The sequence below is a fragment of the Anguilla rostrata genome, chromosome 11, assembly GCF_018555375.3.
Source record: "Anguilla rostrata isolate EN2019 chromosome 11, ASM1855537v3, whole genome shotgun sequence".
NCBI classification, from domain to species: Eukaryota; Metazoa; Chordata; class Actinopteri; order Anguilliformes; family Anguillidae; genus Anguilla; species Anguilla rostrata.
This window is the reverse complement of record NC_057943.1, coordinates 33789667-34045960: the sequence shown is the minus strand read 5'-3', so window position 1 is coordinate 34045960 and position 256294 is coordinate 33789667. Positions and strand designations below refer to the sequence as shown.

The window sequence follows — 256294 nt, the reverse complement described above, 5'->3', positions numbered from 1 at the left end:
CCTGGCACACAGAGCTTAGCCACGGAACACAGTTCCACATTATCGTTAGCAACACAAATAGAAAGATCGGGAACGTAAACTTTAGTTGCAGGAACAAAAATAACGTGCCAACAAGATAAGATCAAGAAATAGAACTGGCCAACAACAAGTCATCACTACCCCCTCCAGAGTACAGGCGCTGTTGCTAGGTGGCGGAAGTACAGGCTGCAGGCTCCCGGTTACCAGCCCCCCCGGTTACCAGCCCTGGCCGTGGGCGACTGTGCCTCGATGAAATGAATGCCTGGTTAGGGAACTGGGTTTGTACCCGAGTGGTTGCAGGTTCAATTACCCAAGTGCTGCACAGCCAATTATGCCGTTCAGCAATGTACTTCCCCTGAAGTGCGGCAGTTCCTCTCCAGCCAAATGGGCTGCTTGTGACATTTTTAACTGTGAAGGTCACGCTGCAGAAGAGTGCAGATCTGCTAAATGTCAAGGTTATACCTGAAATTGCAAGCGTGATGAAATGCGGGAGGCACGGAGTCTGTTCCCCCTGGGCAACCTGACCTGCATGGGCACCCCCTCCCCTGCCCCCAGATCAGTTCTGACAGACAGTCCTGAGATTTGGTGCCCTCCCCTCTTCCTTTAGGGGGAACGGATAATCCCTTTAGATCAGATTACTGGCATTTAGCACATTGCTCTTCACTCCTGGGGTTTTCCAATCCCAGGGAATCAGGCTGCCCCCTGTGGGATGCTGTGCCCCTTGCAGTAAATAGCCTGACAACACGTAACTTGGAAATATTACTCACTTCAAAGCATTTGAAACTATTATTATTATTACGCACAAGGTAAAAACACCAAGGCAGTTGCTAGCTAGCTAGCTAGCTAAGCTTGCTACCTTCATAACTGTTAGCTAACAAGTAGCTAGAGAGCTGCACCCACAGTCCTGCAAATGCGGTCTGAGAAGAAAATGAAGCCACTGTGCAGAGAGGCCCCATCATGAGATGAAGCTCTGAAGCTACTATTGTTGTCTCATGACCCTGTTACAAATCTCATCGGTCTTGTTCTTAACCAATCAGAGATCACTGTGCCTGGACAACACAATCGGAATAGTGATATTTGGTCATATTCTTTTCTATTCTGTTCAGCCTATAAATGTTTTTGGAAATCCAGGAAAAACATGAAATGTTATAGCCTGCTTCTATCGATTACCACAATGTGAGCTTTTTCAACATAATTCTCGCTGGTGCAAGTTCGATGAATTTCTACAACACTTATAGGAAATATATGGCAGACTCATCAATAATTCTGGTTCCGGGTCATGGCAGCCATCTTGAGGTGGGGCCACATGCGGAAGTATCGAATTGAACAGAATGGAATGGAATCACGTGACCTTGTTTCCCTTCTAGTTCATACAGATATAGTTCATCTATACAGTATAGATCATTGCTTGGAACTCATCATAGTTCTTATACAGTTCAGTGGAACTCACACAGGTGAGTCATAGACAGGCTCCTATGGTTCTGACATTGCGACTCTGTTACTATGGGTAATGATGCAAATTGCACAGAAAAAATGCAAAATAAAAAAGTGCCAGTGACTGATCATTCCCCACTACCCCTGCCCCAAGCCAGCCTAACCCTAACCCCAATGTCCCTATAAGCAGCAAGATTCACTCCATCACACAGCCCATTTAGCCATGCTAGTCTGATCACACACACTGGAGCAGCCGCCAGTGCAAATATCAGACAGCCCCTCCCATTCCTCAGATGTGGGCAATGCAGACTGAGATCCACTCAGTATGCATAAAGCATACAGACAGTCATGTGGGCGCCTGCGTGTGTGTGTGTGTGTGTGAAGGAGGCAAGGAAATGGAATCAATCAGGGGGAGGTAGAGAAGAAGAAAGGGAATGAGAAAACAAAGGAAATAGAGAGTGAGAGAGGGAAAGAGAGAGAAGAAAACAAGGCAAAGTGGAATTGTCCTTGTCTCACTGAATTATGGGGACATTTGTGAACCCACCAGAAACCTCCACTTCCCCCCCCACCCCCAAACAACCCCCCCCCCCCTCCTCATCTCCCCCAGCCTCTAGGAGGATTTATTGCTTGCACGGCTGACTAATTACAAAGTTCACAAAAAAATCGATACTCTGCTGCATAATGTGTAACAGTACAGGATTAGATGCATGTCAAGTCGACCCTCATAAAACACTGGCTAGCTATATGCTGAAGGCTTTCTGGTTAAAAAATGAATGCTTTCCTGTTATAAGGAAAGGATTACGTGCTACCATTGTCACTCAGCGCCACCAAAATTGTTAGGCTAATATCTTTGAAACAGATTCAATTAATTAAGACTTAATTAAGGTTATTTTTGAATGACCATTTTTATAACAGACCCGATAGAGGATTCTGTTCTGGTCACTCCTCTTACCTCTTGTGAAATACAATGCAGGCAGTGACAGCGTCGCTGAAACCTGATTGGTTGAGCACGCCTGACCTCCCTCCCATCCTCCCTCTCCCCTCTCTTAAGAGGGGCAAACTCTTCAGCAGCAGCTCTGACTTTGCAGCAATGTCACCTGACATCAGCAGTACAGAACCTAAATCTGCTGTAGACTCATAAACCCAGCTCTCTCCCACCCCCTCCTTCTGAAAAACATTCCCAACTGACAGCAGCTGTTAGAGGAATCGGCCAATGAGACAAAAGCAGGAAGTACGTGCCAAGGTGTTACCACGCAGGACTGCCTGGGCAGCAGAGGAACTGCACTCACAAAGCACTGCTCATTGGCCGGTTCTGGATTTAGGACCTCCTCCATGATTTTATCAACACACCCTCTGTATCCTGAATCAATCTGATGTTAATTTTATATAGTGTTCTATTCACAGACTGCACTCCATAAGAGCAATTTGGCATTCTACAAAGAATATATGAATAACACAAGCTCATTTTTTAAGGGGAAACCAAAAGCCACAAACCCTCGTGGCAGCTAAAGACATGGTGGGATTTCCTCTCAATATTTTATATGTTAATATAATGCGCTGCAGGAGAAACTAAGCAGTGATAGACCCACGGTATTAACAGCTGAAGCAGGGGACAGAGGACACGCAATCTAGTCTAGAACAAGAATCTACATGAATCCCGACACCATATCAGAAATCACCACGCTGTATCAGAAATCACCAGACTGTATCAGAAATCACCACACCATATCAGAAATCACCACATCATATCAGAAATCACCAGACCGTATCAGAAATCACCACACTGTATCAGAAATCACCATGCCACATCAGAAGTCACCATATCACAACAGGAATCACCATGGCATATCAGAAATCACCACATCATATCAGAAATCACCACGCCATATCAAAAATCACCATGCATATCAGAAATCACCATATCACAATAGAAATCACCATGGCATATCAAAAATCACCATGCTGTATCAGAAATCACCACGCCGTGTCAGAAATTTACATGTGTTACGAGTTTAAGACCCTTTGGACAACAAAATCAACCATCAAACAACAGCAACCGTAAGTAGCTCAAACCACTTCAAATGTCACATTTATACATTAACATGTACTGTAAGACACACAATGGAATGGCCGTCTGCAAGACTCCACACCAGGCAGTCACAGATGTGAATGTGAGCTTACCCAAAGAAGACTCCACCCCTCTGGATTTATGGGATGGGGGAAGGGTCCCAGAATAAGGAAGTCTCTCTCTGGTAACAGCAGACAGGTGGCCTCGTGCCGTGGACTGAAGTATTTACCCACCAGTTTGAAAACGTTTACTGACGATATAAGAAAGGTAATCCAGCCTTTTGTCGCAGAATGCCAAGAGGCAGCAGTAAATCATAAATCAGATTAAATATCACCACCCCCCACCCCCCTGCCCCGACCCCCAAAAAAAACAGTAGCAGAACAGTCTATGGCCAGCCGCCACAGGACACGTTAGACAGGAGATGTACTGTACCGCCTTGTAACCCCTCCCACCCGCCCAAAGGGATCACAGAGCTTCTCCACCCTAGCTCCCCAGTGGTGGAACAAACTCCCCGTCCCTCTCCGAACCTCCCCCTCACTACCCATCTTCCGCCGTGGCTATACCTAGACTAACCACCACCACGCTGTGTATTTCACTCTAAATCTCCCCCCCCCTTTTTTTTCATGACACTTGTTACATGTTGCCCCATCCCAGCACTTTTTGGTAATTTGTATTTGTCCTAATACTGTAGCTTATTCTTCTACCTAGTTGGCTTTGCAGAGGTTAGGTCTGAATAGTGTTCACTGTGTGAACTAAACTGTGTTCTTGGCTAGAAATAGCTGTACAAAATAAGTATTGTACCTTACTGAACCTGTGTTTAGCAGTTGTCTATGACCATGAAATGCACTTTTTTGTACGTCGCTTTGAATAAAAGCGTCTGCCAAATGAATGTAATGTAATGTAATGTACTGTAGTACGCATACTTGGTGTTAGCGGTCTACAGAGTGGCTCCACACAGACGGACACACTAATATAAGACCATGCCACCAGTGTCTGTGGCTGGGTGTGTGTGTATGTGTGTGTGCTTGCTTGCCAATGAATTGACTCTTGCAAGGTGCTGTCCATCCATCTTGCAGAAAGCACATTTCTGATGCCTCCCTCAGTTTCTTGTCCTTCCTTTCTGTTCCACCTTCTCTCTCCCCATTTTTCTCTATCCCCTCCCTCTCTCTCATTTCTCCTCCCTCTCTATCTTCCGGTCTCTCCTCCCCCCGCTCTCTCACTCTCCCTCACCGTGGAGACGGTTCAACATTCTGTCAGCATGCACAGAGGCTGCTCTCTCTCCCACTGCTCAGGGGCAATGCAGGACAGAGCTGGGGAGAGAGAGAGAGGATGAGATAGAGAGAGAGGGAGAGGGAGAGAAAGGGAGAGACAGAGAGAGGTGGGGAGAAAGACAGAGAAAAGGGTAGGACTACAAACACCAAAAGAATCAGCCTCCTACAACAACTATGCCCCCCCCCCCCCATACTCCAGCTGTTTATCATTTAGCCTGTGCTTGCTGGAGAGGCTAAGAGAGAGGGGGTGTAACGTTTAAAAAATGGGGATACTTATCAAGCGAGCCCGTGTGGGCGGGGTCTGTGGAGGATGCAGTGTGTTTGATTGATGGATGTCCGGCTGAGTTGGAAGACTAAATGGGCTCCTCGGCCCCTCCGCAGCGCCGGGACTGTGAGCTTAAGAGGATTTCCACGCCACGCCATCCCGGCGGATCAGCTTACCGCGCAACGGGCAACCCTGACGGGGCGGCGGGGGGGAAAAATGGGAGCGATCCAAATTGAGAATCGATAGCAGAAATGCATTGCTCTCTGATCCAGCTCTCTCCCAGAAGTCTCTGGGGGAACAAAGTCCTCCCCCCTCCAACCTGAACGCAAATGGAGGCCCCGCGTGGGCCGGCCAGCGCACCGGTCCGGAAGAAGCGATCGACAGAAAGATCGCCCGCCGCGCTTCAAGCCCGTGCTTCGATCGAGCCGCGGCGACGGTCGCGATGCCCATCTGTACCGGCACCCCAATGGGGAAGAGAACTCCCCAAAGTGGTCAGGACTGCAGAATCTTTGGCCATTCTCCAACACGAGACTGACGACCCTGTTCTTCAGACTGTATCTCCCGTCCCTACCCACTAGTACTCTCACCTTGTGGAGTAATTCAGGCGGTGGTATTTTTAGGGTTGTAGGTTATAATTGATAGTTTTACATCACTCTTTTTATGATGGAAGTAGTGTGTATATACTTAGGATTAGTACTCAGGTTCCTCACCACACTCTATGGTCTGGGAATGCTGTTTGCCAGGTCTGGAGCCATTACTCATATTATGTGAATGCCCGGTTCTCTCCTGTAGAGAGAGTGTAATGTACATGTGTAATGAATATAAAGTTATGTAATGTAGTGTAATGTACATGTGTAATGAATATAATGTTACGCAATGTTTTGCAGTGTAAAGCAGCGTTTCAAATTTTTCTTAATTAGGTACTTTAATGTTTAGAGGGATTATTTACCCTCTTAAGCCACATTGTGTCAGAAATAGCTATGCATGCCATAAAGAATAAAATTCCCATGTTCACATTGTGCCTATTGTGCTATATTGCAAACAATCACATAAAAAGAGGAACATTAATTTCAACGGATCAAATTAAGGACTGAGGGGAACCAACAGGCTCCTAAGTGGTAAAATTGTGACACCCACCACTAAAACTAACCATCTGGAAGATATTGAAGAATTCAAAGACAAAGCAAATGATAACCTGCCAAACCTACACTATAATTACTAGGTTTCAGGAAAATTTTAAAGAACATTTTTATAAAAAAAAAGGTTTAAAAATAATGAAATAGGTGTAAGAAAATAATCAAGTGTTCTACAATCTAATTAGGAACTTATTGATTTACCTCAGTCTTTCATTTGATAAAAAAAAATAGTTACCTGTTTGTATGTAATTGTTAGGTAACCCAAAGCCCACGCCCTCCTGTACTTACAGCAGTAAAATGCTGAGGGCGGCTGCAGGCAGTAAGACCCCCCCCCCCATGATCCCCCTCCCCCCAGCAGTGCCAGTACAGGCTTTATGAACGCAGATGACCGTCGTCTCCGAGACCAGGAGGAGGGTTCGGCCTGCAGCAGGGAGACGGCCGGGCCGCTCCGAAGGGTGACAGATGTTCCCCGTCCGCCAGGAGGCTCGTAAATAAGAGACAAAAGCGCAAAGCTTTTTTTCTTTATCAGTCTCCGGATTCACACAGGGCACCCAGTCAAAGGGGGGGGGGGGTGAGGGGAAGTAACGCAGAGGAAATATTTTCCGTTATCGTCTCGTTTGCCAGCTGTTAATTACAGCGGGAGGAGCGGCCGAGCCGCGGACGCGCTGCTCTTGCCGCTGTGTCACAAATGCAAATGGCCGACGCGCACCTGGGCGTGGCTAAGAAGACCTGCGACAGAGACAGATAAAAATCAGAGAGGAGAAATTCAGCTGCGCTTTTCTTTCTCTCAATGTGGGGTGGGGTGTGGGTGGGGGTGGGGCCAACAATGCGATTTCAACAACCAATAAATTCTATGTTTTGTGGGGGGAAAAAAAGGAAGTGTAATGTTCCATCACATTTTTGGCATCTGGCAGATGCTCTCATCTTTGAGTGAAAGTACAAAGATTTGCAAACAATCCATTAATACAGCAGTTTAAAAAAAAAATTAAATCACCCCAAAGTTGTTACACCCAGCCGTTCAGCTTAAATCACACATGGGAATAAAATGCGTTTTGATACTTTTCCCCCCTGGTGTTCACTCTGAATAGTAATCCATCCAACAAAAGCAATTATGTTCATTACAAAAAGGGTTTTACATTTCGGTTTTCTCGCAAGCTAAAGTTGTCAAGAAAACATATCAGGCCCCCTCTTGCATTCAAGGGTGTACGCCAAGGATCATCAACTCTGGCCCTCGAATCCAAATCCGGCCCTGGTTTTCTTTTCTCCCGGGTAATTAGTGCTACTGATTGGCCGGACTGTCTGTCACACCTGACTCCCAGGCAAAGGGAGGGTGGAAAACCAGAAGTTCTGATCCCTGGTGTACGCCTTCCGTTCTCAGACCACAACTGAACAGGCTGCGTCCAGCCGTGAGTCTGCAGAAAGGCCTCCTCCGCCTTAGCGTTTCGCAGGCCTGGACGTGACTGCTCTGCTCCGCGCTGCTCTCATCTCCGATCGATGCAAACGCGCCCGCTAAGTGTTCCTTTCCCGTTGCCTCGTCTTATTCTTTAAACACGGTGCTTTTGAAAACAGGAAATGTGCCAAATTTTCACTTTCGGATTAAAAAAAGAACGCCATTTCGTGCCCCCCCCCCACCCTTGGGGCCCGGGAGACTTCCCCATTAAACCCACTGCACTGAGCAGATGAGTCAGCTCCCACAGAGTCACAGGAGGACTGCTGGCGTCCTGCAGCAGCGTCAGCGGAGCCTGCACGGGCGGCGCTGGCGGAGCGGGGAGCGCAGAGGCGCGGCGCGATGATTCAGCACGCGCTCAGCACACACTCAGCACACGCTCAGCACACGCTCAGCACACGCTCAGTACACACTCAGCACACACTCAGCACACGCTCAGTACACACTCAGCACGCGCTCAGTACACACTCAGCACACGCTCAGCACGCGCTCAGTACACACTCAGCACACGCTCAGTACACACTCAGCACACGCTCAGCACACGCTCAGCACACGCTCAGCACACGCTCAGTACACGCTCAGTACACGCTCAGCACACGCTCAGCACACGCTCAGCACACGCTCAGTACACACTCAGCACACGCTCAGTACACACTCAGCACACACTCAGCACGCGCTCAGTACACACTCAGCACACGCTCAGTACACACTCAGCACATGCTCAGTACAGCAGCCGCGGCACGACGGGGGGGAGGAGAGGGAACGCATACGAACAACCAACGATGCCAACCGTCTCCATGAGAGAGTTTGTGTGTGTGTGTGTGTGTGTGTGTGTGTGTGTGTGTGTGTGTGTGTGCATGTGTGTGTGTGTGTATGTGCGTATGTATGTGTGTTTGTGTGTATATGTGTGTTTATGTGCGTGGGTGTGTGTGTGTATGTGTGTGTGTGTGTGTGTGTGTGAATAAACCTGCATTTCCTTACTTCTGTCTCACTACAGTGCAGTTTGGTACTGTACATTCTGGTGCTCACACTTCAGAAACACATTCAAGTTTAATTCAGACTAAACTCAAACCTTTACTTTTGGTCTTGACTTTTATGTTGGTTTCTGAATTGTTGTTCTGGAAAAAAATGAGTTGCGTTTCATTTTTTTGTGTAAAGAATAGATTTCCCCCCCCCTCTTAACTTTTTATTCCACATTAATTCGAGGCAGACACTCACACCCTGGCCAGCCCCACTGCCGCAATGTCTGGAGGACATGTGTGTCCTCTAAAAGCACACTGCCAGGCTGCAGATCCCTCTCCTCTGCAGCAATGGCTGCTGCTGCAGTATATCCAGCCTTATTGAATATTCATGCAGGTAAATAAGAATACCATGTACTGTCATTACTCACATTGAATTTATATAATATTTGATGACTACCACATATTTAACAATTCTGAATTATAATTTAAAAAAGATGTTACAGATGCATTCCCTGCAATGCTTTGTAGTTCGCTGAAGAGTATTCTCTTGCTTTAGACTACAAACCCCTTAATGCCCCCATACCTGCCATAAAATATTCTTCTTCACTGACAGAAACTGTCTGGGCCAATCAGAAACATACATTACATCTGAAATAATATTTAAAAAACCCAGAAAGCCCTTTATGGTTGGGAAAAATAAGCCTACACTAAAGTTGAACTGGATAAAAGCAAAGGAGAATGAAAAAGAGAACATTTGATAAATGTCCCAAAAAGATGGATGAAAGAAAAAAATTAGCGCATTGATCCAGCCAGAACACAACAAGGCCACCGATAGTGTGTTTTCCATATGAGACGGGGGGGTAGGCGACGAACGCATGCCCAACCTGACTTCTCTCTTCCTGGGCTACGACTGGCTCCAGGACAGGGTCACATCAGGGGTCTGGAGAGCGGGGAGGGGGTCTGGTTTCGGGGGGTCCGTCCCATGGTGTTCCCCTCTCCGCTGCAGGCGCCGGGCCGGTCCAGACCTCCGAGTCACGCCGAGACCGGCATGCATTGGGCAGCGGAAATGCACCACATAAGGACCGGCGCTCTGCTGACAAAGACAGAGAAAAGAGGAGGTCTGTTCATTTAAACCTGCGGATGACTCGCGCTTATGTCAGAGCCAGTGGGCGGGGGTTGTTCTAAAGGAAGGTGAAGCCTGGCTTTGTTTAAACAAACTGTTTGGAATTTGGGCAAATGGAACCTATGCTTCTGGATTGTCCGGATAGCAGTTAGGGAACTGCGCTTGCAACTCAAATGATGCGGGTTTGACTCCCAGCTGGGACACTGCTGCTGTGCCCGTATGCAATATTCTAAATCTGAGCCGCTTCAGCAGACATCCAACTGTATACATGGACTGTAGTAGGGGTGTGCAGAGACGTCATTATCTGTATTTGTTCAACCAACAAAATTATCTGTCTGTGTATCTGTATTCGAATTATTTAAACCTGAAAAAAAAAAACCAGGACTGGAATTAAAAAAAAACTGGACTGGATTTTAAAAAAACCAGGACTGGAATTTAAAAAAAACCAGGACTGGAATTTAAAAAAAAACTGGACTGGATTTTTTTAAAAACCAGGACTGGAATTTAAAAAAAACTGGACTGGATTTTAAAAAAACCAGGACTGGAATTTTAAAAAAAACTGGACTGGATTTTTAAAAAAACCAGGACTGGAATTTTAAAAAAACTGGACTGGATTTAAAAAAAACCTGGACTGGAATTAAAAAAAAAACTGGACTGGATTTTAAAAAAACCTGGACTGGAATTAAAAAAAAACTGGACTGGATTTTTAAAAAACCTGGACTGGAATAAAAAAAAAATTGGACTGGATTTTAAAAAAACAAGGACTGGAATTAAAAAAAAACTGGACTGGATTTTTAAAAAAAAACCTGGACTGGAATTTAAAAAAAAACTGGACTGGATTTTTAAAAAACCAGGACTGGATTTTTAAAAAACCAGGACTGGAATTTAAAAAAAACAGGACTGGATTTTTTTTTAAAACCCGGACTGGAATTTAAAAAAAACTGGACTGGATTTTAAAAAACCAGGACTGGAATTTAAAAAAAAACTGGACTGGAAGAAAAAAAAACCTGAACTGGAATTTTTAAAAAAAACTGGACTGGAAGAAAAAAAACCTAGACTGGATGAAAAAAATACGGAGCCCCCTAAGGCTCATTGTGGGGATCTTTTTTTTTTAGCTACTTTTGTGTTCCCTCGCAATGCTTTTTCATTACCTTGCAACGTTTGACATTCACAACAGTTACACGCAGGCTACCTTTCCGTGCAACTCTGATAATTCATCTTGCCCCTGCTCTTCATTTTGGATGGTGCAGTGGCATGCGCCCTTTTGTAATCTCTAATGTTGATAAAAACGGAATGTCATCGCTTGCAGTGATTTGTTAATGTCGTTTTGTTAAAGGTGTTATGTAAGGAATGAACACAACGGGCTGTCCCGTTATTGGAAATTACACAACGGCTTGGCTGAATACTCGATTCTGATTGGTCCAAGGGTTGGCATTATTTCTCAGAAAAGGGATACCTCGGCCTTTTAAAATCAATGCGCTACAAAATCCAGCATTCTAAAGCAGTTTAAACAGCAACATTATTCTTTCGCTATTGAACTGTTGTTACATCCTCTCCCCTTTTCAATATCCAATTTCACAACTGATGACAACGTTGAATCACATCTCTAGTTACTGTTGCTAGCGTTATTTATGCATCCCGCAAATCAGAATCTTCCCTTATTTGGACAATAGAATAGGCATTGATTTAACTCTTGGCTACGGGACGCATTTTCATCCGTATTTTTGTGAACGATTCCGTTTATAGTAACCGCTGTTTTGAAGACAATTCAATAGTCAGCTAGCTGACCCAGCTAGCCGGGACAGCAAAGCATGCCGTCAGACCATTCTGACCTAAAACCAAAAATTTTAATATAGGCTAGGTAACAAGTGATTCTATAAAGAAAAAATTGTTCCTTCTTGTTTTATACCATACAATGAGTTTATACCATGTATACCATACATTTTTGTCATTACATTACTTAATAAAACTACATGAAACCATAAGTCAATAAAATTAATTTCCCCAGCACTGTCTTGCTTTTTAAATGGTGTGGCCGCGCAGTGTAGACATAACGTCTTTCTAAGACCCTCTGAAACGGATTTTGAATGCCAGCTTGCTTTATGATAGGTTCGCCGTCACGAGGCAGCTGCTGTGACGGAGTTCCAGATACTCTCTCTCTCTGCCCGTGTAATGTTAGATAGAGGCTATGAGAACTTGACATGGAGCTGACTCCCCCCCCCCCTCGATTCTGAATAATAACAAGCAACTTTGGGTAGAAGAAATATCTGTTTCCATCGCATTATTTGTGCTTTCCGATTCGGATACATCCCTAGACTGTACATAAAAATATAATCTGTGTAAATTGCTCTGAATACGAATTTGACTTCAGTGGAAGTTAAATTTCACATTAAAAATGTACCACTACCAAAAAACCTTAAAGGACGAAGAAAGAGCTGGTTGCCTTAACGCTCAGACTAAACAAACACAGAGTGATGTGTGTGTCACATAAAATGCACGCACAAGGTCACGTTGAAAGGAGATAATCACTTGAGGCTACAAGATAAAAAGGGGGGCAAACTCCTCAGAGAATAGTAGCTCTCTACTTCTGTTACCAAGTTTCCAGGAGCCACAGTATCCGGGACGACCAGGAGGACAAAAAAAATAGTTGAAATGGAATCAATTACACCTATAGGCCTAGTAAGTCTGACGTAACACAGTGCAAAAACCTTTCTCATATATGGATCTCTGGATCAAAGGAGGATTTCCCTATGGAGAAAATGACTGGCGTTTAAAACTTAGACTTTTTATCCACACACATTTCTCTCTTAAATGGCACTGGAGCCACTGAATCCCAATGCCGCTTTCCAACTAAAGATACTGTTTGCTAAAAGCAAGTTAGCACTGCCTAGCATGTTATATACATCAGAGCTAGCAGTTCTGTGACAAGAGAGCAGCAACAATAACAACAGTTGCAACAATAAAGATGTTTAAAACAATACATACACAGTACAAAATAGAAAAATGTATAATTTCTTACACTATAACGGGTGAGAGCAAACAGTATGCATGTGAATGTAGCTCAAAATACAGCACTGTACGTGATGTTGTAACTGTGGAATGGGTCATCAAGGGTAGGCTAACTGCTTCGCCATTGGCAATCTGTTTTTAATCCATCCATCCCAGCGTGCATTGGGCAAGAGGAAGGAATACACCCTGGACAGGCCGCCAATCTATCACAGGGCACACACACCATTCACTCACACACTCATATCTACGGGCAATTTAGAGTCTCCAATTAGCCTATCTGCATGTCTTTGGACTGTGGGAGGAAACCGGAGTACCCGGAGGAAACCCACGTAGACATGGGGAGAACATGCAAACTCCACACAGAAAGGCCCAGAGCCGAGATTTGAACACACAACCTTCTTGCTGTGAAGGTGACAGTGCTACCCACTGCACCACCGTGCCGCCCTAATTTGTTTTTAAATTTTTTGATTGTAAAAATGAAAAAAACTTAAAAACATTATTTTTTCGCATACAAACAAACAACCGAATGCATTGTTTCAAATTTTTTTGCTCCAGATGTCTCGAAAATGCAAAAGAACCTAAAGGGACTTCAGAGGCCTATGACCTTTGGCCTCTGCTGACATCACAAAGCTCATAGTTTCGCCTGGGGCTCTCGCAAAGTTACCAGCCAGACAACCACACTAATTAGCTGCAAAGGATTCCTCTGGTCACTCCTCCACCAGACATTCAGATATAAGAGAAGAGGAACACACATGCATACACACACACACGTATACAGACACACACACACACACACACACACTCACACCTGGTGAAAGAAGCTGTGAAAATCGGAACTCAGGAGGAAGAGTGTGAAGGACAGCCTGGAGATGCTCATTAAGAAAGAGCAGAGTGCCACACAGTCACTTACTAAGCTGTTCCTCTAAAATCTGTCGGACTGATCGCAAAATAATATATATATGTGTGTGTGTGTGTGTGTGTGTGCATGCGAAAGAGAGAGAGAGAGAGAGAAAGAGTGAGAGAGGGAGAGAACATTATCACACATCTTCAACAACGCAAAGATATAAATCTGGAAATTAAACTTGTTTTTTCCCCATCTAAAGGTTCTTAGGGGAACTTTCCCTCATACACATAAACTTCCACATTAAAAGCGGATGGATTGGAGGGGGGGGGGGGGTGTGAGTAGCCTAGCAACGATCAATACGCCTCTAATGGAGATACATTTAGAGGGGCTGCCAGCACGCAGGGCCTCAACACCTGACCCGACTGGTTAAAAGAAAACAGACGGCAAATAGTTTCAGAAGAAGAACGCTGCGGCCGTAGGTGAAGGTATCCCTGATACATCCACCTCATCATAATGCGGAGGAGCTGGAAAGTCACATTACAGTCCCCTTATCACCTGAGACACCCGTCTCTCCCTCAGGGTCACAGACACCATCAGCAGGGACGGACAAAAACACAAAACATCTCCCAGATACGTGCAGCCTACCAATAAAATACAACCAAAATGGCGGAGGAGTAGGCCCCACAGTCATAAACTATAAAACATACAAAAGGAAATACACCGCTGCCTGTATTATATATGGAACACGTGCAAAAGGATATTTATAATGCTGCTGCAGCATAGGCCGAGATCCAGGGCTCTGTCCTGACAGTTTCCTCAGAGCCCTCTGTAAATGTGGAAACTGAGTTCACATTGGGAAACAAAGCTTCTTTCAACAAGCAGAACAAACACTCTTTTCCATTCCCACTCTTTCCTTCCGTTCTCCTCTCTCTGTCTAACATTACATGACATTACATTGCAGGCAGATGTTCTCATCCAGAGAGACTCACAGCTTGTGCAGTGTCCTGGGAATCAGAGCAGAGACTGTTCCATTCCTTAACCATTACACTGCACTGCTGCCCCATTGAATTTAGTCAACCACTCCTAGATTTCAGGGCTCTAAAAGCATTTGCAAAAATAAGTCATCACAATGTACCTGAATGAATGATTCCCGTATCACAGAATTCAGCACCTCATTATTCATAGTGTCAGTACTGTCTGCAGACATAGCAGTGTTTTGAACATGGATTCCTTTTCTCCACCATACAGATTCTGTTGGGACCTGGTTACAGTTCAGTGTCATTGTCCAGGCAGAGTTCAGGGGGTACAGAATTACAGATCTGCAAGCTCTGAAGGCTCTGGGAGAGCAATCAATCAATCAATCAATCAATCAATCAATCAATCAATCAATCAATCAATCAATCAATCAATCAATCAATCAAACAAACAAATCCAATTTCAGAACCGCTGAAAGTACATTACAATTAGAAGAACCTCTTGTCCAGAGTGACTTACAATGTAGGAGAAACACACGTGCATTCATCTGATTAATATGAACAACAAGAGCTGAATAACCAGTGAGTAAAGATGCCACATCCTCAAAGCACTAGTAACTAGTAACGCAAAGTTAAGTCATGTAATTAGTTAACTATGGGAGCCAGGATTAATCTGTGAAGGGAAACAAAAGCTGGAAGAGGAGGAGGTAGGGGAGAGAATAAAGGTGGGGAAAGGGGGCATGGGTGGGGCTGATTTATGTCGTCCGAACAATGGTGGTGTGTTTGAACACATGCCCTCTCCACAATCCCAACAATCTCCCTCCTGCTCAGGGGGGTGACAGCAGAATAATTATATGTGCAAATACAATCTAAAAAGATGCTGCGCTGATGCATCACCGTGGCAACTGCATACCAAAAAGAAGAGGGGAGTCAGAGGGAGAAGGGTGAAAAAAGAGGATGTTGGACAGTTCTGTACCTGTAAATGTTGGATGCGTAACAGATGTCACATGAGTCAAGACTACTTTCAAACAGTCACATCTCGCTTACTCTGTAAAGACGGGCTTCTGGATAAGACGGCAGCTTGAAGCCAAACTATGCAGGATTGTTTAGCCTTGCTGTGGTCCTGTGCTTACAATCAAATAAGTCTCCCCCTCTGCCTTCAACCCTACCCACATACCCCGAGCACCTAATTTACGCCATCTAGCTACCTAATGTAGCTAGCTGGATAGTTAGAGGTAACGTTACTTACAGGTCCAACAGAAAACAATTCAACTCTGCGTCTTTTTTCAGCCCCCAGGTGAACTTTAGCTGACGCCGCTGAGGAACATCAGTTCCAAGGTTAACTTCTAGTTCTTGAACGAGCCCCGTTGGCTTGTATATTTAGGGTGGATTTTGTTCGCTGGATCCTTGCCATGATAAAGATACTGACTTTGCCATGATTTGTGTTGTCTGTTTTTTGTTTATCGCACCATTCTCCGTAAACTTTGGAGACTGTAGTTCGTAAAGATCCCAGCAGGACAGCTGTTTGGAGGAACAGGCCATTTGCATTAACAAGCAGGTGTACCTAATAAAGTGGCCGTGAGTGTATCTTACACTTTAATAAGCATAAATGTCAGTGCTGTCCTTCTACTAAGCAGGCAGTCAGACCGTGATTATCCAGCCATTGGCAGGTGAATAAAATGACCTTCCATTTATCCCCCATTTTGATTCCGGGTTTTTATATAATGACATAAAAACACAGCCCACTTTAGCAGGGTCAGGGTCAATTGTATTCAGTTCAGTCAATTCAGGAAATTTAAATTCAATTTAACTGAAATGCCCTCATGTTATGATCTGGGCGTTTCTCATCCTGAGGGCTTGTCCTCCCTATAATGGTTTGCTTACAGAGGGGGTGCACCCTCACAGAACTGTTCTGTGTGTACCTCACTGTTTGGTTTCCATGCTCTGACTGTCCGCCCTGTGGGGGTGGAGCATATTCGGCTATAGCCACGCCCATCCTGGGCTCTAGGGTTGAGCAGGGCTGCTGGCAACCCTTGGTCTCCCAAGAACTGTCAGTGGTTCCAGTTCCAAGGTCTGGTTTGCGTTAATATCCCATGTATCCCATGGTGCACTGCTTTGCACTTATGGTCAGTGGTCTCCAGTGATATCCCATCATACACTGCTATGCACACATGTAGAGTGGGCAGCAGATTTAAATTCACCAGAACAGTCTCCACTATCGTGCCATCAAGCAGAAAGAACCTTGTGAACTGAAACTTTTGAACTCCATTTGTGTAACTGAATAATGTATGGCATCTAATCTATATAAAAAGGCATCTTCAAAGCACATGAATAATTGAACTTCTGTAGGTTGATAACTGGACTGATGCCATCAAATCTGCAAAAGTGGCATCTTTCCATTTTGGAACACACTGTGGGCAGCACGAATGGTCCTAAAAAGTAACAGAAAACCGACCCTAGCGCTTCAAAGGAAGCGGAGGGGAAAAAAATCAACCTTGCTGCAAAGGTCAAATGCTGAGCGAGAAAGTCAGAACATGGCTGCCAATACCCCTGTCAGCCAAACACCTGCACACAGCCATGGGGTGAAGCCTGAACAAAGGAGTCCTAAAAATGGAAGGAATTCTAAAAATACTATGGCTAGTAGCCATAATATATGTATGCATGCTTGAACAGTCAAATAGAACTGAAGCCTAATGTAAATGTATGCACACAACAACCAGCAGGACGTGTGCAGCTAGAGATGTGGTTCTACACACCACCATGGGACAGATCCACTGGACTGGGATAATTGCTGGACAACAGTGGACTAGTCCTGGGAAAGACCGCTGAAGTAATCTGTGAATACAGCCAGCAGGATTTCATCCGCATACATCACTTTCAAGTCCTGCGATGGAATCCCAGCCTGGGCCTTTCTGCGTGTAGTTTGCATGTTCTCCCTGTGTCTGCGTGGGTTTCCTCCGGGTACTCTAGCCTCTCCAATTCATGCTGGTATAAGTGTGTTTTCTTCTCAGCCCGGCTTCCACTGCAGTGTAACGGCATGACACCAATGTGACACTAATGCGACGCCAACACAACACTCGCATGTGACAGCGTGTAGTCACAAACCACCTCTGAACACGCCAGGATTCTCACTTCATATCCACAGATCTGCACTCACTCGCAGCGTCCATTCAGCTCGCAGGGAACATCGGCCGTGTGATCTATTAAGCGCCCTCAAGCATTCCTGAACGTTGAACCGGCTTTTGAGAGGAGTCTGTCTCAGCAAGACACTCAGTCTACAGGCAGCCATTTCCGCTGTGCTTTAGACATTCTGAAAGCTGTACCATCACGCAAGTCCGAAAACACTTCAAACACTCCTCACAAAACGACTTAGTTCACAAAACTACTGAACTCCAGCACAAAAGGGATCCAAATGTTGAAATGTTTCCTGGCTCTTCATTTATAACACATATGCCAGACAGACCCAGATTATTGCCCAGGCAGGAAATATGAAAGAATTACTAATAATGAGCAGACTGTGCCCGGTGCTCTGTGATTGGTCATACCACCGGCAGGGTGAGGGAGAGCTTCCATCAACAGGAATGGCAATCAGTGCTCGCGCGTCTTGTGGTGCACGGGCGATATCCGTAGCCAATGGGGATGCTGGTGGTCTGCCTTCGCTGACTGTGTACAAAGTGTAGACCTCTGATGTACTGACTACGAAACCTCGGCGCGTGGAAAGCTCTTTAACGCCGAGCCTGAGCAACACTATTCCAGTGCCTGGGCCTAGTGGCTTTTCCCATTCAGATTAGGATATTACTGCGCAAACTGCACAAAGAATAAAAACAACACAGTGCAAGTCTGGAAACTGGAGCTCTAACAGAGAGCAGCCGTACACGCCCAGCTCCTCATTAACATTTAGCCCAGGGAGCGGCGCGTAGCCACGTCCCAATGAGCTGCTTTGATCGCTGGTAGGGTGATGTGGCGCTTTGGCGGGAAAGACGCAGTGACATTCACACATTTTATGTGAGAACAAAGAACGCCAGAGAGCCCCAGCTTAGCATTACAAAAACAAAACAAGTTAAAAAAAAAACAGCAACGGTGGCATTTGATGTGCAAATAACCGTTTTATTTGGCGGTGCCCATATCAGAGATTTTCAAAGGGGAGCATGGGATTAGACACCCATCAAAGGGAAGAGCATGCAAGAGGGATCTACCCAGAGTCATGCATCTGTTAGTGCCAAAGCCCATCCTAAGCCTCTGGACCCCAGACTGAATTCTGTGCCAGGCTTAGTCATTTGACTGTGAGGACGACTGAAGACGTGCCATATAAACGTGAAGAACCAGTCAGGGTTAGCTGTAAAGGGGTGAGGAGTGAGGAACAATCAAACAGTCTGGTTTAGCTGTGAAGTGGTGAGACAGCTAAACAGACTAATGTATCTGTAAAAGGGGTGAGGGGTGGGAGAGGTAATTGAAAGGGTGTCTGATGATTGTGTGGGAGGAGGAATGCCACCTCACACAGAGGGCCTGGGGCCACACAGAACTGAGCATGGCTGTGTGTGCATTTGCATATGCGTGTGCTTGTGTGTGCGTTTGTATGTGCGTGTGCATGTGCGTTCATATATGCATGTCCATGCAAATGTATACATGTGCATGTGCTCAGGTACATATGCGTGTGTGTGTGTAGGTGCAAGTCTGTGTATGCGTATGCATATGCATACTTGTGTATGCATTGATATGGTGTCTAAGCACATCTAATAAAGCAGTGTGTATTGTTTAGCTAAATTTTGAGTTTATAACTTCATAGTGGATGCCACATACATTTGTGCATATGTGTGTGAGTTCCTCTTTGTGGGCATGTACAAAAACACGCACACACAGGCCTTTTGAAGAATAATTTGAGACGTTACTGTCTTTCAAGGTAATCCTGACTCATGTCTCTCTCACACACATACACACACACACACACACACAGGTGGTTCCCATTACAACCAGTTCATGCCCCAGCCATGCATTATTAAAAAAAACTACATGAAAAAAAGAACATACAAAACCACATCAAAACTGAAAGAGATCTCACAGACAGAAAGAACTTCATTTGGAGAGCCATCTTGCACAATGGGATGTAACCTCCATTTCACTGTAATTCGTTTCTGCGTCCGAGGCGCGCATGCAGCAGGGGCTTGTGGGATTGAAACAGGCTCAGAGGCGAGGCGCATTCCGCTGGAGACAATGGGAATTTGTTAAAGCTGCAGCAGCTAATTGCTTTGAGAACACACTAAATTCAAAGCAAACGCATAGGGGGAGCAGTGTCCAATAACGGGCTTGTAACTAAGAGTGTGCAGGTTCAAATCCAAGGTGACACACTTCGGCGATTTACCCTAAGGCAAAGCCAGTAGTACTGCTGGTTTTCATTCTTCCTCTCCATTCAGGGCTGATTTAAACCTGACCCAGCAGGAGAGGTTAATCATTGGCCAATCAGAGGCATTCATCAATCAATTAACTATCAGGTAGAAAAGAAGCAGTACTACTGGCCTCAAGAGCCAGATTAGAGTATCCCTGCCCTAAGGCAAGACACTTAACCTGAATTGCTTTAATAAATATCTAGTTCTATACACAGATACCAAGGACTCATTACAGGAATTTGATGGCATTACTGATGGTACTTATGTAATCTGTGACATAAACAATCTAACAGTAGTAACCTTTTCATGAAATGAAATGCCACCGCATTTCAGTGCAGAGTTCTTAAAGAAAAATGTCCTACACAGATATGTCACACGCTTGCTTTTGAATGGAGTGACCTGTATTTGACCTGACAGTGTCCACGGTGGTGCCTGGTCTCACAGCACATGCTAATGTCAAGGAATAGAAGATGGATGCAGTAAAGGAATAAGATCACATCATCATGCTAAGGTACAGTAGCTAGCCCAGAAATTACCCAAACTCTGACATTCCGGCTGTCACTCACACTGTAGAGTTTCCATTTTTTCAAAAAAATAAGATATTTGGCTGACATGCATGAGAGCGAGCAATATGTTCTGAATCATTTGGTCCACCCATCATCTGTTCATAATTATGTCAGGGAGCAAACCAGTGGGCAAGATCAAGGCACCATACCTAAAGATGCTTAGATGAAATTAGATCAGAGAAGCAAATGACTAAATATGTAGGAGGAAGACTTAACTACGATGACTAACTTTGTAAATAGCGCCTTCACCTGGCTGGGGGAGACAGTGCAGCCCTCTTCATTCAGGACACAAACTCCACACAATTAAAGAGATTAAAGGATTTATTAAGCCAACTACACCTGCGGTTTGACAGCCAGGACCCTGGTTAGCACCCCAGTGCCACTGGATTTCTAAACTAAACAGTTCCTAAGAACCTCAGATTAACCTTACATCCTGCGCCACCCACGACATCATGATGCCAAACTTTATCTTCATTTGTTTCAATCTCATTTCTCTAGTTGTTTATACATTGGCAGGTGTCACAGACTCAACAGGAAGACATGACATAGGAATATTTGAAGAGTTCATATTTTGTTTTTTCTTATTCTGTCGAATCCCCCCTCAGCCCCCCAGGCTACTGGGTGGAAAGGTTATACCACCCTGCATATACGACAGCTAGTCTATTGTCCAAACACGTTTGGCAGGTTGCACATTCTTTGTCAGCAATGTTACAGAATACCGTATTGTATTAAAGGTCGTGCATTTATTTTTAACCGTTTTGTTCTCTTGGCCATTGGGGCCATTCCTTGGGGGAAGGGTCCAGGCATGTTTTTTGAAAACTCGGCAATTCATTTTTGTCCCATGTAGTGAATATGAGACTCCGGTCTTAATCTCAAGAACCATTTATTCTACCATGCTGAAACCTGCAATACAAGGAGCACTCAATAAAAATAAAACAAATAACATTTCCGAAGAACTTTTCACTGCAACATATTTTTGTCAACCAAAACACTAGCATTACGTCCAAAAAAAAAAAGTCTTAGGAGGGTAGCTGCGGACAAACAAAAATCATACAGCCTCTGTAGTCTAGTTCTCAATTATTAATGGACAATATTCATCCGCGGCAATATACTGCAGCTGAAAAGTACGCCCATGCAGATTACAGCGGGCTCGGGGTAAAAGTCATTTCACCGTTCCACGACACTGCCCAAGACAACTTAACAATGAACCTCAGGCTTGTAATTCCGTTTCAATTTCCAGTTCCTGCATTTGATCTCAAAACCGAGTTACCACTAACCACATAATGCCAATTTAATTTGGGACAAGTCCCGTATTAAAATTGCGTTTACAAGAAAGGATCATCACTAGTCTGTATCTCACGGTTAGGTAAACTTATTGATTGGCACTGATGTTTCCGCCCCCTTAAAACATCAGGCCACACCTGTTATTAAATGGGGGGTAAGATTGTGTTTTTTATGACTAATATGAATAATTTTGAATATTCTTTTCAAAGGTAAAATCCGCTCCACGATTCTACAGTAAACATAGGACGCAATTTCCTGTAGGGTTTTAGATCGTAAATATTTATGAAAGAGCATCCATCAGATCTTGTCCAGGTTTTACAAATCTGATTATACTCCGCAGTAGTTATAATTTGATTCGCTTACTAAATACATTCTGTTCAAGAAACACCGAGTGGCTGCAATCAGTGCTGCAACAACAACCTTACCACTAATAATAATAATAATAATAATAATAATAATACACCGGTTCTAACGTCAGCGAGCCGATAACCTTGCCCTTAGTGTTTCAACAGTCATGAGGCTACCTGGGCGCAGCATCTTCAGAACAAAACCAATAGGCTACAGGCAACTTAGCCCAAAATGCGTTGGGCATCGCCGTTTCGCATAGCAGATTGTGCTAACTAGACCGAGTACACGCAGTTTAACTGAAATAATGATCGAATAAGTCATATGATCAACTAAAATAGTCTGATAGCACCCCTAGTCGCATTTGTGCAGCGCTTATGCTTGGCGGCCAATTACCTGTGTACATCATCTCTGTACCCTACACGCACTTTGCGCGGAACTCAAAAGCATTAAAATACACAAACCTTATCTGCCGCAGTCTGTCGTATGAGAAACAGCGCACCACCCACGATAAACGTGGCAGAAACGACTCGCTAACCACTATTTTAGGCAGTATTTAGTTGATCATACCGTATTTCCTCCCTGCTCAGTCAGCAAGAAAGCCCTCCTCCGGTGGTGTCTTCTGCCCTCTTGTCCAGTAAGCTACAGAAGAATCGGCTTCCAACAAGAAAAGTGATGTCATTGAAATCACATTCACCGCCCCGTTTTCGGGGGATCAACCAATCCTCGTGTGGTCCACGTTGCATTTTTTTTGGAAACACCATTCTGTTCGTTCCATCTGAAATGAAAACGACTCGCGCATCTCGCCGTCGCCGAAGTGCCCTAGTGGTCCACAAGGCGCGGCCAGTTTGCGGGTGTCGCGGTATAAGGACGCGGCGCTCTGTGACAGTTTGTCGATAAAATATTTGAAAACATTTTGTACATAAATGAAAACAGAATGTGTAATAATGAAAAACAAAATAATCTAGACGCGAATGACCAATTTTAATAGATCAAACAAAGGCTACATTTAGCGTACGCTTTATGTATACGGGGTCTTTTTATATTCCAGATGCATTGTTCTTAGATTGTCTTCAACGTCCTCTTTAAACCAGTAAAAAAAACCTCAGCCAGACAAGTCGATTCCCACTCGACCCAACAGCTCTGCTTTAAAAAGTCGTTGGAAAGCTGGCCCCTGATTTACGCCACAAACCGCTTCCTAAAGCATTCAAATTCGATACAGGCGTTAAACTGTGATTTAGATCGACGCTTTGTCCTCTTTTTGCATTGAAATTTCAGTCATGTCGGCCTATAAACAACTTTGAGTAACAGAGGGTTGCCCCTCTCAAGTCAAAATTCCTGTCCTAATATTGACTTCGTGAATTAGCGCGTTGTGTGTAAAAATGATCAGTTCCAAAATGTTTTATGTTCAAATGAATGACCACAGCTATCCATATAGTTCATTCTGGATACACCATTTAAACATTCTGTAGAGAACAGAATGTTTTGTTTCAGAGCGCTAGCGAAAATAGCGCTCTTCTAATGAATGAAACCAGGTTGCCAGAGCAAAACGGAAATACTGGGGTTCAACGTGGTGAAGGGGCTCGTTATAGCATGGAAATGAAGACTATGCTGTTAAGAGTAAGATCCGTGGTCTCTCAGTTTTCTGCATCTCAGCAATGTACCTGCAATTCGCATCTACATGCAACTTTTTAATCTTAAAAAAGGGATACAGCTCCAGGGCAAATATTCAAATATTTAAAAACAAAACCGGGAAAAACCACATATATATGAGCTTAATCGCAAAATGCGGTACGTTATTAAGCTTATTAAAATTAGACCGGTTGTTACCTCAAATATTGGAGCACAAAATGATTTTTAATGTTCTACACAGCATGCAACTGAACAAAGGCACGTGTAAACCGGGTGTAATTATTTGCATAAGGGGCAAATACAAACTTATGTAGGAAAATAAGAGCTCGCATGTATATGTACAGCTCAGTAATGCATACACAACAGTCGGATTTAAATTCTGGGCAGGCTTCGGGTTACGCTTTTTGGCGCCATCTAGCGCCTCGCGTTACTAGTACAGAAGGGAAGGCCCGCTGGCTCCAGCGCACGAGCAGCAGAGGAGCACAGATGCTACCGCTGTAGTGCTCTGCCGCCATCTAAACACCGCGCGCCACTCTTTCGGCACTGCTGAACGAACCTAATGAGTACCACATTTTCTGTATCGGTAAAATGCAAAGGTGCGGGAGGGGTGTACAGGGCTAATGAACGTTAGGAAGGTGGGCCCTGGTTTGCTCAACTAGGATTGGCTGTTTCTGAGCAGACCCTGTTGTGCCACGAGACAGGGGGCTCAGTGCTATGGGAAACCAGTTTCCCTCTCTCCCTCTCAGGGTAACTGGTCTGCCTGTACATGCCTCAATACATAACTACACATACCTACAACTGTCTACATTCATGCAAAAACTAAGCCGGTTCAATAATAAAAAATAAAAAAACAAACATACATTGGTCATGTTTTTTTAATTCTTCTGAACAGTTACAAACAGGGCTTATTAACAGCATGGTATCTGCAGCTAGTGACACCTGGCAAACACTTGGGCGCTGGGAGCTGCACACCGCTTCAAAGACCCCCTTCAAAACCAGACAGGATCTCAGGACGTCAGGACCAGGGAACCCTGCGGGAAAGCGACCGTGCGCAAGAACACAACGAGGGAACCATGTCCCCCCCTCGCCTCCGTAGCAGGTCCACCCTGGCGAGAGAGGTCTGGGGTCCCGGCGAAGGGTGCAGCGAAGTCTCTGCTTTTAAGGGCGTTTTTATTTGTTCGTTTGGTGTTGAAACGGCGTCCCCGGGCCGTCCCGCCAACACCGCTGGTTGTGGTCACGCGGCGGCTCTCATGTGGCGTTCGCCGTTATGCCGAAGTCGTTCGCCGTGCCGTCTCCCATGGCCCCTCCCTCCGGGGCGCCAGTCACACCGGTCTCCGAGACGACCTGAGGGCAGCGAGCGGTCAGACAGTCTGGTTGGGGCGGTGGGGGGGAAGCCCTTCCTAACCGAATCAACCAATCAAGGCAATCATGAGTCATGTGGTGTGGTCCCTGTGCAGCACGTAAACCCTTACGTTTCAACTCTCCAATGCAGAGCAAAACATGGTCAGAAATGAAACCCTAATCTAGGAATACGTTCCACCAGTACGGTTTGGCCAGTGGGGTGTTAAACCCCCCCCCCCCCAAAAGAAAATCACTGGCTGTCCTGTAGTACTTTGTAGCCTGTAAGGTTTAAAATAGTAATTGGCTCTCCTGTATTACTGTGTAGTCTAAAGTGTAAAATAGTCACTGGCTCTCCTGTAGTACTGTGTGTGGCCTGTATGGTGTAAAATAGTCACTGGCTCTCCTGTAGTACTTTGTAGCCTGTAAGGTGTAAAATAGTAATTGGCTCTCCTGTATTACTGTGTGGTCTGTAGGGTGTAAAACAGTCAATTGGCTCTCCTGTAGTACTGCGTGGTCTGTAGGGTGTAAAATAGAAGTTCCGGTGGCATAGCTGCTTTTCACAACCGCAAATTCCAAATCGGAAAGAAAAACAAAGAAACAAATAAGGAGACTTGAGATTGTTCTCACGCTTCTCAAAGGCTACTTAACTGCTAGATATCTTGAAACAATAATGTAACAAAGACAAACAAGTCCCTGTTGTTTGGCCCGTTAAAGGAGGGGGTGTGGCTCTGTCCCACCTGGTCCTCCTCCATGGGGATGGCCCCTCTCTCAGAGAGCTCCAGCTCGGCCTGCTCCGCGCCCGTCAGGATGTCCATGGGCGCCTCGGCGATCTCGCGGATGGTCTGGTCCTCCAGGGCCAGCGCCGTGTCGAACAGCAGCGGGGAGGGCGGGCACTCCATTCTGTCCCCCACCACGTCCAGGTCCTGCGGCCCGGAGACAGGAACGCATTCACTGAGCACAGCTGAGCCTCACTCACTCACTCACCTGAACCTCACTCACTGCTCTGAGCTGAGCTTCACTCACTCAGAGCTCCACTCACTCACTCATGTGCAGAGGAGCCAAAATGGCCGCCGTGCATCACCCATCAAGGTCAGATCGCAAAAGGCACTCGCAAAATGCATTATTATTATTATTATTAAACACTAGAATGGAGATGCTCCCGTTTTTAAGCTCCTATGGAATGGACCGATTAGGACAGTGCAGACGGCTCTCCTCTGAAACACGCGGTGCCGTGAGCGGCTTCTTTTCACACCGTAGCCAAAGTAAGACGCTTCATGTGCAGTTTCAGCAAGCGGACCCCAGATGCCCAACTGAAGAAGCATTTTTCCCCACTGCTTCCGCAGCGTATTTCCTCAGTTCAGTCAATATCCTGTCCAGCTGTGAATCACCCGAATGCACAGTAGTGAACAGAACCGGTACGGACAGCGGACCCCGGCCTTACTGCTTGAGCTGAACGGGTCACTCCCTTAAGACAGCTCAACGCACACCAGCAGGAACACACACATTCATCAGTGCGGTCATTTCCCTGTTCTTGTTTTCTACACCCATACACGCCGCTGTGTCTGGCTACCTTTCAAACCATTCTGCGGGTGAGGATGCGATAAAGCCGTTCAGCGCAGCAAAGCTTCCAAGCGTCGCTTTTAAAACGGGGCGTTAAAATATTCATTGATTTTCGGGGGGGGACTGAAAGCGCCGTGACCTCTCCCCATCAATTTCAGGCCTTTTTTTTAGACTGGATGCTCCGTTCGGCCGGCGCGTCTAGGAATAGCAGCCTTGTCCGCAGTCACGCGTCTGGCAAAATAAACACATTAACGATCAGCCCGCCTTCAAGTTCAAGGACAGGCCTCTCGGAATAGCCAGACAGACAGACAGACAGCCTCCACAGCTTACTGGAGAATTTAAAGCGACGGGTGATCGTAATGAGGTACTCATTGCAGTGACCACGCCCCCGACTGTTTAAAAGAGAGAGGTACCAGGAGAAGGCACGTGGGGCCCCAAATTAACGACACCCTCGCTGGAGCCAGGGGCCGGCAGGTCAGTCTGAGGTCACTGATATTCTTTTCCCTTTCTCTGTGACATTTCTGTGAGCGATGTTGAAGTGATGCTCGCGTGTGTCGCGTTTCAGCGTGGTGCGATGTGAGAGCTGCAGGGGTGAGAAGGGGCACGGGTATTTGGCCAGGCGGGAGACGTTCGGTTTGGGAAACAAGATGGAGAAGAGTTCCCGAGTGTGGCCTGGCATGGAATATGGGCTGTGCCTGTGCCCACAGTGGCCAGCAGCCCCGCAGGGCGATGAACACCTGGCATCACTTTGGGAGCGAGGATTTCAGAATGCCGGAATGACAGTGTCTCACTGTGCATCAGTGACCCCTGCTGGCTGACTAAGTGCCTGCGGTTTGCCTCTTCAGAAGTTTTTTCCTCCAACTACCACCTGCACAATGGTGTGATACAGAGCAGCGAATGACATCTGCTTCAGAGGACAGAATGTGCTCGTATGTGCCCTGAGGAGAGCTTGGAGAAATTTTCTTTAGCTATTCAAATGGTACCTACGCTACAATTAACACTATATTCTGCAGAGCAGGAGGGGCACAGGACAGGATGAAGCAGAGGGGTATGGCAGTGCAGAGGAGTGGGGCAGAGCAGAGGGGTGAAGCAAAGGGGCAGGGCAGGGGGCGGAGGCAGAGGGTAGAGCGGGGCAGTGGGGCGGGGCGGGGGAATCAGAGGGGAGGCGGCGTGGCGAGGCGAGGGGTGGGCGGGCGACAGAGGGGGGGGCGTGTGAGCAGAGGGTAGGGCGGGGGCAGTGGGGCGGGGCGGTGTGAATCAGAGGGGAGGGGCGGCGTGAGGCAGAGGGGTAGGGCGGGGCAGTGGGGCGGGGCGGTGTGAATCAGTGGGGCGGGGCGGGGTGAGGTGAGGCAGTGGGGCGGGGCGGTGCGAATCAGAGGAGGGCGGGGTGAGGTGAGGCAGAGGAGCGGGGCGAATCAGAGGAGGGGCGGGGTGAGGTGAGGCAGAGGAGCAGGGCAGTGGGGCGGGGCGGGGTGAATCAGAGGGGAGGGGAGGGGCGGGGCGGGGCGAGGCGGGGCAGAGGGGCGGTACGCACGTCGCTGAACTCCAGCGGCAGGTTCTCGGTGGGCTGCAGCTCGGCGGCGCTCAGGTACAGCTCGGTGGGGGCGGGGGTCAGCTCCTCGGGCACCAGCGGCTCCTGCTCGGGCTGGTACATGGGCGGCGGCAGGGACAGGTGCAGGGGGCAGCGCGGCTCCTCCGACTGGCCCATGTGGACGGGCCGGTCGCAGGGCACGTCCTTCAGGCCCGGGCACATCTTAAACAGCACCTGGTTACTGTCCTGGTAGATATCTGCAGGGGGAGCCGGCGCTAAGGAAAGGAGCCCCCAATCAGGGCCGGCGTCTCTCGTGAGGTCACAGAGGTGGAACTGCTGCCATGACGACACTGCTGTGTGCTGATGACACCGCTGGTTTTACGGACCAGTGTTAGGCACCATTTTAAACTCCACCACACGTCGTCGCCTTTTTTCAATTGATTTTTGGAATACACCTTCTATGAATGGTCCTTCAGAGATAGACAACTCCACTCCCAGACCCCCTTTACACGTGGCATAACATGCATCCTGTATCGAGACGGTATCTAGAAAGGATTTCGCCGGATCGCGTTTATACCATCCCTTTAATATGCGTCTCAGCTGACTGCACAGAGATCAGATCATAATCCGATCTCACTTCCAGCTCAAACTGCACACACGACGTCCTCCTTCCCTACTGTGCCAGTCCTCTGAAAGCTACAGTAACTGACTCGTTGCCGGCTAACGTTAGTGTTATTTTGGCAATAAAAAGGATCGTGTGAAGCTACGCACACACGCTTTTCTGATCACGTAGTCATCGCACGTGGGCAGCATTACCATTTACACTTGTGTTTAATGAGGTCACAATACATCCCTGGAGATGGTTTGGGCAACTGATCGCAATCTGTCCTCAGTATGTCTTGGGTGCATCTACAGCTGTATTTTCAAGCAGTTGAGTGCTATCCGATCCCCCAAAACGCATGTTCATGCCAGGTGTAAGGGGGGGGGGGTCTCAGAAGCCCCTGGAGTTCAGCATAATCACTCATAAATACATGTGCAAACAGCCATGAATGGGCGTAGTGTGTGTCACTTCACCAACACCGGGGGGTGGGATCGTTTACTCGAGTACCGAGCTCGCAGCAGATTCTTAAACGCGGCTAAGCTTCGCCTGAAAAAAGGCTCTGGAACACCATTAAGCAGGTCTGCCACTGTAAAACGAGCTTTAGGCACAAAATAAAAATGAAATGAGAACACAAACGCAAGGACAAATCAGCTCGTAATGGGAAAACGTCCCACCCCGGCCACCACTGATGCAGATAGTGACATGACTGCGGCATAGAGGGACACACACAATTTTAGTTACAGGCAGATGCATTCATGAATGCCTACGGAGTTCTGATGAAAGTGTCAAGTAGGAGCTATACAGCTGTTATGAAGGAACACTCAGTAAGAATGATTTATTTTTAATTTTTACAATGCTTGTATTGTAGCATTGTTTTTCAAGGTCTTGTCTATTTACTGTTCTTCTGCCAGCTCTCCGCCCTGTCAATATTCTCGTGGCTACTGGAAGGCGTTTCAAGCGTCTTGCCAGCTTACCACTGCCAGTCACTGGAGAGTAAAGGAGAAATGCAAGCTGAACGCTAAACTGCAGATGCAGGAGATGAGCGGAAGACAGCCATGAAATGAAGAGCGGCCATTTTGCAGATTGGGGTAAAAGTAAAAAGAAGAGGATTGGCGGGGTAAGGCGGCTGAGGAAACGAAGACGATAGAGGGTAAAATCACAGATGAAAGTGATTTTTGAAGCGGCTGTCCCTTCCAACTGAATTGGGTGTCCCCTATGGAAGAGGTGGGGGAAAACCAACAGACCATGGGAAGGTCTTCATTTCTGCCTCTGTTCAAAACCAACAGCTACTGCAAGCTGCCAGACTCCATACAGGGCTACTGCAGGGGGGGGGGGGGTCCAGCAAATGAGGGGGTGACCATGAGGAGTAGAGGCAGATATAAGCATCATAGCGCAAGTAAAAAAAAAAAAAAAAGAAAAAAAGAAAATTTATAAAAATGAAGCGGGCACCAGTGATTGGTTTAATGCAACACAGCGCAAAGAGAACAGGAAGTCGTCACCAGGTGACTGATCTGATTACTGCGGCATTCTATACGCTGGCGGTGCGTAACTTAGACAGCAACGGCGGTAGGATACGGGAGACGCAGTGGCGGGTCATCGGCAGACTCTGATTGGAGCAGCGCACCCCCTCCACAAACGAGATGCACCTCTGACCGGAGCGTGCGGAGTGGGCCTGGAAAATACACACACACACACACACACACACACGCACAGACACACACACGCACGCACACGGACACACAAAAGTGACAAGTCACAAATGCTATTCTGGATTCTGTAATGGAAAATCAGGCTGTCAATGCCTTCCCCCCCTCCCCATTTCATCAACATAAAAAATATACAGTAATATTAGTTAATACATAGATGTATTTATGCCAATAAACACTAGCTGCCTTTGAGGGTCACGTGCCTTGGGGCAGATCTGAAGGAAGTAGAGGATGAGCTCGAAAGACAAAATCCCAAAATTACAAAAATACTTTACACGACCCCCGCAGCCCAATAGCACTCAAATGCCCATCAGATTGTGTCACGGTTCGAGAGTGAATCTGAAATGGTACAGGAACATGCCAATTTAAGCACTACCTAGAAGAAGACCAGGTAACAGCGTCCTCTCACTCACAGAGAAGCGGTATCGGCAGAGAAACTGCAGTAACACCATTCCACCACCAGAGGGAAACCATTTCTATGGGCTGATAGAGCCTCACTCTCCCATCGCTAACCGACAGCAGCTGTCCAACGACCCCGCAGGCACTGAACCGTAAGAGTACATATAATGCGGAGTGAACCTGTAGAGCAGTGACACCGCTGTGCCACTAGAGGGCGACCAGGCTGTGAGAGCAGCGCACCTGCAGGATGGATCCCTCGGTGGCAGCCAGCCGGCGCTCCCGGAGCTGCCGGTGCAGCAGCGCCTCCACACCGTATCGCCGACGGTAACGGCGCAGGGCCTTCAGCTTCTTCAGGTTCTCCCGCTCCTTCATGGACAAGCCCTCGGGCCCTGTGAGCAGACTGCTCCCTGCAAAACACACACACGCGCTACTATTAGTACAGCACGCTAACTAATCTGACCTATGGAGTTCTAACTGGTCTCACCTACGGCCCGCTAACTGATCTGACCTACGGTGTTCTAACTGGTCTCACCTACGGCCCGCTAACTGGTCTCACCTATAGCACGCTAACTGATCTGACCTACGGTGTTCTAACTGGTCTCACCTACAGCCCGCTAACTGGTCTCACCTACAGCACGCTAACTGATCTGACCTACGGTGTTCTAACTGGTCTCACCTACGGCCCGCTAACTGATCTGACCTACGGTGTTCTAACTGGTCTCACCTACGGCCCGCTAACTGGTCTCACCTACAGCACGCTAACTAATCTGACCTATGGAGTTCTAACTGGTCTCACCTACGGCCCACTAACTGGTCTCACCTACGGCCCGCTAACTGATTGACCTACGGTGTGCTAACTGGTCTCACCTACGGCCCGCTAACTGGTCTCACCTACAGCACGCTAACTAATCTGACCTATGGAGTTCTAACTGGTCTCACCTACGGCCCACTAACTGGTCTCACCTACAGCACGCTAACTGATCTGACCTACGGTGTTCTAACTGGTCTCACCTACAGCACGCTAACTAATCTGACCTATGGAGTTCTAACTGGTCTCACCTACGGCCCGCTAACTGATCTGACCTACGGTGTTCTAACTGGTCTCACCTACAGCACGCTAACTGGTCTCACCTACGGCACGCTAACTGGTCTCACCTACCGCACGCTAACTGGTCTCACCTACAGCACGCTAACTGGTCTCACCTATGACACGCTAACTGATCTGACCTACGGTGTTCTAACTGGTCTCACCTACGGCCCGCTAACTGGTCTCACCTACGGCGCGCTAACTGGTCTCACCTACGGCGCGCTAACTGGTCTCACCTACGGCGCGCTAACTGGTCTCACCTACGGCGCGCTAACTGGTCTCACCTTCTGCACGCCAACTGGTCTCACCTACGGCCCGCTAACTGGTCTCACCTACAGTGCACTAACTGGTCTCACCTACGGTGTCGTGCTCCACCTTGCGGCTGTGCAGGTAGCGGCGTTTCTTCTCCTTCAGCAGGTGCTGCAGGCGCTTGAACTGGTCGATGTAGAGCGACTGGAGGCGGATCAGCTTCTCGCGAGTGATCAGGGCCACTTCTTCTGCAGTGTACACTCCCGCGTGTCTGCAACACGCGTCAGGAGTCAAACTCACGGCCGAGGAAAAAGGGGGTAGCTCCCGCATGGACCATGCCACAATACAGAAGGATAAATAGCTCTTTTCAAGCTTAATAACAGGTATAAATTGAACAATTTCCTGTAGGTGGATGAAAAGCATGTCATTTCTAAACGTTCTGTACAGATATTCACTTCAAGTTCACTAAACGGTCGCACCACTAATTGGCTAAAATTTCAACACCATGTGAAGTCGCACTATAAAAACATGGTCTCCAAATGACCAGTAGGGGGCAGAGTAAGACTAATGAAATAAGAATTAAAAAGATTATATAAAGTCTGACCTGAACTAAATCATAGCAGTTGTTCGCTTGGTTTCTATGTGAATACAAAATGGATGATTTTGAATGCAGTGGAAGGGCCTTACTTTAGGGGGTCCTCGTGATCGCTGTCGATGCTGTCTGCCTCGCTGTCGGGGTCCCCCTTCCACGTCTGGTCCAGCAAAACGGAGTCCTGCTCCTCCTCACTCCAGCTGTCCTCGTCTAAACAAAGCGTCATATATCAACATACCAACAAACATCAACCACACCGACATACCAACAAACATCGACCACACCGACATACCAACAAACATCAACCACACCGGACATACCAACAATCAAACTGTTCACATCAACTGGGTCAACTAGTCCCGTTTTAAATGCATTAGAAGCATACTGTAACAGTCGCTAGCGACAAGGTAAATTTAAACTAAACAACCGCGAATCCGCACTAGCTGCGACCGCAGACGCGCATACATCCATGTGCATACATCCACGCACACACCGTCACACAAACACGTGACCTCCTCTTTGGTTCACGACCAACCTTTCCACAAAATCTTGTGCAAATCTGTGAATCCATTCGGGAGTTCATTGCCAGCTTCCCCTAACTGATTACCCTGTAGCGCATACGGCAGTAAACGTCTCGCCCCAACGCGAGCCCTTCCCTCACCCAGCATTCGGCTGGCTTCGCTGCGGCTCCCGTCCTGGCCGGGGACCCCGGTCTCGGGCCGGCTGTACCCGCTCAGCTGGGACAGGAGCACCTCCGGGGAGGGCCCGGACGACACCTTCCTCATCTGGGCCTGGAGGGAGAGGGCATTCCTGCGGGCGTGCTCGGCGCAGAACGTCACCCTGGAACACCCGAAAAATCCCAGTCAGCTCAAGCACTGCGTTGAGTCCTCTGTCTGAGAGGCACCTGGGAAAAAGGCTATGCAGTGCCAAGTGTTGCATGCCTAAACCATTTACCCACACTCAGCTGTGCCATGAAAAACCTAGAGAATCAACTCACAATTAACCTCTGTGGAGAGTGACGGCCTGAGATCAGCCACTTCCCATGACTAAACCATGCTGTTGTGTTGGTAAATGGCATAAACAGCTTTTCAGAGGACTCTTCTTTTGGGAGGGGTCTGAAGGCCATGCGGGGCGCACAGAGGCCAGGAAAGAGGCCGTGCCCACCGCACGTGGGCCCAGCGCTCACCCGTCTTTCTTCTCCGGCTTGGGCGCCGCGTTGGGGCAGCGCCGGCCGTTCTTGTTGGAGACGTAGCTGCACTGCCTGTAGGGGGCGTTCTTGTCCTCCAGGACGTGCTTTATGCAGAACTCCAGGCCCTCCAGGCGGGGCTGCGAGCAGGGCCGCTGGGAGAAGGAGCAGGTCTGGGGCTCCTGGGAGCGGGCGGCGGGCGCTACGCGACCCCTGCTGGACGGCAGCACGTGAATCCGGATCCTGTTCATCTCCAGAGCCTGTCAGCAAAGAAAACCATTCACGTGCATTATATACATCTGCCAAAAAAGCAAATGACATGTGTGGTAAAGTCAGCCTCAGTACTGCTCTCTACAAAAGCCAATGACAAGTTTGGTAATGTCAGCCTCAGTACTGCTCTCTACAAAAGCAAATGACAAGTGAGGTAAAGTCAGCCTCGGTACAGCTCTCTACAAAAGCCAATGATGTCTGGTAAAGTCAGCTTCAGTACAGCTCTCTACAAAAGCAAATGACAAGTGAGGTAAAGTCAGCCTCGGTACAGCTCTCTACAAAAGCAAATAAAATGCACGGTAAACCCAGCCTCAGTACAGCTCCCCACAAATGTAAACGACACGTGGCAAAACCTTTAGCCTCAGAAGTCCGTACAGTCCATTACAGTAGTAAAGGACAGGCGTGTTAAGTATGTTTGGCCTCAGAGCAGCCAACTACAATATTTAGTTATGCAACAGAGATTAAGGTTGTGGGTGAATAGCCCCTTGGCCAGGTTCTCGATGTTTAAGGGGCAGTCATCTAAGGACAGAGATCAGTGCCAGCAGAAATTGAATTTGCTTGACTGGAGTTGGTATTTCACTACTTGAAACTGAATTTGTTCCCCCCCTTTCCACTTGTTTGCCTGACTTTCCTAAAAATACAATTTGTTAAAGTACTAAACAAATTTGTATGGCCATAAACAAAATAAAAATTAGTTAACATCTGGCTGTATAAATTATATTCAGCATTACATTTATTCACTTGGCAATGACTCACAAGCCCATTATAGTAAAAACACCATTGTCAAAACTGTAAAAAAAAACTGCAAGTATCAGAATACAAAAACTGGTTATGTTTAAATAAATTATAAATCAAGCCAAATATAGGTTAAATGAACAACAGCACGGGAGCAACTAATCATGCCTAAAGGCGTATCTATGTATCAACATTCATTACGGTACGGATCAATTCAAACTAGGCATGGATGATGTAAAATAAAGCACTAGTGTGACTCCATCAGTGCTCAGAATCTAACAGCTATGCTAACGGTATAGGATCAGATTTGATCTGGTCACAACGTCACTGTGCACGTGTACGTCACTGCTGTTTAGAGTGGACTGTACGAGGAGAAAAAAATAATGCACTTCTCTGGTGAGTAAATGAATGAAAGAAAATGTATTTCCCCACCAATGGTTAAATGCTTTAGAAATATGAGATGGAGACAGAATCCTGGACGTTCAGATCCAACAGCATCATTTTAGATTCTGGATAAAGATTCAGCTAATAGTAAATGTGCGACATATGTGCGCAAGAGCTGTCAACTACACCAAAGCAAATAGGAAGCTTCAGTTGCCTAATTACTTTCTTTAGACAACATTTAATGTTCCTGGTTACATGTCTAGTCTGATACGCTTTCAAACTTTTCAAAATGTTGATCACTGCCTTGGTCACCGGAATTAAGTGACCGCTACGGTGCGTGGTTTTACATGCGACAAACGTCTGGATCCGTGATTGGCCGCTAAGAACAATCGCAGAGCCACTGCCAGCAGCACAGACCCTGATAACCTCGAAATGCGCAAAAAGTGTGCTAAAACCGCCATCTTGGCGGAATATAGTTGGCCAACTCTGGCTGCAAAGACGGATTATTCTAGCTACCATGCTAGCCAGTCCTGTGCATCTACACACTAACTCTTCGAACCTGTGTCATACACAAAACAAGGCAACCTCGTGGTGTGACAGCACGCGATTCGTTCAACGGTCAGGTAAATCCCGTTGTTGTGGTTGCAAGTTCGCGGTCAGATATTTTAGCTCTCATGACCGTGGTTACGTTACGGTTGGGTTCAAAAACACACTCGGCTGCAATCTACTAGTGACTAAGTAGCCACTACGCACGTGATGGGTTGTAGCCTCTTATTTGCACAGATAAAACCCCCCTAGACTTTAAACTTATGAGGAACGGAACGTTTCTATTCGAGTTGGGAAAATTTCCGCGCGCGCCTTATTTGGCGTAAACAACCCGCCTCCTTTACGTAGGGTCAGCCATCTTTTAGCCTACTGGCTAGCTAAGCTAGCACAGACCGAACCCGAATAAATCGTCTTCAGTGCCTCAGAATGAACCATGACGCCACAAAAATAGCGATATATGTGCTGGTAATATTTTATGATCAAAAGACGGTAGAAAACAACGGACTGGTTACTAATAGAGCCCATCAACGTTTCACTGTCTTACCGCAAGCTCTTACCTGTTAGCCCTTCCTTTGCAATTGTGTTGTACTTCTCCCGTTCCCTTCTTCGAAGATAGATATGACCCGCCCGCATTCTGTGATTGGTACAGAACAACTGTTGTGGAGGTACGTCATAGGTCTGCGCAACTGTTTGTCAATCCTAGAGTCTACAGCAATTTCTGCACTTAAAATGATGAGCTATATTAAATTAATATTGACGAGAATATCGTTGTATGTACTAAATGTAACACAAGAATACGGAACATCGATAAAGCAATCCAGATTTTATACCTCATTGGAATATTTCATATTCATAAATCAAGGGTAACTAATTGCAAACCAAAGTCCATCTTTTCTGCACAGAATGAAAAATAAGAAATCTTAAATCTATCATTCAGTATTAGGTGAGATATTACCTAATGGCTGGTAAAATAGAATCGCATTTAAGCTTAATTATATTTATTAAAGGTGCTATATGTAAGTTTGCCGTAGAACACTTTTGTTCATATTTGGATAAATCTTCTTCTCTTCCCAACAGATATCAATAAATTTAAAGGTATAAGAAAAATGTCCTGTCTCTCTGACTGCCCAAGGCTCTGAAACTATGCTCTGAAACCAGCCACTCCGAATTTCACTACCCCTGAATCTTAACAACCAATCAGGACATCTCTCTGGCCTGCCTGCCTGTCAACCCTGTTGCACATTCCCTGTGCTGCCAGCCTACCACACTCAGGCATGGTGGGCGGGGCTACATAGACAAGAGCAGAGCAGAGGTAAAATTATTGCAGAGGTAGAGCTAAAGCCAGACCTACAAACAATGATAAACTCTGGTAGAACTACCACCTTGTCATCTTACATTTAAAACTATATTTTTACTCAGTTTGACATTAAGACATACAGATAATGAAAGCAAAGGCATTTTTTTTACATTACCAATACATTAGCTCGTAGCCACGAAAGCAGCTGATGTGATGTGACTGGTGACAAGCAGGCTAGCCTCCGAAACAATGCAAAACTCCAGTGCTGCCTTGTTATCTTACATTTACAAGCTTTAAACCTATATTTAACACCGGATTTGACATTAAGACATACAGATCATGAAAGCCAAGACAAAGTAGCCACGATGCATGACTGGTGACAAATGGCAGTAGGCCAGCTATGGTAATCAGTAGTCCAACAAAACTACGGTGTTAGCTTCTCATCTTATGTTTAAAACTTTTTAAACTATATTATTTACACTGAATTTGACATGAAGACATACAGACCATGAAACCAGACATTTTGAGTAAAACCAGATGATCCATGTTCAAATTGCGCCAGAAGCTGCAGTCAAGGCCAACTCTTCATTTCAAAGTGTTGCCTGAAGATGCATGTGGCTCCAGTAAAATAACCTACTATATATTCAACTTGTGATTTAATTGTACCTTCTATACCTTTACTGCATTACAGTCTTAAGTTAAAATTGGATATGTGATTATTTAAAAAATGAGATAATAGTAGTGTGATTGCCAAAGGCAACCGCACTAATAATTAAAAAAAAATAAGCTGCTCATCCCTGAATAATGCATATTTGTCTGTTTGCATCTGAAGATCTCCTTGACCTTTGAAGAAAAACTGTTTATAGGAGTATTTCAGGATGAGACCAATAAAAATTTGATAAACTTGTATTTGTTAGATGTGGAATGAAAGTTGTCTGTTATTCTGTTCAGTTATCCCCCTTTTGTTAAGCTAAAATGTTTTTTAAAGGTTTCAAAGGTCATATTCCAAAGACAGTGATGTACAACTAATATCTCTAAGTCAGTGAAATAATGTGTATAAATTAGCAAACTGTAGAACTAACGATAAAATTTCCTCATCTAGTTACTAACTGCATGTATAGCACATCAACATCAAACAAATTTAAGCAATATTTTCTTTTAAAACATTTATTTACAGGTGAGTCGATCATCCACATTTTAAGAAAGGAACTGTGTTCACAAAAACACAAGAAAAAAAAGATACAGATATGTAAACTGTAGCTTTACTTGAAATATTACACAAGAATCCCCCCTAAAAACAATCAAATTCCAAACCTGAGTTCACCTGATACCACTAAACACATACAAAAATGTATGTACAGCTCACAAAACATTCCTCTCCAAATGTAACAAATTACCAAAAAAAAAAAAAAAAAAAAAAAAAAATGACGGAGAGGATTAAAATGAATGTGCATCAGATCCAGTACACGGACATCTCTTTCCCTTTGGCCTACACCATACCTTTTTGCTTTAAGTATGCCCATAGCAAAGGTTACCCAACCTGTGAACTGCAGGGATGCATGAATCACACAAACACATCTTAAGACCGTGTTTTTTCTTCTTTCTTTTCTTTTTTAAAAACAAAAAACAAAATGAAGGACAACTTAAAAAATAAAACGAAGGATGACCCTGTGGTTTTCATTTGATCGCTGATCGTTGTCTTAAATGAGAGGACAAACACTAAAGAGTGCCACGCCCGTCTGCCCTGTTCTGACCCCAAACACGGCTCTTTGCATAAGGACTGAAACACACAGCAGGTAATGTGTACGGGGGAAAAGACACACTGAAAAACCCGTGCCTGTGGTCTGTGTTCAGCCTACATAAACATCGCTGCTCCTCCCTGTCATGCAACCAGCTCTCACCAAGTGCTCAGAGCCCCAGGCCGTTGGAGATTGCCTTTCACCGCATTTAAGAAACACTAGATGTTCTCTGGTTTCTCTCGTTTGCAACACCTTTTCATCAAGGCTGAAAACCGTGCCACGCAAGCTTCCATGGAGTGGGTCTGCTTAACAAAAGCTGGCTGGTCTACTTGACTGCACCTTAAGAGTACGGTAAAAAAAAAAACGTCCTTACTCGAAGGTGACGCGTCCCATCAGAACCCACCCCCGTGATAATCACACAGAGCAGGAGCTGTGGTTGGAATCAGACACTCAAATATAAACCACAGAACATTCAACCAAGATTGAAAGGGAATATGCAATCATATTATCTGAGGGAAAACCGATGCCTTAAAATGGGGCCCATTTCAAATCACATTTTTTGAGAGAATTCTCTTCATATTTTACATTTCAGATGTTCAACTGGAGAAGCTTAACTACAGTTAAGGTTCGTGTCCCAGTCGCCCGATAAATGAACTGTAGTTCTTGATCAGTGATGCCACAAACAGGCGATGAGTCCAAACAAACATGCTACAGCTGGGTTCATTGTTTTGGTAAATTTCATAAGTAACCACCATGATTAAAAACAAAACAGAAACTGAATAAAACTGAACTAATATGCGGTTTGTAACTTTGGTTTTAAAAATAGTGTTAAAACAAAACAGACTTGATGAATGTAGAAAGCAAAATTAAAATTAATTAATTTAGTTAATTTTCATAAGTCCAAACAAAATACAACTGTAAAACATGATTACATATAGTCAGGATTACATGAATTTCCAAAAAAAAAAAAAAAAAAGAAAGTATGATGTCATGGACAGGAAACATCATGGGATGAGGTCTTTTTTCCCCCAATTTTTTCCCATTCTTTTATACACACATATTAATACAAGAGCAATTCATCTCCATTAAAAACAGGCGTACAGGCAGCAATCCTCAGTTAATGGTACTGTACACATTCTTTTACACAAGAATCCCCCGGGGGTTCTCCCACTGACCAGATTTCATGTTTAGACTCGGTGAATGGTACATGCATCTGAATGGGGGGGCAGGCAGTGGGCAGCACTCGAAGGCATGAGACGCATACATCTGATGACTTGCTACCCTTGCAAAGGGAGCAACGTTAGAGCCCTAGAATATCTTACACATCTGACTCGGGTGGGGGGGGGGGCGTACATATACGTAATTAAAAACAGTTGCGGGAACAAGGTTTATGGATTCTAGTAGAATTAATGAAAGGTATATATGTTTAAAAAAAAAAAAAAAAAAACTCTTCACCCGGATACTGGCATGGTTTGCATTTGAAATGTAGATGGTAGAATTCATTCTGCCCATTTGTTTAATAACTGGAGTGTTGTTATAGCATTTTTACAACCATTTAAAACAATGACTGCATCACATAGGAAAACTACAAACTAAAATACAACCTTTTTAATGTACATATATGTTTCTTTATCTGACTTTTTTTTTAAAGTTTTTTTTTTATTTTTTTACAAAATGTAAAAATACTTTATATCCACCTGCTTAGTTATTCCACATTTACAGAATAGAAAACACTGACGTTCACAGAGGGGAAACTTTTTTTTTTAAAAACTTAAAATGTTAAAAGCAGTTAGACCCTCTCAAAAAGCACAAGAAAGCACAGCAGAGAGTTTGTGGGGACTGTGAGCCCACGTTTGTTGAAAAAGGTAAAATCTTTAGAGTACCAGGATACACTCTCTTGTTCTACCCAAAAAACTACAGAGGAAAGACGTCTAGGGGGAGAATTAAATATGGTTTTAATAACCTGAAAGTATCTGAATAACAAGTGCTACAAATTATTTAAAGGAATAAAAAATAAATACTTTAAAACATTCTGAAACCATGAGATAGCTATTAAAATTGTTAGCAGAACTTTACAAATAAAGAAATACAAGTGTACATTTTCCTCCCATGCGTTCAACCTATTAAAACTATATTAAACGTATTTTCGTTTATTCTCGCCAGCAGTATGTGGCCCTGGTTCTCTGTCACTCTGTTAAAAGACTTTCAGTTCATCAGTTCAATGCAAATATATATTACAACAACCTGAATGACATGAAAAATAGTATTTACATTTTTAATACATAATTGACTCTGTTCTTGTTTTCTTTCTTTTTTTAAAGGTTTTTAAAGCCTTATTCATTATTGCCACAAATTCGAGGGATGTGGGGGTGTGTGTGGGGGGGGGGGTGACTAAAACAAAACCAAAAAAAAAAAAAGAAAAGCAATAAAAGAGGAGTCTTAAAACCTAAAGTGAGTGGTACAATACTCTGCTGTCAAGCTGAGTGGCGGACTACGTGCACAGGAGAGGGTCGGCGTGCACGCACACAGCTCTGGTCCAGCAGCCCAGCTGACCTTACGATCACGTCATCCGACCCTGCCCCCCTTCCACAGTCTTCAGTCTTCATTTGGGGAGGGGGGGCAGAGGGGGCGGGGGTTCCGTGGGGAGGGGCGGGGGCCGGGACCCCCCGCCCCGCGAGCCGGCGGGGTAGCGGGGGTACTCGCCGTACTGCGTGCGGTAGTCGAACATGGACCCCTGAGAGGGCTGAACGCCCTGCGCGCTCAGGAGCGAGTTGAGCATCTCGAAGGTGTCCTGGTACTCGTTGGACTGGCCGCCCCCCGCCGCGTTGTGGCCGTTGGTGTCGGCCTTGTCCAGTTTCGGGTGGGGGTACGGGCCCTGGTGGTGGTGGGCGAGTCCCGCGGACGGCAGGCTATCGTGTCCGAGGCTCAGCGGGTGAGCGGGGGGGCCGGGCATTGGGGGGCGCTGGTATGAGTTCCTGGAGGACTTGCCGGCTTTCGGGGGGTGGGCGGCCAGCGAGGGCTCCGGGTGGGGCCTCTTCCGGGACGAGGAGGAAGACGAGGAGGAACCGGTCCTGGATTCGCCGGACGCCTTTTTGCCGGTCCCAGCCGCCCCGCCCCCGCCCGGGCCGGCCGAGTGTTTGTGTGAGGACGAGGAGGAGGAAGAGCCCCCGCTGGAAGAGGAGTGGTGGTGGTGGTGGTGGTGGTGATGGTGGTGGTGGTTGGAGCGGTCCCTGTGCTTGTCCCGGCTCTTCCCCTCCTCGCCGGCCCCCGCCCGCCTCTCCGGCACCCGGATCCGCACCTTGAAGTCGTCTCCCGCCCGGCTCCCCCCGCCCCCTCCCCCGCTGTGTCCGCCCCCGGCCCCGCCCCCGGACCCCAGCGGGAGGCGCACCTTCAGCGAGCTGCGGTCCTGCCTCTCCTTCTCCAGGGGGATCTTGAGTACGATCGGGGAGGGGTTCGGGTCGGGGGCGGAGCCCACGCCCGGCCCGTGCGAGGAGGAGGAGGAGGAGGACAGCTGCTGCTGCTGTTGCTGCTGCTGCTGCTGCTGCTGGTGGTGCTGGTGCTTCTCCCTCCTCTGCTGGCCAATCAGGGCCTGGGCGGCGGAGGCGTAGTCCCGCTTGACGCTGGCCTCCATGTTCTCCAGCTTGCGCTTCTGGGCGGCCAGCACGTCGGCGTTCTTGGCGCGGTACTCGCTGAGGGAGACCTTGGCGGGCACGTGCGCGCTCAGCTCCTGGTTCTGCTGGTGCTCCCCCGCCTTGCCGCCGGACGGCCAGTGCTGGGAGCTGCGGTCCTTGTCGCCTAGCGACGGGGCGGCAGAGGCGGAGGAAGAGGCGGCGGCGCCGGAGGGGGCGGAGAGGCTCATCAGCCCCGCCAGCGTGCTCTCGGACGACGCCATGGAGATCATGCTCATCATCGCCTCCGTCTGGTCTCCCTCCTCTTGGACCTTCGTCTTCTTCACCGTCTGGCCCGCCGCCTGTTCGCACAAACATTTCCGCTTAAAACCAACTTTAAAAAAAAGCCACTTTCTATATCCTTTAATTATCCTGTAGATGGGAAAACTCCTAACAATTGCAGGAGTGAACAGAGACTACAGACTACAAGGAGGAAGGGAGAAGGAGAGACAGGGAGAGAAAGAGAGAGGAAGCAGGGAGGTGGGAGGAAAGAGAGTAGAGGAGGGAAGAAGAGAGACGCTGGAGAAAGGGTAGAGTTGAACAGGGACTAGAGGCCCAGGAGGGGGCGCTAACGCCGGTGGCTATAACAGCAGGGCGGGTCACGCTCCAGTCCTGTCCGTACCTTCCAGTTGCGGATGCGTTTTAATCGGCTGGGAGTCTTCTCCAGGATCTGCAGGAACTCGTGCGTGAGCTCTGTGGAGAGAGATCGTAAGGGACGCATTAGGCGCAACATCGACAAGGCGGTCCTGGACAGACAACCAAGAGCACGCGGCAAACGTACAACTTCCAACTACGTGATGCAGAAATAATTAGCAAAGGCATTTAACGCCCAGCTGAGAGTGAGACGGTCAATTGTGTGAAAGGTTGATAAGTGGGGGGTATTGAACCAGGAGCCGGGATACGAGCGATGATGTACACACCGGTCGTCAACTTCATAAAATAACAAGAGGACGGACAACACAACGTCTATATCTCTATTACACAATGTACCAAATGTTCACGGTAAGTATTTGGATTATTAGAGACAGGCACCCCTTTGAAAGAATCACGGACACGGAGGTTGCGATGCATAGAGTGGAGCTGTGCGTCTGTTCGGGTACGATAGCCGCACTCCCGGTATGTTTGGGTTCGTGAGGCGACCCGTTGCCCCGTGTAGCGCCCGCCCCCTCCCCCCCCCCCCCACGCGGGTACACACAAAACCACTGATGCGGGAGAGAAGGAATACAAACCGTCCAGCAGCTCGAGGGTGACGGTGGGGTCCACGTACTCCCACCAGTGCTTGCTGTCGGTGGACACCGGGATCTCCCAGTTGGACCACTTGCAAGCCAGATGGATGCACACACAGGCCACGATGGGTGGGCTGTACTGCAGGCAGAAGGTTGTCAGGTGCAGGCTGCTCGGGGGGGTACGGGTGCGTCCCGGACAACCATCAAAAACGAAGCCGTGCGGCCAGGAAGTGGGGGGGGATGAAGGGGGGAGGGGGGGGGGACAGAGACTTGTTTCAGTGGCCAGAGAGTGGAAATGATCACAGATGCTGGTTTCTTTAACGTATCATTTCTTTTAACACGGTACGGGATCTTGTCCCACGGACAGAAACTCTATGTTGGACTATCATCGAGGGTGGAAGCGCAAACGCACCTGTTTGTCGCCATGAAGTATGACGTCTGGGCCAAGTCCTTACTCGCTGGAACAACAAAAAAAGCGAACAGAGACCAAAATGAACATCTGCCCTCCCACAGACTTAACCAACTCTACATAGTCTCCGTGGATCATTCAGTAATAATATTTGGGAAAGACCGAAAATGTAAAGGGGGACACAAACTAGACAAGAGCCTCGATTGCAAACCGAAGAAGCCCAAAGGCTTGGGGGAAGGCACTAGTTGATGCTTACCTCTGACCAGCTGGGTGCACTTGACAACATGTGTATGTGGGTGGTCAATGGTGATTTCAAATGCTAAAATAAGGGAAGGGAGAGGAGGAGGAGGAGGGGGGACAGAGAGAGAGAGAGAGAGAGAGAACCCTTATAAATGGCATGGTTCCACACCAAAGGAAATGCATGGACAGGAATCACTCAGCCCTGACGTGCAGCTGGTGAGCATCAGACACGCATCTCTGAGGACCACAATGCACTGCTCACCCTCACTTGAAGCAGACACGCTCGTTTCACCACACTGCACCAAAGACGATCCCTTTTTAAAAACCCACTAGACATTTGCACGCATCCCAACCGGCAGGGCCTGAACATTGAAATGTAACCAGATGGCTCAAAAGTACCTGGGGGATTTTCCAGACAGCTTCACTTTTACAGTTGAGACACGTTTAAGTTTTTTTAAAGCCGCTCTTTAATATACAAATGACATTTTTACTGCAAAGAGAAATGGACACTCTTTAAAAGAATGCCGATTACTGTAGGCTGACAGGACGAATATTATAATATGAATATTAGCCCAAGAAAGCATATTGCCGGCCACCCGAGATCAAATGAATTGCCTGGCATATCATGTGCATAAGCAAGCCTTTTTGAATTTACCACTGCTTGTCATTTTAACAGACTCAGTGTTTGAGCTAGGCTGTGCCACTGGCCCCCTAAAATTCATAAATGACCCACAGGAAATCGATGCATGCGCCCAATGACCCTCTCTCAAACTGACGAGGGGAAAAGCAAAGTACACTTTCAGTACGGTTTGCATTGAACGTAACTTTAGAACTTCAAATCACCGGCCAAAGGAATAAAGTCACAAAACGGACGTTAGTCAATAAAGACAACGTTATGCAGCAGTGGCAGTAAAACATAGTAATAATTAATAGCACTTATGTCTTATGTTAATGTTTCTGTGCTAACCGAATAACACTTCGTATTACCTACTGGCTAGTCAGCCATTTACCCATTAGCTGCACGTTTGTTTGGCTAATGTCATATCAGTAATGTCAGCTAGCGAGCTTACTAGCTGGTAGAACCACCTAGCTAAAATTTGTCATATTAGCTAGGGATGCAATTATGCACTCAACTAACGGTACAAGTAGTATCACCATACAGAGTACATGTAGGCTATGGGGAGAGGGGTGGCTCAGAGGCCAATATTTCTTAAAAAAAAAAAGAAAAAAAGTGCGCTGTTCATTTTAAATGAAATGACATACAAAGAAGTAGTTTCATATTCATAGTCTTATACTTATGTATAGATGATGCACCCATCCTTTATCTAACGTATCAATTATCAGATAGCAGTTAGAACCAGTCAAAAAAAGCGCATTCAAACGCAGTCAGCGTTCCAACAACCCATTTTAAAAAATTAAATAGGCCCTACTCAATAAAACTAAACGGCCATATTGCCATCATTGTAGGAAACCAACCTATTACAAATTGCAAATTATGTTTCTCCAGTCTACAACCCTTTTCTCATCCTCAACAAGACAAAATATAGCTGCAATATAGGCTGATTTTTTTTTGCACCTTCAATATTAGCGACAGTAGTGATTTTGTTGCAGCAAACTCGGCAAAAAAAAAAAAGCAGTAATATTAATGTTAGTTAAGTAACTTCATTGGGACATTACTTGCGATGATTAATGTTGCTCAAAGCCCGTAAATTGACCAGCACCGAATTCACACTAGCCTCGGACACTGCTAAAATCCTCCCAGTACTCATCGAAGTAAAGGGAGCTTATTTGTTCCAGTGCAGAACTTGGTGTACTGCTGTAAGCCGAGCTTCCCGCCAATTTTAAGTCAGCGGGGGGCATTTTTAAAAGCTTTATAAATTTAAAAAGTTTAACCTACATCGTACCGCTTAAAGAGGTAACAACCTAATGGGTGTGAGAAAATCTGACTGCACTGTATGCTGCAATAGGAGAAATGTACATGGTCCAGACCTTTATTTTTCCCCAGCCTGGCATATGCACACATAAGTACCAGCCCATCTGTCCCTCTGGAGCAGAAGTGCCCCTTGGAGTTGAGTATTTTACCCCCCATTGCCCACTGGTGCCCATCCTTGCTTTTCTGCCTGTCCGGTCCTGCCCACAAGTGCTTGTGTAATGTGAAATGCAAAAAAAATAAAAACTAGACTATAGATTATAATGGATATCTTCCCCGAGTGCAACCAGTTAATCATGCTACACGCACCACTCAGTGTGCACACAGAGACATTCACTAGTGATGAATCCTGTATGCACTTCATTAGTCTTTATGTCTACACTGTAGCTCCAACCTACATTCTGGCCAATTTACAGCAGTAAGAATAATTCACCTTGGGTGGCAAAATGCACAAAATGTGATATACATGATCTACATGGATCCCTGTAGGTGTGATCAAATATCTTTCACAAGTTATGCATATTCATATTTTATTATCTTTAAGAATCTTTGACTGAGGAAGAAATACTCCTTGGGACTTTTGGAGGAAAGCATTCTGAGGTTTCTCTGCAAATTTCATACAATTTGCCCTTATGGAGCCTATGCAAATCAGTATTTTGCAACAATAAACCGACTACAACAACAAAAAAACAGGCCATACTGCACTAAAACACTGCGAGCCCCGGCATGCTCATCCAAACTACGGCTATCCATCATCCCCTGAAGTTTTGTTGAAATCTCCGTAAATTTTGAGGCCATACATATATTTTGGGCAAGGCCAGCCATTTTTGCTGAATTGAAAGTACAATCCTACAGCCATCTTTGGACACATCAAAATTTGAAACACAGGGACATGCGGTAGATCACATGCACAAAATCAGGCAAACAACGTAGAAGTACGAAAAAAACAAACAACTGTGGAAGAATGGCGGTAAATCCAATATGGTGGACACTATGGGCTCTATGATATTATTTGTTCAGCACCAGGAGGTAGACATGTAGAAGATATCTGGTGCATGTGCGTTAAATAGGATGGCCATAATCATTTTTCAGTGTTGCCTAGAATGTCAGTTGCATGGGTGTCATGCATAATAAACCGGCAGCCATACTAGACATGCCTGCCAAAATTCAATGAGTTTTTTGAGCATGGGAAGGGATGAAATTTTACCAAGAGGCAGGAAAAATAATAGTAACAAAAAGTCTAGGAAAAACAGTAGGGGCCTAAACATAGGCAAACCCAGTGCTTCTCAGAGCTAACCCAAACTCGCCTGAGCCGCCAACAGCAGATCAGTTTACAAGACTAGCTGCGTGCAGGAACACATAACAGTCAGTAATCTCTACATGCACCTGCAACAGGCAGGTCCCATTCGCCCATCCTCACAAACTTACCGAGGGTCTGGAGGATAATGCTCTCAAGAATGACCAGGTCTTGGGCTTGCTGCAGGTAAGCCTGAAGTTGAGAGGACAGGAAGTTATTCACCTGGAAGGACACCCTCTCTCTCTCCTCACCCCTCATGAATGACCCAGGCAGCACAGAGGACTCGATGATGGAGAACAGCCGGTATTCAAACACGCCGCGTGCGTGCCTTATCCACCTCTCCCTCGCAACGCGTTCACCAAAACCATTCGGCAGTGGTGGATTACAGCCGGCAAACGATGACGGAAGATGAACAAATGCGCTTGAGGCTTGTCAGGAGCACCCATCTCCTTGCGTACGGTAAGTCTTTGCCTTAAGCAAAAAAGTTGCACCATTTTCTGCGCAAGTCTGTATGAGGGTTCAGGGAACGCCACCCAACGTAACTTCACGTGAAAGTTGCAGAAACTGCAGCAGTTCACAGGGCTCAAAAAAGGCCAAGGGGATTCACTAGACTGCCTTCTACTGGAGGGAAAAACGGGGCCTGAAATTCGTCATTACGGCACTGGCTTGGCACTCAATTTAGTGGGACCCTGTTCGCTGCCAGGCCGGCGGAACTATCCCGCCACGGGAGGGTGGCAGGGAACGAGGAGACCTTTAAATGACCTCACATTAAATTGCAGTGCGTTCATTTAGCAGGCACTAGTATTCAGAGCGACTTACAATGCAAGAGAAAATAAGTATTCATCACAGCGACTGGAGCGACGGCGCTAGACCTGCCAGACAACATTCCCAGAGCAGCGAGTGTGCATGCGAAATCCCTAAAACAGAGATGCGAGTCTACTAAGCTAACCTACAGCGACAATACAAGCAGCGAATGCGTACGGGTAACGTCCAAAGTAAGACATTCGAAAACTTTCCATACCAAGCTAAAACAACACAAAAGATGCTAGGAGGTGCGGCAGCGGTTTTGATGTTAAGGGGAGTAGAAAAGTTGTGTAAGGTTGGGGAGGTCTTGTGACACATTACCTAAGTGCGTTTCACATATATTTCCTATATTAGGGGGTTGACCGGTTACTCGAGTAAATGACTGCTCGCCAGCAGATTCTTAATTGCTCAGAAAAATAGAACTGGAAAATCAGACTTTCTTTTTTGGTCTAACGAAAACTACACCTTAATCTTTTTTTGTTAAATGCGTAGCCCACAGGCACAGCTTCATCACGCCTGAAATATCCCACCCGCACAAGACTTTGGTTCCATTAAAAGTCGTCCTCGGGAGACGCAACCGAACGATTCGGTCGCGTTGCGCAGGCCGTGTGCTGGAGAGAGGGCGGTTGGCCAAACCCGCCCGGGGCCGGGCACAGAGGGGACTTACGTCGCTCCTGGTGTCCGGCGACGGGTCCTGAGGGTTGAGGCACGCATGGGTGACCTTTATCACGTGCTCCAGCTTGCGGGGCTGCTCCTCCACCTTGGCGGCCAGGAACAGGGTGGCGGGGGCGATCACCTGAGCGCGGGTGGGGAGGGCGGAGGGCCGTTATCCCACAGAGAACATGGAAGGCGGACCTGTGCTCCATCCTAAAGTGCTCAGCTTAAAGAGGCCCCCACCACATCCAGCTACACTGACAGGCATGACCCCTGCTCATTACCAGACAGCGCTAGACGCTGGAGAATGTGACAAGGCCGCTGCAGACAATTAACAACTAACGGCTCTAACCACTTAATGTCAACAAGGGATTTCAACCGATTCACTCTTTTCAGCCAGCATCACTGACCTAAAGCACTGTATGCAAGGCTGAGAGCAAGTAGCTAGCCTCCTGTTGTTATTTAGCTGCCTGGAGTGGCACTCCTACCTTCCGTTCCCAATGCAAATCAACCACAAACAAATTCTGTTTTCCAATGTACACAGGTGGTTCACCTCCTTTCTATATGCTTTGCATACTCGCACCCCCCCCCAAATTGGTTGATCAGTCTGTCATTCTGCTGGCACCTACTGTGCAAGTCACCAAACATAACAGCGGGTGGGGGGGGGGGGGCAGGTGAAGGGGCTTGACGAGGTACATCCTTGCATTTGGAAAACAGCCAGCCAATGTTAGCATTCTGCATTGATGTGCAGCTCCATCAATGCAAAGCGCAACTACTGGACCACAGCAGAACCAGCGCTACAAACCACGCATCAGCGTACAATACACAATCGCACAAATCTACACCATTCAGATACAGTAAGAGGAAAAGGATGAACGCCTTGTGGACGTTCACTAGGATTCCCGTGCCACTTCACCGCGGGTGAAAACCATAATCTGGCCTAAAGGGCACACGGCGGCACTCTCATACACCCACAAAAATGCGGGCAAACATGCCCCCTGTCACTTTGGGTCTACTTAACGCCTGTGCACACATGGAGAACGGCAGCCATGCCATTGCGCAACTTCGGTCAGTGGAGACGTTTGCAGGAACTGTGTTCACCACTCGAACACACAGCTGGTCAGGGACGATGTTTTTTTCCCCCAAAAGCAGTTCACATGACCTCTGATGTTTGTCGTTTACTACCGCATCAGTTACGATTACAAGAAAAAAAGACGAAAGATCGCCTGTACTCTCCATGGCGTATTTAAAAAAATAAATAAATAAATTTAAACAGAAAATGCTATTACATGCAACAGTACAGGTCTAAAGCACACAGAACAACCTACAGTACATCTCTGCAGAGGCCCAGTGCACGTACCCAGCACAGTGTGCAGTAAACCGAACACACTGAAACAGCATCAAACATAGGAAAGGGGGGAAATATTTGGTTCTGAACACTGTAGCATGTTGTTAATAACTGTACTTACATTTCTGTGGAAGCGGGTGAAGGACTGGACCATGTAAAAACGGTGCATGTACACAATGGCAGTGTTGATAGTTAGCTGGGACCTGGAGACATTCAGGTTAAGGGAGCAGAACAGACAAAACTATGCACACACACACTACACTAGAAACTCATTGTGTCCGGTACAGGGACTAAAAACCTTATCCCCTACCAAACAAGATGAATAACAATACTCCAATATTTTGTGCATCACGTTAAGCATACTCAATCCCTTCTGACAATTCACAACAACTGAACAGGAAGGCATGAGTTTGAGAACCTTCACAGTCTTTACTCTGCACATAACATCACAAAAGCCCCCATGGAAAAATACGTAGCCACAACAAAACCTTGCCTTGACTTTGTTGTTAGCCCAGTCGGGCACTATAACGTATTATAATGTATTTCTCCTATAATGAAATGCAGGTCGCTCTGGACAACACCGACCGCTATATGAACTTTCGCGTAACAGTCAACTAGTGTTAGCTGTTAACTACGAAGCAGTCAAGACCATTCTACTGTTTATAGTGGATCGTAGCTCTCAACGTGATGAAATAGGTATAGTTGCAAGTTAACTAGAAGACATGGCGGGTGAATAAGATGAGTTTGAATTGTGATCATTTAAGTGGACAGCGAGTGGCACATAACAACAGATGTGTCGGGTAGACGCTGCGCAGATGGCTGGTTTCCAATTAAACAGTTATTCCTCATATATAATGCAAAACATCATGACGAGACGACCCCAATCAGAAACAAGTGTCGAACTACAGAACACACAACAGTATTCTTAACGCCAGGTAGCCTATTTCACACAGTTCCGACCACAAACAAGAAACTGCTTCACCTTGCGATGACTTCTTGGCAGAGGGGATTTAGAAAGTAGCCTAGTAGTATCAGCATCAAAACAATGATTGCTGCAGTATCAATACCATCATAATATTACCGACTGGCTTATAGGCTCATTCTGAATCATTGACTTTATGATTGTTCTTCAGTGCCATCTTTGATCGCTTCAATTATAAGACAACAACATCATCAACAATCGAGCAGTTTCATTCGTAGCGTTTTCTACATGGAAGCGCTGGTCTTTGTTGTGATGACGTCATGGGAACGCTTTCTGCATTAAACTCTCTCATGTAACAACAAGATAAACAGTTGCAAATTCATTCTAAGGCATTGACGTCGTATTTACGCGTTTCGCTATAAACTAAATCGCAAACTAATTAGAAAACGTGCAAAATCCATAGAATGGTTAGCGATCTTGGTTGCAAACCAAAACAACAAGCTGCTATTTGGATAACTAATATATCTCGCTAGCTAGCGAAACAAACACTGTAGCGTGAAGTAAAGACGTGGCCAGTGTTAAAATGAGTAACGGAACATTTTAAATGGTAACATTACCATGTTTGACAGCAACAAATATAGTTAGCTACGAGCGGTTACCTAGCTGCGTTGCTAAACTAGCCCAAAGCCAGTGGTTTAACGAGCTTGCAGCAATGCCAATTAACCTGCACCTTCGAGCAGTAAAACCTAATTGTGCGTGGTTTCAGTACGCCAAATGTGGTCGTTACCTCTACTTAATATCACATATCGTTAGCAAGGAAGCTCTAGCTGTGTAAAATAAACTATGGTCGAGCAAGCTAATGTTAGCTTCCCAGCTAGCAATCTAACGTTAGAGTACCTGAGTAAAGATGATTACCTAACCTAAATACTAAATTGTTAACGACATAATTATAGCAGTATAAGAGTCCAATTCAGACATTCCGCATAAAAAACAGCTCGCGAATTAACCAGCGGTACGTTTCAGACGATCGACGCAGCGACTCCGGCTTTTGTTCTCCAGGAAATTCCTAGGCCAAATTTGCGGCCTACACATCCCACAAACCAAAGCCTTAGCAACAAGATTGGGCCCCGCTTGGAAACCGCCAACCTCCGATAACACCACGGTTCACGACCAGGTCGAATAGAACACGTATTACAGATATAAAAACTAATCTAAAACATGTTCTACTACGTTTTACTATTAATATGAACTAATTAAAAACCAATCTGGAAGAGCTTTGTCGAACCAGTTACAATTCCGCCAAACCGGCTTCAACCTCCTGGAGCGCAGTCCCCGTGTCCCCGACAAAAAAGATACACATTGAGTCGCTGTCCCATGTCCTGTAGTAGATTAGCCGCTTGCTGTCTATACGACAGTTCTTTATCTGGATCCAGCCCAGCACGGCGAGACGGGCTATTCTCGATCTGTTCTCGGGTAAAATACCATTTGTTGTTAGCTGCAGAAGGAGAAGGAAACGACGCCGCCATCACTGAGAAGGACAATAATATTTTAAAATCGAATGCGTCAGAGGAAGTATCGTCATAAAGTCACCGCAACCTTGGACCGAAGGGCTTCCGTGTGACGTAATATCTACTTCCGTCAATTACTTATGACTTCACAGTGGGAGTTTTTGGTTGTTTTCGACCCTATGATTCGACCTCAGATACCGTAAAGCTACAAATACATAACATCTAGATATCTTGTATTGGGGATTCCAATTAATAAATGATTTCACATCTCATTCTATTAAGTAATGTCACATAACGACAGTCCCAGTTTAAATAAGAATAAAATTAATAAACGAAAGAAAAAAAGCCACTTTTTCTATATAGGTTTTTTTTTAAATTATAGAAGTGTGTGTGTATTTGTTATGTGTATGTAATTAAAAAATTAATGGGAAAATGGAGATCACAACAATTTTTGTAACATTCTGATGATTCCACTCTGATATCTCTCTTAGATAGGGGGACAGAACCAAACTGCTACCAAGAAGAAGTGGACAGGCTCATTGATTGGTGTGACAAAAACTTGATAATAGCAAATACAGAAAAGACAGAAGAAAACATTTTTGGCTGACCGCAAAATAAGTACCCTCCTCCAGTGGCAATTCATAGTCGGAGGATAAAACAAGTAACATCCTATATGTACTTGGGTGTTTATGTGGACTCCACTCTATCTTGGACTGCACATATTGACATAAGTATTTATGAAACAGAGTACAACAATTCATTTCTTCATAGACTGAGATCCTATGGAACAAGGGAGCTAATTTTATTTATTATTCTATAGCTAAATTATTCAGAGCATATTTCTTTATGGTGTTACAGCTTGGTACAGTAGCATATCAGTTTAATTTAAATCAAAGGTTTTTAGACTTTTTAATGGGTGCTCAAAGATTGTGGGAGTTCCAGTGATACAGATATTTAAAAAGAAGTACAATCAGAGAATACTGAGATTGGCAGACAGTATTATTGGTGATAGTTCCCATGTGCTGCACTCTGACTACCAGTTTTTGAGGAAGTATAGGGTACCAAAGCATAGACAGGAAAGGCATAACTGCACTTTTATCCCAACGTGTATTCAAATGGTAAATAATAGGTCCAGTAAAGGAAGATCATTGGGAACTGTTACCTCGGGGAGTATATGGGAGAAAATGTGGGTTTATTTATTTATTTTTAAAAATATTTAATTGTATTCTGATGTATTTCATTTTTATGTATTTTGTAGTACTGGACTGGTACTGGTGAAAAGGACAAAAAAAGACAAGACAGGAACTGTGCAGTGGTGTGTGGCAGCCAGACAGGGTGTGTTCCAATCTATCTTTATACGGCCTATGGTTCCAATACTTGAAAAATGTATCCCCCTTTCCTCTCCTCCAATCTTTGCGTCCCCCTTCCTCCAGTGTCCCAATATTGGAGGAGACGAGTGAAGGCTTCAAACTCCGCTCCTCGCGTTCTCCCGGTTACATTGATGTGTATACGTTGATGGATCCAGGGATTGTCATTCTCCGTGAAGCTTGCAAACTCCAGTGGTTACTCGAGGTATTGCAGTTTAGTAAGCCTCCGGTGCCAAACACCAAATTTCCCCATTTAAATCCAGTCCAACTACGAATTCACCTTGGCCAAATTAAATTATTTAGGACAGTAGCCTACTGTAAAACGCAAAAAAAGTTTCACGTTGAACTAATTACTCTCCAATTACTCACCATTCTAACAGGAAATATTTAATTTCATTCCAATTTGGTTCGCATGGTTTTGCGTCGAGTGCACGCACCCGTTTACACAGACATGCCCGCGCATAAACGATTATGAAGGTGTGATTGACTTATCGATGCTGAAAGGGGGTTTAACTGAAAGTTAACTGCGCAGAAGCGATCTATCAGAATACATTGAGTATTAAACTTTGCCCTAGAATTACGTGAATCCATCATCATTGCAGTTTTAATTATATCATTATTTTTTATATTATTACTATTAATAATGCTACCAATAATGCTACTTACCATAACGTTCTTGTGTCCATTGACTTATTTTAACTGTAGGCTACTAACTGCTTTTCGAAGTGTAGGAGTGTTCATTTTTTCTATGAGTTTGAAATCTATTTGCGTTTATTTAATAACAAAAGCTATTAGCGGTGGCAGGTTGCACACGGTAATTATGTCATATTTCTCCAGGGTAGCTAACTCACTCACGTTAGCTTTGAGCTATTTTTTCTGCCCGCTGGAGTCATTCCCTTCCTCAAGCCTTATCATAGTGAGCTGTAGTAAAACTTCCAAGGCCTGGTCGTCCAGAACCCACCATTTCTATGAGCGCTCTATCTCGCAGGACTCCGCCGCCTCCACTGCTTCTTGGGCTCGCCACCTCCTTTGAGAAGGCATGTGATATGTATGCCATTCTCAGATAGCTATGTATATAGCTATACCATTGCGCCATATATCGGTTAAATAATTCTTTGCTTGCCTTATCAACTGAATGATGCAGTGAACTTGCCATGAGCGTTTGTCTACAAGAAGCTCCCGCCTACATGCCAAGGTTGCTTAACATCAGTCAATGGTGTTTCCCTTTATGAATTAGCCTGCAAATGATAACTTTGTGGAAGCTGCTAGTCATCATTAATTGTTGGCCTACTTCATTAATTTCAGGCTTTGAGTGTGTTGAGTACTGGAGAAAATGTTGCCTGATATGAAACACAAAAAATTTAACTGATACCATCAGTCTAGACTGTTATTTTAATGGCTTGCAGCCACAAATGACTACAATTAGCTTCAAAGGGGGTATCCGACAGACAGTGGTATTCAATAAAAATGAAGGCCCTATTTTTTGCCATTTCTTCTTTGATAGCAAACAACACAAGACATTTTGTCGGTGTTTCAGGGGCCTGGCCAACTCTCTCCTTATCAGTGTATCTGTTTTCTGCCACCAGTTATGACACACTCAAAAATGGTCTCCGGTTTGTGCATATCTGGATGGGACAACCTTACAGCAGTACTGCTAGGCTTCTTTTTTTTACCGTGCACAGTTTTTATTATTTTTTTGATATTCCAGAGTTTTAATGGGCTACAATACAAAAATGACACGCACAGAAAACAAACCATATATATATATATATATATATATATATATATATATATGAAAGCTATCTAGAGCATGACATCTTGTTTTGACTTCTCATTCAAATTAAGTGCTTTCTCTTTGAATCTTGCACTGCTACCAGAGCTGTGTAAATATAAGGATCTATTAACAATACAAACGTCAGACACCGAAGACAACTGGTTCAAAGAAACAGGAGTTATTCCTTTGTTGTGGTTCAAGTCTCGGTCATCGGCAGTTGTAAACTTAAAGAAATACCTCGGAATATCTGCATTTCTAGAACGCAGTATATTTTTCCCCAGCGTTTTGGCTCTCTTTCTGAGTAAATAACACAGAATCCTACATTAGCACAACCTCTGATAAAGATTTTAAGCTATTAAACAATTCTTTCCCTCAACCTCAATATTTGAATACATGTAAATTAAACAAAGTACCATTACATTCAAATTCCACAACTATTATCCATAGCCAAAAACCACAGCACATAAAAATTCTGAAAATTGCAAATCTTTAATTTACAAAGTATTGCATACATTAAATTTCCCAAAGTGAACACCCCAATTTCCTAGGATTTTAAGGGGGAAATGCATCCCAATTTCCTAGGGTGTTAAGGGGGGAAAAAACATTAAAAAGGGGAGATTTTAAATGAAAAACTCTCACTTATTAAAAAAAAATGTTTAAAAAAAGGGGTGGGGGTAGGGGAGTAATCTGGAGTGATTTCATACGTTTCCAAATCGCTCTGCTCTTTTCCGCTTTTTTGCCTGCAAGGAAAAGAAAAAAGGGAAAAATAATTGTTGTGTACTTTACATCTAAATATTAAAACCTGCATCCTGGTTGCACACTGCCTGGCTTATATTTTTTTGTCCTCTTCACCCTGAACTTTTACACTCCTCCAAATCCAAATCTTAAGACCGGTCTATCCGTATGTTTTAGAGCCAACCTTTTGTTTTTGGCTGCAAAACTGCATAGATTTTTTAAATAAATCTATAGGCACATTCAGGAATGATTAACTCTCACAGCCACCTAATCACACTCAGTTTGCCCACTGTGTCAGCCTATCCACATTCTGTAAAGATCAGGGAATTTCAGCCCAAAATGCATGGCACTGATCCGGTAACAAAGATGGACCCAGGGCGCATTTCCACAGCTCAGCCTTGTCTACATGTTAAGACAGATAACAGGACAGCTGGGTGGCTCAATCGGTTAAGGCACATGCATGAGCCCCATGATCTCAAATTGAATCCAGACCGTGCCAGTGCCAACTGTGCCTGGGAGTCCCATAGGGCGATGCCATGCATAACAGGCGATTGTGTTTCCCATGGTATGGGAGGGTTCAGTCTGCATTTCAGTGCTCTCTCTCTTTCTAGCGAACTCCACTGGTCGATCTTGTGCACTCTGACTGTATGCAAAAGAGTACAAATGAGATGTCTTCCTCCGACTCAACTCTGTGCCAGCTTGGCTGTGAGCTGGTGACACCTTGCATTTTGGAGAACCACAGATGTCTACAATCCCCTGAATTGGCACAGGAATTCATTGGATACTCCAAATAAGGGTGGGAATTGGCCATGTTGAGCACAACATTGGCACAGCTGAAAGAAAAGTTCCCTTCGTAATCCATATTCCTCGTAAAAGGAGGGGAAAATCCATGTACCTCAGAGTCCTCTCCTCCAGCAGCAGCTGCGGTGGCTGTACCCCCAAACCTCTCCTTCCTCTTCTTGAGTTTCTCATCCTCTTCAACCTTAAACACAACACACAACAGCTTTAGCAGCTTTTCCGTGGATGTGCACCTTACAGCCATGCTAACAGGCCACATTACACAGAGGCTGATGTGGAGACCGACACCCCAGGAACAGACTCCAGGACAACAAAACGTTCAATAAAAAATAAAACCACAAAATCATTAAGTACTTCATGGTCCCAAGGAACGATGCCTTTATATACAAGGCAGATATCACCAGCTTTGGAGGAGAGCACATGCTTGTCCGTTTTCTCCCAAAGAAGAAGGGGAGGGGCGTTAAAAAAAAAAAAAAAAAAAAAAAACGACAAGCAGCTAGAGAAGAAAAGACGATAATTTTGTTCAGGACTGATGTGTCCCTGCATGCACAAACAGTCGGGACACGTCACCTTCTTGGAGATGGAAGACACGTTCATCCCAAACCGCTCAGCTCTCTTTTTCAGGACACCTACGTCGACCTTACGGGGGACAGACAGAGGAAACGGGTGTTACGCGACATCTCTAATCTTCAGAGCATCTTTAACAATTACGGCACTTCCTGTAACCTAGAACCCTCAGGGCTTGTTCTAAAAGTTCCACAGGAGAACACACAAAGGGAATTCGGCTTTGTCCCTCAAAGGTTACAGGATCAAACCCAAATAGGGAATTGCATCCATGTGCAAGTTACTTAACCTGATCTGATTCAATCGATACCCACCCAGCCACATAAATTAATTGCAAATAAAACAATCATATTAAAATAGAAAAGTAAGATGTGTAAGCTGCTCTGGATAAGAGTGTCAGGTAAATTCCTAAATGTAAAAGTCCCAGATACTTACTGGCGCTTTGCTGATTGCAGGATCACCTGCAGACAAAATTAAAATCGGTTTAAGCCACTGATAATAAACCAAAGCCAGCTGTAGAGACAAATAACCCAAATATTCTGTTAAGACTCAGAAGAAAAATAATTTTAAAGTTCAAAAGAATGAAAGAAAAATGTTTCACCTAGGGAGGACACTGGTGCAACAGCTGGCAAACCAAACCTGGACAAACACAAATCATTCAATTTCTCAAAATTACGTCTTTTCACTGAATACCAAAGCGAGCTTTACAAAATCACTGTCAAACAAATCAAAGAAAAAATATTATAAAACACATAAAAAGAAAGAAAGAAAAAAAAAACTACAGGAATCGACTAGCTCCTCACCTGGCAGCACGCATTGCCTTCTTGCTGTCAGCAGAGGGCGGCACATTGAAGCGTTCCGCACGTTTCTGTAACCTCTGATCACACAACAGAAAACAAATGTTTTCTTTCATTTTCAACCAAGCGAGATTTAAAGACTTAAAGAAGACCGTATCTATGTGAGAAGTAATTTTTCAATTTTTAAAAAATTATTCATGCTGGTCTCCAAAACATTTTTAAGATTAAACTTTTAAAAAGAATTGTTTATCTTTTAAAATTCAATTTATGGAGATTTCCATAATTGCATAATCTTTATTCTTTTGCAGTGACATGGCCTGTGCTGTGATTCTATACACAGGAATTATTTAAGCATGCATTCTACAGCACGTCACACATCACTTGTATTTTAGGAATAAGTACCTCATCAATCGGTATCGGAGGGGTTATTTTAACAACCTTCTTCTCAGTTGTCCTATAAAAAAAACAACAAAAAAAAAAACATACAATATCAGTGGAGACAACATTAGCATAACCTTTTAAAACCAACAAACTCCAATTATGTGAACTTCAAAAGGTTTTTCTTTAGGGACAATGCCTTGGTGCCATGCCAAATTCCAATGCCACTGGACTCCACCCAGTGTGGGCAGGTGAAACCTGCAGAAGACTGCAGAAGACAAACGTCTCGCTGCTGTACAGAAGAATGGTAGTAAAACACCCCAAACAGGAACTGGAGGAAAGTCAGCTCACCCTTCTGGTCCACCCGCCTCCTCGCTGGCTGGTTTCTGTCCGATAGCTGCCTCTGTTTTCGCTGACTCCTACAGACACAGTTTAACAGGAGAAAAAAAACATGCTTCTCTCAACAAAAGTGTGTTTGTTACCTTCAAATATTAGAATTGCATTCTTTGATTTAAAAATAATGTATTACAGACCACCACCCCCCCGCCCCCCCACCTATATTTATTTGCCTTAAACCCAGCAAGTATATCCACATTACAATTAGTCATTTAAATCAACAAAAAAAGCAATAACCAGAAAAAAAGCTGTACGTAATATCCATATTATATTGAAGGCTTTTCCACCATCTTGATGAATTATAATGTAATATTTATATTAATTGTAAACAATTCTGCTAATGACAGAAAATGTATTACCTCAGTCTCTTCTCCCAGCACCTCTTCTTCATTAACATCTTCCTCTGCACAGATAAAATGAAGAAATAAAATATGTTTCACACAAACATACACACGTGTTTGCGTCTGTGTGCCACACCACACTATCACGTACTGTTGCACAAACTAAGTGCGCTTGATTCAAGTGCGCAATAAATGGGAAGGTAAATGGAAGGACATTTCAGGGACTTGATGAGGGTTTATGTTTACGGCCTTGTAGTCGACACTGTCAGGTCTGCAGCCGCATAAATGATGGACTTATACCCGAGAAACTCTGTAATTCTTCCTATAGGGTTAGGGTTACAGCTAGAGTTAGTGTAAGGGTTAGGGTTAGGGATTCAGCTAGGGTTAGGTTTAGGGTTAGAGTTACGGTTAGGGTTAGGGTTACAGCTAGGGTTAGGGTAAGGGTTACAACTAGGGTTAGGGTTAGAGCTAGGGTTAGGGGTAGGGTGACAGCTAGGTTTAGGGTTAGGATTACAGCTAGGATTTGTGATGACAATGAATGCCACTTCGGGTTTAAATTTAGACTGATCCAACCGTTTCAGCATTACTCTGCTTTTAAGCCGACGTACACCCGTTTCACAGATGTTTCTCCGCACTTTGAGTTCCCGTGGCCCATAAACAGTCTCTCTCTCTGAAAGCGCGGCAGCGGGCGGCGCTAACTGAGAGCGCGTCCTCACCGTGCTCCTCCAGGAAGCTCTCGTGTTCCTGCAGCCGGGCGATGAGCTCGGCTTTGTTCCCCTTCACACTGAGGCCCCTGGCTGCACACTCCTGCTTCAGCTCCGCCAACTAAGGACAACAAAACATACATCTAAACAGTTCCAGCAAAAGCAAACATGGCACTGCATGCTATTAAAGTCGCATCATAGCTAATCACCACGCCTGACACTGGCAAGAAATATAAGCAGCTAGAAGCAGTTAAGCTATGCACAGTGCAGTCTAAGTATTTGGACAGACATAATTTTTTGTTTTGGCTCTGTACTTTGACACTTTTCATTTGAAATAAAACAATTAATAGGGTAAAGGGTGGACTGCCCGCTATAATTTGAGGGTATTCATATCCATATTCGGTGATCTGTGTAGAATTACGCTTTAAAGCCGCCATTTCAGGAGACCAAATGTCACTGTACAATAGGCTGCTGCAGGATAATGAGCCCAAACATACTGCTAAAACAACCAAGGAGTTTTTTTATGGCCAAGTAAAATGGCAGAGTCAGTCACCCAACCTGCATCCAAATGAACCTGCATTTCACTTGCTGAAGACAAGGCCAAAGCCGAATAGTCCCCAGAACAAACAGGAACTGAACATGGCGGCAGTACAGACCTGGCAGAGCTTCACCAGGGAAGATACCCAGTGTATGGCGATGTATACGAGGACAAACACTGAAGACAGTCATCAAATGCAAAGGATTTGCAACAAAGTACTAATTATGATTATGATTTTAATTAGTCAAATTGCCTATGGTCCCCTAAAATGGGCGGACGGGGGTACGTATAAAAAAGGGTCGTCAGTCCTAAGCAGGTGACCCAATTTAGATGCAAATTAGTGGTGGGCAGAGCGAAGCTTTCCAAAGCAATGACACATCTGAAGCGATTGTTTTGGTTGAAGTGTCAGTGTCATGAAGCATGACACCTCGCTCTCTAGCGACATCTCCTGGTCAATAAATATGCCTGCTATTACTCCTCACAGTGGTGATACACTGAAATTAGAGAAACACTAACACTTCACTCTTGACTGTAAAATTCCATTTTTAATATTAATGCTATTGCCATATATTCCAAAACCCGCTCTGACTGAGTCTATTCCTATAAAGTGTTGTACAAATTAAACTAGTCATAATGATATGACAAGAATCATTAAAGTGAAATGAAAATGTGTTTTGTCTTTCGTGAGCATAATGCAATCACTTTGACCAAGACCTTATCCATTTATTTCCCCATGCCTGGTAAAGGACAGCACATTGTAACAATATATTCCAACGATTTGAAAATATTTTAAAAAATATATTTAAAAGGAGCTTATGTGGAAGCAGAGGTTTTGCACAAATACACAGAAAGCCTGTTTTCCAGCGTACACTGGAACAGAGGTTCATATGTGAGTGACAGAACCTCTGATTCCAGATCGGCCATAGCTGACACATGAACAAGTGCTGGTTAAGCAGGTATTGGGACTATATACTACCCAAAATCACGGGCATCACTGTGACGTAACGAAGCTTCGGTTTCCGTGATCACAAGATTTGAAACATGCTTCAGAGCAGAACTTCGAAACAGCAGTGATTTGAAAGCCCGACACCGTGCACATATGTGGGTATCGAGCATCACAGCCGTAAACACACTCAAATTAAAGCTGACAGTATGCACTTTCACTTCATATTTTCACTTCATACCCATCGTCTTCATTTCAAATACAGCACACAGCAGTACAAATTAAACAGAAATTGGATGAATGTCCAAATACTGACTGCACTGTAAATGCAAACAATACATGGCTTTAATAGCCAGCCACTAGGGGTAGCAAGGAAACTAAAGCACATTGCCCCGCTCGGCCGCCTTGCCACCACAGAAATCGCAGATGGATTTCAAGTTATTGTCGGTAGATCGATGCTCTTTTCGCAGTTTGAGTCTCGTATGTGTTACACGAGCTCAATCGCAACTGTCTCGCACGTTTCGCAACAACTGCAATACAGCAACGCGTTTACGCAAACCAGATGCGCATTTCCTATTTAGCAAACTGGCTAACAGTTCTAGCTAAGCCCGGAAGGTACGCGTAGCTCTGGACACGGGTTGAGTGACTAAAATAGCCGGTCGTAAATCTAACACGTATAATAAATCGAGTTAATTCTTGTGTCGTTAAAAACTATTGTTATTTCGAATGTTCTGTTCTATTAAAAAACGTTTTTCCCCTACCTTCAGTTTCTGTAGCTCCACAACCTCTGCCATTTTAGATTGACCTAACTGTGGGGTTGATCTGGCCAATGACAGCGCGTCTTATTAAATATTTTATAAATCAGCCGACGATTGGATAAAAATGCCAGTCAACGTGCGATTAGTGTACCTACGCGAGATCTGAAATCACCGTCACAAACAAATAAATGGCTCTCGTTCCCATTTTAAACAATTATGCGTGTAGGAAGTGTTATTATGACATGAAAAAAGCCATTCGGAAATACAACATATTATTATGAAATAAAATAAGTATGGTGGAAATGATTTATTCATATTACATGCACTTTTTCTCTTGTGTAGCTGTTATTTGCCCATACTGCATTAGATGTGCAGCTGCCTTGTCATATGGCTAATGGCCATAATGGAATACTGATATACCAGCATGTAAAATAGTGTAGCTATAAATTCTACAATCATTATGAAACAATAGGACTTATACAAATATGTTGACTTAATAAATAAGTTAACAACATTAAGGGCTAGCTAACAGGAATTTAGAAAGGAGGGACTGTTGGGTAGATACAGTAATGTAGCCGTAACCGTAACTTGGCGCATACCTGCCATCCCAATAGGAAACCCTGAAAAGTGCCAAACCTTCAGTGCTTTATAGGTATGGGGCATGCCTCGCCAAACCGTAACTTGGGTGAATTGTAGAAGTTGGACGCTTAATGGGTTTCACCATCTTCAATTGTTCTCCATTTTGGATATTCTGTAAAAAAGTTACTCACAATAGCATTTATTCCTGGACCACTTGACATATCGGGAAAAACTGGTATGCATAATCTTTCCATATCTACCTGGCCAATTACCAGAAACTATATAACCAACATCAACCAATCAAAATGCAACATTTCTATGTTTTATTAAAAACTCACAAAAACTCCAAAAATGACATAAAACATCAATCCAATGAAGACTTTGGGACTGGCTGACTGAGACTTCATTGGCCTCGCTGTGGCTCTGAGTAATTGGCCCTCTTAATCTCTGCTTGCAGCCTTATATGTAAGGAGGGTTTAGACAGGGTTGTTACACTGCGACTTTGAGGCTTAAGGGATGAGATCCCAAATCCGGAGTAAAGTGTGGAGTCACAAGAACTCAAGAAAACCCGATTAACTTAAAATTCCGAGCCGAAAATCTCCCGCCCCGGCCACTCCTTGGCTTAGTGTCATTCTGCGGAGATTTGCTGGCTTTACTCGTGTTGGAATGCAGCAGCCTGTCAAAATGCGGAGGCTTGGGTTTGTGATGTCACCGATTGCCATCAAGTCAACCTGCCCAACCCCTTCCTTCATATCGACACCCATTTGACCTTGATGCTGTGGCTGCTGTTGCATTGTTGAATGTTCTGTCCGAAAGGATCATGCCTTTTCTGACAGCTTCAGTAACCTTTTAGACATTTGAGATAATTTACGCTTTTACTCTCTTCTAAATCATATGAGGCCACCGCCTCTTCTTATCATACCAAGTTCATAAGTCATGAGTAGGAGGAAGACACTTCATCGGCAAGTTAGATGGTGGACTTGCAAAGCTCTGAGCAGTGAGCAAGAGGACATCATCGCAGCCAACTGAAAACTTCCACCCCATGGGCAACACAAGAGCCAGCTGCATGTTGCCCTGACTCTCTGTCCTGTTCTAAATGCATAATGATTCGTCTTGAAAACCATGCTGTGCTTGCTGACGTACAGTAAGACCACACTTAAGACTTTACAGGTATGTTTTAGAGAACTAAAGAGGACTCCTCTAATCTGTCTACAGTCCCACAGGGCTCCCTTCTTGAACTCATGTAAGTAAGTAAGTACTGCTCCTTGATACAGATGATACAGCTGCTATCGGTTGCTTAAATGTGGTGTCATAAAACTTTGTGTCAAAATGTGTCCAATTGTTATCTTTTTTTGTTGTTGCAGGGTCTGAAGAGGGGTGTTATTTCTCTAACTGGAACATGGAACAAATCCCTTTGATTTTAGGTGTTAACACTTTCTTTTTGTACCATTTTGTTTAGAAAACATTTGGAGCCACTACAGAAAGAATAGGCAGCTATGTCTGCAAATTCTAAGAGATCAGACGTTTTGTCTGCTGATGGCTCTGGCTTGATGGGAGAAAGACCTGACTGGAATGCCTGTCCCCTCAGCAATAATGCTGAATAATGCAGCTTGACACAGCAGAGGAAAGTGTCTGGTTATCCTCCCCCCTCCAGACACAGCCTGCCAAGCGAGTTGGTAGATCAGGTGCTCTTGGCAGAGCGGGGTTTAGCTGTATGATTTTTGGAGCTCATGAGTGGTCACATGTCCTGCTGCGCCAAAGCTTCCACCACCACCAGGATAAACGGGCACACAAATTTCCTTTTGGCGAAAGGCGGACAAGTTCTAATGCTTTCCATTTAAAAGTTAAATCCATATACAGTCTTCCCTGAGTTTCAGGGGGTGACATGTGCCCAAATTTAGAAGCTGACCGTTCCTCGTGTCTCCCCACCCCTATCCTGGTACAGTATACAAGCTAAAATGTACCCCTCCTGTTCCTGACATTCTCCCCGCTTTTAAGGTTTGCGCTGGTTATTGGGGGCCTCATCTGGCTTTGCAAAAGATTATCCAAAGCTGTTCTTATAAGTGCAAGACAAAGAAACCATATTTCCACGTACATGAAAGTAGCGTAATCCCATTGCATGCAGAGGTCTATATGAGAGGCTGTCTGTTCGTTGCGGGGTCATATAGTAGATTAATTAATTTGAGAAGTATTATCAGATAAATATATTTGGCGGAAATGCTGATTAAAAAAAGTGATTAGTACATATTTCACACCAGGGTTCCTCATCATGAATAATATCCACTGCTGTACTGCATCGTGCTGCTGTGCTTTATAACTTTCCCCCTGGAGAACAACTAATCACAAAAAACTATGTTTTAAGTGAAATATTTGCCTTTGCCAAAAGTCTCAAAAGACAGGAAATGAAATCGATCAGCTGAAATTGCATCAGCCTGCTCCTCATCAAGGTGTATCAGCACGGATCTTTGACAACTGCTACAGCCCCGTATATGTCTACTGTACTTCAAACAACATGTATTCACCACTGGGCAGATTGCTTAAGATTTCAAACTGCCCATGTGTCCTATTTGTAACCACATGTCTTGTATCTCTCTTTCAGCAGAACTTTTCCACAAACTGTGTTGGGACACAGCATACGATTTTTAAACTAGTATGATTAATGGATAGATCCTGCATTAGAGTGTGGTTTATAGTGTGGAGTGTGTATTGCAATGATTTCCTAAGGATAAGAATCTAATTTTCAACTCATAACTTCAGATTAGATGGTTACTACATCATTACATCATAATCATCATAGTACTAGTACTATGGCTCTGTTGGTAGAGCATTGTGCTAACAATGCAACGGTACTAGTGGGTTTGAACTGGGGACAACAGATGCTGAAACATTCCATTAGTTGTTACCAAACATGGACAAGCTGTGTCAGAATTCTATCCATCATTACTTGTTTATTTTTTCCCTAATTTGGAATGTGGAACTGTACTTGCAGGGTCCCTGCATTGCTGCAGCCTGCACCATGCCTGTTCTTCACTCTGCAGCAATGCAGCTGAGCTGCACATTTATTGCAACAAGGCGGTGCTAATCGTGTGCAGGTGCCACAGGTGGACTGCATGGCCCAGGTTGCCAGTGTGGGTCGCCAAACTGCCTGCCTGCAGTCACCACTGGCACGGTCCAGATCCGTAACCAGCCTGTGGAGCCCCTACATACACCCAAACATCTCCTTAACATGACCAGCCACCCAGTGGCCCAGAATGCTGTGTGTTTCAGCTGCAATGTTGGCAGAGGTGCATAAGCTGAATTTCATAAAATACAATGTGCTGTCTGCATAAATAAGTTTTTTAAAGGGCATCTGCAAAGCTAATACATAATATTATGCTGATTTCATACAGATTTGCCCATTGAGCCCAATTTGTAGGAGCAACTACAGTTATTGAAAAAAAAATATAACAACAACATAACCACCAGTTTTTTCCACAATTGTAATAATTGTGCCTTGTTTCCACTGGCCAAGTTCATCAGTGGAATATTGCTTGGGAGAACCTTGCTGTGATTCCACCAGGAAAAAGTTTGTGCAGTTAATTTTCCCATTGGCTGTATTTTGTAATTTTGTTCATCATTCATCTGTTTCATGAGCTGTATGTACTTGTGCAGGTGGGTCTGTGTGTGTGTGTGTGTGTGCATGTGTGCATGTGTGTCTGTGTAGGTGTGTGTGCATGTGTATCTGTATGTGTGCGTGTGAATATGTGTGTGTGTGCGTGTGAATATGTGTTATGTGTGTGCGCGTGTGAATATGTGTCTGTGTGTGTGCGTGTGAATATGTGTCAGTGCATTTGTGCGTGTGAATATGTGTGTGTGTGCATGTGAATATGTGTCTGTGTGTGTGCGTGTGAATATGTGTCTGTGTGTGTGTGTGAATATGTGTCTGTGTGTGCAGTGAGTACTGGAGTAGTATGGGAACAGCTTTTTTAGTGACAGCCTGTAATATTAGTAGTGAGAGGCGGGGTTATGTTAATGAGCCCAATAGCATCCATTTAAGAAGGAGCCGGGCTTCGCCCTGATACTGTAAGGTGCCCTGAAAGTGAGAGAGGGGACAGGGACTCATTTTGTGGGCTAGAGGAGTAGAGGGGGACGAGCACAGAATGAGGAACGTTCTATTGGCATTCGTACTGGCAGCCCTTTCATCTGCTGCAGCAAGTAAGTCAGGGCACCTCCTGCGTGTGTGTGTGTGTGTGAGTGTGTGAGTGTGTGAGTGTGTGTGGGCATGCATGCGTGGTGTATGTGTGTGTGTGTGTTTGTGTGCATGCATGCGCATGTGCGTGCGTGTGCACATATGTATCTATATGTGTGTAAGATCTGTTGAAGTTTAAAATGCTTAATGTGTCAATTTTCTTTTAACACAGTTAATGCACATATACACGTATACATGTAGAAATGTGGAGTTTGCAATACAGTAGTTATTTATGATACACACTTCACTGGAGTGGATAATACTAGAAGCATTAGTATTGCTTAATACTGTGTTGGCTGATTATTATTATTATTATTTTATTATTATAGTTATGATGGGCAGAGGTCCAGGCTGACAAAGTTTTATTAATTCCTGTTCATATTAATGTTCAAGGGAACCTAATAACTAAAAACCAAAATAAAACAAAAAGCATTAATTTGTGTGTGGAAAAAATGCTCATATTTTCAACCTTGCTTTGTATCAACACCAAAACCAGGGGATTTAAAAATGTAACAGATTTAAAAATTTTGTTCTGTGCATGGGTGACGCCATTTTCTCTGCGCCTGTTGGAGGGGCATTCTAAGCACTTTTTAGCAATAAAGCCATCGGTGTCAGCCCTTCCCGACTCAGTGATATTCTTTGCGATGTCAGGTCATGTAAGGTGCAATCTATCTGCAAAGGGTTATACCACTTTCTGTCTTACTGTCTGTGTTTCTCATTGCTGGTGCGAGAATGACACACCTTCCCTATGAGCTTGGCTTAGCTCAGGAGGAAGTCATTTCCTGGAAGCTTCCAGAAAGAGAGAATTATGATTATGATTTTTTTGAAAGGTGAAATACCATTACACTGGCTCAGCTGATGGTCACATGCTCTGGATTGAGGGGGATTTTGGGACCATTGTGACTCTAACAGACGCCCCCTCGAAAAGCAACACTGCCCCCCATTCACATATTTTCTTGCACTCCTCCAGGGCATGCTTTCCCTTGAGAACCACTTTAGGGTGTTACACCACTGGACACAGAGCACTGACAGTTAAAAGCCTTCCAGACATGTTAAACAAGTTAGCTTGGCCTCAACACAGTAGCCAATCAGAACCGCTGGAATGTTCAGGTAATCTATCACTATTCTACCATACTGTACATGAGTGGGCAAACAGGCTTAAGAATTTTGTCAGTTATCCCATTTTTTCTGTTTTCACGATGGACAAGTAAAGACACTGGTCTGGTCTTTGTATTACTGAATACCAGTAGTTTTACTTATTATTATTTTCAGCATTCTCTCTCCGATATAGCATGTATGTCTCTCTCTCTCTCTCTCTCTCTCGTTCTGTCTCTTTCTTTCTCTTGACTTGTTATTTTAGAGTCCATAAGCCGCTTTACACAGTACCGTTCCTGGAATTCCCAGATGTACCCCATGTGGAAAGATGGGGACCCCCGGAACAGAAACATCTGGAGAGGTCAATATTATAATCACTGACTTCATGTTACCAGTTGATGTTTAGCCATATCCCTTGTTTTACATCTTGTGAACACATCTACTGTAAACACAATCTTCACAAATAACTTAAGCTAAAGTATGTACCTACTGTGCAAAGAACATCTCAGTCATCTGTCAATTTGACATACTTGACAATTTGACATATGCATGAAAAGTCGAGAACATCACCATTCACACAGAAGTCTGCAGTCAGCCTTTACAGAAGCGGAATATGTTTAATAATATGTTGAAATAAATAATTATCAATATATTGCAAACACAGTTCATGGTGACTTTCTGTTTATTTTCTGAAATTCCCATAATTAGAATATATTGCAGTATATTCCAGGCCAGTGAGGGATATTCACAGATTTACATATAAACAGGATGTTTTCCATCACTCCGTCCTTGCTTTGAAATCACAATGCTGCACCTTCAACCCGATCTGTCGCTGAACCACCGTGTCTCCATGCCGACCAGGCGGTGACGTGACGTTCGCCGTCAGCAACGACGCGCCCACGCTGACGGGCGCGAAGACCACTTTCTGCATCGAGATCCACTTCCCGCCGAGCCAGACGGTGTTGGCTGACGGCCGCGTGGTGTGGGCGGAGAACGGCGTACTTAACGGTGGGTCTTCCTCTTGCAGACCGTGCTTAACGGTGGGTCTTCCTCCTGCACACTGTGCTTAACTGTGGGTCTTCCTCCTGCACACCGTGCTGAAAGGTGGGTCTTCCTCCTGCACACCGTGCTTAACGGTGGGTCTTCCTCCTGCACACTGTGCTTAACGGTGGGTCTTCCTCCTGCACACCGTACTTAACAGTGGGTCTTCCTCTCACACACTGCGCTCAATGGGGGTCTTCTTCTCACCTGCATCCTGGTATTCTTGCGTGGCATGTAGGTCTGTGGTGGTTGGTCCCCTAAGGGATTGATTATTAATTTTTACCTGATCTGCCATTGAAATTATTCCTGTAACATCGTCTCTGTACCAGAGGTCTTAAACCTCCAGTACTCCAGTACTCTGGAGTGCAGAAGAGTGTTTCCAGGCCTTAAGACACATAAATGCGGCCTTCCTGTCTCTGCCCCAGGTACACGCTATCGACAGTCTCAGGCCGTGTATCCGGAGACCGACACGTCGGACGGCTGGAACGGCGTCTTTCCAGACGGGACGTCCTTCAACAGCGTCTCCGGCAAGAAGCCGCACTACGTGTACGTGTGGAAGACATGGGGTATGGTTCCAGCCTGTTACTGTTGTTTCTTGGGCAAACCCGCGTACTCGTTGACGGTTGCGAGCCTTCGGTCTTATCTAGAAGGCGCGCTCTAAATTGATGCTCACCTTTGTTTTTGCGTCGCCATGGCTCCCAGGACAGTACTGGCAGGTTGCGGACGGGCCCTCCTCCTCTCTGACCATCGGCACAGATGACGTTCCTCTGGGCTCCTACAACATGGAGGTGGTCGTCTACCACCTCCGCAGCAAGGAGAAGTTCATCCCCCTGGGATATGCCTGCACGCAGTTCTCCATCACGGGTAGCCGAGAGACACGCCTCCTATCACACCGCAGCCCACTCACGCACTTATGAGTCAGAGCAAGACACTTCATGTGCGGTTTCTGGGGTTTTTTAATATTATTTTGATATTATTTCAGTTTTTGGTCAATTTGGTGTATGTTTTCAACTGTGCAATGAAGGTTATTTTATATATTTACAGAAGTTTCTCTCTCTCTTCTTCTTCTTCTCTCTCCGTCTCTCTCTATTTCTTGCTCTTGCCTTTCTCTCTCTCTCTCCAGACCAAATCCCCTTTTCTATGTCGCTCTCTCAGGTGAACGACGTCAACGTGGCCGACCAGAGCTTTGTGCAGAACCGCGCCATCACCTTCAGCGTCAGCCTGCACGACCCCAGCCAGTACCTGAGTGACGCCGACGTCACCTTCAACTGGGACTTCGGCGACAGCAGCGGCACGCTGATCTCCCGCGAGCTCACCGTCACCCACACCTACACCTCCGCTGGCTCCTACCAGCCCCAGCTGGTCCTGCAGGCCGCCATCCCCAAACCGGGCTGCGCCACACCCGCCAACGTCCCGACCGCGGCCAATCCCACCCCTGCCCCGGTCACCTCCGTGCCCCTTGGTCCCCCCGTTGGTAGGAGCACCACAGGTGAGCTGGTCAGAATCTTGGCTATATGAAGATAAAAGAAAAAAGGCAAAAGGAACCAGGGAGACAAACAGAAAGCCAAGCTCAGTGATTAAGGCATCATTAATCAATTAGCACAGGAAATTTCCTGTCATGTCCATCCTTTCCCACGGATTTGGACCTATGTGGATCTACCTATCTGTGCACAAATTATTTTTGCTAATTATTTTCATTTTTGTAAAGTAGGAGTAGAACTGCAGTATTTGTTTTCCGCTGTAATAATCCCTGCTGCTGCTGTGATATTTATGCCAGATGGGCGGATTGAGACCTCTGAAGCTCCGGTGATGGGATCCACCCCAGGAGCCGCCTCTGCTGCCACACCCACGGGAGGGCAGGCTTCCCTCAGCCCTGTTGCCACTGAGGCTAAAACCGCTAACCGGGCTAAAGCCGCTAACAGGGCTAAAACCTCTAATGGGGCTGTCTTAGGAGCAGTGGGAGCAGCAGGGGAGGCCGCCTTGGCGGTGGAGATGGAGAAGAAGGGGGACCGGGCCAAGGTGGGAGCTCAGGCATCTGTGGTGATGGCCAGGCGGCAGGCCCCTGCTGGACCCACAGACGCCGACTGCGTCATTTACCGCTATGGGTCCTTCTCCGCTAACCTGAACATCGTCCGTGAGTTCCCTCTACCACTTCCCTTTGTGTCTCTTTCCATATTTTTCTTTTCTCTCCCTATATGTGAATCCTTCTCTTGTTCTCTCTTTCTTACTATCTCTCATTCTTCTTATCTTCAGCGGGCATTGAGAATGTGGAGATAGTTCAGATGGACAATGTCATCATAGAGGCTGAGGTGCAACAAAATGCGGTAGATCTCACAATCATCTGTCAAGGAAGGTGAGTATCCAGGCACGCCGATGCACGCACCTATGCCAGTGCCACAGCACCAGTTGAACTCCACCTCCCAGAATGCTTTAGGAGTTGCGTGCAGCTGCTAATATGGGCCTCCCAGTGAAATGTCTGAAGTTTGATGGTTGGAGCCTTTGTCCTCCTCTCCAGCCTGCCGACGCAGGTGTGCACGGTTGTGCTGGACACGGACTGCATTGTGCCGGTACACACCACGTGCAACTCGGTCATGCCAACTGCAGAGTGTCAGATGGTCTTGCGTCAGTTCTTCAACGACTCCGGCGTCTTCTGCATCAACGTGTCCGTGACTGATGATGTCAGTCTGGCGGTCACCAGCGCCAGAGTCAGCGTGACCATGGGTGAGTAAGAGTCTGTGTGCATGCACATGTGTGTGAGTGTGTGTGCGCATGCATGTGCGTGTGTGTGGGTGGGCAATTCTAGTCCTGGGGGGCCAGTGTGTATGCAGGTTTTTCATTTATCATTTATCCTAGCTAAATGAACTAATTGGCTGTATACACAAACACTGGTTCACTCATAGATTAGATCATAGTAAAACATTTCACACGAGGACACAAGAAGTCTTCGTTGCTCAAGAAATGTTTTTTTTTGTTGTTGTTTTTACAATTAATTACAAGCATTTATTAATACACATTTTAAAACTCACAGTTCTCCTCACCAACACACAGCTTGGCACAACAGATAATTTCATGCCCAAAATGCACCAAAACTAACAAAAGACTGCACACATATCTCAAAATCAAATAATTCTACCAAAATACGAGCATAGTTTCTCCCAACAAGAACACTTTGTCACTCACAATGACCTAAAACATTAACATTATTAGAAGCATTTCAATAGAAGCATCAATTTATGCCAATCTTTGAAGTAATAAATCATTTTGTGCTCTCAAGTTTTTCTTATGTTATTGTTGACAGCATATTGTATATAAGAAATAAGAAATTTATATTGATTATGCCCAATATGCAGTGCCATCAGATGCCCTTGTAGAATGCATATCTTACCTGTTGATTCGCTGGAAAATTCTCATAATAGACACCACTGTTGAACAGTATATCTGCACACTCAGACCAGCCTTTCTCATTGACAGAACATGATTTATCGCATGATCACTTATAGAAGCCCTAATCTCATTTCAGACTATAGCTCTTGGTCTTTCTCTCGGTTGTCTTCCATCATGCATGTGTACTCCTCTTCCTCTCCCTCTTCCTCTCTGTCTCTCCCTCTCCAGGCCACTCTTCCTCTGTCAGTCACTTCTCCATCTCTTGTTGGGTCCATCTTTACTAAAAATCATTCCAAAGGTGTCCCCTTTTACTATGTAGATGGTGATGAAATTGAAAACACCAGGGTAGGTCTCCAGCTGAGATGGGAATCAGCTGTTGTTGGTGTCATTGACATACAGTGCTGTGAAAAAGTATTTGTCCCCTTCCTGATTTCCTCTATTATTGCATATTCATCACTATGAATGGAAATTTTGGCAGGCTGGCCAGTCCTGGGAATATTCACCAGTGTTCCAAGTGTTCTACATTTGGAGGTAATGGCTCTCCCTGTGGTTTGGTGGAGTCCCAGATTTTTAGAAATGGCTTTGGAACCCTTTCTAGACTGATATATTTCAACAACTTTTTTCTAATCTCTTCTGAAATTTCCTTTGATCGTGGCATAGTGTGCTTGTTGAAACTTTGTGGTGACTACCTCTTTCTGATAGTAATGATCAATATGATTGAGGTCTAGATTCAAGATGGCTGGCTGGGTTCAATCAAATGAATATAATTATCAATTAAATTTGGTTAACTGGTCGATTAATTAAGTGGGCAATTACTTTTTCATGTGCGATATGAAAGTTTGACAACTTTTTTCATTTAATAAATCAAATAATAATTAAAAAAATGAAACAAATACAGTCCTCATTACCCTCCTCTGCTGCATTTGTGCTTGTGTGTTTATGTGCTTATATTTGTGTGTATGCGTTTTTGTGCCCATGCACATGTGTTTGTATTTGGCTGTATGCATTTTGTCACAAAACCTTGCTATTGCCATCAATATTGAGTGGTGAGTATCCAAATCATCATTAATCATTTTATGGTACTTATCAATGTCATAGAATATTTTAAAATATATGTGTGATAAATGAACATACTCTATGTAAATTGATGGTGTGTATTTGTATATATAGTTCATTAAAAGAACACTTTCAGAGTTAAAACCACCTAGAGATCAGTGATGCGGAGTAACTAAGCATGCTCAGTTTAGACTTTCTGTGTGGTTGTATTGCAGCATCGGGCTTCACCATCAGTGCCATGGCAACTGCACTGGGCATGATGATCCTTGGGGTTGCCATATGTGCAATGGCTTTCACCTACAGGTGAGAAACCCCCACACTCCAGGGGTGCACTGTACTGCAAATTGCACCAAACCAATAAAATCAGGATCTTGAAGATACCAAATATCAGTCCAAATGAATAACCAATGACTGAATACTTCCACAGTCTTGAGAAGTTACAATTTATGGCACAGGGATAAAATAAACCAAACACTGAGGTATTATTGTTCTTTCACCATAATTTTAAACAGGCACTTAAAGGACTACCATCCACTGAGAGAGGACCTAGCTGTTAAGTCCTCACTGAGCACTAGACGGGCCTCTGCTGCTGCTCTGATATGGAAGCTGCTGGCCGATCAGACTGTTGGAGAGAAGGGCCGTCCCCTGCTTCCAGGCTGAACACTCTGACCTTGATGAGAATCAAGACACGGACACACACACATAAACACACGCACACATACAGAAATACGGACACACACAGACAGGCACAACCACACATACACACAGTCAAACACAGGCACCCACCCACACACACACACACACACACACGCACACAACCACACATACATACACCGGCACCCACACACACACTGCACACCTACACAAACACACACACACAAACACAGGCACACACAAACATATTTGCACTCAACTGCCAAATATGCCTCCTAATTTTGAATGTTGATTCCCATTTCCCCTTTTACCAGAAGCAATTAAAAACTGGAAATGCATCTACAGATCCCATAAAACAGGGTTTCAGGCCAGATCAAGGAAAGTTATTTCTGTGATTTTTAGTTTTTGGCACTATTTTTAATATAAAATATTGCTAACATTCCAAACCTTATCTGACCCAAAAATATACATTTATAAATTTGACAGAGTTTACAGAAATTATGCAGCTTTGTGTTTCCCACCTGATTTATAACTGTATAATTTTCTAGTTTGTAGCTGTTTCATGAATGTGACAGGCTGTCTCACAGTAGCACCCTCTACAGTGTTTGTGATACTGTCGTTTTTTAAATTATCTCCAAATATGGGCCTGTTTTTTTTTTTTTTTTTTTTTAGCACAACATACTCTTTTCAGTGTTCTATCCCTTCATTCTTTTTCTAATAAAAGTCTCCGTTTTTTGTTATTGTTAATACTATGCCCATGCACCATTAACTGGTATTTATACATGCAAAAAGTGTACATTTCAACTTGGAAATCGAGTTACACCCAAGTTACGAAACGTGCATTTTCCAGCTACACGAACTCATGTTATCTCATTATTTAAATAAACTATATCTAGACGGGGGCTAATAACGTGTAACCTTCCTCTGAACGGTGATAGTGGTATGCCTCGAACCAGAAGAAGAACAAATGTGGCTGTTTATTTTTTGAGTTGCATTTCTCGTCATTGCTACGTATATTTAAAATGTGGTTTACGTTGGCTTTGTTGGATTTTCTCAGCATTGATTTCCTGTGGTTCTCTACTTTAATCACAGGAGGGCACCCTTGAGCAAATGAGAAACTGCCGCCATAATGGTAGCCTACAACTTTACAAGTTTTGAGTCCAACGGGGGCGCCGAAACGATGGTCGAGTATTTAAAAAGTAAACAAGGCTTTCGTGGTTATTTTCGTTGTAGTATATATTTTTATACAGTCTATGAATATAGCTCATGCCACAATGAAACCTCGTTGAAAAGTTAAACATCCTTGCTCACTTTACCTTCGCTGTTGCCTGGGTACCCCTACCGTTAGGCTACTTCGTTTTCTGGCGCAGGCCTACTGAGGATTTACCGCTACGTCGTGGTTGTTACCAGGAATCACTGTATGACCACAGTACGACATCTTCACGATTTTACAACAGGAGTAAGTACTGACATCAGGTAACATAATTATGTGTGTACTATGGAGAAGAGATGGGGCTGGGTCGTTGGGAGCTAGCCAGTTGCTTAACGAGAATGTTATAAATGGTCTTACCAGCTAGCAAATCCTGTCCTAATTATTTTCATAATCTAAGTATTTTTACTTCATATCTGCCATTAATAAGTGTTTAGAGTAGTCTCTTTGTAGATTCATAACTACAGTGTTGTATATTCTGATTTGCTTGCTTGGTAGGCATACACCTGTTGTAACAAAGATGGGAGTGAGTGTCACATTTAGGACTGCTAATCACAAAATATTTAGTTTTCTTGTTCAGAACCAAATGTGTTTTTGTGAGTGAATGTTATGGTGGTGGTTTTGGATAAAATTGACCTATCTGGAAGACACATTCTTTTCTTGCTTGCATGTCAGTCTGATGACAGATTTGGCACCAGTGTAATGGCATCACAAAGGAGTGGAAGCAGCATATTGTCTGGCTTCAGGAAAAAAAAACTATTTCAGCATTCTCTCTACAATGTGAGACTAAAGAAAATGGGCAATCAGCTTTCATCAACAGGCACAAGATAAATATGAACGTTTACTTCTTTTCAAATGTATGACCAGGAAAATAATGCAAAAATCATTTTGAAGAATGTCGTTTATAAACACAACCGCTGAAAGGTTGACACAATGTGTCCATCGTTTCTGTATGGATATTCTGCTGTGATTGGTAGCCCACTACACGGTCACATCGGTGATTGGTTAAAATGTAAACGGCATGATAATGACCAATCTACAAATGACCAATGTCACATGTTCCTTTGGTGGGCAGTATAGGAACTGTGTTCCTTTTAGAATAAAAAGCTAATAAAAAAAAAAAAGCAATGTGTAACTATTAAAATATTAAGATTTTAATTACACAGGTTTTTGAACTACCATTATTTATATAGGAGAGTGTGGTGAATTTGTGGCTTGTGGTTTTGCAGTTTACTGGGAGCAGAATGAGGTAGAGAAGTGGATCTGCAGAACAGAAAGTGCTTTCAGTTGCTTATGGGCATCAGTGGAACGTCTAACATGTTACGCAAATCAGGAGTGGTTAAAGTTGTGGAGGATTCAGACTTTGGCTATTTTTTCAAATATTTTACATGTTCTGTAGCCGCTCAGTACTTGCTTGTAGAGAAGTGGTATGAATGTCGGCCATATTGTGAATATCATTGATGAGACTCAGGATGCACACCAAATCAATAACTTTTTTATTAGCCTACATATCACAGTCAAAAGATAAAATGGTAAGATGAAACACTTCAAAATGAACAATGATCTCAGATTTTACAAAGTGAACAAATAATCCAATCACTTATTCGCAGCACATTTCTAAAATCATTTGCAATGAGATCACAAACCCTTGAAGGTGACATTACTACATAGATATTTCCTACACAATCATAAAATGAAGGGATGTGTGTAAACCTTTGACTGATGATAAGCATTCTATAGTGATTGATTACACTGGATGGCTAATTGCCTTTAGTACTCCTCTCCTTCCTCTTCTCCTTCGCCTTCAATGGAGTCGACGCCCACCTCCTCATAATCCTTCTCCAAGGCGGCCATGTCTTCTCTGGCCTCGGAGAACTCTCCCTCCTCCATACCCTCCCCCACGTACCAGTGTACAAAGGCGCGCTTGGCGTACATCAGATCAAACTTGTGATCCAGGCGGGCCCAGGCCTCGGCGATGGCGGTGGTGTTGCTCAGCATGCACACCGCTCTCTGAACCTTAGCCAGGTCCCCACCAGGAACCACGGTGGGGGGCTGGTAGTTGATGCCAACCTTGAAACCAGTGGGGCACCAGTCCACAAACTGGATGCTGCGCTTGGTCTTGATGGTGGCGATGGCAGCGTTTACGTCTTTGGGCACCACGTCACCACGGTACAGCAGGCAGCAGGCCATGTACTTGCCGTGACGAGGGTCACATTTGACCATCTGATTAGCTGGCTCAAAGCAGGCATTGGTGATCTCAGACACAGAAAGCTGCTCATGGTAAGCCTTCTCAGCAGAGATAACGGGGGCATAAGTAGCCAGAGGGAAGTGGATTCGGGGATAGGGCACCAAGTTGGTCTGGAACTCTGTCAGATCAACATTGAGGGCACCATCAAATCTGAGGGAGGCTGTGATGGAGGATACAATCTGGCTAATGAGCCGATTGAGGTTGGTGTAGGTGGGGCGCTCGATATCAAGGTTTCTACGGCAGATGTCATAGATAGCCTCATTGTCAACCATGAAGGCGCAGTCAGAGTGCTCTAGGGTGGTATGGGTGGTCAGGATGGAGTTGTAGGGCTCCACCACAGCTGTGGACACCTGAGGAGCTGGATAGATGGAGAACTCCAGCTTGGATTTCTTGCCGTAGTCAACAGACAGGCGTTCCATCAGCAGGGAGGTGAAACCAGAGCCGGTACCACCTCCAAAGCTGTGGAAGACCAGGAAGCCCTGGAGGCCTGTGCACTGGTCAGCCTGGGGAGAGAGTGGAGTCACGTTATTGCTGTAGGAGAAGACCTGGTGGGACTCAACACACAACATCTACATATATAAAGGCCTTCAGTTTTACAGGGCTCAAACAGATACCCACCAGTTTGCGGATCCTGTCCAGCACCAGGTCGATGATCTCTTTGCCGATGGTGTAGTGGCCGCGAGCGTAGTTGTTGGCAGCATCTTCTTTTCCAGTGATGAGCTGCTCAGGATGGAACAGCTGGCGGTAAGTCCCAGTGCGCACCTCATCTGGGGAGGTGGACAGAAACACAGGAGTCAGAAGACTAAGAGACAAAACTGAGGACCAGAGTTTCAGCAGAGCAAAGCACTCTTGACATCGACCCAAAACTCACCAATGACTGCAGGCTCCAGATCCACAAACACAGCCCTGGGGACGTGCTTGCCTGCTCCCGTCTCACTGAAGAAGGTGTTGAAGGAGTCGTCCCCTCCTCCGATGGTCTTGTCACTGGGCATCTGTCCATCCTGTTGGATACCATGCTCCAGGCAGTAGAGCTCCCAGCATGCATTGCCAATCTGAACCCCAGCCTGTCCCACGTGGATGGAGATGCACTCACGCTGGGGAGAGAGGAGAGGGAAAACCAACTGTCAACTTTGGCAGAACAGCTCACAGTTCTTTATTATTTAGAAGAAATTTTAACATCTATACTGCTGACTTTAGTCAGAGTACTCAACCTCAACACCTTATGTGTCTATTGCATCTCACAAGACTCACCCACACTTTTGGGAATGGCTTAATCTGCGTCTGAAATGCAGTGAATAATTACAGGGTATTTCAACTACTGCAGTAGCACACTGAATTGGTGTGACTTTGGTGTGACTCAGGAAACAGCAAAGAAACAGCAGTCTTGTGCCCTTTAGAAGCTGTGCTTTTTGGGAACAATATTGTCAGAAGACCTTTGTGGCTCACAAACGTTATTGTTAAAAAAAACTGTCTTTGTTAACCATTATTATAATGACCATTATAGTCCGTCTCACTAATGTCTTGCCTCCTCAGCCTTCAATCTAGTTTCGCTAAAATCTGTGAATTGACAAGGCACCTGACTGGAGATCTTTATAAGAGGGTTGCAGAAATAACAGATCTTTGCTATGTGCATTTTTACTGGGAGAGAGAAAGCTGGAGAGAGGGGCACTGCCCCTGTTCACTGCACTTCAGTCTCACTGAGAAGGATCTCTCTCTCTCTCACTCACTCACTCATTGACTCTCTCTCTCTCTCTCTCTCTCCCTCCCTCCCTCCCTCCCCCCTTTCCCCCTTTCTCATCATCCAGCCTACTGCCACAAGAGATTTGCACATGCTCAGGCAACACCCCCCCATATCCCCATCCCCCACCGGTCTCAGCATAGCAATTTTTCTGTTGCTAGGCAACAATGGCTTTAAGGCTGAACACACTTCCATTTGAGGGTAGAGAAAGGGGAAGCAAGGAATTGCTTTCTGTAAAGAAATATATACATTTTTAATAGGTTTGTTGTACATTGTGCTATTGTGCTTTTCGAGAGTGGTCAGTGCTCTTGTAAGGCATGTAGGTTTTTGAGTTTTCCAAAATAAGGTTCTGTCAAGGGGAGTGTGTGCGCAGACTGTAGAGCACATAAAATATACCCCCGTGTGGAAATGGGTACAATTCCCAGCCAATGGCGCTGCTTGTGCTGTGACCCACCTCTATCTGTAATCCTCTCTGCTTTCCCCTCTCCAAGTGAAGAAATACTTGAGGGCAGATTGTCCCCTCAATTTTGTTAAAAAAACTGTCTCTACAGTCTATATACATTATATGGGTATAATGGTGTCCCTTTGTCTTCTGACTATCACATTGTCTAGCATCTGATATTCCAGAATGATTCTGAGGCTATTGCTGTGATACTAACTGCAGCTAACATCCCAGAACAGACTGCGTCATTTGAATGCTGCATACTTTTATTCATAAGCATCACATGTCAACACATAACGGCCTACTAGGATTTGCACCTTCTGTGACAAAATACAAATAGACTAATTTATCTCCTCCCCAACCCCCTTAGCAGGAAAGTAATCACATGACCTGGCACATTGAAAATGTGGCATGACTGTAGACCATGAAAACTACAGAGCCAGCAAATGCTTTATGGTGCATGCGCCCACAAGGCAAATGCATTTGATGCGAAGCTGCCACAGAGGTCACTTTACAACCCCCAGAAGGGATGGGTACAGCTGCCTTGGGCTGCCGAATAAGAATAGGGAGTCAATTTGCGAAGCTGCATCTGACAGAGGGTCCGGCAGACAGCTGCTCAACCGCCATCCACCCCTCAGCCCCTCCCTTTCCAACACCATGTGCATGACTTATTTGAAATTAGGCAGTGGTGGTTCTGGTGGTGGGGGCAGGGGCTTGGTCAGAAATTAGATATTGCACAGTTGTCTGTCCATCTCCAACTGCAGTGTACCCTGGGTTTCATGTTATAGTTTCATCTCCAGTCAGTCAGGGAGGGAAATGAAATGAGGAACTTTATCCACAGGCACTGAGAAGCCATTTTAGCTGCTAGCATTATCTTCAGGCAATATTAAGCCACGTAACAACTGTTCTGCAGCCACCGTGTGTTTATTTTTGTGCCAACAAGTCAGATGAGAAACCTTTCGGATTTTTTTTTTGGTCCAATGATACCAGAAAAAGCTTATCAATCTTGAGCTGGTAGCATCAAGCACACAAAATGGCAATGCTCCACTGCAGAGCAAGATTATAAAAGCCTGGCATGATGTATCCAAACAAACACTGTACCTGTGATCTATTTCCACTCTTTGGTGACAACAAATGAACCAATGAGCAACAAATTAATTGATTGGATTCTCTGTTAAAAAGCTATTTTCACTATGCCTGTTTGCTTGATATAGGCTATAAAAATACTTGTTTCTATTTGTCGAGATGCCCCCCCACCCCGCCTTACACCACAAGTAATGACACAAAAGTCGTCTCCACCCTGTCCTAACAGTGACGGCAAAGTGAACAGAGGCTGTGGAGAAGACAAAGCCAACGTGTCGCCAACAGGTGGAGCGAGAGAGCAAAAGGTTTAGGACCCACCCAAGCATTAGGAAGCCAGAGACCGTGTCGGCGGGAGTGCAGGTTTTATCTTTTTGTTTGACTCGTACAGTATCTGTAATTGGGGTACCCAATGTAACGGCACACTAAATTCCACTAATGACCAAATGAAGGCATTATTAAGTGAACAACTACAGCCTCCACCCTTCCCCTTAGTACAAAGACGAAACAAAGGCGTTCGCTGTTAAGCGCGAGAATACTCAAGCTGCGATCCAGAACGTTCGATTCGGCTAGTTCAGTCTATCTCCCAAATGTGTGGTAAAGAAATCTGCTGTAAATGAATTACCTACTGGTCATGTCCTGTACTGTCCTACGCCTTTTACGTATAGTGTTACGTAAGTGTAATTCACTGATCAAATATCAACGATTAATTTTAAAATATCAATTGATCAAGTCCAATACAAACGTTTTTTTTTGTTTTTGATAATACATGTAAAACATGATCCTTTGTTGTTCACGAGTTTCCCTTTCACTGCGAATGATAACGCACATAATCGACAATCCTCGCGGGCACGTCGCATTTAGCTAATTACCAATTATACAATTTGTCGAATTTTGCATCATAAAACGTTTATTCAATCGAAGTATGGTAATGACCTTGGAGTATTAACTTGAATAATCACGTTACAGTAGAATGCTGATTTGAAGCAGTAACCAGAAGGCACGAGGTCTGAAGTGTGCAAAACAATGTATGTGATTAAGCGACATAATACACTAATTCATTTGTAATTTTTTGAAAATCCATGTTACTCACCATGTTTTCAGAAGGATGGTGCACTAAGGAAAATTCACCCAACGGAAGTAACGGACGTTTTCGTTTTTTATACAGCAATTTACGTTAACGTGACTGGACGGTCGAGAATTGTTAACCGCCTGCGAGCGCAGCGTCGCGCTAATGTTATAGTGTGGCAGTGAGGGCAGGGCTACCATATATTTCAGGCGAACATCTGGCTCTTGGTTATCAACAGAAAAAAAATTACTTTTGGACAGAGGAAACACATAGAGGAAGAAAGCGTATTGGGAATTTCCAGGATGGAGATTATTTTCTGTTGTGTTTGTGAGTCAGGTCAACTGTGGTGTAAACTACCGCGGGCATTTCACTGGACTTTTCACATGAACATTTAACAGAAGTATTGCAGAGCATAAGCCCCTACATGTCAGAAATAGCTATACATACCATGAAGAGTGAAAGTCCCAGGTTCACATTGCACTTATTGTGCTACATTGCAAACAAGGTTACCTTTTTCAGTTGATCACATTAAACACTGAGGTGAATCAGTAGGCTGCTAATTAGGCTGCTGAATACGTAGGTTCAGAGCTTTCATAATTTTTTCCTTGCACATACTAACACAATGCAAGTTCTCCTCATTATCATTTGCATTGTCTTTGAATTCTTCATTATCTACCAAGGGGTTAGTAGCCATGTTTCCACACTCATAAATTAGGAGTGTATTGATTCACCTCGGTCTTTCATTTGACCAGTTGAAACATTTTTTTAAATTTCTATGTAATCATTTTCAATATAGCGCTATTAATATTGGACTTATATTCTCCAGGACACACATTCCTATTTTACATAATGTGGCTTAAGAGGGAAATAATCTCTCTAAACTTGAAAAGCATAATTAAGAAATATGTTGTTAAAATTCTGGGATTGCAGTTGCGGTCGGAATGAAAACCACAGCAATACCCCAGGACCGAGTTTGACAACCAGCGTTACAGAGATAACAAGCACTTGTAAGAAATAAATAAATACTGCTTAGAAGGCGCATCAAGCAGTAGCCAGATGCTATAGAATTATCATTGAGCTGCTTTGTGGGAATGGTACATGGTGTAGACTGTAGAGTGGCCAACTTTTGAGCGATGTGTAAATCCATGTGTGTGGGTGTAGGTCGGATCCCTGCTATGGCACCTTCTCAACCATCATCCGTTCTCTGTCTCTTACCCATTCTCCTGCCTTCCCGTTTGCATAATATGAAAGGTGGGTGCCTGCTTTCATTCTAAATAGAAAAAAATATTTAATTATTTTGTGAAGTTTTTAAATGAACTTTATAATAAGCATCACCTTTCCCTAATTTTACCTTTGTGTTGAAGTGCAACAAAATTCAGTGCATCCACTGACTGTGTACGTTCTCTTTACACTTGAAGAAACCCTTAAAATATGTTGCATTATGCTTAAAATATTTGCGGATATCTTTATCCTGAATGTCATAGTTCAAGCCAGATATTTTGTCTGATTCAAGAGCTGTTAACAAAAATCAACAAAAAGTAAATTCCTGCATTACATCTTTGACATAATTAGTAAGAAAAACAGAATATTGTACTGCATTGTGTGTATTAATAGGCAGAACACAAACAGGAAACAGAGACCCAAGTAAGAGTGAGCACAGGAAATAGCATTTTATTGAGGCCCACAGGAGGGTAGGGTTACACAGTTGTCTTTATTTGGAGAGCAACTTCACTCTTTTACAATGTTGTTTTACTTTTCCCCCATTTCTTGCACATAGCCTGTTAGCACAGTGTACTTTCAGACAACACAGACACGTGTAGCAGGAGACAACAGGCATTTTTCTATTTGTTCCTTATTGAGAAGAATAGTTTCACAGTTTCTTTCCAATTATGAATTCAGATTTTAATATTCTTCACCCTCATCTTCTCCTTCACCTTCCATGGAGTCGACGCCCACCTCCTCATAATCCTTCTCCAAGGCGGCCATGTCTTCTCTGGCCTCTGAGAACTCTCCCTCCTCCATACCCTCCCCCACGTACCAGTGCACAAAGGCGCGCTTGGCGTACATCAGATCAAACTTGTGGTCCAGGCGGGCCCAGGCCTCGGCGATGGCGGTGGTGTTGCTCAGCATGCACACCGCTCTCTGAACCTTAGCCAGGTCCCCACCAGGAACCACGGTGGGGGGCTGGTAGTTGATGCCAACCTTGAAACCAGTGGGGCACCAGTCCACAAACTGGATGGTACGCTTGGTCTTGATGGTGGCGATGGCAGCATTTACATCTTTGGGCACCACGTCACCACGGTACAGCAGGCAGCAGGCCATGTACTTGCCGTGACGAGGGTCGCATTTGACCATCTGATTGGATGGCTCAAAACAGGCATTGGTGATCTCAGACACAGAAAGCTGCTCATGGTAAGCCTTCTCAGCAGAGATAACTGGAGCATAAGTAGCCAGAGGGAAGTGAATTCGGGGATAGGGCACCAAGTTGGTCTGGAACTCTGTCAGATCAACATTGAGGGCACCATCGAATCGGAGGGAGGCTGTGATGGAGGATACAATCTGGCCAATGAGCCGGTTGAGGTTAGTGTAGGTGGGGCGCTCGATATCGAGGTTTCTACGGCAGATGTCATAGATAGCCTCATTGTCAACCATGAAGGCACAGTCAGAGTGCTCTAGGGTGGTATGAGTGGTCAAGATGGAGTTGTAGGGCTCCACCACAGCTGTGGACACCTGAGGAGCTGGGTAGATGGAGAACTCCAGCTTGGATTTCTTGCCGTAGTCAACAGACAGGCGTTCCATCAGCAGGGAGGTGAAACCAGAGCCGGTACCACCTCCAAAGCTGTGGAAGACCAGGAAGCCCTGGAGGCCTGTGCACTGGTCAGCCTGGGGAGAGAGTGCAGTCACGTTATTGCTGGAGGAGAAGACCTGGTGTGACTCAACACACAACATCTACATATATAAAGGCCTTCAGTTTTACAGGGCTCAAACAGATACCCACCAGTTTGCGGATCCTGTCCAGCACCAGGTCGATGATCTCTTTGCCGATGGTGTAGTGGCCGCGAGCGTAGTTGTTGGCAGCATCTTCTTTTCCAGTGATGAGCTGCTCAGGATGGAACAGCTGGCGGTAAGTCCCAGTACGCACCTCATCTGGGGTGGTGGACAGAAACACAGGAGTTAGCAAGAGGGCTCAGGACCGCATGTGACAACCTCATTTCTGCAGGCCAGGGATAAAATGACTTACCTATTACAGTGGGCTCCAGATCCACAAACACAGCCCTGGGGACGTGCTTGCCTGCCCCCGTCTCACTGAAGAAGGTGTTGAAGGAGTCGTCCCCTCCTCCAATGGTCTTGTCACTGGGCATCTGTCCATCCGGCTGGATGCCATGCTCCAGGCAATAGAGCTCCCAACATGCATTGCCAATCTGGACACCAGCCTGGCCCACGTGGATGGAGATACACTCACGCTGTGTAGAGAAAAATAACATTTGGTTTTTCCAACAGAACACCGATAATCAGAAATCACAGCATAATTCTGTCATTGCCAAAATTTGCAAATGAAAATCACTTTACACCATCTCCTTTGTATAAAGCAGATGCATGCACTACAATTATATATGCCAAACAACAGATGATTAACATTAAAATTTGCAGTTGGGTTTAACTGCAGTCCAAGCAACATACTTCCTCTAAGATGTTACAGAATTTTGTAGGATAAATGTCTCTTGTGTAATACAATCTGACTGGACGTTGTTCCACTTGATATTCAGAGATTGTGGAAGTTGTCTGGCAGACAGAAATGTGCCAATGCAGACGTGCACGCACATGCACGTGGCTACGAGAAGCCAGACTTGGACAAACACACAAGCTGCAGCAGCACTAAGAGGCCTTGTTATATTTACACTCCCAGTTGTTTAGGCGCAGTAATCCGTGCCAAGCCCTGGACACAAAGGAACCCCGCCCTTTCATGCGCAGCACACTTGCGTAGTTCTCACACAGTCATCAGTGCTTTATACAGTTCAATTACCGGTGGAATTCCCTGACTGACTCTCCAATCAAGCCACACTGGTGAAAGATAGGGTAGGATTTTTTTTCCTTTTCATCATTTTTTAAAATAAAATTAATTTAAAAATATGTAATTAAAATTTAGTATATGTATATAAAGTTAGTTTCATCATAAATATAAACAATGCAAAATTAATTTCTGGCAAAGAGAGAATGTGTAGGATTAGCTGGGATAGTCAAGGCAGAGAAGATTACTGCAGGGCATCGTGCCCCACCTTAGGAGTCATGTTGATGTCTGACTCACAATGGGAAGAGCAAAGACCCCGATCCCTGGGACGTTAGCATTAGCATTTTCACCGGACAAAACATCACTCTTTTGCAGGGCCAGTGCCCCATCTTGAAGCACAAAAGACCCAAGTTCAGATGTGTGATAGACACAATGCAGCCTCAGACCAGTGGTTATAAGCGGACAGTTATTTGAATAAATAATAAAATCATAATGATTATTATTATTGAGACACTTTCAATAATAATAATAATAATAATACCTCACTGAAACCATTGGATGTAAATCAAAATTAGTGATGGCTGGCAGCCATGATAAATGTTACAACTGCCACTTCCTTTCCCTCATCCACACCCACAATGCAACATTTCTTTTTTGGCCTGTTTTTTTCTAGTTGCAGATATATATATAGTTGTTGTTATATAGTTTGTGTTTGTCATGTAATCAATATTATTTTAATTTGGGGATGTTAATAAAAGAAGGATTGACGCAGAATCCACTTGTGCCTCTAGGTAGAGAATTTAAAATCTATTAAGGTAGTGTTATCTATATTCCATATTAACATATGGCGAGTATTTATGATGACCAGCACGTCTTGATCTCACTATGGTGAAGCCACGACAGATGCATAAAATGCCCGAAAAAAACATCTCTCTTTTCAAATCTTGCTTCAAGACAATAGTTCGTTGAAGCTGTCAGGGAAAATAATTGAATACAAGAGCATTTTAAAAATAGAATCGCTGTGAGCTCGATGTTGTAAATGGCCATGCGGTACCTCTCATCACCTCTGGAGACTCTTTTGTTCTTTCGGTCAAGTGCACTGTCGCTAAAGAATGTGACGCTACAGTACTTTTTTGTTTGTTTTGCAATTTTGTTCTCGTCCATTTATAATTGTTCATGGCACATTCCATATTTACTTTATTTCAAAACCAATCAAAGCAGAAGCTCAGAATAGCGGAATGGTAAAAGTAGAATGTCGCGACAAAGGAACGCAGGAAGCAGATGTTCGCTTATCAGGCCTATACAGTACACGCCCTTGTGCCGCTTATATTGCAATAACCAGCCATACCCTGGGATTTTCTGCGCATCTTTCACGACAGCTGTCAAATTATTTAGTTACACAACTACCCAAATGCAAGTAGAAAAGTATTCGTCGAAACGTAGCCTACCATGTTTCTTTTTTTCCTGAACAACGATGAAGGGATAGCCTGGAACTCACTTCCCTACGGCTCGACGATGATGGGGTCGATGTAAGAAAAAACTACGTCCACACGGCGCAAGACCATCAATATATACCACTCCCGCTGCACACTCCATTGTCAATGGTGCCGACCCTTATTCCGGAGTCACCCATTGGCCGAGATCGTCATGGAGCCACGTCCTGACAAGAGGAAGCGCGGGGGTGTGCGGATGCGAGGAGGGGGGCGATTTTGAAAGAAGCGTATTGAACTCTAGGTACCATTTGGCGAGAAAGGGATGTTTTTGATATTGTACAAACTTTTCTTGCTTATTGGAGTAGGCATATCGTTTAAATACCCCAAAAGGGTGGTTTGCGCATTCAGCAATTCCTGTTAAGTTGATAAAAATGATGCGCGTAAAATATGAAAAATGCGCTATTTTGGATGTTAACAATAAGAACTATTTATATTTCAAAGTATCGGCTTATCACGTTTCCCTTGCTAACACACTAGAAGTTGTTTAAAAAAGGCGAGCAGTTCTGGGAGCATACCGCAAGACACATCGTATCCCATGATTACATTCCCATTCATGGATGTATAAAGGTTTGAAATGTAAACACTTTTTCTTTCCATTTTCCCAAACATACGGCAGCAAATGACCAAAAAATTAAGGGAAATAAAAATGTAAAAACGTGCTTTTAAAACATCTCTACATTCTATCATGTATTGAATAAATGTTCAGACTATGAGTACAAATAGTCTCCACCCATTTCGTTCTTTGTTGGGAGGAGGAGAATGGGTGGACCACGGACAGGGTGAGGGCAGGGTGTTCATTGCACTTGAAAAGCGTTTTAGAACGTTGGGTTGTGGTAAGCCCAGAGAGAACACGAGCAAACTGTCCTAAAGAAGAAGTGCACTAGTAGCATATCTAGAAAGTGTCAAAATAACCTTTACGCACTTGCCACGTTATCTTTAGTCCCGTGTTTAGCTCTTTATTATTAATCATTTGTTTGATTACAATTTTAATATTAATTTTCATTCATAAATCTGAGTGGAGCAAATCATTTTTAAACAAAATTTTCCAAGTTTTGCAGTCAGCCATATTATCCTACCTTGTGCATCAAAAGGTTGATATCTGACCATAGTTACCTAAAGACGAGGCCATACTTGCTCAAGATAACTTTACGTAAAATTTTCCTTAACAATACCAAAAGAAGCAATGAATAAATCAGCAAATAATTTAAACAAATAAATAAGTAAAAAAAAAAGTAAAATGGCACATTTTATCCCTCCAAAAACATATTTTCTCCTGGAATTATAGCAAACTGTTGTCATGGAAAACAATAACTGAGAAACAAATTAAAATGTTTCCATGAACCACTTACACATAAAAATGGGATTGTATACAGTTGTTGTGCTTGTTTGCATAGTGCAATGCAAGGTTAAGTCCATTAAGTATCATCAACAATTTAAAGACAAGTACATGGATTTTAACTGGTACTTCTAAACTGTTGTACTTGTAAGTTCAATTGTTTAGATGGACTGAATTGAATTACCAACTATCCCAATAAAATCAAAATTTATTACATCCATGCTCATTAAAATATAAAATAAAAACATTTTCACTAGTAGTGCTGCTGTCTATTCTCTCATCTTTCCTTCACAATACAAATGCAGAACAGAAAAGATAACACCATTCCCAGAAACATGTTTATTAGAACATTGATACCTCGAACCATGAAAATGTCAAAATATTAAAGTTATTGTCCTCGTGCTCACTAGGAAAAGGGGAAAAAGAGTCAAATTTTGTTTACAAAGTACATGGATGAGACCAGGATGCATGTTAACACTTGGTGATACTGAACTTTGCCACCAAGATATCAAAACTGCTGGATATGTGTTAATATCTGGAGATCAACTGATCTGCTGTCTTTACACTTCAGGGACTATTTTTCTGACCAGCTCCAGCTGCCCCTACAATGCTTTGTCTGCCCAAATGCAAATGACCCCCTCCTTTCCATCTGTCTACCAAGACCCTCATCTTATCACAAAAAAGATGCACAGATGGACAGGGGTGATTTGCATTCAGATTTTAAGCCATGTCAGTGGGAGATGTGGTCATCCCCCCTCCCCCCATGGTTGTAACAGAATTATAAAGTTATGGTTTATGTTCAATCCAAACCCCTAGGTTTTGGATGGGACATAGCCCCAACACAACCTGCTATGTATCTGTCACAGCACACATTGTATGAGTGTGCCATTTACCAGTAACTGTATCATTAATTCATTAATTCAATGACTGCTTATGACAGGTGTTGCCATACCTATGATGGTGTTATGTAAGCTTTATCGCATATAGTTAAACTGTGATCACATCTTTATTGTATATCTATTCTCCTTATGTCAGGATAAAAAGCTAGTGATATACCATTCTTTCTATTCAACTGTACACATTTTCTCTGCATACAAACCAAGTAGATATGTACACCAGCTGATAGTGGTGAAATAAATAACATTATGGAGCTCTTTAGCATGACCATTTTCATCCTCTGTGTTATTTAGGATGATTAATAACAGGGGAAAAACACATTCATAAATCCACCACAAGGGATGATACTCATGCAATAATGTAAATCAAATAAAGAAAATATGACAGAATTATTCCCAGAACATTGCACTGGAGCTCTGCTGCAAGAGACAATGTATGCTTTTTCTCCAGTGAGAGTCTCTATTGAGAGGCTTATAAATAATGCACCATGAAGATATTGATTTGTTGTCCTCCCACCCCCAGAGATAAGAAGGCCTTTTTTTCGGATGGGGGCTGAGTGAGTACCAACACTTCCGCCCCGCTCATCTACTTCAAGCCCGCACCCATAAATCCGTTCAGAGAGTTTACACTCCAGATTTCCCTTAATTGGAGGGAAGCCATTGTTTCTGCTGGAGTTCCCATGCTCCCCGAATCAGCCTATCAGCACTCTGCTATGAACTGAAAAGCATCCGGCCAATGAAGAAACGGTTAACCAAAGACAGCCAATCCTGTCATAGACAGCAAAACCAAAAGCCCAATGTACTGTTGAGCTTGCCCTGGCCACGTTAAGTGGGGGAGGCTGGACAGTGTAAGAGATGCCATTATTCCGGAACCATGTTCTGCCAGTCCAGCCAGAGTTCCTTTTTTCTTTGCAGTTCCATTTTCCTAAGCACCACCCCTTTCCAGCACAGCAGGCCTACGCCCCCTCTATGTCCCAGATTTTCTGTTGCAATGATGTCATCCCACTGCAGTGGACCATGTGACCCATGTGTCGCTGTCAAGCTCTGTCAGCGCAGACCACAGAAGCCCCCTTTCTCTCCTCACCCCCCCCCCCTCTCCCCACCCCCATTCCTCCTCGGTTAAATTGAACGTCTGTGACTGCACACCCTTTATCATTTCCCAGCGCGCAGATCACAGTGGGGGGATTCAGAAGAGGACAGCTGCTTCGAATTCCCTGGAAAAGCCTTCGCCGTGGCTGTAATCACATCCTGCTGAGGTGGTTCAGTGTGCTTCCTGGCCCAACACAGGAGTGCTGGAGCCTGCCAGCCACCACAGGCCGCAGCCCAGTCCTTCACTCAGCTCGGTTCGGCCCGTAGACCCAGTTATAACCACTGAGGAAAAGCACCGCTTGGCACATTTTCCCTGACTCAGAAAATGCATTGCTGGATCACTGCAAACATATATGACCAAAAAAAGAGTTTCAGTGATCAAAATGTGTTCGCCAGATCCCATTACAAAAAAAAAAAAGATTAAAGGTGAGTTTCCGTGGTGATAGTGACAAAACAGTAAGCAGCACAGCTAGTGGCTTAATACTTTCATCACTATGGTGCTAAAGCTAGCCAAGAAAATGTGTACTATTACCAGACTGCAGGATTGATCACATTGTAACAGTTATTCAATCATCCAGTCCAGTTAGGAGGACCTCAAAGATATTTAAAGTCCACGTGTTTTTATTGTTGAAGCATATTGCAGTATATTATTAGTATATTGTTAGAAATATTAGTATTTCTCAGAGTGGATGAGGGAAGTCCTTCTCTCCTGGTATGCTTTGGAAGTGCATGTGCTCCCAGTCCAGCTGCAGTAAGTGCCATTCACTCCCTCTCCTCGGTACTAGTGCACCGAGCCAGCTCTCATTTATCAGATGTACCATGAGCAGATTGCTATTTGTATTTTTCTATTTAACCTTTATTTAATCAGAAAATCCTTCTGAGACATAGAATCTGTTTTACACAGGAGACCTGGCCAGGAGGTCAGCACAATAAATAAATACAAAAATGATACAATGACAAGCACTAATGACACACAATAAAAAACAAATAAGCAAGATAAATAATACCTCTCATGGTTACTCCAGGACCAAGGAGTCAGGAAGCCAAAAACCTTTCAACTCAAGCCAGTTGTTGCTCTTGTCGGATGGAATTCAAGCAAGGATGGAAAATAAAATTGTGCCTTCAGTCTGCACTTTTCAGCACAGGTAAGGAAATCAAAACTCCCTGTACACCTAGCATTAACAATCTCGTAGCCAAATTGTATCGATATAGGATTATATTTACACCTGCGGTTAATATGCGTCTCCATTGTCGGCATAGAGGTCTGATCACGATCCGGTCTCCCTTCCAGCTCAAACAACCGCACACATGATGTCCTCTTCCCCCAGTGCACGAGTCCCTTGAAACGTATTGCAACTGGCTTGTTGTAGGCTAATGTTACTGTGTTGTTTTGGCAATAAGAAAGGATCCCTTGACAGATAATTGTGGGCATCCGTGAAGCTATGCGAACACGTATATCCAATTACGTGGTGGCTGCATGCTTGATTGAAAACGAATTTGCATTTCCGCTTGTGTTCAGTGTGATCACAATGTGTCCCCGACCACCTCTGGGGGTGGTTTGGGTGGTCGGATCACAATCCGTCCTCAATGCGTCTCGGGCACATATATGCCTGTGTGTTCATGAGGTTAAGTGCTATTCCGATTGCAGTCCGATCACCTGAGACGCATATTGATTCCAGGTGTAAAGGGGGTCCAAGGTGGAGATACGTATTAATTGTTCATCCATTAGTTTCCTTCCCTTTGAACAATAGGTTATCCTGAAGTCCTTACTCACTGTGATTGCATTTATCAAATGAGTTAGCTGTGTTACTCCAGGCATCCTGGTCAGTTTTGCTAAACAGTTTCTCTAGGTTCAGCCCCCTAATTATCCCCCCATATCTGACTGGTTACCCTATCTCTTGCATCGCCCACTTTGATTCCCCAGGTCACCACTGCGAAAGAGAGCCAAGTTCTCAGCTCACCTACCAAGTTCAGCAATGATTTCCTAAATGTAAGTACAAATATAATATTACAAATGCATATAAACACAAACTAACAAAGCTCAAATTGGGGAATTTGGCACAGGGACCCCCCTTGGCCACCTCAGCATTGTAAAATAAACATGCACTGTGTTTATTGAATCTGTCATGGACTCCAGACTATATTTTGCAAAGCTTTGTCACAGATATGCTGCAACAATGCTCAGTATGCCAGCTGGGCGGGTTAGCGCGGCGCAACCAAGATGGGACAGGGGGGGGGAGAAGGGTGGACCCCAGCCTGGGAGAGGCGCGGGCCAGGCATTCCGGCGGGACGCCCCGAGCAGCTGTGGCATGGGGTGGAATTTCGGCAGCTGGTGGGATGAGGCAGTAGGGTTTTTTGGACAGATCTGGATAGCTTTATGGGGAGCACAGGACAAAATATTTTGAGGGAGATTGGTTTGAGGGACAACAACTTAGTGCCTTTCATCTTATGATCTCAAATGGCTTTACAATAAAGAGGGGGTGGGGGACCCTTCAAAGACCACCAATGAGTAGCACCCAGGCAAACAAGCCAGAGGAGAAAAGACCATTAAGGACATACAGGACAGTAGCAGGGAAAAAGCCTGCAGCTGGGGCTGTAGGTTTCATTCCCTGGTGGCACACTGCCATCATATCTGAATGTGTAAATATTCAGCTGTATAAACAGATTGTATGTAAAGACTGTAGACCTTATAACCTCTCAACAGGTGGCCCCAAGGTTTGGTCCATGGTTCTCTCTTAGACCTTCTCTATACATCTGTTTCTATAATGTATTTTGCTTCTGTCATCTCCTCACTTGTCTTAACATCTATACACAATATATCTACAAACAATTCCCCCTGCCCGGTACATTGGTCTCAGTGCACATCTCAGCTTCCCTGCAGGGCATCTGGATGACAGACCATCACCTAAAGCTCAAGTTGGATAAAATTGGGATGCTCTACTTCCCTCCTGCTTGACCTTTCCCTCACCCAGGAGGCACTCGAGTGTCACTGTCTTCATCTGCTCGGAATCTCAGCGTGGCACTGGACAAAAAATGTCCCTCTGGAAACGTCATAGTGGCATTTTGCACATGCAGATTTTTACTGCACAACATCTGGTGAATCAGTTTGTTCTTCACCACCTACTCAACCCAGCTCTTAGTCCAGGGGCTGATCATTTCCTATCTGGACTCCTACAACTCCTTGTGGTTTCCTTGCCTCTGTCAACAGACTCATCCAGAATGCTGCTGCTCATCTTATCTACAGCCTCCCCAGACTCAGCCATTTCAGTCCCCTTCTTTTATCTCTCCACGGGCTACTTATATCGGCTTGCATCAAATTCAAACCCTTGGCTGTGTCTAGTGGCGTAGCCTGTAGGGCACCATCCGAATGCTCGTTGTGATGTTTGCACCATGCTCAGTGGTTTGAATCTGGCTCCCCGACCTTCATCGCTTGTCTCTCTCGCTCCCCATTCTTCCTGTCCACCTGCATTGCACTACCCAATAAAGCTGAAAAAAGCCCTGAAGGATATATTTTGGACAGCTGAAGGGACAGCTCCATTATATCTTAAAAAGATCATCAGATCCTATACAACTGCCAGACCTCTCAGTTCTGCTACCTCTGGGGGCCTGGCCGCTCCATCTGCATCGCTACAATTCCTAGTCATGTGTCCCGTGTGTTTCGGCCCCCCAGTGGTGCAATGCGCTTTCCACTGTTGTCAGGACAGCGCAGAAACCCTTCCCACCCTCTAATGCATTTCGATGACTCTCCTGTTCAGCCTGTGCACCATGGCTTTCAATTCATTGGCTCTGTCCTCTATCTATCCTCTTTCTTTCCTTTCGCATTTACTTTTGGGATTGTAAGGTTATAGGAATCGCTGTGTAAAGACAGGTTAGCTGCTTAGTGCCATTTATTTACATTTACAATACTAATTGTTGATTTGTTTGTCTAAATTTACAATCTCTGACAGGCTGTGATGTCATCCTTGGAGAGCGTGATTATTTCCTTTTGCTGGGGGCCTTGGTCTTTCACTTTGGGGGCTTTATTTTAGGTTTTTCTAATAATGACAGTTAAGTTTACTGAACAAAACAACTTGAATGTTAGTTGGCATAACTTGAAAATCTAAGTTGAACACTAAACTGAAAAAAATAGTTAAGTTGTCTTGAAATTTTGAGCATTCTGACCTATTCTGAGTATTTTTTTACGGTGCAGGCCTGAACCTGTTACAACAAATAAAGCATAATCACAGAGACAGCACATGTTGTGCGTGATCTGGTACCTTCTTTAGTCCTTTGATTTCACAGTTGATGTCTTGTTCCATGAGAACTTGATGACAGCTCTCACTGGACAGGAACCTAGGTTATACATGCAGTCGACTCCTGATGAACGCACACGCTCAGTCATCGCCATAATGACCTCATGCTCATAACTGGAAAACAGAGTAAGTAACATCACTGGTGATTATAATGGGACCACATGAAACTGCACAGTAAAAAAGAACAGGGTGTGTACAGTAGATATTAATTCAGTCAAGAGCTGCATTTCTTAATGCTGGTAAGTGCTGTGGAGGAAAGAAGAGCAAAATGCATTAGCAGTATCGATTTACAGCACGGAGAGTCCGGGAGCAGAAACGAGAGAACTGGAGAGAGGGGGTTCACTTCACACTGACTGGGCCTGAAAGTTGCAGCGTGAGCCGGTTGGTGGTAAACAGGAAGCTCTTGTGGGAGAACGATCGAACGTGATTCTGATTTATATTGCACGAAAGCGGACCTTCGTTACATGTAATTCCTTTCCCGCATGTGGGCTGAGATGGGCACTGATCCCTGAAACCCATACGGGAAATACGGGGAGGAGAGAGAGAGTTATCGTTTTAATGAAAATATCTCCTGCTCGTGCATCACAGTCTAAAGGCGTCGTCCTCCTCCCGTGGCTGTTGGCGGCCGCAGCGGTTCCCTGCCGTTTGGCAGCGGTTCCGGGCGCCCAAACGTGCGGGCAGGCAGATTACAAGACCCCGGCGGACGGTTGCCGTGGAGCTCACACTGTTGTTAGCAACAACCAGAGGGAAACATAGAGGGAGGAAGTGCCTTTTCCATTAATCTCAAAAAAGCTGGGAGTGACTGCGCAGGAAACATCCGCTGTGTGTGTTTTTGCCGTTGTGCTAAAACAGAGAGAGTAGGGAAATGCCAGAGGTGTGGGGATTATTTTAAAAAGAGAATCTGTCCTGGAATTACACATTCACATGAGCCTGTAGGGCTATCCTGGGAGTAAGTGAATAAATGTGTCTGCAGGAACCTGTTCATATTCATGGACTTTTTCCCTGGGTCGGTTCAAAATCTTGACTTTGCAGCTGATCTTCTCCCTGCTTTAATCTGATACTGCGTGCCACACAAAGCCAGCCACAGGCCATTGCTCTGAACGAAACGGGCGTGTCCGTGGTTTGCCCTGATAAGAGATAAAGAGCTGCGATTTGACGCGCCTCCTTTGAGACCCGATGGGACAATGTCAGCCTGAGAGCGCTGAGCCGCCCTGACGGTCCCACACCTCTCTGGGACTGAGCCAGGACTCCGTACAGCGCCACAAAGGTCTCCTTTGAGCCCTCCCCCGCTGTAATGTGGCCGCGCAGCCTAAAACAACGAGGTCATCCATTTATCCGAGTCGTGTATGTGTGTGTGTGTGTGTATGTGTGCGTTGATGTTTGTCAAGCTAACACATTCCACTTGAGAGCATTCAACGGAGTGCGTGGGAATTTTTCTAATGAATCACCTCTTGCTTGGCACTGGGGCTGATTTTACATGTGCACACAGCATGTCCTAATATATTGGGCCTCATTCAGGAAGTATGTGTACAATCACATTTGATTGTATACTGTATGTGAGGAACAGGAACATTTTGGCATTCATCTTTTTTTTTTCTTATCTGTATTTGTTAATAGCTGTTTCCTTTTGCTAATCACATGCATATGATTGCACATAAAAAAACAGCCAGCATTCATCATATCATACACCTGGGATATGCACAAATTCAAAGGTCTGCACATGTGTCATGAATCCCATATTGATTTTTCGTAGTAACATTTTTTGGAACAAAAGCAAGAATAGTTTTTTAATAATAAGAAACGTTTTGTGAATGAGGCCAATTGTGACTCAGGGCTGCCCCATTTGGTCAGGCTTGACTACATTGGATTTAATCCACTTTCATCCTCATCTTATACTCACAAATAGATGCAGGCATTTGTCTTTTTCCTTCTTAACGAATGCAATCATGGGGAGGTAATTTTGGTTAATCGCTGAACTCAACAAGCAGGACCTACAAAAGCAAAACATTAGCGCTTTCATTTGTGATGTCAAAGATGAGTCCAGGTCTGGCCAGGATTTCCTTAGAAAAGTGATTCCTTACTCAGTGGGATTTCCTGGTGAAAATGAACATAAAACAAAACTAGAATAAAGAACGCTTGGGATGTACAGCAGTTAAAAGAGACAGGAGAGAATTCTCACTGTATGGAGGAGGGACAGACACGCAATGGGGGCTGGGGGGCTGGGTCCCAATGGGGGCTGGGGGGCTGGGTCCCAGACCCCTCCCCCCCGAGGCAGCTGAATTCCGGCCATTAGTGTTGCCATTGATGTCAGATCATGTGACTCCGCAAAAAAAAAAGAAAAGGAAAAAAAAGCGCTTTATGGGGGCTGGCAGACTATCTCCAGCCTACTCACCGGTATCTAGGCAACACACTTATTCATCGCCTAGTGACCGTTGGGAGTCTGGGGGGGAAGGATTTGGGGGGCTGGGGGTCTGCTGCTATTCTCTGCCCAGTATGTCTTATAGCGTCCTCTGACTTTGCTGTGGGTCTTTCATTTGGCTGCAGAAACCAATGGAAATATGCATGAATTAGCTTTGTTTCTCAATGATGTTATGCATGATAAGCAATCTTTGAGTTAGGAGACGCACCTTTTTTAACGTGCTTGTGACAGCTGAATTTCTGAATACGCTGAAATAAAATTAAATCTCTCTCCTACTTCTGATGCTCAAAGGAGATGGCAAACATGATTGTTTAGTGTCTGATATACAACATTTTTTCTCCCAGGTATAGGGAAGCAGGAGTGTGAATCTAAAGTACTTTCATTCCCACTGAAATAAACCACCAGAATGTAGGCAAGCACTGCCTCACACACTCACAGCCTCAACAATCATTATGAGTGAATGGCCTTGGGGCAAAGGTAGGGGATACCGCTATTCAACATGAGCTATGGTCCTCAGAACAAAGGTACACTGCCATTCAATACAAAATGGGTTTGTAGGTCATTTCTGCTATCCAGCATCTCTAGACTCAGGCAATGTAGCCATCACCCTATGATGATCTGTTCATTACATCAGGTGAACATGCAGATATCGCTGAAGAGGGGGTCGGTGGAGAAAGAACGGGGCTCCGGTTACTAGGACAGATGTTAAATGCTAGTGGAGTTCATTTTCAGGCTGTAGGCTGGCCACCTTTTAAAATCTATAGTCAACCCGGTTTAATTTGCTGAAAATGTGAAGAAAGCACCTGAAAATGCCCAGAGTTACAGGAGTTTGTCAATCCACTGCAGGTCTACCTCTTCTATACACTTTAGAGCAGTCGTCAGATGACGTTCTAATTACGCTTAAGATGGCAGAAATGAATATGTTAAGAAAGAAAAAACGTTTTTGAAACGTTCTCTGACAAAATATACTATGTCGGCAACGTAAATACTAGTGTACAACGGGTGATGGCTAACTGCGTCCAGTAATTATAAAACTGGGTGCGGTTCCGAGTGTGGGAGGAAGAGCGTCCCATGTTGTCATTTTATCCAATGAGAAAAGGCTAGACTTCTCATATACTTGAGGAAGTCGACGATTTGACCAATAGTAATTTAGCAGGCGCGGTCGCATCAGCAACACTCGTGTATATTAACAGGTTCGCACCCATGTGCCGCAAGTTCTCTTACATCGACCTCCTTGCTGTCGCACTGTAAGACGTTCCGTTCGGACGGAATTTCATCCTTCGCCTGCCAATCCAGACCATCCAGTAAATACAATGGTAAGATTTTACATGTTTCTTTAATAAGACTACAGGTTACACAGTGCCATACTGTGTACACTATAATGTAACAATTTATCGATTTTTATTGTCTAAATATAATTAGTAAGCTATGTTAATTTGCTTAATTATGATACTGTACAGTTTCCAAATATGCCATTTATTCAAAGAAAATCGTCGGCTATAGAATGAAAGCACCGTGTCTCATTGATTTCGCTGAATTTACCACAATCTTACTCGTTTTCCTTTTGCACTACTGTAGACCTATATCATACTATCGTTATATTCTTATAATGAATCCAAATCCGCTAGGCGTCAGTGCCACATCATTTGTAGCGACAAAGAACCGAGAAATAAAACGCCTACGATTCATATAACTAACAAATGCCCTGTAAAATGATGAAAACGAACAACGGGTTGCTTAGATACACTATGCTTAGAGCACTATTAAATAAGTCTTTTTTCAAGAGTCGTAAGTCCATAACCATGGGATACCATATACCAAAAACCGAAGAGAATGGCGGCGTAGTGATTACGTGGCGAGAGGAATCCAGTTTCAGACAAAGCCAACTTGATAGAAATGCGATGTGATCCGAATACATTATCTGGATTTAGCCGGCCTAACGCAAGCCAGCGGGGCTGTCACTTCAATTTTTAGGGCAAAGATATGGCCCCAACCCCTTGAGCCAACCGCCACACACATCTGTCTTCTTTTGAGTAGACTTACAGACCGGCAGGGGGACCGAGGGAAGCGGTGTAAATCGTCGAACTGGGTCGTGTTTTGTAAAGGAAATACTAGCCTGAGTATCTGGTGACAGCTGAAATGGAAGAGGCTGTCAGCATGGCTACTTACTCATTAAAAATGTACGTGCGGGTCAGGCAACATTATGAAAAGACCTGGGATTAATTTCGAGCACTGATCACCATTATGATCCTGGGGGAAATGTAGCTACTGTACTTGCTAGAAAGAATGACCTATTTCAGGCCTGCTTAAAGAACGGTGATTGAAAAAATCTCCTTAGAATGAATCAGTCCTTTGTTTAGTGTACCCACACTCGTTTTTTTCAGTTAAAGTCACAGAATTTTCTTTTGAGGCATTGTGCAAAAGAGCTGAACCAATAAAAATGGTTACTGCAGTGTTTGATGTGGGTTTTGTGTTAATTTCTGTTGGACAAACAGCAGCAGAGCTAGTTCAAAATCTGTGACTGACATAATGAGACCGGCAGTTTCTTTTCATCAAGGGTTGTCATAAGTGATGAATTCAGTTTGAATACGCTTAAATGATCAATTTTAAATAATCTAGGGCTGCAGAGTATATTATAGTACATGTGAGATGCAGTTCAGGGCTAAAATGCCGTTTAAATACAATTGACAACAATTCCATAATATCAATAGGAATTCATTAATTATCTTTAGAAGTTAATAAATTGTCAAATTATATCCTGTTGAACTGACTGATAGATTATGTTTTATTGTCTCATCAACTGTACAGATAAGCCTCAATTCAAGTTGGGGATTTAGCATATTGTTGAAGACTGACCGATGTCTGCCTGTAACTACTGAACAATAATTACATTTCTAGACAAATGTTTCAGAGCTGTCCCAAATTCTGAGATGTAGATGGGTTATAGGTGCTGTTTGATTGGATTCATCTACATAACTGCTTGGCTTTGCCTTCCTCTCTTTCTCAATCCAGCGTGAGTGCATCTCCATCCACGTGGGCCAGGCTGGTGTTCAGATTGGCAATGCATGCTGGGAGCTCTATTGCCTGGAGCACGGCATCCAGCCGGATGGACAGATGCCCAGTGACAAGACCATTGGAGGAGGGGACGACTCCTTCAACACCTTCTTTAGTGAGACGGGAGCAGGCAAGCACGTCCCCAGGGCTGTGTTTGTGGATCTGGAGCCCACTGTAATAGGTAAGTCATTTTATCCCTGGCCTGCAGAAATGAGGTTGTCACATGTGGTCCTGAGCCCTCTGGCTAACTCCTGTGTTTCTGTCCACCTCCCCAGATGAGGTGCGCACTGGGACTTACCGCCAGCTGTTCCATCCTGAGCAGCTCATCACTGGAAAAGAAGATGCTGCCAACAACTACGCTCGCGGCCACTACACCATCGGCAAAGAGATCATCGACCTGGTGCTGGACAGGATCCGCAAACTGGTGGGTATCTGTTTGAGCCCTGTAAAACTGAAGGCCCTTATATGTAGATGTTGTGTGTTGAATCACACCAGGTCTTCTCCTCCAGCAGTAACATGACTGCACTCTCTCCCCAGGCTGACCAGTGCACAGGCCTCCAGGGCTTCCTGGTCTTCCACAGCTTTGGAGGTGGTACCGGCTCTGGTTTCACCTCCCTGCTGATGGAACGCCTGTCTGTTGACTACGGCAAGAAATCCAAGCTGGAGTTCTCCATCTATCCAGCTCCTCAGGTGTCCACAGCTGTGGTGGAGCCCTACAACTCCATCTTGACCACCCATACCACCCTAGAGCACTCCGACTGTGCCTTCATGGTTGACAATGAGGCTATCTATGACATCTGCCGTAGAAACCTTGATATCGAGCGCCCCACCTACACCAACCTCAATCGGCTCATTGGCCAGATTGTATCCTCCATCACAGCCTCCCTCCGATTCGATGGTGCCCTCAATGTTGATCTGACAGAGTTCCAGACCAACTTGGTGCCCTATCCCCGAATCCACTTCCCTCTGGCTACTTATGCCCCAGTTATCTCTGCTGAGAAGGCTTACCATGAGCAACTTTCTGTGTCTGAGATCACCAATGCCTGCTTTGAGCCAGCTAATCAGATGGTCAAATGTGACCCTCGTCACGGCAAGTACATGGCCTGCTGCCTGCTGTACCGTGGTGACGTGGTGCCCAAAGATGTAAATGCTGCCATCGCCACCATCAAGACCAAGCGTACCATCCAGTTTGTGGACTGGTGCCCCACTGGTTTCAAGGTTGGCATCAACTACCAGCCCCCCACCGTGGTTCCTGGTGGGGACCTGGCTAAGGTTCAGAGAGCGGTGTGCATGCTGAGCAACACCACCGCCATTGCCGAGGCCTGGGCCCGCCTGGACCACAAGTTTGATCTGATGTACGCCAAGCGCGCCTTTGTGCACTGGTACGTGGGGGAGGGTATGGAGGAGGGAGAGTTCTCCGAGGCCAGAGAAGACATGGCCGCCCTGGAGAAGGATTATGAGGAGGTGGGCGTCGACTCCGTCGAAGGTGAAGGAGAAGAGGAGGGAGAAGAGTACTAAACTGGAGAATTTCTGTTACAGGCTGCAAACAACAATGCCACTCAGATTTGTGAGTCTCAATTCAACAAACATTGGCAGAACATTGTATGGGCTGACAGTTTATATGATGAATAAAAATTGGAGTCTAAAATGATCTCCTGTACTGTGATTTTTGGGAAAGGTGTTTTTTCTTCTCTGTTTAACAATAATTGTGCTATTCATCAAGCAAATGTCTATTCAGAATGTCACAATAAATGATGACAAGGCCTAGTGTTGGGGTTAGGGTGCAGACTAGTGTACACACTGCAGAAAGCATGCAAACGAGCAGCCACTTCTGTTCCTTTAAGTGAGGGGGAAAGGCAAAGCAATTCTGCAGAACATATTTTAGTATTAAACAAATGTATCCATCTACACAGTAAATGTTCAGTGTATATTCAACTCAACACTGAGTTTATGAGCCCAAATGAGATTCTCATTTCGCAGATGCAGAAGGTCTTACAATGCAAAAGAACATAAGGTCCACATTAGATATGAGAAACACAAATACAGGCAAAGCCATCAACACTCCAAGTACCATGACGCAGTTGTAAATATACACCGTAAGTGACACTGTCAATACCAGCAGTCATCATACTAATTAACAAGTGCTAGCAGGAAAGGGTAGGAACAGAGCCAGGGTGCAATGCGAAGAGGTGGATCTTCATTCCGCTGAAGATGGTCATTGAATATGTCATTTAATCACCTTGGGAAGTTCAGTACCGTGATGCCAGTGCAGACGGGCATTGTGACCAGGGAGACCAGCTGGGCAGGGCGGGGACAGACACCTGAGGCTGCAGAGCAGGGCCATCTGGCCGGCCTGTACGATCTGACGGCTGATTGGCGGTATGGTGGATGCGTTCCGAATGGCAACTGGCAGCCAGGAGAAGTGAGAGGACAAGTGGCATAATGTGAGAATGATAAAATGTACTATTGACAGTGTCAGTGATGAAACAAAATGTTTTTCAAAAAATAAATTCTCACCTCACTAAACTAGCTATCAGAAGATATTCATCAGATATTTGTGACATCCTCTGGAAGAACAAAAAAGCAAAAAGCTGTCAATGACTTTCTGAAACGGCTAAAGTTTTCAGAGTACACTTGTAGCAAACGGCCCTTATTTAAGATGAACTGTCACTGCTAATTACACCGTTTGATTTATGTGGTAAATTCAGTGATACCAGATGATACTGGCATTCTACCATCCGTACATCGCAATAGGGAATAGGGACAATATTTCTTACTATCATACTGTCGTTTCCCCTATTTAAATACTAAAGAAGAAAACTAAGGTAGCTACATCAGTTACACAGATAGCCCAGGGCATGCCTGTATTTACGTTTTGAAGGAAACGCAACTTTTTGGTTTGAATGAGTAAAACAAAGATAAGGACACGCAGATGATAAGAGGAACAGGAAGATCCCCGAATACGAAACCACAAAGGGTTAGGCTACCGAAGATGCATTTCTCAAGTTTTTAAAAGATAACTGTATTTTGTTCGTCTGTTAATTTTACAGACCTGCAATTGTGGAGTACAGAACCAAATCAAGAAAAAAATAAGTATTTGTGCCAGACATTATGGAGCTCGCTGTATATTTAAAGTTGTACATTTTCATAGGTATAAGAATTACATATAGGCCTTGCAGTTCTCTCAGCAGTCGACCCCGTCGTTACAGACCTTAACGGAACAATGCACCAATTATTTTTTTTGTATATTGTGCCTAATAATTCACCAGAATATAGCAGCGCAAAAATATCGTGCCCCTCCGATTGCATCATACTGCAGGCCTACAACACATATTTGACGGGTTGTCATTGGTGTTGGATTCTGATAAATAACACAATTGCCGCATATTGCAATGGTTGGGCGTTTTACCTCATTATAATAATATATTCACATATTCAGGGCGGCAGCTCCGTCGTATACCTTATATACTAGGATTAGCTCCCCCTCCGGTCGCAGTTACTCGCACCGACTCTTCGCCGTCTGGACGAGTAGCGTAATTTCTCTGCTTATTTTCACAGCTCATCATCATCATCTCCAAGCAATCAGAATGGTAAGTAATTTTCTTAATATCTATAAATTTCCCGTTAGTGAACGATTTAGTGGACGATAGACTTCTGGACTATAGCTGGGAATCGCATCGTATTTTTTTTTTTTTTTTAATATATAATTTTTTGACCTTCAAGTTAATGCAGCAATTTTGACAAATCGGAAAAAAGCCAACATGACAGAAAAACGGTGACATTTAATTTAATAAAATGGGAAGTATTTGTTCCTTCGACGTTAAACCTTGTGCGTGGAAGCATTTACAGAACACCTGCCATGTTTGCATAGCTTACTGACGCTTTTAAATAGCATATATGAAGCCTCAACAAATAATGCATAAGACTAATTCTACAAATACTGCTGAGCTCGAACCTTCATCGTACAAGCAATTGCCCGATTAATGACAGACAAAGAAGTATGCTCGGCGTTCTGTCTCGCGCTTCCATGTCTGCCCTTCATGATGTTGCATAGCAATCTTAAAGCGGATTACGTCGACGCCGCCATACATGTATAGGGCGGCCATTTGGGAGGGGAATTCCTTTTTGTCCTTACTATGCATGTGATGTGGGTCTACCTGGCGCAGAACCCATTTATTATTTCATAATACGGTGGAAAAAATAATTCGGGGGACCTGTGCAGGAATCTGGAGGCTGAGCATCCCCAAGCACCCCTATTTTGAGATTGCTGTGAATAATTTCGAGGACATTACTCGGCAGATGTATGGCTGGTAAGGTGAATAAAATAAAATAAAATAAGACTATAGAGAATCGAGACCAGTTCTATGTGGCCGTTTCCCCGCATGATCCCATTTTATGATAAAGAAGAGATTACTGCCAGGACAAATAGGTACAAAAAAATAATAATCTCCGAATTTGGAATCTTGTTGCATGTAACAGCATTTTATGTCTTGTGTGTACTTCAAATTCCTTGTCCCCACTAATCCAATATATCGTACATTCTGAAGATTTTATCTACAACTGCTACGGAGAGACAACTGGGTTTTTAATCCAGCTACAGAAATCATGATTTCAAAGAAATAATGTCTACATACTGAAGCATCTTGACTTTGAAAATAAATAAAATAAAAAGCTCTGGCTGTAAAAGATTTCCTGCGAAGGACCACTCCTAAAAAATGGGAAAGAGGACTCTGGTGGAATCAACCTCTCGTCTCATCAGACTTTAATGCGGCAGAAGGGTGTAGCTAGCTGACCTAGATAAATCTGAAATAAACCCAAGAGGAGCAGGCACATCTGAGAACAACATCTACCCAGATTGACGAGGCAAAGCATACATTTCTAAAACTACCTTTCGTATGTAAACATTATTGTAAGGTGGATTGAGAGATGTTTCTTTTTTCCGTTACGGGACTGTACCACACCCTAACAGTCTTCTGGATCTTTAAGTAACTCAGCAGAAGGCAAGCGAGGTATTGACAACTGCAAAATGGCGTGTTAAAGCTCGGTACGAACAAAATTGCAACAACACAGACAGCCCTGTAGCTGGTAACATGACCACACCCAGCAATTAAAGATGTACGAGGGACCTCAAGATTATGTCTTTGTCTAGGTTGGAAGCATCAAAACAGTAGTTATTTCCAATGCAGAACTGTTTTTTTTCTGCTCTCTGTTCAAAAGGCTCTTTGGCCTATTTTATCAGGTTCATGAAAAAAAGGGAATATGAAATGCAGGATACATTAAATGTAGATTTTTGGCTGGACCGCAACAGCGGGGCCAGCCCTATAAACGTGAATGTCTGTGACTGACTGAGTGACTGAGTGATGAAGTTACACCGCGCATGTCTGTGACTGAGTGACTGACTGATGAAGTTACACCATTGGTCGGCCGGTTCGGTCCAGCTATATACTAGGTTTTGACCTGGTCTTGTTAGTCATCTATGTGCAATCTTTTCACAGATATGTCTCTCCGGCCTTTTTGATTGGATTAATCTACATAATTGCTACATAATCTACATAAAGGCTTCGCCTTCCTCCCTTTCTCAATCCAGCGTGAGTGTATCTCCATCCACGTGGGCCAGGCTGGTGTCCAGATTGGCAATGCATGCTGGGAGCTCTACTGCCTGGAGCACGGCATCCAGCCGGATGGACAGATGCCCAGTGACAAGACCATCGGAGGAGGGGACGACTCCTTCAACACCTTCTTCAGTGAGACGGGAGCAGGCAAGCACGTTCCCAGGGCTGTGTTTGTGGATCTGGAGCCCACTGTAATAGGTAAGTCATTTTATCCCTGGCCTGCAGAAATGAGGTTGTCACATGCGGTCCTGAACCCTCTTGCTAACTCATGGGTTTCTGTCCACCTCCCCAGATGAGGTGCGCACTGGGACTTACCGCCAGCTGTTCCATCCTGAGCAGCTCATCACTGGAAAAGAAGATGCTGCCAACAACTACGCTCGCGGCCACTACACTATCGGCAAAGAGATCATCGACCTGGTGCTGGACAGGATCCGCAAACTGGTGGGTATCTGTTTGAGCCCTGTAAAACTGAAGGCCTTTATATATGTAGATTTTGTGTGTTGAATCACACCAGGTGTTCTCCTCCAGCAGTAACATGACTGCACTCTCTCCCCAGGCTGACCAGTGCACAGGCCTCCAGGGCTTCCTGGTCTTCCACAGCTTTGGAGGTGGTACCGGCTCTGGTTTCACCTCCCTGCTGATGGAACGCTTGTCTGTTGACTACGGCAAGAAATCCAAGCTGGAGTTCTCCATCTATCCAGCTCCCCAGGTGTCCACAGCTGTGGTGGAGCCCTACAACTCCATCTTGACCACCCACACCACCCTAGAGCACTCTGACTGTGCCTTCATGGTTGACAATGAGGCCATCTATGACATCTGCCGTAGAAACCTTGATATCGAGCGCCCCACCTACACCAACCTCAACCGGCTCATTAGCCAGATTGTATCTTCCATCACAGCCTCCCTCAGATTTGATGGTGCCCTCAATGTTGATTTAACAGAGTTCCAGACCAACTTGGTGCCCTATCCCCGAATCCACTTCCCTCTGGCTACTTATGCCCCCGTTATCTCTGCTGAGAAGGCTTACCATGAGCAGCTTTCTGTGTCTGAGATCACCAATGCCTGCTTTGAGCCAGCTAATCAGATGGTCAAATGCGACCCTCGTCACGGCAAGTACATGGCCTGCTGCCTGCTGTACCGTGGTGACGTGGTGCCCAAAGACGTAAACGCTGCCATCGCCACCATCAAGACCAAGCGTACCATCCAGTTTGTGGACTGGTGCCCCACTGGTTTCAAGGTTGGCATCAACTACCAGCCCCCCACCGTGGTTCCTGGTGGAGACCTGGCTAAGGTTCAGAGAGCGGTGTGCATGCTGAGCAACACCACCGCCATCGCCGAGGCCTGGGCCCGCCTGGACCACAAGTTTGATCTGATGTACGCCAAGCGCGCCTTTGTGCACTGGTACGTGGGGGAGGGTATGGAGGAGGGAGAGTTCTCAGAGGCCAGAGAAGACATGGCCGCCCTGGAGAAGGATTATGAGGAGGTGGGCGTCGACTCCATCGAAGGTGAAGGAGAAGAGGAGGGAGAGGAGTACTAAAGGTGGCACACCTATGTGGAAAAAACTCACTCTACTATCTCATCCTATCCATGTGTGAATCTAGTGACGTTTGTGGCAAGTGGGAGGTGTCTCTTGCCCCCGTGGCAGGAAGGCAGGCTCTTTGCAATCACATAGTAAGAATCTTTAAAAGATTGACTGTTCTATAGTTGTCAGATCTGTGATCATGATGTTTGATTTAATTTCATGTTTTGACACATTATTTATTTTCCATCCCATGCAATAAATACGTTTTAAAAAATAACAAAGGAATTGTGTGCATTTGTTTCAGAGAATAAATTAAGCATGAACATGTCAATTAGCATGTCTGCAATATCATGTATACTGTAACATCTTCAAAAAAGAAACAAATTAACCAATCTGTTATGCTTAAGAAGAAAAAGCCAGGCATCCCTCAGTCTAGGGAATTTACAGCAAACTGATTTCCCCAGTCCGTTCTAGCTGAAGTCATGCAATTTCAATGGACGGCAAGGTGGGGCAATGAGAAGTGCTCTTGCCTCACAGCAAGAAGGTACTGAGTTCAAATCCTAGCCGAGGGCCTTTCTGAGTGGAGTTGGCATATTTTCCCCATGAATGCATAGATTTCTGCCCACAGTCCAAAGACATGCAGGTTAGGTTATTCAGAGAGTCTAAATAGTCCTTGGGGTATGAGTGAATGGTGTGTGGGCCCTGTGGTGGATTGGTGACCTGTCCCAGGTCTGTTTCTGCCTTTTACCCAATGTAAGCCTCCCTGTGACCCTCACCAGGAGTATGTGCTTTATAAAATGGATAGATGAAAATTCTCTGCTCTCAGCTGCATTTCAAGCCGTGTAGAAAAATGTTCCCTGTTGCTGAATAAGGTACTGCATGGAGGATGAACTGTCACAAAGAGAACTTTTTATTCTTTGTTGCCAACGCCAAGGTAGGTAAACGAGAGTGGGATTTTACACTGGGGTATCGATCGACGGTTTGTGTGCACATTTTCAGGAGTTAACCACAAACGTACAATAAGAGGATTTATATTATTTATGAAATGTGTATGTGTTCTGCTTGTAGTCCTTGTTATTGGAAAAGTCCTTTAAATTAACTACTGGCTCCTTCAGATTTATCATGACATCAGTTTCCTTGTGGTGTTTGCAAAAGACTTCAGATCCTCCTGATATTGCACATTTGTGTGAGGCACGTCATGTGTTTCGCGTGAACAGCTAGTTTGATAGTCCCTGATTGGCAGCTGTCATGTGAATGTGGTGGCAGTGTTTCTGTAATGTTAGAATTGGACATGTGAAATCTATCGAAAGACACTTTATTACAATCAGAAAAATAAGTCTTTTCATGTCCAAGCCTTCTCCTTATGCTGTCATTTTGGCCTCAAAAGCATTTAGACTTTTTTCTGTTTGGACATAGCACTTGACTTTGTTTCAACTGCATTCAATGCAGCATATCCAAAGCAAATAATCTGAGTCTATGTCATTCACTGTTCTGCACTATTGCTGTAGATTGTAAGGTCACAGTCCTATGGGGTGCTACAGCCACATTAATATGCACCAAAAATGCACTTAATAGCTAGACAACAAGCTTTCATATAAGACCTTGTTGAAATAAGTACACAGAGCATCAACCAAAAGCTGTTCAGTTAATAGCTTTCCTCAATGACAATAAAACATTGCGCTCGTGACGTTAGCAGCAGAATTGTGTAATAATTCTGTCAAACCGATTATATGTGCAAGCATAACATAGCAAGCATTGTGTGGTGCTTGTACGTATAATTGCTTTGACAAATAAATATCAGAAATGGTCACTATCATAAAGCATTTAAATCGAACAAGTGTTCGAACACACCATAATATAAACGCTCTCTATTCAGGACACTTCACTGTAGGACCCGCTGCGCCAACACCGCCACCTTTTGGTTGTCTTTCGACATATACCCCGTGTACAGCTGAGAAGAACAAACAGTAGCCTACTCAGTGGATGGAACTGAAGGAGAATCCTGCGTCTGAAATAACTTGGATTGACTGCCTTTAGAGAAACATAAAAGGCAAGTGTTAACTTGAAAAGGCTTTGAAGATAACGGTCAGAAAGTGTATAGGCTAATCTAGCGTCAGTGTTAAATTCACGACACACTAGGCTACCAAAGACGTGCAGTTTTCGTCGAGCACTTCGACAGTTACTAGATACGACTACTACTGTACTACTGATTTCTGGAAGTAAATCCGTGGACATTTCCCAGAAGCGGAGCAAATGTGCAATTCGCAATAGCCAAATCCAACCACCAAATTTGTTTTCTTCATTACAGAACATTTTATTAGTTACAACAAATCTTGTTTTGCCATTTTAATCTTACCCTAATCCAATGGTAACCAACCCTGTTCCTGGAGATCTACCCTCCTGTAGGTTTTCATTTCAGCCCTAAGTTAGTAAGTCACACCCGCCTTCGTTACAATAACCAAGTGATACATAAAGTAGGCGTTTATTATACTACAAAGCAGGGATTTAGATCTACATGTCCGAAAGATGTTCAAAGCATTAATTCAGGCTCAGCGCAGGTTGCAGGATCTCACCGGGCAGGCAGATGTAACCCAAGCCAGAGTTGAAGATGGTCCTCTTTTCTAAAACCCCTTCCTCCAATTCCTTACAGATGTCCTGAGGTAGAAATTGGGGTAATTGCTGACTATCTTTGCAGCATGCCCTCTTATCTAAAATAACTTTAAATATCTAAAAGGGAACACTGTAGCACTCAGTCCGCCGGAGAAGCGGACTGGTCGCAGCAACGCCAGCTGGTAGAGAGCACGCGCACCTGGGTTGTGTTAACTAATTAGCTCAGGTGCTTTAAGGTGTGTTTCTCTCCACAGTTTGGGGCCGAGATCGGGAGTACACACAGAGAGAGCAAGTTGAATTTGTCCAAGCACAAAAGACGCAGAGAAAGTAAACCGCCACTGAAAAGGAGCAGCTAGCTAAAAAGTTGCCCCTCAGTTTTGCTTTCTTTTGTCTTTGTTATTTTAGTGTGTTGTCTAAGTTCATTGTTTTTGTTCTGAAACCGTGAGGAGGAAGGACGAAGGTGTTCATTTATTATTTATTCTTTTTACAAGTCAATTCAACCACGTCATTCCCCAGAGCAGGCTGCACAGTGGTGACATTATTATTATGAATGATCTACATGCGCTCAAAGTAGCCTACACAATCTGGGATTTAGTTCAGAAAATGTACGGGAGAATTGGTATAAATGGAACAGTTTTCGGATTTTGCTCATTAACTATTTTACTACAAACAGCGTTGACAGTTGTTTTTACCCATTTCAATTACGTTCATAATTTAATCGAGTCGGATAAAATGTAAACCAAAGAACAAGCAGTCCGATGTTACATTCATACATTCGAACTTAATTGGTACTTGTAACAGAGGGCAGAGTAATTGTAACAGTAAATGAAAATGCTTACGATACGCATATGGGTCCCGCCACAGCTACTTTTCTCGTTGAGCAAACACGAGCTCTCTGACGTGTCTCATCTGTAAGTGAAGTTTAGTGTTGCCTGCAGTGGTGACAATCGGCCACTAGAGGCCGGCAAAGTAGCCGCAGCAATATGAAAAGTGTCTTCTCAATACTTGTAAACTAGGGAATAACAATCCCTCGAAAATGAGGAGAATGAGTGCAAGATTATTGCCTAGGATGTATGAAATTGGTTGGAAATATCAGTGCTGTTGGGTCAAAGTCTACATTCAGTGCTGTTGGGTCAGAATTTGAGACCAGTGCTGTTGGGTCAGAGGCTGAGTCCAGTGCTGTTGGGTCAGCAGCTGAGTTTAGTGCTGTTGGGTCAGAGGCTCAGTTCAGTGCTGCTGGGTCAGAGTCTGAGTTCAGTTCTGTTGGATCAGAGTCTGAGTCCAGTGCTGTTGGGTCAGAGGCTGAGACCAGTGCTGTTGGGTCAGAGGCTGAGTTCAGTGCTGTTGGGTCAGAGGCTGAGTTCAGTGCTGCTGGGTCAGAGGCTCATTTCAGTGCTGCTGGGTCAGAGTCTGAGTTCAGTTCTGTTGGGTCAGAGGCTGAGTCCAGTGCTGTTGGGTCAGAGGCTGAGTTCAGTGCTGTTGGGTCAGAGGCTGAGTTCAGTGCTGTTGGGTCAGAGGCTGAGTTCAGTGCTGTTGGGTCTGAGGCTGAGTGTGTATCTCAGGGTTCAGGCGAGCCCAGTCCACCACCCCCCATCTAAAATTGGGGCCTGGTATTCATATCCCAGGACGAGGCATGGGGGTGGGCTGGAGGGTTGGGTGAAGCAGGCTGACAGGTGGAGTTTATAAATACTGCCTTTGTTCCCCCCCCACCCTCCTCACTGGCACCTAAAATAGCTAACTAACAAAAATAAATACACATATTCTAGCTGTTCACTTTGACATTGCATTTAACTGTTACCACGGCATTGTCAATCTAGTAGACGCAAGTAACATGTCTTGTGTATTAATTGCATTACTTTTTTATTTTCTTGTCTGGTGTGTACTCATGTATTTGACATGCAGTGGGAATTCTGTGTGTTCTATGTTTGCTGAATGAATGTTGTATTACTGCGCTCAAGCAAACAGAGTGAGTAGAACACAAAGAAAACTACTGCTGAGAAGACACAAAGAGCATGTGTGATAGAGTGAACCATGGCAACAAAGCTGAGTTGAAAAAGGATTTTATTTCAGTCTTCATACTTTGGGATAGGACCAGAAATACCGTGAGTTTAGGACATTTAATAAAATTCATTAAAACAAATAGATGAAACTTCTGTGATATGATTAAGAAGAAACACTTTTTTTGAAAGGTAACAGACACTGCTGTATTGCACATATTTCTATGAAGTTCTTTCACTTATCTAGTGAAGCCACATAATTCTGAATATGTTAAAAATGGGGGGTGTCTCCATAGAATATCCTGCCCAGATGCAAATTTTGCACAATCAATACTGTAATCTATGCCATATTTTATTAAAACTCAAGCAAAAACGCAGGACACTGAAAATGCTGCATAACTGAATATGATCCTGTTTACTGTACGTAAACGTCTAGCATAGCAACATTATTTTATAAAATACTTTGTGGTAACATGATGGCAGCAGTAGATATTCAAATTTTAAAAAATATATAAATAAAGGGTAGTAAAGTGTTTTCCCCCTTATGTTATGAAAAATATAACTGTCTTGTATTGATGCTGGTCAGGAGAGATTCCAGTGTGCAAGGGAGATGTCCCTCTGTACATTCTTGCAATCGTATCAGCATCAAATAATTTTGGCTGTCTTGTAATCCTTACTGCTGGTGATATAAATTTTGATATAACTTAAATACTCTGTTGGCATAAATAAGAATGCAGGGAGGATGCATTTTTTTTTTAGAGTGCGTTCAACATTCCGTTGTAAGACCTGGAGTTCCGTTTATAGTATATATATTATTATCTTGAATGCCTGAGGTAAATCTTACAGATTCAAAAAAGGGAAATGCGAAGCAAGCTGTATCGAATATTAATACATTCAAGAAAAATGCAAATATTTTTTTTGTACATGAAAAGGTACTTTAAAAATGTACAAAATCACACACTACAAAAGTGCACACATGCATATAAAAGCTCTCAGAAGAAACCCGGATCTGGCCTGACGCTTGACCACTTTTCATTGGACAAGATTGACATTTTCTTCCCTGTGGCCACATAGTTAAAACACAGCTCCGGCGTCTCAGAAGGAGAAACCACTGAGCTGACACGATGCAACCGGTAGCAAATAAATCCTAACGTGACAAGTGAAACCTTTCCATAGTAACAGTACAAAACACATTTATTTAAATAACTCCTAGTTTAAAAAAAAAAAACCCTTCAAAATCCTGTAAAGATGGTGAAATAATGCTGTTATCGTGTGCAAAAGACTCCCTTTCCTATCCCTTCATTACATAACATGGCACAACATTGTTTTGTGCAGAAAGCATACAGACAAATAAATACAAATTTGTCCTGGTGCAGTATGTAGCTGGCGTTCTCGTCAACAATCTATGATTGCTTCATGTGCATATTCAAATCACCTGTCTGCAATATGAAGCCTTAGGAAACAATGTTTTGTTCCAGAAGCCGTTACTCTGATCTTTGCCACCTACTGAAATGCAATAAAATCCAATAGAATACATTTCTTAATCATACAGTGCTAGTACATAGCTTCTCTGATAATTTGTGATATCTATCAAAAGTTACACCTAAACAAATAATTGTCTTCAAGATTAAGAAACACGAATGGCTACTGGTAAGAAACAGACTGATTTTCTTCTGATCTGAAAAAGAGGATCTGAAGAGGTTATTTCCTACATTTTGACTAGACCCCTTCCCTAAGAAATCACCAGCAGAAGGCTACGTACGATGATCTTCAAGCACAAAATAAATTACTTTGTGTGATGTCAGTAGCTTTAGCTTAATTTAGCCTGCTGTTTCATAGCATAATAATTACCTTTAAAGCAGGGCAGCTCGACTCCAGGTCCTGCTGGCCGCAGTGTCGGCTGGTGTTTGCTTCCATGCACTACACCATCTGATTTAAAATGAGCTTACTTCCTGGAGCGAGAAGGTAAAATAATTAGTGAAATCAGGTGGTGTAATGCATGGTAGTAGCAAATACCTGCGGACCCTGCAACCTGCAGTGCCTGGAGTAGCGCTTCTATAAGGTATCATTTCTGTTGTTTGGTGTCTTTCTCTGACTTTCAGGTCAAAGAGATCCTTCAGATGTTTTGATATTGAAGTGCACAATACCAAACCTTTACCCAGAAAACAGTTAAAGCCTTTCTCTTAAACATAAACAGTTTGCCTCATGAACTATACTATATGTCTCACAACCTCAGCATCTTTTAGTGGTTTGCAAAAAAGTGAAAAAAACAACCTTTTTTCATTCTGGCGAATGAAGCAAATCAATTTCATATATGTCAATAGGCCTACTAATGTGATGGGCAAGCCTGAAAGTTACTTGCTTACTGGCAGTTTTAGTATTTTTTAATTTACCATTTTTTGTAAAGTTATTTTTACGCCTGTCACCTTCCCCAAACTTTACCTGAATATTCTGTGAGGGTCACAGTCATGCTGTAAACGGAAGGCTGCCATATTCTGAATTAGAGGAGCTATTTCTGGCTGAACCTTGGTTTCACTGAAATAAACGACAGCATGTTTGAATGGTGGACAGGCTTATGCAGGGGCCCACTTCCGCGCGGTTGAATAACCACCAAGTCTTCCCAACATGCACTCAGACCACGTTTCTGCATCTCTATGGTTCCCTCCCCTCTCGTTTACTTCCCCTTTTCGTTTGCTTGTGCGGTTGAAGCGCGAGGCGTCTGGACGAGCGGCAGAAAAGAGCGTTCCTCCCTCCCTCGCAGCCGCTCCGCGCGTCCGAAGATCGCGGTGCGGCCGTCGGCGTCGGTAGATGACTCGCTCCCAGGTGACGTCTGGAGTCCTCGCTGATGGAGCGCCGCCGAACCGGGACATCCTGCGAACAAAACCCGGAGAGGTCGGGGGGAGAAACGATCCCTTCACCGACGAGCGCGTCTGCGTTTCACTGACATACGGATAGACGATCCAAAAGAAAAAGACACCATGTGAAAGTAAGGTAAAAAAAAAATAAAAAATCAAAAAGGAACATTTCACAGAAGTAAATATTTAAGTAAAAATTGTCAAACAAAAATGGAAAACAAAATGTAAAATGGCAAGCAAATCCAAAAAAATTTTTTTTTTTTTTTTACAAAAACATTTAATAATTTGAAAACAAACAACCACCCCCAATTTTTGGATACTGCTGGGATTTCTATTAGTGTTAATGCATACTATGCACATTCAGACATTCAGAGTCAAACACTAATGTATAGTAATATGAGAGAGTGAGGCTTGTGAACCCCATTATATGCTGAGCTACCCTGTGCTATAAATCACTGATTTCAACCAATCACTTGCTCAACCAAGCAAAAGACTCTTCACAGCAAACTTCTCTGATTGGTTTATATCAGTACTTCGCTGACAGCGTGTGGTATTTTTCCATCGCTACCAAAATCAACAGTGTTAGTGGGGTGGTGCTCTGTCTTACCTGGGTAACAGTATCTCATGACAAGATGTGGACAAAAAGAATGGCCATCCCAATGTTCAGTAATATCACCATACAGATCATGATTGAGTTTGGCCCCTGGGAAAGGAGAGGAGTATATTACTATCTGAACAATGAGAATGCATCACAACAAACATTTTTGGGAACAATTAGTTGATTCTCGTTCATGCTGAAGTGAAACTTTGTTAATACATATGCACCTTATTTAAAAACAATCCTTCAGCAATAATGACAATATGTATTGGCCGCAATTTGTATTTTCAAGGTTTGTAAACACCTACAATGAGTAAAGCCAATGATTTTGGGTGAATAAATACTAATAGGAATGATAATTAAACCAAAGTGAATGTCAGATCACAGGTTCTGCAGACTGACTAGTGAGTGTGTCTCTGTGACCTATGATCTGTGATTCAGCATCTTCTCTTACCGATCAGATGAGGTGCAGCTGTTCAGAAACACTTATCAACCAGAGTAGTGATGAGCTGCAGAGGTCTTGGTGAGTGAGTGCTTTGCTTTGATTTCATTGGCAGCCCACAGGAGGAGCTTAGTTTCCCAAACTAACGCTGTACTGGAGAAGCAAACTCTGACCCCCCACTTTCACTTCCAGGAACTTTTTTTTACAGCGAAAAGCTCTTACAGTGCAGACTTTTGGGAAACACAATCCACCAGCATCAGTCACAGGAGCTGTCTTATCCTGCAGTTGGCTCTCTTAAACAACAGGGGGCGACATATTCTCATGGAGATGCATCGCTACAGGAAGCCTTGTCAGGGAGACAACTGAGCCTCATAGGCTGCCCTACTTTATAAAAACCCATCAAGTAGGTGTTTCTTGTTCTGTGGTGAGTGGGTACATCACAGGATAATTCCCCAACGTATCAGTGAAAGTCGTTCCCTTTGGATCAAAGATGACCCATGTTCCTGTATTTTTAGACATGCATGGTGAATAAAATACAACAAACAATGATCATTTTTTATCTAAAACAATTCAAAAGTCAAGTGTTGCAGCTGAAAAGGAATATTTCCCCTTTCTCCCAAAAAGACAAGAAATGCCCTCAGATTTTTGTGTGCAATCATTTCTCTGTCCCCCACCCAAGTACTTTTGCTCCAGCTATGCAACTTTTCCAAAGAGGTTTTCCTCAATGGTCCTGCTAACCCAGTGCATACAGAGAGCATCCTGGGTAATCCTACAGTCCTGTTCTAAATAAGACTCCCAAAATCAGGTACCAAATATTTCCCAGTCAAATGTCAACAAGAACCCACATGAACAGCAGGGTTTGGCATCTCTAGAATCTAGTGACAGACTACCACTGTGTACTCAGAGCTGAGAGCAGGTTTAAATAATTTTTAATTCTCCCCCCTTTCTCCTTCCATTTTGGATTGGGCAGTTCTGCTCTCGGATCACTGCTACGCCCCTTGCAGTCATAAAAGGGGCACTGCAGCAGCAGTGCACATTCTTTCAATACGCGGCAAGCCAGGGATTATTTTCCACATCAATCAGGAGTGAGACGACATCTCTCACAGATGACAGTTGGTTACATCCCAGTGTTTTCTGGCAGTAAGCAATAAGGAGCAATGCTAGATTCTAAATCAAATGCACGCTACATTCAAAAACCAAATATACAAGTTAGATTCAATTTCAAATTCAAATGCAAACTAAATCCAGTGCAAATGGATTGCTGAAATGCATAGTCTACACTTATTAGTTTAAGAAGTTAGCAAAATCCAAATGACGAAAAAATAACTTTGATTTGCTATTTGACTTTGCTCAGTTAAATCATGCAGGTGTGCTTTTGTTTGCTACTTTTGCCCTTGCATTTGGAGCAATGATTGTGATATCTGTGCAACATTTGCTTTGATGAGATTCTTGCCAACCCCTCTACCCACTCTCCCTAAGGATGCCCTGCAATTGACATGACTGGTCCCCAGACCACTTCGCATTTACATATCAGGAAATTCCGCATAGCCGCCACATAAAATAAAACGTAAACAGCGATACCGTTGTCACGGGAACAGCCCAGATCTGCTCCAGCAGCAGGGCTTAAAAAGCAGAAATTAAAATGATAAGACACTCATTCAGATGGGTGAGGTTGGGGGGAAAATGGTTTTCAAATATTTTGTTTGTAAATGAGATGAGCCAAGGCTGGACCAATCACAATGCCGTGTTTGGCACCAATAACCAATCACTTTGCTGCGTTTGGACCTCGTAACCAATCACAGTGCTGTTTGGATCTTGTCGGACCTTTGGGAAGGGATGGAAATCCCCATTGTAACTCTTTGGGTCTGAGAATGTCCGCAGTACGTGCCGTTGTCCCATTCGCCGATACAGGGAGCAGAGAGGACTGGGATGAGGGTGTAAACATAAAGCGCTGGATGGGGTAATTACCGGGACAACAGGCAGAGAGGAAGGAGGTAATTATGATGTTTAAGGTCAGAGAGAGGAGTTGAGATGGAAGGGGCAGATAAGGGGGGGGGATGGGGGCAAGAATGACTCTGGCATGCACTGGCACTCCGAAAGTCCACTCTCCTGCCCGATCGCCATGGAGACAAGCCACCTGACCAGTCCCCCTTCAGTAGGAGAATGTCAAAGTGAATGAAAGGTAATACAAATTGTAATGTCCTCATTTTTGGATATGTGGCATTACTGTGGGTTGCAGGACGGATACCGTACGGGACATCTGACACTGTGGGGACATGGGGCCCGAACACCGGCCTCCGTTCTCCCGGTCGCAGTGCTAACCCCCAAACAGGCCATGTGCGTCACTGGGACGCTTTCGATGGCCTCAAGGGACAATTACCCAACACAAACCTCTCACCCTAATGTTACCCCTTTCCTTCCCACAATCCCCCTCCAAGAGATGACCTTATCATCCCCCAAAAAAGTAGGACTTTTATCCCAAAGAGCTGAAAGCTAGGGCTAAGCTGAGGAAATGTGTGTTTTGAGCGGAGGAGGGAATATATATGGTTTAATTTTTATTGGTTTTATGCTTAGGACTCTCAGGCAGACCCTGTGGCACAGGCTCTACCATTCCCTACCACGCTGATCCCATCTCCACCTGTGACCCTCGCTGACTTTCCCCCGTCTGAATGAAGAGAATGAGGGCAGACTGTTGCTCACCTTTTAAATAAAATAAAAAAGAACTCATCCTCACGTTGCTGAGAATGAAGAAGTGCTATCATGTTGTGGTCCGTTACTCAAAGTTTGAGGCAGAGAGCGCTGCGCGGTTAGATTGAAGGTACCCACCTGGTCGGGCAGCTCAAAGTCCTTGACCTCGCTGGGTGATTTGAGTACGGCTTTCACCCTGGCCTCCAGTTTCAGGGACTCGGCTCTTGTGAAGGGTTTGGGGGCGGGTTTGGCGACAGTCTTGGGCTCGGGCGTCGGGGCGGGCTTGGGCTCGGGCGTCGGGGTGTGCTTGGGCTGCGGAGTGGGCTCGCGTTTCTGCGCCGCCTTGGCCTCCACCTTGCCCGCCTTGGCGGACCTGGCGAGCCGCGCCTCGGCGGCGGACGGCGGCCTCTCGTGGGCCGACTCGGGCCGCGGCTTGGGGGGTTCGGGCGTGACCGGTTTGGAAGGCGCTTTGGGAGCCGGGGGGCGCCGCTGGTCTCCCTCCTCGGGGGCGGCCTTCGCTGCCGGGCCGGCGGGGGCGGCGGCCGGACCGGGCTCCGGCTCGGGCGTCTTCGGCGGGGGCTTGACCTCCACGTCCGAGGCGGGCTCCGCCTTGTTGCTCTGCCGGCTGGAGCTGCGGGAGTGGCTGCGGCTGGCGGGGGCGGAGCCAGCGGCGGGGGCGGGGCCAGCGGCGGGGACGGGAAGGGTGGCAGGAGCGGAAGAGGAAGTGGGAGCGGGGGCGGAGGCGGGAGCTGGACCGGCGGCGGGGCGTGGGCTGGGGTGGGAGGGGTGGCGGACGCAGGGCCAGCCGGGGGGGCGGACGCGGGGCGGTCCTCGGGGGCCGGGGGCACGGTGGCGGACGTTGGCGTGGCGGGGCGGCTGCTCGGCCTGCTCCCCGACCGGCTGCTCCCACGGCTCGCCCCTTTGTCCCCGTTCCAGCTGCCCGGACTCAGGAGATTGGGGTCCTCCTTCGCGGCGGGCGGGGCGGGTGACGGGGTGCGGGCGGGGGTGGAGCCGGGCCTCAGGTTGTCCATCTCGTGTATTTGGGGGCTCTCGGGGGGGTGGGCGGCTTCTCCTCAGCCAGCAGGGGCTCCGGCATGATGCTCTCGGAGTTCTCGTTGCCTTCGGAGATCTCCTGCATCACCCGCTTCTTCAGGTACTCAGGACCTGGGAGAGAGAGAGCACCTGTCACTCAGGGGGCGGGGAGAGAGAGCGCCTGTCACTCAGGGGCGGGGAGAGAGAGCTGTCTGTCACTCAGGGGGCGGGCAGAGAGAGTGCCTGTCACTCAGGGGGCGGGGAGAGAGAGCGCCTGTCACTCAGGGGGCGGGGCGAGAGAGCGCCTGTCACTCAGGGGGTGGGGAGAGAGAGCGCCTGTCACTCAGGGGGCGGGGAGAGAGAGCGCCTGATGCTCGGGGCTACCGGAACTCGTGCTCACACACACACACACACACACACACACAGGGCACTGAGAGGTATGGATGGATTAATGAACTACACAAATAAAAACTGATATCCCCTCCTCATAATTCCATTACACACTGTTGTTGAGCCAAACATAGCCTGGACTGACTGGCTATATTTCTGAGTCACACTTTATTTCAGAAACAAGCTTCCATTGGACTGTATCCTTAATCAGCATTTACACTCAGGGCTCTTGTCTCTCTCTCTCTCTCTCTCTCTCTCTCCCCCCCCTCCGCCCTCCTGGACACAGAGTCCTCCCTTGCCCCTCCCACCTGTGTCGTCTGCATTGCCACCGTAATATAAAGGGAAGCACCTGCGTCAAACCCCTTCATCAAAGCAGCGAACAGATGCTTCATTGCGTTTAAATTTCTCAGCTCATTAAATGCAGACAGCCTTGGCAGCGCTGCGATGATGCTCAGCTTTGGACAAGCCCAGACGGCATTAACGCTGTCTGCTGCTTGTTCACAGGTCGGGTTACAGCCGTGTCACGGGGAATGAACCAATAAAATAAAATAGAGATAAGTGACCAAGCGGAAGTGTTTGGGGCAGTTGAAACCGCATGGAACACGATGTATGGTGTTAAATATTGCCCTCAGGTCTACGACTGCCTCTGATGGTGACTGAACTCTCTATGATTAAAGACACAGTGCAGACTGTGGGATTTAGATACACGCATACTGTAAATTCAAACGTAACCGAGTATTCTGGTTCTGAAAGGAACTGCATATTTTTTACAGATGCAAAACTGCACTCCCATTCTTCAGCAGGTTAATTGCGCAGGCAAGTTAGTGCTTGCATTTCTGAACAATATTCAGCACAATTTTATTCATTTACTTTTAATTTGACATTATCGCAGGCTCTTTATTTAAAAACACACTGGTCATCATTTCAGGAAGTCTCTTAGAAACCCCCCCCCCCCCCCCCAGGATCTGAGGAAGGCTATCTAGCTAGTAAGACTCTCCTTTTTTTAGACGCTCAATTGCTGACACCGAGCTGAATCCGCTGTCCCACCCGCTGAAACAGCTTCTCACATATCGGCAGACTTTTCCCCCCACTTTTCTGATTTGTGTACGTTCTTAATTCATGGTGAACACCTCGCTGTTCAAGTGTTTTCTTTCGTTTTTCCTCTCTATCTTAGATCATGCTTTGTGTCCACAGTGTTGCTGATGACTGCTTGTCCAAGGGTCTACTTTGAGAGTGGACCGTACGTAGGCTGCAAACATGTGACCATGTGTTTTCCAATAGAATGCCTGCATTTTAAATGTTGTTTTGACATAATTAGGAAACTAAAAATGAAACAGGAAAGGCAGCGGGAAAATAACTAGTGAGATTGATTCTCATTCCACTGCCATTGTGCAAAAGGACCAGTTTTAATTTGGTGAGCACTCCTCAGGAAATGTGTGTGTGTGTGCATGTGAGCATGTGTGTGTGTGAACGTGTGTAAGCGTGAGTGAGTGTGAGCGTGTTGAGTGTGTTAAAGCCACGCCCTCCAGAAGGCGGAGCATACGCAGCTTCCTCACCTGGTTGGTAGAAGGAGGGGGACAGCTCCCTAGCGACCACCCTGGCGATGCTGGACTCGTTACTGGAGGCATGGGCGGCCTGGTCTGCTGCCTCTGCCTTCGACTTAGCATGGCTTGTTCTGCCAAAAAAACAAAACAAAACAAAACACATGGATCCATTACCTCTTCCAAAAAGCCAGAAAATAACACCTTTTCCACTCTAGAATTGTACTGCACACTCACTTCATATTTATGTTTACTCTATCCACAAGTTAATTCGTTTTTTAACAAACTTAAACAGACCTAACATACCTAAATTTGAGACTGGTGATGTTCCACCTCTACCTGCAACCCTCTGTTTTCCTCCTATCTGAATAAAGTGAAACATACATAAGGAGGCTGGGGTACTGTCTGCTGTCCTTTATGAGAAAAGCGTACTAGATCTTTGTGGAGTAAGCCAACGTGAAAGCAGCCACTGGGGTGGGGTGCCTGGAGAAGCCTGGGGAACGCTGGGTTTGGCCCAGCTGTGCTACCACACGGGCGCTGATGGGGAACAGGAGCACAGAGAACAGGAGCACGGGGAACAGGAGCACGGGGAACAGGAGCACGGGGAACAGGAGCACTTCCATCACACAGCCAGTCTGTGCTGCCTTTGTGCAGCCCAAGGATAATATTTATTTGAGTCCCGTCCTTCCCAATCCCTCCGAATTCAGACGGCTGAACGGCGTTCCCTCTCCACGAGCCCTGTTCATTCTGTGCGTACCCCTCTCAACGTTTTACACAAACCCGTTTTTGCAAAGTGTTTATTTTCAGGCTGAGACACACCTTTTTCATTCCTGAACCATGATGAAGGCCATACATGTATGTGCAACTCATAATCACTACTAGTTTGTTTTACTATAAAACTGAACAATGCCAAGAAGAGTCATACAGGTTTTAAAAAATATAATTTTGGACCAAAGCCTAGACGGCGTGGGTGGAGTGTGACAGATAGAGATCATCCACAACACCATAAACTAAACTGCCGTAAAATAACTTTATGATTTCTTCGAAGCCCTGATTTGATTTAACCGTAGGGGTGGGTGTGGGGGGAAGGGCTGCAAATACAGTGTCCTCTCTCCTCCTAGGCTAGATATCTGAATATCCTGTTTGCAATGCTGTAGTCCAGAGTTTCTCAACCTGTGGCCCCATCCACACAAAGGAGTGACCCAGCATTACCTTACATTCACTGTGTAGATGCTCTTATGCAAAGTGGAGAAGATCAGCGGGCAAAAGAGGCAGAAATACACCTTGGACCGATTGCCAGTCCATCGCAGGGCACACACTCATACTTTGGGGCAATTTAGAGTCTCCAATTAACCTAACCAGCATGTCTTAGGACTGTGGTGGAAATGTAATGGCGTGGGGAATGTTTTCTTCTCGGCAAACATGACGCTCCTTTACACCAACTGAGCATCACTTCCTGTTCTTAGCTGACAGGAGTGGACCCCGACGTGGTCTCCTGCTGCTGTAGCCCATCTGCTTCAAGGTTCAAAATGCTGTGCCTTCAAACATGCCCTTCTGCACTCCGCTGTACTGAACAGCTGTTATGTGAGCATCTGTGCCCCGTTTGCCTGAAGAAGCCTGCTCGTTCTCCTCTGACCTCTCTCATCACCACAGTGTTCTCCACCAAAGAACTGTCACTCACTGGATGTTTTTTGTTCACCATACCATTCTCCGTAAACTCTAGAGGTGCCATTTGAGGTGTGAATCTGTGTGCCTCTCTGCAAGTGTCAGAGGGGGTGTCTATCCCCATCCACTCTTTCACTAGATAAAATATGTGGCTTTCTTTTAGTTTTGGGCAACCTGAGAAGTTTTTGACAGTATGTTGGAAGTGGGCATCTAGGTCTGGCGTTGTACATTTCATCTCTGGGTCTTTCGGCATATTCCCTTGTCTTTTGGTTGCCAACGAAACCACGTGTCCCTTGTATCTGCCGGGATCACCAGGATATCCTCTGCAGTAAGGCAGCGGTGGATTGGAGGAGAGATCCCAGGACACATGTTTAGAGGATTCCAATGGCCAAGAATAAAAAAGTCTTTAAAACTGATTACCTGGAATTGGGATACTGAGCGAAATTCAATATCTGAATCTGAATGAAGGAGTTGGACGTGATACCCGACTGGAAATGCTGAGGTCTGTTGTCTGAGTTGAAAAGGATATGGAGAGGTGTGTGTAGAGTGATGCTTTCTCCATTACCTTGTTTTGCAAGGATAAGAGTTTGCGCTCACTCCAATTGATTATTTTATCCATCCATGCTTCCTCTCCTAGAATGGAAGGCCAAGCGCGTCAAAATACCTGAAATTGTTGTCTGGAATTACACGTTGTCAACCTCCTGTTTGCTCATTCTCAATGTGTTGACAACGCATGATTCCAGACATCAATTTCATGTCCCATTTATTTCCTGCCAAATACAGAGCTGCACCAGGCCTTGACTAATACAGCTCATTTTTTGGCAACAGCCTTTTTTGCACTTACTGCGTTTTGCAGAAGCTATTTGAATCTCAACATGTTTTGTTGTTGTTGAAGAAATCACTTTTCTGCACGAAATAAAATAAAAATAAAAAACTGTAATCTGTTTCCTTGTGTTCCCTATTCCATTATAATTACCTGTTAAGTTGTTCATTAATTCATGTCTGTACTGACATTATGAACAACTGTTACTATAATATATAGTCAGGGATTCCAATTTACAGAATATAATGGTTGTCATAAACAGAAATGTGGTGTCAGAGGTTTCTCCTGAATAGCCTACCATGCTGTAGGCCTGCTGTGCAGATAGCTTGTTCCAGAGTAGATCACATCACAGATCGAAAAGCAGATCCATCAACACACACCGAAGCACTACCCTATCTAGAGCAATCATTTGAAAAATATAAAAAAGACAAACATACTTATGATTATACTGTCTCAAAAAAACAAATGTTGAGGTAGGAGAACCACAGGACATTTTGTTGCAAGTGTTGCACGACTAGGCACCCTTTAAGGATTCCCGCTGTCTGTGTTTGGAAAGACACTTTGGCACTCTTTATCGATCTAAAAACAGCAACCTGAGATTCCCAAACACTTAAGGATACCAGTCCATGCCTAGCTCCCAGTTTTAATAAATACTTCTCTGAAGCTATAGCTCCGGTGATAAAAACAGTGCAGCCGTGGAAGGTAAACGGGGCATGAGGCCTTTGTTGAATATTCGGCAGCATGTTTGATGCATTCCTTCGTTTCAGGGGCTCGAGCGAAAGCGCGTGGAGCCGTGCTCTCCTGGGTCATTATTATTAGCCGCTACGACCGTCCTGTCCCGCAGTGACGTTCAAACAGAAATACATCACGATTCTAACAGCAGCCGCGCGGACAGCGACCGCTCAGCGGCAGGTCTGTCGGTGTCCCCTTACCCGCAAATCTTGACTGTAAGACTCCTTTGATTCTCAGGTACAGTCTGTGTATACTTATAAATGGAAGCGGCGATCATTATACACCGGCGTGCGCCTGAAATAGCGCTCGTTAGAAATACCACGGGATCATTTTCGGTTTCGGCCGAGCAGCCGTACTACTTCTCCCTCCGTCTGCACTAGCAACAAACCAGACTGGTCTAATAATCTCATTAGCACATTATGATACACAGGGCCGTTTTTTGTATTCTGCCAATTTTTGTTCTTAAAGGGCCATACAAACGGAGCTGGTTATGTTTAATACATTTATTTGAAAACTTATCAAGCACACCAATATCACAAGTTCACGACTATCAATTGGTTGTTGCCAACAAAGAAGTGAAGTAATGTGAAATTTTGGCAATGTAATATTTGGAAGTAGTCCTAAATAATAATCATTTTCACGGAAACACAATTCTACATTATTTGTATATCAAATATTTAACACAATCACGCACACAGATGAACATTCAGCGAGGTGCCTCGGAGTAGGCACCTAGGTGTGGTAGTGACACAGACACTCAACATCTGGGACTTAAGCTTAACACCTGCTGATGACAGGAGCAGCTCTCTAACCCCTGCTCCACAGTGTGGCCCTCTCAGCTCATTGGCCCACAGGCTTGTCATCAGAAGGTTATAGGTTGAATTCCCAGGTGAGGCGCTGCTGTTGTACCCTCCAGCTGGGCGCTTAACCAGAACAGTATTAGTAAACATCCAAATATACAGTGTATGTATGTATATACACTATATATTCATTTTACTACATAACATAAATACATAGTGTATATGTCATACATAAATTACACATATAGTGTATATGTTATACATAAAATAAATATTTGTTCTGTGTAAACTGCCTGGGATATTCCTCTGTTGTCTTTGCTCTCGGGCAGCGCTTTTAGACCTTTTTCTGAGCCAGTGAGCCCCACCCAGAGGCAAAGGCATCCGGGGGACCCCCATTCTAAGTTTAAAAAGGTTACATTTCAAAAAAAAGTTTCATATTTGAAATATTTTCAAATCTAATATTTTCAAAATCTGAACATAGTTATTGCATTTCAAGACTGGCCAAGGGAGCCCCGGTTGAAACCCCAGGCTGGAGAGGTTAATTCTGGTCTACTTATAGCCTCTCTCTGCGTGGCTGCCTGTGGGGGGGGTTCGGTGCTACCGATATCTGCCGCATGCTGGGAGTATTACTGATTGTGATTACTCCATGAATACTTGACATACTGTAACGTTACACTGGGCGCCCAGAATAGCAGCACTGACTTAAAGACGTTGAGGGGACCGGCGCAACCCAGGGGAACAATTACAGGGGCTTCCAAACTCTCTGACACCGAGGTTCAGATCAGCATCCGCGTTTAAAAGGGGTCCTCCGCGCCAGTCCGCGCAAACTTCCCGTAATACGGCTGCGGAGATGGGTGGGGGGTGGGGGACCTAGCGGACCTAGCCGGTGACATTCAAGCCCCCAAAAACGTCCGCCGCCGGCTTGCCCTTTTCTCAGCGATGACAACGGGTCGCACTCACAACTTTCACTCAACGCAAAGAAACGGAATACCCGCGAGTCGACAGACCTCGACTAGCACCGCGCAAACACCGCTGGTTTAAAATAGAAGACCGTTAGCCTGCTCGAGAGCAGGACACGCGAGAGCACGGGCGTGTTCCGTCTCTTTATTCTGCTCTAACTCACGCTAACACTGTCCGACACACGGGTCTCATATTCATACATTCACTCCACATTTCCACAAACCATGGGCAGATTTGGATTTCAAGGCAAATTAACTCGTAAGAGAATTGCCGGGAACTTCCTTCGTATGAAACATTTGAACCTCAGTTGATTTTTTTTTTTACCTGACTGAGCGCCACGTAGCTTACGACTTAATGTCAGTCTTGTGTAGATGAACAACACAACTCATGAGGTCGCCTCAGGGCAAAATAAGTTATAGCCTACTACGGTGTGGGCCAATGAATAATCTATGAAATAGTTTTAGATTATTGATTAATTTCAGTATTTCAATCCTTCTGATACTTACACCACCTGTGTGGCTGAAGTCTTTACAAACATTATTCTTTAATTGCCAGAGTCTTGCTCTTACCCAAGGCAAGTTTCAAACATATAAATAAAATTAATATTACCTATAATAACAATGCAGGTTAAATGCTTTGCTCAAGGGCCTGACCTATGAGTACCTCTGGGTACAGAACCAGCACATTAACCGCTATTCTCCACTGCCAGCCCATAATAATAATGTCTTCATTATAACATTGGCTTCATAATCTACTGAGAAAATGTTCAGCGATAATTAAACTAATAATAATAATAATAATCATGATAATAATCATAATTATACATTTTATTTATATAGCGCCTTTCCAGAGCCCAAGGTCGCTTAACAAAGTTAAAAAAACAGCAAGTACAGTAAATACAGAAGGCAAAACGTATACATAGTACAGAACATAAGGCAGCACAAGATAACATACAAACAACAAACATACAAAGTAAGGCAATAGAGAAGCTAAAGATAACTTAAATTGTTAAAGAGTGAGATTAATAAATCAACAGATGTAGGCTACTCTATCAGGGTAAAATGTTGGCTTAGAGAGGTCTGACTCTGGTGGACGCTAAACTGTGTAAAAGGTTAAAGAAAAAAAAAGGGATTAGACAAACGGTGTAAGCTGGGAAAATTACCCAGGGTAGAAGCGCAGTGTTTTTACGGGATGCCTCCAGTAAACGATGGCTCGTGTTGCCAGGTGACAGGTGACCAGGGGGCCCCGCCCGGAGCAGATGGCCTCTCCCATGCGGGCAGCGTGCCACCAGGCCGCCAGGGACGGACCCCAGCACAGCCGCTCGCACGCCGCCCTGCATTACCCACTATCGATTGACTCACTTCAAACAGACTTCTATAAAGCTGGTATTTTGGGATGTGACCCCAACCCCCCGTGGCGCCCTGGCTGTGGGATGCATAACCCTGACTCTCCCAGGCTAGATGGGAAAAGAAATAACTAGGAAAACGAAAGATTGTTCTGAAAGATTGACCTGAACAATCAATAGCACTTTGATAAAAGAAAAAAAAAAAAAAAACTGTCAACCTGCTCGTCACTTGACCACGTCATTATAAAAGCAGGGTTCTGAACGCAAAGAGCTGGACTAAAGTTCCTCTAGTACTGACACACCTATGGCAAACGTGTGGCGTCATTGTCGTCAGTTCTCGAGAGCGCGCTTGATTTTTGGCTCGGGGGCCACGGTACAGATTGCACACAACGAGATGCAATCTGCCATCGTGGCCTGTACCAACGGACTTCTGCATGGGGGGGAGCACGACTTGCCCGTCTCATTGTAGACATTTTGGGGGAGGGGGTGAATTACAGTGTTATGCGAGTGTGTTGAATGACAATTATGTATGTGCATGTAATATACTGCTCTTCTGTCCTGCGCAGTAATGTTTATCTAATCAAAAACACATTTTCAATGGGCAAGAATGCCACATTACTCACACATAAAAAAGGACTTTCTAGACATTAGAAGTCATTAAAAACTTGCTAAATATAGGCCTTCCATTAAAAGTATTGATATCAAAACAATGCCAAGTCACAAAAAAAATATTGGCCATCTAGCTTACACAAATTAAGCAAGCTTTTCCTTTTTACAATTTTCATTATTAAAGAAAAAGCACTTAGTAAAAACGGATCCAAGGGAATCCTTTAGCAACCTTGTGATGGAACAGTCTGAACATGATGAGTACGGTACAGAGACACCCCCAAAAACAGATCATCTACATGCTATGGTACTATAAGAGAGGGAGCGAGAAAGAGAGAGGGAAAGAGAAATAGAGAGAGGGGGAAAGGAACAGATAGTTAGAGAAGCAAGGAGAGAGAGAGAGAGAGAGAGAGAGAGAGATAGAGAGCTACCAATCATATTACAAATCAGTGCCAAGCACTGAACATATGAAAGAGCCCCTTCAGCCAGCTGGTCCTGAGGCTCAGTTCATCAACATACCAGCTGTAGTAATGCCAATCAGATATTGACATTCATAACATTAGACCAAATCAAATCATAACTAAAAAAAATACATCAGCTACTTGAATAAAATCTCCCAAATCAGCATAAGCTTGAATATTATTTGGCCCTCTAAAGACAGGACATCCTGGTAGACCAGGCCATGACTGATGACAAAGTACAGACTCAGCAATAGAGACTGGCTTCCACAGGCAGACCTGCTGCCCAGAGCAGCACAGGGACACAGACATAGGCACAGACACAGGCACAGAGCCAAACACTCAGGCACAGAGACAGAGACACAGAGCCACAGACTCAGGCACAGAGATACAGACACAGGCATAGAGCCACAGACTCAGGCACAGAGATACAGAAACAGGCACAGAGACACAGACTCAGGCACGGAGACACAGACTCAGGTACAGAGACACAGACACAGAGCCAAAGACTCAGACTCAGCCACAGACACAGTTGCAAAGCACATGCACATACTTTTAGGGACATTTGTGATTTATAAATTAAATATGCATTTGTGTTCGTTTTGTGGCTCTAATCCAACAGACAAGCTTGTAAATTTAAGACGAGGTATTTCATTTGCTCATATGCATGTTACCTAAATGAACACAGCTAAACTTAAATAAGCACGCCTGCTACCATTATTTCAGTATGTGAATAGTAGGGCCTGTGCATGAATGAATTTATTCAACCATTCCCAAAGGACATATTTATTACCAACAAATTTTATTTCAGATATTACAGTGGGACATAATTGTTTTTCAATGTGAACACTACACATTGGGAAATAATAACTGAGGTAATATGAAGCGACAGATTCGTTTCGCTAATCTATGTTCCTGAATAGCCTATCTGAGTGAAAACTAACTGGCAATTTCATTTTTTATTTCACCTTTATTTCACCAGGCAAGTCATTAAGAACAAATTCTTGTTTACAAATAGAATGTAGGCAGTCACAGTACTGTAACTACAGTATTTGAGGTGAATTAATGCTCGGTATGTTCCGACATTGGGCAAACCAGGATTCTGGAATTAAGGTAAATTGTAATGTTTGTGTATACTCAGAGATTCCTACTTTGATCTAATGTTGCTGATTACATGTTAACTAGTGTCTCAGCATGAACCACAATGCCAGGTGCCTGGACAAACATGCAGATACTTGAACTTAAAACTTACTATCTATTATTAAGATGGCTGTGATTGGCTGTGGAACTGTTTGCAAGCTTGGAAAAAAAAATGCTAATGATAGGGCTAGTTCCTCAATAGTCAACGTCAGATGATGACGGAGAAGCAGATAAACTCTCCCAATTTTCTCCATGCCACCTCGTTGTCTCCTTTCCTGAACTGCTCTCCTCCCCTCCTTTCCTAAACATACTTCCGGGTAGGAATCGAGTGCTGGTGGGGAAGTGGAGGAAAGGACGTGAGGAGTGAAAAGCAATGAGACGCACCCCATGGGCCTCATCTATATACCATTTTCTCTGAAAATGTGGGGATTTTTAAAAAACTTGACGTCAAAACATGCACCGTGACCCATGCACATTCTGGAGTCTGTGGAAATTGCCGACTCCGATAGCGAAGTAGTGAAATGCAAATAAATGTCTTGCGAATGTCTTCTGTCCGTTACGTCAGAACTATTTTCACCAAACGCTATAGTCTGTCTGACCTCAACCTCAGTAACGAGTGTCTCCATTTCGCACTCCGTTAAATTTCTCTTATTTGTTTTGCGGTCTGACTTCTCTGTCTCCAACAATTCATTGGAATGACAAGCTGATTTATATGCACATCATATTCATATCGGGCGTTCAATCGTTTATGGGTAATTGTGGGACTTAACGAGGTGGCATACTGGGCTTGTGCACGCTACCTATGCAAAATTTCAAGTTGATTGCAATTTGTGAAGAGAAAATTGCATGCAGGGTGTGTGAGCATACGGACAGATTTATAAATTTATTTTTGACCAGAAGCAGTTTTCTCCTTTTGTGCATACGTAACCTTCCAGTATAGAACATGCGCAGAGTTTTGTAAATGAGGCCCAACGCTACTGCTCAGACAACAGGCTGAGCTTCTATTGCGATCAGTGGGCAGTGGCATTATTATTATTATTATTATTATTATTATTATTAATATTATTAATAAAAATAAATATTTTATATTCAGTCATACCAATAAAGCATTATTGAATTTCAGTGATAATTAGAGAGTGGGAAAGTGTAGAGAGAGGTGCAGAGCAGGAGAAAAACAAGAGAGGAAGAAGGAGAGAAGGAGAGAGAAGGGGAGAAGGAGAGGGAGAGAGATAGAGAGAAAAGGAGAGAGAGAGGGAGAAAGAGGAAGAGAGGGAGAGCCATCAGCTGTTGCATATCGCAGTGTGACTGTGATACCCTCGGCCCCGCGGTCTGCCCTTATTTGGGCTGGCCTCCTTTCTGAGCCTGCGTGCGTCATTTACGCCCGCCGCCATGGTCTCCGAGGAGATCTCATTCCAGGCCCCACCCCCTGAGCCCCCACCCTGCCCCGCCACTGGAGACCACACTAAAATACTTAGGTCAAGAGGGAGTACCGTGGACACCAAGGGTCAGAGTTCTGAATGGGTCAGCTGCATTTATACACCCGTCCCCCAGGCCCTGGGTAGAGCCTTCCCCCCCCGGCCCCTCCGTCCCCCCCCTCCCCATGCCAGGCCCTGGGTAGAGACATCCCCCCCCGGTTCCTCCGTTCCCCCTCCCCATGCCAGGCGCTTGGTGTAGGGCGGGCCCTGCCCAACACTAAGTAACTCGCCAGAATCTCTAAAAGCCTCAAAGACTGCCAATGTAAAACCCAATGAAAAAGCTTGAGGTTGAGGTGAATGCTCGATTCCAATTGGTTGGAAGGTGTGAATTAACACCGTTTTCCACACAAGTACAGTGCTATGAAAAAGTATTTGCTCCCTTCCTGATTTCCTCTTATCGCATGTTTGTCACATATTTGTTTCAGATCGTTAGACAAATATTATTATTAGACAAAGGGAATGTGAGTAAACACAAAACAAAATTTTTTTTTTATTATTTCATTTATTTAATGAGAAAAGTTATCAAACACCCAAATCACCCATGAAAATGCAAGTGCCCCCTCAAACTTAATAACTGGTTGCCTTTAGCAGCAATAACTGCAACCAAATGCTTTCTATAATTTGATATCAGTCTTTCACATCACTGTGGAGGAATTTTACCGCACCCATCTTTGCACCATCTTTTCTGGGATCTTTTGTGACTTCCTGGATGAGTTATCACAGCAAACTTAGAGAAATTTTTGCTGGCCAGCCACTCCTGGGAATATTAACCATAGTTCGTAATGTTCTCCCTTTGGCAATAACGGCTCTCACTCTGTTTTGGTGAAGTCCCAGAACCTTAGAAATGGCTTTGTAAACTTTCCCAAACTGATATATTTCAACAACTTTTTTTCCTTATCTCTTCTGGAATTTCCTTTGATCTTGGTATAGTGTGCTTGGCAACTACTTCACTCTGATGGTCAGATTCAACAGGCCTGGTTGCAATCAAGCCTGGCTGTGTTCAATCAGCTGAATCTAATGATCAATTAAATTAGGTTAATTGAGTAACAAAGCAGTCAATTACTTTTTAGCAACTTTCTCACTAAATATTTCACTAAATAAATGAAATAATAATTTAAAAAACGTGTTTGAGAAAACCTGGAAACTACAATTGATTTTTCGGGTTAGTATTGTTGTTGGGGTTTTTAAACATGAGGACACAAAAACATGCAGACATGCAGATCCAACGGCTGTTGTTACACAAAAACATCATTCCACTCATACCACCTGTGCTTGCTCTGTAAATTTAAGTTCTGTTTTTACAAAAGCTTCAATGGAAGAAGTAGGACAGAGAGGAAAAGAGGCAAGCCACTGGATTTTTGTCCATACAATCTACAAGCAAAAACAAATGGTTTGACTTAAGAACTAAATGGATAATTTAAAAAAATGATTTATTGACACTATGACCGTCTTTGTTTTACGTATTCATGAAGCAGGTTTATTTGTTTGGGAATCTATCTTGCCAGATTGAATAATTAAATTAATTTATTCATGATGTCACGTTTTCTTACACAACTGACAAATAGACTGTGTAGCTAGCAAGCTAGCTTGCTTTTGAGCTACCTCTCACAATCATTGTTCTGCTTCATGCCTGCATTCTTCTTCGATATTTAAACATTAAGATTTTTCAGCCTCCATCCATGTCCATTCAGGTTCCATTTTGTAAATGAGAGCAGGCGGTCTGCCCTCCATTCAGAAATAAAGCAGAGAGGCTAACAGACAGGGAGGGATATCTCAGCTCAGAAGGGGCCATGGCGGGAGGCCGGGCCCACACCAGTGTGTGGGGACTTGGACGTGGCTCCAGAGCCACACTACTCTACACTACAGACCGCATCACACATCTCATCGTATGTCCTTCCACTGCCCGGGACTATGATACGATTACACCATGAAGACAACATCCTTCAGTGACTTTCATTAGAAGAATTGCATACAAAGTTCAGAGAGAGGGAAGGAATTAGAGAGAGAGAGAGAGAAAGAGAGGGAGAGATATATAGAGAGAAAGGGAGATGGAGAGGGTGAGAGTGAGAGATAGAGAGAGGGGAAGGGAAATGGAGAGATGGAGAGGGAGGGAGATAGAGAAGAAGAGAAATGGAGGAAGACAGAGGGAGTGAAAGATCGAGGGAGAGAGAGGGTGAGAGACAGAGAAAGGGTCATCTCTGAACCCGGGCAAGGGTTTTTAGCATTCTCAAAAGAACCACCGCTGTTTAACCTTACAGCCGACACATTATTGCACTGACCAAGGCAGGCCAGTCTCAGAGCCTCTGAACTGGGCAAACACAGAAACACCTCATTCTGGGGCGTGCTCAGATGAGAACACCTTACGCCTTCTAAATAATAACCTCTCCAAACCGCTGCTCGTCCAGACGCAGGTGTTTATACACAGAGCAGCTATCGGCGGCGTCGCTAGGCCTCTGACGCTCCGACAGAGAGGAACGAGGGCCTTAATGGCTGGGAACGCTGTTTACTTCCAGCAAATCCAGACCCCGAGTCTGCTGTGCGTCAGTTCTCTCCTGACCGTTGGTAAAACTTTGGCCGAACGTTTGCCGCAAGCCCTGGGTGAAGCGCTCGCGCCTTCTATGGAGGCAGCCGGCCAGCGTGCTTTCGCTGGACTCCCGCGCGCTGTTTACGTTTTACTGTCGGTTAGCAGGTGTCACCCTTCGCACCCGCGCCGGTGAGCAAAAGACTGCGCGAAGCTTTGGCGAAGCACCTGGCTAGAAACAAGAAACTAGGCAGAATCAATATTCCCGAAATCAATAACGAAGAAAAAAAAGACTAATCGGCAAACTTGTGTTTGTGCTCTTGGGTTTCGGCTCAATAACTACGTCTGACTAATGGTCAACGCACGCAGCTGACGGCCGACGCGAGCCCCTCCCCACCTTCACATTCCTGTTGTGCAATGCCTTCAGATCCATGAAAGGTGCTCTATCAATGTAGTTCATTAATTTTACACAAATTAAACCAAGTTAATGGGGGTTCTACAACACCGTATGCACCTAAAGGAAATTAATCCTCTGTCAGTGAAAACTGTTGAAGGGAAATGCTTATCGTAAACACGATCTTGATTTCAGTGATTGGAAAAAATCAATCCTGGGAATAGGAAGACCTGAGCTTTAACCTCAAATTAATGTACAGGGGGAAGATAAGAAACAAGAAGAAGTGTAACTGTGATATTTAATTACATCAAATGAGCGACATAAACGCAGGCCTGCCGGTTGGTTTAAGCACAGCTGAGCGATTCCCAACAGTCTAAAAATATCGTTCAAACATGAGAACGCTCACAGATGCGGACGCTCGACCGCAAATACAAAAATCCAAACCCCCAGCTATCGATTCAGGCGGTGTCCTCACTTCGCTTTTGAAACGAACGAGCGAAGCGATCGGAAATTCGGCAGAGGTACCCCCCCGCGCCGCGGACGTTCCTGTCGTCTGAACGCGCCAGCTCACCGCTGTCCCGGAGCTAGCCGGGACGAGGCCTGTAAGAACTAAAGCAGCGGCCACTCTGCGCGTTGACACGGTAACACGAGATCCTCCTCAGCTCGCATATAGAGCGCACCCCGCAACCCTGGGGTTCCACCAGAGGGGGCCTCCGACAGGGCGGCTACTCCAAATGACTGCGTATTTTTAGCAGTTGACTCATTGTGTGCGAGTCTCAGGCTGCTGGACCCTCGTCTCTCGCTCGCAAGTGATTTAAAGATTTGATTTGAGGGAGGCGCTTTGTTGCCGTGGTGGGGGGGCCCCACGACTGCGATTGGCCATCTCAAATCGTCGAAGAAAATAAAAATGGAAAATTAGGCTTAGGTTTACAAATGAATGTACAGGGGGGCTGCCTCTGGGCTAGGGCACCGCTCTGCTGCCTGGATGGGCCCCCTGGCCTGATATTGAATGTCAATCTAAGACCCCAATCGGCCCCTTGCCCCCACCTTTTGGGGCGCAATAAGGGCACGGGCCCCTGAAGCAGTGCCAAGCCTGCATACATCCTAAGAGCCCCCCCATCCCCCCCAACCCCAACAAAACTTTGATCTGGGTCATGGGTCCCCCCCTCCCTCTCCCCCGGTGGGTCCAGGCCCCATTTCTTGCTCTGAACACCCATGCGCCCATCGGCCCCGCAGTGTTTTGTATCATCACTCCTGTGTGATGCTGGACTTGAAGGACAAAATTTTTCGAACCCTTTCCTAGTTTCTTCTTCCTCTTCTGAGGGCACAACATTCACAGTAACCCCCCACCCGCCACCGATTTTTTGGGTGACAGAAATAAAATCCATGAACCGCGAAGCTGCCCTGTCCCCCATCCCTGCACCCAAGCTTTTAAAAATAAACCCATGCCAGGATTTCACTTTGAGTAAACTTGTGAAAACTACACCATAGGGGTGGAGGGAGATGCCACTATTTGTATTAGTATCTGTATTTGTTCCAACAACAAAATTATTTGTATGTATTTGTATTCTGAGAAAAAGCAGAAGTGGGCGTGGCGTAAATCGGAAGCTGGTGGAGTCTGACATGGAAGCTGTACAAAAATCCCTGCTGTTTACCATTATAAACACTGGAACTGCTATTCCTCAGATATTAAAGTATTAAAGTTTTATAATGAAATCAATAATAATCGCTGTATTTAAATAGCTGTATTTAACAAACAATTATACTATATCATATGGCCATAACAGGCTTTTATAACAAATCAGTTAAATCAAGTCAAATCAAGTTTTAAAAATAGACTAAAATAAAAAAGTTTTTTGTTTGTTAATACTTGTTCTCCCCTCTTTGTTGAAGCTCCACATCACTTGCATAAGCTTGGATAAATTAAACAAAAAGCTTCTCTCGGTAGAATTAATCTTCAGCTATTATGCTCTTTCTCAGACTTCCCCAATGCTGAAATGCTGGATACGTCTGACACCGCTGCCAGCTTATGTGCAGAAGTTTGTATATTGTGAAGACAAACTCATGCACACAATTATGAAATCATATATTGCACAACTGTTTTCTTGAAATAAAGGACACAATCAAAACCTGCTCTCTTTTTAGATGAGTCTGAAATGAAAAGTATAGCGGTTTTGTTTATAGGCTAAGGAAAAATGTATCGAAGCACAGTACAGGAATACTGAGAAGCCTATTGTTTCTATAACTACAGTGTCCACAGTTATTAATCCCCTCCCTAAAGGCTTTATGGACTTCACCAGGCGATGGCAGAGCCCAGTGAGCGGGAGCTCTGCCCGCTCGCCCGCCCGCCCTTCCCGGCGCTGGCGCCTACCGTACCTGGACGCGGCGATCTCGGCCTTCTGCTTGGCGATGGCGGCCGCCCGCTGGGCGCCCTCCACGCTGCGCTGCACCTTCTGCCGGATCTTGGTGCCCTTGATCTGGATCACCCGCTTCTTCATGGCCTTCACCAGCGTGTTGTTCAGGTACTTGCCCTCCTCCACGCCGCCCTCGGCGAAGGTGGTGCGCCCGTAGCCGTGGCGCTGGTTGTCCAGCCACTCGCCCTCGTACTTGAGGCCGCTGGAGCGCTCGCTCACGCCGTAGCCCGAGCGCTTGTCGTTCTTCCACTCGCCGGAGTACGCCTCGGTGGTGGTGGCGTCGATGTCGGCCTCCACGGGGGGGAAGTCCTCGGCGGCCGCCTCGCTCTCGTCGCCCAGGCTGACGGTGGAGTTGGCGTCGCTGGCGGCGGAGCTGAGCGCCGACTCGCTGCGCAGGAAGCTGATCTTGCTCCGCACGCTGGCCAGCGAGAGCCGCGACTCCGACTTGGTCAGCTTGCCCAGGATGGACGCCCGGCTGAACAGGCCCTTCTTCTTGGGCTGCGCCAGCTCCGGGTCGGCGTACAGGCTGAGGGCGAAGCCGCCGCGGGCGGGGCCGGGCGGGGCGCGCGGCGCGTTGACGGGCGCGTCCTGGCCGGCGGCGTCGGTGGCGGTGATGGTGGGCACGGTGCCGTTGCCGTGCTCGCTGCGCAGGGAGGTGAGGGAGGTGCGCAGCGGGGAGCGCACCACCGCCGCCATGCCGTACGGCACGCTCTGCCGGATGCCGTACCCGTGCCGCATGCCGCTGGTGAACTGGCCCTGGTAGGTGCCTGGAAACGGCAGAGGAAGCAGGTGAGTGTGAGAGAGAGAGGAACACGTCTGCAGGTACACCGCCTATCAACATAACCACTGCTTACTCCCAGCTGTGTGAGAGGAGGGAGTACACACACACACACACGCACAAACACATATGCATACACACGCACACACACGCACACACATGCATGCATACACACACACACACACACACACACACACAGAACGGTGCTCAGCATAAATCACCTGTTCCCTGGCTCCTGTTACATGTTTTAGCTACCCTTTTTTTATTCCTGGATAGGCTAGCTGTGTAATAGTATTTACTTTTGTTTACAATACTACATACTGGTTTCTTTAGTTAACTTTACACTTATTGATTATGAATGGGCTTTCTGTGTCTTGGGAATATCAAATTTTTGTATTCCTGAGGCATTGGTGTTCTCCACTTTCATAAGTCACTCTGGATAAGTATACGGTCTTATGATAATGTAATGTAATGTAACTCCAATTAAGTAATTTAAATGTTGATTTAACACTGAAGCTTTTCCTCATTTCCTCAGTTATATGTCAGACATAACTTATGGCAGGAGAGCTTCATATTAAGTCTACAGGATAGAAACATGAAGAGATAAGAGAAGATGTGAAGACAGGCTTAAGGAATATAGAAGTGATATAAACAGGTTTAAGGGACTGGACTTAACCCTACTTTAAAAAGACTTTAAAAAGATTTCCCCAATTGAACTGCCCCCCCCCCCCACCCCCCCTTTCGCCTAATTGTGTTTGCTGGCCTCACCATTGCAATGTCCTGCATCAATATTCAGGAGAGTGCAGACTAGTGTGTATGCAGTCACTCTGCAGTCCCCCAGCTGAGCTGCGCAGTCACTCTGCAGTCCCCCAGCTGAGCTGCGCAGTCACTCTGCAGCCCCTCAACTGAGCTGCGCAGTCACTTCACTCTGCAGTCCCCCAGCTGAGCTGCGCAGTCACTCTGCAGGCCCCCAGCTGAGCTGCGCAGTCACTCTGCAGTCCCCCAGCTGAGCTGCACACTCTGCACCCAACTCTCCCAACTCTATCCATTCCTTTCATTCCCTCATAATCATTTTAGCTGTGGCCTCTTTTTATGACATTGGAAGTATTTATTGAAGTAATATCTCTTTTAATAGTAAGCATATAAAAGTGTTTAAGTTCATGTAAATGGATAAACGTTTAAAGCAAAAATGAATGAAGTGGTTTATTTCACTCAAGTTATGCAGTTTTATACTTCATGTGTTCCCAATTAACAAATACATAAATATGACTATTTTTATTGTACTTTCCATACTTCTTACAAAGATTCAAAGAATATGAAGAAAAAAAACTACTTTTACGGTAAATCGGAAATTAAAATATATATTTACAGGATTTCAGTTTTTCCAAAACATGTAGAACAATGGCAATAACTCATTATTTAACAGGCATCCCATACAATAACAGGATTTATACAGTTAAACAGATTTGTACAGTTTTTTTTTCCTTCATTAAATGTTTTTTTTCCTGACAAGGTCCAACCATTCTATATGGGATTTTAAAAATGTATTTAATTATTTCATCATTGAACAGTGGATGCATTCCTGTAGCAATGCCAGTTTGTCACCTAGCGACATAAGAAAGGGACCTGCCATTACTGTATTTTGGGGAGCTGCTCACGGGCTCAGGGAAACACACGTTTCCAGGGCCACCTGGACACAGACAAGAATTGCAAAGTCACCGTCAAATATTTAAGCACTATGCTGAAGGAATTCATAGAAAAAATTCATTGAAAGAAAGAATAATCATTTTCTGAATACAAACCAGTATTCAAGCCATAACACAGCCCCATCGTAAGGCTTCTGGGAGTTTGAAGCTAAGTTTTATCAGTATGATTACGAAAGTATTGTCCTGTTATTTTAATGTTATTTTAAGGAAATATCACCAAGCACAGGATACAATCAATAGCCATTTTGACTATGCAATTTTTTAAAGGCAGTCAACTATGAAATCTTTGAGCACCTCACTTCAAATTGTTTCAGAATAAATCCTCCTGGTAGGCTTTCATCCTTTATTACTATTCCCACAATGACAGATGAGAAAAGACAGAGGGATATATTCCGGAACTGAACGGACGATTCAATTTGCACGTATTACAAGAAGCCATGAGGAAAAAAAGCCTTCGGCATATTCCAGTGAATTTTCATTAGAATGCACTGAAGTATAAAATATCCTTTGCAAGGAGATTATAAAACAGGTTTCCAGAAGAACTTGAGAGGGAACTTCGCTTGCAACCCCTTGACCACGGTTATTAACCTGAATTGCTCAGGTAAATATCCAGCCGTATAAATGAACTGTATGTAAAAGAGCGTAAGCTGTGTAACTCGCCCAGGCTAAAAACATCTGCTAAATTCCAAAAATGCAAACTTGGGATACCCTCCATTGAATTAGAGCAGCAATGATGACAGAATTTATTGTTGGGCGCAAAAACGTTGAGCCACATTCTAGCCGTGACAGCGGATCATACGCACAATGGTTTAACGCACGGAATTAGCGTCATACGCTTTCATATTTAGTAGCTGTGCGTGTTAGTGCTCAGTCTAGTTATTTATGCCTTCGTAACGGCTCGGGTTCCTCGCGCAGGAGTAGACACATGTCTGGATTCCATCACCCCCAGGAGACAGCGAGGCCAAAAGGACACTAGCCCCCGCGCTATTATTATTTCCAGCACTCGCGGTGCGACAGCATGTCAGTCACCAAACCGCGCGCAAATTTGATGACTCAGGCCCTGGGGGCAACGGACGCAATCGATAGGTGGTGGGAGTTAGTACGGTAGCACCCGTTCATCATTTACCTTTATGGATTTATCAAACGCGATTTTATCCACAAGTTGGCTGGTTAATAAGTTATAAAGAGCCTAAATGAAATGTAGTTTATGAGATATAGTCACAATTTACACAATAGAAGCAACCTGCCAATTAATTAAATGATACTACAGTCAACATATTGTGAGGCTTTAAAGTTTGACATTCAAGTAGTAGTACAATTAATATATTTATTATCAACAATTAATATCCCCATTATCAACATCAACAACAATATAATTACTCTTGTATGACAAGTAATAGGGCAGAGCGGGGAAATAACGGTTTTTGTGTTTGGCCCAATTCTGAAAATATTATTAGAGCTAGATTCATCATTTTTTAAAACGCAAACAATAATGTCTGTTCAATCCAACAGATGTATCAGTCAATGTCACATGTCACCATGTAGCCTAAAGTAAAAGGTAAGTTAAATATATTTACAAAGATCAGGTCAGAGTTGAACAAATCCAATCAATCGGTTAATCAGTTGTGTACTCACAACAGGCAGTTAATTCCATATTTTTGTTTCCAACAAATCAATCAAAGACCTCCCTGGGGACCCCTGTCAGTGGTTCTCTTTCTCATTTCTCATTTTCTGTGAACAAATACAGATGGCTGTTGATTGTCTATCAATTCTGCATTGTGTAGCCACGTGTTTGTATGTTGTCTTTGTCAATGTAGGCTATTTTGTGCATTGTATTGTATGCAGATGCTTCAGAAATGTCATGATGGTGTCTATTAAAAACTGGCTTAGACCGATTATATTCTTTCATTGATGGCATACAAGTAGGGGAGACCGGCTGGCACACTTTACTCTTTGCCATATTTATCTAGCATAATTTATTTTAGATCTCCAGAAATATTTATCTCCTGTTTGTTGAAGGCAAAGAGAAGCTAATTCTGCATTAACCTGAAATACGTTCATCGAGCTCGATGCAACCGCCTAAAAAGTCTGTGTTACATATTGTCCCATGTTGCATTTGGCCCCGCCCTCCCCTAAAAACAAATTATTTTTATTAGTTTTTATTGATGACGATTCTACGACTACTACTACTACTACTACTAATATTATTATTATATTATTATTATTATTATTATTATTATTATAATAATAATAATAATAATAATAACAACAACAACAACAACAACAACAACAACAACAATCAAAACAACAACCAACAACAACAACAACAACAACAACAACAACAATAATAACTTTTATTCAGGGTTTCACACATCAGAAACCCCTGACTTTCTGCAGCGGCAGTCCTGAAATGACCATGCAATGCTATTCAGTGCAAACTGTACAGGCGAAAGGTATTTGATACAAATCTCAGCCAAACTTACGTCTCCTGAGGATCTGACTAAAGAAGTACCCAAACCTTCCTGCTACACTGCTACTGCCTATAATAATGAACTTTTCTATAAACACATTCCCTCTGAGGACCAACCACAGTGGAAATCAGAATTAGAACATCCCCAAAGGATTTAACAAAATGACTGACAGGTGCTGACAAACCAATCAGAGAGTGTAAAATGTGAATGCAAATGTGAATTTGACACTGTTGATTTAAAGTTATCTTTTTGTGTTTGCCTATGGTTGTCCTGTGTGTTGAACATCTGCAAAGAGGTTCCGTTTGGATTTGTTACAGACGGGTAACTAATTTCATGGAACCTATCACCTGCTAAAAGGATGCTGGGAAGATTCAGACATACTGCTTCCAGCTGAAAAAATTTCAATGCCTTCATCTCTTAATTAGGAATGCTCATTTCACAGCAGGGCATGAAACTATATTCTTCGCTCTACTGGCTGGAATACGAGATTTCAGTATTACATACAGTATGTCTGGGAATCATGGTTAACTGTGTATGCTGAGAAATAAATTGTTGGGTATTTTTTGGTCATGACAGAAATGCTTTGCTTTAATTGTTCCGCACTTCATGACTTAATGCAGTTTCTTTACTCAGCACCAGAGCAGAGTAAAGTTGTACAAAGTTGACGATGATTCTAAGGGCCCTGACTTGACAGGGACCCTCAAAAAATTGTGCTGCAATTGCGCGGGGATAGGGTGGCTCGGGGTGCTCGGGGCCCAACGTGAGGTCTTTTTATGGGGCCCAAATTCCCTGGTGGCACCCCTGGTTTCAGTATGTCCTTCCTTCCCATGCAACCATATTTACTATCAGCTCATCTTCCAGGCTGTGTGCTGTTCAAGATAAACAATAGCAATTAGCTAAAAAAAAAAAGTGAATGACAAAGGGGGAAAAAACTCACATTCTACACAAACTGAGCCTAAAGCAGACCAGATTCAACCACAATTCACGGATTATGTTTCCAGTTCACGTGCCTGCTGTTCATCACTGTAGATCTCCGGATATTTCCGCATTTAGTCCTCTGACTCGCACTCCCCCCCACCCCCCCCTCTCCCCAGCCTTCATTGGCAAGCGTTCCTATAGCGATAACCATGCCATCATGGTCCATCTGTGACAGAACGCAGGGGGTTCCGTGGTTTACTGCCTCTAATCACAACTTCAATCAACCAATCAAAAACGCTCTGTTCTTCAGCTTCGGAGTCAGTGGGTGGGGCCATCTTAAAATCTGACAATTATGACCTGCTAATAGAACAAAAAAGTCTCTGCTGCTTTTTTCTGAACCTAGCACTGGCTGACAAAATGTTTCTCAAAAAAGTGTCCACCTCATCCATTTCCCAAAAGGCACAGGAGCGTTTTGCTGAATGAATACACAGTTCTGGTTTAGGGAATTTGGATCTGAAGTTCATGGTTCATTTTCCTTTGTATCATACTTTATCTACTTCAGATTGTGGGCTTCTCTACTGACAGAGCCCTTTCACATCCGTTTTAGCGCACGCATCCAACAGTCCTACCAAACAGTCAAGGAGTTTCTGACAAAGGCCGCAGGAGAGGGCAGGTACTCTTTGGCAGTGCAAAAAAAGGGCTCTATTTTAGATCTGGGGGAGATAGCGTGAATCTCTGACAGGGGAAAAGAAGCGGCTGGTGACTCCACATGTATCGGAGGAGGCATGTGGTAGTCTACACCCTCGCCAGACCAAATTGCGGCTAAATTGGGGAGAAAATGGGAGAAAAATGGCAACAAAAAAAAAAGGTTGGGGCAGTGGATCTTTGATGTTATGCAGTTGTTTTGCATCTGCATGTCCTGCAGCTCTTGTTAAGGCCAATTGAACCATGAACTACAGCAAGGACCAATACCCTTTGGCCCAAAACCTGGTACCCCCCCCCCCAAAGAAGTTCAAACTTGGCTGCAGATGAAATTTTTGTAAGACAATGATCCCAAGAATACTTCTAAATCAAGCAAGAGATAGTTAATGGCTACAAAATTACTCTAGACTAATGGATAGAATCAAAGAGGTGGTTTGAATCAAAGAGGTTGGTCCACAATCACCAACTGAAGAATCACAAGCAGCTAGAAATATTCTGTATGAAGGCAATAAGTGATTCGTCAACATGTTCACCAATCCAATAAAACCAAACAGAAGTAGTAGTTTTACCCTAGCAATATAAAAACAAATAAAGCTTTCAAATTTTGGGCACATGATGTAACCCGTTACTTCTATCATACTTTTATGCAGTCTTTTTTAGTTCATGTTCATAATGGGTGCCCATGTGTTGAAAAATGATTCACAAATATAAAGGTAATAAAAAAACTATACTACATCTCCATGGGAAGGTGGGGAAATGTCAACACTGAGTATTTCACCTTATTGTGTAGTTATTCACCTGTGTTTACTGTGCAGGTTGATGAGTTTCTGAATAATTCACAGCCAGCAATATGAAATCCAGTCCAGTTTAATGTGGTCAGTTCCATATTGGACTGAAATGTGCTGATTATTTCAAGTTTACAAGACGGGGGTGGGGGGATAGAAACACTGTCAAAAGTTGCCTTGCTTACCGCCATCTGCGTACGTCTCCGTTCCGTAACCGTCCTGCAGGCCGTTATTCCACGTCCCCTCGTACTTAGCGCCGCTCGCCTGGCTCAGGCGCGTGCCATATCTGCCTTTAAACCCGTGCGTCCATTCTCCCTTGTAGAGCCACTGTCCCTTCGTCTCGAGGCCAAGACCGTGGCGCTTCCCCTGGGACCAGTAACCCTCGTACGTGTTTCCACTGGGCCAAGTGTAGACTCCAACAACCTCGAAGCCGTAATTCCAGGAACCGGAGAACTCTCCTTGCCCTTTGGGTCCTGTGCAGATTCCATGTCCGTGCGCCTTGCCTCCTTCCCACCCGCCGCAATAGGCTCCACCATCATCGAATTCAAAGCGACCGCCGCTCATGTTTGCTTTTTTGTAAACCACCTATGAGCGTTAAAGTTGTATGCAAATGAGTCCAAGTTCTGAACTGCAAGAAGCTGTTGTCAAATTTCATGAGCACTTTTTATGAGCGAGTCGTTTGATTTTCTTACCCTAGGAATTGCAAGGACCCCTTACTTACTTTTGTTGTATTCATATAGCCTTCTGTATTGTCATAACATATATTTCTCACAAATACCTTGTTTCCAAAGAATGAGCGCTTCTTCGTTTATTCCTTGCGTCCTGAAAATATCCCAGGTTTTTTCCCCCTTTTGTTAATCAGTGCAGTTTCAAAGTTGGCATGAACTTATTGCAATGCGACTTGCTATTTCGGGTTGATTGTGATCGTGCCTCTTTAAAATCGTGTCGTGTCCTTCTTCTGTTTCAGTAAATATTGCCAGTTTGTTACTTGGATACATGATTTTCCAAAGTAATTGTCAGTCGACCTGCCGGGGCTTTTTCATGGCTTCAGAGGAGGCTGTGACTAGCCCCTGTCCCCTCTCCCTGAACCCCCACACTGTCGCTCTCCTCGCTCGCTGCGAGGGACTGTGGAAATGTAATAACGGACCCAACAAGGCTATCAGATCCGCACACGGTTCCAAAAATACAGTCCAATCCTTACCCTGCAACATGGCACTTTTAAAAGCGGTGCCAAAGTGCGTGTAACCGAGGGGGCTGGGCGAGGATTTGTCCATTTCGAGATCAAACGAATGTGCTGTCGCTAAGTAGGCAAGTTTACCGGTGTAAATTACCCTGAGGTAGAAAGGTTTTAGGAACTGAACTACGCACGTTAGGTACGTTTTTCCGGCAAGGTTCAGCCTTCCTGGACCTTTGCGATTTCTTGGCTGGAGCGTGTTTCACTGAAAAAAAAATTAATGGTTGGATTATGTTACATGGAAAGAAAAAACAAAAAAACTCAATGGTCAGTCAGATTAAAGCGCAAAGATACCAAATAAGGCTAATAAATAAATAAAAGTAGATGCATCATAACACATGGGAGACGAGCACTAGTCTATGCATTGTCAAAACTGGACATTTACATGCGTTCTTTTAATATAAAAAAAATGGAACTCTAATAAGTGGTACGAACGGTTTACACTCATCCTGCGCTGAGATAAACCCCATTGGGAATACAGTCGTGATTCCCAGCAAGGACTGCTCCAACCATACTCCTGCTGGCAGCAGAATAACTACCAGACCTTCTGTAAAATCTGAATTATATCCAGATTTAGGCGCTTCAGTCGTATGTATAATTCCATATATAGGCGACACAATAGCCAAATATTAAACAAATGTCTAAAGATATAAAATGTTAATTTAAAATGCGTTGCAGCTTTACATTTAAAGTCATCTTAGTGTACACATAGTTTTTGACTGTGGTACAATTCCTCAATTCCTTAATTTATTGCATGCCGTCATAAAAAGTAATTATTATTTTTTTTTTACTGAGTTGATTTTTCTTTTCTTTTCTTTTCTTTTCTTTTTGGACTGTGAAACCATCAAGACTCAGAACTTCATGATTTTATTTGACTGCAAAAATGCGCCTATATATTGAACGACCACCTTCTGGAGAATGCAGGTCGAATGGTGCCCTCTATCGGCAGATCGTGGCTACATTACCTATAGTACATTATAATAGTACACATTGCTGATTTTGGATCAGTACTTTAATATCATAGTAAACGAATAACGACAAAACAGAGATCCTGCTGAAGACACTGTTAACTGTAGATATGTAGCATCAGCAGCAGCAACAACAACAACAACATAATAATAATAATAATAATAATAATTATTATTATTATTATTATTATTATCAAGTGCAATGGGAAGGGGTGGGCCAACTTTTTATTTCATCATTTGTTTTCGGATTTATGATTGGATATTACATAAATACATTCAAATGAGATTCCTCCCCTTGTGCTGTTCACTAGTCACACCTATCCTTCACAGTGCCCGTGCAAACGTTGTGGTCTATCTGTTTTAACACGACAATGCTTTGATGGCGAAACCTGTGCGGCTACACATTTAAATTCATAAATAATCCCCATATGCATTGCATTTGCATAAGAAACTGAAAGGACTTTGACCTTGTCCCTCCGTTGAGGTGCAACCTATTCTTGTTTCTAAAAAGGCTTTCAACGCGCATGCCCAGTGTGATGCAATACAGAGTATCTTGCTTTATATATTTGCCATGCTCTTGTGAGCGTTTGCGTTTGCATGGACGTGACGTTAGACTTTTTTTTTTTTTTTTTTTTACACCTTTCCACTTTATTAGACGTTAGTGAGCGTCAGTTCCGTTGAACCTGGACTAAGGCTTGCTGGGGCTGGTTTGTAAGGGATGCTGCGGTACTAAAATCGATGATGCTCTGTTCGTGGTGCTGAAATCTCTTGCCCTCTTTCTCTCCTTCTGTCCCACCCTCTATCTATCTGTCTCTCCTTCTCTCTCCTTCTCTCCCTTCTTTTCTGTCCCTCTCCTCCCCACACCTTCACGCTCACAAAATCTTCTGTCATGGCGTCTTCCAACAATGTTACCCCCACCAACTGTAGCTGGTGGCCCATATCAGCCATGGATGAAGATGGAAAAATCGCGGACGACGAGGAGACCCAAGAACACAGCATGGATTCCAAGCCGTTCTCGAAAGACAGGCTAGTGCTGTACCACTGGACGCAGTCATTCAGCTCCCAGAAGGTAAAAATACGACCTCGCTAGAAAACGGGGGCATTCTGTGTTCTCTAGTATATATTCTATTCTACAGCGAAATGGTCAACGTTATGTTACCACAGGGCTTAAATCACGTAGGTATGAGGTATTGAATTATCCGCGTGCTCTCATGTCCAGACACAAACCGTTACCCTGGCACCGGTTCATCACAAATCATTACGAAACAGCTGCGGAATGTGCAAAATTATATGTAGTTATCTGTTCAAAACAGTCAGTACACTACAGACTCTAACTTCAAATCGATGATTCAGTGCAGGGTGATTTATGCAAGGTGTTCTCTCCTGACTGTCGTCTCATCGAAAATCCCGAGGGGCTACACCTAGTGTGTGCGTCAAACTGTGACCCAATGTAAATAATTCATTGGAAAATTTGGTGTTTGTATGGTAGAGGAAATGAACGAACTGTGTTTTCACTTACTGTCGGTTTTCTAACCTCATGCAGACATGGCGCGTCACAAAATGTTCATTAAAATGAGCCCGAGGAAGGTTAACAGGCAGGGAAAGACCGAAAGTAGCGAACTTTTTGTCACCTCGTGCTTCTAACAGCGGCATCTGTGTACGGAAGCTGAATTTTAAGTAATTCGAGCAGTGCAGACGAATTTCTAATTCCACCTCGATTTCCTCGCGTTTTCAATCCACGAATTGATTTGACAGACGGAACAGCGCTGCTATCAGTTGATGAACCTCATGATGCATGTAGATAGGGGGAAGAATAACATTTAATATTGTAAAAGACATAAGGCTCCACGTGAACTGCCCTGGCTTGTCCCCTTATTGAAAATGTGATACATATACAAAACAAAATTCCTCTTGAACTCCTGCGTTCATGAGTATCCGAATGCCATTATCTGCAGGTTGGGTGTTGAATACAAAATGACAAAAATGAATTCCTTACAGAGGTCTCCAAGAACCACATAATATTACTGCGCCTTTTTGAGCACGCAAAGAACACAAGTAACCAAATAAACTACTTCATCCAAATAATTAATGACTGTTACAATGATGCTAATGCTAGGAGGACGCCCAAGGACCTTTTACTATAAGGTTACGTTGACATTTACAGCAGCTCTTGGTAGTTATCGCCGCATCAGGACATCAGTGGTTTAACGGCTCTGTGTTTTACAGAATCGCTGTTCAGGCCGCGCACTCGTCGGGCTACAGTCCTCTCCACTCACCCTGCGCTGTCGATCTGGCGTTGAGCCCGCGAGCCATCAGCTGGTGGCTAAAGCCGTAGCTTTGAATTGCTGATTTGCGCTGTGATCACTCATCAGTCCTGTAAACACATTAGACGTGCCCGATTTGTCACGATTCCCATGGCGTACTGCAAGGATTGAACAGGTCTCATTATTATTATACACCTTATCTTAAGGAGGTTTGATCTGTGATAAGGGAAAACGCAGCGTTACTGTTCAAACTTGACTGTTTTATTAATGAACTTTCTAAAGCAGCTTTCCCCACTCGCATTTAGTCTCATCTGTCTCTCCCAACCTGCAACAGCGCAAAGACAGAAAGACTGACATAGCAAAAGGGAAATCTGGCCTTCGGTGACTTTATTATACTCTGCCAGGTCTTAATGTCGGTGGGGTTTAAGTGAACACGTCACTCACTGTGTACAGTCCTGGTGTGGTTGACAGCCTTTCTGAAAGGTGCAGTCTTGCAGTTGACAGGGTGCAGGAGAGCAGGCAGCCTCCTGCACACAACGAGACTTCAGCCTGTGGTTTCCTGTAATCTCTAAGCTCAACGCTTTGGGAACAATGGATGCTTGCACTTGTAAGACCTGTCAGTGGCTGAGAATTGGACTGGTTATTTAACATCAAGTTTAAAAAATTAACGTCTCCATCAAGAGTAAATCCTGTGACTAATCAAATGGACTGACTTTTTACTTGATTATTTAACAAGGTGGGAAGAAGTAGGGTTCTTGTGTGTAATGGTTGGTGAAGGTGTTCAGGTATGGCCCTCTTGTCACTGGCCTAATCTATGCCATTAATTGACTGTGACCGGGATATAACAAAGCTGGCCTTGGCCCACAAAGAGTGAGGTTTGGATTAAGTCAGTCAAGTTTACTGAGTTTATAAACTGTCACTGCTGCATTCGTTCTTCTAAATTGCATGCCAAACACCCAGACTGGCAGTTGTCATCATTGAGATATTCACCTCTCCTCAGATCAGTGATAGCACTCCCCTGTAGCACTGTGTGTGTCCTGTAGTGTGTAAAATAGTCACTGGCTGTCCTCTAGTACTGTGTGTTTGTAGGGTGTAAAGTAATCACTGGCTCTCTTGCAGTGCTGTGTGGTCTGTAGGGAGTAAAATAGTCGCTGGTTCTCTATCATAAAAAAGAACGAAGTGAATAAATAAATAAATAAAACACTATGATATAAAGCCTAATTTATTCAGCTGGGATATGAGTTTTTATCCTTAAAGCAACAAAAGTATTGCACTGCCTACTAAGGAGGATTTTGTACTGGTCATTTGGAGTCCTTGTTAATTTCATAAAGCATGGCAGTCTATATTTTAACCACTCAGCAGTGTGACTGTATAGTGGTTTTCCTGTCAGAGGTGAATTTAATTGAATAATAATTACAGAATATCCATGCCATGTCAGGCCTGTAGCTCTTGTGCTTATTCATGATAGACTGTGCTTGACATGAAAAGGGAATTTTCTGTTCCTGTTAAAAAAGTATATAAGTAAGTTTATATCTTCATCTTAGACTTAATGAACTTTCTGTAAAGGCATGAAAGTAGTTGCATGGGGTGTTTAAGTTGTATATAGATGAGTAAAGTCAGTGACTAGAAAATGACTGGATTAGTTGACAGCTGACTGATTTTAACGAAGGGGGGCTCTAGCATCTATCAGCCAGTGTGATTAACAACACTGCAACATAAAAAACAGACATCTTTCACCAGAGATAATAAAGCCACGGTTGCCAATGCATTGATTGCTGAATTGTCATTTCAGCTGTAAGCTTCATTGGAGTGGCCTTTGAAAAATAAAACCCAGCCTTCTTTATTATTTCAATGAAGAACCTTTCCAGAGCAAAATCCCTTTTTAAAGTTTTCAGAACTTAGTTCATTGCACGAAGATAAATGTCCTCGTTATAAATAGCCGTTTGCAAAAAGGACAACAGATATGTTTTTCACGCCTTCTTGAGTCCCTGGGTGCTGACATATGGAAGGACGTAGAGTACTTAGAAGTAAACAGACTGTCGAAATTGCACCCTGAAGTGAGATTTGTAACCCAAGCGATTTCTGCAAAGGATCCATTCACCTAATTTTTCACTCTAATGATGAACCATATGCATATGTTCGGCGAGAGTACAGGGAGACGTGTCACCCCTAATACATTCATATGAATTCATTGCTAGACCAGCTAGTATGCTTGTGAGACTTGATGGTTAGCTACGCCAAAAAAGGTGGTGCAGGAGTGTTTCCCCTCCAGTGTTTAAATTAAACCTACATCTATGTGCAATATTGAGTGTGGCAATGCTTTGAAGCAGAATGAGAGAGTCAAGGGTGCTGTTCACTTTTTGAAGACTTCTAATCAATCAGGGTTTGGACCATTTTAGCTAGTAGTATGAGGTAATATTCATTCTTCATGACATGCGTAGCTATTTCTAATATTTATGACGTGTAGCTTAAGAGGGTATATCTTCTCCAAAATAGACACATAAAAGTTAAATCAATAACAACAGTGTCTTCCAATTCAGGAGCTCCAGGTTGAAATTCAGCCAGAGCATAAGACGTGTGTTCATAAAGCAGCTCTGAATTGGCGCACTGATCTAGGATCAGTTTCTGCTAGCCTTGCCCATCATGAGCTTGAAGGCTAAACCGATCCCTGATCCCCACTCCTGCTCTACTGCTTGATGAATGTGGGCTGGTTAACAATATTCATGCCTACAGGAGTATATTTTCCAAACTGGTCCAGATGAAGTCAAGTGCAAAATAGCTGCCATGTAGACTGTAAAGACAAAACCTTCCAGTTAACGAGCTCAGTCCCCAAACCACCTGACCTGTGCTGACGCTGCACAAAACGTGACTAGCTGCCTTGCTTAGCCACAGCGTGCCTCTGAGCATGTGAAGTAACCCGGAAGTGATTGGCTCCTCTGTGGCTGCGTGAGCTTGTGTCTCCCGAGGACCGTGTGATGATGATCAGAGTTCTGAGATCAGCCCGGGTCAGAGTGGTGGACTATGGGGCTGCTTCGGCATGCTGGAGAGAGTTGCTCCAAAGGTTGGTATGAAAATCAGGCTAATAATGCCCATAATCAGCCTTCTGTCTGTAGTAAACCTCATCTCAGGGCTCAGTAGCTGCTTCAGACTGGTGAAGTCTGATTTTGTGTGCCCTGCATCCTTTCAGTTCATTTCATTTTCTTTTTATTTAATTTTTTGTGATTTTGGACAAAAATAGCTGAAATTGATCTCAAAATATTTTTTTCTCACCCTTTTCTCTTAATGGTGTTTTTGTCAGGTTGTTGCTTTTCTTGTACTTCTGATTAGGACAGATGTACTCAAATTCTGAGTACGAGTTCCTCCACCTATCATCAAAATAAAAGCCCTTTGGTTATAACAAATGATGCAGCTATTTTTCTTGGCATCATTTTGGTACACCAGAGGGATTCTGGATACTGCTCGTTTTTAGGAAATTGTGACTTTGATCCAATGTGCAACTCAAACAAAGCATCAGGGCATGGCACTGACACCACCAATTGCTAAATGTCTGTAATGCATAAAACCCTCAATGGTTTGCTGCAATAGGGCCTGAAAGTCCAGATTTGAGTGTCCATGGCATAGAACCTCACTCCAGGGCTCACTCTAGAAGCAGAGATCTTTCAGGTATCCAAGTTCAACACCTGTGCACAGCACTGAATGCACTCTAGAGCACAGGTGTCAAACTCAAGTCCTGGAGGGTCACGGTGTCTGCTGGTTTTCAGGGTGTTCTTGGCACCAGTGGTTCATTTTATTCATTGATTGGGTAAAGGTTCTAAAGACCTTGTTCTCAAGGCCTTAATTGGCTACTGAAAAAAACCACAAAAACCTGCAGACACTGTGGCCCCATGGGACTGGTTTGACACCCTTGCTGTAGGCAGCGGGACAAAATGTTGATGCTAGATGGTCTGAATGGTCTGCTCTTGCTATTAACAACTTCCTTGTGTTGGCAAAGGACTGGGTCCAGGCTGTGTCAGTCACTTGCACCTTGTAATGGAAACTAAGCTTGTCCATGCCTACATCTTGGCAACATCTGTTGTTTATTCTACTTATGGGGAAAGAGTAGATATTCCTGTATGTTTCAGTAGATGAACGCATACCGTTTTAACGTTGTTACAGTACCTCTGACTGGACAGGCTCTTCACTACACAAAACAAGGCAGTATATTTTTCTGTCCTTATATTATTTACTGTCTTGGATTAAGCCCTGAATCTTATCCCCTTTCCAAGGTAAGCTGTCAACGGGGTCTCGAGGGTTTGAGAGCTCTAGTCACACAACGAGTGTGTTTTAAGAGGTCTCTCTCCTCAACACCAAGGAGGCTGTGCCTCAGTAACGGGCCTGACGAAGGCAAGGGGCAACACCTGAGCTGATTGCTGATCAGCCTCAGGTGTGCATGCCTGCTGTCTGTATGTGAGGTCATTGTATTTGGTTAATAGGAAGATACCATTTTACAAACTATTTGTAGCTTGCTCTTTTTCGATTATATTATTCTGGCATGCTAAGGAGAAAAACAATCACCTTGTGAATGTTCAGTTCTCATCCTGAATGTTTGTGTATTAGATAACTCAGCCTTCGCCTCGGATGTGAACGCTTGACTTCTTGCCATCGCAGTGTGCCAAAACAAATGCCGTCCTCCAGCAGATCTGCGAATGAGATATCTGTACAATGAAACACCACCGGCCTGTTAAAACCACTTGAGCTAGCTCGACACTCCACACTGCTGTCTGCACCAACAGAAACCATTAGCTACACATCCAGGAAAGTCACGAAACTGATTGAAGTTCATCCTCTGAGAATCTCCCTCAGGCTTCCACAGACAGAAGGGAGCTCCAGGATCAGTAGCATAGAAACCATCACTGAAGACGCACTTAAGAGGGGCCAGGCTTCAGAGAAATTGATCTGACCGCACTGAACAGTCTCTGAGCATGAACACACTGAGACAGAGAGTAAAGGTGCAGCACACACCTGCCACACGCCTACGCACCTGCTGGACCCCGTATCCCTACAGCTTACACACACACACACACACACACACACACCTTGTAGCATAGCTTACACACCCACCTTACCGGACAGCCCCCATACCAGGTACAGCTTAGACGTATATACACCTTACAGCACAGATTACACATATACATGCAATGTAGCACTGCTGACACACATACATACCTTATAGCACAGCTTACACGTATACACCTTATAGCACAACTTACACATGTACATATCTTACAGGACAATCCCCACACCAGGTACAGTTTATATGTATATACATCTTGCAATGTAGCACTGCTGGCACACACTGCTGGCACACATAAAATAATACACACCTTACAGCACAGCTACACATATACACACACTATAGCACAACTGTCACACAGACACCTTATACCACAACTTACACACATCTCTTATAGCACAGCCACCTTACACCTTACATACACTTACCCCACAGGTGTGCACATACTGTATTCAACATTCCTGCATGTTACACATACACATAACCCCTACCTGAAACACCCCAGAGATACACACCTGTCCTGCCCACATCTGCACACTGACCACACAGGGCCTATAATCCCCATTTTGTCTGTGCCCATCTAGTCCCATCGAGAGATCCCCCACATGTAATTCGGGATGGTCCCACCCCAAGTCTGTGGTATTCCAGCTTCCCCCCTTTGGGGAGTCTCATCACTACGTTACATTACATTCATTTAGCAAATGCACTACTCCAGAGTGATTTACAGTGACAGAAATCATGAATGCATCTTCAAATTATATTCAGTATGAGTTATGTGTGCATCAGTGCCAGAGCTGGCTAATAACCTACTAATGCAACATCAATGAAGCACAAAACATAAGTTGACTTGACGCCAGTTCACAATCATGATACAAATTAGCTAACCTCCATATAAAACCAGAAAGTATTTACAATCCTAAATCCTAAAATAATTGCATAACAAAAAGTGATGTAAATATTTATATATAGTATGCATATGGTTTGTAGTATACGACATCCATAAGTAAACCAGCTGGTGGGACTGAAAAGAGGAGAGATCTGACCATTATGTAATTCTCCAGGACCTGTTTCTCAGTGTGATTAGCTAGCGCCCCCAATTTAAATGTGTCCCCATTAACAGACCAAGTTACCTTCTACTTGACTGTATCTGCGGAGCCAATGACTTTACTGCGGCTCACATGAGCCGATTTTACCTGCAGGTAACAAATAGATGACAACTCGGGGGAAATGGAGGGTCTCTGATGTTTGTTAATATCAAAATGAGTTTATATAATGCAATCCCTTTGATGTGATCATTATTTAGTGTGAAGGGCACAGAGGTATTTTAATTCTGTCTCAACTGGAGCAATTAAGCAAGAAAGCTGTCAGCAGTGATGGGTGAGCCTCAAACTGGCGAGCTCGTTAACCAGGGAAATTAATCTGTGTAGGGTGGAGCTACTGTGTGGAGCAGCGATTTGACTGGAGAACACCCAAAATGGATGCAGGAAATGGCCTTAGGCTGTTTCATCTCAGGAAACATAAAGGCAGTCAACAAAACATATCTCCCATGTCTGGATGCAACAAAACATGGTGGGTCAGGGGGGATATGAACACACAGCAGCAGCCAGGATAAGTTTTCAGGGAGTCTAGAAGGATGGAGAACTATAGTAACACAATGGGCTCCTTGGATCTCTTCTTCGCATCTTTTCCTCACTCCACAGGTCCACCCAACAGAGGACGTGAGAAAGAGCTGCAAGGATTAGATGCAAAGACTGGGGTAACTTGTATTAGGCAAATGGAAAGTTCTTGCTTAGTCAAGTGTTAGTTTGAAGCGATGTCAGCTACTAATGATGTGTTGCGCAGCTGTGTCACCAGTCAGTGAGCTTGCAACGGGTTTTTCTTTGTGTATTGTTGTCTCAGAGCTTGTTTTTGCACAGAAAATGGCTGTTTTACTGCACGCTGTATTTCACTGTACAGTTATTTTCAGTGGTGTCCTCCCATAGAACATGACAGATGTGAAAATAAAATGTGAAATATTGCACATATTGTTCCTCAATTAAATGTGAGCTGTTTGACACGCAATGTCCCATGCACACATTCACAAGCCTGTATTAACTGAATGATTAAAGATCAGAAGATCATCATTAAATTTGTAAGTTGGCCTATAAACCACACGCTTAATGGTCATAGTTCAAGTATTCATCGATGGACATGCAAGCACGTTTATCAATTAAAATCCAAGCACATTAAAAATGACACATTAGTTGGCTCCATATCATCTAGTCCCATCAGATCAACTGCAGTATCCAGTCCAATAGAACTAGAAATTTCAGACCTCATCTGAATGAGGCTAAAGGTTTTATCAGCTGGCCCTGTACGAAATGACATTACAGACCTATGCACATATAGTAAATGATGCAAAATAGTAATAGCCTGAAACACGAATTGCATTGATAAAAGACAGCAAATGGACATAAACAGATTAAAGTGACATTATTATTTCTCATTCATGCAAAAAGATTTTGAACACAAGGCAGCGTACGTATTTATATTTAAGCAGTTACAATTCAAAAAGCACATATAGAGCACATATGGCAAAATTAAATATTGTTTTGAAAGGACAGGGGTTAATGTTAAGCTTAGAAGGTTGGGTTCTATGCAGCAACTGAACAATATGGGAAACATAAACGTCACAAAATAAATATTGTGCTTATGCTTAACTCTAATGTTTTTTGGCCTGTTTGTTCATAAATGGCTTTAGTTTGTCCTAAAGAATGAGTGTCATTATGGATTAAAGTGCTTTATAATAAACGGAAAGGAATGGTAAACACTTACGTTTGTGTAGGAATGTTCCCGCCATGTTTCAAACTGTGCCAGCTGTGGAGAGGTGGATCATAAATGCGTCACACCGTTGGAAAAAAGATTTCCACAAATGCTGTGCTTGCGTATCCTCACTGAGGCCTTCTCCAGAAGCCTCCTTGCTCCTTGCTCCTCCAAGGAGCATTTAAGGAATTGGAATGTCCTTAAAGATGCTGGACATCGATTGATTTCTGGGTCGCGGGAGGACCAAGGTGATGAAGGCGGATAAAATAAGCGATCTGAATGAGCCCAATGGGTGTGTTTGACGAGGTATGAACACACAGGAGGCTGTGTCTCAGTAACAGGCCAGAGGAAGGTTGCATGATTGTAGATTGCTGATCAGCCTCAGATGAGCATGCTTGCTTGTCAGGGTTTGGCCTGTAGGTCTCCCAGGCTGTGGGAGGGAACCGAGACAGCTGCTGCCCAAGGCCCAGTGATATGCGGGGACTATTTGTTCAAGAGTGTGTCACGAACAGCGCAGGGGGTGTTGAGGAAAACTATTTAACTCCGTCGTATTCTGCCAGTTATCCTTGACATGTTGCACCAGGTATCCTGGACATATTCTGCCTGTTATCCTCTACATGTTCTAGCAGTTATCTTTGACATTTTCCACCCGTTATTCTCAACATGTTCTGGCAGTTAACCTTGACATGCAGGCCTCTCTACTCGTCCTTCCCTTCCATCTATCCATTTCTTTGAAAAGTTGTTTGTCGAGTCTTGTTCTTGCTGTGTCTCTTGGCACTATATCTTGCCCCTCAAGGGACTTACTCCAATTCGATCTCTGGATCTGTACTGCAAGTTACTCTGGATATGAATGGGCCGTATGGCAGTAAAGTTAAAGTATTTGTAGGCTCGCCCTATCACTGCAACAGCATCCACCAGTTCTCTGAGTCTCCTGCTGCGGGGCGCGTCTGCTTTTCATGACACAGTCCACAGGGCGAGCTGCACAGTCGCGTCGCGTCAGAGGTGGACACTTCCTGTGCAGGCAGCCTGCCGGTGCACAGCCAGCCGGACAAGCCGCTCTTGAGCAATGAGCTTGGGAAAACCATCCCGAATGAAACCCTCCTATCCTAGGCAATTCCACGGCCAGCTGTGTGGTGATGCCGACCACAGTAGACGCTGGCACAGTAAGGACTTGATACCAGATCGCGGGGCATGTCGCTACGCTCAATCTCACCGCTAAATCGGAATCAAACACTTCATAGCCGTAATTCTGACGTTCTCCATCTCCCAATATTAAGCTTATTGGACTCAGCTGGTCTTAATACAGCGTGACTGAATGTGACAAAGTGAAAAGGCTGGCGTGTAACTGCTGGCGGTGCAGCTACAGTACGCTGGGTTTTACTTCAGGTCTGGAGGGGGAGAACCGATACCTTGAAATGACAGCATAGCTGAGCTGTACTGAACATCTGTCCAGTGCCTGAATTCCCTTTGACAGTGTTGGCCTCCGGAATTCTATGGGGATTGTGTAGTGAATCAGATGTTAAGGATGACTAGGTGGCTGAATCTCGAGAGCCAGGGTTAACACTTCTACTTTTTCAAGTGTCATGGGATGTGTGAATGACCACAATATGACAGACCTGTTTGAAGTCTCATTCATGGGACAATATGCACATTATGAAAAGGATAATATTGTCAGACATCTAATTCAACATTTGGCCCATTCTGGGCGCTAGGAAACTTCAAAGGGCTAGGCCAGAGCAGCCTGGAGATAAGACACAAAGAGCAGGCACCGAAGGGCAGCCATTAGAGGTGTGTGACGGTGGGTGGGGGTGTGTATGTGTGTGTGTGTGTGTGTGTCAACAGGGGTGGCCTTGGAAATCTCAAACTGGCACACCTCATACTCTTAAGGCCCCAGTATACTCAAAACAACCCTTTTCGAACAAGAGACTAACAAAAAGATGCGATGTGTTGAGTTTGAACGTGGCATTGTGTGCATGCCCCCAGTGTAGACAAGTTCTCTGACCTCTTGTCTGCAATTGGCCCAACCAACATTCACCCAACCAACAACTCACCAATTATTCCACACAGCTCCTGGTCCAGGCCATGATACTGTCACGTCTGGACTACTGCAACTCCCTCCTGGCTGGCCTCCCAGCATCAGCCATCAGACCCCTTCAGCTCATCCAGAATGCAGCAGCACGTCTGGTTTACAACCTCCCTCGTGACTCCCACGTCACTCCCCTCCTCATCTCCCTCCACTGGCTACCAGTGCAAGCTCGCATTCGGTTTAAGACACTGGTGCTTGCTTTCCAAGCAGTCAAGGGGTCAGCTCCTGGTTATCTGCAGAAGATGATCAGACCCTACAAGCCGGCCAGATCGCTCCGATCGGCTACTACAGGGCGGCTGATTCCTCCCCCTACACGAGCAGCAACAAGGTCTCGACTCTTTGCAGTTCTGGCCCCACGATGGTGGAACGATCTTCCAGTGGAGGTCAGAACAGCAGAGTGTCTGAGCACCTTCAAACGGAAACTCAAGACGCACCTCTTCTCTGTGTACCTCTCTCCTCTTCCCTAAACCCCCTCCCATAACTATTTAAAAAAAAAAAAAAAAAAAAAAAAAAAAAAAAAATTTTGTTCAGACTATCTTGTTTCTCCTTATTGTATGCATCATAGTAAAGGCTTTTTATCTACATGTTGTTCAATGGACTTAAGCGGACTTGATCCTGAGTTTGGTTACTCTGTTGTAAGTCGCTCTGGATAAGAGCGTCAGCTAAATACCTATAATGTAATGTAATGTAACATTAGTTTGGTGAAATCGTCTGATAATCTTGGGAGGGTTTCAAGCTATGGTTTGGTATCTTCTTTCATTCATTGTTTTGTGACTGCAACTTGTTGATATCTGTAACATTTATTGTTTCTTAAGGTTGTTGTACCTTTATCTTTAGATTAGATGGTGATTATTTGTAACTTTATTATTTGTCTCTTCATTTTAATCTGGTTGTGATAGATGATACCTTTGATAATAATTAACAAATTAAATCAAGCAAATATATTTTACATGTTTATATTTAACTGTTGATACCACTTGTGTTCTGTATTCTGAGTGCTAAACATTAAAAAAGGGTGTTAGCGTTTAAAACTGCTGTATTCAGAAATTGTCATTTAAACACATTTTACTTAATCCTCACTTCCCTGACAATACGATTTTGATTGTGGCGATCATTAATTTTATTATTAGATATGCAGGGCTGCTTAACAGTGCTTATAGCTTTGTATATCATTGCACAGTGTAGTCTGTGGCCGGCTGCCTAGCATTACTGCAGCACAAATTGGCTGATGTCAGCCACGGAGGGAGCAACTATTGGCAGGGCTCACCCTGCCTCATGCTAGCGACTCATCTGATTGGCCAGGCAGCTGCAGTATTTCTGCGTGAAACTGAAATGTAGCAGAGTATAGAGTTCAGTGATGTGAATTAGCACATTAATGCCCACTATAGACTGTGGTGTGAATTAGCACGTTAACATCCACTGTAGTCTGTGATGTCAGTTAGCACGTTTTCGTCCTCTGAGACTGTGACATCGCCCCTTGTGAAACAATAAGAGTGTGATTACTTCCCATGGTGACCAGTCATATCTGCAGTCAAGATCCAGTCGTTTGATAGGGCCATTATGTGCTGTTCTTTGGGAGTCTTGGCCACAGTCAGGAATGCACTGAGAACTCAGCATCATACCACACCTGGGAACCCCAAACTTGCAATTAGAGCCTTATATAGATCCATAAGGGGAATATCACCTCACATTACCTATTGATTTTAGCATAGGTCCCAAACCCTGTTCCTGGAGAGCCACAGGGTGGGTGGGCTTTCAGTGTTACTCAGCATTTATTCGGTCTCTTATTGTACACTGCTTTGGATTAAAACTTCTGTCAAATAAATGTTGCATGTTACAATGTATGTAATGTCAGTAAACACAGCTGATTACACAGTTAACTCACCTCACCTGGTTAGTTGGGTCTGAACAGGTTGGTGATTATAGGGTGGAAATAAAACCATGTGGCTCCCCAGGACCAGGGTTGGGTGGTGAGAGGGGAGGAGGTGTATCATCAGGTAAATGCATAACGCATGCCCTGTATATTATGAACTTTCATTGACTGACATTCACACCAGCCTATTGTAACACTGCACCAGTTATGTACACAACACTAGTTACAGTGAAGACACAGTTGGGTCACAGAAAAGGGGTTCGCAAAGTAAATGGGCACGGTCTCTGAAAATTTGGGAATCTCTGATTTTGCAGGTGCGGTTGGTCATCAACGAGAAGGGCCTGCTGTGCGAGGAGAGGGACGTGAGCCTGCCAATGACAGAGCACAAGGAGCCGTGGTTCATGAGGCTGAACTTGGGTGAGGAGGTGCCTGTCCTCATCCACGGAGACACCATCGTCAGCGACTACAACCAGATCATTGAGTACCTGGAGTCCAACTTCGTGGGAGGTGTGTCCACGTTCAAACTCATCTGTCTCATGTCTTCTGATTTGGTCTTATTTTATTTCTGTAAAAGCAGGGTGCTCAGAGTTGGTTGTCATCAGTAAAGCCTACTGAAGGTCATGTCTGGAGCTCTTGTTGGAAATCAGGCTTTTATTTTCTTGCTTTTCTTGTTGCATTCTTTGAGGCAGTGAGTCTAATACACTGTATTATGTATGTGACAAGGAGTATTAATATTGTGAGGTGAGCGTGTCTCCAATTTTTAAACTCCAGAATTTAATACTTAATACTACTTGACACTACTACTACTACTACTACTACTACTACTACTAGTAATAACAATGTTATTCATCACAGCTTTACACACAGGTGCCTAAAGCATTAGGAGGTTATTTGTTTCATTTCCTGTAATAAAGGAAGAATCCCTGCTGCAGTTGTGTAAGCGCAGCATCCTCACGAGCTGCAGATTGAGAGGGGGCTTCCATGGGATTAGGAGTGTCACATGCTCGCAAGGAGAGAAAGTGCCTCCCCACCCCCCCCCCTCCCCCCCCCCCTCCTCGAGCTGTTCCACTGATGATTTTAACATTATCTGTGAAAAACTCTCTGAAAAAAATCTATTCAGAGATTCAAAAAACAGACAGAGAAATTACGATAGAGAGGGTAGTGGCCATTTTTAAAGGGGGGGAGGCAGTTTTGTGTTCCTCTAGGGACTTTACACATATGTGACTGTAAACATTATACTCTAATAGAGGTTTCTCTTTCACGCACGGCAACTTAAACACTGAATATATTTCCTTAATGGCTTAATTGGGCCAATTAAACCACTGCTCCTTGTTCAGAAATGGCTGTTTAAAGTGTTGTTTAATGAGTACTGTAGCTTTTTGGAGGGCTTCACTTCTCAGCCAGGATTGGGTAGGTTTGATCCAGATAGGCTTTGTATTGCACTGTTCTGCTGTAATACAGAATAGGGCTAGTATGGGATGTGTATAGCATGTGTAGTCACAGGCTGAGTGTGCTTAGTGTGAAATGTTGGAATTAACTAGTTGTATGTATTAAACAAACTGAAAAAAGAACAATCAGGATTTATCTGGTTAAAGTGTTGGCAATGTTGTCCCTCTGGCTTATTTATGAGTTTTGTTTTGTTGAACTTTGATTTGATTTTAGTTCATCATTGAGTGAACTTTCTAGAAGGTTCCATTCTGGAAGGTGCCATTTCATCACTTTTTATGGAGTGTGTAGAGAAGACCTATTGTCTTGCTTGCATTGTGATTCCTTGCTCTAATGCTGTTATATTATTTCACTGATGTAACAGTACATTGTGGGCTGTGTGTTGTCACAGCTTTAGTGCAGTGACATCATAATGCATGGACCCCTGCAGCTTCAGTGAGGGTTACTACGGTTAATTCGTCTGGAATGCCAGATTGTACAGACGGACTAAACGTTCAGTGCCTGTGATCCTTCTGTCCTCTCCACTTCTGAACTTGGTGTATTTGGCCACACTGAATAGTCATGTCAAGCGTCACATTGGAGTGTTTTGGCTTCAACTGTAGGGAGCTTAAAGCTTCAGTGCGAAGAATATAGAGCTGAGCATGCAGTAGGCCTATACAGTCCCAGCATGCACATCAAGCCTTTAGCAACAAACCGCAAATCAAATCTCATCAAGCCTCTTCTGACTTACAACAACACCTCATGTAGGTGCTTTTTAACCATTGGTTATGACCATTCCACGTAAGCGGGCCATGTAACAACGTTCAGTGGCATCAAGACATCTGCCCTACCAGCAAATACACCAGTACACCAAAACGCCTGCACTTAAAGGAGAACTCTGTGCTCACACATTAAAATTTGATGTTTTTTTTATGACGCGCATAAATTATTTACAAGCATGGTCGTGCATTTGGAACTGCTTCATCCTGTACGGCCCCAGCACTTCCTGCTCTTCCTCCTCCTCCTCCTCTTCCTCTTCTCCCGAGAGCTGGAGTTTTTCCTCAGCGCTCACTCAAAAATGCAAAACAGGAAGAAGAGCTGCACAATGTCCCGTGTACGGCAGCTGTGTGATGGCTGGAAATGAGGCGAGTGTATCAGTATGGGTTTTGTGCTGATGACGGCGACCGTTTCGTTGTACAGTGACTCAGCTGAAAGCGAGGCTCCACTAAAAACGAAACAAGATATTCTGCCCAAGGAGTCTGTCGGTACCTGAATGTGTATGAGTTTTGGTGCTAGCCTTGCTTTTGTAACTGTATTCACAGGGGGGAAAAAAACAACCTTTTTGTTTATGATGTCTCTTGTTTGTTTTTTTTTGTTAAAAAAGATTGGAGGTAAAGGGTCAGAGTGGAGAATTGTGGGACGTAGTCGGGAATGTGCAGGTGCATTTGTGCCAAACTATTTGCCCTTTAACCCTGGCATGGGGGTTGGGGGGGGGAGATTTTAGGCAGCCCTGGGATGGAGAACTCTGGGGACCCCTGGTGTAGCAGCGTGGGGTGACTGCACAGTGATGGTTAGCCTGTGGGGACAGTGGAGATTTGTCAGCGTTTCTACCTGGCCCACACGCCGCTGGCTTTCAGCTTCAAACTCGGTGGAGGAGACTCACGTGCCCTTTTATCTCCAGCATAACCCTCCCTCCATAACACAGAAAACCACTCCCCAACCCCCTCTGACAGCAACAGCGTCATCAGTATATAATCACAATGGATTCAGTCCTTTTTCAAGGCACAATGGATTAAGTCCTTTCCATTAAACAATGGATTGCGTTCTTTTCATGAAACAATGGATTCAATCCTTTTCATGAAAAATGGATTCAGTCCTTTTCATGAAACAATGGATTCAGTCCTTTTCATGAAACAATGGATTCAGTCCTTTTCATGAAACAATGGATTCAGTCCTTTTTCATGGAACAATGGATTCAGTCCTTTTCATGAAACAATGGACTCAGTCCTTTTCATGAAACAATGGATTCAGTCATCCATCATCCATCATCCCCAGACTTAATTGGCTAAATAAATGTTCTCTCCCTCTCCACCTTCGCTAATGTGTGGTGAGCGTTCTGGCGCAAATTGGCTGCCGTGCATCACCCAGGTGGGTGCTACACATTGGTGGTGGGTTAGGTGAGTTCCCCTTCACTATAAAGCACTTTGAGCATTTGGAAAAGTGCTATATAAATGTAATTAATAATAATAATAATAATAATAATAATAGTCCTTTTCATGCCACAATGGATTCAATCCTTTCTGTGGTACAATGGATTCGGTCCTTTTCATTGCACAGTGGATTCAGTCTTTTTCATGAAACAATGTATGCAGACCTCTAAGTTTAAGAAAGTAAAGGGAGGCTTGACTATGCAGTGAATTCATGTGACTCTGACATAGCCCATGTACAGTTTCAGAGATCCGCTTTTAAAGTATAACCATATTAGATATTACTTTGCTGGAGCAAGCTTCCTTCATAATGAAATTTACAAAACCACTTGAGCATAAATCAGGTCAAAACTTGGACAGGGTCTTCTTTTGTTTAAAGCTTTGTTAAATTTCCAAACCCACATTGAATATTTTCAGAAGATATAATAGATCTGTTATACATGCATTATATATATATATATGGTCTGAGATCTGGAAAAGGGTATTTTTGAAACATAATGTTGACATCTCCCTGAAAAAGGAATTAGGTTGAGTTATGTTTGAATGTGCTGAAGTTCTGTGTGGTGTACTGACTATATTACAGCTCTATGTGTGTGCGTGTGTGTGTGTGTGTGTGTGTGTGTATCTGTGTGTGTGTATGTGCGTGTATCTGCCTGTGTGTGTCTGTGTTTATGTGTGTGTATCTGCCTGTGTGTGTGTGCGTGTGTGTGTGTGTGTGTATCTGTGTGTGTATGTGCGTGTGCGTGTGCGTGTGTGTGTGTGTGTGTGTGTGTGTGTGTGGGTTTCAGATACGGTGGCCGCGCTGATCCCTGAGGCTGGGACTCCGCTCCATGCCCGGGTGGTGCAGTACCGGGAGCTGCTGGACGGGCTGCCCATGGACGCCTACACCCACGGCTGCATCCTGCACCCCGAGCTCACCGCCGACTCCATGATCCCAAAGTACGCCACCGCTGAAATACGTAGTAAGTGATGCCTGACTTCAGTGCCCTCCGGGGAAGACCAATCACTGCCCTGAGAAAAACACCTGCCTGGGGGGCTGTTTACAACAGATCAGGCGTCAGAGGTCAGGGGTCAGCTGTCAGGGTAAGCTTTTAGGAAGTCACACTGCAGGTCCTGTGTAGTAGACTATATTTTAGGAAGTCACACTGTCGATCCTGTGTAGTGTCAAGACTATATTTGCTTTTTCTGAGATTATCCACACATACAAGTTACATTATAAGAAGACATGACACCACTGAGTCCTTTAAAGCATACAGGCTTGGTGACATATATTCTGGAGAATAGCTCACCTGTGAAGCTGAAACATTCAAATTTAATTCATCTATGAATATGAATGAGGAGGCATCGCCAGGGACAATACCGTGGCACTACCGCCTCCTCATCAATATTGATATGTTTTAATATAGCACTGGAAACTCCTGTTACCAACCGGAAGCTCATTGTGCAGAAAGGGCAGGTTATTTGGTTGAATATTTGGTTACATAACCAGGAAGCTGTTTAGAGCAGGTCAAAGGTCATAGGTCAGGGTCAGGGTCAGGGATCAGCTGTGTGCGTGCAGTTTCAGGAAGTCATGCCATACCTTATCTTTGGTGTCAAAAACACATTCACTTTTTGGCAAAATTATCCAGACATGTAAATTATGTTTGAAGGAGGATAAAGGGCATGCTAGGCAGGATTTTAAACTTGAAAATATTATAATATGACCATGCTGAGGCTATAAAGATTGCCAGAGCATGATACACCTATCATGCTCTGGCAATCTTTGTCTTTATGCACTTTCACCGAGTTTGTGCACCTTTACCTGTATTTGTGTTCGAGATGTTTCTGGGCGTGGCACTCTTTTCTGTGTAGGCGGTGGTGAGTGTGGCTACAGAGCCTGTGGTTTGGGATCAGCTTTGTGGTTTGTTGCTATCTTGCTATAGGGGGCGACATAGCTCAGGAGGTAAGACCAATTGTCTGGCAATCGGAGGGTTGCCGGTTCAAACCCTGCCCTGGGCGTGTCGAAGTGTCCTTGACAAGACACCTAACCCTACCTACTGCTCTGGCGATGAGAGGCATCAATTGTAAGGCTTTGATAAACCATATAAGCAGTCCATTTACCATTTACCATGCTAGCTAGCTAGCTAGCCGTTTCAATGGCCCAGATACAGTGAAGCAAAAAGACAAGTCAACGGGGCTTGTTCAATATAGAGTTAACCTTGGAATTGCTTTTTCTCAGTGGCATTAGCTGAAATTCTCTAGGGGGTGAAAAGCGACACGGACACATTTTGACAAAATTCATAGCCTGCTAGATAGCTGGCAGCGGTGTACATTAGTGTACACGATACGCAGGCATACACTGTCTTTTTACACTAGTCTGTTTACACTGACTGTTTTACAAGCTTCTGTAATATAAATATTTCTCAAACGCACTAAACAGAAACTCAACCACATTGGCCCAGCTATCTTACTAGCACCACAGCAGTGCCCTTTAGAAAAGATTCTATTTAGCATTCTAGATTTAGCATTAGTTCAGCTCATCGGTCACCTGCACACAGCATTGGAACTCAGGGTGGACACAGGGTGACTTCTCAGTTTTGACCTCACGAAGATTCATAATCCAATTATGGCAAAATGACACCAAGTTATTAGCACGGGGTGCCATAGTCATCATTTAAGCAGTGGGCCAGCTCTCCATCAATCAATCCAACAGGGCTAGGCCTGCCAAAAACATCACAGGACATTCACACAGAGCCAGGGGAAGCCTCCTTGTGAGGTCACATTGACTATTCACTGCACGGTGTTTATTGAGGAAATGAGTGATATGTTTCTGTGGATTTTTTTACTTTCTCTCAAAGTGAGTTTGGAGCCGGGTTTTGCCAACCTATGCTAAACTCTACAACAGCTTTACAAGAAATGTATTGTGCTTCAAAATATATGTAAACACATAGCAGCTGGGTGGCAATTTTTGGTTTCATTGCCCAGGGTATAGGAGTTCAGTCCACATTTCATCACAATTTAGCAACCCTCACTGGTTGACCAGAGAATTTGACTAAGCCTCCTGAGCAGAGAAAGATTGGAAATAAGGTAAGAAATATTAAGTTGTAGTAAGAAAAAGTGTAGCATTCTTTCAAGGTGTGGATCAAAGTAATTTACTCAAAGTGAATGGTCAAAGTTTGCCAGGGCAGAGCACCTGCCACCTTTGCCCACCCCTGGATCCAGCCTTAGTCTGGATTTGATTCCAGATAATGAGGCCCGGACCAGGGCTTCTTCTGACCATGCCACCCAACCACCCGAGACTACAGATCAATATCCCAAGTGGATCACATTTTATTCAGGCCTTGAGGTTAAAAACAGAGCTGCAGCGATACACAAGATCTGCTAAGAATTAGTAACTGCATTAAAAGATTCACAGCCAACATTTTTGAACAAATGAAGCCAAAGACTTGGTAATACGTTATTTATTTATTTATTAATGTATATTTATTTATACAAGGGTAAATCCAACGCTGGCCCAGCTCAGTCTGATCTTCAGTGGCTTTGTGTCCTTCGGAGAAAAAGGGAAAATGAGTTTTTTAAAAAAAGAGAAGTGAAATGGGATGGAAGGTGGAAGACACAGAGAGTGAATAATTTAATCTGATTGCAGAGGGTTGTGCTGAAAGGCCTACTGAGGATCAGCATTCTACTAGTCTGACTCACAGGATATAGACTGTGGGTATAAGCCTGCCATTGGCCGACTATTTCAGTCGGAATTCTCCTCCCCTTCCGCTATCTGCCTGTCACCGTTTTTGCAAGGACACCGTCGCGGCATCCTGGGCTTAGCGCCGCCCAAGATAATTGTGATTGGTTTAAAGAAATACAAACAAGCCAGAGCGTTTTTTCCCCCTATACCACAATGATAATGGGTTGAGCCAGACCTTTCTCCAGCGCTGGCACAGTGCTGAAACAAAGTGTGGTCTGGCTATGCGAGACTAGCATTCTACTGATGACGGCAGTTTGCCACCAATGCCTCCCTCTTTGGAATGGAAAGTGCTAAGTGCGGATGTAGTTATAACAGAGATAAATGTGGTAAATGTTCGTAAAATAAGTAAATAGATGGTTGGAATAAAAATGAATACCTGCGCACTTAACACAGGTATTCGCCTCAAGTAAGCATTTCTTTATCGCTTTTTAATGGCACCCGTGCCCAGGGTGCAGGTATTCAGTTCAGTTTGCCTTGGTGTGGTGGTTTTTGGCTTTTGTTGAAACAACACAATCTGTCTGAGCGCAGAAAGTGTCCCCTGTGCCAAGAAGAGCACGGTCTCACAGCATGGAAGAGGATTATGCTTGGCGGAAGAAGTTTCTGGAAGCCTCTGCTGAGCCAGTGGCAGACAGGTCATTTGGTCCACACTTTTTAGACAGCAAATTGTGACAGATGTTTGGAGAAATTTTGGCAGGACAGCCACTCTTGGGAAGATTCACCACTGTTCTAAGTGTTCTCCATTTGGAGATAATGGCTGTCTCCATGCTTTGGTGGAATCCCAAAGCCTTAGGTATGAGTTTGCAACCCCTTGTAGACGGATATATTTCAACAACTAATTTTCTCATGTTTCTAATGTCTTCTGGAATTTTCTTTGATCGTGACATAGTTTGCATTGACTGCTTCACACTGATGGTAAGGAACAATATGAGTGAGGTTCAGATTTAACAGGGCTGGCTGCAATCAAGCCTGGCTATTTTGAATCTGCTGAATATAATTATTAATTCAGTTTGGTTAATTGGTTGAGTAACTAAGCACGCAATTACTTTTTAACATGAGAGATATGGGTGTTTGATAACTGTTTTCATTAAATAAATGAAATAATACTGTGTTTTATCTTTACTCAAGTATCCAGTATTACATTTTGTCTAAAGATCTGAAACCATTCAGTGTGACCAATATTACATTACATTACATTACAGGCATTTAGCAGACGCTCTTATCCAGAGCGACTTATACAACTTTTTACGTAGCATTTTACATTGTATCCATTTATATAGCTGGATATATACTGAAGCAATTCCGGTTAAGTACCTTGCTCAGGGACCGCAGTGTCCTTACCGGAATCGAACCTCGACTGTTACAACCCAGCTCTTACCCACTGTGCTACACTCCATCCTATATGTAATAATTGAGGATTTTTTTTGTATGTATGTAAAACTGTTACACCTGTGTAAGTGGCCTGGGCTAAGAGCTTGACCTAAATGTTTAAATGCAGTGGAACGTGGTCATGACGCACTCCATTCCCCTGGCCTCATGGCAAGTGGAAGTGACAGATCTGAGATCAGTCTGGTGCTGAGGTGGTGAGCCAGGTGTTCATGCTGAAATGCTGTCTGCCCCTGTCCCCAGGACACCTGGCCAACGCAGCGTCAGAGTTAATGAAGCTGGACCACGAGGAGCCTCAGCTCACAGAGCCATATCTCTCCAAACAGAAGAAACTCATGGTGAGGCCCAGAAATGTACTCCCCCCCACCCTCCTGCCAAATACAACCCCCACGACCACAATGCCAGTTAACTAATTATATGTGTGAATATATTAGCAATATGTATATTTCTTAAATTTACAATTATTTTGCTTTTTCAAATTTTCCATTTGCTTGCTACTACATATAGTCCCACTGATGCATCAGTATTTCTCAGTAATAACAATACCATAAATAACTTTATTTGTAGAATGCGTTTCCTACATAGCACACGAAGCACTTCACACAAAAGTATGGAAAATATAAAGAAATAACAGAATACAAACAAAAACAGTGAATATCAGTTTCTGTAATAGTGTGGTTTTAAAACAGTAGATTGGCTGTTAAGATATAATGTGAATGTTCTTTTCTCATATGGAGAACAGCAGTTGTGTCAACAAGAAAATTTTGTAAGTGGCTGCCAAGACAAATAAAAAGTAAAAAATTTAAGGATGTGAAACAGGGTACAACATTCTCCGTTCTGACTGGAGCGAAACCTCAAAAGCAGATGTAGCAAGTTTGTGAATTCAAATTCAGTCTGCTTGTTTACTGTCAGTTAGTTTTTTTTTTAAAGGTAAAAATTGTATTGGTCATCAGAACAGAAACGAAAAGTGATAGAGAAGTTTTCAGTGCCAGGGAAATAAGTTGGGACAGTGGGCGATTTTATTGCTCTCTATATCTGTGCAGATCGATGGCCAGCGTTGATGCCTAGGAGTTATGCTTTTTCAGTTTTATAAGCTCGTTGTTAATCACATTTTGAATGCTTCATCAGGCTGTCAGAGTGTTGCAGCAGGCATCACTCCAAGAAGGGCCCTTCTCTTGATGTATCTCAATTTCCCCTGAAAGTGAAAATAGTCATTTGACTGGTACTATGGCTGAGCAGCCCAATTATTGCGTAGGACACGGCCAACAGAATTCAAACTAAGGCCACCCGTGTTAGCTTGGCACCCTCAGATTTACCCAAAACGGAAAAAAGCGATGCTGGAGCTTTTAAGGAAAACACCCGCAGAAGGTATGTTGTGGTGAACCTGCCTGCTGGGAAGGGTGTCAGGATAATCCACTTCACCAAGAGACCTGGCGTTTTGTCATGGGGAAACATTACCCCACTGTGGGGTGGGATACCAGGGCTTGGTTCTCAAGCCCAGCTAGGAGGCCCTCTGTCTCCTTGAGATTCCACCATTAAGAACAGGGTTATTCAACTGTTAGGGATGTAGGTGATCTGAAGGGATGCACGGTCAGCTAACTGGCCCCAGTGTGGCCTAGTCAAAAGCTTGGCAAGGTAGAACTGCGGTAGGACTGACCCTGTGAGAGTAGAGAGACTTATTGTGAAACACATAATGTGAAACATATGCCTGGATTAAACTCTACATTTGTCCTCAAATTACAAATTACTTACAAATTAGTGCTGATTTTTGTTTGTTGGCAAAAATGGTTTTAGAAGTAAATTTTGATGACTGCTGTATCTGCCAAACTGTGTTTATTTGTAAGTGAAATTTAAGGAAAAAATTGATAGACTCCAGTTCCTAGTTAGAAACTGAGGAGCAATTTTTAGTCTAGGCATCCTGAATTTTGGTTGAATTGAATTTAGGGGAGGCTGAATTTTGGTTGAATATTTTGTAAGCCACCCAGTGAGGCAGATCTCTCATGGGATGAGACACTATATTTGACTACCTGAATATTCAACAGTCAGCAATTTGTTTAATCAGTGTTTGATTGCCAGTTCAGGTTCATGTGTAAAATGAATTTTAATGGTCTTTTATTCTTTGTATGAATATTCATAAATGAGAGCTTAAGCAAAAATAGAACTTTTATTGTGAACATTATGTATTACAGTTCTATTATTCATTTGTCTGCCTGGAAAAATGCTAGCGAATGCAAATGCCTTTGTAATGAGTCATCATTTACCCCAAAAATAACCACGCCTTCATATCGCACTTGGCTGGGGAGGGGGTTTGGGGGATGGGGAGGGGAAGAGACCGCAGGAGTGGAACGTTTATTTTAATGCGGGTTTTAGACGCCGCAGAGCATTTGACTGCGGAATGATTGGATAGGCGGGCGTGTCCCTGGGGCTCTCAGCGGGGGGAGTCTGTGGCCGATCCCAAGGACAGACGGACCCCGGGCGGGGGTCACATCTCACCCCTGCAGCAGTCAGCGCTGGCCGCTCTGCCAGCTCTCGGCTCCTTCCCCCACAAAGTTAAACTTCCCCCTGAGGCTGTGCCCTCTGACGCTCCGCAAAGGGCGTCTTCCTTTTAAAAGCCAACGGAAAGGCCTGCACAGACCTGCCTGTCATTCTATCTGTCCGTTTTCCTGTATGCAAATCTATCTATCTATCTATCTATCTATCTATCTATCTATCACTACCTACCTACCTACCTACCTACCTACCTACCTATCTATCTATCTATCTATCTATCTATCTATCTATCTCTCTATCTATCTAATATGCCCTGTGGATGTAGGGGAAATGGCAGTATGCCCTGTGGATGTAGGGGAAATGGCAGCAGGCTACCAAAATGCTAACAAAACAAGCAACAATGAAAAAACATTCCAAAAATTAACCTTAATAGCAACATTCTTACGTCACGCAAAATTATGTACAAAGCCTAACACACTGCAAATGCACGGCTTGCTAAATTCATACTGTTTTCAAGGTGCTGAACTGTAATACATGAGCGCAGCATTAACTTGTGTCTTTTTGCCATGCTCATTGGGCCTGACCGTTATCTGAAAGAGCAGGACTGTGCTATAATTAACACAAAAACGAGCGATCAATCTCAACAGACCACAGCTAGGCCCAAATCCTGGGTGCCAATTTGAAGAGAGTTCAAGACGGTTCTAGGTTCAAGGTCAGCTGTTCCAGTTTTTTTGCAACTCTATACAAGGTTTTTTTCCCCAGGGGAGACATTTCCACACACTATTTATAATACGAAGGTACGGATAAGTTGTGCTGTGTGTATGGGAAGACAGGGTAGATGCCCTCTTTAAATATGCATAGCTGTTGCCTGTTGTTTTGTCTCTAATAGTTGGCGTGCTGACACCTTGCAGATGCAGACCCAGGCATACTGCAGTCACAAAATTTTATGCACCTGAAATATACTTTATAAACATACTTATAAAATGCAAGCACCAGGAGTATATTTACGGCAGGGCACCCAGGCTGCCAGCTGAACAGCTCAGACCTTAAGATTTATCATGCTCTGGAAGAATCTACTTTCTTTAAATCCGGCAGCAGAACCCGAAGAGGGATTTCGCTTCCTTTCCGGTTTTGACGGCAAACCTTACAAAAAACTGTTTGTTAGTGTCATGCCCTGACTTACTGAAATGGACCTCGGGCCTGTTTGATATTGACAGTATTTCAGCCCGGTAATATACAGGCTATTCTGAGCGCTTGTGTCGGGCCCTGACATCGTTCCACATCGATCCGCTTGTCAGCCCAGAAGCAGCTGTCATGGCGACAGTCCTTGGGCGCAGATATAGCTGTCTCTGACCGTGCCTGTAAAAGCCTCGCTCCGGTCATCCCTCAACACCAGGTCAAGGAGGGCTCCTGAGCCACTCACTGTGAGTATAGTCCCTGTAGTCGCAGGTTTGAGCCTCAGCCTGAGCTATGTTAGACAATATCTAGTCTGTAGAAAATCAGAGTGCTAATTTAGTCAGGAAAATGGCGAGCATTGTTGGTCTGAGTGGCCTGTTCTTGCCATTATGTTGTTATGTTACGTTATGGCTTTGGGCTTGGTTGGAGGTAGGGTGGGTTTCAGTAGGCTGGGGTTCCTCAGGTTTCTGGGGTTGTGGATGTTTTAGTTCTTCCCAATGATGTGTGCTGCCAAGCTGAGTATCCGCTGTCATCAGTGAGAGATTTGCTTCTCCCCCAATAGCTGGTGCTAGCTCTATCCTGTGGTACCGCGTGCAAAACTCACTGGTTGGACAGTGCACTGTAGAAGTGCACCCGTGTAAGCTGTAGTGATCCTGTGGACTGCTAACTTAAAATTCGGAGAGAAAAGGACAGACCTAATAAATCTGAGGTAGTGGGTGTGTTAAAAAGAAGGCTGACATTAGACAAGGCATTTCTGCTGTCAGGCCAAGATCCTGGACCACGACAACGTGAACTACCTGAAGAAGATCCTCGGGGAGCTGTCTATGGTACTGGATCAGGTGGAGGCCGAGCTGGAGAAACGGAAGCTGGAATATCAAGGTTGGTTTTGTGTACGTGTGTGTGGTGTGGTATCTTCTTTGCTCTGTAATGCTGTGGTGCAGTCAAACAATTTCACACTGGTTTTGTGTCTATTTTCTTTTTTTTTTTTTTGTAACTGTAATTTGATACTATTACTGGGGGCATTGGTGGCCCAGTGGTAGAGCTCCTGCCTGCCACGCCGGCGGCCCGGATTTGTATCCCAGCCAATGCCCCAAAAACCCAGCCACCGGGGATGCGCAAGTCAGTGCATTCTCAGTGCCGGTCCCAAGCCCGGATAAATGGGAGGGTTGCATCAGGAAGGGCATCAGGCGTAAAAACATATGCCAACTTAAATATGGGGATCAGGATGTGATCCGCTGTGGCGACCCCGAACGGGAACAGCCGAAAGAAGAAGAAGAAGAAGAATAATTTGATACTATTACTGAACTGCTGCTGATCTGTGCCCACATTCCCAGTTACCCCAAAATATTCAGGCTTTAATCGAGAAACCAAGGAGTAAATAAAATGGCTTTTTAGCAATTTATTTCAGAATTACATTCACATGCCAGATTTTATCTATGCACCTACAAGAATAGTTGAACTAATGCCTTTAATGGAACTAGAGTCTTAAGAGAGACTCTCACTTTTCTTATCTTCCTCTGTTCGGCAGGTCAAAAGTGTGAGCTGTGGCTTTGCGGACCCGATTTTACCTTAGCCGACGTTTGTCTCGGGGCAACGTTGCACCGGCTCAAATTCCTGGGACTATCCAAGAAATACTGGGAGGACGGGAACCGGCCCAACTTGTGCTCCTTTTTTGAGCGCGCGCAGAAGCGCTACGCCTTCCGCAAAGTCCTGGGAGACATCCACACCACGCTGCTGTCGGCCGTCCTGCCCAACGCCTTCCGGATGGTGAAGAAAAAGCCCCCCTCTTTCTTCGGGGCGTCCTTCCTCATGGGGTCTCTAGGCGGGATGGGGTACTTCGCCTACTGGTATTTAAAAAAGAAATACATGTAGTGATGGCCCTCCTCTAGTGTTCGGTGTCCGTGTATGTGCGTGATGTTTCAAAATTTTCCGTAACAATGTTTTACGATGCAAGCGACAAAATACGAAGTAAAAGTACATATAAAGACACTGTTACCTGGGCAAACAAATCAAGAATAAGAACATTCCGTAGTAAGGAATTTGTCACAGCATCTATTTTTGGTTCTCTTTTTCCCCCCTTTCGTCCGGTGAATTAATGCCTTCATTGTTTAATTCTCGGTTCACCTCATGTTGGCTTCTTAATTTATCGGCTGCTAGGGTTCCCATAGTTTCGAGGGAATGCATTAGGTCGCTCTCTCAACCGTTTATTAATTCCAAGCGTCGCAAAACACGGTTTTGCTGTCTGTGGAGGTTTTTGATGCCTGGCGAGAATGACAGCTCTTTACAGCGCCATCCCTTTTGCTCCAAAGTGGAGCTGTTTTCATTTTTAATAGCATAAGAACACATCTGCTGTTTTTATTTCTTAGTATATTATGATTTAGGAATTCACCTCTAGCTCTGAAATGTCATTTCTCCTCTAGCCAATCACTTGGGCTTTCCACTGAAGCCAGGCGATCAAACATATCACCGTGTCTTTATAACACTTTTTTCTGGCCGCCAGATAGTACTGCCAGGACACAACTAAGACTGTGATGTATAGATGGAATCTCTCATAAAAGACCTTTTAGAACACTGCATGTGTGATGTAACAGTGCAACACGAGCGCACACAGTATTCATCTGTAGAATGTTATATAAATTTTAAAAACTGCAAAATGAATTTTATTTATTTTCATTTTCCAGCTTCAGTGGAGGGGCGTGGAGGCCTGAAACCAGGCCGAACCAGACATAGCCAGCCAGTGGAGTCTAAATAAGCCAGGCAGGAAGGGGACGCGGAATATCACAGGAAAGAGAAAACGCAGCATGCTTTCAGATAAGAGCGAGTTGGCAGATTGTTATGGCACTTTTCAAGAAAGTTCATAATACCCACTTAAGATGCATTGGTGTAGTGTTATGTAGTGTTGATAGGGAGTATAACGGAGGCCCACGTGCATTGCATTATATTGGGATCAGGATTGTGCGGCGCATTTGCTAATGGGGATCAATAAGAGAAAGCAAACGCTGGACAGCAGCAGTTGCAACTTCCTTCTGCAGTCCTACAGTGGGCAGTTTTTTTTAAATAGCCTACTGCTGCTGTGAGAAGATAACACCTTGCACCTTGCCCCTCATGGGTTACCTACCCCGCCCACCAACCCTGCATCTTCTGCTGGTATGATAGTCAAAAACAGGGTCCTTCTTATATAACTTCCTGTTCACACTTTGCTATTTCAGCCTTGGGAGACACAGAAAGAGACAAAGAGGTTCCATATTCACGAACCTGCTCAGGAAAGAAGTGCTGATACAGGATCAGGTTTCCTCTGACCGTATCCGGTCCTTATCCATAATGAGTAACACAGCTAAACTGATCTCAACTCAGCACTCCTACTCCGAGAAGCTTTATAGATAGAGCTCCGGCCTTTGTTTATTATTTTAAGTTATAACATGTTTTGTGGAAGGGTAGCGCAGTTCTCCCGCAATTCCTGGCCTGCTCTCAGCAAAAACCCTATAAACCTCTTATTGCGCGCTGTAGGTTCTTATGGCTATTGACGTCTTTGTCATTCTTAGCTCGGACCCGTTAGCACGCGCGCGGATTAGCCTCGCGAAATCTCAAACGTGAAAATTTCAAGATTAAAAATTAATAGGATTTTCCACGTAATGGCTTCGCAATGTAGTATGAAATATTTTCTTACGGTTTCATAAAATGGGCTGTGCGATACTACGTCCCTCTAAATGATTTAAACTCTTGTTTCCGAAACATCATTGATATAACTGTCCGTTTGAAGAAAGCACCTGTTTGGAATTTGAGCTTGATAGGTTACGGCACAGCATGATTCCACGAAAATACGTAGGGAGCGGCGGTAGAGAGAAGAATTTAAGATAATTTGCTTTCACTGCCTCTTTAATCCCGAGTATTTATAAAGTTTTTATTTTATTTTAAAAGACAATCAACCAAAGACAGTGACCAATAATATGATTTATACTAGTATAATATTCACCAAATCCCTGAAACAATAGAAAGAAATCTGATAGATAATTGTCCAAATTTCCTAGTTACCATAACGTAGTTTTAAACATAGCCACGTTATACACATTCTGACCAAATCTTGCTTTCTTAGTATTTATTTACCAGCGTTATGCTCTATAGAATCTGGAAGTATCAGAAAACATATAACAAAAAAGTAAAACTCACAAAATTTTTTTACACCTAAGGCTATGGACAAAATGCATTGCAGTTTGACTGACAAATAATTTGAATGGCAAATAATGAAAAACATGTCTTGCTTTTATACAAATGATACTATATTTAAACATGAGTATAATTTTGGGTAAGAGAAATATGTATGCATACAGGGAACTGTAGACCATATGCTGAACGTCAGAGATCAGTCTCAGTTTTTGTAGGAAATACTTTCTATGGAGGATCCAATGAAAGAGCTGCATAAAGCCTTGATGAGCATTATGCAATCTTTCATTAACTCCTATGGTGACTGACATGGAATCAAGGGTGTGCTGTGTTGCCAGCCATATAACATGGTTGTGACATCACCATAGCTTCAAATCGAATGCCACCCTAATGACATATATGATGCAGATGGTGACTTAACACACCGTAAGCCAGTCTATGTGTATTGGTATACCTTTGGATGAATGCGCAGTGTTTATGCAAGTATACAGTAGCGCTCACGTCTGAGTCTGACGCGTATCTGAAACTGTTACCCAAGTAAGTAACCCTTTACGACAACTTTGAACCTGATTGCCTGTCATACATGATACTTGTTTGTAAAAACAGACAACTGTCCGTATGACAATTTTGGTAAACGGTGGCTCAGGCTAATCTTCACTAGAGCTTAAAAATGGAGTCTACTTTTGAGCCCTGCGAAAGGTAGGAAAAGGATCACAGACGCACAATGTACAAATATTCATGTCTAAGTGTGCGTTGTCTGTGTTGCTTATGTTATCAATATTACTTTCTTATAGAGGGGGATCCCAGAATTGCTGCAGCAACATTAGCATCAATGTACATTATGACACCACAGAGGCGTTGAGGTCCGGTTGTTTCATAAGAAGCCAATGTCAGAAATACTTTTGTCCTATATACTACTGACAATGAGCACGGTATAACCACGAGTACATTGTTTCACTCGAGCCAAAACCTAAATCCCTTTTACCGAGCTGTCAAATACCAGGCCTGTATTTCAAGGCTTAGACAAATCTCACAAGCAAGTAAACAACCACTTCTTGGAAAATGAAATCCTAGTTGTTCTATGTGGCTACTATACTTTACAATAGTATTTTTTTAATTTGTATTTTTTATTTTTATATTTATAAATATGCATTTATTTACGGTGCTTTTATGATGTTTGTTCATAAGCCTTAATTTGTTCAGTTGCCATCAATAATAATAAAATAAAAATTAAAAATGTTAAACAGATGTTTCTGTACAAGCTTTTTTTCTGCAGTAGTTTCAACTGGCATTCTTCAGCAAGTAAATGCAGGTAAAAGATCAACAATGCATCAACCTAAAAATATGTTCCAAGTTAAGGCATTGTTAATGAGGCATATATGTTTATATGTAGTCTCACCTTATGAGGTCATACAGGCATATGACCACTATTTTGTCATATTCACTCAGTGACCACTTCATTAAGTACACCTGCTCATTAACACAAATAGCCTGCTCCTCCAAACAGTGACTCATGTGGATGAAGCTCAGTATATAAAGCATGCAGACACGGTGAAGACATTTAGCTGTTGTTTGACCAGACATTACCATGACCATAGCATGACCTAAGCAACTTTGACCATGGCAATTTTGACCAGAAAACCATGCCAGCTTCCAGCTGTCAGCAAAGAACAGGAAAATGAGGCTATAGTGGGCACTTGATCACCAAAACTGAAAGATTGAAGATCAGAAAACATTGCCTGGTCTGATGAATTCTAATTTCTGCTGTGATCTGTCTTTTCACCTGCCCCCTTCATTTCCTCCTCTTTTTTTAAAAAAAAGGTTATTCTTCGGGTCATATCTGCAAAGTTGACAGCGGTTGCATAAATGCAAGATTATGCATTTTTTAAAAATGAGCCAAAACTCAGGGAAAAATACAGGGATTTTCTCCCTGACTACAACACATTTCAGACTAACATGCTTTTATCAGGGCTGTATTAATACATTCAGTCATATATGCATTGTATGAATCAAATTTTTCAACCATTTAACTGTATAAAAAAGTTTTTTGAATATCATAAATACACTTCAAGTAGCCGTTAAATGTTATCCCGTGCTGGCGTTTGGCCAGATCTCTCTTGCAATAGAGATTTTAAATCTCAATGAGGCTTTTACATAGACAAATAAAGGATTTAAAAACGGCTGAATCAAGAGTGCCCAAAGAAAACTGAAAATTGTTAGTTCATTTTAAGAGTACTTTTAACCCGTGCAAGATTTTAAATCATTCTCAAGATCCCAGATACTAGGTTTTCATAACTTCTCTCAAACACCGACTAGCAGTTTATCATTGGAAAGACACTGACAAGAACTCTGGATATTTAAAGCATTTATTTGTCCCCATTACACCACCTGATTGCATCAAGTTTAATAACTGTAGTAGACAACTACTATGAAATATTAGTGCCAGAACAGAATGATCCATGTATATTCATATAAGACCTACACAATCTATAACTACACAAGAATGAAAGGAACAGAAATTATAAACCAAACAGCCCCAGAGGAGTGAATGGATTGGGTCGTTTGGTCATGTTCAAATAGGACCGAGTGATTCTGACCATGGCCAGTCTGACTCAAGCTCTTTGATTACCTAAACTGACATCCATGACCGCATTCATATTTTCAATTCAAGAGAACGGTTTTATATGGTACAATTGTTTTGACTTAGTTGGACTGTTTGGGATTCTCCATAGCACATTATTTTCAATAGTCTATTTCCCGCAAATTTGGAATGCCCAGATGTATTGGTAGGACTGTGCACCTGACATTTCTTCTGGGTGCATGCTAGCATGCATGACCTCCGAAAAACCTGCAATCAGCCACAGCTAATTTTCATGCTACAGTTGACTAGCTGGCCTGCCAAACTGGTGGCACCTGGGATGGTGTTACCGATGCAGCTGCTGCAGGCAGACAGAAGCAGCCAATTACGGAGTGATGAGGCTGGGGACATCAGACCGAACCCTCCTGGCCTTGACGGCTCTACAGGCAAGAACGCTTTACCATGCGGGACCCCACCCCTGCCCTCTCAGTCCCTACAGTAGGGGCGTGGCACTATGCAAAAAGCAAGAGCCCCGTCTGGACGAGCAACTTCGGAGACCCTCCTGTTACTCCCTGTGAACCATAAAAAAAGTGACCCTAATCCAAACATTCCTCCAGCGGTTAACAGTTTAATAGGTAGCGCTGCAAACAAGTTCAGTTCAGTCAACATTATGAATGCGACATTGTTTTGAGAAACACCTGCTTGGTAACATCAGCTTAGACTGTACTAGGCGTCTGTACATCAACATTTAAAACAAAAAACAGGCTGATTGCTTACACAGATGTGATCAGCCTCTTTGGTTCTGTAAAATGTATGCCACAAATGACAAAATTGGTTTATTAAAACATTCACTCTTGCCTAAACAAATATTCTGATTAAAAAAATGAATGTACTACAGTAAGCTTGCGCATAACCACCTCCCACATAAGGTTAACAGACAGCCCCACTTTAATGTAAATGTCCAGTTCTAATAGAGATTGGCAGCTTGTGCTCATGCAGTATATTAATGGTACGGCCAAACTTGCAGTGCATAAAAGCGAACAAGCTGCTAAACAAAGATAAGGTCAATGAACTTTTCAAATTTCAGAATTACGATGAACTCTATTTCTGAACAAGGAATTAATTCACTTGTAACTATATTGCGACAGCACAGCCTTGCTTATTCATTGCGTCTCATGTGGGCCAATTCTGAAACATTTCCACACGTTAAATGAATTTGATAATTTTTTTTGTCCAATGTTATGGCCATTTTTATGTTGAAAGACTAACATTTCAAACTGTAACCAGGGAGACCAAATATTTTGGTCATAATGAATTCATTTTTGCATGTTCACATTTTGAAATTGTGCCAGCTGCCATACTCGTTTTAATTTTTACCAGTTTATCAGAGGCCAGTTATGCTGTACACATCAGGGGTGCCCAACCCCGCTCCTGCAGATCTACCGTCCTCCAGGTTTTCGTTTTGACCCAAATCTGTCGCTCCTGTTTATACTGCTTAGCAGCTCAACGAGATCTCTAGCTGTTGAATGAAATGTGGTTTGTTAGGGTTGGAGCGAAAACCTACAGGACGGTGGATCTCCAGGAACAGGGTTGGGGCGGGCCTGCTGTACATTAATAAGAGTTTACTGCACATTATTTAATATTCTGCCCCACTGGAGGAAAGGCACAATGTTGCCGTGTGCACATATGGGAAACACTGGAGATTATCTTTTAGGTCTTGAATTCTACTGACATGATATGGGCACAGGTCAAACCGTACTTAAATATTAAGGATGTTAAGTGAACGCTAGTGCTTTCATATTAAATATTCCAATGTCATTTCCCATATACATAAATAGTAACTAGCTTTAAATATCTACACGCTGTTTTTATTGCAACCCTCTTACAGTACCGGGATAAACTGCCAGACAAAATGTCCAGTGTTCAAGGCGACAATGACAAAAAAATAAAATCAACGTGACCGTCAACCACCAAAGCACATACCACGCATAGCACTGATCTCAGATTACCCACACAAAGTCATTTTAAGTACGGCAGCTGACGGCCGCAGCCACACTGGACGTTGGGACTGAAAACCAATCCCCTGGTCCTAAACGACCTTTGAGGGAATGAAGGAAGAGGGGGCAAGCAAGAGAGGAAAAATCTTAAAAAAGAAAGCGGTCAAGCTGGACCCTATGCAGGAAGTTAGAGTCAGTGTTTTCGCAGTGTAGTGCAGTCAGATTCCGCCACCAGCGATATGGGACTCGGTGCGTCGCGCAGGTCACACTCGGTCTAAGCTTGTCTCTTGCCCTGTGTCTGAAGTGGAGGGAGGCCCGGGGAGAGGGGTTTGGTGTACCACACTCGGTACGTGAGGTACCACCCCAGGACCGCGCAGGAGGTCCCCAGAAGCTTGTGAGACATGTCGTGGAAGTAGACGGAGGTGCACGCGAACATCCATATCCACAGCGCCACGATGGCGTTGAGCGCCACGTAGAGCGCGTCCAGGGCCGCGCCCGCGTACGCCGGGCCCCGCCAGCCGGAGCCCTTCAGCTGGACCATGGGGGCCATCTCCTCGGCGATCACCAGGGCGGAGTACGCCAGGATGAAGCAGTGGCCGGAGATGTCGTAGCCGTCCCAGGCGAGGCCGGCTCTCCTGCAGTCGGCCTTGGAGGTGAACTCGAGGCGCACTTCCTCCAGGGCTCGGGACTCGTAGCAGGCGCCCGTGTAGTCCTCGATGAAGAAGAAGGAGTGCGTGCAGGCGTACCACACCCCCGTCGCCACCGCCAGCGAGCAGAGCCGCCGCAGGACGAACGTCAGCCCTCGGTCGTGAGCGTTGGAGAGGGTGATGAAAGGAAAGAGGAGGAGAAGAGTCCAACCCCAGGAAACTTTCACAAAATATCTGAGAAAAAACACACACACACACTCAGTGATTACCAGCATTAATCTGTCAGCTTGCCGTATGAGTTTGAGTCTAGCTGGCTAGTTAAAACCTTTAACTCCAGGATTCCTAAACTGGGCTACTCTGTATAAATGGAAAATAAATATTCTTGAGGAACATTTTGTTTGTTTTGTATTTACATATTTTATCAGTTACTTCACACTTTCAGAATAAATTAACCTGATATGGTTTACAGATTCTTGACAACAAGATCAGGAATATTTTATCATGCTCACATTTTTAATACATAGACCTACAATTATATGTATATTATATGAGTATCTAGCCTAACCAGTCTAATGTACAGATTCCTAGTGGAATCATATTAAAACGTACTTCCATAGTGTGATGCAATGAAAGTGACACTGTCGCAACGTGGTTAATGATAGTGAGTGCTGAATGGGGATTCTTAGCCACAATTAATTTCTGAATCACTGATTTAAGTTCCGTAAACAAGAGACGTACGTTCAGCGAGCTAATGTTATCAAGGCTACTGTAGGTATTTTCTGCAAATCTGCAAAGGCAACTCGTAAAACGCTAACGTCACTCATCTGTGTAGGAAAGAAACGAACGTTAGCCATAAAGCTAATGTTAACGCACTGAAGCGCACAACACCGGGTCGACTATTACGACAGTAATTTGCGTGCCCAAGATGTTAATTTAGCGAGTTACCTCAAATCTTGACATGGCTAAATTAGCTGGCTAACTACCTTGACGTTTGCCGTCCATTGATAGCTAACTTAGCACGCTATTTAGCTACTTACACATTCAGAACATTCCGGCTGTTACTGAAATAGGTCTCCGGAATTAACTGCATATCCTTCACGATGGATCCCACCACTGAAATTACGAGGAATAGCCACGGAAAATTCTGGCGAATGTTCGTTTTCCTCCAAAAGGACACCAGGTTCATCACCAAACTATCCATCGCTGCCATGTTTCCAACTACTAGTTAATGTCAAATCTGTACGGGGGATTGCCATTGAGACACCAAGCAAGATGATTGGATAAAATATGACACGTTCACCAAGTGGCCAATGGGGAAGGCTCGTTCTTGTTGAGATGGCGTCGACTCATTTTTCAACAAATAGCCAACGCGTTCCACAATTATTGGTGTAAATTATCTAGATGAGTTTTGAAGCCAGTTGACTAATAGTTCTTGTTCTAGAATCGCGCGAAAGGCAGAAACGTAATCGTGTGCACCTGTTACGTCACAACTTGCCACCTGTTTAGCAGATTTATTGAAAATGTTGCTTTAATCTTGGTCTTTATCTGCGGGGTACCGCCAGGAATATCAGGTCCCACGAAACGATGACGCATTGGGACCCAGCGCCCCAGGCCACCCCACCCCTGCATAGTTACTGTTAGCAAACCTACTGAACCTAATAATCGACCCATTCAACACTTTAAATAACTACCATTGCAGGCTCACAGCTTTCATGTAGAAAATAAGTTATCAATCATATGTTCTAATATCCTATGTTCTAATAATCTGATGTTCTAATATGATAATGGAACTACTGGTTATCAGTACAAGAGTTGACTGGTGTGTTGTTACTTGTGGTAAAACTTACTGTCACAAGGCAATGTATTTTCCAAATAAACCTAAACATTATGCATAAAAAGAATATTGATTGTGTATATATAAACATCACACAAAAAGTAGGAATATCTTTAAAATCTCTTTAAAATTAGAAATCAAATAATTCAGGGTTTTACCCCGGTCTATGTGTGCACATAGGTGCAGTGTGTTTTAGACCAATGGTACCCAACCTTGGTCCTGGGGACCCCCTGTGTACGCTGCTATAATAATAATAATAACAACAACAATAATAATAATATACTACTATAAGCACAATGTGAATATAGAATTGTTATTATTCATGTGATGCAGAGCTATTTCTGACATAATATGGCATAAGAGGGTAAATAATTCCTCTGAACATAAAAAGCACATAATTAAGAAAACTTAACAGCTTGTTGAAATCATGGGATTGCAGCTCTGGCTGGAACAAAAACTAGCACACACTGAAGGTCCCCAGAACCAAGATTAGGAACCACAGGTTTAGATGGATAAATATTGGTTAAAATTGGCATGTCAAACAGTTATAGGTTAAATATAAGTCAAATTTAAGTCCTTGGTGCTTGCATACCAGGCAGCTAAGGGGTCAGCACCAGGGTACATTCAGAGGATCATCAGACCCTACACACCAGCCAGACCTCTCCGTTCTGCCACCTCTGGACGCTTGGCACCTCCCCCTCTTCGCGTCTGCACTTCCCGCTCCCGTCTGCTGTCTGTCCTGGCCCCTCGCTGGTGGAATGACCTCCCCGTGATGGTCAGAACAGCAGAGAATCTCACCACTTCAAACGCAGACTGAAGACTCATCTCTTCAGGCTGCACCTCTCCCCACCCCTCCCTAGCCTATAGTTCAGCTCATTGTACCTAGCTAGGATAATTTGATTATGTTAGTGTATCTGGCAGGATTGTTTTTTGTATGATTAGGTGTGATTCCAGTGCTAGTTTGTACTTGGTAGGATTCTTGCTTGCTGAACAAGCTTACTCTACAGGGTTGGAGTCCTGATCGATGTGGTCACTTCTGGCACTACGATCCTTACTTCACTCTAGTGTTTCTTTTGCGCCTCTACATCATGAAACCTATGCACTTGTTGTACGTCGCTCTGGATAAGAGCGTCTGCTAAATGCCTATAATGTAAAATATCAAATGTTTCAGAACTAATAGATTTCATTCCTAATGAAAATACAGTTTTGAATCAGTTCTAAGAAATTAGGAATTCCAATTAAAAGAATTCAAAGAAAACAGGCTTTTTATAAGGGGTTACCAAATAAACGAATAATGTCCTATAGTCCTCATTTGGTAAATGCATAAATAGTGTGTTTGAATCAGTTCTTGCTCTAGTTTGCTGACTCATAATTCATAAAGAACTCTCACAGACCAGCAGGTGGCAGTGTAAGTTATGAAAGATATTTATTTTTGCAGAAAACTTGCTCTTGTCAGGTATTATTCACAGAATGCAGGAGAAACAATACAATATTACAAAGTAAAAATAACTTGAGGAAGAAGATAAATGAGTTGTGAGAAAATTCAATTCTAAATTAGAAATCTGTGAAAAAAGTAAAGACAAATATTAAATATTAAGGTTAAAGGGTGATGTGCTTGCTGGCTGCATCTGTCTGTCTGTCTGTCTGTCTGTCTCTGTCTCTCTGTATAAATGTATACAGACCCAAAACACCAAAAATTGTGTCCAAATACTTACAGACTGCATTGTATACAGAAACATATATACATACAGTATTTTAGGTTCAGGACAGTAACATTATTTAAACTAGGACTCTGATCTGTTTCTACATTTTTATGTCTATTCTGTCCCTTCCCACCAGGGGTCATGCACTCAGTCCACATTGCTCTGCAGTCTAGCTCTTGCCCTCTCTGGATTTGGCAAATGTGGCTCTTTCTCTGAAAGGAAGTTTTCCAAACTGTCTTGTGCTTGGCCGCTTTTTGAAACTACTCCTCCCTCGGCAGTCATGGCAGAATGCACAGCCGCATGTCAGACGAAAAAGAGACGTTTTTCTAAAAAGACAAAGCCGTGGGTTTCAATAACATCTAGGGCCGCGCTGGTATGCCACTATAAGCTGTTAAATATCCGAGCTGCTTTTGTCTGATCTTCAGGTCCATGAGGCATAACTTTGCGCAGCGCTGTTTGAATACATTCTTTCCTCCAGGAAAAAAAATAACAAATCCTATATGATGATATTCTGAGTTCTGCATTGTTTCATAAACTCAATTCATTTTAAGCCAGTTTCTGAAGTGTAACTATTATTACATAAAATGGGCGGATAAAAGCGTGAAATCATCAAAGCATGAAAGCAAGACATATGAAATCCTGATGTATATTAAATGAATACAAACACACATGCACACACACACACACACACGTGTGTGCTCAGTACCCTGTGCTAACAAAAGGATTGAAAGATGAGTGCACTGAAAATGATTTTCAGTTCCCAAAAGTCACACTTTCATGTATTGCATTTTATCTAAACACTGGGGTGCACATTTTTAGCAAAAACTAGATGACATCTGTTTTAAAGGCCAATGTTAAGAGAACAGAAACTGTTAGTGTAGGAGGCCAAACGGTACCAGCAAAGCTCAGAAAATATCAGGACAGAAATGCTTTGGATTTAGGCGTAAACAGTCAAAACTCTTCCCTTTAATTGTACATTTTAATGTTGGGCTACATCAACAAGCAATATAAAACAACGTTTTGTCCTTCCTTGATATTTTTCTATGGAGCAAGGATCTGAAAAGGATTAAAATGATTGCAGAATATTTGCATCCTTCCAGTTGCTATAAATCTATTGCTCCTGACTTTCACAATGTATTTCTCTTGGATACGGCCTCTGTCATGCAGCTGTGTAGAAACTGAGGCCAGACAAGATGGCCATCGATTCTTGTCAGTGTTCTGTAATACTGAGCTCCATTACCATTAGAATGAATAGTGATGAGATGGACAAGATTATATTTATCTTTTCCATCTCACAGATGTCCATACTAATGATCATTGAGTTGGCTCTACAGTACCCTATGCAGTCAGCCCTGTATCAATGTAAAACTATCAGTTAGTGTGATAATTGAAATCGTTTTGAGTGAATCTCAAATATCTACCCATTCTATGTTTTCACACTGATATTTTAAAGCCGTAGAGATACTATTAATTTGTCACTGTAATCAAGTAAAATGTCAGACATTCTATATAATTCAAAAGAGGACGATCCCAGCTTCACTGTGATGTGTTTCGTTAGGTTTAGCGAGAAACTGCATTTAGTGGAGAATAAATACTGAATGCAGTAAAATAACCACATTCATCATTTTTGTCTCGTGGACAGTTGACCTTGAAACTTTATAGTGATTGTTTAAAAGAAGAATAGCTTTAACCTTGAGATGTAGAAAATTTGGTTTGTCATCATAAAGTGCAGACAAGACAATTTGAGAAAAGACAATGGCGCAATTCCCAATTTGCAGGTGTAAATCGTCAGTAAAAATTAAATGTGTGTATTTGTGCAAGGTGTCTAGACTTTATGGGGACCACTGTGCAGCCTGTGTATATTTCCAGACTAGTTTACCTGAAAGGCCTGGCTGCAGAGATCTGACAGTCTCTCAGGTATCTTTCTGCACAGCCAAGAAGTACAAACTCAACACATACCCAGATTACTCTTTTTTGGATTACTATCCTCTATTATATAATATTATATGCATTGCACATGCATGCTCACCTGTCTCATGACATTCCTGTTCATGCCTGCACTATATGAAAGTGAGCCTAATATATGGAAATATATAAATGGGTAATGATATTCTCTGTTCTTTCTTTCCCCCCATCTGTAGATAACTGAACTTCAAGGTAAAGTCTGGGAAATTTCTTATGTATGGTCAAATTTTATTATCAAAGGATGAATGGGAGTTCGGAGATCCATAGCTGCTGCTCCAGGGCTGCAGGACATATCCAGTGAACAGGTTCAGGCGGTTTAGACAGAGTGAGTGCAGGCGGTGAAAGTGGAAGGTCTGACCTGCTCCTGGAAGGGAGATGTTGCTCTAGTCTAGAACGGCACTTGAGCCATTGAAAAAGAGCTTTGTTTAAAAATTTTCCATCTGCGTTTTGGGCGCCAGGAGGGTGCAGGTTCTTGACCACGCTGCCAAATTGTCTCCCGGCTTTCTTCCAGTGTCTCTGTTCCAGCGCAGTATTTGCTCAACTTTGCTGCTCTGGAGTGCAGCTTGCGATAATGTCGCACATTTCAGAAAGGAGAAAAAGAAAAGACATTATGAACTATGTCTTTCACAGAAAATTCTGCAAACACAGACAGCCGAGGACGATGTGTGTAACCTGGCCAAAGTGGCGGACTTGTGCGCGGGTAAGGCAGGGGAGGGAAAGAGTGCCAACGGCCACGCCGGCCATGCCGAACCGCCAGCGCCCCCGATCCGCCCCGATCCGCCCCTCCCCCAGCAGGCACCTGGGTGAATGCGGTCCAAGGGTCCTGGCCGACGGTTTAGCACTTGGGCCAGTGAAGCTTCAGCCTTTATTCTATTTTATATCCTCCCAAGGTAAACGACAGGCAGATTTAAAAATTTGTTTTCAGTTAGATAAGCTTGTAAACCTGGCTTTCCCAGACACAGATTGGCCAGTGATGGTGTGCTTTAGTGTCTAGACTCTGACCGTGTCGTCACGCCGGCGGGGATTGGGGGTGGGGGGGCGAGGGTGGAGTTGCTTCTGGGCCAGTTGTCTCAGGCATGTCCTTCAAATCCAGGCATGACCCAATTCAAACTTCCTGGATAACTGCTCCTGTTAGACATACCCGTCGGCTGTTCTCAATAGGGCTCTTGTGCTTTTTTTTTTTACACACCCAAACAGAGAAGAGAAAAAGCAATACTTTGACAAGATGAGTGGTGGATTGATTAGGGGATTCAGTTGATCTTTCGGCCGTTAAATCTTGCCTACGTCCAAATATTTTCCCAGCTGATATAGAATGACAGCGTTAGGTGAGCGTTGAGTTTGCCTGCTGAAAGAGTAATGGGAATAATTCACCGTGGCTGACGCTTCCTGCTGCTGTTCCAGCAGTATAAATCACATGAAGCGCTTTGCTATTATTGCGGCTGATAGGCGCCTCAGGCTCAATTCAAGGCGGTGGCAGATAATGAATTACAGTAGCAGCTAATAAATGCCTTCACATATAACACTTCAATGTTAGCAGAGTGAAAACCACATGCTGAAGTTTGATGAATTTCCCTCTTTGCGCCAAACTGTCCAGTGGTGCCTGGACTGATTGTTCCAAGTGGTGGAAAAAGTTCTGCTTCCTGTCTCAAATTTGTTTATGTGGCTTCCCTTACTGCTTTACCTGATCACCTTCACTTCACTTCTCTCCATCCCAACTACTAACACCTGGAGTCTCTGTTCAATGAAGATCTCAAGGAGTGGACAACCCGGGTAATGCTTCAGAACTCCACAGAAGACCAAGGGTTCTCTGAATATTTCCACGGCAACGCTGCGCAGTAAAGGTTCTACTCACAGGCGGAGTTCAGAGGCCCACGCATGCAGCCGCCAGATGAAAAGAACATCTGGCCACAGGCACACAGAGGCCAAGATCATCAGCTGCTGTAAAAGATCCTCTTCTTCATTCAGTTTGATATTAAATATTTTTCTTGCCTGCTGCACAGCTGTCACTCCTGGTAATGTTTGTGAAGTCTGTCCTTTTAATGAGTAGATTTTATACGGCTTCATGCCCAGACTGGGATTGTTCTCCTTCCGCCCTGCAGAAACAGCTTCTATTCCCTTATGTTGGGCCTCCATCTACTGTAGTGTTTTACTCAGATCCAGACACTACTCTGCTGCTAAATATTCAACATCATTAGTATACTATAATAACAACAACAATAGAAATAACAATAAAAACAACAATAACAATAACATAACAATAAACATTATTATTATTATTATTATTATTGTATTTATATTATTATTATAAGCATGACAAGACAAGATAGATCAGAGAGCCATGGAAGTTCAAATATCATCATTAATACTATTATATAACAGTTATTGTTTCATCATAAGTACATTGCAAATGGTAAATGGTCTCATGAACAATGTATCTAAATCACTGCAATGTGTACACGGAGTTCAATCACAAACTCTGTGTAAATGCATATTAGACAGAAATTGTATTCTGTGTATTGACACATTGTATGTTGCTGGTCACATTTTAATCCCATTGGCTTTGCTTATTCATGTAATGTGCATGCTCTGGTTAATTCCATAATGCCACAACTGGCCTTAGCATATTAAAATCATCAGTACAGCATTATGGCAGTGTTATGACCCCGTAACGCACCTGCGTTATAATAACCAGGCGTACGCTATCGGACGTAGCCACCTCAGTATTGCCCACAACCCGAAAGAAGACCCAGTTAAGCACAAAGTGATGTGTGGAATGTAAGAGGGCTTTTATTATACAGCAAAGCAGAGAGTCAGATCTACTCATCCTAAAGGAGTTTCTAAGCGTACGTACAGGTCGGATTCCATTTTTGACTGATAATTCACCGTTTCATTTGTCAGATTCCAGCCGCTCGGTGCAGGAGTGTTTACCTGGCCTTACCACACGTCCTCTCGCCCGCCTCGCGGGCGCGGTCGCCCGGGCTTGCGTTGCCTCTCCGCGGTTCTGGCCTCCTTTGATGTGCGACGGCGGGAGTGATAACGAGGCGAGAGAACTGCCGTGGACTTGAGCGCCGCCGCGTCCGGCACCCGCCGTTCCCACGGGGTCACTGCCATTCAGCTGCAGCGGGAACTCACGTCGCTCAAACACAGCCTCCTAAAAAAAGAAGGAACAGAGTAGACCGGCAGTAATGCTGATAAAATTCCCTCCTTATTATTATTAATAATAACACGTCAAATGGCAGTAAAATGAAAAAAGATGTTTTAATGTTACTTCATTTAAAAAAGGCAGCTTGAAACCAAAGTGCTGTTTGCTCTCAAGCAAGCCCCTCTGACCCCTGAGTGAACTTCAGGGACAAAGGCATTACTCAGAGCTGGTGGGGCAGTCAGTCACACTGGGAAAGGCCTGTGACTGAAGGTCTAGGTGCACACTAAGTGGAGGCAGGGAGTCTGTCTGATGACCTCTGAATTCAGCAGCTTCTTTGAAGGAAGGTGAAGCAGTGCATGCTGGGATGCAGACATTCGGTCCCACAGTCAAAGAGGTCTCACTCACCATACAGCACAGTACCCTTTGAAGGGAAGCCAAGTTCCTGTGTGCGTGTGTGTGTTTTTCTTGTGTTCATGTGAATCTAAGTGCAGGTTCATTTTTGTTCCTGCATGTGTGCGTGTGTTTCTGACTATGTACAAGCATGTATTTGTCTCAGAGGGTCAGTCTAGTATTTAAAAACAGGTCAAATTGAAGAAGTAGTGACACAATTTCTTTACAATCTGCAGGGAAAGAGCAGAAATCACAAATAGTTGACCACCTTTTCAACTATTCAGCAATATTTTTTTGCCTGTAGTGCTCATCAAAAGCCAGAAAAGCTTCCTCTGCAGCGTGAAAGGGCAGGACGGAGGAACCTCTGAAGTTTATTTTTATCCTGGCTGTCTTCGCTAAACATCTCCTGGTCCGGCAGCTCCTTGTTCCCACGTATCTGCAACATTCTTCTCATTTTCACTAAATGTCACCGACAGCCAATGAAATGAAGCCAGGGGCGGGGCCAACGGTGTGGACCTTCAGCTAACTGGCTTGGTTCATGTACCCTGGCTTTGATGTGTAGGGGCCAAACCGGTGTGGTATTTGATCATTTTGACGTAAGATATTGGCTTCCTGCTAAGCCGAATTGCTCGAAATGCGTTCACAGATTTTGGTCTGAGAGACGTGTTACTTTGAAGCTCTCTTTTTTCACTCTCTTTTTTCTTTTGCAGGAAGCGGTTACATTTACATGAATGTTCATAATATATGGCCATAGCAAAATGAACAGGAGAGGCTTTTGTTGTATGATCCCTATGAAATTCATGCAGTTGGTAACATAATTGCTTTAATTTAATGTACTAACAATGAACTTAACTGCATTTGGTCCCATAAGATGATGTCAATGAAGAAAGCCTGCATGTATATAAGAGTCTTTTGGAACTTGTAAATTAGGGTTGTCAGATTTAGAATTTGTAAAACCAGACAGCATGCACAGAGAAGATTACGACGAGATGGGGGCCGATGGCGAACCCGGGGGTGGTGGGTGTCGGCATCAGTGGCGGACCTCGGGGTGGTGGTGCTGTCGGAACCGATGGTGGACCCGAGTGTGGGGCTGGCTTGTGCTTGTTATCACTACCGGAACCTTTTGTGGGCCAGGTGAAGCGGTGGAAGCTATTGGAATGGTTCCTGGACTGGGGGCATGGTGCAGATGCAAATTCATTACAAATTAACTTCTCATTTTTTCAACCAATTACTCAGACCCGACATTAGGACATTATATTGTCTGGCCAGGGCTGAAAATCAGACCTATACAAACATTTTGAAAACGGGATATTCTGGTCCAAACAGGGTATCTGGCAAACACAGCGGGTTGCAGCTTCATAACTGGGCTTGATTAAGGGAATGAGAAACAACAGGGGTTGCCAGATTGCCAGTCACTCTTAGCTGTGCTTGCCTATGAGTGAAGATACTGCTGTACAGGGTCCTGGACATCTCCTAGATTTCAGGCAGTGGCACAAATGTTTCAGAGCAACATGGCTCCGTTTGCTTCTGCCAGTCCTGCTCCTCCTATCACAGCGTGCCGTTACAGGTGATGTCATGTAAATGTCTCCACGATACGTCACCACATTCAGACATAGCATGTGAGGTCATGTGACATCACGTCATGTAATGTCAGTACAGTAGGGCCTTGACAAGCTCAAAGCAGAGGCCCTCTGGCACTGAGATCCGCCATCCAATCAACATCAAGGTCTTTTATATAGAATTGGTAGGAAACTCAGCAGGATGTGGCATTTTGTGGTTTTGGGAGTAAGGAGGCTGGCCTTGCCCCAGTTCCTGTGGTTACTGTAGGGCCCACCCCGTGGACAGAGAATCCGCCTATCAATGCACTACTATTACCCATGATCGAACTCTTTCAACACTGAGCACGTTCATTCTTTGGAGGGATTGAGCTGAAAATATAATCCAAAGGGCAACACACCGACCACAATAGGCTATAACTAGAATTGCGTAAAATAAAAAAATATCAATATCACATTCTGGCATTCTAGGCGGATTCAACAGTCCCCCAACAGACACACACTCCTCCATTAATGTGGATTAGAACAGGGGTGTACAAACCTTTTCAGTGATGACCCAAATATATCAATACATGCTTTTCACAACCCAAACTGATATCATTTTCATTAATAATAATGAACTGTTAATTAAGTAAGATTATTTTAATATTTTCTGTATTGCGATAAAAGCACAAAAAGACCGGATCGCGATGATTAGCTAAAGCCGTTAACTAGTATGACAAATACATATACCCCGTGACATAGTTTGGCTGGCCGACTGACAGTTTGTGCACCGCTGGCCTATACAAGAACTTTCTAGGCAAGCAAGAGCATTAAGGTCAGGCAATTATTATAAGCAGTTTGTTGCTTAAGAATTACGTGGTCGCCTCACTGCATTGAAAATGAATTACTTCCGGCGAGAACGCCGCGGGAATGCCGTGTTTGCTGTAAATCCGAGGTAACTCATAATGATTTCACGACCCAATATATCTCCCGTGGCCCAACCTTGAGCCGCAACCCACAAAGCTCGTAGCTATACCATGCCATCAACCACTTCGAATCTCTCTCTCTCTCTCCTAGCGTGGCAGCCTCTATGACTGCGGGAGGTGGCGCTATGCCAGCGCGTGCCGTGTGGCGCGTGGAGTGTGTTTTGGCATTGCCCGCAGTCTCCGGGTACCGTGCAACACGCATGGCACAGATCCCGCGAGCGTTTCCTGGAATTCAAGGCAAAAAATTTGCTGATTCAACCCTCTCCGATTTGTGACCCTGGGGCAACGCACCGTGCCGTTTCCTCTCCCTGTAATGCACTGTTTATTTAATGGTTTTAGTGCGTCTAGTTGCGAAGCTGAGAGAGCGTGGGAGGGGTAGATTTCCCCTTACTGTAGAATGATTTATGTTTGCTGATGTCCTAAGAATATGAAATGTATCTAAAGTTCTGACAAGTCTGTTACATAGTTCAGTCATGCAGAAAGAGCAAATTGGTTCATATACCTGCTATAACAATGAGGTAGCCTATATATCACTGTTTTACTTTCATAGGAGAACTTGACATATAATCACATTTTTAACATTGAGAAAACCAGTGGATAAAGTATAATTAATTAAATTAGTGTATGTATTATATGCATTTTTGTATAAATACAGAAAAGCTCAGCAAGTTTAAAAAAAAAAAATCTTATATATATATATAGATATATAGATATATTTGCAAAACCATGGAATGCTTGTCATTTTATCCTTGCCTTTTGTTTGAAGGATAAAATAATAAATCTGTCTGTTTGTGATTTTGTTTGTGGTTTGTGTGAGTGAGCACAATGTGAGCAGTGGCAGTTAAATCACGGCTGTTTCCTAAACCCCAGGAATGCTCCTGTGAAGGGGGGGTGGGGGGCGATGGGGGGCTTCATATATCAGCACACTCCGCTCTCGGATGTGCCAAAGTAAGTGGGCAGGGTTACATTTCTCTGCCGAGTGAGTCAAAAAGGGGATGTTTGAAAAGGCTGGTGTTGAAGTTTGGATCCTCTCTCTCTCTGCTGAGCTCCTCTTTCTCTGCTTCTTCTCTCCCTCTTGCTCTCTGTGCAGCTCTTCTGCTCCATCGCAGGGATACCGTGGGAAGGTATGCAGTTCCTGGGACCTGCAGCAGGCATCTCTCCCTCTGTTTGTCCATCTGGCTGTTGGGTTATGGTCCAGGCTGCTTTTGCCTCAGCCTGTTTCAGCTTGTCTCATGATATGTGATTGATCTGGTCTCACTGTAAAGTCTGCTCTGTGATTACTGTTCTTCTCTGTGATGAGTGCTCTACTGAGCGAGAAAAGCTCTTCTCATTGAGAACTGCTCTACTCTGTGATGAGTGCTCTTCTCTGTGATGACTTCTCTTTGAGGGCTGCTCTACTGTGTGATGAGTGCTCTTTCTCTGTGATGACTGCTCTTTTATGTGATGACTGTTGTACTCGGTGAGGACTGCTCTACTCTGTGATGAGTACTCTACTCTGTGATGACTTCTCTGACTTCTCTTTTCTGTGAGAAAAGCTCTTCTCTGTGATGAGTGCTTTATTCTGTGATGATGGCTCTTCTCTGTGACAAGGACTTTACTCTGTGAGGACTGCTCTTCTCTGTGATGAGTGCTCTTCTCTGTGATGAGTGTTCTACTCTGTGATGAGTACTCTTCTCTGTGATGAGTGCTCTTCTCTGTGATGAGTGTTCTACTCTGTGGTGAGTGCTCTTCTCTGTGATGAGTGTTCTACTCTGTGATGAGTGCTCTACTCTGTGATGAGTGCTCTACTCTGTGATGATTGCTCTGCTCTGTGATGAGTGCTCCACTCTGTGATGAGTGCTCTACTCTGTGACGATTGCTCTGCTCTGTGATGAGTGCTCCACTCTGTGATGACTGCTCTTCTCTGACTCATGCAGTTTATTGAGAACTACAGTATTACTACTTTAAGGGTGGGCAGAGTATAATAGTTACAACAGTGCCAGTAATGTCAGAGTGGAAAACTGTGCGTAGGTTTTGTTTTCAGCCTGTCTTTTCTGTTCAAGAGCACAACAAGCAACAGCAATAGTGTTTCCGGATAAATCCACCTGTTTTCATGTGTGAGATTTTAGTGTGATGTAAGTCACATAAAAAAAATATTTTGCAGGAATATAACATTTCAAAATAGCTCACTACAAGATGTCAAGGGTAAATCTCTCATTATTTGTCAAGCAGCATAATGACTCCTGTGTGATATTACAGCAAGAATTGCAGCAGACATTGAATCATAAAATCAATAAAAATCATTTTATTGAATTACTAGTTCAGCACCTGCCGTTTGCATTGATGAAGTTGCAATGTGTACAGTAGGCCACTTTGTTCCTCTTAATGTAGCTACACAGTCACTTATTAGTGTTTTGCGTTCCTACAGGCACTGGTAATCACGATGTGTGTGACGCACGCTTGGCTACTCTTCGCTGCACTCTTGTGGATGATTCCGGACACTGCAGCGTCTACCATGCTGTCAAACGCAACTGACGTCGAGCTGTCGAACTCACCGCCCGCGTCAGATTCTGATATCGGGGGTTTGCCTTGTCTTAACTTTAGCAGGAGTCGACGCAAGCGATATATTTCCTCGAGAGATTTGAGCGCTTTGCTGGATTATCATAATCGTGTCAGGTCTCAGGTTTTCCCCCCAGCTGCGAACATGGAATATATGGTAAGCCGCCAATAGTATAAATTAGGACAAATACTTGATTGCTGGTGATATTTGCTAAGTAATATCAAATTCATGAAGACGAGGTCAAGAAAATGGCAAAGACAGGAACATAAATCTCACAAATGCCAAGCAACATAAAAGAATAATTCAGCTAACCTTGAAAAAGTTCAAATAAATTTCACTTGAAGTTTATTGTATAATATACATGTCAGTAGTCAAATGCCGTATGAGAAAAGTAATGTCCATTAAAGACCAAGAATGTACCCTAAGACCACGTGCAATTGCTTTTCAATGTGTTTATTGCTATAAGAAGATATATATTCTTACCTTTTCCAGTTTTATAAATGGGAAAATAATAAAATTTACTTTCATCGTGGCGTGAGCTATAACAGAAAAGCTGCAGGACTTTGGGGTGTTCCTTCTGTTTAAGTGACAAGCAGTTACATTAACATATTCATAACCTACTTATTTCAGTACAACTACTCTGTTAAATAATTGGCAGACCCTCAGTAGAGCTGTTTGGGACAGTTGCAGTGGTGTTCATTGAGCTTTTGGTAATGTTCACACAGCTGAGTAAGCTGAAGATACTATACTGAACAGCTGTCTCTCCTTGTGCTCAGGTATGGGATGAGAGACTGGCGAAAACAGCAGAATCCTGGGCATCGCGGTGTATATGGGATCACGGACCATCGCATGCTCTGCGCTACATGGGCCAAAACCTCTCCATCCACTCCGGCAGGTAGTGTGGCATGGGTCAGAACCTGCCTGAACCTGAACCTGGATGATTTCAAGTCTATGAATGCTGACCTTCTTCAACCAGAACTCGTAGGCTTCAATTAGAATTCAGAGGCAGGAACTCTTTACACCAAAACAGGAAATAACATAACATGCATTCTTCCCAGTGATAAGCAGCCTCTGATAAACACACATCAGAGGTCAAGTCACCTGCCCAGTGCTTCAAAGCTGAAAAGAATAACAGTTATAAACAATGAGACTTAAAATTGTTTTGGTGAAAATTAATGTAAATACATTTTATTTATTGTTGGCTTGGCAAACATCACTGTGGTTTTATAAGTTCTGTATTTGCTAGACGTCATTCCTGTATCTCGTACCTGTTTTGATTCTTTTTTTTTTTTTTGCCATGCCAGGTATAGGTCAGTAATTGACCTGGTGAGGTCTTGGCACGAGGAAAGAAACTCCTTTGGGTATCCAAACAAATGCAGCGGATCAGTGTGCACCCATTATACGCAGGTGCGTAACGTCGTCCGAAAGCACCACTGAGACATTTTGATCTGAAAGCCACTGTCGATGCACTTCTCGTCAATCTGACAGGGATAGCGTTATTGTGCTGTTGAGAAGCTTGTCGGTAAAGAAATTTGCATTGCAGATGGTGTGGGCCACATCCAACAGAATAGGATGCGCCATCAACAGGTGCGCAAACATGAACGTGTACGGCAGCCCGTGGAAGCAAGCTGTCGTCCTGGTGTGCAACTACTCCATTAAGTAAGTTACCAAATAAGTCATCCTCCATTTTCCACGTGAGAGATCCTGAACACACTGTATGGAAATCCTATAGATATAACCCAGCCAGCCGCTCACAACATGTAATTCATACCAGTAGCCTAATAGCGTGGTTTTTTGCACGGAACTGAAAGTGATATGCAAAAGCAGTGAGCAGTGCTTCTGCACTGCTCACCCACAATGGCCCAATGAAAGCAGTCTGTTGTTTGTTAACATGGTCTGTAATACTCTATGGAAAACACCATGTGACTAATAGCCAGCTATTCTCTAGGCCTCCCCACTCATTTTTTTTAACCAGCGTTCACCACCACTATCAACTTGAAAGAATGCAGACAAGCATATGCTCTCCTCTGAAACACGTGATGTCAGCCACTGCTTCTTATTACACGCCAGGTTTGCACACATGACAACATGCGTTTGAGGAAGACGGTTAATGAGTCATCCCAGCTGACTGAAACCCTCCCATCCCTTGGAGATGCAGGAGCCAATTGCTAGCCGCCGTGCGGAATAAAATAACGGTTATAGAACCTTCCTCTGCAAGTCATCTCTGGCATCTTCAATTTGAAAGTTGCTACGAATAAAGCAATAGTGCCATCTACTGGTTATTCAATGAGAATTAAATGGCTTGGATGTAATCCTCTCTGTTATGTTTACCAATTTCTCCTAATTTGTAATGTCAATTGAATTAGTGGACTCTTCGAATCTCTCAAGGATGTTCCTTCCGTTCGGGAGAGCCCAGACAAGCACAGGAATCCCAGAGATCATGCACGGAGCCAGATGACTTACAGACAATGCACCAGACGTCTGTAACAATATGCTAAACGGGACATTGGCAGATTGCAGGTGTCCAGCTGACCAGAGAAATTACTCCTGTGCAGTTTAGGCGAGGAAATACGATTCCGACAGAAACACTAAACTCCGATGCTCTGGCCAGCTACGCGCAACCCCGCAGGGCTGCTGGGTGCAGTTTGAAGCAGCGTGGCCTGGATTCAGTTCCGGGCATTGGAGCGTGTCCCTGCACTGAGAACAAACACTTTAGCATCGCGTACCGATTCGCAGCCCCGACACGGAGATGATTTCGAAGGACGTTTGTTGAGAATATACAGCATGCTACTTTGTATCTCCTTTTATGACTTTTCGTGTCTCCTACTTTTAAGTGGTGTTTTCCTGAACATCCAGATGTATTTGATGTGTTTTAAGCCTCACTGTTGACAGCCGTTTACTTACAGTAAGAGATGCCACCAAAAGTGAAAGTAGTCTATAATCCGATAGTTTTAATGCGTCAAAACTGCCAAAATTTCCGTATTATGGAGCATACATCTTATTTTCCAACATATATTGCATTTAGTCAGTGTAGTCTAAGTATTTTATTTTTAGTAAACAACTTGTAAACGTTTTTATTTACGCACGACAAAAAGCAGGAAGTCTTATTAGATATGTGAAATAGTAGACAATTAAAAACGAACTTTTTTTAAACAACCTCTCTCTGGATTTCCAGGGGTAACTGGATAGGAGAGGCCCCTTACAGAACGGGACGTCCGTGCTCTGCCTGCCCCGCCAGCTATGGGGGCTCCTGTAGCAGAAACCTCTGCTCCTCTTCCGGCTCCAGGTCCAACAAAATAAACCGGTTCTAATCGCAGGGTCTGACTCGCGCCATAGTTCGTGGTGCTGACGTCAGATTTGAGGGGAGAGGGCGTCTGAAATAGACCATTTGAAAAAATTTGCTCCTGGCCTGTAATAATTGTCTCAGTTCAGTTCTATAATACCACTATTTGTATGACGACCATATAATGAGTATTAGCATTGTTTACAAGAATGATGAATAATTAATTAAAGTCTTTAATAGGTATAATTATTAGTAATAATGAAGATTAGAATTCATGTTAATAGTGAGTGGAAGGTATTTTATTTTATATTTCTGTTGATCATTTATCTCAACTTTCTTTTTATTTTTTATTTTTATTTTTTAGTAAACGAATGTCACTTCTCATTATCACTCACTCTGGTGCTGGATTTCATGGTGCTGATGCAAATGTGTATGTTTCACTGTAGTCCTCGAAGGGTCATCAGTTTTGACAAGTCTTAGCTTTATTTGTTCAGAATCCTCATAATCAGACAGATGAGGATGATGTCATTGTCCTGTATTCTCTTTTTTTGAGAGAAACCATGCATACTTGGCATTATAATTTTAAACTTATGTTAATTTGTTTTCTATTTTTTAATTTAATCCAATCCCCAGATGTTGCACTGTTTTTAAATCTGTGTTTTACCATTCTAAAATGCTTTTGACATTCAAAAAAGGAATGCACTTTTTGTATAGCATATACATTGCTTGTAGATTTAGATATGAGTACTATGTACTGTTGCAGCCCTATGGTAGATTATCTTATTTTTTTAGATTTTGTATTACAACACTTTTTCATGTCTTGTTGCTTGTGTGAATGTCGGTACATTTATTAAATAAAATAAAGACATGATGGTTTTAGTAGTGGATGATGTATTTAATAACCAGTTTCAAATAATTGAGTCCATCTGGTTCACTGAGCTCATTGTACCCATCCTTTCAGAAAGTAAAAACATTAATGAATGTGTTCTTTATCACAGCTTTCAAAAGAATGGTGGACATTCTGCCTGTCAATCATTTCTTTGCAGCAGGCTTATTGGTTACCTTCAGTCAGATTCCAACCCCGCTTTTCATCAAATACTAAAAGAATATGCTCTTAATGTGGCAAGAAAACTGACATAAATGTGTCAATAAAAATGTGAATGGTAAAACACTATTTGCTTCATACAGCTCAATGAATTTTGGTTGTAGCTGCCTTGTCAATATTATGCATGAGTGTTTTATTGATGAACACCACTGGCTACACATGAATTCTCACAGCTAACTGAGGACATTCAGCACAGTGCTAACACAAACTGTCTCAAGTAAACATTCTCAGTAACATAATATATACTGTTTTTATCTACCAGCAAAAAGTACATTAAATGCAGATAGGGTCAGATATTGTCATTTGTTGATTTATCAAGTTAGACGGTAGATGAGTAATGGTATCTTGGGGGTTAGCTAAGCACCAGTCGAAAAATGCTCAAGAGTAGGGTCCTCTGGTCAACAGAGGCCTGAACAACATTTCTGGCGAAAAGTCCTTCTGTTTAGTTCATGCGGTGTCGGTAATACAGTATTTGTGAGCAGGGCAGTTTGTATATACACAACAGGGGGTACGGAGTGGAAACAGTCCTGTTTTATTTATTTTTTGAATTTTCAGGTGCGGTGATCATATTTCAGAGGATGGGAGATTCTACAGGGAGTCTTGTTCGTATTCGGAGAGAGACGTGACCATACAGGTGTCCTTCTCTGAGTTGAACAGAAAACTGTTCCTCTGCAAAGATTTTTCCAGTAAGCATTTGTTGGTGTTTTGGGGTTTTTTTTATAGGAAATTATATAACTGCACTACTCTCTCTGGGAAATAAAATAAGAATATTTAATTAGTACTTAATAAGGTACTAATTAAAAAAAACAAAAACAAGATACTGTCCAATTAGGAGGTAAGGTGCAGCAGGTATGTATGGCTATTTTTATGTATTGTAAGGGCACTTTACTTTAAAGCCATGTTAATTTGATAGGAACAGTAAATAGAAGTGATGTTTATAAGCTATTCATTTAAAAAGTGCTATGCGTTTTAACAAAAATGGTATTACTGCATGCAAAAAAAAATCAGGAAACATGAAACAAACTCAGCTTGCTGCAACATCTTTAAAGGGGAACTATTGCAGCATTTTTGTTTTAGATTTTTTGTTTTTCTTATTTAATTGAAAAAATAAAATGTAATCATGAATTCATGTTCAGATTAGTTTAATTGTTTATAACTTTTTTTTTAAAACATCGTGTTCCTGTCTGCCACTTTTAAGTGGTGTTTTCCTGAGCATCCAGATGTATTTGATGTGTTTTAAGCCTCACTGTTGACAGCCGTTTAAGAGATGCCACCAATAGTGAAAGTAGTCTATAATCCGATCATTTTAATGCGTCAAAACTGCCAAAATTCCCTTATTATGGAGCATACATCTTATTTTCCAACATATATTGCATTTAGTCAGTGTAGTCTAAGTATAATTGCAAGTGGATTTATTGTGTGTTCAGTTGTATGTATTGTTCTATATTCAACATATGACTCAAGTTTTTTAAATAAACACACACTAAAATGCCAGTGACAAAGATGGATTTCCTGATGCCAGAGAGCTCGATTACAAAGCTCATGCAACGCTTGCTTTGGAGCCAGTATCTTCTCAGGAGATAAAAGGGAAGAAAACACACCACAGCACAGACACCGTGTCCAGTTAAAAAAAAAACAACAACCCCACGCCTCATTGTGCCAGGCGGGTGATTGATTCAGTATTCAGTTCAGGGAAGTTTACCTTTCTCACCTGTCTCAGGTAAGGCTTTTAGCGCCTGGATCAGCCGGCGGCTGACTAGCTCACATGTTCCGCACTCTCGGCTCCTGGGAATCTTTGACACTTTAACGCTCCGTCGGCAACTTTTCCGCTCTCACGGACGTTTTCTCCCAGAGCTCTCAGGAATATCGGTTCCACTGTCCGAGCGGTTGCACGCACCCCTCCTGAAATATTTATGAGGCTAAACTGGGAACGCTGTAGAGGCGTGGGAGAGGTGTCAGTCAGCCGGAGACTCGTTGCGCACCGGTGACTCCCCTCTGCAGGTCCGAGCTCTCGAGCTAACACACGAAGTGTCTTCCATCCGACTCCTGTCTGTTCGCGCTAGACTAGTGAGCAGCGGGGTGATAATGAGAGGCAGCTGGCATCACGTTCATCAGATGGGAGCGCATGCTGGTCTGCAGTCTCCCAAATAGCGGAGACTGCAGCAGTGATCGCTGAGTTATAAGGCTGCAGTTGCCCCAACACCTCACACATCGCCGTCCAAGGTGACGAGCGGCTCACACTCTCACCATCACACGCCTCACAAGCACAGCAGAACACATTTCACTTTTTCGGGCAGCACGACTTCATACAGCCCAGTTTGATTGTTTTCGAATTTGACTACATACACTACATTCACTACATTTTTATTGTGTACTCATGCCGACCGCATTGATTGTAAGCTACTGATGTTTAGTGACCACTTTGCGATGCCATTTCTACATCTCTCTTGTTACTCTCTTTTTCTACCTTTGTCTTTGTTTCTCTCTCTTTCCATTTCTACAATTTTCTTTTTTCCTCTTTTATTTAGTGTGGTGCATGCTCACCAAATAAAGGAAGTACCAAGCGTCAGAGTGCTATGGGAAATGAAGGAGAAAACATAACAGCTCTGTCTGTTTGAGTTCCTTCCATCTTGTTGTCAGGGTGACAGCAGCCATATAGATTGTTCCATATAAGGGCCTGGTTACTGTTTAACCTCTGCCAAGATTAGGACAATAAATAAGATAAAAAGAGCCCAGGCCTTGCCTTACACTAACAACGCCTTCCTCAGAATAAGCCAAGCTGTACAAAACTTCTATATTTGATGTCTGAAGTATAAAGACTACGGTGAAAGAGGGAAAAAAGGTCGTTATTTCAGCAAAGCGTAGTTTAAAGGGACAGAAGAACGACATGGTCAATGTCAGCACACCGGCCTTTATCGGTACAGATTTTCCATATGGTGAGTTTGCTCTTCTTCTGATTTCTCAGTTCTTTGGGAGCACTGAGGCCAGCAGCCTTTGTGGGCTTCTGTTGTGACAGGCGCCATTACATTATTTTGCATTTTTTTGAGAGTCTCAATAGCGAAATCCTCACCACTGTTGCTGGGTTGGTTAATATCAGGACTATATGTTCAGCAGGTGTGACAAAAGGCCTGTTCAAAGAAATTATGGTTAATAAACGATTCAGGCAGGACTTCTAGCTTCAATTCCATACCTGTGTGTGCTCTCTCAAACAATGCCTAAGAGAACAGCTGGAGCGAACAGACTTTGAAGACGCCATTGATCTTAATGTTTTGGAGGCAGAGTGTTCTTTGTGATGGGGGGTTAAGCCCAACCTTTAAAGGTTGAGGAGGGCTGTGTGGAAACAGTCAATTGTTATTACAAAGAAACCAACTGATTCTGCTCTGGAGTTTCTGTGTGCCAGAGATGCAGAGCTCAAACTGAGCCACAGCATGAGCCAGGCTGAGAAAACTTTAGTGATGCTAATGCACTGCTAGCATGAGCCAGAATTAGACAGACTGCACTGATGCTAATGCACTGCTAGCATGAGCTGGAATCAGAAAGACTGCACTGATGCTAATGCACTGCTAGCATGTGCTGGAATCAGAAAGACTGCACTGATGCTAATGCACTGCTAGCATGCGGTGGGATCAGAAAGGCTGCAGCAATGCTAATGCACTGCTAGCATGCGGTGGAATCAGAAAGACTACACTGATGCTAATGCACTGCTAGCATGCGGTGGGATCAGAAAGGCTGCACTGATGCTAATGCACTGCTAGCATGCAGTGGGATCAGAAAGACTGCACTGATGCTAATGCACTGCTAGCATGCAGTGGGATCAGAAAGGCTGCAGCAATGCTAATGCACTGCTAGCATGCGGTGGGATCAGAAAGGCTGCAGCAATGCTAATGCACTGCTAGGTGATGAGGCTAAAACAGGAAAAAGAGCACTACAAACCAAAATAGTAATGGAGTAAAATGGAGGTCTCAAATACTGTTGTAAAATTCTCACCATTCTATTTTTACTATCACTGTAAGCTTACAGTTTGTGGTGAATCGCACGACAGTGCAGATTTCACTACAGACTGTTTTTTTCATGACTTTTTAAAAGATATGCTTACTTGTAAGTTGCCCCGTATAAGAGAGTCTGAAGAATGTATTGATGTAAATACCAAAGCTAGTTTTATAATTTAAACCTCTACACCCTTATGTTGTGTATATAGTATGTGGTCATAACAGACAGACTTCTCTCAGATTGTTCACTCAAAGCTGTTGGTGCAATGTAATCCCAACACAAAAAGACCATTTATTAATCATTTGTGTATCTGAATAGCAGGGCAAAGGAATTTCATTCGGCCCTGAGAAGTTTCTACACAATGGCTGCATTCGCTCTAAGAACCTGTTTACAGCTTCATGCTTAAAATGCTTCTCTGGCCAACAGTAAAAAGAAATTTATGTTGCAAATGCATTTCCTTGGCAACTGCTGCACCTAAGCCTCTTTCTGTCCCAGATCCCAGGAGGCTAACACACTTTAACACACTAATGTTTCTTTGTGAACACCAGGAATCCCATAAATCAGTGCTGAGGTCGTTCATGGCTGGAAGTTCTGCTAGCAGCTGTTCCCCTCTGTGGCTTAAAAGGCAGGGCAGAATAGGGTGGCTGGGCAGCTCATCTTGTTAAGGCACTGTTCTCATGCATGGATGGGCCCCACAGTGTGGTATCTGTTGAGGCACTGTGCTCATGCATGGATGGGCCCCACAGTCTGGTATCTGTTAAAGCACTGTTCTCATGCATGGATGGGCCCCACAGGCTGGTATCTGTTAAAGCACTGTTCTCATGCATGGATGGGCCCCACAGTCTGGTGTCTGTTAAAGCACTGTTCTCATGCATGGATGGGCCCCACATGGTCTGGTATGGAATGTGGGTCATGCCAGTGTTTACTGTGGCCAGCAGCCCTGCAGGCAGTGTTTGATTTGTCGTAGCGTTCGTTGCTTGGAGGGACATGCCTGTCTCATTACAAATAGTCAACCAAATCCAGTGACTGGCAGAAACCTGACTAACCAATCAGTACTTGCTTCAGATCAGTAAAATGTTGAAGGAAGACAGGGAAGAACAACATTTGGACAGCGACCATGAATCCTTTGAAGCCATTCCTCTGTGACCTTTGATCATACAAAGTTCTGCCAACCCGAGGCACATCTTCGCACTATCGAAGAACACAGAAGCCAATGATCTAATGTCACTAAATACGCATACGTTCAGGATGTACTTACCCCCTTAATTCCAGAAATGTTCTATGTGTCAGAATTAAATTCATTAGCCTGCTCAATTTAAGCCTGTCAAATTTTGCCTGTCTGTTTTTTTTCCAGACATGCATTCCATGTACATTTTGTGAGTTCATAGCAATGTTAATGGATCAGTTAAACGCTGTATGCTCCTGTGATTGTGATGTGAACTGTGATTAAGATTTGACGTCAGACCATGCCAGACATACAAAGGCATTTATTCAATCCATTGTTGTCCATAACTTTGATTTCATACAAGAAAGTTAATTACAACGTTTATTCACTGTGGCAGTTGGTCCGCCTGAGAGGCGGGTTGGTCTCGGCTGTGCCGGCTGGTGGAGAAAGCACACGCACCTGGGCTGCGTTAGCTAATCAGCCCAGGTGCTTAAAGGTGTGCTGCTCTCCACAGTTCGGGGCCGAGACCGGGAGTACACACCGAGAGGGCAATTATGAGTTTCATTTAGTTTTATTTTAAGCACGAAAGTCAAGAAGGAAGTAATCCTCAGCTGGGATGTTGGAGGAGCTGGACCTGGCCGGGAAGGCAGGTCAGCTATGGGCGGCGCACAGGAAAGTGGTCATGCCGTTTTACTTCTTTTGCCTTTGTTATTTTAGCTTATTTTAGCTAATTGTTTTTGCCCGGAACCCGTGAGGGGGAAGGGTGAAGTGGTCCGTTTATTTGATTTCGTGTTTGCGTGTGTGCGCTCTCTCTCTCCATGTGGCAGAAACGGTGTTCCACGGTACTGTAGCGTCTCCCTGCCCGGAGTGTCACGCTTGGGTGTGACAGTCACAAACTCAGTTTGGCTAAAACTGGTGATCACTGAACTTGCCAAACTGTGCTTGGGCAGAAAACATTTAAATGTTTTGCTTGTAATCATTAGTCAAAGTTAAGGATGAATGTTGACTGAATCCAGTCTAAAAACATTGCGTTGGGCTTGCGGTGAGAGCATTGCAAGTTCATAACCGAAATAGCTGTGCCTCAGTTCAGATGCCTGCATTGCTTTTACGAATAATTATACATAAATGAGAGCCGTGTTAGTCACCCTTGCCAATGCCACCTGCCCTGTGAAGAAGACAAAAAAGAAGAAGAAGCATATTTTCAGTGCCACACATATCACAATTAAAATAAGTTGTCAAAACGTTGGTTGCCAAAAGCAAACACCAGGAGGGCAATTGAACAGGCCTTGTGCAAGCAGCTCTGTTTGTCCAAAAAGCTTATATGGCTCTTCTGCAGAGGCCCAGTGCTTGAACCTGTCCAAATCACTGCTGTCTTTATGACACTGCTGACTTGAACAGCCACCAGTGTCAATAGGAGTGGCCACTCCCCTTGGCTAACACAAACACGCCCTCCCTCAACCTGCCGCCTTCTTAAATGCAGAAACAGTAATGATACTTATAGAGACCCTCCTCCAGTACTAGCAGTGTAGCAGTCTGCAGCATTAATATGGCAAGTATTCTACTACAAACTACATTTCCCACAAACCACATCAGTCTGCTCTGTAGTGAGGTCAGTTCCCCTTGTTTTTGTGACAGTCTTGTCATTATTCTGACAAGTGGCAATTTTCAAAGCAGTTCTGTAACTTTTCCTGGTGTGAGCAAACTTAAATCCCAGTAAACAGAGCTTGATCACAGATTGTACCATCAGCAGTTAATACAAAGGGGAGAGTACTTGTCACTTTTCAGGTTTTTATTGTTAGTATAATTCAGAAGACATCGAAAATTCTAAATTTATTTCATTTTGACATTAGAGAGAGTTTCTTATATAGGAATAGAATATGAGAATCTTATGTAAGAATCCAATTTAAACATATTTTAATTTGACTTTGCAACACAGAAATGTGAGAAATAGTCAGTGGGGTGTGAACTTTCTGAAGATATGGTATATTTTGATTTTAACATTATTAATTCACAGTGCTCTGTGCTCTGAATAAGATATGATTGCAGTGACTGACATTTCTTTGTACCTATGATGTAATGCTGCAAGATGATTGCTCTGCTCTGGTGCTAAAGTTCTCAAGGCTTTCAATGAGTTAAAATGGTGAAAGAAATAATAATGGTCCCTTTTGATTGTCACTCGAAACATAAGTGATTTGGATGTCATGTGTTTGTGAGCAGAGATTGAATAGAACAGCAAATCTCTGGCTCTATTACACGACTCACAGTGTTCATAGGAAAAACTGTTTTCAAATGTAAACAGCCAGTTTGTCAAAGTATTTTGTTTTACCCATCAGCCCTTTGCCACATTTGTGAATGGGAACTAGTAGGAGACTGCATCTGCAGCCTCATTACAACCCAAATAACTCAGTTAATGCCCTGAACAACAGGAAATTGTGGTGTGGCAGCCAGATTTAGATTTAGACCCCAGACAAATCCTGTCTCACGTTATCTGTATTAGCTGCTTTAAGTATGTTTTGAAGCCACCTTTTTTTGCCATTTCCCCTCTCCCTTATAATGACTTAATACGCGCATATTTTATGCAAACACTCAAATAGCTTCCCGTTATCTGGCCGACTGGATGGGGATTTATACCCACTGTACACTTGACACTAGTTTATTAGACTATGCGCTCGACCCTCAAATCTCATTGTGACAAGAATTAAAGGATTATGCGCGGGCTGTGCAGGCCCTCGCGCTGAGACCTAGAGTTACTTCACGGAGCTACCGAAGCGGCCACAGCGTTGGGGAAACGGCAAACACGCGAGCGGTCGAGCAGACCGCTCGCGCTCTGGGTTGGATTTTTGGGAGGATGGTGCGTTCGCTTCTCCAGGTACAAAATACACAACCTTAACCACTCATAGGTAACTCACGAAAATTCTTCTGTTTGGGGTTGATGCTGTGGGCCCAATTCATTTTATTCTGATATTGATTGCAAAGTCTTAAAAAAAACATTTTATGTGTTATCTGTTTGTAAACCAATAACCCTCATGAACGTTCTGCCATTATGGCGTTATATGTATATGCTAATACAAATGTGGTGATCAACATTTATTTATTTTGGGAATGTTAGGCTACGTTTAATCTAAAACATAAACTTTTAACTATTGCATCGTCTGTTAAATATTAGGCTACCCATTTATGAAGGAAAGGGAATAACGTTAGTGTGATGTATGTTTACATTTTTGCTGCTTATTACTTCGTTGGATCCTTTCCCATCAATAGAACTGATGTTCTTAAATTTTGCCTTTGTTGCTCGATGTTAACACCTTTTGTAACAAACTGATGTTGGACATTGAAGAAAGTTATTATGAAAAAGAGAAAAAGGTGAGACTGAAATAGTAAAAAGTATGTCATAGCAGGTTAATCACTCTAAATATTTATCTGCATAAGAAATAGTGTGCACATAAATGTGCTGGAGAAGTGGCAGATTTTAATACAAGAGTTTTTTTTTTTTTTTTTTGGTGTGGAAAAGTTCCATCCTCTTGCATAACCAGGCGACAGGTTACAATTACTAGCAACCTGGTCCGAGGCAGTCTGTTGTTGTTGTAATTTAAAGGCCTTTTCTCCATTATGGAAAAAAAGTTTTAAAAACACGGATGCTTAATTTTTTGTCCTTTGCTTATTGTTTGTCCCTCAGATATGGCACTGTTTTACTCATTCCGTTTTAAAGTTGGTTTTCACACAAAAGACAGCATGATTCCTTGATGAATTGTTGTTGTTGTTCTTCTTCTTCTTCTTATGAATGAGAGTGATAATGATAACACAAGTACTATTTGTAGCATCATCAGTATGAGCCGTTTAAATATTCATAGTATAATACAAATTATTATAGTAGGAGTATTAGAAGCATTTTTTTATCTGGCAAACATCCTTATTCGGTATCACTTACAGAGTGCAACGTGCTACTGTACTTTTCAACTGCTCCGAGAAAGAATTATATAGTTTAACCTCATTTTTGAAGCTTGGACTGCTTAAGGGTTTGAATCTTACATCTGCACATGCGGGTTTTACTGGCCTAAGTAATGGCATGCAGAGTGTTTGGACATCATGAAATATGTTGATTTCTGAAGTACACTTGACTGCACAAATTCCTGACAAGCGTATGGGAAGTACAGATATCTGGCCATTTAGAATGATCCTTGTCTGCCTTTGGTCTAACAAGCTTCATCTCTCAGTAGGCCTACATGTCCCTTTCATCGGGTGCTATGTGCACTTTCTACATGAGGTGGCGCTGTTTGCCATTAGTTGGTTAAGTGCCTAATGTATGTATGTAATATACTGAATTAAAGCAAGTGAAAGAAATTGGTACAGCTGTCTGCACTCATATGAAAAGTTTTTTAGTCATTACTGAAGTACTTCCATTTGAATATTTTTTTCCTACCTGGAAATTACATTTTAGTGTGCACACCTGTAATTTTGCATATGTGCCCTTTGTTTTCAATGGCACAACTTTTATTTAATTGTAAATTATTTTAAATGTACAAACACTCAGATAAGCCATAATTATTTTCTGCCACCTTTCATTATCACAAAAATCTTGGTTTAATTGCTGTTCACAGGCACTATACACGGACAAGGCCAGTTTAGAAAGGTGACCCTTCACATGGATCGCACGAGACCACCTGATATTGGAGAGTAATAAATGTACAGACGATATAATGACGTTTCTGACGATACTTGGAACCACTGTGATGCTGTACAAAATTACGAAATGAGAGAGGCATCCCCGTTTCTTTCCTTCACGTTATAAACTGCATTCAGCAGTAGGCTACGTGGCGATTGTCCTAAATCTTCGGTACAAATCGAATTCCAGTACATCGTTTCCAGTTGCAGAATGTCTTGCTGACCTGTGGGCTATTTCACGCAGCAGGATTACGGAGTTAGCTGCTGAATAACTGCGCTGAAACCCGAAACAGATCTTTTTGCCTCAGTCCATGTTCCAGATTTGGGAGGGATCCAGGTCCGGTGATCCAGCTAACTCCTGCTGCGTGATACAGGGCACTTGTGCAGATACTTGCTCGAATGGAGCAACAGTCAGTTTATTTGCTGACGTGCAGGAGATTCGTGTGCAAAGGAGAGATAACTGGTCACGACAGTGCATGGAAGACGGATGCGATTGGTCCGTCGCCCAGAATGAATTCTCAGCAAAACAGCAGTTAATAATTGAAAGGGCGTTATCAGGCGCCGTGATTGATTTACGAAAAAACATTGGTCTAAATGTTTATTGATGCAATTGTTTACCTTTTAGCAAACAGTGTCCATGTTTTTTTTTTTAATGGATCATGACAGAAAATAGAGATTGATGTAGAATTTTGAAGAAAGAAAAACTTCAGAACAAGTTTGTTGTAAAATATGGAAATACTACAGATGGATTTATTTTGATTATAATGCTTACATTTCTTACTTTGTATGCCACTCCTATGAACGGTCAACAACGGAGACCTGTTGTGAACAGACAATTGTGCTGATTGGTGTTTTGGCATACTATAGAAATATCCTCTCAGAAAACCTGCATTTTGTCAATGTGACTCAAACAGCACAAATTCAGAGTGACTTTATGAGCCATTACTAAAGTTTTAGGCACAAACGCCCAACAATGATATGTCTGCAATATTTTTGTGATTTCAGAAACAGCATTTTTAAAAACTGTGATGTGTGTCGGCTTTAAGAGGTGCTCAATCCAGAACACTCATAGCGGTTAATAGTTTACACACACACACTGCCATGCACCACGAGAAAGCATCTACCTACTTATTACATAAAACGAATGTCTCACATGTACAACTATACATCACCACTTTTACACATTTTACAGGGCTTTTAAAAATGCTGGGAGTGAAGGGAGGGGGGAGAGAGAGGAGACGTGGAGGAATAGAGAGAGGGGAGAGAGGGAGAGAGAGTGAGTGACAGAGAGAGAGAGAGAGAGAGAGAGAAAGAGATCTGTTTGCAAATGTGTTTATTGCCCAGTGATGTGGGGGGTGAGTTTAAAAGGAATACATTTTATAGAGGCTGTGCAATATTAGGCATGCATGGCTTATGATTACCCGCGCCGCTAAATAGTTAGATGGGCGAGGGCAATTACACCTCGGCAGATAACCCGCTCGGTTAATCTTTAGAGAAAGGCATGTTTTTTTTATTTTATTTTGTGAGCTTCTTGAGAAAATGATGTCTTTTCTCACAGCCCTCTGACAGAATTTAAAAGATGTAAAATTGCGACAGATTCGCGGAGCTCTCTCTGAACAGCCCGGAGAGGTCAGGGGTCCTGGGACCCAGGGGCTTCTCACCCAATCTTCTGATGAAATACTGTAGCACTGGGGCACACGGAATGGGTATTCAGAGCAGGTCTGACAGTTATGGAACACCTGAGTTATAATCTGGTGGAGAAAACAGTTACCGTATCTTTAAGTTGGTTGATGTACAACTCGCCCCGTGAGCTCAGTTGCAAACAAGTGGAAACGCAACGTTGCAGATTTGGTTCTTCGGAAAAGTTTATGCTATGCTGCAGGCTTAAATGGAGCTGGAAATCTTATAACCGAAAATGTGCGTTCAGTGAACTGACTGTGGTTTACCGAAATTCACTGGTGCATCCACAACAGGCTCTCCCCACTACATTTGTGACACTCCATATTAAAAATGAAAAACAAGCAAAAGAACAATTACAAAACGGCACTTATGACACAGGGAAGGGATGATGGTAAAATTAAGCAGACGGAAAATATGAGCCCCGAGATTAAACAAGCCCGATATTTCTCCACAGGTGTGGAGAGGGCGACGTTCCCGCAGCCAGCCAATGGTGCTCGGCCAGACTGTGCGGTCTGCAGATAGTTATCTGTTGACAAGGTCTTCGGCGTGACACTGTACTCACATATCTCCACCATCTCCACCATCTCTGCCCACCAGAGTCCTTTTTTTTTTTTTTTTTTTTTTTACTGGTCTGGAATATGCTGCTTCTAGCACATTGTCTCCCCGCTTTCGCTGTTGTCAACATTTATACGCATCACAAAGCTTACTGTTCCCCTGCGGTCGAGATCTCATAAAAAGAAATAGGCAGTTCCCTTATATTCCACAATGTTCTGTTTTTTCTCATTGGCTTGGTGGCGGTGGTGCTTTTTTGTTTGCTTGCTTGGCTTTCCGATTTATCCTCCCCCGTTATATTTTGGTTTTTTTTGTGGCAGGGCTCCCTCTTCCCTCTGAGCGAACGCTCCTGGGAACTGAGTGGATTCCTTTTGTGAGAAGGCACAAATAGGTGATTCTTTGGAATGGAGTTTGGCCAGTGGTCGGAGATCCCTACTCAGAAGATAGGCAGGACTTTGTTCACAAACTGGAGTTTGAAGTTTGAAAGAGGGGAAAACAGCGCTGGAGTCACATCTCTCCCCGGGCCGCGGCCCTTTGACTGTTGACTTTAGCCTCCGGGAGCAGCTCGGATGACTAATTGCACGACAGGTCTTGCTTTATGATGACCTCATGCCTTGCCTCTTGAAGAAATGTGAAAGCCTCATTTGAAGTGCAGTTTTCTTGAGTTGATTATAAAGCACCCTGGCTGCAACTGGGCTGGAACTTTCTGGACGCTGTATAGTGAAATAGTATCAGGGGAAAGTCATTAGGTGTTTCAAAATGAGCACAAGGGGAAGGTTTTTATTTTGAGGCATGGAGCGAAGGCCTGGTGAATGGTGACAGCAGGGCAGATTTGAAGCTGCTAAAGCTCTACCTAAAGCATTCGTTCTCAGAGAGCTGGTCGGTCTGGTGCCCTCAGTCCCCTCTCATGAGGACTCTGCTGGCCGACTGTACAGTGGAGAGATTGGGTGCCATTTCAGGGGATGTGCTAGTCTCCTGGATCAACAGAGGATTGTTTATGGAAAGGGACAGCTCCCCCCCCCCCACCTCTGCCAGTTTCTCTCTCCTCTGTGTCTTAGAAAGATCATACATGCCTTTCTAAAGCAGGGGTGGGTAATATAATTGCTCGAGGGCCGCTGTGTCTGCAAATTTACACCAATTACCCTGTAACCTATTTAGGAGTGGGACTGCCAAAAATGAGGGGACAGCCTTCAGAACAGTCATCAGCACCAGCGAATGGAGCCAAAATGTCAGATCACATCAATTATTCTGAAATGAAATTTTGATGCATAAAATTTTGTGAAATTCATAAAAAAAGACAGCATTCCTTAGCCATCGCTGATCTACTCATGTATATATTTTTTGTGACTTCTTTTGTGGGAATAGTCGCAGTGTTTGTGCAGGCAGACTGCAGCGGTACTAGTCACAGCTACGGGGACGTTAGAGCTTCGCTGTCACCTGCTGAGGACCGTGCCGACTGCGGGACACGGCTGAGTGGCGTCCGGCCCCGTCCCGCGCACCGCGGCGATAATAATTACACGTCTGAGGCGGCTGGCTGCGGTTAACCCTGCGTGCCCCTCGCTGTCACGGTCACAGAGCGCGCCCCCAGGTGCAGCGGTCAGCGCAGGTGAAGCGTTCCGAGGATATCAGGGAGATGGAGCTGTGTCTGTGAGGCAGGAGGCCACGGGTCAGGCGGGAAGCAGGGAACCATTACGGGGACCAGGAACTCCAGATTCCATTGAAACGCCATCGCCAGTTTCACATGACGGGGGGTAAAATGGCTCTCCTGCAGTACTGTGTGGTCTGTAGGGTGCAAAATAGTCACTGGCTCTCCTGCAGTACTGTGTGGTCTGTAGGGTGCAAAATAGTCACTGGCTGTCCTGCAGTACTGTGTGGTCTGTAGAGTGGAAAATAGTCACCGGCTCTCCTGTAGTACTGTGTAACCTGTTGGGTGCAAAATAGTCACTGGCTCTCCTGTAGTACTGTGTGCCTTGTTGGGTGTAAAATAGTTAGTGGTCCTCCTGTAGTACTGATCAGGTTGTCAAGTGCAGGGCGCATACAGGTCCCCCAAGAGGCACAGCCAGTGATCCAAAATTTGGTAGAAGAGGAAAGAAATGGTGCTCCAAGGTTTCGGGGGCTGTACCTTAGTGGTTAAGGAGTTTGGCTCGGGATCTGTGAAGCTGGGTTGTTGGGGCATGTCCTTAGACAAATCCTTTAACCTGCATGGCTTTAAATACACACCTGTATCAGTGAATAGTGTGTAATAATGTAAGCGAAATCGAAAGGTGTGTATACCTTCAAATCGGGAGTCTTGGTATTAAGGACAGAATGCATTTTGTAGTTAGATTGAATCAACCCCTAAATCACAGCCTGATGCGTCCATTCTGAGGTGGGTGTTTCTAAATAATTAAACACAGAAAGGGCGTAATAAATCCTAAATCCTAAAGCAAGACTGCAATGGAATATTACATGAGCCAAACGCAGCATTCAGTCAACTCTCACAGAGCATGTTTTATGCCCAGAGGATTCATATGAAAAGTTGAGCTGGACATTCTGCTGTGCGCAGACATGAACCAGCTCTGGACTCCAGCACCAAGCCCTGAAAGGCAAAGATTGTGAAAGACAGCGGCGGGCGGCTCTCTTTATCGGAACTAGGGGGACAGAACTGGTCGTGCGAGCGAGGCGGTTTAGGGGTGTTTTTTTTTCCCTCCCCGGGCTGTCTGATAGCCGCTTTCCCCTGCCCTGCAGGCGGGAGCCGTGCGTGGAGGTGCGCTCCTGTCACGATGCGAAAGCAGTTATCAGCGGTCCGGGCCAGCTCCTGATAGCTCTGCCACCCTGTGCAAGGCGAGGAGGGCCTTAACCTTGGAGATTAGGGTTTATGGAGCTGTATAGCGGCGTTCTCAGGGACTTCACAGGAGAAGGAAGATGTGCGGCGCGATAAGGGGTTTAATGGCCGGGCAGATAAGATATGGCCCCGGAGGGGATGACGCATTCCTGCCGTTCTTCGGGGTCCTCCGGGCCGCGGCGTGCTGCGCTCCAGGGTGAATGTGACGGCGTTTCCTGAGCGTTCATTTATGAACTTTGCTCCACTGACACTGACACATTCATAATTATTTAAGTCATTCATTCATTCCGTGAAGGCCAGTAACTGGTTTGCCTAGTTGTATTGAAAACCCACCTAGAATTCAAGGTTAACTTTTGGAATGTGTGTGTGTGTGTGCGCGCGTGCATATATAAGTGCAAGTGCATGTATGTGTGTGCATGCATGTGAGTATGTGTGGTCTGCATCATACTGAATGGTGCTTTCTCTGGAAGGCCGCAGCATCTGCAGGTTTAACTCCAGTCCTGGAGGCCCTAGTGTCTGCAGGTTTAACTCCAGTCCTGGAGAGCTGCAGCATCTGCAGGTTTAACTCCAGTCCTGGGGGGCTGCAGTGTCTGCAGGTTAAACTCCAGTCCTGGACGGAAACAGTGTCTGCAGATTTACCTCCACTACTAGAACGCTGCAGAACATGCTGGATTTTCTTGTTACTCAAAATGTAATTGATTTGTTAAAGCAGCTGATTACACTGTGAAATCAGCTCACCTGGTTTCTTTGCTCTAAATTGGGTGGTGAATTTTATGGCTGAAACATAAATCAGCACATCTTGCGCCTCTAAAGGGCCTTTGTATTGTAATAGTACTTCTATGACCAGGCATATCTTAGTGGTCTATTTTGGATCTGCTTTACCACAGGAGTTCCTGTCAGTTGCTTTTCATGTTGTCCATTTTGGATCTGCTTTACCACAGGAGTTCCTGTCAGTTGGTTTTCGCAGTAGCAGTGACCTAACCAGGTCTCAAATAGAAACTTTAGAGGAGGGCCCAGTCTTTTTGGCCCCTATTCTACCTGGCATAAAATCGGCCACCAGCGGTTCTCTGACGAAAGAGGACTGCGAAGCACCTGTTCAGATAAACCATTTAAACTCGCTGAGAGCTAGGACTGAGATTTCTCTCCCCGGCTTCCTTATTGGTGGTTATGGCAGGGGATAATGATTCCCCTCGCTGTCCGGGGCGTTTGCTGTTTAACCCGGTGACGGCGACGCCCGCAGAACCTCGTTTGGCGAGCGCGCGGTGAACCGGCCCTGCGCGGCCAGTCAGGCAGTTCACAGCTCTGAGGTCTGGCTGCTCCGAGGATCATTGACCTGCCGCATTGTACAGTCACTTTCTCTTCTTCAAATAAGACTGCTTTATTTGCTGTGCAAAATGTACTGACGCAGCAAGGCTAGGTACTTGCATAACTTTTTTTTTGTTTAAAGAGCTAACGAGCTAACATTTTAAAAAAAGTTGTCCTCTGTTACCTTTAATTTCAGTTTCCGTTTCAGCAGACACTCTTAGACAGAAGGACTTGCTAAGTTTTAATTTCTACAGCTGTTTCTGCAGCTGGATATTGCACTGCAGATTCAGTTCCTTCTGTACAGCAGCAAGGAATCAAACCCAAAGCTTTTGAGTTACAAGCCTAGTTCCAGAATCAAATCAAATCAGATCAATTTTATTTGTATAGCACTCTTTAAATAGAGAAAAAAAAGGAAAATTAGGCAAAAAACCAGGCCTGAACCCCCTTAAAGCAAGAAGGTGAGGTGAAGAAAAACAAAACAAAAGAACACAAGTAGTGGCGAGAAAAAACTCCCCAGTGGGAAGAAATCTCAGGAGGAACCCAACTATAGAGGGGGAACCCGGCTGGCCCGGTGTTAAGTAGAGGTAGAGTGGTGGTAACAGAGATAAAATAAGGGATCTATCATGGCAACTAATCAAATGGGATGATCAGGTTACAGTTGAGGTATCAAAGTAGGTAAAGTAGAAAGTCCAAATGAAGGGATGTGTAATATGCAGTTCAGAAGGGCAGGGTGATGTATCTGGAGTGCCAAGTAGCACCAAGGCGTGGGGGGGACAGGACTGGAGCGGTTCGCAAATTCAGGGCGAGGGAAGGGCAGAGGCTCCAGGGGAAAAGAAACAGAGAAGAAGAAGGTTAGGCAATATAGAAATGAGGAGAGTAACGGCTGCAAAATGGAGGCCAGAGTGAAACAGGGAAAGCCCCAGGGCCCTATGCTCTGACTGGGAGCATATCTAAAAGATGTGAAGAGAGGGGTGCATACAACCATGAGAGTGATGCTGTACTGACAGCACCCCGACACAGCACAGAATAGCCAACCTGAGCATTCACCTGCAGTGGCAGGGAAACAGCCCTGTCAGCTCAGCTCACATAACAGCTCTATGGTCCCTCCCAGACATCTTTAACTATGAGATTGGCTAAAGAGGTGCAATTTGAGCCTACACTTAAAGACAGTGTGTGTCTGAAGCCTGAACATAGATAGGGAGATTGTTGCATAAGACAGGAGCTCTGTAAGAGAAGGCTCTCCCTCCCATTGTAATTTACATATACTTGGAATTTTCAAATAGCCAGCATCTTGTGAATGAAGTAATCTAGGAAGAGAGTAAAAAATAGGTAACTCACTAATATATTCTGGATAAAAGGGAAAAGGGCCCAAAACAGATCCCTGTGGTTTACCCACAGTTTACCCTGGAATATTCAGAGGACTTTACCATAACAAACTGGGATTTCTCAGAGAGATACGATTTAAACCACGAGAACGTTCCCAGTGTTTTTTTAGCCTTTGGTGGTGGTGGTCTCATATGGTGGTCTGTAGTATGAAAGGCATCACTTTGGTCAAATAGGACAAGACTAGAAATACAGCCACAATCCAGGTAGGGGAATAAATCATTCATTACTAACCAAGGGCTGCCTCAGTGCTAGAGTGCTTACTAAACCCAGACTGAAACTTCTCATACACATTGTTAGCCTGTAAAAAAAGAAGACGGTTGTTGAGCTACACATTTCTCAGAGATTTTTGATAAAAATGGGAGGCTTGAAATAGGTTTATAATTAGCCAAGTTGGTAGGATCCAAATTTGGTTTCTTGTGTTGTTGCTTAACATCTTAAAGGATGTAGAGACATAGACATTAAAACAATGGAGAATTAATCGTGTGAATAATCGGTTTGCCAAAAACAGACAATAGCTCCTTCAGTAGCTCTGTGGGTATGGGGTCTAGTAGACAGGTATGTGAACTAGGAGAAGAAAGGGAGTTTTGGAATAAAGAATTCAAGTCATTCTGTGTGTCTAGGAAGCAGGTCTATATTGTCAATGTGGTTGTCACTGACTGGTGTGGAGGCAAATATCTTTTCCCTAATTCCTATTATTCTACCACTAAAGAAATTCAAGAAATCAGTACTGCTACAAGAAACAGGAATTTGAGGATTAGCTGCTGCATGATTATTAGTCAGTTCAACAACAGTTTTAAATAGAAACTGGGGATTATTCTTATTTTTTTGGATAAACTTTGAAAAATAGGGGGCCCTAGCATTGGGGCGAGAATGCCTGTAAACACCAAAGCCGCGTTTCCACCGCAGGAACTATACCCCGGAACTAGGAACCTTTTGAGGAACTCAGTGCGTTTCCACCGCAGGAACTAGGGTCTAAATTTAGTTCTGGGGGCTTTGTTTTACCCCCCAAAACGTTCCTGCTCGGGGGGTAGTACTTTCCGAAAGTACAGGAACCTTTTGGGTGGAGCTTGCAGCGCTGAACATTTCTGATTGGTCGAGTACTCGTAGCATTTGTGTTGTATTTATTTTCCGCCATTACCCGCCATGTTTGAAAATATGCAGCGGCAAACCAATTTATTTTCATAATAACTTCAAATCAAACTTGTATGTTATGCGGCGCAGTAGCCTACTTTTGGTTATAGCGTGTCAACGTCTTGGAATTATAACGTGTGCTCTTCTGTTCTTTTCTTGCTTTAGTATTCGTTTTATAAAATGCTAAGCATTCGTGCTGGGACAGCATATTAGCCTACGTAGGCTACCAAAACATTCAAACGGATTAATTCGGTTGCTGAATATTTTCTTCCGGATTTTCTTTGTTAGCCCGTTGTAATTGACTCAAAACGTTTGATACAGTTATGTGAGGTATGCGGTAGTTCTGCATAATTAACATTGGTGATACAGTACAAGCAAACTGGAAATCACCTTCCGCACTTTTTATCCGGGTAAAATAACAGGTTAATTCTAGTAATCTTCCCTTTAGCTTTTTCAGACTGCCGTAATTTTACTCAATTTTACTGCCATTTTTCAATTCCACGAAAAGACCAGGAAGACTATGGACTCATTTATGGTGCATGGTTCGCATCTGGAGGGCACACTTCGCTGCTCGGCTAGCAGTAACTTCTAAGGAAAGCAAACGGTGGCTGTACCACTACTAATTTACATTTTCACGCAAGTCCGAGTTTTCGTTCTATTCTTGTCATTTTGCGATTAGCCTATATGGAATTGACGACGAGAAAGTAATAAAACAGCAAATTGTTTACAACGTGTCCATGTTTTCTGCTGTTAATGAATGTGTTTGAGAGGATATATGAAAATCAATAAATACAAAAGTAACCATAGTCATTGTTGGTAACCCGTTGTATATAAGTGGAATAAACCCCTCCGGGCTGTCCCGGTTATTAGAAAATAATGTAGGCTACTTCGGTGGTAGTATGGGGTTACAGAAGAAATAATATGACAGATGGACCGACGACAACGTCAGTGGGCTAATTTGCCTAATCTTCGCGGTACTTTAGACCCCGGTGGAAACGCAGACAACCATTGGCTGAAGGAACCTTTTAGTTCCTGGTAAAGTAGTTCCTGGGACTGAAAGTTCCGGGTAATTTTGGTGGAAACGCGGCTCAAGACACTCTTTGCAGGCCAAGTGAAATACTTGCAAACCATTATACTACACTGCCACCCAAGCAAAAACAGACCTCTTTGTCAAAAAAAGGCAATATATGCAGGCTTATCTTTATAAAGGAAGAGCAGTATTAGCAGCCTGAACAGCAGTACACTATCTTCTGGTACAGACATCTCACCTCTTCAGGAACTATCAGGAGGCCCTGAACCTAGACCTAGGCTCTTCTCACTCCAACCCCAAGATCAGATTATATTAGGTCAGATTTCTTTATTGTCTGTTTTACACAGAGGTTTAAAAGATATGGAAAACACTGTGATAAGCAAGTGGAACTAGAAAGCCAACCACTGCTGTCTTGGTGAGAAGAAATTACAGTGGGTGAAGCACTGTACTCGTTGAACATGAAGGGTGCCACATTCAATTAGACAGTACAAATTCAAATACAGTGGCATGCAGTTTGGGTGCCCCTTGTCAAATTGAACATTTTGCTGATTTTCTGAATGAAAAACAGTTAACACAGCCTCTGCAGGGAAACAAAACTTGAACATTTCTAGACATTTTATTACTCTGTTTAGCAATTGCTTTTTATTTTATGAATTTAACAGATTGGTAAAAAATTTAATAGTAAATGTGGCATGTGCAAAAAGGTTGGCCACCCTGTCAGTCAGTACATAGTGATACCTTGTAATGTGGCCACTTTAAAGAATGTCTTGTAGACATCTAGCAGTCTTTATATTGTTGCTTTTTCTGCCTGGCAGAATCCTTCTATTTCAGAAATTTTGTTAAGTCTTTTGGAATCCACTGCCTGTGTTAGATCTCCCAACAGGTTTTCAATAACAGTCAAGTTTGGGGACTGTGATGGACATTCCAAACCTTAATCTTTCATTCCTTTATGTAGTTGTTTTTTACATTGTTGACTTTTATATATGTTTTGGATCATAGATTAGGTCATTGTCAACCTCTTCACTTTCTTCACTGACTAGAACATTACCTTCTAGGGTTTGTTAATATTTAGTTGAATCCATTCTTCTTCCACCTGCACAATATTTCCTATGCCACTGACTGCCACACCACCCCGAAGCATATCAAATCCACACCCATGCTTAATGGTGGGCAGGGTGTTCTTTTCTTCAACTGCTTCCCCTGTCCTTCTCCAAATGTATCTTTGGTGGTTGTGGCCAAAGAGTGCACTTTTTGTTTCATTAGATCACAGAACGTTGTTCCGAAATATCTCTGGTTTGAAGTGATGCGTTGTATACTTCAGACGTTGACTTTTGTGATGAGATCGCATGAAAGGTTTCCTTCTGACAACTCTTCCCATGCTGATCATTCTTGTGCTAGCATTGCTGCACAGTGGAGCAGTGCACTAATCTGGTGTCAGCTAAACCTTTCTGCAGGTCTTGTAAAGTGACGTGTTGATTTCACTTTCCATACCTGACCAGTTCCATCAGAGATTTTTTCTTGGTCTTCCAGATCTTGCCTTGAATTCAACAGTTCCCCTTAACTTCTATTACTTAATGATGTTTTTGACTGTGGAAATTCCAAACTGTAAACATTTAAATATCTTCATATAGCCCAGAGAGCTAATGCCAGAATCTAGACATCTAGAGGGATGGAAATTTAGGTTGAGAGACGTTTTGATATAAACAAACTAGGTTAAACCGAATATAGCTCAGGTTTTACCTGGATATACTCTGGCTATGTCCGAGTCAGCTAGAAGACTTTCACTTTTCAACCAAATGTAGCCTGGTTTTCACCTGAATTGTGCATTAAAATTGAAAGAAATTTGACATGTTTAAGTTTGTAGCCTGCAGAGTTTGTGTTATCTTATTTTCTTTTAGAGATTTCAGAAAACATTTGACCAGGGGTGCCAAACCTTTTGCATACCCTTTTACATACATCATTAGGTTCAGTTAAAATATTCTGTGCAAAACGACGCAATTGCCTAATTTTGGTCAGCTATTTTAGTTGTCTGCTTATTCCGTGTACTGTAATGTATAAATTAATTTTATATTGGGGGAAATATGACCCAAGAGATATGCAAGTTCAGTCAGACCTTGGGTTCCCTGATTGCTGTCACGGCACTTTAACTTTTGGCTTCTGTTTCAGCCTGGCTGTATTTCTATCGCACACCTGTGCATTACCACATTTTATTATCGCATTGTTTTACAGGCTCACGCTTTTTGATTGAGCAACAAGCAATATGTGTATCTATGCTCCTGCTCACGTAGCCTTGTTAAAATAACTTCCTCTAAGTCACTCTGCATGCATGAAAGTATCAGTATAAATGAACACTTGTAAATGTATTGGATTGGGACGCTAAGTAGCACACTTGTGAAGAATTATATAGAACAGTGAGCTCTTTGACATAAATCCATCATTTCCCCATCCAGAGAGAGAGAGTTTGGAAAGCATTAACTCTTGTTGATTCCAGTTTGGAAGGGGCCAGAGTAAATTACCCCGGGTAATTAGGCAGGATTCCACATAAAGTCATATGAGAGAAATGCTCACTCGAAGTTTGGTTTCTTCAAAATTGTTTGAAAATGCTCTGTTTTATGAGGGTCTGCTGTGCGTGCAGTTTTTGTGGGGAACTCCAGGCGCGAATCAGTCAGCCTTTCAGAATATCGTGAGAAACGGAGAACTGGCGGCGGATTTGCATGTGGATTTGCATGTCCGGCAGGGGCAGTCATAACCAGCGCAGGGATGCTGCTCCTGGTCTGAAATCAAACCCAGCCCGGTCCAGTACTGACTTGCAGGGCAGTGGAATCCACGGTTGGTTGTTTTTGAGTTTTGAAAGAGCAGTTTTAACATTGTGGAGGGGCTATTTCAGCACTTCAGAGAGCCTGTTTTAGCGCTTTGGAGGGGGAGATGAATGGAGGCGGGTTCCCTCGTTATGATTGACAGCCGGTCGAAACGGCGGCGGTGCCTGATTCCGCCTGTAGATCTTGGCAGGCCATTAGGAGTTTTATGGCTCTCATTAGGGTCTTACTGATGAAGGGCCGGAGTAGAGAGACACCGTCTCTATCTGTGTGAAAAACAGCCCTGAATCACCGCCCAAGTGATCCAGTTAAAAATTAACTTTGCCCCGGTGTCTCTCCTCTCTCCGAAAACTCGGCAGAATGAGTGTCCTGTCAATCACTGTATGGCCCCACCTGGATGCATCACTCACAGGGGGTGGTCCCCTTCAGGTGGGCGGGGCATGGACAGGGGGAGGTTCCTGTGTGTTTGTGTCTGTGTGTGTGTGTGTGTGTGTGTGTGTGTGTACATGAGGAGAAAGAGGGGGGTGGGGGGTTGGGGGGTGGGGGTGGGGCAGACTGAGACTGCCAGACTAGTCGGTTCTCCCGAGCGTCAGATCTCTGAGAATGCGCTTGTCCAAATCCCTGGCTGACATGGAGATGGCAGACTACAGCGAGGCCCTGGACCCTGCGTACACCACGCTGGAGTTTGAGAACATGCAAGTGCTCGCCATGGGCACAGGTGAGCCTGTGAACTTTGAGACCTGCCACCTGTGGAGAGTGCGGTGCGGGGCTGGCAGTATGTGGGTGACACACGGGTCGCTTTGGGGTTGTGCATGCTACCGTTAGCTTGGGACTGATGTCAGAATGGAGTGACCTGAGTAGGAATTCATTTTAAAATGGAAGGACTCCTAGCGCACTGGGTCTGCTCGGGCGTGGGGGATGTATTGTCATGCTTTTTTGCAACATTATTTCAAATGTTTTCAAATATCTTTAAAATGCGTTAGTATAAGAACTTCATATCTTTCTCAGAGTAGCCGATAGTACCTCAAAGCTCTTGTTGTCACGGACAAACACAGAAAAGTAATTCCTTGAGTTTTGGGACAGAGCAGTAAATCTGTATGTTGTGAAATTTGTGCTGTTTAATCTGCGATGTCCTTTGGTTACTGGTGCCTGTTTTTCGTATTGCGTAATTGGTATTATTAGGGTAGTTATTCACGTAAAATTATAATGATATGTATAATATTATTATTATCCAGTTATTAATGTAAAATTATAATAATATTTATAATCATATTATTATTATCCCAAACTAGAAATATTTTTTTCCTTATATTTATGTGCCATGTTTTTTAAAATATTAATGATTACTGACTTAAGTCACACTCTCAATGTGGGCAAACAAGGGTCTTCTGTATCTGATGATTCTATCAGGGGTAATCAGCCACTCAGCTCCTGATCAGATTTAATGCAATTAACTTTTTATTAAAGGAGTCGCCACTTTGACCCTGAAAACTTTTCACAAGATGGGGAAAAGCTTTGATTAACGATGTGTGAACTCAATGATAAGCCCTGTTATTCAAGCTTAACAATAAGATGCTTCCATTGGACAGCTGACTTTACGTCTGCTCCACCTCTGATGCAAATAGCTTGATTTAAGTTCATAGTAACATTGCTGCAGTTATAGACATGGAATAATGAATTTCAATTGTACTTTATGGAACACGGAGTGGCCAATCACATTTCTTGGGTCTGGGAAATTCCCCAAGGAAAGTGTAATCAATCCTTGTGTGATGTTGGGGCAAAATCAGACATTTTCTGTCATGTAAGCCTGACAAGTGAAAGGCTTACAAGATGGATAGTGGGGATATGGTTTCTCTTTTGTTTTTACTTTCATCCTTTCATTTGACTTTTTTCACTTTTTCAAGATGTAGATCCACAAGTAAATAATATTTGAGTGGAAAAACTGGTCACGTTGACCTTAATAAAAATCAAACATTGATTTCAGCAACTGCAAACGGATAGTGTTGCTTGAGAACCTTTAAAAAAGGTAGCTACGTTGCCCACGTAGAAAATAAAGCCTGTTTGAACTATATTGGGTGCAGTCCTCATGATTCGTCTTGTAAAAATAAGCTCTTTGTTTTCCCCAAGCGCTTATTTTGTTCAGTTGGGATGCGAGACGATGCTGAGGGATCGCAACTGTCACAAACACAGGGCTTTTTACCCCAGGACCTTTCGCCCATATCCACCCCTCCAGCTGCTTATCAGCAGCCTGTCCTATCCATCAATACCTGCTGGGAAACAGGACAGCCAAAGCTTCTTATGGTTCAGCTGCCCAAAGAGGAAACCCATCAAGGAGATCATCAGAATTTAAATAATAATAATAATAATAATAAAGAAACAGCCTTTGTGAAAGTTATTGATTTTGGGGACGTTAATGTTTTGTTTTTGAAAGGTAAAGAGAATCCAATGAATGACGTGGGTTATCCTACGGTGACTGTCGCGTGTCTGAGAATGTCGAAACAGGGTGGGTTGGGAAAATGTGAGGACATTTAATGATGTCACCGGGAGATATGCCTGTTTGTTTCTTAATTTTGGAGTAGGCTTATTCCAGTGGAGGGCCAAAGCAAGAACTGCAAGGCATTTCCAAATAAATGCGATATCGTAGGTTTTCTGTGGATGGCTTGAGGAGTATGAGTATAACACACGATTGCTTGTTTCACTGTTCCACAACACTATATGCTATCTGACAGCTTTTTATTGGCTTTTTATTACTATTCTGACTTAACATTTTGTTTAACAGGGATGTGTTACGTGCCTGTGGATGTCAACCTTTGGTTAATTTAGATACCGGGAGTCAATTTATTCATAAACTGTCATGAGCACATATTATTACTTATTTGAAATTTCATGAAGCTAACAGAGCATTGTAGGAGAATATCTGTCTCTTGTGTCAGCTGTAAAACATGGTTCTCAATGTGAAAGCAGAGCTACTGATGCGATAAATTAGCCTAATGAATGTTGATGAATGATCTGAATGGAATCACAAAGTTGTATGTGGGGCTTAATATAGCAATATGCGTAATATATCCTCATTATTCCACATCATTTTCTACATAAAGGTCGTTTTGTTAAAGTGCTGTGTCCGAAACGTCCTCTGTGCAGATGATCAGTATGAATTGTGCCTCCTTTTTCAGGGACTTAATTTAACTTTGTTCACTGAAAAAGTTTCACTTGAAGAGGTGAAGGTGGTAGTTGGTGGTAATACCAGAAACTTCAGCACCCTCCATAGATACCAGGTTTCCATCCATTTGATACTGGCTAGAGTTCATTATTCCATTGGCCTTAATAATATCAGCAGCACCAGCACAGGCAGAAGCTCATAAGATAATGATCCACCACCTTATCCTGAACAAGTTAAGTCTTTAAGAGCTAACTTGGCAACTCTTATAAACTATGTTAACTTGGCTGGCAAATTGCATTGTGGGAAAACAGCAACATGGCATGATGCTTTCCCATTGGTTCTTAAAAATGGGAGGGAGGCATCGCGGAAAGCATACCTTAATAGATAAACGGGCAGTCAGCAGCTTGTCGCCGCGGTGGGCGGAGTCTCCTCATGGCGGGGGCCTAGGTCTCACGCGCGGCTCCCCTCTGGCTCCGGTTTCAGACTCCTCGCCGGTTGAAAGCGCCAACATGAACACCGCTAACCACCTGGGGCCGGCGACGCTGTGCGCCATCTGCGGGGACCGGGCCACGGGGAAGCACTACGGCGCGTCCAGCTGCGACGGCTGCAAGGGCTTCTTCCGCCGCAGCGTCCGCAAAAACCACATGTACTCCTGCAGGTAAGGGCCCCTAAAACCACATGTACTCCTGCAGGTAAGGGCCCCTAAAACCACATGTACTCCTGCAGGTAAGGGCCCCTAAAACCACATGTACTCCTGCAGGTAAGGGCCCCTAAAACCACATGTACTCCTGCAGGCAAGGGCCCCTAAAACCACATGTACTCCTGCAGGTAAGGGCCCCTAAAACCACATGTACTCCTGCAGGTAAGGGCCCCTAAAACCACATGTACTCCTGCAGGCAAGGGCCCAAACCACATGTACTCCTGCAGGTAAGGGCCCCTAAAACCACATGTACTCCTGCAGGTAAGGGCCCCTAAAACCACATGTACTCCTGCAGGTAAGGGCCCCTAAAACCACATGTACTCCTGCAGGTAAGGGCCCCTAAAACCACATGTACTCCTGCAGGTAAGGGCCCCTAAAACCACATGTACTCCTGCAGGTAAGGGCCCCTAAAACCACATGTACTCCTGCAGGTAAGGGCCCCTAAAACCACATGTACTCCTGCAGGTAAGGGCCCTAAAACCACATGTACTCCTGCAGGTAGGCAACACTGTGCCCTGCAGAAAGGGCCTAAACCACATGTACTCCTGCAGGTAAGGGCCCCTAAAACCACATGTACTCCTGCGGGTAAGGGCCCCTAAAACCACATGTACTCCTGCAGGTAAGGGCCCCTAAAACCACATGTACTCCTGCAGGTAAGGGCCCTTAAAACCACATGTACTCCTGCAGGTAAGAGCCCATCCTGTGTGTGAAGAAGCAGTATGATAATAATAAAATGTACGAGTCTAAAAGGCATCATTGTGCTCTGAAAAAGAAAAGCATGATAAAATGTTAAAAGACAGTGACCATTACAATTTTTTAAAGATCACTCATTTGAATGGATTTTTTTCTTAGTGGATCATTCTAGGTACCCATTTGAGAATGAAGAGTTTTACTCACCCACACTTGTTCTGCTTGAGCTGTCCATTGTTTATCATTTTGTTTCTTGACGCAGAGTTTCACCGTGTCTCCTGACAGGTTCAACAGACAGTGCATAGTTGACAAAGACAAGCGGAATCAGTGTCGGTACTGCAGACTGAAGAAGTGCTTCAGAGCAGGCATGAAAAAAGAAGGTATTTGTTCATGTTCTCATAATAGTCTGTTAATCTGTCTCCAAATACATCATGAAATCAGCTCCTATTGACTGTTGGGGTTCATTATCTTGAAAGCCTAATTTTCCTATATTTTCTGACATTTATTATTGATTCATTCATATAATTTGAGGTTTCTGGAGATGACTGTACATTCTTAATAAATAAACTCTAAGGGAAGCGTTTATGCGTACAAACACTGAACACACAGTGGGTAAAGGCGAGGCCAACCAATCAGCTACCTTGAGCATACAGTATTCCATCTCAGATCCTCCTCACTGGGTTCAGTGCAGAGTCCTGAATGACTTCGATTCAGACAGAGTCGTATGAGAGATCACGGGGAACACTCCCCATTATCAGTCAATCACGACCGGCGTGGGGGGATGGGCCAGAGGGTGGGGAAACGTGATTGGAGGAGCCCGATCAGGCTGTGTTGCAAGAAGCCAGGTAGCCCTTTGTTAATGTTCACTCCAGTGGGCATTAAAGTCTGCGGCCAGCTTCTGCTACACAAACAATCCTAAAGCATCGTAAGCCCATGTTGATAAATCCCACAGCCTTGAGAGGTCTTTGAGAGGGTCAATGCTAATGTCCCCCCTTCTCCACCATACAAATCTACAGGGATGTTTATCATCTGAAGGGGTTTAGTTTTCACCCTGTTTTTGGTAGAAAACAACATGAACTCTCTACAACCTCACTGGCTTACTTTCTGGGGTTTTTTTTTATGGGGCTGTATTTTAGTATTTTACAAAGCACATTAAAACTTAGAATCAACTTCCCGTGCTCTAAAACAATAAAAGACTTTAGGCTTATATCAGTTCCCTTAACCAATATTTTAATTTTTTGTTTTTGTTTAACCTTTATGAACTTCAACTCAGTTGCCTGTGTAGTGATGGCCTGGTGAATCATTGCAGGTTGGGAACACAACAGGTTGTGTAGCCATCAGATGGGATGATTAGGTGGCCCAATGAAGAGGGGAATTCTCATAGGAATTTGAGCAGGAATCAATTTAGACTAATTCTGTGGGTTTTATGACATTATATTACACCTATTTGGCACAGCTTGTCCTTAACACTAAGTTTTCCTTGACACTGACACATGGCCCTGTAGTGATTTACCCCAGATTTTGGGCAGGGGGGTTGATGATGCGTTTGGCTTCCCTTAGCCGTACAGAACGAGAGGGACAGAATCAGCACCAGGAGATCCAGTTATGAGGACAGCAGTTTACCCTCCATCAACGCACTCATCCAGGCAGACGTGCTGTCCAGACAGGTACGGCTCCTTCCTCCTTCTTCACAAAACCCTACGAGCCTCAGGAAGCTCCTCAGCTGCAGCCGACATCGTGCTGCGTCCCAGGGCTACGTTCCACCAGATCGCGTCGCGCATTACACTTTGAAATAATAAATCTTGAGTGCTATTTTCATTTATGACTATGTTAAGTTTTCCTGTGCCCTGTACAGAGATCGCATTAGAACTCAGATTAGTCAAATTTTCAGAGGTGGGTAACCCGGCTTCAAAGAGCAAAAAGACTGACCATGTATTTGCTCCACCACCATGCACTAAACCAGCTGATTCTAATTAGCATAACTCTTCAGCATGATAGGAGAACTAATTATTGTAAACAGGTGGTTTAGTGCATGTTGGTGGAGCAAATACATAGTCAGTCTTTTTACTCTTTGAAGCCGGGTTACCCACCTCACGCGGCTTTCATGTCAAATGGTTCAAACTATCTTGGCTTCTCACACAAACAGAACTAATAAGCCAGTGTATTACCAATAATTTCCTTCTGGTGATTCACATACGTGCAGTCATTACAGTGTGTACTTCCGCTGATGTGTGGAAGTTGTCGTAACCCACTCTGGCCACTGGTTGTGACAGGCTGCTGTTGGGGTGTTTCTGGTGTTGCAGATTTCCTCTCCGCATCCTGTCCTGAACGGAGACATCAGGGCGAAGAAAATGGCCACCATTACGGATGTGTGCGAGTCCATGAAGCAGCAGCTGCTGGTGCTGGTGGAATGGGCCAAATACATCCCGGCCTTCTGCGACCTCGCCCTGGACGACCAGGTGAGACAGCCAGTCAGACAGGAAGTGGATCAGTAAGACAGGAAATGGATCAGTAAGACAGGGAGTGGATCAGGAAGACAGGAAATGGTTCCGTCGGATAGGGAATGGATCAGTAAGATAGGAAACGGGTTCGTCAAGGGGCATTTGTTCTGAAGGTGCTCAGCGAGTGGGTATTAGGCTTTCACAGTAAATATTCTTAAAATACAATTCTGAGAGATGACTGTGAGAAAACAAAGCTTGGAGAACACTTCTGTTGAACAACCAAAGCAAAAACTGCACTTCAGTCCCATCTGTTAACTGTCTGTCAGCTTGGTTCATCTAACAATATACTCTTCCTCTGGGTCAGTTTCACATACCAGGTATTAAAAAGAATTCTTTCATAAAAGTAAAGTACAAACTCATGTTACATTCAGGTAAACACATTACGATTATAGGAAGGGAAACCACTGGAGACATGCCCTTAAAAGGCATTCGTGCGGTGATAATGAAAAGCTTGCTCTCACGGCTGTGGAGACGAGTCCCATCACAGAACTGCACACTCTCTCCTTTGAGTGCCATCGTCAGCATCCGTCTGTCGCACGTCGACGGAAGGAAAGGCTCCTACCTGGTCTTTTGACGGTCCGATGGGCTCGAACCTTGTACAGTTAATGTGTTTTGATGTTCCTGGTTAGAATGTGATGAGCTGGTTGGTAAAAGTTACACCCTCTCGGAGTCATCCGGAATCATTAACGCCTTGATAAATGGGCTGGGTAACTGATTTGTGGGCCGCTGAATTAATGTGGAGGCACGTTACCTCACACTGGTCCGTCTCTCTGTGGGGGACCTTTAGGGTCTTCGCTCTAATCCCGTGGGGTGATTGGTTCATTCCTGTTATGGGACAGTGTGTGTCTCTGAATACTCACTTTACATACTGTAAATATCACAGTCTCTGTAGCATGTTGGCATTGATCTCTGTATATCTGCCATTGGGGGACTTAGGCACTGACGGTGGTCTGATAGGTGCTAGCATGCTGGATAACAGCTACCATTGGGGCACTTGGCGATCAGAAGGCACTGATGGCTGTCCAGTAGGTGCTAGCATGCTGGATACGACTTGTAAGCACATGCTCACTCTTACAGGTGGCTTTGCTGCGAGCTCACGCAGGCGAACACCTTCTTCTAGGAGCTGCCAAAAGGTCCATGCTGTACAAAGACCTGTTGCTGTTAGGTAAGCACTCCAGCCTTCACCACTGCAGCCTGTGTGTATGGGGATGGGTTCCCTAACCTTAGCATCCTGTGTGTATGGGGATGAGTTCCTCAATGACTCTTTCACCATCAGTCTCCCCTTACAAAAATGGAATATACTACAATATATTGTTAGCATGTGGACTTCTTGGAAAATAGGAATATATTTCACTGAAATGCATTGTTAAATGTATGTGTACATTGCAATATATTTTTTTAAGTGAAGCAATATCTTAATCTTGTATTATTTTTCAATATACTGAAGTTATATTCTGTTGTTGTATGAGTTTGTCTCCTAACTTTTCAGAGTCTTCTTGTCACGCTACTGTCCAATGAGATGCCTTGTTACTGACCTCATGTTTTGTCACCGATTGGCTGATGGATGTCACAGGCATGTCCTTTTTCTCTGTTTCCTCCAGGAAATGACTACGTTATTCCCCGTAACTGCCCTGAGCTGGAGGTGAGCCGGGTGGCGGTGAGGATCCTGGACGAGCTGGTGCTGCCCTTTCAGGACCTCCAGATAGATGACAATGAATATGCCTGCTTGAAGGCCATTGTGTTCTTTGACCCAGGTACCCACAGTCATATTAAAATGGTGAGCTGCCCCAGCCCTGTTCATAGAGAGCAGTAGGGCCTGCTGGGTGTCAAATATATTACAAATTACAAATCTAAAATTGTGAAGTACAGAGCCAAATTAACAAAAAATATGTCTTTGTCTCAGGAATTATGGAGAACACTGCATGTTAGCAAAAAGTTTTATTATTTAGTGGTTTATTAACATTACCTAAATGTATAACCATTTAGGTAAATGTATGAAACATTTAGCTAAATGTATGACACATTTACTAAATGTATGAAACATTTAGCTAAATATTTGGCAAAATGTACAAAACATATTTGAATTGTCAAATTTAAATTGTCAAGAGTGATAGGTCATGATAAACCATGCTTTTGAAACAGACAAATGTGCAGTCTTTCAGTCTTTTATGACTAATTATCATATTTTTGTCATCTACACAACCTAGATATCATTACATTGTTCTTGTCAACAGCATGGTTGAATCTTTCTGCTGCGGCTAAACGTTAACACTTAGCCCTTCACGCTAACGGAATACCCGCTCTGGCCCCGTTTTTTCCAGATGCCAAAGGCCTCAGTGACGCTGGGAAGATCAAGCGGATGCGCTACCAGGTGCAGGTGAGCCTGGAGGACTACATCAACGACCGGCAGTACGACTCGCGCGGGCGCTTCGGCGAGCTCCTCCTCCTGCTGCCCACGCTGCAGAGCATCACCTGGCAGATGATCGAGCAGATCCAGTTCGTCAAGCTCTTCGGCATGGCCAAGATCGACAACCTGCTGCAGGAGATGCTGCTGGGAGGTCAGCATCCCGCTCAGCCCTCTGTTTAACCTTTAACCTTTAACCTTTGACCTTACGCATTCAGTGTCACATTTAATAGTTTTTATTCGCAACTTGTATTTATCTTTAAGACAAACTTTAGGACAGCAGTAGATTGAATTGTGGCCAGTGTTCTTTTTCCTTGTTTCAACGACCCCTGTATACTTAAAACTATATTGGTAATGGGAAAGGATATACAAGATAAATTTGGCACAAACAGTAAAGCTATGGCATTGAATTCCTGCCTAAACCTGCATGTTCTGGCTTGTAAAACTGAGAATTTCACAGATGCTAAAGGGATTATATTTAGTGCCTAACCCACGCTTTTCCTAAGTGATTAGAAGAGTGTGCAAATAGCAGAAATTTACATTTTCCTCATTTGGCAGGAACTCTTATCCAGGGTGCTTTGAGTTTCAGAACAGGATCATATTCAGCAAGTGAACTCTTGAGAAAAATAATTACTTTCCACACAATTTTTTTTTTTTTTTTGCAATTTGCAAATAATGTTGCTAAGTCAAGAGTGTCAGTGTCTTATAATGGTAAGTTCCACAGTAAGTCCAGGAGGGAGAGGGAGGCTGGTTTTTATATTAATAATAAAGAAAAAATAAATGTTCAGAGCTCAGAAGCAGTGTTAAAACAGGTGTGCTTTCGGTTTGCAGTGGAAGACAGGTGCTTGGCTGTCTTGTTGACAGTTGAAAATGTTTTAAGGTGGACACAATGTTGTAGTAAGCTCAGTAGAAAAACAATAAATCTCAGCAACAAAAAGTTAAGTTAAGCATTTGCAACTGTGCTGTGCGTTTCTGCAGACCTGTGGTTAATCTGTGTGGTGCAGTAAATCTTTACTAAAACACAACTGGGCCTCAGACAATCCTTTCGGTGATTTTTAAGTCTCCCGTTACAGAAAATAGATGTTTTCCCACATACTGTCCGCATTAGCATACACAGAAATCTATGATAAATCCTTGCAGGCATGCTCTACTACGGTACTTCTTATAAGGCACTTGCAGCAACCGTCTATTTAGATTGCATTCATGCAGATATCAATAGGTTATGAGTATAGTTTGACCACAGAAAATCAACACTCCCTGGAAGGGGATAGAAGATTTTGCAGAATTTTTGCTCATTCTATTTTTGTATTCCCTGCTGACTAAATCAAACGGTCTGGCTCTAGCTAACAACTCACTTTGCAGCAGATAACTGGAACAGATGGCACATTTTTCACGTATGTGGCATTCAAAATTAGTTTTTTTATAAGGAGAGGATTGTAGAGTGAATTTGGATATGTAATCATTATGATAGTTTGTTTCTTGGTCTTCTGCTCTGAGATGTTCAGTGTAGATGAGAAGTGGCCAGCCTGATCCTGGATGGATGCCGAGTTTCCTGCTTTTCTTTATTGTACAGCAATTAAAGGTCAATTAGAGTGGCTGATTACACAGTTATCCTTACTTCACCTTTGGTCTATATTGATTGCTGAAGAAAACAAAAGCAGAATCCAGTAAAAACCAGCTCTCTTTGGCCCCGGTCCAGTGTAGACCCAAGATTTTTACAGGCATTTCCAAAGTCGGCTGGACAAAGACTTACGAATGCTGGTGTCCTGAAGTTTGGGCGCTTTGTGTTCCCGTAGGTTCTGCGAACGAGACGCCTCACGCACCCCACTCTCTGCACCCGCACCTGGTCCAGGAGCACCTGAGCAACAATGTCATCGTGGCCAGCGGCATACCGGCTCCCATCCACAACGGCCAGATCTGTGAGTGCCGTGACCGCTCCGCGTTTTCCGCCTTACCACAGCGGTTACCACAGCCGGCAGGAAGCACAGCGGCTCTGTTTCAGAGTTCACACAGACTAATCCAGCTTATTTTGTGTGTGTGTGTGTGTGTGTGTGTACACACGTGTGTTTCTGTTTGTGTGCGTGTGTGTGTGTGCGTGTGTGTGTACAGTACACGCGCGTGTTTGTGTGCGTGTGCGTGTGTGTGTGTAGGTTTGTGTGTAAGTAGGTGTGTGTGCGTGTAGAGGAAAGCACCTGTTATTTTTTCTTAATGTTAATAAAGCTTTTGGACATGTGACAGGGACTTGCTTTTACAGAACGTGGTCTGTGCCTTGGGGTTTGTCAGGAATGTTCTTGCTGAGTAATAGCTGGGTCTTAGCACTTCGACTGTGCATGTAATCGAACTGGGAGTGGGCAGGACCGGGTGCTCCCACAGGACTCTGGGATAGATGCAAATCCGGGGCTTATTTCAAAACAGGACTAATCCAGTACAAGCAAGTTAGACATTTAAAATTCTGAACATATTTATATAACGCATTTCACAGAAGAATTTGGCACCAAACACTTCATACTGTACTCTGGCCTAAACTCCTACAAAGCAAGCCAAAGGCAGCAGTGATAAGGAAAAACCCTTTTAATGGTTTTGGATTTTTTGATTGTTTTCCATTTGTCTATATCAGTTCAGGATTTGTTGTATGACAGAAACCTACACAACTTGTAGTGTTAGTTCTTGAGGTAACTGGTGGTATTGAATTAATAGGATTCTACAACCAGAATCATCATGCAAGGATGCTGGATGTTGGAATGAATCAGGCATCTGATCTTGTGATTTCCCAAAAATGGTTCCATGAGAGAAGGAAGCCTAGGGCAAGGTTTGGTTGGAAATACAATACAAAGCATTTAACAAAGCAGTCATAGAAGAATCTATAGCTATGAGGGTGCTCTTTATACACTGACTTGAGCATTTAGCTCTAGGTTAATTTAAAAAAAAAATGTTTTAAATAAGATAGTTAGGGTTAGTTCACCTTTAAAATAGATATATATATAATAAATATTATTATTATATTTGGATTATTACAATACAGTTATTATTATTTGAAAAACTACCTTTAAGTGTGGTGAATGATCGAGGCTGTAGGATAGGTGTATTCCAATAGGCCTTTGACAACAGATGTGTGACAAAACATTGTGACGAAACTTCCTGTGTCTCTGCAGCTGCTCCTGACACCCCGATCCCATCACCGCCGGCAACCGCCAGCTCGGAACACTACAAGCTGGCCCAGGGTGTGATTGCCACGGTACCCAAACAGCCAAATGCCATCCCGCAACCTGCCATCACAAAGCAAGAGGCCATGTAACACCCTCCCATGATCCTAAGCGCCCACCCCCCCACACACACACAAAACAATTCTCCACAAAAAATATCTCATGTTCTATGCCCCGCAATCCAGAATACCGCCCCATTCCTCACAAAACCACAACCCCAACAGAAACCACACCTGGTACCCTGCCTCCACCACCCCAGGGTTCAAATTATGGGGGGGATTGGCGGGGTCTGACCCCCCTAATTAAGACTTGGACCCCCCCCCCCCCCCAAAAGAGGTAAAAACAACAGGTCGGGTGTGTCCAAACATTTATATATCCTTCTTACCTGTAATCGTAAATATTACGATATATTTCCCATCAGTGGCGTCACTAGGGTTGGTGTCTAGTGATGCCACTGATGGGAAGTATATTGTAATATTTATGATTGCAGGTAAAAAGGGTATATAAATGTTTTGACACCCCGACCTGTTGTTTTTACCTCTTCTGGGGGGTCCAAGTCTTAATTAGGGGGGTCAGACCCCCCCAATTCGAACCCTGCCCCACCCCTCATCAACCGCAGAACACCCCCACTTTCCAAATAAACCCACAAGCCCATCAGAAACACCACTCGGCCTCTGAATTCATTACTTAACTTCCATCCTTTAGCTGAGGCAGGAAGTGTTGTGGTATGCAACTGTATACGCGTCAGAAATGCAGATCTTGTACAGGAAACAGACGGACAAGAGAGAAAGAGAGAAAAACTGAAATAGCTATATTTATAAGTTATCATTTAAATAGATTTTTTTCTTTAATAGTCCATTGTTGTTTAGGTTTTTTTGTCACAGGTCTATTTTAAAAATAAATATTTTCTGGGTGACTGTAGAGTTCAAAGTTCGGCAGGGGCTGAGTTACTTGGCAGTGCTTATCTCTAAAGTGTTGGCAGTCTAATTATCTCTCAGAGATGAGGAGGCAGCCATTAAAACTGTGTAATCCATGTCTTCAGTCCTGGCTATCGCTCAGGAGAGCATGATATCAGACAGTAAATTCTACACGAGGTTATCAGTTTAAACACCTGACCTCATTTATGAGGAATGTGACACATTTCTTATTTTCCATTGGCATATACTGTATATTTCACTCCTTTGTTTGTGAAGACTTGCCGTCAAACTGTATCTTGCTTAATCACTTTCAAAATTGACTAGTGTTACAAGTAGAGAGAATCTTTTGTTTGAGTCCCTCTGTTTGTGTTATCGTACAGTGTTTTTGGCATTTAAATCTCCATCAAGGGTATGAAATCTTACTCATAGAATATGACAGTATTTTGTAGCCACTATAAAATATGTTGCTAAAACACACAGCATGCATTGCAAATGTCCTGTTATTTGTTAGTGCTGTTCTTAAATGACAATGATACATCTTGGTTGCCTTTTTTAAATGCACCCTAAACATTACTTTGTCCCAGAATTCATTTCTTCTCTTCTTGAGGTTTGACAAAGTGTTTTCATCCTATCCTCAAGTTTTTCTTTTTAAATCTGTGAATGTATTTACCTTAACCCACACACCATAAACATGTCAATGTAAAATGTTTTCTATCTGCAGTTATGTAATGCATTTAGTACCTAAATATAGTATGTGAAAGAAAGTTCTATATTACAAATAATAGTATATTCTGCATTGTATACTTGCAAGCAATCTTAGTGTTCTAAGAACCAACAACAGTTCAGTCAGTGTAAATTTGCTCTTCTGTGTCTCCAAACATTGGGCCTCATTCGCAAAACTTTTGTTAAATTATTCTTACTTTTGTTCTTAAAAATGTTCCTTCGAAAAACCAATATGGGATTCATGACACATATGCAGACCTTTGTTTTTGTGCATTTGCCAGGTGTATGAGATGTTGAATGCTCACAATCCAGTTAATGTGATTAGCTCACGGAAACAGCCATGAACAAGTACAGATAAGAAATGTTCATGGAAACGTTCTTGCATACAGTTTACAATCAAATGTGATCTTACACATGTTTAGTGAATGAGGCACATTGACTGCAAATAAATAATCTTTTTGTTGTAAGAATAACACAATCTTACCTACAACTCATCTTAAACCAACAAAGAGTCAAAGAGTATAGCTTCAAGGTTTTTACATGTAAATGTGTTCGGGTAATTCAGAAGACAAAGTTTTTTGTTTTATTTTGTTTGTATGTAGAATATTATTGCCCATAGGTTATGACTGTTGGATGGCCTGAAAAACTGCCACACATGTTCAACACTGCCTTCACCGAAAAATTATGGATTGTTTGCAACTATCGACATGAAACTGAATAAATATTCAGGTTTTATTTTTACATTGAATGGTGCTGTTTCTTATTTAAATAAAATAATGTGGAAAAGAACACAAGACCAAAGGCCGGTTTTTTTTATTTTAGAAGAGCACCAGCCATGTTCTTCCAAAAGCAGTTTGAGCAACTGCTGTTTGCTGAGTAAATACAGGCATCCACCGAAGCCACAGACATTTTTACTTTGATTATAACTATGCAGAGGCTCAAAGAACAACGCTTCTGACCGGGCAGGACCATCGGTTTGGAGTTTTTGAAGGGAAGTCGAAGCACAGAAGGTAAGGGAAGTGTTGTCAGCCATAGCCTTCTACATGCTGTCAACGATTAGATAATATAGGCCTTCAAAACTGTAGCCCAAATCCTAGGTCTGAAATGTCTACTCATTTGGCATGTTAGCATAAATCTTTTCAATTTGAAGTACATATTAGCTCAGATACGCATTTTACTTTATGTATTGTAAGTCACCAAGGATGCTGAGAAGTCCTGAAAAGTGCGTCCATTTGCCAGAGGTCTGGCAACTGAAATGCACAGGATACATTTTTAAGCAAAGAAGTTTCTGCATTAATATTAATTATTTGTGGTCTTTTATGTGCTTTTTTACATCAGTGACTAATTGGTCTTTTTCAATAGGTTTGTGTGTTCTGTTAATTTCTACTGTGTTTACACTGTAATGGTAACTTCTGCAGCTTTCTGTCCACATCTACTGTCCATACAGTGATGTTTTCCTGCCTGACGGTGAAATTGCAACTTAGACTTTTTATTTAACTAACTAAAATACATTTAAAAATTTTATAATGACAATAAAAATAGACAGTGAATAGAAATTTCACTGTCAGCCATTTCAATATAGTTTTAAGAGTATAGGTTTTAAATAGTTTAAAATTAAAGATCAACTGTTTAATCAGCTGTCCGCATCTGGGAAAAAAAGAAAAAGAAAAAAGATCATCATAAACATTTAGAGGCCTACGTGGAAGTGCACAGTCAGTTTTACTGCAACGTGGGTGTGCTTCAGTTTGATAAAAATGCCATATAACAATTGAGGGTTATGCTCAGTGAATGAGGTCTGGGTTTTTTATGTAATTCCTGCAGAAAAAAGGCAAGATATATACACTCACCGGCCACTTCATTAGGTGACATGAGTGGCACCCGGTGTGGTCTTCTGCTGCTGTAGCCCATCTGCTTCAAGGTTCGACGTGTTGTGCATTCAGAGATGCTCTTCTGCTCACCTCGGTTGTAACGAGTGGTTATTTGAGTTACTGTTGCCTTTCTATCAGCTCAAACCAGTCTGGCCATTCTCCTCTGACCTCTGCCATCAACAAGGCATTTTCGCCCAGAGAACTGCCGCTCACTGGATATTTTCTCTTTTTCGGTTTCTCTGTAAACCCTAGAGATGGTTGTGCTTGAAAATCCCAGTAGATCAGCAGTTTCTGAAATACTCAAACCTCAAAGTCTGGCACCAACAACCATGCCACGTTCAAAGTCACTTAAATCAACTTTCTTCCCCATTCTGATGCTTGGTTTGAACTTCAGCAGATCGTATTGACCATGTCTACATGCCTAAATGCATTGAGTTGTTGCCACGTGATTGGCTGATTAGATATTTGCATTAATGGGTGCAGTTTGCAGTTGAACAGGTGTACCTAATGAAGTGTCCGGTGAGTGTATATATATACCGTAAGCAAAATCAGTGCTTTCATAAGCAGAAACACAGATTTATATTCCTGGGTTCCAGAAGGTTTTATGTTACATGCAGTTGACCAATTAGTGAACATGGTCTTTAAAATGTTTATAAACTACAATGTATCCTTTTCACACTGAAGCTCAGCAAGGCTGAGAGTGGATACTATTGTAATTGGATGAGAGATCACAGAGAAATTAACTTGCTTATTCTTAACCCATGTTCTCATTTTGGGTCAAATTGACCCGTTTCAGAGGAATTACACTTTTGAGAGCCATATTTCAAAACCAATCCAAGACTAATCCAGTATAAGTTTGGTTCTTGTTTGGCTTTTCTATTTGTTGTTCATCATCCGTAATTGCTTCATTTCTTTTTGCCCATATGGTTTCTTTGAATATAATAAATAATAAGATTCATATGAGACTTAATAGAGAATGTCAGTTTAAAACAATACATATAAATAATCTACTGCATGAAAACCTTTTTCATTTTAATTTTTCACAGATAAACATGATTTATGTCCCATACCTTGTTATATTGGACTTTAAAAAATATAAATCACATTTTGGTCACAACTGAATGATGCTTTCATTTTTAAATGTGATCTAGCAGAGGTATATGGCAACCGTAAACCATACATTGTGTTTATATTGTTTTAAATTGAGATGAAGATGATATATATTGAGTATTTTTGCATAAATGTTATTTCTGTTGTTTCAAAATCTCAATAATGTACTGGATCTATTTCACCCAGGCTACCCGTTTCACAGGACAAACAGACAAACAGAAAACGGTGGATAAGTGTTCCTGGGTCAGTAGGGCCATATAAAGATCTAATGCCCCAGAGCAGAGATGAGGCACTGTGCCCCATAAGATGTGAGCTGAGGTTCTGATTCACCACCATTGAAGATCCTGTGGCACTCTTCAAATTAGTTAGGGGTGTAAACCCCAGTGTCCTGATCAAATTTGCACAAAATAATCTGGAACAATCTGACCATTTTATTTCCTATTTCCTTAATTCCTTTTATTGTCAAAACATTTGATTCGCCAGGTCATATTTAACCTATCCAGAAAAATAAAAGTGCGCACATAATAAATTATTGGGCAAATACATGTATGATTATTGGAAAAGCTGCCTGACTTCTTCAACAAGTTCATTGACTTTGACGCTGAAGAATTTGTCCACACAATATTAGTTGGGAGACAGCGACATCTACTGACATCGGATAAAAAAACGTGAGACTTCGGCTTGAAGATTGATGAATCGTGACTTGCTTGACATTGCCGTTTTTTTTTAGAACATTTCCATAACCATAAGTGAAGTATTGATTCCAGGAGCGTGATGTTGAGAGACTTAAATTGTCCTATCCCCTTTGTTAAAAGTTGTCTAATTTGACCCACAACGGAAAAGGTGAAATTTTAGTGTCCAAGAGTGAGAAAAGTATTGGTATTACTATACTTCAAATTCATGTACGTAAAATATGTAGGCTATTTATGTGCGGGTTTTCATGTATAATATGGATTGCTTGCCTCTGGGCCACCTGCAACCTATGTCTCCACCATTTTGAATGCAAGCTTCCATAGATGCATTTATTTTGGAGGTATTTTTGTAACAACAACATTTTTGTCTATTTGTACCCATACCTTAAAGTGGCATCATCTTCCCCCAACATAAAGGTGCATGCTTTTTACGCTCTGAGGTGGAGAGTGGTTATGACTTGGGACTTGACTTTAAACTTGTCCGTTATTCGGGACTTGACTTGGACTTCAAATATAATAGTTGAGAATTACTTGTGGCTTGTAGAAGTGTAATTTGGTCCCATCTCTGTTAAACATCCGACCACCCATCGTTGTACTGAATGTTACATCGGAACACGCGTATTAATGTGCATAATAAAACCATTTTAATCGCAACATTACATGCATGTAAAGTCATTCCTTCATAATATTGACAAATAGAATCACAGATTGAATTAATAAGGTATTATAAAATTGTATGATTATTATTACAAAACGTATGCATCTCAAAATACATATTGACTATAATTTACAATTCGCATTAAGTACGAAGGTAGAAAAGAGTATAGGAATTAGCAGTTACGTCCATCTATTCACTACAAAAGTCTGCCATTGTGTCGCAAGTTGAAAGAAAAAAAAACCCCTAAATATGAAAATGTTAACAATCGTTCAGAAAAGAAACGGATAAACACAAACAGCATATAAGAATAAAATACGCAGACACACAAATATAATAGCGCACGACGTGTAAAGTCACGTGCTACAGTGTAGCCATAGAGGGATTTTGGCGTCTACGGCGTACCCGGAACTGAGGACCAGCTGGGGCAGGTCAGTGTATGATTGTGTTATTGAGCTTCGACAATGTTTTCTTGCAATTGTTTACCCTTTAGATGATAATTTATTGATTTGGTGTTGGCTATCGCTAATGCCACGTCAGTCTACACCCTGACAGACTGATCACAATCTCGTTTTAACCTGGCTAATAAACCAGTTTACTAGCCTGCTAACGTTAGCTGCATGATAATACAAACAAGCACTGCAGTAATTTAAAGCGCTTTGGTCCTGTGTAAATTAAATCTCAACAAAAAACGTTTTTAGCGGACAAAAATGCAAAGTTACTCGCGCATACAAAGCACTGTGTGTAAGTCATTAATTAAAACTAGCAACATCTAGGCCTGCCGTTAAAAATATTGATATCAGAACTCAGACCATACATTCGTGGACTAGGCTGAACTACCTTCCTCCCTCTGTGCCATAGCCCAGGACAATGCCCTGGGCTGGGCTTATAGGCGAACATCTTGACCTGCGGGCCTGAGACGCAGTACAACTAGCATGCCTCTGAATTTAACTTCGTACACTCCATGATTTAATTTGACCATGTATCATTATATAGGACTTTAATAATTGCTAACTATAAGATTGACTAAAGAGGTAAGTTTTGAGGAGTGAGATGTTTACAATTTCTGTCCTACACTTGAAGACAGAAATCGTGTTTGAAGCCTGCACATGCATAGGGAGATCCATAAGTCAGGAGCTCTATAAGATAATTGTAATTTTAGATATACTTGGAATTTTCACATAGCCAGCATCTTGAGAACAACATAATCTTGGAGGAGAGTAAGGAATAAGGTACTCACTGAGATATTCTAGAGCTAGACCATTTAAAGCTTTATAAGTTAACAGAAGAATCATATAGTCAATTCTAAATTTGACAGGCAGCCAGTGAAGAGATTTTATATTTAATGTGCCCAAATATTTGTCATTTTTATCCCCCTGTAATGTAAAAGATTTTTTTATTGGTATAATTGTCTCATTGTAAATGAGAATGTTATATAATGATAGAAAAATGTCATGGGTATAATAAAGTATTCGATACGTTTATCTATCATCTACAGCAGGCATAACTGTCTAGGTAGCGACCATTGATCACGCGAGATATCTGTTGGGTCGTGAAATCAGTATGAGTTACCCCAGATTTACACCAAACACGGCATCTGCATGTGCTCTCGCAAAATCGTTTATTCATAACAACGAATTCGACTGACTCTGCCAAATGCTTCATTTATTGTACTTGTGTCTTTTAGCAATGTAAGGTTCAAAGTGTGTAGCGGTCAGCAAATTGGGGTCACGGGGACATCTGTTTGGTCGTGGTATCGTGTAGCTAACAGTAAAATTTCAATGCAATTAGCCCAATATGAAAAAGGTGTTAGCATTCATTAATGTTACTCTGTGTGTATACAAATAAATGCTGAATATAAAAAATAAAACTAGTTAAAACGCATTTTTATTGTTTTCATTTGACAGTGTATTTCATTTGATCGTTTAAATGCCTGCTTTAATGTTGACGGGCAAGTCGCTACTGTACGCCAGGAGATTCCACCTCATTTACTTCTTTACTGCTCGTACAATGTAAGATACCTAAATAATAGCATTAGAAACTTGTTTAGTGTTCCCCTGGGAAATGGATAAGTGGCTGATGCCTCCCATTAAAAAGAGACTCACTGAAGCCACCCTCTAACATTAATGAGAAGAAATGTTTTGCTTTATCCTATTTATTTCTGTCTGGCAGCTTCGAGCACTTTAATCATAATATGCTTCATTGAGAAAGCCTTAAATTCTGTTAATTTGACTGTGCTTTCTGTGATTAGTTGCCAGCTAATTTCAGTAACTTTGACCTTTCATTAACCTTTTAGGTATTAACAACATGGCTATTGTCAGCGGTTTAACAACCAATTAACAATTGATTGTTAATGATATCAGCATGGATTGATGTCTTTGGGTCTTCGCTAAAAATGTGTGCACCCCTGATCTGCAGTATCTGTTTTACAATCAGTATCACAATATATTCAAAAACTTGTAATTTAGTAAAATTAACTTGACTTCAGAACAGATGCGTCTTTAGACCACGGCAGAAGATGGGCGATGACTGAGTGGGTTCGTAGAACAGGGAGTGCAAGTCGCCCTGCTGCAGCAGAGCGGAGTGGTTGAGCTGGCATGCAGGATTGAATCATGCCCTGTCCAAGCTGGTGCTGCTTCTCAGCTATTTCACATTACCGTTTACAGACCCTAATGTTACAGGTTGCTGACTTGTATTTAGGTATGTCCACAGAAGAACTCTTTAGTGCGATTTCTGTTAGCAAAGCCCACTTGATCATGAACAGTAAGCAAAGCAGTTGGTAACTGGTAGTAAGGCTGCTAGCTCAGTAAATGTAAAGAAGAACTTCATTGTAAATGGTAAATGGACTGCATTTATATAGCGCTTTTATCCAAAGCACTTTGCAATTGATGCCTCTCATTCACCCATTCACACACACACACACACCAACGGTGAAAGGCTGCCATGCAAGGTACCAATCGTTGGGACACTTCGACACGCCCAGGGCGGGGGATCGAACCGGCAACCCTCCAACTGCCAGACAACCGCTCTTACCCTCCTGAGCCACGTCGCCCCATTGTCAGCCTGCACGAACGTCCTGAAATATATGAAAACGCATTTACTTTCGAGTGACACAGGATGTATCTTTTTTTCCCCTCGACCAGCAACACACAGGTAGTCGATGGCCGATGAAAATGAGCTTCTTTGCGTCGGGCCCTCAGAGGAAGAAGCGGCGGGCGACGGGTTCCCCGCTCCCCCGCCGCCGAACTACGTGTGCACGCTGACGCCGGAGCTGGTGGCCAAGGCGCGGGAGGAGCTCCAGGAGAAGCCGGAGTGGCGGCTCCGGGACGTCCAGGCGCTGCGGGACATGGTCCTGAAGGAGCAGCCCAACCTGAGGACGCGGCTGGACGACGCCTTCCTCCTGCGCTTCCTGCGCGCCCGCAAGTTCGACTACGACCGCGCCCTGCAGCTGCTGCTCAACTACCACGGCAGCCGGCGGGCGTGGCCCGAGGTCTTCAGCGACCTGCGGCCCTCCACCGTCAAGCACGTGCTGGACCTGGGCTTCCTGACGGTGCTGCCCCAGCCGGACCCCAACGGACGCTACATCCTGTGCCTGCGGCCTGGTCAGTACCACCACCTCCACACGAACGCAGGCTCGCTCCGCACCCATCATTCCTGAACCTGGGCAGGCGTCAGTCTTCATTTTTTGCTGTATGCTATTCAGAAATTATATTGGTTTTCCAGTAAGGAGAAACCAGAAGTTGTAGTCTTCAGCATATAGACATATGTTACTCTTTTTTTCCTTTTTATTCATTTTTAAATGATTGACTTTCCTTTAGCTTTCAGGGTTAGGATAATTTTTAGGAGTGTCCTTAAAAACTAAGGGACAACATATTTTTGTGAAAGATTAAAGCTATGAAGGGAGGTTTTTGTTATCTGAGCCTGCAGGTAAGTAGTGGTATGACAACTATTTGAGGACATTTGACGTGGTTGATATGATGTCCAAATGGGACTAGCACAGGGCTGCACAACCCTTTTCCTGGAGATCTCCCGTCCTCTCGGTTTCCATTTCAACCCTAATTTGGCGCACACAACTCTACTAATTAGCAGCTCAGTGAGATCTCTAGCTGTTGAATGAGGTGTGCTTTGATAGGGTTGGAGTGAAAGCGTACCGGAACAGTTGATCTCCAGGAACAGGGTTGGGCAGCCCTGGAGAAGCGCAAGTATGGTACCATCAGGCCCATTCAGAATGCTGCTGCTCGTCGTATCGACAGCCCAAACACAAACGTGACATGCCTCTCCTCTCCTCCTTCCACTGTCTAAATCAGATACAAATCTGTAGTCCTTGGCTATAGTGCAGCAAGAATGGCAGGCTGGTTCAGTCCACATCCACTGGCTGCCTTATGGTAATGCCACACATTCTCCAATGAAATCATCTGGCATGGCTCTTGCCTCCCACAATCGGCTGCTTCTGGGCATGTTTTCTATTTTTAATTTTTTTTGTAAATCACCGCGAAGCAATAATTAACTAGTTCTCCTTAACGGAACTATCCCTGCATTGCATTGTGGACGCAAAAATTGTCTCCCATTGAAATGAATTATGGCAATTATGAAGTTGTTTCTCGTCAGAGGATGTGTGGCTCCAGCCTTACTGTCCTCTCCGTCTCTTCTGTGCCCTGCCCCCTAGTGGTGGAATGAGCTTTATACTGCACCTTGGCTCACTAAATGCAGGCTGAACTCTTTAATAGCTCAACCTATTCTAAATCTAAAACGATCCCCTAACCCACAGGTGTCAAACTCCAGTTGTGGAGGGCCACAGTGTCTGCTGGTTTTCAGAGTGTTCTTGGAACCAGCACGCCTTGTTCTCAAGGCCTGAATTGGCAGCTGAATGAAAGGAAACCCCAAAAACCTGCGGAGACTGCGGCCCTCTGGGACTGTAGTTTGACAACCCCTGCCCAAACTCATTTGCTTCCTAAGAGGACTACATTCTGTATTTCCCTTTTGTGCCTTCTATGGTATCAGATATTGTATTGTAAGGTGGTGTACTGACTACAAGTGATTCCTCGAGCCGATATGCGGTCGCACTTGCACAGCTGCTGTCCCCCATGCAGTCCCCCAAGGCTGTGACTGCGCAGCTCAGCTGGTGCTACGGTAGCGTGTGAATTGGTGCCAGTCTGTGCTCCGTTTCCTGGGGCTATGGAAGATGTTGCTCTTTCCTGTGTCATATAATCGGGCGTTCAGAGTCAGAGGTAAATTTAAACCCGGGATTCAAAGTATTATGAAATGTGACAAGCTAAAAATAAATAAAGTGCTGTCAAGTTTCTTCATTTTACAATTGTTTACAATTTTACATTTAAGTTGTAAGTGTACAGTTGCGACCAGTTATTTTTTCCCACGTGCATTTTCAGTTGCTGTTCTTGTATCTGTCCAGATACCGAGGGGTAAAACAGTCCATCCCAACTGAAAATGAGTGTAGGTAATTACAGCATAATCGTTTCACTCCACCTCCCGGGTGTGTTTGCCTGTAGGAAAATGGAAGCCCAGCGATTACCCGTTCGTGGACAACATCCGGGCCATATACCTGACCCTGGAGAAGCTGATCCAGCCGGAGGAGACGCAGGTGAACGGGATCGTGATCCTGGCGGACTACAGCGGGGTGGGCCTGTCTCAGGCCTCCAGCCTGGGCCCCTTTCTCGCCAAGAAGGTCGTGGGCATCCTGCAGGTAAGGCACGTCCCGTACGCTCGCTTGCATCCTCCAGGTAAGGCACGTCCGTTAAGCCTGCTTGCATCCTCCAGGTAAGGCACGTCCGTTAAGCCTGCTTGCATCCTCCAGGTAAGGCACGTCCGTTAAGCCTGCTTGCATCCTCCAGGTAAGGCACGTCCCGTACGCTCGCTTGCATCCTCCAGGTAAGGCACGTCTGTTAAGCCTGCTTGCATCCTCCAGGTAAGGCACGTCTGTTAAGCCTGCTTGCATCCTCCAGGTAAGGCCGTCCGTTAAGCCGCGCATTCCTCTCAGTAAGGCAACTCCGCTTAAGCCTGCTGCATCCTCCAGGAAAGCAGTCGTCTAGCCTGCTTGCATCCTCCAGGCTCAGGCACGCTCTGTTAAGACCTGCTTGCATCCTCCAGGTAAAGCACGTCCGTTAAGCCTGCTTGCATCCTCCAGGTAAGGCACGTCTGTTAAGCCTGCTTGCATCCTCCAGGTAAAGCACGTCCGTTAAGCCTGCTTGCATCCTCCAGGTAAGGCACGTCTGTTAAGCCTGCTTGCATCCTGGGGCGACATAGCTCAGGAGGTAAGATCGATTGTCTGGCAGTCGGAGGGTTGCTGGTTCAAACCCCGCCCTGGGCATGTCGAAGTGTCCTTGAGCAGGACACCTAACCCCTAACTGCTCTGGCGAATGAGAGGCATCAATTGTAAAGCGCTTTGGATAAAAGTGCTATATAAATGCAGTCCATTTACCAGTCCATTTATCCTCCAGGTAAGGAATATCAGAAGAAAAATAAGAAAACACATTGTTTGGCCGTGTTTTTTCTTTCTTGTCACGATTTGGAAATGTGAATCATATTAGTATCTCTGTCTCTATGTCCTCCATGAATTTAGGAGGACAAATTTCAGGATTACTTTTTCTTGTTTTGTATTTATGCATAGGCAATATCACACGCATCCATACCATCACGTTTTTGCATGCATACATGTGCTATTCTCTCGTTAAATGGTGCCCACGTGTCGGAGGGTTCCTGTCCATCTCAGTGAAGCTTCGCCTTTCTGTTTCAGGATGGGTTTCCCATTAGAATCAAGGCGGTCAACATCATAAACGAGCCTCGTATTTTCAAGGGCATATTTGCCATTATCAAGCCCTTCCTGAAGGAGAAGATGGCGGAGAGGGTGAGTGTCCTGCGGTCTCTGTCAGTTTCAACTGACGGCTTCCTCTGCCTTATAAAGACACAGCTGCGGAAAATGAAGTCCTTCAACTGTCAGGCAGAATATTTGATTCTATCCTAGTGTTCAAGAGACATTACTCTCTTGAGCCAGATTTACTTTGTAGTTTAGGACATTACCAAGACGCACTCCTTACTTGATACGAAGATGAATGCTCACATTAATGCAAACTGGCAGCCATTAGCAGTACTCTGGATACGGAGAAGAGTCACTTCCCCTTCAGAAGGGGAGACCTTCAAGCTTGAGGCAGCCAGCAGTCCCATAATGCATTGCTTCATTGTGTTTTTGAACAAAACCCTCATCATTTAAAATGCAAATGACAAAAAAGTAAACAATTTTGAATGAGAGATATTCTTAATTTACCATCCTCTGCATTTTGAGTGGATGTTTTCCAGTTCACTTTTACATTTTTAAGTATTTTTTTTAGTAATATCAGCAAGTCACGTTGTGTTGGCAAAAGAATAAAAACAGTAACGAGCTTGATTTTTCTTGAAAAATTTGATGAAAACTATAACAAACTTGATTTGTGCCAAGGATCATGTTGGTATCAACTACACTTCATGAGTAGATTCTTAACTATTATTTTCAATATCAATAAGTGTAAAGGCTGAATTTTCAGGTCCTCTTAACAGATTTGTTTTTTCAGGTATTGACACCATTCTCGTTTTATCTTGTTTATGAAGTTGTGGCCCTTCATTCAGAATATGATTCAAGCCAATAGATCAAGTATGAGTTGTGCTACGTTCAAAACATCTCAGAACTCGGATATTTCAAATGGGGAATTGCCGACTTCTGACGTCACTGGCTGTTTTACTCGGGAAAAACATGGATTCCCGCAGGAAACACTACTTTATTTTTTTTTGTTAAGGAATAGGCTATATTAAATGAGTTAATAGTGAAACTTTGAAGCAACAGGTCAGGAGGGCGGCACGGTGATGCAGTGGGTAGTGGGTAGTGCAGTTTTTATATTTAAAATATGGTCAAAAAATGCAGAATATTGAACCACTTATGGCAGCCATATTTCATTCAGTTGTGTTTGAACTTTGCATACTTGTTACGGACCAGTAAAAACGGGCAAGGTACCGTTTTTCATGTCAATCGGCTTTACGGTTCACGAAAAGATTTTTAAGTATTTATTTTTTACATTTCAAATATTGAATTGCTCAGGGCGGCCATGATACAATCATGTTCAAAATTAGTACACATCAATGTCAAACTGCATTTTGACCCACCAAGTCTGTGAACAATTGGCACAAGAATGATTGACATAGCCTCATTTGCATATTTTCTCATTTATGGTACTGATTAATTTGCAAGTAGCATGGTTTGATGTAGGAACTTTGCCTTTTGAAACTTGTTAGAGACTGGTACAAACATGCTTTATGCCAATTTTCTGTAGATTGGACTTTGGTGTTCATCAGAAAAAAAATTCATCATCTTTTATTGCTGTGAGGGTGTGGCTTTGGGTCCTCTACCTACCGGCCAACTCTCACAAAAAGCAACAATTATTTTAAAGACTTACGGCCATTCTTCTTCAAAAAGGAAGAAGGCCGAATAACAATAGAAATAACAATGAAAATAGGGCTCCAGCTCCCTTTGGGGACATGCACCCTAATAATAATAGTTACAACATTCATTCAAGTTAATACATTATTGTAATTGCAGTCATTCACATCGGTAATTGTGATATTAATAAAGTGGAGCTCCCTGTGTTTTCCCCTTTTAATACTAATTATTATCCCCATCATCATTATCATCCCAGCTTTCATAATCATAATAATGATACTTGACTATAATGATACTGATATTTGTTACCATAATTATAGTACCCGTAAAGTGAACCTCTGCCCTGTTTCCTGGGTAGTTTGTCCTTCACGGCTCGGACCTGAACTCCCTGCATCGCACCATCCCGCGCGCGGTGCTGCCGGAGGAGTACGGCGGCGTGCTGGGCCGCCTGGACGCGGCCGCCTGGTCCAAGACGCTGATGGACTCGGAGGTGGAGTTTGTGGTGGAGTTCTGCCAGCCCGACCCACTAGAGGGCGTCGTTCTCCCAGACTCCATGCTGTTCGAAGGGGAGCAGGGCGGCGCTCAGTGCGAGGATGTGTACAGGGGCCTGCGGTCGCAGCTCTACTACTGCTACTGACCCCGCCAGCTGCTGAACGCTGCCAGCAGGGAGGAGGGCCCGCCAACCGCTTCTTTCCAAACATCCGTTTTCTCGTCTCTCATTTTAAGCAGCCGGACAATTTTTGGTTTTCTTCGTTTTAAAAAGGGAAATTTAACTGTGTTTGTTGGCCGTCCTCGTCGCGCTGGGTGCTGGGTTAAAGTAGCCGAACTGTGGTAGCAGGAGAGGTCTTGCATGGAGCAGCGTAGCTTAGCACAGTGCCGTTTCCGTGGTGGCTTCAGGGTCAATTGTGGAGAGGACTTCAATTTAACAGCACTGTGCTTTAGATTATGGCTCATGGTTTAGTTTTTCATGTTGAATGATTTCAAGCCAATTACATGCTAGATAGATCAGGTGGAGGAAGTACATTCCAAGGTGTGTGTGTGTGTGTTTGTGTGTGTGTGTGTTGGGGCAACCAATTCCAAGTTGTTTTGCATTTTCAAATTGTGTGGTTTGTTTCATAGCTGTAATGCTTTTTTATGTTAACCTTAAACATTTCTTTTGCCTTAAAAATTACAACAATGATAATCGGCCTCTCCCTCTGGCTCTACAGTATGCATGAGCTCATTTTATAGGATTTGGCGTTGAGGACATGGCAGAAGACTCAGAGGAAGATTGATGGTTGGTTACCATTACTATTTATGTTTCTGTTGAGAAATTCTACGTACTTACTGCTTGGTACCATGATTGTATTAGCATTCACCCAGAACAGTGACTCTGAAGCAATATTTGTTCCTCAGGACACCATGTTCCAATGTTTTTATCTGAATTTGTTCCACGTTAAAATGCAGGGTGAAATGTAAAAAAAAATTGTCATCAGCTTGTTCATTCCATAAATATATGCTCAGATTACCCATGGTGCACCAGGTGGTGGAAATGGCCATGGCGGTTAAACTTTTCTGTTGTTTTCCTTTCATTATTGATGAAAATCATTGAAGCCCAGCCAGTCTCATGTTAAAGCTATAATCATGCTGCAAGGACTATATTGTAAAAGGGAATTGTTGTTTCTTTCTCCAGTTTTTACTTTTAAATGTGCAGAACTGTTATTATACTTGTACAGTAGCCAAAGGCCTTCCCTGAAGGAACTAGTCTTTAGATTAGCATGAGTCCACATTAAAAGAAATGATTTTCTTATATACTGGTGCCTGACTTATACCTGATACACCTTTACTGTACTACTGCAACAGACCAGCTGCTTGTATATGTATACATATGCACATTTTTAAAATGTGGGTATATGACATACACATAATGTCGTGGCATTATGATTCTAAGGGGAGATGTTATATCTGTTCTCTGACAGCTTTAGCATAAGGCTTTCCTTACGATGTTACTTAGTAGTCATGTATGGGAGTTTGAGTGTGGACATTATGATTTGATCTCGTACCACACTCTTTTTCTTGTGTCACTCTTTGCCAAATATGTCTCAAAGCCATTTAGAGTTCAGATTTTGTTTTAACATATTGTGCAGATTGTGTTTATATACGCTAAAGATTTATTTTCACTTATGTGATGGTAGATTTATTATTTCATGTTTTATTTTTTAAGACCTTAAAACATAATTTTTCAATAACATTACATATTGTATTTGTGATTGAGCCAATCGTGTATATTTTGATGATTTAGTTGTAGCTTTAAAATGGTCATAATGCAGAGGGTCTTGATCAAAAATAAAGCTTAAACCAGGTACAATTAAATATTTTGTTTATTTTTTCTTTCAGAAGAGTGCAAACTTATTTTTTGATGAATTTCTAGAAAGCTATAACCCGTTGAAGCTTGGAGGGCTATTTTGGGTAATGCTTAGTTCCGTTCTCCAGTTGACCTAGAGCAGGCGAAAATCGTAGTATAGAAGTGTCTGGAGACTTCCCAAATAAAAGTATGAGCTGTTATCTTTTCCTATTCCAAGCAGCCATATTGAGTTATTGCCCTTGTTTCAAATTTGGAGAACAAATAGCAAAGGAACAGATGGCAGAAATGAATGGAACAGTTCTGAAGTACAGTATTGCCTTATTTGATGTTTGTCAATGTTACTTGCTGTGTCTGTAATTAGCACATGTTCCAGAAATCTTATGAAACAGGTTTTGGTCATATATTGGCCGGACGCATTTACAGGTCAATTCAAAAACAGTCTTTAGCCAGTTTGTGACTTAAATGAATCAATTAGGTGATAAAACACACCAAAAACCAGCAGGCCCTGCGGCCCTCCATGACTGGAATCTGGCACCCCTTTTACGAATGTATAGAAATGTTAAAGCCACACATCTTCTGACGAGAAGCGACTTCACAATTGCCCCCGTTTGTTTCAATGGGAGCCAATTTTTCACGTCCACAAGACATGCTGGGATAACTGGTGATGCGTGGCAAGCCGGTGAAGTGGCTGGAGGGATGGGGAACACGGTGCAATAACCAATCAGATTAAAGTGAAAACTGTCTCCAGTTTCAAATGTAAATTTCCCCATTCCACACACACACTATATGACCAAAAGTATGTGGACACCCTTTGGTCTGGGGCTGTTTTTCATGGTTTGGGCTAGTTCCCTTAGTTCCAGTGAAGGCAAATCTTAATGCAATAATATTCTGAATGATTCTGTGCTTCCAACTTCGTGGCAACTGGCTGATCTCATTGGAGGATGAGTGACTTCAGCCGAGTGAAATCCTTCCTACACGTAATTTGTAGATGATGCTCTTGCCACTATTTTGTGCAGGCAAACCACAAAGTTTAAAATGGCTAAGCGTTGGCCCTTCTCTGGATGCAGAGAAAGCAATACGTTTTTTCTTTTCCCAAAAATGAAGAGACTCGCAAGAAAGGGGATTTATTTCTGGAGCCCACAGGCACCGCAATACTGCAACAACCCTTACAGTTATTTTCAGTGCCCATTTTCGCCCGGAACTTGTCGCAGAACAGTGTGGTGGATCGGTAAGCCCTACCATTAGCTAGCGATAATTAAATAGCTTTCAAGCTTACACGTGGAATCAAAAATGTTCTATAAACGGGTGTAATGTCCAGTTTCACACTGCTGTAGAGTCTAATGTTAGTGAACAACAGCTCAGTGTTACGATGTTATTACACTGTATGATGGTAAAGCCTCATTTATGTTGCTTTCTTTTGTTTTGTCTGGTAGTGTAATGTTACTGCATGGAAAAATCTGCTCTGGTCAGCTCTAGTCTAGCAACGGGAAATTGCTTAGATATGGTGTATCATACAGATAGGAATGTTAATGAGCACAGGATACATGCCCACACTGTCCTTGTCAGCTGAAGAGGTCACGATAATCTAAGTGTGTCTATTACAATTTAATGGTTATAACTAGGTTAAAAACTTGAAAAAAAGAAGAAGGCCATCTATTCTGGGGAATACAACCATAATTTGAATCCAGTTTCCTGGACCTTTGCATTTTCCCTCAAACATATTAACACAGTGCAGGTTTGGCATGTTGTCATTTGCTTCGTCTTTGAATTCTCCGTTATCTTCCAGGTGGTTAGTTTTGGTGATCAGGTGTCCACACTTTCACCAATTAGGAGCCCTTTGATTCACCTCAGTCGTTATTTGATCAGTTAAAAATAATTAACCTCTTCATATGCAATTGTTTTCAATGTTTACCACAAGAAGCACAATTTGAGCATGGGAATTTATTCTTCATGACATTACTGACATAATGTGGTTTAAGAAGGTAAATAATCCCTCTAAGCATTAAAAGTACCTCATTAAGAAAAATTAACAGCTTTTTAAAATTTTGGGATTGCAATTGCGGTTGGAATGAAAACCAGCACCCACAGGGGACCCCAGGACTGAGTTTAAAAATCACTGCAATTGACCAGTGATGTTGAGTCTTACCCAAAAAGGGCCAATGTGGGTGCAGGTTTTTGTTTTAACCCAGCACTAGGACACCTGCTTCAACTAATTAACTAAGCATGGTCCTCAATCAAGACATTAATAAGTAGAAGCAGGGCCCTGTTAAACAAAGCAGGATTACTGAGTTCGCTGGATAACTCTACTGAGTAAAACCCAGAACCTTTCCAAATCTGG

At 43.7% G+C, this 256294-nt stretch overlaps 13 protein-coding genes and 1 non-coding gene across 27 annotated transcripts; 7 read left to right on the top strand and 7 right to left on the bottom strand.

Annotated features, from left to right (window-relative positions):
- Window positions 1-24621: 24621 nt before the first annotated feature.
- Window positions 24622-36631, bottom strand: kansl2 (KAT8 regulatory NSL complex subunit 2). 3 transcript variants are annotated; one of them, XM_064299499.1, is made up of 10 exons: window positions 36507-36631; window positions 34015-34274; window positions 33490-33668; window positions 32924-33038; window positions 32344-32507; window positions 31141-31307; window positions 30371-30467; window positions 28198-28451; window positions 25841-26026; window positions 24622-25106 (listed from the first exon to the last, which is right to left on the bottom strand). In XM_064299499.1, exons 2-10 carry the CDS (start codon window positions 34263-34265, stop codon window positions 25011-25013), a joined length of 1509 nt encoding a protein of 502 aa, XP_064155569.1. In that variant the 5' UTR covers window positions 34266-34274; window positions 36507-36631; the 3' UTR covers window positions 24622-25010. The 3 variants fall into 3 exon arrangements, with proteins under 3 accessions (XP_064155569.1, XP_064155570.1, XP_064155571.1); XM_064299500.1 differs by having other exon boundaries at window positions 36494-36512; XM_064299501.1 differs by having other exon boundaries at window positions 25022-25162.
- Window positions 29978-30115, bottom strand: LOC135235411 (small nucleolar RNA SNORA2/SNORA34 family). Its single transcript, XR_010324380.1, has one exon. It is a non-coding gene; the product is annotated as a small nucleolar RNA SNORA2/SNORA34 family (small nucleolar RNA).
- Window positions 36632-38850: 2219 nt separating the features above from the next.
- ccnt1 (cyclin T1) lies at window positions 38851-53043 on the bottom strand. 4 transcript variants are annotated; one of them, XM_064299494.1, is made up of 9 exons: window positions 52840-53043; window positions 50683-50764; window positions 49227-49355; window positions 47887-47947; window positions 44546-44607; window positions 44292-44347; window positions 43883-44046; window positions 43276-43346; window positions 38851-42955 (listed from the first exon to the last, which is right to left on the bottom strand). In XM_064299494.1, exons 1-9 carry the CDS (start codon window positions 53007-53009, stop codon window positions 41588-41590), a joined length of 2163 nt encoding a protein of 720 aa, XP_064155564.1. In that variant the 5' UTR covers window positions 53010-53043; the 3' UTR covers window positions 38851-41587. The 4 variants fall into 4 exon arrangements, with proteins under 4 accessions (XP_064155564.1, XP_064155567.1, XP_064155568.1 ...); XM_064299497.1 differs by having other exon boundaries at window positions 44292-44337; window positions 44545-44607; window positions 52840-53042; XM_064299498.1 differs by lacking the exons at window positions 47887-47947; window positions 52840-53043 and having other exon boundaries at window positions 50683-50773.
- Window positions 53044-56602: 3559 nt separating this feature from the next.
- LOC135234668 (SAP domain-containing ribonucleoprotein-like) lies at window positions 56603-63207 on the bottom strand. The gene is made up of 11 exons (XM_064299493.1): window positions 63088-63207; window positions 60858-60966; window positions 60160-60203; window positions 59756-59823; window positions 59429-59480; window positions 59033-59106; window positions 58831-58868; window positions 58665-58690; window positions 58236-58304; window positions 57763-57849; window positions 56603-56872 (listed from the first exon to the last, which is right to left on the bottom strand). Exons 1-11 carry the CDS (start codon window positions 63118-63120, stop codon window positions 56831-56833), a joined length of 642 nt encoding a protein of 213 aa, XP_064155563.1. The 5' UTR covers window positions 63121-63207; the 3' UTR covers window positions 56603-56830.
- A 4531-nt stretch (window positions 63208-67738) lies between these two features.
- Window positions 67739-75868, top strand: pmelb (premelanosome protein b). Its single transcript, XM_064299486.1, has 11 exons — window positions 67739-67857; window positions 69252-69347; window positions 69848-69994; window positions 70453-70593; window positions 70730-70891; window positions 71151-71516; window positions 71805-72161; window positions 72281-72380; window positions 72543-72748; window positions 74683-74770; window positions 74980-75868. The coding sequence occupies exons 1-11, from the start codon at window positions 67803-67805 to the stop codon at window positions 75125-75127; spliced, it is 1866 nt and encodes a 621-aa protein (XP_064155556.1). The 5' UTR covers window positions 67739-67802; the 3' UTR covers window positions 75128-75868.
- A 1936-nt stretch (window positions 75869-77804) lies between these two features.
- Window positions 77805-111224, bottom strand: LOC135234665 (tubulin alpha chain-like). Of its 4 annotated transcripts, none has more exons than XM_064299490.1 (4): window positions 88366-88575; window positions 79451-79673; window positions 79198-79346; window positions 77805-79082 (listed from the first exon to the last, which is right to left on the bottom strand). In XM_064299490.1, the coding sequence occupies exons 1-4, from the start codon at window positions 88366-88368 to the stop codon at window positions 78102-78104; spliced, it is 1356 nt and encodes a 451-aa protein (XP_064155560.1). In that variant the 5' UTR covers window positions 88369-88575; the 3' UTR covers window positions 77805-78101. The 4 variants fall into 4 exon arrangements, with proteins under 4 accessions (XP_064155560.1, XP_064155559.1, XP_064155561.1 ...); XM_064299489.1 differs by lacking the exon at window positions 88366-88575 and adding an exon at window positions 82933-83096; XM_064299491.1 differs by lacking the exons at window positions 77805-79082; window positions 79198-79346; window positions 79451-79673; window positions 88366-88575 and adding exons at window positions 84554-85791; window positions 85907-86055; window positions 86150-86372; window positions 111204-111224.
- On the top strand, window positions 99600-103147 carry tuba1a (tubulin, alpha 1a). The gene is made up of 4 exons (XM_064299487.1): window positions 99600-99758; window positions 101455-101677; window positions 101772-101920; window positions 102034-103147. Exons 1-4 carry the CDS (start codon window positions 99756-99758, stop codon window positions 103012-103014), a joined length of 1356 nt encoding a protein of 451 aa, XP_064155557.1. The 5' UTR covers window positions 99600-99755; the 3' UTR covers window positions 103015-103147.
- On the top strand, window positions 104939-108911 carry LOC135234667 (tubulin alpha chain-like). The gene is made up of 4 exons (XM_064299492.1): window positions 104939-105086; window positions 107084-107306; window positions 107401-107549; window positions 107665-108911. Exons 1-4 carry the CDS (start codon window positions 105084-105086, stop codon window positions 108643-108645), a joined length of 1356 nt encoding a protein of 451 aa, XP_064155562.1. The 5' UTR covers window positions 104939-105083; the 3' UTR covers window positions 108646-108911.
- Window positions 111225-113284: 2060 nt separating the features above from the next.
- On the bottom strand, window positions 113285-146897 carry jph2 (junctophilin 2). Its single transcript, XM_064299485.1, is given in 8 exon segments — window positions 113285-116108; window positions 116700-116795; window positions 119959-120500; window positions 120659-120880; window positions 120883-120984; window positions 122799-122917; window positions 138079-138883; window positions 145662-146897. Coding segments are annotated over 7 exon segments (2250 nt in total). The 5' UTR covers window positions 146041-146897; the 3' UTR covers window positions 113285-116108; window positions 116700-116714.
- Window positions 146898-148195: 1298 nt separating this feature from the next.
- gdap1l1 (ganglioside induced differentiation associated protein 1-like 1) lies at window positions 148196-179563 on the top strand. Its single transcript, XM_064299482.1, has 6 exons — window positions 148196-148747; window positions 162071-162263; window positions 166177-166350; window positions 170736-170830; window positions 174923-175037; window positions 175687-179563. Exons 1-6 carry the CDS (start codon window positions 148568-148570, stop codon window positions 176028-176030), a joined length of 1101 nt encoding a protein of 366 aa, XP_064155552.1. The 5' UTR covers window positions 148196-148567; the 3' UTR covers window positions 176031-179563.
- Window positions 179564-182427: 2864 nt separating this feature from the next.
- Window positions 182428-184798, bottom strand: fitm2 (fat storage inducing transmembrane protein 2). Its single transcript, XM_064299484.1, has 2 exons — window positions 184579-184798; window positions 182428-183775 (listed from the first exon to the last, which is right to left on the bottom strand). The coding sequence occupies exons 1-2, from the start codon at window positions 184749-184751 to the stop codon at window positions 183169-183171; spliced, it is 780 nt and encodes a 259-aa protein (XP_064155554.1). The 5' UTR covers window positions 184752-184798; the 3' UTR covers window positions 182428-183168.
- A 12603-nt stretch (window positions 184799-197401) lies between these two features.
- Window positions 197402-201611, top strand: r3hdml (R3H domain containing-like). Of its 2 annotated transcripts, XM_064299480.1 has the most exons (5): window positions 197402-197794; window positions 198415-198533; window positions 198943-199045; window positions 199182-199297; window positions 200814-201611. In XM_064299480.1, the coding sequence occupies exons 1-5, from the start codon at window positions 197522-197524 to the stop codon at window positions 200947-200949; spliced, it is 747 nt and encodes a 248-aa protein (XP_064155550.1). In that variant the 5' UTR covers window positions 197402-197521; the 3' UTR covers window positions 200950-201611. The 2 variants fall into 2 exon arrangements, with proteins under 2 accessions (XP_064155550.1, XP_064155551.1); XM_064299481.1 differs by lacking the exon at window positions 197402-197794 and having other exon boundaries at window positions 197813-198533.
- An 8346-nt stretch (window positions 201612-209957) lies between these two features.
- hnf4a (hepatocyte nuclear factor 4, alpha) lies at window positions 209958-239606 on the top strand. Of its 3 annotated transcripts, none has more exons than XM_064299469.1 (10): window positions 209958-210050; window positions 228211-228385; window positions 229403-229497; window positions 230678-230784; window positions 231421-231576; window positions 232696-232783; window positions 233220-233372; window positions 233940-234176; window positions 235819-235941; window positions 237175-239606. In XM_064299469.1, the coding sequence occupies exons 2-10, from the start codon at window positions 228237-228239 to the stop codon at window positions 237315-237317; spliced, it is 1251 nt and encodes a 416-aa protein (XP_064155539.1). In that variant the 5' UTR covers window positions 209958-210050; window positions 228211-228236; the 3' UTR covers window positions 237318-239606. The 3 variants fall into 3 exon arrangements, with proteins under 3 accessions (XP_064155539.1, XP_064155536.1, XP_064155538.1); XM_064299466.1 differs by lacking the exon at window positions 209958-210050 and adding an exon at window positions 225125-225285; XM_064299468.1 differs by lacking the exons at window positions 209958-210050; window positions 228211-228385 and adding an exon at window positions 229078-229114.
- Window positions 239607-239685: 79 nt separating this feature from the next.
- On the top strand, window positions 239686-253964 carry ttpal (tocopherol (alpha) transfer protein-like). 3 transcript variants are annotated; one of them, XM_064299472.1, is made up of 5 exons: window positions 239686-239875; window positions 246334-246792; window positions 248698-248891; window positions 249942-250052; window positions 251971-253964. In XM_064299472.1, exons 2-5 carry the CDS (start codon window positions 246351-246353, stop codon window positions 252247-252249), a joined length of 1026 nt encoding a protein of 341 aa, XP_064155542.1. In that variant the 5' UTR covers window positions 239686-239875; window positions 246334-246350; the 3' UTR covers window positions 252250-253964. The 3 variants fall into 3 exon arrangements, with proteins under 3 accessions (XP_064155542.1, XP_064155541.1, XP_064155543.1); XM_064299471.1 differs by lacking the exon at window positions 239686-239875 and adding an exon at window positions 243370-243621; XM_064299473.1 differs by lacking the exon at window positions 239686-239875 and adding an exon at window positions 244002-244224.
- Window positions 253965-256294: the final 2330 nt, after the last annotated feature.

Bases quoted from the DNA above. Each gene is read 5' to 3' on its own strand.
- LOC135234667 (XM_064299492.1), top strand. The intron at 107,307-107,400 runs GTAAGTCATTTT...CCACCTCCCCAG, and splicing joins TCTGGAGCCCACTGTAATAG to ATGAGGTGCGCACTGGGACT. The intron at 107,550-107,664 runs GTGGGTATCTGT...CTCTCTCCCCAG, and splicing joins TGGACAGGATCCGCAAACTG to GCTGACCAGTGCACAGGCCT.
- LOC135234665 (XM_064299490.1), bottom strand. The intron at 79,347-79,450 runs GTGAGTTTTGGG...CCACCTCCCCAG, and splicing joins TCTGGAGCCTGCAGTCATTG to ATGAGGTGCGCACTGGGACT. The intron at 79,083-79,197 runs GTGGGTATCTGT...CTCTCTCCCCAG, and splicing joins TGGACAGGATCCGCAAACTG to GCTGACCAGTGCACAGGCCT.
- kansl2 (XM_064299499.1), bottom strand. From the start codon at position 34,265: ATGAACAGGATCCGGATTCACGTGCTGCCGTCCAGCAGGGGTCGCGTA. The intron at 31,308-32,343 runs GTGAGACCAGTT...TGTGTTTTGCAG, and splicing joins GGTGGAGCACGACACCGTAG to GGAGCAGTCTGCTCACAGGG. The intron at 25,107-25,840 runs GTGGGACAGAGC...CGCTGCCCTCAG, and splicing joins TCCCCATGGAGGAGGACCAG to GTCGTCTCGGAGACCGGTGT.
- pmelb (XM_064299486.1), top strand. From the start codon at position 67,803: ATGAGGAACGTTCTATTGGCATTCGTACTGGCAGCCCTTTCATCTGCT. The intron at 67,858-69,251 runs GTAAGTCAGGGC...TTGTTATTTTAG, and splicing joins CCTTTCATCTGCTGCAGCAA to AGTCCATAAGCCGCTTTACA. The intron at 71,517-71,804 runs GTGAGCTGGTCA...TATTTATGCCAG, and splicing joins CGTTGGTAGGAGCACCACAG to ATGGGCGGATTGAGACCTCT.
- gdap1l1 (XM_064299482.1), top strand. From the start codon at position 148,568: ATGGCGTCTTCCAACAATGTTACCCCCACCAACTGTAGCTGGTGGCCC. The intron at 166,351-170,735 runs GTAAGTGATGCC...CCCTGTCCCCAG, and splicing joins CGCCACCGCTGAAATACGTA to GACACCTGGCCAACGCAGCG. The intron at 170,831-174,922 runs GTGAGGCCCAGA...TTCTGCTGTCAG, and splicing joins CCAAACAGAAGAAACTCATG to GCCAAGATCCTGGACCACGA.
- fitm2 (XM_064299484.1), bottom strand. From the start codon at position 184,751: ATGGCAGCGATGGATAGTTTGGTGATGAACCTGGTGTCCTTTTGGAGG. The intron at 183,776-184,578 runs GTAAGTAGCTAA...GTTTTTTCTCAG, and splicing joins AGCCGGAATGTTCTGAATGT to ATATTTTGTGAAAGTTTCCT.
- r3hdml (XM_064299480.1), top strand. From the start codon at position 197,522: ATGTGTGTGACGCACGCTTGGCTACTCTTCGCTGCACTCTTGTGGATG. The intron at 197,795-198,414 runs GTAAGCCGCCAA...CCTTGTGCTCAG, and splicing joins CTGCGAACATGGAATATATG to GTATGGGATGAGAGACTGGC. The intron at 198,534-198,942 runs GTAGTGTGGCAT...TTGCCATGCCAG, and splicing joins CTCTCCATCCACTCCGGCAG to GTATAGGTCAGTAATTGACC.
- LOC135234668 (XM_064299493.1), bottom strand. From the start codon at position 63,120: ATGGCAGAGGTTGTGGAGCTACAGAAACTGAAG. The intron at 60,204-60,857 runs GTGAGGACGCGC...TTATCTGTGCAG, and splicing joins GAGCTTCCTGGAGGAGCACG to AGGAAGATGTTAATGAAGAA. The intron at 57,850-58,235 runs GTGACGTGTCCC...GTTGTGTTTAAG, and splicing joins TGTCTTCCATCTCCAAGAAG to GTTGAAGAGGATGAGAAACT.
- hnf4a (XM_064299466.1), top strand. From the start codon at position 225,171: ATGCGCTTGTCCAAATCCCTGGCTGACATGGAGATGGCAGACTACAGC. The intron at 229,498-230,677 runs GTATTTGTTCAT...GGCTTCCCTTAG, and splicing joins AGCAGGCATGAAAAAAGAAG to CCGTACAGAACGAGAGGGAC. The intron at 232,784-233,219 runs GTAAGCACTCCA...TGTTTCCTCCAG, and splicing joins CAAAGACCTGTTGCTGTTAG to GAAATGACTACGTTATTCCC.
- ccnt1 (XM_064299494.1), bottom strand. From the start codon at position 53,009: ATGGCGGCGTCGTTTCCTTCTCCTTCTGCAGCTAACAACAAATGGTAT. The intron at 49,356-50,682 runs GTAAGTACAGTT...ACCCGCGCTCAG, and splicing joins TCACCCGCTTCCACAGAAAT to GTGATCGCCCCCGCCACCCT. The intron at 42,956-43,275 runs GTACGGACAGGA...TTGTGCGAACAG, and splicing joins AACGCATCCGCAACTGGAAG to GCGGCGGGCCAGACGGTGAA.
- tuba1a (XM_064299487.1), top strand. The intron at 101,678-101,771 runs GTAAGTCATTTT...CCACCTCCCCAG, and splicing joins TCTGGAGCCCACTGTAATAG to ATGAGGTGCGCACTGGGACT. The intron at 101,921-102,033 runs GTGGGTATCTGT...CTCTCTCCCCAG, and splicing joins TGGACAGGATCCGCAAACTG to GCTGACCAGTGCACAGGCCT.
- ttpal (XM_064299472.1), top strand. From the start codon at position 246,351: ATGGCCGATGAAAATGAGCTTCTTTGCGTCGGGCCCTCAGAGGAAGAA. The intron at 246,793-248,697 runs GTCAGTACCACC...GTTTGCCTGTAG, and splicing joins CATCCTGTGCCTGCGGCCTG to GAAAATGGAAGCCCAGCGAT. The intron at 248,892-249,941 runs GTAAGGCACGTC...TTTCTGTTTCAG, and splicing joins AGGTCGTGGGCATCCTGCAG to GATGGGTTTCCCATTAGAAT.